We start from the raw sequence: 288,358 nt of genomic DNA, 5'->3' as shown, positions 1-288,358 counted from the left end.
CTCCGTTGCTAATTTTCCGTTGTTATTGCTGTTGTTTTGTGAGTTTTCAATCCATGCAGCATCTATTCCACCCTAACCTGTGCTAATCTATTCATTTCTACAGAACTACTACGATATATCCCAAACTTTCTCTAAACCGTTTGTTATATTCATGCGTTGGTCTACCCCTACTGCTCTTACCGTCAACACTTCTCTCAAAATCTAACTGAACTCGTTGCCTTAAGATGTGTTCTATCATTCCACCTCTTCTGCTCCATGGGTAAATGGTTAACATGCTGGCCTTTGGTCAAACAGGCCTCAGGCCGATTCCCGGTCGGGTTGGGGGTATGAGTTTCATTGGTTAATTCCTCTGGCACGGGTATTGGGTAGTGTGGAATATGCAACATTTTTTTTCTTCCTAACTGGGTCGCAGGTCGCCAATGGATGTCAACTCGAAAGACCTGGACCAGACCTCTCTGGCGGGCATGAGATAAAAAGGCCTGGAAACAGACAATAAACAATAAACTAAATAAACATTGAGAGACATCTAGAACCAACAGATCTGTAATTAACTTGTATCAGTGTCCTTATAATAACCTTCATTGTGTTCTAACATAACTTTGTAACTACAATCCCGTCCCCACCCCATCGGCTGATCCAAACTACACTACTGATCTCATCATTCGAGATACAACCTAGTCATCTCACCTTCAGCGTTATTAAGAGCCATGTAGCGCAGGAGTATACTCCGCTGTTCACTTGTGCATTTTATACGCTGTTAGGGCCAATAATAGTTGTCTATGAGTCAATACGTATAAATATGGTATCAATCAAAGTATTCTTTAACTCTGGTTTGACGAATTTAAATACTGCTGTAGTTTAATAAACATTTTTGGTAAAACTAATTAAAACAAAAGGCGAATAGAAGGGAAGGAGTAAACTATCCCTCTCGAAAATAGTTTATTCTAGATGGCTTTTCGGCAACTTACCTGAGATGTGTGGTGGAAAATCTTTTTCTTTTGTTGCTATTTTGTTTTATGTCGCACCGACACAGATAGGTCTTATGGTGACGATGGGATAGGAAAGACATCGGAGTGGGAAGGAAGCGGCCGTGGCCTTAATTAAGGTACAGCCCCAGCATTTGCCTGGTGTGAAAATGGGAAGCCACGGAAAACCATCTTCAGGGCTGGCGACAGTGGGGTTCGAACCCACTATCTCCCCAGATGCGAGCTAACAGCTGCGCGCTTCTAACCGCACAGCCAACTCACCCGGTGGTGGAAAATCGAACAAACTCATTCCTAACCGGTTTTCCCTTGAATACCCATTGATGGATTTTTCACGAAGAATGATGTCGCTTTCGAATTCCAGAAATAACGCTGTCTGTGTATCGCTTTGACCAGGTAGGTCCTCTGATGTAACATATTCTACCGAGCAAGTGGCCGTGCGGTTAGGGTAGTGCAGCCGTGAGATTACATGCGGGAGATAGTGGGTTCGAACCCCTCTGTCGACAGTGGTTTTCCATGGTTTCCCATTTTCGCACCAAGGAAATTGTGGGGCTGTGCCTTAATTTAGGCTCTGGTGGCGAGATCTAAAGCAAATTGCAAAAAATAAAGAAACATATTCAATGTTGGTCATTCTAACGGGTGGGCACAGCAGCAGTACGGTATTTACTGACTATTTCATCTGCTGAATACTTAGTAAGCAAAGCAAACTTCATGAAGACACCAGAGGCCGGTAAGTATTTAGTAAACAATGGATGACGTGGTAAAGTAGCTAGGCAGAAGTTTTCTTTCCTGCTGTTCAGATTCGCCATAGTTCTTAATTATGTTCTAAGAGAGCTGTTAGAGAAATTATCTGAAGGTTCCATACCTATGACAGTTTTCAATAAGGTCAGTCTATGGTGAGAAATCCGCTTAATCGGTTGCGCCCTTGACCTCACAGTTTGCAGTAACTAGGCTCCCCGCCAAGCTCTTATTAACCCCCTACCATGAGTTGATGTATTCCTCACAGACACGGCAATTACGGGTTAGTATCTCCACTCGCGTGCCTCTCTGAGACAGCACTGCCAATAGAAATGTTACAATTGACCTCACTTGTTATACCTGTGTTTCTTAATTATAGACTTACGGTCTCATGTATTTACGACAACAAAAGCAAGAATACTGTGTAAACATAATTTAAATTTATACGGACTTAATTTCAGGTTCTCTATTTGGTAGAAAAATGTCTTCTTATCTTGAAAAAATCAGTATTGTAATTAAAGATTACTTTTTGTTTTAACGACTATAACATGAAAAACACAGTCTGCATGCAACATGCCATGTTCAATGTTGTAAAATGTTCTTTCTTTCTGTTGTCAAATTGTACTCACAGTATGCGGCTCCTTCGTGAGATCTCGGATCATGAAACAGGGGGAGACCTACAAAACTAAACTAAAACGCTTTAATATTATCATATTTATTGTAGCATGCTTAAGAAGTTGAATTCAAAAGAAAGAATGAGGTGACTTTGGCGTATAAACACGGCACCTCTACGCTTACAGTAAATTTATAGAATGGTGTGAGAAGATTCAACTACCACGTCTAACGATGCAACATCTTGTGATCTTGGTTGAATAGTAGAATCACTTAAATTGTCTTCATGTTCTTCTTTCTCTCTAATTTTTTCCACACACTGGTGAGATTGCGAGTGTGAAATGTGTCGCCCATGTGCACTTGGTTCAGGTTTACGGCCTGACGTCAACCCTATGTAGAGTGGATACGCACAACTATTACGTGTTTCTGTGAAGGTTGGTAGTGCAGTGTGTGCTAATGAATATGTATTACTATAAACATCCTAATCCTGAGGAAATAACCGAACATGGCTAAAATCCCTCAAACGACCAGCAATCGAACGCAGGATCCTCTGAACTAAAAGACACTACATTGAACAATCAACAAAGGTGCCGTACCAAATCATGTGATTATAAGAGTTAGCGAAGAAGTCGGCAATTTTGTGTTCAGTCATTGTTCAGCCAAGAAAACCACTCTGTTTTATCGACAATCCCTTACTGTTACGCGACAAGGTCATGAGATTTATCTGGACTTTGGTATATCTACTGTTTGTACAGTATGTGCCAAATTCCGATTTCCATCAAAATACCATCTCCTGTTATAAAAGTAATCTTGATCGACCATACTATAATACGCTAATTACATGTGACAAAACTGTGTCATAATGACATATATTATGATACTGCCTGTTGATATTGTAACTATCGATTTCTAACTAACCATATTCGATATCGATTGATAGCGTACACGGAACATTCCTAAATTGATAAACAAGACACTCAAGTAAACATTAACCCAACTCCAAACACTTCATTCTCCAGATAAATTTTGCAAACTGTACAGTCAACAACTTGTATTAAACAGAAAATCACTTCTGTTCGTGTCAGTTTACACAAATATACACAAATTTGTTATAATATACTGAGTTCATTTACTGTGTTTTAATGTGTCTTTACTTTGAGGTTAAAGCTCGTTGCAGGCCATATGTTGACCTAGCTGTGAACACTCATTGTTAATGCCTTCCATCTGTCTGTCGCAATAGTCGAGGACTAACGAATGTGGATCTGCATGTTTCCAAAAACTATATTCCACTATGTTGCGTAATTTAGTAATTTCCTTTAAAACCATTAAAGGTATTTCATGAATATCAATAGTTTAATTTCGGTGCTGTAGTGTACAACTTATTACGAAGTATTTCTTGTAAATATTGTTTTTTAGATTTTATCAAAGCATTTGTAGATGGCATACACACTTGGAGTGAAATAATTATTTAAAGAAAATACATGCATACAAATATTTTATATTGTAAAATCTCAAAAAGACATTTCATTATGGTCGAACAAAAAACTGTCGTATGCATCTTCCCTATGAGGTTTATTAAGACGCTCCTCGTATGAAAACTATGAAATAAAGAAATGAGTTTCATAAACACTTAAAAACCTTTTAATACAGTTACAATCTATAGTAATGATGTGAATCTTACATCAGACATAAAAATACAGCATATTTTAACTCCACTATGCCCTATCTCACGTGATTTGTGAGCTTATATTCAGTCAAAGTGACGAATAAGAATGTAGTTGTTGTGCACTTTTGTTATCAACCTCTGACGCGTGTGAAACACAGAATGTTAACTCTAAATTATACCGGGTGAATCAGACCGTATGTACATAGGCTACAGTTTGCTATGGGCATCCCGTATAATGTAAAAAGCTTAAAAGATACAGTAAGCGTGGCCCATATTAAAAACACTGTAGGCCTACGATTTTATACATAACGGAGTCCCATACTTTAATATTTTTATGCAAACTTACAGTACTGGCAAATTATATCCACCTCTATAGCTGTTCCTAGAGAACTCCATGTCTCATTGGTCCACAGACCATATTATTTTGAGAGAAAATAGCAGTGTACGTCATCACAGAAGACGAGATAGTTCAGGACCTATTACAGACATGTCAATTCATCACAAATTTGCACAATCTAGTCTCATAGACATTGACAGAGGAGTGTTTTTTGCTCAATTATAGTGTAAACAATGGCTCATAAATTATACAGCAAATGTAGTAGCTTACGCCATGTACTGTATTGACTAGCATTAGAGTTTTCTATTAAAACTTAAAGCTCGGCCGTGATGCTGTGGCACACTAACAATTTTAAGCGAGAACTTCGATGTTCTGCTGCATTTCTTTCTTAATCTGCTTACCCCCCAGGGTTGGTTTTTCCCTCGGACTCAGCGAGGGATCCCACCTCTACCGCCTCAAGGGCAGTGTCCTAGAGTGTGAGACATTGGGTCGGGGGATACAACTGGGGAGGATGACAGTACCTCTCCCAGGCGGCCTCACATGCTATGCTGAACAGGGGCCTTGGTGGGGGATGGGAAGAGGGAAAGAAGCGGCCGTGGCCTTTAGGTACCATCCCGGCATTTGCCTGCAGAAGTGGGAAACCACGAAAACCACTTCCAGAATGGCTGAGGTGGGAATCGAATCCACCTCTACTCAGTTGATCTCCCAAGGCTGAGCGGACCCAGTTCCAGCCCTCGTACCACTCTTCAAATTTCGTGGCAGAGCTGGGAATTGAACCCGAACCTCCGGGGGTGGCAGCTAATCACACTAATCACTATAACAATAATTTCGTGCGTCTATTTCTAGCCGAGTGCAGCCCTTGTAAGGTAGACCCTCCGATGAGGGTGGGCAGCATCTGCCATGTGTAGGTAACTGTGTGTTATTGTGGTGGAGGGTAGTGTTATGTGTGGTGTGTGTGAGTTGCTGGAATGTTGGGAACAGCACAAACACCCACCCCTGGGCCACTGGAATTAACCAATTAAGGTTATTATCAACTACCCGGCCGGGAATCGAACCCGGGACCCTCTGACAATTCAGCCAACGAGTCGGACAAAATGCAAACTCGGTTTCCTCATCCCGAGGTGATGCAGCTCTTTTCAGGCACACCCCCATTTGAAGTGAGCTGCATGTACCATTTCAACCACATCCCAGCCCTCCTGCCATTCTAAAATTTCTGGCAGTACCAGAAATCGAACCCGGGCCTCCAAGGACCGCAGCTAATAAGACTAACCGTTACGCTACGTAGGCGGACACACTTGCCACTACACCACAGAGGCGGACTTCTACTGCATACAGTGTTATAATGCTCAAACCTGCACCTTGCAAATAGGTGAGTGGAATTAGTCGAAGTAGATATCAGGCCTGAAGGTGCAAATCGTCTTTCTCTCACGACTTTTTAATTTTGTAGTCTGGTGGGCATCCTTTGCGAAACGTTGACATTCCTGAAGTCTCAGATATCTTTATGACGAAGTTATAATAAAGTAGGCATAATACATATCAACTACCGGGCGAGTTGGCTGTGCGGTGAGGGGCGCGCAGCTGTGAGCTTGTATCCGGGAGATAGTGGGTTAGAACCCCACTGTCGGCAGCCCTGAAGTTGGTTTCCCATGGTTTCCCATTTTCACACCAGGCAAATGCTCGGGCTGTACCTTAATTAAGGCCACGACCACTTCCTTCCCACTCCCAAGCCCTTCCTATCCCATCCTTGCCATAAGAACTATCTGTGTTGGTGCGACGTAAAACAAATTATTGTATATATCAACTACGGACAAAAACATTGTGCATACCTTTGTCAACATTACGCTGGAACCATTCGATGAAGTGAGACCTTCCGAGGCTGAGTACTGTAGACCCCTTCCTGTCCCAGTAAGACGTTTTAAATTTCGTGGCAGAGCCCAGAATCGAACTTGGGCCTCCAGGGTTGGCAACTAATCACACAAACCAATACACCACAGTGGCGGACACAAATGAAATAAATGCATGAAAATATTCTGCCAGCACCAGTTTTGAATCTCCGAACATACGTCACAGCATTGACCGGGCCACAGAGAAGTCGGGTGTAACTGTTCTTATACCATAATAATTCACTGACAACACAAATTATAATCAACATGGTGCTTCCCTTTTATGGACGTATGCATTTGTTCATTATTACCTCCTTGTTGCTGGTTGTTCAGAAAGGAATAACCAAGCCATGTACCTACACAAGAACCTATTATTGATTGACAGAGGAGATCATTTCACGTTAGATTATAAACTTCGTTTTGCATAAATTCAAAGAATTGTATCCCGTATTTCGATGAAAGTTACTGTGACAGTTTAAGTAAGCTTATCATACTGTACCCAGCCCCGTGCTGCAGGGGTAGCGTGTCTGCCTTCTATGCGGAGGCGCCGGGACCGATTCCCGGATTTCAATCCCATACCAGGGGCTGAATTAAGGTTCACTCTACCTCGTCAGCTCAACCAATCTGCTGTCTGGGGTGAGAGACAATGTTCGCCGTCAAACAGGTCAAACAATACGGTTGATAAGGATACCACGCCCACTACATGACACAGGACATCAAGCTGGCCATCTGTCGTCCTAGCCTAACTACCCGATTTGCTTGATTGTTTGTTTTTTTAGTACTGAGTGATTCAAAATATACAGCATATGAATTAATAGTAGTTATGGTCATAAAAAATATTGTATGATTACTAATTTTAATTTCGTGTGGCTATTTCTAGCCGAGTGCAACCCTTGTAAGGCAGACCCTCCGATGAGGGTGGGCGGCATCTGCCATATCTAGGTAACTGCTTGTTGTTGTGGTGAAGGATACTTTTATGTGTGGTGTGTGAGTTGCAGGGATGTTGGGGACAGCACAAACATCCAGCCCCCGGGCCACTGGAATTAACGAATGAAGGTTAAAATCCCTGACCCGGCCGGGAATCGAACCCGGGACCCTCTGAACTGAAGGCCAGTGCGCTGACCATTCAGCCAACGAGTCGGCCGTATGATTACTAATTACCCGCCAACGGCCGTAGCCGTGTTGAAACACCGGATCCCGTGAGATCTCCGAAGTTAAGCAACATTGGGCGTGGTCAGGAGTTGGATGGGTTGCCACGCGCTGTTGGTGGGGGGTGAGGGAATGGAGGAGCGGAAAGGAACTGGCCACCCTACCGCACGTAAACTCCGGCTCAGGAGCACCTCTGCGGAGGTTGGGACCTGCCTTCGGGCAGACCAACCCTTACCTTACTTATTACCCGAATGTAACTGTCGGAGGCATGTAAAATAACCGAAACACGTGTTTCGTGTTCCTTTAAACACTGAAATTAAATGGCGTATGGCTTTTACTGCCGGGAGTGTCCGGGAACATGTTCGGCTCGCCAGGTGCAGGTCTTTTCGATTTGATGGCCGTAGGCGATCAGCGCGTCGTGATGAGTATGAAATGATGATAAATACAGCACATAAATCCACCCCCCCCCCTCCGCTTGTCAGCGGAATTAACCAATGTTGATTAAGATTCCCAACCCTGCCGGGAATCGAACCCGTGACCCCTGTGAGCAAAGGCCAGCACGCTAACAAATTATGCATGGAGCCGGGCTAACTAGTTATAACGAAAAATTCTGAACATTTCTCGAAAAGTGTGCGTTTGATGCTTATAACTGATCTCAAGTAAGGCCCCGAGCTTAATATAGGAATTGATCGATCAGCTGTATTGATAGAAACCATAATTAATCCTCGATCGAGACTGGATTATAACTGTGCCTTCCTTCACACTGCCCCGCCTGTTCGATGTACTGAGATTACATCCCACGCGAGCAGATCGAGTCCAGGTGACAGCAGAACTCTGAGTGACTGAAGTATGAGAACACCTCCATGACCTTACAGATACTGTACCCACTACGTGACGAGACTCCAACAGTCACCAGGAATTTTGACCCCATTTGCAATTTAAACGGAGTCTGTTGACATCACATTTTAAAGCAGAACTGTATTTCACTTGTCTTCCTGCTGGAATTACATATTACGTACATATAAAGATAATGTAAAAGAGGTCAATGGCTTAGTTAGGCTGAAACGTAGAATACTGCCCTATCTCTGCTATTACGAAATTTTGGACAGAACCGCTATCTCGTATGAAAGTGGGCCAACAGTTTGGACTGACACTCAGGTTTAGCAGTTCAGTTATCTCGAAGGCCCCTTCTTGCATTCAAGATTGTAGGATCGAATACCAATACAGCCGATTGGCATTTATTTATGTACTGCGCACTATAGGATTTATAATGCCAAATACAGTAGCAATGTTTACATGATCGCCATGACCTTTCTGTGTCGGTGCGACGTAAAGCAAATAGCAAAAAAGATTGTTTACATGTATTTATTTTCAATGTTTAAAATCAGTCTAAAATATAATATCTAAACTACTGTAATATTATATTCACAAAGAGAAAATAACAATATTTCATATCTAATCTAATTTAATATTAACAAGAAAGAGTAAAATAGAAAACGTAAATCCATATCTAAACTACTAGTTTACTTCTAGTTATAACGCTTATGATTATATTTATGGGATAGGGGTTCATGTGTGGTTCAAATCAGCATTACAAGTCATTTAGAGAGTTTTCTAGGAGATGATTAATTGTTGTAGAAACAAGTCTAGAGGTACACAGAAGTCTAAAGAATTATTTTTCTGAACTGCACTGTTGTAGACATTGCATGGCCTGTAGATAGGGGAATTTTTGTGAGTGGTTGTTCTGACTGTTTTATTCTGAAATGTTACATTCGTCTACGCATAAGCAAAGCACGTGAAAGCTCAAGAGGAAAAAAATGTCAGGGTGATCAATAATAAAATTTACAGTTTTGTACAGAAACTTCATGTTGTTCTTTTGTCTCCTCAATTCCAATCTTTCTATTTCAAGAAATAGGAGAAGTTTGTTGTATGCTGTATGCGGATAATTATCGGCCTTTTGAAATGTATTTTAAATCTCTATTTTGGATTTTTTCGATCTGCGCAATACATATTTGGCTTGCCGGATTCCATACAACACTTGCGTATTCTAATTAAATAAGAGAGATCTTTGTCAGTGTATTCATTCATTAATTCATTTATTCATTCCGTACTAAAACTCATTTTAATTGATGTCATATCAAGTGATTCATATTTATTACTATTGTTGTTGTTGGTGTTTGTCCAACCCTTGTCCAGTTTCTCTACAGTGCCGGGTATGAGGTGAAATGAATCTGTCGAGGCCAGTTTTTATGACTAGATGCCCTTCCCGACGTCAACCTCATAAGAGGAGTTAATGAGATGAAATGAATGACGTGATATACGATAGTAGGAAGGAAGAGGGTGAAACATTGTGCCGGCACATAGCCTACTCCTGTCGAATAGCACCAAGGGGTCTGCCCAAGGCTTAAAGTCGCCATCCGACGGACGAAATCACCATCAACAACGTAATATGCTTTCACTCCATATGAGCACTGCGGAGAGGTTTGAATTTAATCCAGACTTTTGGCACTCAATCTAGTGATTATAAATTATGTAGGCCTACCATCACCTCCTCTACCCTGCCGACCAACATTCTGATAGTGAAATATTTTCGACCAACGTGACTCGAACGGGCTAACCACGGTGTCAGACCGTTTACAATTCAACGCCTTAACGATCATGGCCACCAGGCGGGCTATTATTATTATTATTATTATTATTATTATTATTATTACTTGAATTGTCCGACTCCATGGCTAAATTGTTAGCCTGCTAACGTTTTGATCACAGGGGTCCTGGGTTCGATTCCCAGCAGGATCGGGAATTTTAACCACCATTGGTTAATTCCGCTGGCACGGGGGCTGGCTGTGTGTGTCGTGTTCATGATTTCATCATCATGACGTGCAGGTCACTTACGGGTGTCAAATCAAAAGACCTGCACATGGCAAGCCGAACATGTCCTCGGATAGTCCCAGCACTAAAAGCCATAAGCCACTTCATTCCATTATTTGAATTATTCTTCTAATTATTTTTCGAATACTCTTTGCTTTATGCGTGAATGTATCGAGGAATAATACAACTTTAGGGTTACATTATGGGCATTTTGTATGTAAGTATTCAGTGGTTATAAATTGAGTCTTAATTAATCAGTTTGATCAATCAACGTGGACTAATGTAGCGTCATTGTTCTTGCATCCGGTTATATCTGTATGATTAATTTGTGTACAGTGAGTAAAAGAAAGCAAAACAACGAAGTGTTACAATCACGTTGATTACGTTCTACTCATGAACTGAAAGTCTTCTCTTTATGTTAGCACATGCTTAGTGGTAGTCGAACCGAACCGTCGGTAGCCCTGAAGATGGTTTTCCGTGGTTTCTCAGTTTCATACCACGAAAATACTCGGGCTGTACCTTAATTAACGCCACGGCCGCTTCCTTCCCAGTCCTAGCCATTTCCTATCCCATCGGTGCCATAAGACCTATCTGTGTCGGTGCGACGTAAAGCAACTTGCAAAAAAACCTTCGTCTACCTCTAATAGAAATAATAATTAGGCTACCTTTTAGGTTGTTTCTCTAAGAGAAGCCGTCAACAAAGGCACGCCTGATAATGTGGAATGGAGTCACATTTGGACGAGTATGAATCTAGCTGGGTCATTACTAGGACGAATGACATTTCGGTGATAATAATGGCGTATGGCTTTCAGTGCCGGGAGTGTCCGAGGACAAGTTCGGCTCGCCAGATGCAGGTCTTTCAATTTGACACCTGTAGGTGACCTGCGCGTCGTGATGAGGATGAAATAATGATGAAGACGACACATACACCCAGCCCCCGTGTCAGTGAAATTAACCAATTATGGTTAAAATTCCCGACCCCACCGGGAATCGAACCCGGGACTCCTGTGGTCAAAGGCCAGCACGCTAACCATTTAGCCATGGAGCCGGACATTTCGGTGATTAATAAATGTATCATGCGCCCGGAGCTGAACTGAAAAATCGTGGATAACTATTTCAAAGTTAATTAATAGGAGAATTTGAATTATAATTTTCTTAGAGCTTAAAGCTCTTCTGAGCTCAGTAGCTGAAAGTTATGACCTACACTTGAGACCATTGTATTGTGATACTATTGGTAACCCATTGCCATTTTGGTAGGATGCTAAATATTGTATTTTAAATATCCGTGTTTACTCAGCGTCTTGAAGTTATTTTGAAATGAGAAATAAACCAGCATATGTTCGGATACTGAACAATTCCATACATCTCCCCCCTTTCATAATCTGAGATGCACGGAAGATGGCTGTGATGTATAGCTAAATACGTGCTCACACCCTGCGTTGTATGATGTGAAATCGAATATCTGCGCAGTCATTGGCTTCACAGGAGATCTTTCTTGTCTGTAGATAAATCACAAATATCAAAGAAATTATTTTCTAGTCTTATTCTCAGAATTTCTAGGATTCATAGAACTATCCTTACTCATTTTGAGTTTTAGCTAAGGGGATGCCTAGGCTAGGGGGTAAAGGAGTCCTCGGTTCACCCAGAAGGATATTGATTCGATTCCCCTTCAGCAAGTCGAAAAATTTAAGAAACGAGACTTCGACATCTGTAGCGGCACCTAGCTCTGAAGTTCACTCAGTCTGCACCCGTGGTGAGTACCGGATTAGTTCCTGGGAGTAAAGGCTGTCGGCTGTAAAGCTAACCACTCTATCTCTCACAGCCCCCAAGTTTTGGAAAGAGGAAGCTTTTACCTGACCCTCCTCTATGGGCCTTCTTTGTCCTATGAGAAGATACTGTACCTTTACTATCTGACATCACCTAGGATCGACCGGGATTCCAATCTTGGCTATCTGGGTGGAAATTCAGGAACTAAAATACTAAGGTACCCTACGTTAAATAAACTATTAAAGGGGGAAATAATACCGACATCGCTTATATTCTGTATCAGGAAGGACATTACGAATCCCGATGAGAATATAGACTTTTAATACACCGAGCTCGATAGCTGCAGTTGCTTAAGTGCGGCCAGTACCCAGTAATCGGGAGATAATGGTTCGAGCCCCACTGTCGGCAGCCCTGAAGATGGTTTTCCGTGGTTTCCCATTTTCACACCAGGCAAATGCCGGGGCTGTACCTTAATTAAGGCTACGGCCGCTTCCTTCCAGTTCCTAGGCCTTTCCTATCCCGCCGTCGCCATAACACCTATCTGTGTCGGTGCGACGTAAAACAAATAGGAAAAAGAGACTTTTAATAATAATAATAATAATAATAATAATAATAATAATAATAATGTTAGTTGTTTTTCGTCCAGCTAACTACTATTACGGTTTTCGCATACGTCGAGGTGTTAGAAATGTTCCCGTATGAGTTCTTTTACTTGCCGTTAAATCTACTGACGCTTTCAAACACCACTGGACTGAGCAAGCATCGAATCTGCCAACTTGGGCTAAGAAAGCCAGTACCTTAACCCACTGAGTTACTCATCCTGGCGATATACAGAGTGGTCAGGAAAAACGTGAAGCGGGTATGTATATGTGAATTAGATGATTGGTCGTATTGATACATCATTTGAAAAAAAATCGATATCTCTCGCCCTTGTCATTTTATCAAATGCTGAAGTCAGCCAATCAGATGGCTTTGCGGGAGACTTCAGATGGGCTCTGCGAGGTGGTGTTGATAAATCTGTACGTGGCTTAAGACAGGCTTGAGAGCACCAATCGAAGAAAAATCTTAGCAGGGGAAGTTGACAGGATTGTGTCATAGCTAGTATGTAACGGTAAAAAATGAAATATCGTATGGCTTTTAGTGCCGGGATATCCCATGATGGGTTCGGCTCGCCAGGTGCAGGTCTTTCTATTTGACGCCCGTAGACGACCTGCGCGTCGTATATGCAACGTGACACTGGCTGAAACCACGGCGTGTTTGTGTTTGATGATGATTTCTCAGCATAGCTCTTCACGTTGTTTCCGACCACCCTGTATATACTAATGCTCCATTTTGCTATTACGTGAAAAGTCTTTATCGGGAAACAGTTTAAATGTAGATTTAATTTACGCTTCTGACTCATAAAGTAGTCACTACCTTGTTAGATTGAGACTGCATAGGCCAAATGTGACGTGTCTGACTGAGTGATATTCCATGGCAATATTTCACAGCCTGGTTGTTAGAGCATAAATAAATATTTTTTAAAAGTTTAACTTGGCTGTTAATCCTGTGATCCTTAATCACAAGATTTACTGTTTGTGAAATGCAAATTATTGTAAGGTTATTTTTCATTTTGAAAGTCCCATATGGATTAATTGGAACTGAAACTTGGTCACTTTTGTAAGAAGCCAATGACAATATCACTCACAGAAAATTAATTCTTGGCACAATGATTTAAAGCTCATGAACTAAACTAATTAAATTTCCAATTTGGGCCAAGTACATAATATTTCACCTAAGTGCTCTACATACTTTTTATGAAAAAGGAAGGATAACTTTATTCATGAATGATTCTTAATGAATACGAAAATAAAAGGAAACCTTTAATCAGAAGGCATAATAATGATTGTTTTTTGGATTCCATACCAGCAATTTAAGACAAAATGCAATTTATGATAAAATGAATTATAATATCTTAAGAAATTAAATTTATAAATAGAGTGTGTGATTAGTGCAGTGGCTTAGCTGCTGGATTTTCACACGGATGGCTAAGGTTCGAATCCCACTCGATCCCGGATAGGAATTTTCACCTGAAAAATCATGTGGTGTCAGGAAGTGCATCCGAATTTAAACCTCCAACAAAACCAAAAAATGTACAGTGATTCCACCAACCCCAGAAATACCTAGGAAGTATTCAGCTTAAACAGTAATTTTATTACATTTGTTTGCAAAGCTAAATCAACAAACAGAAGAACCATTGAGCAACAGCACATTAATAGCCTGGCCTGATGAACTGACCGCTTCCTAGCCAGATGGCCTATAAATACTGGAGTGTCACGTGGTTAGTGGAGCACCATCATCAGCCTATTGTTCGGCTTTCCTGACTGAGTCCGCTGCCTTTTGTATCAGAAGTGCTCATGAGTTTAAGTGAACACCATTTAGGCACTCAGTCAAAAACTAAAATCCTTGGGCTGATCGAGAATTGAACTCGGTGCCTCCACCCCTACATCACAGGGCTGACAAGACTTACCTAAATTCGTTCAAAGTAGTATCGCAATACAATACATGATCATCATACAGTGTATGGTCAAATTAGAAATGGTAATGCAATATTGGATTTTATAGTATGAGAACAGCCCGTGCTCTACTAGAAGTGTTCATTACCGAGTTCGATATCTTCAGTCGTTCAAGTGCGGCCAATACCCAGTATTCGGGAGATAGTAGGTTCGAGCCCCACTGTCGGCAGCCCTGAAGATGGTTGTCCGTGGTTTCCCATTTTCACACCTTAATCAAGGCCACAGCCGTTTCCTTCCCACTCCTAGGCCCTTCCTGTCCCATCGTCGCCATAAAACCTATCTGTGTCGGTGCAACGTAAAACAAATAGAAAAAAAAGAAAAGAAAGAAAGAAAGAGTTCATTCACATTATATAGTGCTACCAAAAATGAAGAGGATTGATGTTTCGTTAAGATGTACTGTACTAAACCCTTGTGTACTTGGAATAATAATGTGTGTTATATAGCACCCCGAAGTGTGGGAAAAATTAAAAATAAGATCAAGTTAGTTGAAACAGTCACTTCTTCTAAACGCACAAATTGGGCAGTTCGACATAGAGCTAGGGAACACTTGTTATAAGAAGGTCTCAATGAAACAGTAAAATAACATGTCGACTTCATTTAAGGCACAATGAACAAACAACAGCACCTTCAAGTACTGGGCAAATAATAATAATAATAATAATAATAATAATAATAATAATAATAATAATAATAAAATTGTTTCACATCCCACAAAAGCATTTACGCGGTTTTCGGAGGTTTCTGAATATTGTCCTGCAGTAGTTCTTTTAAGTGTGGATATAGATCTACAGACGCAAGACAAACGCATTTGAGCCCCCTTCAAATAATCTCGAAATGAGCCGGGTTCGACCCCGCCAACTTGAGCTTTCACTCTTCCCTCTGAGCTACTCAGGCAGAAGGCGCGATTGCCTGTGCCACGCGCAGCAAAGAGTGCTATGAGCTATAGATGTTGACCCTATTGAGGAAATATTAAACCATTCCATGGACTGAATTAGCTATCCTGAATAAATAACGTGGGTTCGATTCCCCGTCACGATAACGAAAAATTCAAGAAGCGAGATATTTCCACTTCCGGAGTGGCACATGACCTTGAGGTTCACTCAGCCTACACAAAAAATAAGTACCAATTTCATTTCTGGGGGAAGGGGGCAGACTTAGAGCTAACTACTAAGCACTCTGTTTTAGACCAACTTAGTGCCGAGGTTATGGATAGTGGGAGCCTTCAACTTCCACTCTTGCAAGGGCCTTCATTGCCTGTACGTTGATGACTTTGCTTTGAAGCTTAGGATAAAGCTAGAATAAAGGTTGAACAGTATGTCTTACCAGAGCCTGGAATGACGTGCCATTCAGAACGTGTCTCAGCTCATCCGAAATTCAATCAAGGCTAAAACTGCATCAAAAGATAGAGGAAAGTTCGCTTACAGTAAAAATGTTTGAATTAACAACATTTTTGATTTTGTAGTGTAAAATAGGCTTGTGAATAAGTTCTGAAGTGTAGCAAACGTAAGTAGGACTTAAAATCTAAAGTTCGTAATTTGTTGGCCACTGTAGGCCTACATCTGAGGAGTGTTCTTTCTAGTATTTCGTCCACATGCAAAGCAGTAGTCAAATACTGTCGAATGTCACGAGCAATCCAGAACAGAAAGTTGTAATTCCTTCAAAGTAGTAACATACCCGATGATAGATACGTTCCATGTGCCTTTTATTATACGTTTCTTTGCTTTTTCCACAACTTTCTTAGGGTAGAAATAGTACCTTCTGAATAGACACTCCTCATTTTGTTTCCTTTTCTGTTAGGTGATCTGGGAAAGACCAATCTAGTTTCATCGATTCGCAATTGAAGATTTTTCTACAGTAATCTCCTAACTGTGTTTAGGCTAAGTTTACGTTTCCTTCGTCATTGACAAACTGTTATCCCTACTACATGAGTAAGAAAATTGTCTATTAACAGAGATCACGGAATGGTACATTATACTTGTCGATCATTTATGGGGTTTTAGCATGAAGCCAGAAGGATGTGTTGCGTTAAGCAGCTAGCGAGAAAGGAGTAGTAGTTTTCGATATGAGTCCATTCTCTATCTGTCGGAATTATTGCATTTTCCCTTTAAATTCAATGTAACTAGTAACTAGTAATAATTTCATTTAACTTTCAGATACGTTTACTTTCCCTTCGTCATCGACATCTTCTTATCCCTTCTTATGTGATTAAAAAAATGGTAAATGGCTATATTAAATTCAATTTTCGTTCATAAAGTATTATCTAAAGTAGCCTGGAACCATTTTATTTCTTGTATGAAATTATCATGTGTAAAATACTAATTGGGAGCGTGAAACCATATGATTTCATCTCTTTCAAATATTAAATTAAATATAAGGACTATTTTATTACATTTAAATTTGTTTTAGTTAGTACCTGTGTGGAAGCCTCCATGGCTCAGGCTGCAGCGCGCCGGCCTCTCACCACTGGATACCGTGGTTCAAATCCCGGTCACTCCATGTGAGATTTGTGCTGTACAAAGCGGAGGCGGGACAGGTTTTTCTCCGGGTACTCCGGTTTTCCCTGTCATCTTTCATTCCAGCAACACTCTCCATTAATATTTCACTTCATCTATCAGTCATTTACCATTGCCCCAGAGAAGTACGACAGGCTTCGGCAGCCGGCACATTTCCTATCCTCGCCGCTAGATGGGGCTTCGTTCATTCCATCCCTGACCCGGTCAAATGACTGGAAACAGGCTGTGGATCTTCATAGTACCTATGTCCAATAAATCTAGAATGAAAAATATATATATTTCAAATGTCCCAGAAGGAAACAAAAATTTAATTTCATCAATTGCAAACGATAAAAACATTCAAGTTCTTTAAGTCTTTCAATCGTTAAATAACCAGCGTTTCGCCCCTGTGTGGCAGTGAACTCGTCAGTTCAGTTACCTCATCTTTCCAAGATGCTAGTGGCGTGTGCGTCGTTCAGAGACCACTGCAAGCCTCCTATGTAGGACAATGCAGTGACGATGCTCTAAGAGAAGTGATGCTTGGAACGATTAATTGAATTCTATCCACGTCTCCAGTCAGAATTCATTAGTGCATTTTAGAAACGGAAAGAGAGAACAACGAATTATTATATTTTCCAGTACTTTGTTATAATAATTTCGTGTGGCTATTTCTAGCCGGGTGCAGCCCTTGTAAGGCAGACCCTCCGATTAGGGTGGGCGGCATCTGCCATGTGTAGGTAACTGCGTGGTATTGTGGTGGAGGATAGTGTTATGTGTGGTGTGTGAGTTGCAGGGATGTTGGGGACAGCACAAACACCCAGCCCCCGGGCCGTTGGAATTAACCAATGAAGGTAAAAATCCCCGACCCGGCCGGGAATCGAACCCGGGACCCTCTGAACCGAAGGCCAGTACGCTGACCATTCAGCCAACGAGTAGTACTTTGTTATGTTTGTCCTTAATTTGAAATTTACAGCACCTTTTTGTATAATATACTTTCATATCTGAATACTTCAACTGACGAAATCTTCATTTCATGCTTCCGGGATCTGGTGGTCATTGAAAGATGTTCGTCAATTATTACTTATACGCTCCTCGTGAAGAACGGGACCTGCTATTCTCAGAGCAACGTACTATAGTATGTACTGTCCGTACGGAAGAGAAATACAAAGTTACAGGAAAGAAAGGCGAGGGACTCGGTGTTATATGAAAAAGTGCTTGATTACTGCTGAGTTCTTGCCTTAGCGTGACCAGGCCTCTCAAATTGTAGTAAGAAAAAATCAGATTAGAAGCGGAACCTAAAACCGTGCACGCGATATTTTTACACAGGAGCTAATCGGAGAATGAATCACACGTTTTTCGTTTCACATTGTCTTATTTTATTATGCATATTTCTTCATGTATTGCAGGAAATACGTCAACTACTTTGAATTTTAGATAGGCTAGGTTGTGGTAGGGAATTTTAATCCGTAATTGGAGTATCGGTTAGAGAGGTACAAGGCAGCCTGCTAGTGGGCTGGAAGATGAATGGTGTCCAGTCCAGGACCCAGTCAGAGGTGCTTGCCCTATGTACAGCTCTGCCAGCAAAAAACATATGCGGCAATGTCAAGGAAATTGATGTCCATTTCTTTTGACTCGTCTGGTATTTGGACGGAATCCGCCTGATAATAACTGTACCTTTACCGTGGCTGAAATTTATCAATATTTTTTTCTTAAAAAGTACCACGCCTTTGGTTAGCGTATTGATTTTACAAGAAGTGCGTTTTGAATGAGATTATACCCCTTCCTCTAGGGTAAAAAGAAATAGAGTTTGAGGGTCTGCGTGACGTTAATATAGCACCATGGGGATAAATATAAAGCTACCTAATCTGGGAATTTGGCAACCTTGGTGGACGAAATTGATAGTATTGGCAGAAGGATCAGACGTCCTGTCCACAAAGGTGGGCTCCTGTAGGTCAAGAAAATATATCCACTCAATAATCAATAGACTATGATGACACAGTGTGTAGGTAAGCACTGGCCGCGGATGCCACACTCACTGAATCCTGAGGGCAGACGAGTTTTGACTAGTTAATCTTCATACATTAAGATAAATACTAGGACTATGCCAAGGACTTCGTTTCATTATAACAGCTAGCGATAAGCAATTTTTTTAATCGTGGATAACGTTAATGTTATTTGTTTTACGCCCCAATATCTACTTGTAGGCTACAGTTTAGGGAGACATCGAGATACCGAAATTCTATTACTTACCGGTAAATACGCCAATAAGGGACTTCGTACTTGAGCCCTGTCAAATACCACCGATCTGACCTGCCATAGCGGACTTAGAAGTTTAGTGTTTCTACAGTCTGAACCATTTAGCCCGGCTTCATCACGGATGAAAATTCTCTAGAATCAAAATAGTTCTTATATTTCATGTCTATGCGCAGTCTATGTGACAAGTATACAAAGTATATTTCTTAACTTCCCAACTGCACTGCTTGGCTTTCCTGATCAGATCCTATGACTTTCATAGCACACAGTTCCTCAACATGCTCGACGACAGTAACATCAAGGAATGAGATAATAAAAGAATATATATTTCATTACTGTCCTGATGTTTTTGAATTTGTTCAGTGTCGGGAAGAAATAAGAATAAGAATAAGAATAAGAATAATAAGAATAAGAATAAGAATAAGAATAAGAATAAGAATAAGAATAAGAATAAGAATAAGAATAAGAATAAGAATAAGAATAAGAATAAGAATAAGAATAAGAATAAGAATAAGAATAAGAATAAGAATAAGAATAAGAATAAGAATAAGAATAAGAATAAGAATAAGAATAAGAATAAGAATAAGAATAAGAATAAGAATAAGAATAAGAATAAGAATATTGAACGAAATATTTCATCCAGCACATTACCGCATAGTCATGGTTTTGCACATCTAGGACGATAAACCTGATGTCTAGATAATTATATAAATGAAGTAAGGGCGCTCTTAAACTATGATTCCTTGTGTTTTGGTCTTTTCTAACTTAACCTAAAATTGATACTGAAATTATGCAAATGATTGGAAGATCCGTGTAATATGACAAACGATTCATCGCACACAGGTCAAGGGGCATTTTCCAGTACACTTCTTAATGTTTGGTATAACGCGCGGATTCTAGCATGCGTAGTGTAGAACACTCTTAATACAATTATAGTGATGAGGTAGAGCATCCCACGCCGGTTCCAGTTGCGCAGCGAACTGGTCGAGATTCGTCGCCGGAGCTTGGAGACGGACGATGTATCGTTCCATCCAGTAGCCCACTATCTCGATCAGGGTAGACCAATGCTGCTATCAGTCTCTAGAGTACGCTGTGTTATATGCACAGTGTGGACAGGCGTTATCATGCTGGAAGAGAAGGTATGGAAGAAATGTTCATGTATGAAGGTTGTTATGTTGCAATGCTGTAATGTTCGCCAGTTGAACATCGCAGCTCTTGCATTAATGCTTCCATCTTGTGGCGGAATTCTGAAGTACTAGGACGGTATTGACGTTGTTGCCGCAGTAGTTCACTTGCGCAGGCATGACCTGTCACCTCCTGTATTGTGGAGTTTTAGCTTACGTCTTTCGGGGTGTTGGTTGCTTTTTCCATTTTCGTGTGTACATACACATGTATAGTGTCTCAAACCTTTTGGGTCAAATTGGCACAGAGTATAGTGAATCCACAACCGATTATATTGAGATAGGGAACCAACGGTCGGAAATGAATATTTATTGTGTTATGGACATACACAGCATAACAACAACGTAGCTCACAGTAATAGTTCAAAGTGACCACAGCCAGTCTCAATGTACATATGGCAACGGCGCATGATGTTCTGACACACTCCTTCATAGATCTCTGGAGTCTGTTGTACCAGGAGATGGACAGCTTGGACCCTAGGAAGCAGGTCTTCATCCATTACTATGGGGGATTTCATACACCAACGTCTTGGCGTAACCCCAGAGGAAAAAGTCCAGGGATGAGAAATCCAGCGATCGCGCTGGCCTGGGACATGACCTCCCCTTCAAATTCAACAATGAGGCTAGGTGTTGTTCAGGTGCTTGCGGACATTAACATGGAAGTGGGCTGGTGCACCGTCGTGTTGAAACCACATCCTTTCATGGACAACAATCGGTACAGCCTCCAAGAGCTGTGGCAGCACATCTCACAGGAACACCAAGTAACGTGGGCTAGTCGACGTGGGTGGCGACGGAATCGTCCTCACTCCAGACATGGCTGTTGCGGCTGTTGAATACTATCACGAGTGAATGAGACCTAATCCGTGAACTATACAAACTGTACAAAGTTCGGCACTAAAGCACTGCGGTGGATAATTAATAGACACAAGTGAACGTGGGGCTCCAAATCCATTGGTCCCAGTGCTTGCACATGTCCTTTATGATAGGGGTGTAATACCTGTTCCGTCAGTACTCTTCACACTGTATCATTCGAAGTGTGCACTTCACGGGCAAGTTGACGGGTGCTTATTGCTGGGTGGTTGGCCTCGCGGCCCAACACCAGCTCCTCTGAGTCTGATGTTCGGATATATCCTTGGCGGGAACCTTGGCCGGCTCTCTATGGCGTGAACGACCCCGTCTCTCGTAACTTTGTATCCACGGAGATAAAATTCTTCCAATTGGGATGACGGCTGTTGGGAAAGCATTCTCTGTACATTCGTGCTGCTTTACGGGTACTACATCCTGCCGCACCTTACATTAAATGCATGCCTGCCAACTCTCGTGACGAGCAACGTTCCATCCTTGACTACGCGTCATGCACTGTACACAGTGACACACGTCTCCATGTACACATCACAAGCTGTCTGATCCAATGAACAACTGGCACCAGACATGGTGGTGCGTGTGCGGCACAGGTTGATGCGCCGGTGAGATGCATACGGTCGTCACATGACACGCGTGCTATGAGGTAAGTTGCGTAGAGTAAGTCTGTTTGTTGGTCAGGGTGTAGGCTGTTTATCACACGTTGGCTATTCCAGTGTATAACAGACACCCGGGATTTTTGCGAGGATCCGGTAGAACTGCTTGCGCCGTTGCAGTACATGCATTGATTTTGGCGGTCGTGGCTTTGAACAATTATTCTGAGCTACGTTGTTGTTGTGCGGTGTACGCTGTTTACGTCCATAACACAATAAATATGCATTTCCGACCATAGGTTACCTATCTCAAAATAATCGGTTGTGGACCCACTATCACCTGTTTCAATTTGACCCAAAAGGTTTGAGACACCCTGGACGTAAATGCATAACATACATACATACATACATACATACATAAATACATACATACATACTGCACCCATTATGCGATAGGGGCACAATACATAAATACATACATACATACATAAATAAATACATACATACATACTGCACCCATTATGCGATAAGGGCACAATACATACATACATATAACGGGCCATCAAAAAGTTTCCTTTCGACAGTCGTACAGTCCTGAATCGGGATGCTAGTCAGACAAGATCGCCGGGAGCACTGAGGCACTCATCCTACCGACGTACCAAGTTGAAGATCCCGTATGGCAAAACACTGCGTCCTGCTGCGTGAAGAAGTCCGTACCCCCCTGCTGCATATCCTCGCCCGACAGGAAGCGTCGACACTTTAAAGCCTTTTTGAGAGGACCGAACGCGTGATAATCGCATGGAGTAAGATCAGAACTGTAGGGCTGATGCTCGAGTATCACTGTCCGCTTGTAGTTGTCTGTAATGGATGAGGCTGACCTCTCAGATCGACCGGCGTCTTGTTTTGAAACATTACCCGCACTAGTTTTGGTGCACCATTCCACAACGGTGGTTTTTAACAGACATGCTGCGTCATACGCAGTCTTCATTATCAGATTGATGACCATCGGTGTTTTTCCTTCGGCAGCCAAATACAGAATAACATCATATTGCTTCTGTTTGGAAGCATTTGGTAATAATGTTACCATAGTCCACGCGCCCGCATTTAACGCACGCACCTCAGCACGACACGACTACCACACTAATCCCTTTGCCTACATGTCCGTGCTTATTCACCAGCTTCAGAGTCGTGCCCTCAAACGGAAAAATTTTGGTCACTCCTCATACATACATACATACATACATACATACATACACACATACATACATACATACATACATACATACATACATACATACACACATACTGCACCCGTCATGCCGGGCTCAGCTCGGCCGGTGAGCGAGAATCTCCTGGGGTACATCGTTCGCTTATCAGCTGTGCGGAAATTTTTAAGTGCAGGGATAGATGATGAACTAGTGGCAAATGAAAGAAAGCTAAATAGGTTTCACACATTTATTGCAACTACTGCTCTTCTCACATTCTACAAATAATTTACAAAATCTAGGAACTTTTCGTATGATTCATCTTCTTTTATGTTGTTACTAACATGGACACTCCATCGATAAATGGAACAGCAAATGCCTGAGTCTGTAAATATAATATTTAGATTTTAGTTAAAAATTAATTAAATGACTAATAATTATTAATTTGAGATTATCTCTTCCATTAATAATTAAATGATTCGAAAATAAAATTTCCTTCCTCAATAGACTTCATTTAAATCGAGTTTGAAAATGATCATTTTCACTCCTTTCTAAAAACTAAATAAAAATTTTTCTCCCATGAAATTATGGTTGAATCGTCTTCCTTAGCCTTTAAACTAGTTAATAAATTCCCTTTCATAATTATTCAGTAGTTGTACTTCACACAATAACTTGGAATTTGACATCATGTTAACCTACGTTTACCCATTGATTGATAATAATTGGTTATGTCACGCTTACAAATTCTATTTTGTGAATTCAATCCACTGACATGGCCTATACTTATTTATATGTATTCGCTAGTTAAGACCCTGTTCTTCCTTAAAAAGGAATAAAATTCATTAAAGGTTTATATTCTGTTAAATAGTGAACCACTGAAATTGGCATAAAATTGGCCAAAAATCCACGAAATATACATATTTATACGAACGCTAGCCCTTGATTATTATTTTCATGTTTATTCAAAGTCGGGGAAATATTCTCATGATGACAATATCGTGGGAAATTCCTCTCATCAACTTGAGATGTGATAGAGCAATGATTATCACTTTACTGAAGAATTCAGTCATACGACGATGTTCAGGGAAAATTTACGAGCAGAAATCATCCGAAAATTATCGACAAAATTGCCTAAACGCAGGTCAGAATTAACATTACGCGCACGCGGTTCATGAGCTGCGATATTTATTTTTATCTTTCCACCATAATTGTGGTTCTCAATTAATCTGCGCTCACAACGAAGAAATTATGTCAGGTAACACATTTTCTTCTTAAATTGATTCAATAATGGATGCACAACTTATCCGCTAAATTCTATAATATCCATCTACCAGTCAAATAATTATAATAGCACAGCAAGAATATATAGATGTATCGGTCAGATACCGCCATTTCCCAGGCCTAAATTAATATAAAATGAGCACACATCAATCTTATTCAATAATAATTATTATTATGCTCATGACGTTAGGTGTTCCTTTACGCGATAATTAGGTTAATTTATTTTTATTTTTATTATTATTATTCCTGGCCGCGCGACATCACACATGCGAAAGCTACTGCACGACAATATTTCAGATTACTCTATCGCGCTCGAAATCCAACCATACGTCGTATAATCGAGGAATGAACTCTGATATAATGGAATTCACGAAATTACTGTCCCATCTGATCTCAATTCAAGTATAAAAATTATTCAAATAATCCTAGTTTAACGTTGAGGTATTATTACTTTTATTTCTCCTGCCACAATGAACTCGGGACAGTTGAAACATTTCTTGATGATATTTACTCAAAACAAGCTAATAGGTTCAAAATACACACACTCATCATCCCAGACTACCTTTACCAAGAAAGAAGAGATGGAAAATTTCTAACTAATAGAAATTCTTCTAAGCAAATAAGTAGAGGCTATATCATTATATTTTACATTTTACAAATAGAAAGAAAGAATAACAATGTTTAAATATTACTTGGTGGTGACTGTCGATCGTAGAACTCGGGCTGATGACCTAGTGCATTACCGCGTTACGCACCATCGATCCTGGTCTCGCCCGTCTGAGCTGCTTCACATTCTACTCGTTCATTGAGGACACGCTGGCACGCTGGAAACCACACCATTCATATTGTAGGAAGACAGGCATCTTGACTTGCACTCGAACCAATAATCTCCTCTGTAGAAGTTCTTGCGAAAGCTGAAACTGAAAATTAAGTCTGAGACAAGTCCAACACACACACCGCTGTTTGACGAGATGGAAAAACAACTTATCTTTTGATATCTTCAGTTAATTGTAAATAGAATCTGTGAATGTCTGAACTGCTATCTGGAACATGTTGGAAGCTCTAAATAAGGCGAAGTTCTCCAGTGAGCAAAGTGCGTCTTTTCATGTCTGTAGTTGAAGTCAGAATAAAACCCCACTCGTCGCGTTCAGAGGTAGAAAATCCAGGGTAAAGTTTCCTTAGGAAAATCCAAAATTCACCGTCTTAAGACAGGGGTGCGTCTTTTCATTATACACGATTGGTCACTTCATTAACTTCACACGAAATATATCACCTGATTGGCTGCCATAGTCAGACGTCATATAACCTTGCTAGTATTGATCGAGTGTTAGACACATATTTCGCCTGATCACGTGGTGTTCACGGCTGATTTGAAGGTCGACTGGCTAGCGGTATCTGCTTGTTTCCTCTCGCTCGCCCTCAGCTGGGATTTCCATGCACCTGGTAACTGGTTCTAGTCGACTCAACATGCTAAACTCCCTTCCTGGTTCACGAAATAATGTTCCAATTTACAGTAGAAATAAAATATTCTCCCTTAAATGATTTTTACCACTTTTGAAGGGGACAATACATACATACATGCATACATACATACATACATACATACATACATACATACATACATACATACATACATCTTCAGAGTTGGCCGTTCCGTTGGGGTCGCGCACTGTCAATTTGTATTCGGGAGAAAGTGGGTTCAATCCACACTGCCGGCAGTACTGAAGATGGTTTTCTGTGATTCCCCGTGTTTAACACATGAAAATGATGGGGTTGTAACTTAATTACGGCCGCTTCCTTCCCACTCCTAGGCCATAAGACATACCTATGTTGGTGCGACGTAAAGCAAATTGTAAAAAAGCAACACTGTCATGTCTTTCATTGTTGAGATTGCAGGCATCCGTGAATGAAGTTGTATACCCTACAGGGCATACATCCGTAGATCAAATACATGAAACAATAGTGGGTTAAATATCTTACCTGCTTACCTATCCATAAAATAAATTATACCTGACTGCTGCAACCGGCGAATTGGCGTGTCGGGTTGTTGTGACAAGAGTATAATTGAACAGGAATACTACTCTAATAATTTTTATTTTGGAAACGAGGAACTCAGAGATACTTTAGCTACTTCATTGACAAAGCATAGTCAATTCATAAATCTTTAACAGTACTTCTTTAAATATACCACACTCGTGTTGCAATGATAAATTCCATGAACGGTTTACATTTATACTTTAGAAAGACAAAAATAAAACGACGTCGCCGTGCTGTTGGATGGTTGAATGAACCAATGATGAAGTCCTTCGGTGAACATTACCATTAGATCTAAAATAAAAACATGGTGCTAGGATTAGGGACGTTTTGCAGAAATAAATTTACTATTAAGATTGCCTTACATTTTGGAGATATTTACACATTAACTGAAACACTGAAAGCTATAAAAGATAACTAAAATAAAACCGAACACTGAAGCTACTTGTTGCCCGAATTCACACAAAAGTCACAGGGATGTGAACTCATTTCCTCAGGTAAACTACATAACTACCAGACCACCTAATAATCAAGAGCGAATCCACTAGTACACAAAGATATCACACATACAAATACACACTAACATGGACAAGCTAGTGGGAAAAGTAGAGAACAACAAAGAAATCGTTGTCAAAAATAACTCTCGGCCTGCAAGAAAGAATCCATTACAGCCCACGGATTTTAAAAATGGCCGAGACTTCCTGGGGTGAAATATTTGGGCCAATGACCTGGCTGTCTAGCCGGTGAAGGTTCCCCCACACACAAAACAAATCGTAAACAAGGCAAACATTGACTTCGTTCCCACTGCGTTTCTGCACTCGACATCATAAAGGGCTTTCATTTTCGTCTTCTCTCGACAAACAAATGGTCCTCGACAACTTATTATGACAAGTAAAGAACCAATTCTCACTCTATATATCTGGCTATCTGGCTCTTTGAGCAGACAAACTCGGGGCCTAATTCATTTCATTCACGGTACTATACCGTACTATTTCTCATAAAATTACGGCACTTTATACATATGGCGTAACCTAACACCCTCCAGACCCATGGTTCGAGTTCATATCATTGTAAGTGTGAAAATTAGTCAGAGATTTAGTTGACACTGCTTACGACGTGGTTTTAATTTCTCAACAGAATTTAATCAAATGAAAACATACAAAAATAAATCATGCCCAGGCAACATGCAAATACTACTTACACAGATCTGTCTATCCTTCCTAATAAGAAAGAGTGATAAGCTTTCCAACATGATCCTTACTTACAACATCGTTTAACCGAAAGACGAAACACTAGGAAATATTCTCATCTAACACTAAAATAAACCACCATAAGTAACTCCTAGCTCACTTCTCACCCATAAAATAATATAACGCACACTAATATTCCCTAAATAATTTCTGTGTATTAAAATATTAATGTTTTAAAAGCCATCTTGATAAATAGCCTGGTGGGATATGAACAAGTCGTATTCTAATTGCCAAGAGGGCTCAACAACTGATATTTACATACTTAATTACTAAATTTCTGCGTAACTCTCGCTAATCCTACCATATGCTTACAAGTCTGGTTCACTTATCTCATATTCGGTGACCTTCTCCTCCCTCCTTCACGGCTCGCCTCTGCCCTTTCAGTCCATCATGGTGACGATGTCGTCCTGGGTCGATCCTCTTGTTCCAATCAGCATAGGTCGCTCCATTCTGAAGTTGTCTTCCCGAAGACCAGCTTGAAGATTTCTTGCACTCGGTCTCGTACTCGTTACGACACTTACTGCAATGAGATGTTTAGTTAATAAACCGCACAACACCACCGTCTCTCCCACTGAATTTCATGGGTGTAAATAAATGACTGGCATATCATGACGTTAACATAATTGTCCTGTCAACAGACGAAATTACGCCTTAACATGTGTATAGGCCTACTTTACTGAATTGTAAAACTAGTAGCCTTATCCGCTGAACTATATTGTCACTTCAATTAGCTCAACTTCACCACACATGTGTGTCCCGTAAACAAAACCTGGATAATTTTAGTTAGCGGCTCTGATCTTATTGCCGAATATCGTCTATTGCTACATTTGCCCTTGCCACTTCTGCGAAGAAGTCTATACATACGGCAATGTTTCTAGTTGAATGCTCGCCAAGAAAGCAAAACATCTTCATGTATCCACATGTTAAAATAGTTATTGGACAGGCTTACAAATCACTTCTCCGGTGAATAAAATTATTGTGAAACCGCACGAAGTAATAACAGTCTTGTTTTAGACAAAGGTTTATGGCTCAATAACACAGACAGACTCGCGGCACGCACCAGCAGCAATCTTTCCGTCGAATAAGCTGCCTCCTTCCAGTTCTCTCATCTCTTATAGGAGCAAAAAGTGAAGCCACGCCGGGGAAACTCCCTCCAAACACTCTTGAGTTTGGTATGCAGCCAACAGCTTCCGACGGTGATAGGATTAATGCGAAGTTATCTATCTCGTTACTTATTAATGGCATTAAACCTATCATTAGCTTCCTAAAATTCTAGAGAAAATTGCCATCATTGTATTATCCTGGAAAGCCCTCAGGTAGAGGAGATATCGCTCAATCCCCGTGACGTGGTAAGCCTTACTATTCCCGCTTTATTGTTAGGGTGTCATGGTACTTCCCAAAACAAAATGTTTATCTCTATTTCCTTCTCCAACATATCTTCTGTTTAACTCGTGCATGGTCACACCCTGCCTAGGGAACCATCTCCAAGTTCCCGCGTTCTATACTGCATCGCGCCCTTACATTTGGCGTCATGTTGCGCAATATTACAATTGCGTTAAATATCGCCTATTCATTAATGAACAGTATGGTTCAGTAGCTGTCTCTCTCTATTAGCTATTTGTAACTAGTTCTATGGTCTCGTTTAGTTCTACACCTCTTGACATTGCTGTTCAAGAAGATTCTATTACCATTACTGTACAGTCACTCTACTGTAGAGTAGTTTCCATTTAAACTGTATGATGACATATTCCTCAAGTTCTCAACATATTTCCATTTAACCCAGTGCCTCTACTGCATAAGAGACTTGGGTATACTCTTCAATTCGTCATACATGCCTCGTTACGCTTTCTTTATCTACTGTTTATAATTTACTCTTCGACATGCATGAATTACTTGGAGCTGTTCATTACAAAGCCAATTACCCATAGATTTAGAATTGCTTTGCATTGTTCTTTAAAATAACAATCTCAATCAATGTAACTCAGGGAGTATATCAAGCTATTAGAGGGCAGGATAGCCCAGTAACATCGTGACAAACTTTTCACAATGGTAGTCACGGTTCCATTTCCAATTAACACAAGTGGTTAGCGTGATTAGCTGTCATCCCTGGAGGCCAGAGTTCGATTCTCGGCTCTACTGAATTTGAAAAGTGGTAAGAGGTCTGGAAGGGTGTCCACTCAGCCGCGGCAGGTCAACTGAGTAGAGGGGAGTTCGATTTCCACGCCAGCCAACCTCGAAGTGGTTTTCCGTGATTACCCACTTCTCCAGGCAAATGCCGGGATGGTACCTAACTTAAGGCCATGGCCGCTTTGTCACAGACGTGTTTTTCATTTGTTATTTAAAACAATTGTATAACAAGGAACTTCGAATTATTTTCTTAGACTCAAAAGACGCTTACAGACACTTGAAGTGCGCCTGTGCTATGATTTCAGTGGATCATATTGGTATGTGATTTTCTGTTTCAACATTCGTTGTTCCCCCTCCTGTTCGTTCTCCTTCCCTTCTCAAGCGTAGTCTTGGTGGCTGGTTGTGTCTAGCATTTGAGTATCATTATTATTTGTCGCTTGATCTGAGCATATATTTTGGGGTTCCTTTCGAACCCGAGGCTTCTGGGCTGTGAGCATCGGAGTGTAAGTCGTGAGTGTTTGTTGCATCTGTACATGGATTAAAATGTTAATGGTTGTGGCAGCGAATGGGTGTGTAATTGGGTAAGAGTTTGCTTCTGTGTGTACTGTGCAGCGTCCATGTGCCGGACTCGTAGCTCAGGGGCCTAGGGCCCTGTTGAAGGCCGTTCCATTTTCGTAATATGTATTAATTTTGACCGCCTCTGTGGTGTAGTGATAAGTGTGATTAGTTGCAACACCCGGAGGCCCGGTTTCGATTCTCGGCTCTGCCACGGAATTTGAAAAGTGGTACGAGGGCTGGAACAGGGTTCGCTCAGCCTCGGGAAGTCAAATAAGTAGAGGTGGGCTCAATTCCCACCTCAGCCATCCTGGAAGTGGTTTTCAGTGGTTCCCACTTCTCCTCCAGGCAAATGACGGGATGGTACTTAATTTAAGGTCACGGCCGCTTCCTTCCCTCTTCCTTGTCTATCCCTTCCGATCTTCCCATCCCCCCGCAAGACGCCCGTTACGCATAGCAGGTGAGGCCATCTGGGCGAGGTACTGGCCATCCTCCCCAGTTGTATTCCCGACCCAGAGTCTGACGTTCCAGCACACTGCCCTTGAGGCAGTAGAGGTGGTATCTCTCGCTGAGTCCGAGGGAGAAACCGACTCTACAGGGTAAACAAATAAAGAAGAAAAAGTATTACATTTATATTACTTTTTTAACAGACGTTCTATTCTCTTGTAATGAATGTACGAGGCCAATAGAGGTTTATTGTTATAAGGTGCTTCAGTTAAGTTTAAGTAAATATTTTTCTACGTTTTACTTTGCTACCTCAGAATAAATGGCAGACGAAATTATGGATGGAAAGCCCCTTAACCTCCGTTTATCTCGCTTCCTCTCTGGGTATGTTCCTTTTTCCTTGGTCCTAATGTTAGTATCTTCTCAGTTTCCTTCCCTCTTCCTTCCAATCTTCCCATCTCTCCACCAGGCTCCTGTTCAGCATAGCAAGTGACGCCACCTGAGTGAAGTACTTGTCCTCCTCCACTGTTGTATTACCCGACCCAAAGTCTCACGCTCTAGTACACTGTTCTTGAGGTGGTAGAGGTGGGATTCCTCGCTGAGTTTGAGGGAAAACCGGCTCTGGGGGCTAAACGGTTAAATAAATATATAAATAAATAAATAAATAAATAAATAAATAAATAAATAAATAAATAAATAAATAAATAAATAAGAAATAAATATAATAATAATAATAGTAACACCAACACGAATATTGAACCGGATCTTTACGTATTTTAAATATAAGGAGATCCGGTCAACTTGATTCGAGAATATGAAAAGGGACCGACAGGAGATGGGTCCATTTATGAAGATTTACAAGAACACAATCCACTCAGAAGGAAACGTAAGGAAGATCACCAGTCTTCTCAAGAAAGGCCATTGTTGAAGACGGCAAAGACGTGTATGGAGGAAAGAAAAGAGCAACAGGGGCGGCAACGATTTGAGGAGCACTGGAGAAACATCAAAGCTCAGAGAACGCAGCTGAAATAACTTCGTCATTAGCAGGCCGATACGAAGCAAAAAAAAAAAAGTGCATCGTAATAAAAGTACATAATAACAAACTTGTATCTTCATCCCGAGCGGGCGCAGCTCTTTTCAGGCACAACTCTAATGGAGCTGAGCTTCATATACCATACTGCTTTATGAATTTCCACCCCTGGTGGAAAAAGAGTGTGGCGCGGCCACCTTTACGTCGCAACAGCGCAAGCTGTACTGATTTGATAACGCTGAAACCTACCAAACACGTAGACAACGGTGCCATCTGGCGGCTGGTGAGCACACAACGCCATAGAGCCAACCTAATGACAATTAGAGCAAAATTGCAGTATACTTATTGACTGTCCCTCGTGTATATCCAACGACTTACACAGTACAAATCGTCTCTAAAATTGGTCATATATTGGAATATTTTCTAGTATTTTGAAATTCATAAATAATAAAATGACTGGCCAAAATCAATGGAATGCGGTGATATACATGCAAATGTTAAGTGCAGTGTTGCCAACCAAACAGTAGCAGTTTTTTTCCTACACACAGAGTTGCTTGACTGATTCCGTTATAAAGTATGGTTGTAGTGACGTATTTCTTATTCCGCTTGAAAATATAGGGATATTTTCGACAAATATTGGGACAAAAAGTAATGAAGTCCGCCTCTGTGGTGTAGTGGTTAGCGTGATTAGCTTCCACCCCTAGAGGCCCGGGTTCGATTCCCGGCTCTGCCACGAAATTCCAAAAGTGATACAAGGGCTGGAACGGTGTCCACTCAGTCTTGGGAGGTCAAACTGAGTAGAGAAGGGTTCGATTCCCACCTCAGCCAACCTCGAAGTGGTGTTCCTTGGTTTCCCACTTCTTCTCCAGCAAATGCCGGGATGGTACCCAACTTACGGCCACGGCCGCTTCTCTCCCTCTTCCTTATCTATCTCTTCCAATCTTCCCATTCTCCCACAAGGCCCCTGTTCAGCATAGTAGGTGAGGCAGTCTGGGCAAGGTACTGGTCCTCTTCCCCAGTTGTATCCAATACTTATTGACTGGCCCTCGTGTATATTCAACGACTTACAAAATGCAAATCGTCTCTAAAATTGGTTATATATTGGAATATTTTTACTAGTATTTTGAAATTCATAAATAATAAAATGACAGGCCAAAATTTCACTCTCCAAGACACTGCTCTTGAGGTAGGATACCTCGCTGAGTCCGAGGGAAAAACCAACCCTTGAGTGTAAACAGATTAAGAAAAAAGAAAGAAAGAAAGAAAGAAAGAAAGAAAGAAAGAAATGAAGTGAAGTGAAAATTAAATATTCTTTCCCAGTGAAAGGCCAACTCTCTGGTCTGTTTATTTAGATAACAAGCTGGTAGGCATAATATCAATATAATTATCCTGAGATGTAGGCTAGATGAACCTTCTCGAATTTTCCGCCAGCAATTATTTTACGTCACGCAATCGAGCACTGAGCCAATTTAGAAGAGATACAGGTAACCCTAATGAGCCGGATTCGATTCCCGGCTAGGTCAGCGATTTTTACCTGCACCAGAGGCTGGTTCGAGGTCCACTCAGCCTACGTGATTAGAACTGGGGAGCTATTTGACGGTGACATAGCGGTCCCGGTCTAGAAAGCCAAGAATAACGGCCGAGAGGATTCGTCCTGCTGACCAAACGACACCTCGTAATCTGCAGGTCTTTAGGCTGAGCAACGGCCACTTGGTAGGCCAAGGCCCTTCTAAGGCTGTAGTGCCATGGGGTTTGGTTTGGTTCAATCGAGCACTGAACTCAATTAGTTATACTATTATATGGTGTGTCCGCCTCTTGGCTGAATGGTAAGCTTTGAGACATTTGATTCATATTCCCGGCCAGATCGGGGATTTTAATCACGTGTGATTAATTATTTTGGCTCGGGGACTGGTTATTTGTGTCTGTCCCAAAACTATTCTCTTCATATTAACACAATACATCACACTACCATTCGTCACAGAAACACGTAAAGTGATTACATCCCTCCACATAAGGTTGGTGTCAGGAAGGGCATCCGGCCGTAAAACAGAGCCAAATCTACATGTGCGACACAGTTCGATTCCGCGGCCCCACAAGGTGTGTGAAAATGATAGAAGAAGAAGAGACTATTGTATAGTGCGATAGCTTTTCGTACGGTGCTGGTATAGTTCATCGGGACTTTTTTAAAAGTACTTGAACGATAACAGTTATTAGTTTCTTTTGATGGTTTCAACGGATTAAAGAAAAAGTAAATTGCGAGAAGAACTTAAAGAATGGACAAGTCAAGCCGAAAATGAAAATTGGACAAAGGAGACAGGAAGAAGAGTGCAATACATATTTCGTGTTTACTTAGGTTTTCTTAATGCGTAGTTTCCATATTCGTAATAATAAGGTTATTTGCTTTACGTCCCATTAACTACGTTTAACGGATTTTGGAGACGCCGATGTTCTAGAATTTAGTCCCGCAGGAGTTGTTTTACGTGCCAGTAAATCTACCGATACGAGGCTGACGTATTTGAGCACCTTCAAATACCACCGGACTGAGCCAGGACTGAACCTGCCAAGTTGGGTTCGGAAGGCCAGCGACTCAACCGTCTGAGCCACACAGCCCGGCTCCATATTCATAAATAGGTCTTTGTCTTCAGACACGGGGAGAACGGAAATGCACCACAACCATACAATAGCAGAGAATGCTACACTTAAGAAAATGGAAATTGCAACACCATAAAGGCATTGGTCGTTTGTGTTGATTTTCAAGATATGGAACGATGCCATGTAGGTATGTAAACGATCAAAGTTTCAGACCCATTGAATTGTTGCTACAGGTCTCCCCACGTGATTGGTCGTGGAGGAATCAACTCCAGTATACGGACTTCTGGTGTAGCGTAGTTGACTTGCAGTCTGTGCAGTGAAGTGTTCCCTGTCAAACATGCCTCGACGACAGAGAAGAGCACGCTATCAACAGCTGTCGCCGTTTGAGAGGGCTCGGATAATTGGGCTGTGTGAGGCTGGATTATCGCTAAGGACTGTCGCTGCACGTGTTGGCCGACAGGCATCTACGGTACAACGTGTATGGTAGCAGTGATCAAATGAAGGTACCCACACTCGTAGACCTGGCACAGCCCCAGCGCGACGGACAACTGTGAGAGAGGATCGCCGCATCATTCGGATGGCCTGGATGGAACCCCATGCAACAAACAGCAGCGCAAATTCGAGCAGCTGTGGCACACCACGTTACACAACAAACAGTTGGTAATCGCCTGCGTGCAGCTGGCTTACGAGCCCGTGTCCCTGCAGAAGGTGTTCCATTGACCCCACAACAGCGACTGGCCTGATGTCGAGAAAGATCTAGGTGGGTTGACGAATGGCATAGGATCGTCTTTAGTGATAAATCGCCCTTCTGTCTTGCCCGCAGTGATCGCCGGAATCGTGTGCGCCGACGTACCGGGAAGAGGCCCGCCCAGATCTTATTGTCGAGAGGTACACAAGGCCAACACCAAGCATTATGGTCTGGGGAGCTATTGGCTTTAACGTGAAATCACAATTAGTGCTTGTTGAGGGCACTATGACTGCTCGACAGTACGTTGATGGGGTACTCAATACAGTGGTTGTCCCTATGATGGCGAACGTTGCTAATGGGATGTTTCAGCAGGACAATGCCCGCGTTCACACTGCACGCATCTCCAGAGAAGCTCTCCACAACATCACAACCTTAGAATGGCCCGCCAGATCCCCGGACCTCAGTCCTATTGAGCATTTGTGGGACATGATGGGTCGACAACTGGCCAACCGTCCTCAGCCACCCACAACTCTGGAACAACTGACCCGTGCAGTGCAGCAAGCATGGGCCACAATTCCTCAGGAAGCGATCCAGTGCCTTATTGACTCCATGCCTCGATGAATTCATCAATGTATTGCAGCTCGTGGTGGACACATCCTGTATTGATTGTTGTCCAAAGTTGCGGTTAGAGGAACCTGAAAGTGTAATCATCGAATCACAATCGAACACTCGTCCTGCATGTTCAATTGGAGCAATGTAGCTCCACTCCTTCTGGATGTTGCAATTTCCATTTTCTTCAGTGTATTTGCAAGGCATACGTGAAAACCATTTTCATTTTTCACATATGGCCGGTACTGTGATGGAAATTTAAACACCTTTACGCAAGGTAATACAATAGGTAAGAACACGTGTAACTGCTTCTGTGTGCTGTGCATCACTTCTGTCGCAAGTTCAAATGACCAGTTTTGATAATCACAACATTCCTAAATGAAGGTCAGAGTAGTAATTTGAATCACACGAGCCGGTATTCCTAAGCTCAGACCGGACGTGTTTCTGTCCGTGGACCACAAGAACACTAAAACTGGATTCCGTCCTTACTGGAAAATGTAGTTTTCTACAACGAGTTTGCGGATATAGTTCTTATTTATTGAACGAAGCTACTCATTCACGTGGGTGGACGACAAAAGAAAACATTAACTCTGAGAAAAATACCTGCGTGATAAAGGAAAATAGTGGTGATTTATAAAACAGCACGCCTAATTATGAATAAGTCAGGTAAAATGAAACACTACATAACTCTCTGCATGTTGAAAAACAGGGGTTGTATGAACATGAAATTTAATCCAAATATTTCCAAGGTCATGCAGAAGGGAAATATTGCATAAGCAAGTCCAGTGAAAAACTTTCAATGCGTTGCCATATCATGCAGTACGACAGGTTGTTATGAATGTCTCATTCTACAGAAGTGAGCACAAAATGGTGTCCAGAACAGTCTGAAGCGTGGGAGTTGAATGCTGCGTGGCTTCTCATCAGATCAGCACATGTGTGAACATGCCCTTGATATACTCTGTCCTTCACGTAGCCCTATAACCAGGAATCACATGGATTCAGATCGGATGTTTGGAGCGGCTAAGCATTTGGAAACGATTAACTAAGAATTTGATGATCGTAAAATATGATACAATGTGCGGCGGAACCCTATCGTGCATGAAAACTGTAATATTAAACGCATCTCTCTCCTGTAGGGGGTGTATCACATGTTGGCGAAGCACTTCACAGTAACGCTGGTACAGGGAATCGAAGGCAGAGCTTGCTGGGTAGCAATCGCTACCTCTGACCAAGCATTTTCAGCTATACTCATGTAAATGCAGCGGGATGATATATCCGACATCTGGTGTCCCTTGAGAAGACAAGCGCTTGTGTCTCATGGAACACATTGACAGCATAACCGGTCGGATCGTGCGTTCTGGCGTCCTACTCATTTCTGTGTTACTTTGCGTATTCCTCCAACAGCGGGGTGTACTAAACCTGATTGTTACTGGTGAGGTGGAACATTCTAAGGAGGTTAAAACGAAACAGGCGAGGAAAATTTGGAACCTTGCCGACAGGAAGCAGCGTGGTTTGCCCTCTGCATTTTGTTCGAACATGTTCAGTGTTTTTGTCAATAATAATAGTGACGATCAAGGCTTTGTGTTTTGTAGCATTAGCGAGAAAGTGTTGAATTATAACGATAAGACTGGCACCAACTATCATACCCACCACGAGGAACGATACTGCACAATTGTGAAAACCGCACATAGCGGGGATAGTACAACAACATGTTGTGTACTTTGATTACTGAAACTGTCCTGGAACTTGATAATTATCACCATGTTTATACAGAGAAGTAAAATTTTTACCTGCTGAAAAAATGCGTGGACGTTAGTGCTATGTTGAATCGGTCTTTCATATTGTTGATTGAAGGGGATTTATTAGTTTACTGTAGCTCAAGGTCCTGAGTAACTTGGGAGCGCCTTATACCTCTCTTTATTGGCATACAGCAGACAGGACCAACATTCTATGTGGAAAACACTTGCCACAGCTTCCCCTTGAAGTTGAAACATATGAACCTCTAAGTATACTAAGATATGTTATTTGCATTACCAATCTGGAAATCGTTCATCGTGTGTTAGAAAATCGTCCTAATGAACTGGACGTTACCATGGATACGTTTTCTTGTCAAATGCTGCAGCTTAAGTGAGGGCGACGCTCTCGATATTACGTCGTTTAATGGATCAAAGCAATATTTCAAAGCTATAATGAAGAACAAAAATGCTACCATTTGCAGTCCTTCCCACCGCGGACACCGCAAGAATGAGTGAAAGTGACAGAGGAAACGTGCATGGAGAATTGCGTGATCTGTTATCGGACGACCATCAGTTGAAGAAAGGTATCGAGCTGGGGAAGAACACTACAAATTTCACGACTGAAAAGGCTCCCATTATGAAGGTGGAAATTGTGATGATGAGATGACAAAATATCTTAAGCAAGCTGATAGTTAAAGAAAATGTGTTCTTCAGTGGTGGGAAGTACATGCAAAAACTCCGCCAACGATGGGAAATTTGGCTACATAGTCCGGTGTCCAGTACCAGTGGATACATTACACAAGAACGTGGAAGTGCTCTTAAACTGGAGGCAGTAGACTATAGTTCAGTGATCCAACATGTATTGTTGAAGAAGATTTTTTTTTTTTTTTTTTTTTTGCTAGTTGCTTTACGTCGCACCGACACATATAGGTCTTATGGCGACGATGGGACAGGGAAGCGCTAGGAGTGGGAAGGAAGCGGCCGTGGCCTTAATTAAGGTACAGCCCCAGCATTTGCCTGGCGTGAAAATGGGAAACCACGGAAAACCATTTTCAGGGCTGCCGACAGTGGGGTTCGAACCTACTATCTCTACTGGATACTGGCCGCACTTAAGCGACTGCAGCTATCGAGCTCGGTGTTTAAGAAGAAATCTAACCTAAGACATATGGCAGTTTTTAAAAGTGATATAGACTAATTTGTCCCTTTCGTTAGGACCACCTAATACTTCAAATTGAGAACGTTAAATGTATTTGTCAGCAAAAATTGGTATTAATATTGTTGAACAACACTGCAATGATGTAAATTACGTATGCCAATTTTGAAGCCTATGCTGTTTACGATACCTTCAATTGTTGCTGACTGTATTTTATAGTATACGTTGCTGGGTACTTTGGCCTCATGCCTTTGTTGCATCGATGTTTAATATGACGCCACGGTATGGGAAGGAATGGTGTGTTCTCGGAGGTGTTTCGGGAGTATTGTTAAACGTTATACACGGGGCTCAAAAAAGAGATTTGGTCACATATTTAGATGTTTCTAAGTGCACTGTGCAATGTATAGTGGGATGTAGATTAGACTACCACGACTATTATCGAAATGAAATATCCTCTTTGCATAACGCAATGCTCCATTGTCATCCAGAAGTGTGGGAGTTGTCTGTGTCCCTTGGAATGTACGAGTGCCTGAATTCAAAGTGTGTGTGTGAAGGTTGGTCGATGTTGAATGTAGTGTTTACGAGTCATGGCTAATCATTCACACCAAGGTAGGTTACGGGAAAGCAGTTGTCGTCGAATTAAGCAACTGCTACGCATACACTGCCTCATGATGGCTACTTGCAGAGGTATGTTACGAGCTAGGAGTTGTTGAGAATACTTTTTGATATCTCTGGTAAAGTTTCCAGGAGACTTGGATGTATTGCCAGGTGCCTTGACACGAGCCGCTGAAGGAATATAACTCCAGAATAGGATCGTCCACAAGATATCATAAACCACACAGTTACAGTACAAACACTGCAGGTGGACCTGTAGCAAGCTTCTGGAGTACGAGTTAGTGACGAAAAAGTCAGAAACAGGCTTCAAGAGGCCAATGGAAGCTTCCGAAGACCCACTCAAGTACCTACGCTTGTCAAATGACATCATGGCAGGAGACTGCCGTTTCTTAGAGATCATCTGCATTAGCGTCCTTTGCTGTTCTGGGATGTATCTCCTTCAGATGGTTGTATGCGAATTTGGAGAAGACGTGAGAAGTGCTATGCTATGGGTAAGCAAAAGTCTTAACATGACAATTGATATCCTGATCATTCGGAAGGATCCTTAACTACTGGCTACTGGACGGTATATTGACGAGATCTTAGTGCCTCATGCCATTCCTCACGGAGCCAACTTGGAGGAAACGTGGTACCGGTATTCATATATGATAATTCTTCGATTAAAATCCCCGACACTGCCGACAATTGAATACGGGACAATTTAAATCGAAGGCTTCGACGCTGACCAAAGCCAAGGAACAGGACCCGATATCTGTGTTATAATAATAATAATAATAATAATAATAATAATAATAATAATAATAATAATAATAATAATAATAATAATAATAATAATAATAATAATAATAATAATGTATGACCTCAGCTACTGAGAGCAGGTACTTAGATATGATACCATTTGCTAGGCTGCCTGCTTGTCAGCTTCAACTTTCGGTTTTCCTCCACCAAGTTTCAGAGAAAGCGGTATTCTGCTAAGTGACCTGTGGGTGTGCTTTAATTAATTACGTCGGGTACTTACCTAATGTGTCACCAGAGATCTTTAACATGCCGGCGTCTCTCGATGTGGAGTGCTGAATGGACCGTTCTCCAGCATTTTAAATTTAACCACTTCCGTTATAATTTGAACCTGCGATTTTGGGATCGGGAGGAACGACACTCCATCACTACTATACAGAGAGAACTATGCAGTGTTAACTTAAACTGCAAACTTATTTGGTGAACAGTGCCGTCCAACCTACCCTGTGGTTATGTAGGAAGAGTTGCATAAATTCTAGATTCTAATGGACCTTGTCCTTATGTTTATGCAAAGCCTATTGTAGATCCTTCGTCCTGCCTAGAAGATACTTGCTACCCGCTTAGGGTAAGAATGCGTTCTAACCTATCACTGCATACATATTTAGGCTTTAATAGTGACATATATCCGGAGTTGTCTTCAAAAATGTGTGCATGGTAAACCCACCCACATATCACACACAACCCGAGATAAAACGATGTTTTATCTGATCTGCCTTCTACATGTCTTGAGTCAAGTTTTAAAATAAATAAAGGTGCACTTTTGATGCAGATTGAATCTCTCTCTATGCTCCGTACGTCGTGGTATGGCTTGTAAACAAACGATACAGTCTCGGACATGTACGAGGAATACAGCAGGTCGCAAAATGTAGCACGTGCTTTGCATGCAAACAGCCCAAGAGGATCGGGTTGGTATATTAATAGCTAAGTGTGATGTCCCAGGGTGATTCGCTGTGCCCACCGCGTGTTCACCCGTAGAATTATGACTGCGCCTTGTATATAGATGAGAAAAAGTCCTCGGGGCATGACTCAGCCATGTCGAATGTAAGTCATACAGCTGCTACAATTACATTGCACTGGACCTGTGGTTAATTTATCCGGACCACTCTGAGTGACAACTCAATTCTCGGGCTGCTCCCACCACTTTGAATAATTAGTATTTTTCAGAAAACCTCATCTGTTTATTCAGAATATTCTACTACCTGTGTGGTCGCTGTGATATGTGAATTAGGCTTGGCTTTATGGGCGTATAACTCTCCTCTTACGTCATAGGAGCTTAATATTACGTCTTTCTTCTGGGCTCAACATATTTAGTAGAGCATTTCTTACAAATAACGTCCAAGAATACCTGAGATATATAGGTTTAAACAAAGACAAAGACACCTCCGTACAGGCCATGAAGGCCCTTGGAGGAGTGGAAGGTAAAGGCTTCCACCATTGTTAACCGCGGCACGTGATGGGGTAAAGTGGTTAGCTCTACGTCCGGCCGCCTTTGCCCCCAGGAATTAACCTGGTACTCACTTTTTGTGTAAGCTGAGTGAACCTCAGGGCCATTTGCACCTCCGGAAGTGGAAATCTCGTTTCTTAAATTTTACGACTTCCTGACGGAGATTCCAACCCAGTCCTTCCGGGCGGACCGAGCACGCCTTTACCGCCTCGGCCAGGCAGCCCCTACTATACAACCATGCTGCGATAATACACATAATTTACCTGTTCCAGATGTATTTTCCCAACCAGACATTCAATCCTCTTAAGGTTCTTCCCTCCCGACAACACTTTAGTCTTGAAAAGGATAATTTTCATATCATACTCACTATTCCTTTTTCAGGTACCAAGGTATTGTAATGCAGCCTTTCGGCACGACCTGTCATTAAGACCACGTCGACGGCATAGGTCAAATTGCTTACATTTCCACCTAAATGAATCACTCCCTGCAACTTTATATTTTTCGGTAGGTGATCCTTGTAAACAATGAACAACTAGGGTGAAATATTACTTCCTTGTCTAACACCTGAAAGTACTGCACCCGCTCACGCCTGAATCCAAACTAACATTTATCTCAGGGGTGTACGGTTCATCTCTGGCGTATTAGAGATAATAGCCAAAAGATCAGGCCCATTTGCACCTCCGGAAGTGGAAATCTCGTTTCTAAAATTTTACGACTTCCTAACGGAGATTCGAACCCACGCCATTCCGGGCGAACCGAGCACGCCTTTACCGCCTCGGCCAGGCAGCCCCGCAGATACAGGTTTTACATTGAGCAAAAGGAAATTTTGCTATAGTCAGTTTTTTGTTCTAATTTTATCTGTCTTTAATAGCATTTATATATGTTTATGAGACTCGGACAAAAATTATCTCTCCTAATTTTCAGATAAGCTGCCTGCTGTCTGTTTTACAATTCATTTTTTCCTTCCGTGAACAAAATATATTGTCAATTGAAAATTTAGCACAAACCGATAACAACCTCTAGAATTAGTGAAATTTTGGCTGGTTTAATCATTCGATGTAAACCTTCTTTGTTAATAGAAAACGTTTGGAAAACACTTTTCAAGTGAGTACATTCTGACGCCATTGATAACAACCTTCAAAGCCATAAGGTTATCACCAGCCTTCATGCGCTTATCTATAATCATTTCAATAACATGTGCGAACACACCTTAAAGAAATCAGATTTTCCAGTTGAATGTGTTGTCCTTGATTCTCCTGATAATATTATCTAGAAGACCTCCTAACTGTACAAACAAATAATTGATACAGTGTGATTATTATGGTGTATATTTATGCTTACGAAATTTCCAATGTATAATTACTGCTATAGATTGCTAAAATTGGTACAATACACAATGTTTATATTTTAACTTTTCGTCTTATGTGGTATGATAAATATATCTGTCAGGTGCTTCGTGAAACTTTCTTCTCAATAAAATCTCTAGAGACTAAGAGTTCGTCTGCCTAGTGTAATGTACATTATGTTACTCTAGTCCAATGATGTTTCTGCCTCCATCTCAGTAATGAGTGTGTGGTTCAAATATTGTCCAAGTATGTGAGTTTTCAAACTGATCATCATATTTTTGTTGTTCAAAGTCAACGTAAAATCGAGGGAACATTATTCTAGGTGATAGATTGTCCTTTTAAGATTACAGAAGCATCAGGCAAGGTTTTAGTATTACGTAATTATGAAGACAGTTAACGAAGTCAAGGAAATTCCAATTACACGAGAAATCCAAACCAGAGGAATCTGTCGTACCCTGAATGCAGATGCTCCTTAACTCAAAGAATGTTGGTTTCGAGTCACCGACACCTCCATATGCAAATCTGAGAAAAATTATTTACCTATGGAACTTTCGTAATGTTAACAATTATTCACGAAATTATAATTAAAATCAATTAGGATTTCATAAAAATTACGTAATATTCGTGCATAAATACTGTGTCTATAATTACATCAGTTTTACCTGATAACAATTAATAAATCGCTAGGTTGAAACAGTCGTTTGTGAAATAATTCCCGAATCCAATACGTCTATTTTATAGCAGTGTTGGTAACTTGAAAGGATAATTTCTGAAGAAAATAGATTTTTAGTTACGATATTTTGATATTAAGGGTGCTATATACTTACTACATAAAAATTCCTCATGGATAGGCAGGATTTTATTGCTGCTCTTTAGGGCAGAAGATACCATTATCGTTAGATAATTAGTGAAATCTGGAAAAGAGTGGGATATGAACTTCCGAAATATGGCGGTATCGACCTGGGAAGGGGATTAAATGCGTATTTCATTGTAAATGTTTTTACCATCCCCACAACTACTGTAGGTTCTAAGGCCCCGTTCACAATGCAACGTAACCTGAAACTTAACGACGTAACGTAACCGTAAAATTAACGTAAAATTTGTGGCATTCACACTGGAGGAACGTAACATGAACGTACAGAGTACACATTAGCCAATCAGAACACTGCCATGTTACTTAGCATGGAAGTTTTGGGCTATTTCACAGTTTTATATTTTAATACCTCGATGGAATCAAACAACGTGGTAGCGGAATTCATAATACTTCAAGCATCTCTTGCTTTGCACCTGGGAGCTGTGGGACTCGAACGCCCTATCTCTCCGATACAAGCTCACAGCTGCGTGCCCATAACCGTATAGCCAATTCGCCCGATGTTAAAGATTTGTTCAATTGTAAGTTTTTGTTAAGGACTGAAAAGGCAGTCCAGATCATCGAAGTGGATGTTTAACAGCAACATTATCGGTCGTATTTGTCCCAGGGTAATATGCAGCATTTTATACTTTCCTGGAGAGAGATGGATGCCTGTCCAGAGTAGTGGTGGCCACATTTCGTATCTCAAATATCAGGAGAAGCACATCTTAGGCTAGTGGTGATTTATGTGCACTACAGCATCATCGTAAGCACATACTAAGGACTCGGTGCTGTGATGTATCCACCTCCTGTCGTTAGATTTAGCAGAACGTAAAAGAAGTACTGCAGTACAAACTTTCCGGCACCTCGCGTCTCCGAAAACCGTAAAACTAGATATTGAGAGGCAAAACCAATACTTTCATTGCAATTACTAATACTAGTTTCTCATGAAGGCGGTCACAATTTCATTCCCGGCCAGCATATGTGGGAGTTTCACATAAAGTTCTATATTAACAGTGACGTAAAACAATTTATTTATTTATTTATTTATTTATTTATTTATTTATTTATTTATTTATTTATTTATTGCACATGAATTTGTTGCATTTTTTAGATCTGTGGTAGGTTGTGTGCCGGCCCCGTGGTGTAGGGGTAGCTTGCCTGCCTCTTACCCGAAGGCCCCGGGTTCGATTCCCGGCCAGGTCAGCAATTTTTACCTTGACCTGAGGGCTGGTTCGAGGTCCACTCAGCCTACGTGATTAGGATTGAGGAGCTATCTGACGGTGAGATAGCGGCCCCGGTCTAGATAACCAAAAATAACGGCCGAGAGGATTCGTTGTGCTGACCACACAACACCTCGTAATATGCAGGCCTTGGGGCTGAGCAGTGGAAGCTTGGTAGGCCAAGGCCCTTCAAGGACTGTAGTGCCATTGGGTTTGGTTTGGTAGGTTGTGTACCTCTAAGCTTGAATGGGAATGGAAACTGAATGCAAGTAGCACTGGGAATCGAACGCTGGTTTTCTAATGTGTGCAGCTCCAGTGTTACATGCGAACGGGCTTGATTTCTCGACCACGACTTTACGTGCATTAACTAGACAATGTCTATGGGTATCATAACTTCAAGAATGTCTCATATGCAACCAAATAATGTTATGTTTATAATTAATAAGAAGCCAAAGCTATTATTGGGCAAAGAAGTCAGAAAAGGTGACTTTCCGGAAGAAAGAAATGATCCGATGTTAGGTTCCTCGATGTTATAATTAAATATTTTAATGGATACATTTATAAAGATAAAAATAAATTCGTTCACTCATTGTAACGATGCTTTTCTGATAGAGCTTAGGAAAACAACACTGACTGAGCAAATGTCATGGGATACCGGATCACTGATGCGCAGGTGTGTTTTCTGCGCACCACACGCCCCGTGTGCCAGCGGAATTGTATAGGTCTTGTGAACAGTGGCTGTGCATGTGACAAGTGTAACATGGAACGTCATCGTGACCTGACACCGTTCGAACGGGGTATGGTGGTCGGTGCCCGACGGATGGAAAGTGCGATTTCGGAAGTGGTGCGGGAATTCAGCTTCACACGATCAACCATGTCCAGGGTGTACCGTGAATGGTTGAATGCGGGTGTCACCGTCCACAACAGACGAACGACCGACCGTTCAGCCACCCTCGATGACCGTGACCGGCGACATCTGAGACGGTTTGTCAATAGTGACAGATGGGCAACCGTGAAACAAATCACGGCTCAATTCAAAACAGGCCGTGCTAGACACGTCTCCCAGTGGAAAATCCGTAGGAACATGGGTTCTATGGGGTATGGGAGCCGGCGCCGCACACGAGGCCACTGTTAACCCAACGTCATCGGGCACAACGATGCGCATTTGTCTCCAGTCACCAGGGATGGACACTGGAACAATGCCGTAACGTGATATGGTCAGACGAATCACGATTTCAACTGCACCATGCCGATGGGAGCCACCGTGTATGGCGCAGGCCACATGAAGCGATGGATGCCGCCTGCCTCGAAGGTGTGGTCCAGGGCGCTGGTGTCTCTGTTATGGTCTGAGGTGCATTTTCCTGGTATGGAATGGGCCCCGTAGTTGTTCTGGAAGAGACTTTGAATGGTACGCGATATGTTGAGCTGCTCGGAGACCATCTCCACCCATTTTTGGCCTTCCAGCGCCCAGACGGTTCTGCGGTGTTTCAAGATAGTAACGCGCCGCCACATCGCTCCCACGTTGCCCGGGAATGGTTCCAGGAACATGCAGCGGAGGTCCAACTACTGCCATGGCCACTCAGGAGCCCCGATATGTACCCTATCTAGCATATCTGGGATGTCCTGGAACGCAGGCTCCGTGCCATGGATCCTGCACCCACGAGTAGACCAGCATTGCCGGCCGCTCTGCAAAGGATTTGGTGTCAGCTGCGTCCAGAGGACTACCAGGAACTTGTCTACTCACTTCCACGGCGTCTCACTGCAGTTCGCAGCGCCAGAGGAGGTCCCACACGCTATTAGATGACTATCCCATGACATTTGCTAAGTCAGTGTATATCTTAATATAAGGCAATCCAACCAAAGCCTCCGGACTACGTCATAGATCGTACAACCTGTGCTTATTTCTGTGATAGGTAGACCGGCTCATTTCTACTACTTCTCCAGTAAACAAGCTCCTTCTGTTGTTCAGTAGTAAAGTGTCAGCTTCAGAATCCTAAGATGGCAAGCTCAAAAAAAAAAACAGCACTGTAGTGTCAAAAATTTTCTTTTGAAATACCCTAGTACTCAAATTCTATTTGAAACAACGATACTGTAAGGCTTGATCAGACAGTTTACGTTTGAAGGCGTTGCTGCAGCGGACATAAGCAGTCGTGTCGTGCCGAGGTGCGTGCGTTAAATGCGGCCATTTGAACTATAGTGGCATTATTACCAAATGCGTCCAAACAGGACCAACGTGCTGTTTTTCTGTTCTTGACTGACGACGGACAAACACCGGTGGACATCCATCGGCAACATGTCTGTCGAAGACCACCGTTGTGGATTGGTGCACCAAGTTCCACGCGGGTCGCTTTTCGACGCAAACGGCGGTCGATCTGGCAGGCCAGCCTCATCCATTACGGACAACTACAATCGGGCGGTGGATGAGTCCAGTAGGGCGGACCGGCACATAACCTTATCTCGCCCCATGCGATTATCACGCCTACGGTCCCCTCAAAAGGTCTTGAAGTGTCGGGACCCTTCCTGTCGGATATGTCGAGGATATGCAGCAGGAGGTTACAGACGTCTTTACGTGGCAGTACATGGTACTTTACCACACGGGGATCTTCAGCCTGGTTCGTTGGTGGGATGAGTGCCTCAAATGCTCACGGCGATTTTGCCTGATTGGCATCCTGATTCAGGAGTGTACGGCCATCGGAAGGAAACGTCTTGATAGTCCCTTATACACAATAATGTTCATATATTGGCTGTGTGAAGTCTTGCTGTAACTACTGTGAATCTTCTTAAAGCTCCTCGGCTGAGTGGTCATCATCAAGGTATACGTTTCAGAGGATCACGGATTAGATTCCTGGAAGTGAGGAAGATTTTAACCATACCTGGTTAATTCCTCTGACTCGTGGACTGGATGTATATGTTCCTCCCAAACTCACTTCTTCGTATACACTCAATACACCGCAATGTCAACCGCCACAGAAACACGCAATAATGAATATATCCCTCAACATAGGTCAGGAAGGATATCAGGTCAAGTCCGCATGTGCGACATACAGTAGGTCTGCACCTGCGAGCCAGCTAGCATGTAGGAAAAGTGACGGAAATTTTTGAAAAGTTTATGACATTCTTTTGGAATGTTGTGCTAAAAAATTCGACCTTGTCTTCCTTTCAAGTAGTAAGATAAAATCTGTTCGGATGTTAATGGTCTTAATAGACACAGGAGAATCAGAACTTTTCTAGAACATTTTATGTGCCTGTCTAATGAGACAAACCACTCATTTTTAGGGGCACTTAAATGAAAACTGTTACTGACTTTTTAACATCAGGAGGCGAGCTCCACACCGACTGCGCCACACAGTCGACTAGCTGAACTGGAGTAAGGTTACAGGTCATTGCAGAGTTCTTCCATTTACTTCGAGGTTAATGTAGTGGGCGTTCACCTTGGGTAACGATATATTTTAAAGGTTGATTTGTATGTAGACTTTTCTGTCATTTTCCCTTCAAGATGGCTGAGAGAGCGCTTGATCCTTAAAGAATATAATCATTTTTCATTGTAACAGGCATTTGATAACAAACTCTGCATTATCCACAAACATTAACACTTTCAACACTATGCCCGTATATGATACGGGCGCAGTGTTTTCCTGGCTGTGGACGGCACCCGTATACCATACGGACGTGATTTCCGCGCGTGTATATAATCAGCTGCATATACCCCTTAAGGTTCCTCTCCCTTGTTTTTATGTAGTGTCCACTAGAATGCAGCAGCTATCGGTAAGTTCAACCATAAACGATAAAAAGGGTAGTTTCTCCTTGCCGAAGCACTCGATGTGCCGGGTGCTGAGCGTACCAAATATGTCGCGCTGTCAGCTGTATTACCGTGCAAACATGTCCTCACTCCGGCTCAATGATAGTGTTATCTTGGATATTTTATCGGAGAAGCAAGTTCAGAAATACTGTCGATTACAGTGATGAAGACTCTGCTTACGAACCAGATAACATATCAAGTGATAGTTCGGGCAAGATTTTTACTTGTTACGTCACTTTCGACTGCAAGTTTTTTAGCTGCATTATTTTCCTCCGAGTACAAACGATAGAATTACGTCACCTTTCCCGATATTTGGGCTTTTTTTCCGTTTAGACGAAGAGACGCACATCGTTGATTCACCTGTACCACGGAAAGAAAGTATTATTGATGGAGGTGCAAGGAGTGTAAGGTTAGACTGTGTATATCCCAATGTTTTGAGGGCTACTATACAAAAACAAACTATTCATAAATAGGTAAATTTGTGTGTTTCAAATGTAATCGTGTTCATTTTCGGCTTAAGTAACCACATTAAATTATTCATTTTTATCGTTTGAGCAGGCTTATTGGTAAAACTTGAATGTAAAATATATTTTCTTAAATATTTTTTTAATATTTCTCATAGGACTTGTATAATTAAAATACGTTAGAGATGTACTTCCTGATTACTATACTCGTTCTGTATGGCTAACACCTCCATATGATACAAAAATCTGGTATGTGATATGTTTTGCTGTTGTGTAATAATGCATAAATATTGAGGAAGAAGACTCAGTTCACCGCCACGGTCCATGTTAAAATATCCTAGTGTTGAAAGTATAGATACACGGAAATGACTATAGATACCTACAAACACTGAAATGACCCCAAGAAAATGCTTCAAAAATATTTAAGGCTGTCTCGCACCTAGAATTTTTTTGCAGATGGTGTAACCATCACACAACGAAGACTCTATGAAATATCTTGTCTTAATCGGATCACTAATCGTGGCTATTACCAGAAACGCTAAGTGCACTTATACATTATCGACAAATTAAGGTGGCATTTGTATTCGAATGTAATTGTCTGCCTTTGAGGTGGTGCCCTGTAGTTCCCCTTTTCTATTAATAATATATTTTGGGACGGTCGGACGGACGTAATATTTCTTAGAGTAGGCCACGGCTGTTTTTCAAATTCCTTGGGCATGTCATAACATGCCACAACCTACCAGTACAGAATGAAATATTTCGTTAAAAGTTCACACAAAGCGCACGTAAATGAGGATTACAACTTAAACGTCCCTCGTTCCTAAAAGGAAAGTATTCGGCTCCTAACATCATAATTGTAATGAAATTAAAATTATGTACAAGATTGATCTGTACCCAAGACGTTGACTTCTCAACGAGAAGTTTCCCAATATGTGGGACGATTATTAACCTAAACAAACACAATGATAACAGGGAGAAATCTCCCTGAGGCTTCTAATAACACATTGCTATTCTAAATGGAACCCTGTTTACATATATATGCTGTTTGAGTGAACATATCCTGTCTTTATTCCTCTAGTCATTTCCTTGTCTTGGCCACTTTGAATAATGCTGAGGTTCAACATATGTAATTGTCCAAATACGAGTATCTGTAAAGTTCTTTTGAATGTTAGTGTGGTCTTCGTGGAAACACTGCAGTGTACCTGAAATTGTTGCTACATTTCATGTAACAGGCATGTAACTTGTGATCGTTCATAAGATACGACTCTTATCCTGGAAGTACATCTCTACGTCTGACGTTTAATTGTTAGTGCTCAACTGGTAATAATCCGCCCTTTTACCCCGAGCAAATGTGAATGGAAACTACAATTAGACTAATGATACACTTCGAAACATATATCATTAGAAGTTGTGCTGGCTGGATATTAACTAGAACATTGGTACACCCTTAACATTATGAAGCCACTCTGTAAAATACATTACGATAATGCTCTTTTAAGATCAAAACTTGAATATGCTAGTACTGCATGGAGTCCACATTTTAATACATTTGCTCATCAAGTACAAAAATATAATGAATCGCTTAGTAAAATACTATCCATCTAATCTGGATCTAACAAATGTGACAGTTTTTTTATTTACTTGTGAAGTAAGTATAGAGTACGATGCGGTTTACATACCTCAATAAGACATGTACATATTTATTGATGAAATTCCTGAGAGTTAGGGCGTTATTACAATATTTCTCAGAACAGAGTTATATACTACTAATCCTTTCGAGTAGCGAGTAGTTTTGATAAGCTAAATACGTGGTTGATAGCAGTGGCAAAAAGTGGGAAGTTTCTTTAGATAAATTGAACGGCACATGCAATTTCGTGAAATAATAATAATAATAATAATAATAATAATAATAATAATAATAATAATAATAATAATAATAATTATTATTATTATTATTATAATAATAATAATAATAATAATAATGATAATAATAATAATAATAATAATAATAATAATAATAATAATAATAATAATAATATTAATTTAAAACTTGAATTGAAGGTTATATTTCTTCAGAAAACAACACCTTAACCATTTTTCACTTAGTGAACATAACAACATATCAGGTACAAAGCAATATTGAAACAAGACTGGGAAAATCTAAGATTAGTGATGTTTAGAGACTCTGGGCTTCAAGCCCTTAGTGTTACAATTCCAGAAATACCGAATCCAGTTTACAACTTCAATTCCAAAAAAGAATCATTTCCTCAACGGCATAAAACCCTTAATTCAAGAGAGCTTGCTCCAAAATACAAAATCTAGCCTTCCAGAGGCACTCATTACTCTTACAAAATTTTGGGAAAAGAGCTAACAGGCTCTCAGTTTCTTACGGCCCACTCAAGGCAATATTACATCAATATTTACAATCTCTGGCCTCTCAAGCCACCATTTACAAATTGAAAATAATTTTAATGTTATACAGGGGTATCTAGTACCCAACCTACATGGCCTTTGTGAAAAAGAACAGGTTAAATAAACGGCCCGAACACAAATTGAATGGAGGCGAAGACAGTGCTCCAGATAATGAAATATTAAAACCTATAGGGCTCTAGGCCAATGAAACTGGGACTATTCCCACGCTATTGAGGTGGCTCATACATTACAGAATCGAAAGGTTGCGAAAACGTAGCCACCTCAAACAAAGATGAAGGGGAGCTCGAGAGGGTAACTCACTCTCTATCCCCGATTTACAATTCAAGATTTTATGAAGTTTTTACATTAGCCGAAAGAATATTTACATTTTAGAAAGAAAAGTTACATAGTTAAAGAATCGGACCTTCGCCTCGAATAAAGCTGCGGAGGTAGCAAGAAAGATATAATTGTATGGCCATTACCTTATAGATGTTCTGCTGGCCTAAGAAGGAGGCGTCCCGCCTCCAGCCTTAACACACACACTTACCAAGACGGAGATCAGTTCACCAGGAAACATGAAAAGCCGCAGTGTATATACCCTCAGGGAAGGTTCGAGATCATTCAAGACTAATCAGATTCAAAGTGAACAAGAAATGCGAGATTGGTGGGAAATTAATTACCAAACTTTATGATTGGTCCGATTCAAAACTGGCGGAAGGAAAAGGAAGAGTTGCCAACCAACAAATAAATGAACGTAGATCAGTTATGGAAAACCTAGGAATATTAAACTTCTTTAAGTTATAAGGTTTTTTCACCTTGCACCAGAGTGAATGATCTTAGTTTTCTTGGTAGTGTCATCTGTGGAAATATATCCAAACTTCTTGATGTATAGCAAAACAGAACAAAGAGAAATTCAGTCACTTTAGGAAACTTCACAACAAAACAATTACTTAATATTTCAGTGGTAAAAAAAAATGAAATGTATTGTACCGTACCCAGGGGAAAATACCCTCTAGGACGATGCCTCCATTCCTGTATGAACATCCGACTAACTCAGGGTTGGGCAGAGTGTGGGTTGGTTGTCGATTGGGTCAGGATAAAAGTCGAAGTTCTACACTATAATATCAATCAATGACAGGAAATGGAGGTATAACACGAATGAGAAACAATCATAGGGGGTAAGATGGATTTATTAACAAATATCCCCGATCAAATCACACGAAAATAATTGAATAAAAAAATAATAACTTGTAAAAAATGAACTCAAAGTGTAAAAATAATTCGAAATCAGAAACGTTAATAGAGTAATGTACACATCTGACATAAAAAAAGAACAAGTTCACCAAAGAACATTTATATCAATCAAGACTGAGTATCTTCTCATAGTCCAATGTTTATGTTATATGGCAACAAGTGTACGCAAACACTGCCACGTAGTATTTCGGTATGGAGTTTCACATTATCGCATCCCAACGATACGGTTTCAAAATTAAGTTACTCCCGAGAGTCATCAAACTATTTCCGTAAAATCAAAGTTACATTATATAAAAAATGACGACGGAAAGAAAAATAATTAAGACGCACCGGACGCTATGTAAGTAATGCAAAATACTAGGGGCAAATCCTACACTATATTTACAATAATTCAAATAATCAAACTAAACATATATATATATCGGATATCGAGTAAAGTCTTAAATGCTACACTGCTTCTAATGTGAATCCCGGTTCACTACAAAAGATCTAGACAGAACTAGATAAACCAACGATACATCAGCACTCGGGCTGTTCCCTTTAAAAACAACGAGACAAGGTATACAATCACAAAATAATAAGGTAAAACCATCCTGTAAGAGAAAAACATATAAATAATCCTTGATGTCATGAAGAAAGCAATGGGCAACATTGCCTCCTTCTGCTGCGTTTGAGCGCTCAACAGCGCGGTCATCCGTCATGTACTTCCGGGTAGATTACGAGCTGTAAAGAAATATAGAACTCCACTACGCTAAAGATTGGATTTTGTCTCCCGTGGCCGCCGAAAGGAAATACTGTCTCTTTCACACATGCCGATAACACAGGCCAGGAATCAGTTTGCCATGAGATAACGCCCATCATCAACTACACGGAAACTCCCGTATATTAATTTCTTCTTAGCATGCTTGGGCCATTTAACAACATCAGACTCAATAGTCTGGAATTAACACTGTCCATTCTGATCACAATATACTCAGAAGACACTAAGCAGGCACACACATCTGCATAATACTCTATCTTGTCAGGCTTACCATCAGCCTGCACCAATACATTATAATTAAGCATGCAATTATTATCTCATCATTCCTCATAAATCCTACTAGCCTTTCCACATAACGAGACGCTGTTCGAGTCCTTGGCAGACCATCAGGCAAACAGAATCCAACTTAACTTCAAAGATCTTAATTTAACAACGACGTTCTGCAGCTCCTTCTGGCAGCTTCTGTAAAACCATGCATCATGCAAAATAGCTATACCTGTCTCTCTGAATAACCGAAATAAAATGAATTGATACGTGTTTGACGTAATATAAAAATGAACCTGTCGATCTAGCCCTTCTAGCATATATTTAAGGAAAACTCGGAATATCCTACTGTAAGTACTATATTTACAACAATAACTGATCCTATCAATCCCTCATTTTCCCAAACATCTAATCATAAAGCAAAATGAAAATAAAATAAACATGCATTAATCTCGTATCCGAATCTACCATAGTGACAAAATTAAACAAATACATGCCGTCAGGCTTACTTTAAATGAAAATAAAAATTCTATCTACACTGCCCTAGTACCTTAACATAACTTACATATCATGCCATATATAATACGTGCATCTTACTTTAGATGACTCTCGGGGAACCAGGATAGCAGCTTACATCCCCACTAATTTTGGGATTTACACCATGTTGATCACAGCATTAACATGTGGGAATGCACTTTCTTCCTCTGCAGGTGTATCCATCATCTTGCTGGAAAACAATTCACTGGGACACAGAAGACTATAGTTGATAATCTCTTCGCTGCTTAATGCTGCGAGCCGCAGTACCCTTTCTTTTACCAGATCAGCTAACACACTGATTCACATATATATAACACACTTCACTTAAAGGGTAAAATTACAGTTTTAAAAGCAGCCCACGGTTCGGTACGGAAGTTCCACGCGAATACGCGCCCGTCGCGAAATAGTGAAACACTAGCACGTTTCCACCACACTTGTTACTCAGCGGTCACTACACCGTCTTTATCGATTAAAAGTAAACTGCCAAAATTGTACTACTTCAATTACACAAGTACAGTAAATATTACGACTGCACAATTAGAAGTATCAATGAGAACCAGTTACTATTTCTGGAATAACGCCACGTTAATTACAATCACCAGTCACAGAGTTAGTACAACCGTACTGCTCAAACTTTTGCTACAGAGTGACGCTCTCCAGAGCTTGGGTTACTGAGGAGGCTTCGGTGACGCTAATAATGTTGGGGTTCCCGGGTATCTGAACCAACCACCAATCAGAGAGTTCGTCATGTATGATGATACAATACTTATTGTGATATATTTATAAAACACAGCTCAAACACTAGCAAATCTCTTCCACCAATTTCTATAATACATTTCCAAATATATCTAACTTCAGAAACTGTGGAAAACCGATTGTCTACAGAAACTGACTTTATCCACAGAGCATGTTGGTCATCCTGGAATTAATATTTAGCGCGGTGTAGCCTCCAGGTTTGCCAAATCCTTAAGTTCCCATTGGCTGAAATATATTGCTTGGTCAGCAAATAATACACGTGTCGGTTCTTGCCAGCGCTTGGGTACGCTTACTTTCTCACGGTCATACGGAAATATGAAGCAACATCCAGCGACTTACAGTCTTGCTCAACATCCGGTATCAACTATCTTGGGATACGATGCTTTAACATATTAGACTGTAACTTTTATAAATAAAATTCACATATTTGGTCAAATAATATTCCAATTATTATTATGGGCCGGGAGGATACGGCTCAGTATGGCTTTTAGTGCCGGGATATCCCAGGACGGGTTCGGCTCGCCAGGTGCAGGTCTTTCTATTTGACTCCTGTAGGCGACCTGCGCGTCGTGATGAGGATGAAATGATGATGAAGACAACACATACACCCAGCCCCCGTGCCATTGGAATTAACCAATTAAGGTTAAAATCCCCGACCCGGCCGGGAATCGAACCCGGGACCCTCTGAACCGAAGGCCAGGACGCTGACCGTTCAGCCAACGAGTCGGACACTTCAGTGATGACATCTTCTGATTAAAGTTCCAAGTTCGTGTAGATACAGTTTCACCTTTAGACCGATAGAGGATTTCATTAAGGCGCTTGTCTTGAATGCATGGCGTTTAGATGTACCTCCCGGTACAGTAATAATAATAATAATAATAATAATAATAATAATAATCATAATAATCATAATAATAATAATAATAATAATAATCATAATAATAATAATAATAATAATAATAATAATAATAATAATAATAATAATAATAATCATTAACTGACGTTGCCATCATGCTAGTAAGTTGAAGATAATGGGGAGATTGATCTTTGTCAATCTCATAGTTACATAGTTACATATTCAGCCAGCAGGGTTAAATCAGGAAGCTAACAAAGAAAGAACTGCTAAACTGCAAAGGGCTTACAAAATCACATGGAACAGATACAACAAAAGATGTATATCCAAAAATGCAAAATTACGACACTACAATACAGTCATCAAACCAGAGGCACTTTATGCATCTGAAACACTGATCATTGGCGGCAGGTCACAAATGAAAAGCATTGAGAAACAAGAGAGGAAAATTCTCAGAAAAATCCTAGGACCAAAGTTCGAAAATGGAATTTGGATGAAAAAGAAACCACACGAAATTTTTCAATTCACAGAAAAAATCACAGATACCATCAGAAAGAGACGACTAAAATTCTACGGACACCTACACAGAATGGATAACAACAGGCTGACAAAGAAAATTCTAAACCTAGCTCTAACTCTGAAAATCCGCAACAATTGGTTAGCAGAAATACATGAAGATCTACAAGAAATGGGTATCGAGGACGAAACCATTCAAGATAGAATGAAATTTAGAAGCTTAGTAAACAAACATAAATTTGCAGAGAAACCAACAAGAAAAAATACAGGCTGGACAGAAACACGCAGAAAGGAACACAGTGAAAAAATGAAGAGATATTGGGAAGAAAAGAAGAAGAAACATTGTGCAAAATAAGTTCAAACGCGCTCCACAGCTGGGCACAACGAATCAAAAAAAATAATAATAATAATACCATGGGTACACCTTCCCCGGCTATTTAAACTGTGCGCCTTCTCTAATATGGCCATCTCCTACAGTGGCTGAGAACTTTTAAGACCTTCTAAAACAACCAACCCACCGGGCGAGTTAGCCGTGCGCGTAGAGGCGCGCGGCTGTGAGCTTGCATCCGGGAGATAGTAGGTTCGAATCCCACTATCGGCAGCCCTGAAGATGGTTTTCCGTGGTTTCCCATTTTCACACCAGGCAAATGCTGGGGCTGTACCTTAATTAACGCCACGGCCGCTTCCTTCCAACTCCTAGGCCTTTCCTATCCCATCGTCGCCATAAGACCTATCTGTGTCGGTGCGACGTAAAGCCCTAGCAAAAAAAAAAAAAAACCTTATCTGATGGTTAGATAGCTCTGGTATCTATTTTCTAGCGTTCTCTTGTGAACAACTGTTCATATGGAAGGCCATGGGTGCCGTAAAACCTGTCTGAATAGTAAGCCCCCATTAACTACCAAAGTTGGACTGTTGTCATCCAATCAAGTTTCCTCCCTCACAGAGCGACTGTATATAGATTACTGGAGACCCTTCCCTCAATCAAAAGAAAATAGCAATAAATTCATCCTTATGTATGTATTTTTTTTTTTTTTTTGCTATTTGCTTTACGTCGCACCGACACAGATGTCTTATGGCGACGATGGGATAGGAAAGCTATAGGAAGTGGAAGGAAGCGGCCGTGGCCTTAATTAAGGTATAGCCCCGGCATTTGCCTGGTGTGAAAATGGGAAACCACGGAAAACCATCTTCAGGGCTGCCGACAGTGGGGCTCGAACCCACGATCTCCCGATTTCTGGATACTGGCCGCACTTAAGCGACTGCAGCTATCGAGCTCGGTCTTATGTATGTATGTATGTATGTATGTATGTATGTGGTTTTTACCGATTTTTACTATTGTTTCCTACTAGCATCGCCACTGCACAAACTACTATTTCATGCTTCAATTCAATATTTATTTGTACCATGCCAGTATATCGTTTCGGATAATGCTAAAGCTTTCACTTCCAACCTATTTTGCAAGTTCTGTTTTAATCTTTCAATTTCACACGTCACTACTTCTGCCTATTATCCGCAGCCATCTCTGCTTAAGCGGATAAATCTAAACCTTCGATCAGCACTTACTGCCTTCCACCACGAACACCATTGTCGTAGGGATATATCCTTGCATTGGCTTTCTTTGGCTTTTAATTCTTCCATTCATGGGTCCGACAAGTTCTCACCAATTTCATTTATGTGTAAGTTCATTCCGAACACTCCATTGTCTAATTTGTGGTCTAACAGCGAGCTTTTACCGGAGACAATAGATCCCGAGAATATCCGGGATCTATGCAAGAAAGCTAGGAATAACCTTAAGGCCTCTCATAGGAGAGTAAAATGAGGTATGACCGTGGACGAAAACCTCCCAATTTCTAAACTGGAGATCAGGCTATGGCTAAAAATTTTGTTCCCTTGGGCAAGCTTGTCCCCAGATTCCATGGACATTGTCTAATTACGGATTTTCTTACTCCTGTCACCCTTCTGGTGAAATATTGCTTCATAAACACTTTTACAGCTTGAAACTAAGTACAATGCAACAAAAACGAAACATGCGAGTTAGTGTTTGCGTAAACTCGAACTGAGCCGTCCTCTTCCCTCTCCTTCACATGCATGAAAGCGGGCACGGCGGCGATAGCTGCTAGAAAGTGATAGAAAACAGTGACAGACTACCTACCTACACACATTGCCAAGCTTTCTATTAGTGTACGTGCAGGGCGAGAGGGCGCAAGTCACGTGGCGATGGTCTGTCATTCTATTACCTACATACCAAAAGTCATCATTACCCCCCGGAGAATAGCTGTTTTACCCCCGCAGGAGTCATTACCTCAAGGTTCAGAACCCATGCTCTAAGAAGGGATCATCGGCAATGGTTAAGTCGCCGATTGCGATGAAACTTGGAAAACACATTGAGGTACACATGAAAACGATGTGGGCATCAATTTTGGGTGCCAACATTCATTAGGGCGTTAACTACAGGGCTTAAAAGCTGCGACAGTTCAAATTCGCCCGATCAACGATGAATACCTGCTGGCCAATGGTAAGCCGGTACACTGCGTGCCTGGAGACAGGCCTCTGCACCTCCTCCCCTACATACCTCCACCCCTCCTTTTGGTTCGCCACCGCACGTTTCCCTTCACCCGCGCCTGCACGTCTTGTTAGCTGTCGAAGAGAACCGAAGCTACACTTTGTGTACTCTATCAGCCTTCTTCATATCCCTCCTTTGTAATTTCCACATTGTATTAGTCAGTTTACGTTTTCTGAAATGTTTATGAAAACGTTTGCACCGGGCGAGTTGACCGTGCGGTTACAGGAGTGCGGCTGTGAGTTTGCATCCGGGAGATAGTGGGTTCGAATCCCACTGTCGGCAGCCCTGAAGTTGTTTTTCCCTGGTTTCCCATTTTCACACCAGGCAAATGCTGGGGTTGTACATTAATTAAGGCCACGGCCGCTTCCTTCCAACTCCTAGGCCTTTCCTATCCCATCGTCGCCATAAGACCTATCTGTGTCGGTGCGACGTAAAACAATTAGCAAAAAAAAGTATGGTGCCTGTTGTAAATTGTGTTTTGTTTCGGTTTTCTTTTCACATTTTTTTTAGTGTTTCGAATAGACCAAAGATTGTTTTTGTTTGCTATCAGTTATTGAGGGGGAGTTTGGCTGATGTAATGTACTGTATACGGAGTCATTTATTGTGTTGCCTTGTAATTGTTTGTTGTTGTACCAGTTCGTACAATAGCCATTTAACTTTTTGCGTATGTAACTGCCATTATGCCCAGAAGACTGTAGTGTGATACTTTAACATCGGTACTTGTTGAATACATAGACCTTCGTCAGCTATAACGCAAAAGTACCGGTACAGTAACACTACAGGTCTGCCTGTGATTACTGTATATCTACTGCATATACAAATGCACAATTTTTTTTCAAGGCTTTCCTTATTACCTCATTACATTCATTGAGATCCTCTACCCGGGGAAGTAATTTCTTTACATAAAAAGTATTTAACGTTGTTTAACGGTGGGAGATTTATTTAGTGGACTCTAAAGGACACTACCGACAGCTTTAAGGCGTTTTAAAAGTAAATAATAATTTAAGCGTAGGTAGGGAGCGGTACCCCATCCCACGTTTGACCACGCCCGGTGGTACTTAACTCGGAGTTGTACCCACGAAAGTGACAACTCACCGGAATTAGCAGAAATGAAAATATAACATTTGAATAAAATACGTGTATATTAGTTTAGGTTATTTATTATTATGTGTGAAAGAGAACGTTATTTAAAGGATTTCAATAATTATAGTACGAAAAGTAGCAAAGTATGGAGCCGGTCCTGTTGAACAGCTAAGCAGCCGGCAAGCGCGGGGAGAAGGGAAACGTGCGGTGGCGAGCCAGTTGGAGTAGGGTGTGGAGGAGGTGCAGAGGCGTGTCTCCAAGCACGCAGTGTACCGACTTAGTATTGGCCAGCAGGTATTCATCGCTGAATTTGAAATATCGCAACTTTTAGCCCCCGTACCTAACGCCCTAATGAATGTTGGCACCCCAAATTGATGCCGACATCGTTTTTACGTGTACCTCAATGTGTTTTCCAAGTTTCGTCGCGATCGGCGACTTACCCATTGCCGGTGTTCCCTTGTAAGTGATCCTATGTTCAGGCACTCACCCCACGCGCTTCCTTACCTCTGCGTTCCAGGACAAATCCCCGTATCAATAATAATATTAACAATAATCTTATAAATAAAGTTGTAGGGGGTCCGGTGTCTGTAATTTCGTTTGTTTTGCCAATTTTTCAGATATTTATTCGTTTTAGGTCAACTCAAGACCGAGTCGGTGGTTTTTACTTTTCGTGTCTGTTTGTCTGTTTGTTTGTTTGTTTGTTTGTTTGTTTGTCTGTTCCACCATCACGGCAAAACGGCTGGATAGATTTCAACCAAACTTCATATTTGGAGTTTACTCACGCCGAGGAAGGTTTTTATATGCGTTTCATTTTAAAATCTTTGATTAGACGGGGGTTTATAGCAAAACCAGAACGGTTTTCCTCCATTTTCTCTTATACTATTGATTTCCTGTAAACTCCGTGAACAGTATGTGAAACGTCTCTTCATTATAAACAACTTTCGTTATGTTCATAATTTACCTTACTATTCAAATGACGGAGAAATGTACTATTTTCTGCGGGTATCATGGTCTGCGTGTGTGACCGACAGACCGACAACGAACCTACAGATTACCATGGCAACGTCTCTGACTGCTTGCCAGCAGGGAAGTAACGTATTGCCATTTTCCTCATTATACCTTTAAATTCATGGTTGTTCCTTGGGTAGAAGGCAAGAGAGGGCGTCAATCGGCCATTCTGCGAGATATTGGCGGAATATCGTTGGAGTTTATAACCGTCCTCGAATAGCTTAAGTAATAACACCATTAGTCATCTTATCTGTTGACCTAAGAATGCGTGCGCCTAAATTTCTCCTCTATTACCTTTTTCTTATATCCATAACTCACACCAGCATAATTTATTGAGGGACATTGGATTTTCCAATACATTCACTTGGTATTTACATATTTGTCGTCATCCGGCTTTCCACAGTTTTAATCCATTTTCTATTAATTTCAACTTTCTTTACTGAATTATTTCCTTCCTTAATTACACGTATGTATGCGAGTGCTAATCCCGAAAGCTTGACAATCTTTCCTTTGAGGAAATATTCTAAGCTATGCAAATGTATAACTTTCGGCCCCGGAAAATATCGAAATATGGATGCAATTTTAACGACGGTGCACATCTTCGTTTCGGGATAATTGGTGGCTTATCTGTAAGTCTTATCACAAATCAGAAAGCACAATCGCCTTTCATTTTGGAGAGATCTACAACTTTGGTCCTATGACTTTTTATCGTATTTCTATTCCTTATACGTTAAATAGAGCTGTATTTCTCGATTTCAAGTTAATTTTGTACTTTGACACGTATATGTTAACATTAATTTGGCACACTTATAGGAAAGATAGAATCATGACATTCGGCACGCACATTGGCATGACCAGTGGCAATGTGATAGCCAAATTTCATGATTCTATCTGTCACATGAGTATCACAAATATAAACTAGCATGCGAAAACTGTACAAAATTTCACATCCACACTCAATCTAACCCATAAATATAGGAGATACGAGAAGATGTCATGGGACTAACCATGTAGAACACTGAAAGAGGCCTCTGATGGTGAGGTCCGTTTGCAGATATGTCGCAGAGTTTCAAAGCAGTAATTCTCAAAATAAAGGTCTGCACTTCTAGAGTGTGTCTGTACATTGACTATTTTGGTGACATTTCTGTACAGTTATCCGTTTCAGGTGTAATAATGACCATCTGCATATTTTTAGCTTCGGTGTCTGTTTTTTCTGTTTGTCTGTTTGTATACAACTTGGAAACTACTGGATATATTTCCACCAAAATTCATATTTAGAATCCACCTGTCCTTGAGTAGGTTTCAGGGCAAATATTGTTTCTAAATCCATGAAATGACTGGGGGGGTTTATACGAAACCGAAACCGTGATTTTGCACTCCCACAAAATGTACACAACCAAACTTAATAGAATTCTACCTGCCTTAATGGAAATTAATTTTTAAACCTTTTTTCTCATGTGCATTATTTCGGTAAGAGGATTTATAAGGGAGATGTCATTAACCGGACTTAACTTAAGAACGGGCGCGTGTTGAGCGTATTTCTTACAACTTGAAAACTATTGAAGATATTTGAACCAAACTTTATATTTAGCATCCACCTTTTCAAAGGTAGATTTTAAAGGTCAATAACATTTCCTGTCCCTGGAATGGACTGGCGGTTTATAGGGAACCGAAATGGTGAATTTACTCTTCCACAATATATACAGTTTTGGCGAAATGTTCGCACAGCTACGCGTTTAAGGGGTAATAATAACAACCATCTGCATAATTTTTTGGTTTAGTTTCCTGAAAGTCCTAATTTTAACCCCCCCCCCTCGCCCAAAATACACATTGCGGCATTATCTGCCAGACGAACAAGAAAACAGAAATTTGGCAAAATTATACGTTTTAGCCTGTAACGGACAGAACATTTCCAAAAGCTTTAAATTTTTCACTATTTTCCCCCGAAGAATATCGAAATATGGAGGCAATTGTAATGATGGTGCAGATCTTCGCGAAGTCCTATCACATAAGGGAAGGCACAATCTCCGTTCAATTTGGAGTGATCTACAACGTTGGTCTTATGACTTTTTCTTGTATCTGTATCCCTTTTACGTTTATTTTTGTCTATTTCTCGATGTTAAGTAAATTTGGACTTTTCACATGCATAATTCATACTTTCATTCACTTATAAGAAAGATAGAATCATCAAACCCTACACGAAAATTGGCCCACCCAGTAGCCATATGTGAGCCAAATGCTATGTATGTAGCTCTCACATAATTATCTGAAAAGTAATGCAATGTGAGATAATCTTACAAAACTTTTACCCTATTCAACGTTTCTAACTGAATCTGACCCATGAATAGATCAGATATCATACGACCAGCCATTTAGGCAGCTAAATCTCACGTCTTATGGTACAATCCTTTGTCGATATGACGTACCGTTTTGCAGCAGTCAATCTGTAAATGAAGGTCTGCAATATTTTAAGCATGCATATACTTTCGTATGTCGATCTATATATATTCACTGATGTCGTCTTGTAGCGATCGAAAAAAGGTGTGTCTGCTATTGTAATCAGTACTCCCCACACCGACTTTGACTGGCAGTAGGAATGGGGTCCTTCTCCAACACCTGTGTAACTGGCATTAGTAAGGAAGGCGTACCATTCTAGTGAATAATTCACTTCTCGATTTGACTTGCAGAAGGCAAAGGAGCATGCATTGTTGTTTAAAAGTCTCCTACCCGATTGTATTTGGCGGTAGGCAAGGGTACCCGCCCTTATAAACAAACGTATCCATCTAAAATGTGACTGGTATTAAGCATAGTGGCCTGCTCTTCTGATGGAAACTCACAAACTTGGTGTGACTGGTAGTAAGCTGGCGGCTGTAGGAAAAGGGGCCTGCCATTATAATTATAACTGCACAACTCAATTTCGACTGGTAGTAGGGAAGTTGCCAAACATTCTAATGAAAACTGTAATCTGTCTGGAAGTAGGAAAGGGGGCCTGCCATTGTAACGAAAACTCGCAAATCAATTGTGACCGCGCAGTAGGCGATGGGGCCTGCAATTATAATGAAAATTTCCCAACTCGATTGTGAATGGGAGTAGGCAAGTGATCCTGCCGTTATCATCACAAATCCGTAACAAGCACTTTACATTGGAAGCATCGTATTGGGAACCTCCCTATGCTGTTTCTCGGATAACTCTAAGAGACTTGCCATTTCAAACAATCTTATTTACTGTATGTACAGTATTTACTTCGATATTGGAACACAATGTAGAATACGGTAGCGAAGCACGGGTACATTTGCTTGTAATGACAATAAGATGCATTATATAAGCTCATCGGCCAACACATTAGTCACCCTGGAGAAATCATAAGCATCACGTAATATCGCGTGACTCCACATGTGGACTTGGTAACGGCCTGGAAGTGAGACCACAAGGTTGTGCATGTACGTCGCATCCAGGTTAAACTACTGGCTTAGAATTTGATCGCGCAATTCCGCCAATTTGCGGCGATTCTGATGTCGGTGTTTACTCGCTGTTCCAACATATAACACAGATTTTGAATGGTTCAAGCCAGGTGATTCTGCAGGCCAATCAAGATGTAATGGGCTAGGGGAGTGTTCACAAAAACCGGTCATGCGTCCAGATCGATGAACTTTGCTGTAGTCTTCTTGAAAATTGTGGTATCAATAGCATTCTCATCATGCACATGTTGACTGAAAGGCAACGCGTGATAATCCATAATATTTAAATAAACACATTTGTTCATATTACAAAAATTACCCCCAAAACATCATCGACCCACCTCCGGCTTGAGACTGACCTTGCACACATCCACGATGAAATGCTTCATTTGGCTTTCGATACACTCGACGACGTACGTTATTGGAGTGCTGGTAAACGTGATTCGACAGACCACGTTACTTTCCGCCAGTCAGCTACTGTCCACGTTCGACGATTTCTAGACCATTGAAGACGCGCAGCTTTATGTCAATGTGTGAGTAATGGCCACTTGCGAGGTGACCGACTCCAAAATTTCATTGCATGCAGTTCCTGTGGCAATGTTCTGTCACCAACAGGTTGGGATGGTCCTTCATTCACTGACTGCAGCAATTCCTGTCGGGTTTGGAAGTGATTTTGATTCTCAAGCTGTGAAACGCGTCTCTGGTCCTTCTCAGTCAGGATCTTTTTCCGACCATAATTCTGACGTCGTGTTTCGTGGCCACGTGTGGTAAACCACTGCTTGTAGACACTTTGGACAGTCCGCTGCGAAACACGCACCGTATGTCCATGGGCATAGCCAAACTCGATTGCCCCTTTCTGCCAGTTTGTCACCTCCTCACATCTACCCATGCCGCTTGAAACATCAGTGTCTCATTGATCGTAGAGGCAGTGCACGTGCGGTTGAGCGGAGAACTCGTTCGCTGCGCCATCTGTACAGGCTTAACGATCTATCTGTGCGTGAGCACTAGGGTGACTTGTTTTTTGTCGGTGAGCTTATGTACTTAAGCCCATTTATACAAAAGGTTTAGGCAAACAGTAATATGTATTGCAAATACCGTCCATACCTCTAATTCGTTAAGTAAAGGTCTATCATAAATATTGTGTAAGTTAAATTCTCTGTCACCTGTTTGGGATATGGGATGAAATGGCCGCTCCAGTTTTGTAATCTCTTCAATAGCAATTGTAGTTTTCATATTAGCTCTTAGAATGACTGTTATTGCCGTCCTCCCTTTGTCACTCAGTTCACTTTTACTTCCTCCACTATATCCAAAGGACAGTTACCTATAACTCTGTACGTCAGATAAAACCTAAATTAGATTTAGGTTAAAAAAATTTATATAAAAAGCATAGAACACCTGTTCGCTGCTAGGAGGCGCTTACGCAGATTTTCTGCACGCACATTCCACCACCACCACCATCATTGTGACAACTGTAAGGCCTCTCCCTAGTGTTAGGCGTCCTAAGCATCTGAGTTTCGTGAAGTCTTGCTGAAACAAGCTGAACTTTCAGAATACTACGTAATTTTGAATCTTGTTAACAGTGTGACGTACCCACTTGGCCCACAGATGTTTGACAAAATTATAACGTGGCGGGTCACTTTAATATTAAAATAAATAAAAGATATCTCCTTGTTTCTCCATAAAAAATATCCCATGGGCGCCAATCTTCAAGCTTATGGCTTGAAAACAAAAGTAGATAATTAATAATAATACGTAATGAGACTCAAAAATTCCCAGAGGTGAGGTGAACGGAACACAAATCATTAAGTACACTAACTTGTGATTTAAGGATCATTAATAATCATTTCATAAAATACAAATTAAAACAGCTATTTATTAAGATGAAAAACGTGACGTAACGGCGTTTTAACGAAATCTGAACTTACGGAAGCAAAAGAAAAATTGAATGAGATTAATTTTAAAAATGAACTGTTGCGCGAAGACTTGCAGTAACTTATGCCTTTAGCTCACCAATTGTAGATTGTTGTCTTGAAGCTGATGATATGAGGATCTCTCGTGCCGGCTGCTTCATCTGTTGTTGGATTCCAGTCCTATAAAGTCGTAATGAGTCCTAATTTTAAATGCAAAACCACCATGGGTTATGTTCATGGAGAGAATACACTCGTACGGAACAGTAGCGTAGCTAAATTCATAATAAAAGCTCTCCTCTCCTAACTAGTCAAAACAGGTCTCCCGTTGACTACCTCTCGTCATTGAGATAACAAGTCCCAATGAGAGTAACTTTTGAGTAGAATATACTCAGATGCGAAGTGAACTAAGTTAAAATCTTCTCCGACGTGCAGACGTAGAATCGTAGTAAGAGTCTCTTCCAAGAGTGAGAATCAGAATGTCCAATAAGAATGTGAATGTGAATCTGAAAGTGAATAAGAATGCTAATGTCCTCTCCAGCTCTTGTCGGTGGTATATATCGGTTCAAAAGTCTCCTTCCATCAGCTATATCACATGGTCCAGTAAGATTCGAGGTCTCATCCCTTCTCCGATGTATTGCTGTGAATCCATAATGTTGCTTCATTACGTTCATTCACATAGGCTGAACTTTCCCGCTGAAATAAAGCGTCCCGAAGAGGAGTTTGAAAAGTGGGTGTTAATAATGTATGAACTGTCTCTTCATGAGGTAGAGAGGGTAAGGTCTCTCGTAACCTAGATGACGTACTTTTCCTGGAATTGGGCTGAAATTAGCCTGCTGACTCTGGTCACCTCACAACGGCTATTGGAAAATTTACTGCAAGTTATAAATATGCATGACGTTGAAATACTTTACCCAATAATTTGTTCGTTCAGAATACGTTATAGCCGCGATACAAAGAATGAAATGATGATTGAAATGGATGATAAAAACCCTATATATATATGCATATTAATTTAAACATGACCTATCAGTGATTAAATATACACATCTTATCAATTAATTACATAGTTCAATAATTAAAAACATGCAGTGATATCCCAAACATCACAGCAGATGTCACTATTTTGGTTTTGAGTGCCATCTAGGGAATTGGAATGAACTCTCTCTAGTGGAGAATTGTAATGGTTAATAGTTGGCACTCTATGGGTTACTTCTTCTAATCTTAAGTGGCCCCTACCAAAATGTAAAATTTAAATCAACCAATCATAGCCCAGCTCGCCATTATAAGTAGAACTGATATTGGTCCTTCATTAGCTATCTTCATCGGTGCATCGACACGTGTAAATCTCTCTCACTTAAGCGAGTAGGCGAACTGGGGCAACATTTCATATAGGCAACTAACTTATCCTTGATCTTACTTGCATGTGGTGACGGGAATATAACACCGTTCCACTCAACCATGAAACGGTTGGGGTTGTGCCGCGTATATTTTGATGTATGGTTTTCTATCTTCTTACTTCTAGGTTTCCTTGCTACAGATGTGATCACCCGAGCGGCTGTCATTACATAGGGAAGCACAAGTGAGGACTAAGTTTTCTTTTCATGTTCTTAAGCCCCTGTGATTAAGTTTTCCAAATTTAATTTTACATCCCTTGATTTTTTGTTTTTAATTTCCCTTTGCTTATCCACAAGGTAGAATGGATTATCCACTGTGTCACCGGACCTTCCACCTCATTCTGTTTTATTGCGATCATGTCATGGTATTGTTTGAGAGGGTTCAGTATCCTCTTTTCTTGTTCTTGGCCTATTGTCCATTGAACTCTACCTTTCATTTTCTCTAGGCCTTGTAGTATGAGCTTTTGATCCTGTTTCTCTTAGATCCTCTTGATCCAGGTATTGATGTTGTTGCTTCCCTGTAAAATAAGGGCAGCGAGCGTCAAAAGTGTAAAAGCTTGTAATATTTTTCTTCGGGTAATGTACTAAGGAGGAGCCTTGAACCCTTTGGTTCTTGAAAGTTGGGAGTTCGATCTTCACGAGGAGTTTAAATTAAACTCTATCTATCATCTGGAAGCTCGCTCTTCCTGGTTTTGCTTTTGGTACCAAAGATTTGTCTAATCATGGTAAAGGCTAATAAGTTTTGAAAATTGGGAGCTCATCCTTCCCAGTTATTAATGAACCTCTTAAGGTAGAATTGTAAAATTTCTGCTACTTATTGTTGTTAAGACCTTTTCTAAGTATTTATTCTTGTTATATGTTGTTAACTGATGTTAATTAATAATAATAATAATAATGTTATTTGTTTTACGTCCCTAAAACTACTTTTACGGTTTTCGGAGACGCTGAGGTACCGGAATTTTGTCCTGCAGGAGTTCTTTTACGTGCCAGTAAATTTACCGACACGAGGCTGTCGTATTTGAGCACCTTCAAATACCACCAGACTGAGCCAGGATCGAACCCGCCAAGTTGGGGTCAGAAGGCCAGCGCCTCAACCGTCTGAGCCACTATGCCCGGCTGATGTTAATTATTAATGTTAGTGTTGATTGTTGAAGAAAACGGGAAGGTAAAAAAGGAGATCATTAGGAACTACATTAAAGATTTAACTTCAATTCTAAATCCATCAATCTATCCACAGACCAGATCCTCTTCCAGCTTCTGTCTGACACCACTAGATTTTGACCTCTAATAGTTGCCTTCAGCCCCTGTTTTACAGCCAGTATCCTGTGTTTTCTGAGTATCCTCTCGTTTTTGATCGCGTCACTTCCTACGTCTCTCTGTATCCATATTTTCTCCCTCTGTACGTTTCCCGCATTTGTTAACACAACATCCGCCATCAACGTTGAAAACAATTGTAGCTTTATAGACCTGTTGCCTCTAGTTCTCCCCACTCTCTGCACATCATCAATATCTACTGAAATCTTTCTATTAAATATCAATATAAATAATAATAACTAATGGAATTTGGGAGCCATAAATATACAAATAAATAATTCTTAAACTTTGCCGGCTGTTGAAACTCATCTTCAGGGTCGTTGCCTTGTGACAAGGAGATCTGAATCACTTGATACCTAAAAAATTAATATTGGAAAAGGAGTCCATCTGGTAATTTCCCCCACCCATAGAAATTAAACAGAATATATATTAATCTCATACAATTTACTTAGTCAATTAAACCTGTATTTACCTAGAAATCCGAGCAGAGCTCGTCGTGATACACCCTTGAACATATATAACAAAATAAAGAGAATATTGATATAAATAATAAATGTCTTAATTTATGAAATAACTCTCTCTCAATAACTGATACTCAGTTTATTCCGCAACGCAAAATATTCACACGCAGTCATGACTCATTTTTCAAGAATGGACTCCACTTTGCTGATGGCGTTGGTATAGTTTAAAAAGGCCCAACACGTTACCTTACGTAGACTCTCCGTAGAATTATATATGGCTAACATTCATAACCATAGAATGTTGTTACACTCCAGCATCTTTCTCCCTGGTTCCTTCAACAGCAGATCTCGAACTCCCAACATGGCATGGGACATCTTCCCACAACTCGTACAAAACACCTCTCAGATTACCACCAGTATCACCTCTGCACACTCTAAGCTGCAACTTCCAACTACCGACGCGTGCTTGCACCACACTAGCCCAAGCCAACACAACAGCATCTTAAAATAGCCCAGTTCCTGGAATTCTCCACCTCAGCTCCGTCAACACGAAAACCCCCGCTCGGAGACTCGTCACGTACACAACCGGGAGATAAACTGAGTGATTGAAACACACTAGTCCCAAATAAAATATAGAGAGTATCCAAAATAACGAGAGTTCCAAAAAGAGTTACTAAGCCGCGACGGCTAAATACACACACAATTGAAATATACACATGAATAAATAATAATAATAATAATAATAATAATAATAATAATAATAATAATAATAATAATAATAATAATAATATCTGACTGGGGTTTGTCAGGTTACAATACTCCCCCTTTGTTTTCCAACAGATGCAAATGTTGGCAAAACAACACAAATCAGGTGGCTGATGGCCCAAGGACAGCTCCTCAAACTACCCATCAAATATACACTATACAACATTAGGGATCCCGATGGTATCTCCTCAAATTGAACACATTATAAGTTCCAATACATTTCCTATTAGCATCAATTAAGGAATATGCACACCTCCCTATCCTTCTCGCAACAAAAAAAGGACCCTTAAACAATTGAAAAAACTTAGACATGGTCTTATCCTCAGCGTTAGATGGGTGAGGCACTCGCAACAATACTTCATCTCCTACCTCACTGACCAAATCCTGACTTTCCGATACCATACTGTCATTAATTCTGATACTTGCATTATTAACTTTAACATCGACTTCATCCTCAACAATTTCCTCAATAACCTGAATATGACTACAATGAAGCACAAAACTACTCCTATCCACCTGATAATTAAGCTTAATCGGTTTACGTTCTTCACCAACAAGAAATTTCAAAACAGCAGTATCATAGTCAATCACACACTTGGTTTCAGATAGCCAGTCATTCCCCAGTATAACGGAATATACCAGATTAGGCACAACAAGACAACATTGCAACATGGTCTGACCACCAACCTCAATAGGAACAATAACCTGACTACGAATACGATTACTCTTAGCACCAGCTGCTGTGATAATAAATGTGTTCCTCACAGGAATCTCCTCAATAATCTCACCTCTGCGACGAGCTTCCTCACAAAATTTAAAATTTACACAAGACTTATGACTCCCCGAGTCTACAAGCAATTTCTCCTTCACACCCCATATGGTAGCCTCCACAGCTGGGTTGATCAATAATTCAGACGAACCACCTTCCTTAGCACTATCCTGGTCACACAACAAATCCTTACCAACATCAATCTCAAAAGCCTCCCTGATAACATGGATTTGCACATCAAGTGGGAATCTCCTAACGGACCTATTTAGGACATCCCGTTGGAGTTTAAATTCTGATTCTGCTGATTACCACTATCATTACCTCTCTCATCCCTTCTCACCCTATCATTCAAATCCCTAGACTGATTACTAGAATTAAAATTCCTACTATCTTGATTCCTGAAATTAATCCTGGTTTCTTCCTGCCTATTCCCATTACCCTGATCCCTTCTGCTATAGTCATTCCCATTCCTACGATTACTTTCAAATGCTACTCCTCTCCTGTGATTATTTTCCCCCACACTCCTATGTCCTACCTGCCTACCCAAAGAATCGAAACATTGCAACAGCCCTTCCATTCCCTTAATGGTCTTAACCTGCTGGATGCACATGGCCAACTGAATATCTTCATTAAAATGTCTAGCCATCCTCCTAACAATATCCTGCTCTGGCAAACTCTCTTCTAAGTTCTGACTAATAGCCACGTGCACAAGAAAATACTCCGTACGAGAAATACCCTCATTACCCTTATACTTCCCAGCCATAATCCTATCTCTTTCCCTACCCTGAATCTCCTCATCAAAAAACTTATCCATAAACAACTCCCTGAATCCCCTTAAACCCTTAATATGACCTCTATAAACATCATACCAACTCCTAGCTTCACCCGTAAACGCACTTGCTAACATATCATCTACCAAGTCCCACTCTAACACACCTTCTTCCAAGCTCCTAGTAAAACGTTTCTCCACTACCTTGAGAAATTCCAGAGGGTTAAACTGCTTACCATTAAACTTAGGCAGCTCAATTTCCTTAATAATATGCCTTTGTATGCTAGAACTCTGAACATCACCTGAGGACCTGACTGATTGAATCTTTTCGTCAACCCTCTGTAATACATCTGCCTTCTATACATCAATATGACTAGCGTTCTCTCTGACCTGATGTTCAATTACACCTTGTTTAATTATCACATTGTGAATACTGTTAAAGTTATCTAAAATTTTATCCTGACATTTAGAATTATTTTCAACAAGTTTAGCTTCAAGATTATTCGCAACGTTACAAATTACTCGGTTAAATTCACTTTTATTTGATTCAGATATACCCCTAATTTCTTCAATTTGCCTATCATACTCAGACAATTTACCATTAATTTCTACACATTGATAGTTTAATTCCTTCCTCATCTCCATAATACCTGAATCGACTTTCTCACTTAACCTCTTTACTTGATTATCCATCCTATCACTAATTTCCTGAACTTGTTTTTCAATTTTAGCAACATTAATTTCCATTTTCAGATTATTATCCTCAAGTTTACTTTCAATTTTCTGTGTTAACTCATCATTCTGCTCTCTAAGTTTACTTTCAAGTTTATTAGTAAATTCACTCAAAATATGAACTAATTGGTCTAGCTGCTGGTCACTATTATCGCTACTCTGCTCTGATAGAGATGATGAAGCATTGTCCCCGGTTACCATCGAATCTAACACAACATTTAAATTATTATCGCCCATTGTGGCTTCACTCTCTGAATTAATCATGTCAACGGTATAGTTTGCTCCCCCTGTACTACAATTAATATGCACTTTCCTTTCCACACTCCTATTTCTTAATTTTAACAGATTAATATTTTCTCTCGTCCAACTCATCACCTTGCGTTTCCCACATACGCAAAATTTCCACAAGACATATTATACACTCCACAGCGAACAAGAAATCTCCACAACAACTGTACATATCATGAAATCTGAGAGCAACTATACCATTTCTGTGTGCATACCCTATCGTGACTCAGATCAGTCTTGCCCCACGTTGCTAGCGACATTGAAATCTTTCTATTAAATATCAATATAAATAATAATAACTAATGGAATTTGGGAGCCATAAATATACAAATAAATAATTCTTAAACTTTGCCGGCTGTTGAAACTCATCTTCAGGGTCGTTGCCTTGTGACAAGGAGATCTGAATCACTTGATACCTAAAAAATTAATATTGGAAAAGGAGTCCATCTGGTAATTTCCCCCACCCATAGAAATTAAACAGAATATATATTAATCTCATACAATTTACTTAGTCAATTAAACCTGTATTTACCTAGAAATCCGAGCAGAGCTCGTCGTGATACACCCTTGAACATATATAACAAAATAAAGAGAATATTGATATAAATAATAAATGTCTTAATTTATGAAATAACTCTCTCTCAATAACTGATACTCAGTTTATTCCGCAACGCAAAATATTCACACGCAGTCATGACTCATTTTTCAAGAATGGACTCCACTTTGCTGATGGCGTTGGTATAGTTTAAAAAGGCCCAACACGTTACCTTACGTAGACTCTCCGTAGAATTATATATGGCTAACATTCATAACCATAGAATGTTGTTACACTCCAGCATCTTTCTCCCTGGTTCCTTCAACAGCAGATCTCGAACTCCCAACATGGCATGGGACATCTTCCCACAACTCGTACAAAACACCTCTCAGATTACCACCAGTATCACCTCTGCACACTCTAAGCTGCAACTTCCAACTACCGACGCGTGCTTGCACCACACTAGCCCAAGCCAACACAACAGCATCTTAAAATAGCCCAGTTCCTGGAATTTTCCACCTCAGCTCCGTCAACACGAAAACCCCCGCTCGGAGACTCGTCACGTACACAACCGGGAGATAAACTGAGTGATTGAAACACACTAGTCCCAAATAAAATATAGAGAGTATCCAAAATAACGAGAGTTCCAAAAAGAGTTACTAAGCCGCGACGGCTAAATACACACACAATTGAAATATACACATGAATAAATAATAATAATAATAATAATAATAATAATAATAATAATAAGCAGAGTCCTGGAGGGGCGTGCCATTCCAGCTGATGAGTCCAAATGGCACGTCTGGACGAAACTCTGCATAATGCACACGGCCTAACCACCCAAAAGCTGGTTCTATTGCTGTGATTTTAAGATCTGCGGCTGTGAAAGCATTTTTTGACATTGTATCTCCAATGGGGGAGCATTTTTTGAACGGAGAAATGATTTCTCCTTTAGCAGGTTAGCAAACTTGATTTGCTAACTCGGCGGGGCCACACAGTTTGGTCTGCCTGCTAAGCAGAGTCCTGGAGGGGCGTGCCATTCCAGCTGATGAGTCCAAATGGCACGTCTGGACGAAACTCTGCATAATGCACACGGCCTAACCACCCAAAAGCTGGTTCTATTGCTGTGATTTTAAGATCTGCGGCTGTGAAAGCATTTTTTGACATTGTATCTCCAATGGGGGAGCATTTTTTGAACGGAGAAATGATTTCTCCTTTAGCAGGTTAGCAAACTTGATTTGCTAACTCGGCGGGGCCACACAGTTTGGTCTGCCTGCTAAGCAGAGTCCTGGAGGGGCGTGCCATTCCAGCTGATGAGTCCAAATGGCACGTCTGGACGAAACTCTGCATAATGCACACGGCCTAACCACCCAAAAGCTGGTTCTATTGCTGTGATTTTAAGATCTGCGGCTGTGAAAGCATTTTTTGACATTGTATCTCCAATGGGGGAGCATTTTTTGAACGGAGAAATGATTTCTCCTTTAGCAGGTTAGCAAACTTGATTTGCTAACTCGGCGGGGCCACACAGTTTGGTCTGCCTGCTAAGCAGAGTCCTGGAGGGGCGTGCCATTCCAGCTGATGAGTCCAAATGGCACGTCTGGACGAAACTCTGCATAATGCACACGGCCTAACCACCCAAAAGCTGGTTCTATTGCTGTGATTTTAAGATCTGCGGCTGTGAAAGCATTTTTTGACATTGTATCTCCAATGGGGGAGCATTTTTTTGAACGGAGAAATGATTTCTCCTTTAGCAGGTTAGCAAACTTGATTTGCTAACTCGGCGGGGCCACACAGTTTGGTCTGCCTGCTAAGCAGAGTCCTGGAGGGGCGTGCCATTCCAGCTGATGAGTCCAAATGGCACGTCTGGACGAAACTCTGCATAATGCACACGGCCTAACCACCCAAAAGCTGGTTCTATTGCTGTGATTTTAAGATCTGCGGCTGTGAAAGCATTTTTTGACATTGTATCTCCAATGGGGGAGCATTTTTTTGAACGGAGAAATGATTTCTCCTTTAGCAGGTTAGCAAACTTGATTTGCTAACTCGGCGGGGCCACACAGTTTGGTCTGCCTGCTAAGCAGAGTCCTGGAGGGGCGTGCCATTCCAGCTGATGAGTCCAAATGGCACGTCTGGACGAAACTCTGCATAATGCACACGGCCTAACCACCCAAAAGCTGGTTCTATTGCTGTGATTTTAAGATCTGCGGCTGTGAAAGCATTTTTTGACATTGTATCTCCAATGGGGGAGCATTTTTTGAACGGAGAAATGATTTCTCCTTTAGCAGGTTAGCAAACTTGATTTGCTCACTCGGCGGGGCCACACAGTTTGGTCTGCCTGCTAAGCAGAGTCCTGGAGGGGCGTGCCATTCCAGCTGATGAGTCCAAATGGCACGTCTGGACGAAACTCTGCATAATGCACACGGCCTAACCACCCAAAAGCTGGTTCTATTGCTGTGATTTTAAGATCTGCGGCTGTGAAAGCATTTTTTGACATTGTATCTCCAATGGGGGAGCATTTTTTGAACGGAGAAATGATTTCTCCTTTAGCAGGTTAGCAAACTTGATTTGCTAACTCGGCGGGGCCACACAGTTTGGTCTGCCTGCTAAGCAGAGTCCTGGAGGGGCGTGCCATTCCAGCTGATGAGTCCAAATGGCACGTCTGGACGAAACTCTGCATAATGCACACGGCCTAACCACCCAAAAGCTGGTTCTATTGCTGTGATTTTAAGATCTGCGGCTGTGAAAGCATTTTTTGACATTGTATCTCCAATGGGGGAGCATTTTTTGAACGGAGAAATGATTTCTCCTTTAGCAGGTTAGCAAACTTGATTTGCTAACTCGGCGGGGCCACACAGTTTGGTCTGCCTGCTAAGCAGAGTCCTGGAGGGGCGTGCCATTCCAGCTGATGAGTCCAAATGGCACGTCTGGACGAAACTCTGCATAATGCACACGGCCTAACCACCCAAAAGCTGGTTCTATTGCTGTGATTTTAAGATCTGCGGCTGTGAAAGCATTTTTTGACATTGTATCTCCAATGGGGGAGCATTTTTTTGAACGGAGAAATGATTTCTCCTTTAGCAGGTTAGCAAACTTGATTTGCTAACTCGGCGGGGCCACACAGTTTGGTCTGCCTGCTAAGCAGAGTCCTGGAGGGGCGTGCCATTCCAGCTGATGAGTCCAAATGGCACGTCTGGACGAAACTCTGCATAATGCACACGGCCTAACCACCCAAAAGCTGGTTCTATTGCTGTGATTTTAAGATCTGCGGCTGTGAAAGCATTTTTTGACAATAATAATAATATCTGACTGGGGTTTGTCAGGTTACACTACTTCACTAAAGTTTATTTTCATTTTTCCCTGTATTAGGTCCACTACTTTATAAGTTGTAAGTACTTTGCTTTCTCTCGACTCCTCAGGCCCTCCATAAATAAACAAGCACTTCTTCCTTCTGTATAAAGTATTTGCTTCCACTTCTGCTTTCAGCCTGCAATTCTCCTCTTCAAGTCGTCCTACTTTTTCCCTTAATGTTACCACTTCCTCGGTGTTATTTCTCGCCTGTGCATCCATGTCGTCCGTTTTTTCTCTTATCCATACTTCCATTTTTTCAATCTTACTGGTTTGTTCTTCAATCATCTCTTTTATTTGCCCGAAAGGGCAAACTTCTGTCAGCACCTCTCTTACAGCTCTTTTGATAGCGTCCATATTTTCCCTTTCCTCATTTCTACTAGATGACGGGCCTGGGTTCAACTCGGACCCCCCAATACATAGTAAAATTATAATCACTGCTGCCGATAAGAATAGTTCTCCTTTCCTCTCCATATCCATTCTACACCCACCTGGCTTCTTTTCTTCTTTCTTCATTTTCCTCTGCCATCTTCCTATCGTCACTCTGTACTGTTCTATCCCAATCATTGTCGACCCACTTCTCGGCGACCTTCCAACACTCCACACTCTCGAACTCCACTCCCCTCCCGGGACCCACAGCTCACTGCGACCTCCTTCGACCGTGGCTTAGGCAAGACTGAGGAAAAGGAGAGTAGTGCAATAAACTGTAGGCAAATGAGGAGTAATACAAATAACAGTGTGCTGAGGATGGACGTAGGGATGAAGTCAAAGCAGGCCGAAGAAAAAGAGAGTAGTGCAGCGATTAGTGGAGATGACAGGCAAAATACCAGAAGTATCAGTGTACCGTGTGAAGAGAGGCAGGGAGAAATGCCAAGTGCTAAAGTGACCAATAACAGTGTTCGGAGTGAAGAAGTGCTGGTAGAGAGGCGAAGTGAGAATATGGCTATTTGCAGTGAAGAGGGAAGTAAAGGAAGTGTATGCAGTGAAGTAAGGGAAGCGCAAGGTAAAAAGGTAACGGCAAGGTTAAACTTGGGGAGCCTAGACCCGAGTAGGGCCAGATACAGGAACAGAGATCTGACAGAAATGTGGGGTACAAGTGGATATGAGAGGGGGGTAGTTACTAGAAGTAAAAAACAGTAGTAGGTGGTTTGGTTACTGAAAGTAGAGATGAGAAGCGAGAATGGTTGGTAAGGTTTGGACATTGGTATATAGAGTACTTGTGTAGGGTAAGATGTCTTTTAATTATAGTGTATTTCAGAGAAGTAGTGCATAGGGATCTATATGTATATGTGAGAGTGGAATAGGTATTATGGGGTGCTCCGGGATCGCATATGGGATATTTTAAGTTTATTATTTACTGTAAGGCAAACGGTTCATAGAGGGAATCTACCGTTGGCCAGTTGATTATTATTATTATTATTACTATTATTATTATGAGTATTACCATTATTATTATTATTATTATTATTATTATTATTATTATTATTATTATTATTATTATTATTATTATTATTATTATTATTATTATTATTATTATTGATATCACTATTATTATTATTTTATATGTGGGTAGGGGGTATTGTATATTTAGTTATTTATTTATTTATTCATCTAATTATTTATTTGACGTGATAGTGTGAGAGAGATGAGTTTATTATCATTTTGTAAATTTTGGTTTGTTTGTATGGAGAGGAGAAAGAAATATGAGGTTGGAGAGGTGTTGGTATATGCGTGATTGGTATTTGTGTTGTTTGCAGTATTGATTAGGTGTAGGTCAGTAACAATAAAGTGACGAAAGCGCAGAACGAAATAAGGACACTTGATGAGCATGCTTGAATATTGAGTAAGAGACTGCTACAGCAAATGACTGTTATTATTATTACTATTATTATTACTTTCATTATTATTATTACTATGTTTCTCTTTTTTAGTTTTACTCTACGATAATTTTCGCTTCTTTTTCTTTTTTTTGGTGAACTGAGTGGTTTATTATTATTATTATTATTATTATTATTATTATTATTATTATTATTATTATGGTATTTATGTGTGGAGGCTGGTGTCTGGTATGAGTATTTAATTTTTAATTTTGGTTTGTTTGGATGGAGAGGAGGAAGAAATAATACTCTGATATATAGATTATTATTATTACTATTATTATTACTTTCATTATTATTATTACTAAGATTTTCTTGTTTTTTAGTTTTACTCTATTGATTCTTAGGGGTTAATTCTACGGAATGAGGGGCATGGCACGAGGCTATGAGGATGACTGCTGTGGTGGCTCTACTTTAGGGGTTTCACGTTTACGGAGTGTCCAAACGAGCCTTATGACATGCCCAGGGGATACGATAATTTTTTTCTTCTTTTTCTTTTTCTTTTGGTGATCTGAGTGGTTTATTATTATTATTATTATTATTATTATTATTATTATTATTATTATTAATATTATTATTATTATTATTAGGGTATTTATTTGTGGAGGCTGAAATGTTGTGATGATGGGGTATTCATTGTTAAAATGTGGTGAGAGTAGAAGTATGTCTGTTAACTAGATGGTAATTAGAGAAGTGGCATAGCGGTCTATGTGTATGTGTGAGAATAAGCAAAAACTGAAAGATGGCGGGTTTGGTATGCAATAGTGTAATGTTGCTGTTGTAGCTTATTTTGGAGTAGGTCAGGGAACAATGAAGGTGATGAAAATGCTGAAGCATGATGGTTTGCGTGATGAGTGGGTACGTGTGAATGATAACAAGCAGAGAGTTGCAACACCAGCAATAGAATGTAAATATAGGCCCGGCTGAGGAGGTCTGGTCTATAACTGTAGCGTTAGGCCTTTTTGTTTTATTGTTTATTTTATATTGGATATGGTGGAGAGGGGTGGCTTAGGTTGGACTACGTTTATTAATTTTATTAGTTATTGATGTTTTATGTGTGAATTTAGAAATAGACAGGGGAGTAGATGGACGTGGCATGAAGAGACGGAAGATGACTACCGTGGTGACCTAATTTTTGAGGTCACGTTTCCGGAGTATCTGACAGGCTTCATGGCACGGCCAAGGTGTACAGTAGCAGTATTTAGTATTTATTTATTTATTATTATTGTGAACATGTACTCGGGGCTGAACGCCTGTTTTGTTCACTAACAAACAAACAAACATTAAAGATTTAAAGTTTTCTCATGTGGTCATTTTGTCCAGGATTCTAGGCCCTGCCGCTTCTTTCCCCGTCCTACCATTGTTGGGTATCGATCATTATCATCATCATCATCATCATCATCATCATCATCATCATCATCATCATCACCATCATCATCATCATCATCATCTCTTCAACCAAAAGGTTGGTGGTAACCCATGGAAGAAGTGTATTAGCTGTATTCTTTCAGCCAGTAGTTTGACTTCATGATAAGGTCATCCTTGTTTGATTCTGTTGAGGAATGCTGTTTTAGGTTTTCCACTGGGTGTTCAGCCTTCACCACATCCATCCAGTAGCGTGGTGCACCAATTAGAGTGTCTTATCAGGTGGTCTATAAGTTTCGTTAGCATATTCAATTCAAATAAGATATTTGTTTTTATTTCATCAGAACATTTTTTAAGCTCTGCTTGCCCTATTTACTCTTAGTCTTCGCTAATGGTTGATAGCCCATTCCCGGAATTAGTTCAGGCAATTTGAAAGATTAAAAGAATCACTACCAAAATCACTATTTACTATATTACTCGAGAGTGTCATGTGAGTTACTTTTCTTTGACTTACCAACCGAATTATACTTAAGTGTTGTACTTGTACGTACCTCATATCAGACAGTTTCTACACAAGAAGAGTGTTGAGAAAATGTTCAAAATAATTAGCACAATTCTAGTCCCAGCAAATGGATTGTTATATTTAATACAAGAGTACAGACTACAGCCAGTGGTCCAGACAAACACTGTAGGGCGTGTAACTGTCTAAAGACGAATTAAAGGTAGTGATTAGTTTTCGATATATTCCCTGTGCTGATCTATGGGCAAACAGATAATCGACGTCACCTACTCAACAGAACTGGATTACTGTTCCCACGATTATGATTGATGGATAGATATATTGATAAATGATCTCCACAGTGATTTATTCCACGTCAGTTTCACAAATGATACATAAGCAATGCAATCCTTTCCATGACAGTTTAGAGAACTTTGAAGAAAAAATATGCAGTATATGACGTCAAATATTTCATTTACAAATATGAGATAGGGGATGATTTACCTAAAAGAATAAGGGTCCCGACTATGGATGGTAAGAGAAGTATGCGGAGACCAGGGTGACGTTGGTTAGACTCGGTTTTTAATCATATGAAGATGGGACGAGTCGAAATAAAGAAGGTCATAGAGCGGGTTGGAAACGAAGAAGTGTGGGGAGGCGTTCGGTTAATTCAGAGAGGCTTGGAGACTTATTGCAGAAAGGTATATATTAACAGTTTATAATAAAGATGTATGAGTGTGTAAGAAAACTAACATACCAAAGAGAAGATAGTTTTATTGCTAGTCATTAGCAATCAGATTAATAACCAGTGAATATATGAGGAAATTTTCGAGATATTTTGGGGGATTTTTAAGTATTTGACTACTAGTGAGCTTCGGGCGCATTTTCCGGTTAAGTACTGTAAGCTAGAAATCGTATTCGATCATGGCCTGCAAACGCAAAAAGTGTATTCATCGTGACAACGGCCATGAAATCCTAAGCTGCTAAATCAATTACTGTTTACCAATGTAATTTACAGCGTTTCTGATAAAATGATTTTACTGTAAGTAATTTATGTAAGAAATGTATAAACATGAAAATTAATATTCTTGAAGTGCATGTCTTCTTCCTTCGAATTATTGAGTTGGGAGGGAAGTGATCGTGCCCCAAAGTAAGGTCCAGACTCAGAATTGTTCATACGTGATAATAGGAAAACACAGAGAACCATTTTAAGAGCTACCACAGTGGGGATCGAACCCAATAACGCCAGAATGCAAGCTGAAAGCTACGTGACTCAACCCACGTCGCCAACTTCCTCGATAAACTGAGTTCTGGCTGAGGACCAAGGCTGGTGCTTTTCATGACGCCACGTGGCCTAATAGCAGAGATGAAAATTTATCCTCTCAGATTCGAACCTGTGCTAATTACCATTAATTGATTTTTGAAAAAAGTATTATCATAGAAGAAACAAACAAAGATGGTATTTATACAAATATTCACGGGAAGTGCCGCATCAGCCGTGAATTGTCAAATATTCCTGTTTGAAAATGTTACATTCGATCGGGATTCGAACTGGAATCTAACCGACTAGTAGCGAGTAGATTTAACTGTCTAAAACAGAGATATTAATTAGTGCCGCGAAGGCTTTACTCGCTTCTAAAGTATAAATAAAATCGGGATCATAATTTTAAGTGATGGCCCGAGTCCCTCGCTGAATGGTCAGCGTTGAGGCCTTCGATTCAAAGGGCGTCGGGTTCAGTTCCCGCCGGGTGGGGATTTTAATCGCTTCTGAATAATTCTTCTGGCTTGGGGATTGGGTGCTTGAGTTTGTTCCAGCACTTCCCTCTTAATATGCAGATAACACATTACACTACCAACCACCACAAACCACGCAATAGTGGTTACATCCCTCCATATACGGTTGGAGTCAGGATGGGCATCCGTCCGTAAAACAGGGATAAATCCACATCTGCCACACAGTTCGCACTCGTGACCCCATATATGTAGGAAAAGCAGTAGAAGAAGAAAATCTTCATTGATGAATGAATGGTGAGTGTACTGTTTGCCTCTGAGGTCAATTATATGGCATGATACGCCCCGTCGCTTGTTATATTAAAATTTACCTCAGTTCTGGGCATTTAACACAGCAATGTCGATGGCACCAATTTTATTCTTTTACATGCGAGGCCATAAATTAACTTGAGCTATTGGTCGCTGGCCTCGTGCGTAGTTTAGCAAAACTACAGTATATAAAATGAACTATTGTATGAAATGTCAAAATTGTTCTAACTAATAACTTTGAATGAATTTATAGGATGTATTAGATGTATTAGCCAGTTCTGCAAAGCTTCGTGCTATAGGTGTAAAAGCGCTTCCCAATTACTCATCTAATGAAAAGTGTGGAACTCCTATTCTGAAGTTAATAATTTCTTAGCCAAGACTCATTATATTTCGTGCACTCACTACGCATTGCCAATCAATGAAACACTGTTGGAAAGTTGAGTTAGCATACAAGGCAGAGAAAAGGAAGGATATACAAAAGCTGAGCGTTACTCCTCAAACAGTCTCTCATCTTGCGTTGTGAGGGAATTAAGATTCCGCACCCTTACATGCTTTCGAGTCTCGTTGATCTAATTTACTATAACAACAAGAAACTAAGCTCAAAAATACGTCATAATAAATTATCTTCACTTCAGACAGGCCATAGGAAAAGCCTTGGTGTGTAGGATGTGGCACCCATGCCGTAGTTTCGGTGGGCCGCATTACACAAATGATACCATTATATTTAAGAACTGTCTGATTTCAAATAAAGATTAATATTATACAATAAGTATGTGCTATTTTTCAGTTAGTAAATAAGTTATAAGAAGGTTAACAAAGGAAGAATGCGCAGGTAACATTCTAATATTCTTTGAGATTCTGAAGATGATTGGAATCAGTCTACGCACTAACTGAAATGCAGTGATCAGAATCAAGAGATATTAAGGAAGAGCATTTAATCACAAAGGGGTGAGGCAGAGTTGTAATTTTTCATCTACCTCTTCTACTTGATAATTTGTGTAGTAGAGATAGTGAAGAAAATTAGAGGGATATTTACGAAAAGAATCACCATTGGAGAAGGAATCAAAACTCTGAACTTTGCGATAATATTGCAATTTTATCTGGGATTTAGGTAAGCGGTTGAAAATTCTGTACCCAGTCTTGGAGATGAGTACAACACGAAAATGTATTAAAAATGAAAAATTAAAGACATCTAAATAAGTAAATGCAACAGAATTGATCACAACACAGCGCAATTCATTCGCAAATAACGATGCAATCTTTGCTGAAGAAATGTGCTTACTTCAAGCACAAATATGCATTTAAGAACGAGATTCCTGAAGAAACGCTTGTGTGACATTACAGTAGTAGAATATTATGGAATGCCAGAAGCAATCCAGAGCAGAAAGATGTAATTCCCTAAAAGTAGTACCATACCCGATCATAGGTATGTTGAACGTGCCTTTTCTTATACGTTTCCTTGCGTTTTTCCCCAGCCTTCTTAGGATAGAAATAGCGCTTCTTGAACAGACTATTCAACTGGAGAAAGAAAGGGAATAGAAATCTTAGAAATGTGGTATTGCTGAGGAGCGTTGAAGCAGAGATGGTAATCATAAAGAGATATGTACCAAGCTGGTGAGGGGGAAAATGACTAGAGATGTGATCAGGATGAAAGACACTAAATACTTGCACACTCACAGAGCGAGCTGGCCATGCCATTAGGCTCGCGTAGTTGTGAGCTTGCATTCGGAAGAAAGGGTTAGAATTTCACTGTCGGCAGTTCTGAAGATGGTTTTCCGTGCTTTTCTATTTTTCACAGCAGGAAAATGCTGGGGCTGTACCTTGATTAAGTCCGTGGACGCTACCTTCCTAATCCTAGCTTTTTCCCCTCCTTGTGTCGTCGAAAATCTTCGATGTGTTAGGGCGAGAGTAAACTACTAGCAAAAAAGAACAAAAGGAAAGAAGGATGTTTATATAAGTGTAGATGTAGGGTATAAGAGTTAAACGTACAGATAAATGAATTAGCATGTGATTTATCATGAAGAGCTACATCCAAATGCTAAATTAATAATAACAATAATGTTATTTGTTTTTCGTCCCACTAACTACTTTTACGGTTTTCGGAGACGCCGAGCTGCTGGAATTTAGTCCCACAGAAGTTATTTTACGTGCCAGTAAATACCGACGCGAGGCTGACGTATTTGAGCACCTTCAAATAACACTGGACTGAGCCAGGATCGAACCTATCAAGTTGCGGTCAGAAGGCCAGCGCCTCAACCGTCTGAGCTGGGCATTCCGTCTGCTAAACTAACGATTCGAACAATGCCATTCTAAACAAGTGAAGATAAATACTTGAGAATGTAATATTTTTATATGTATTATAATTAGCGGTTCTATAAAGTAACAACATTATATTAAATCATTCCCTCTGGTACGTAATCACTTTACGACTTACGAAATGATGAATCACGTGGTTCCTATTTTAGTTTGTGAATCAGTTTCCGGCCTCTGTGGTCAGACAGCCGCAGGTATTCTGTGGTTAAGGTCAGGGACTACTTTCCTGTTACAATTTGTCTTGCGGTGGGTCATTCTTTTGCTCTTAAGAGGCGAGGCTCAATTTGTTTCACCACAATGAAGATAAGATGATAAAATCTACCAGATGAACAGTGGCTGTTATTAAACTAAATAATTTCGCTGTCACTTCAGTTACATTCCTCCAGTCAGCATTGCTTGTGGCCTTGCCAAGTACATTCCTTCCAGCTGCAGGATGTACATTTAATTACTCCCGCGGGGAATGAGAATATTTTTCTGGTTTCGTAAAGTCGGCTTATAAACAAGCATATAAAATATAACCCTGAAGGCGAGCACAAAGGATTAAAGTACTATTTGAAAATAAGGCTGAATGCATAAATGTATTGTTGTCGTGCGCTGAGGATAAGTTGAATGCAACTAAAATAAGTATGCTGGGTTCTCTTCAGCGAAAAACCTAGAACAATCCATGTGCAAGTAGCTGACTCCACGGCTCACTCAGAGACCACATGGTTAAAGTGAGAAAGAGGAAAATTAGCCAATTTCAGCTAACCTTTGAAATATGCCGGGCGAATCATCCGTCCCTATTTGTGCAACCCGTAGATTATAATCTAACGTCAAAACATATCCCCTGTTGTCAAAAAATAAATTCTTTTGTCTGTCTGAGAAAGTTTTCATTCCCCGTCCATAGGGCGGGGCGGGCCCCCTAGAGAGTTACGCTCTCTCTGGGGTCGGGAGATGTTTAGATAGAGTGAGGTATGATGAAGGAGAAAGATGGGAAAACGAAGGAGTGTGGAATGAAAACGGATTGGGCCTCGTTGCTACGTAATGGGATTAAAGGGATGGTGTGTGCGAGGTGTGTAGGTTAGAAGAAAGTTCCAGGGTGGAGATGCAATGTGAAGAGATAAAGGGTAGCTGTAATACTGGAGAGGGAAGTGGCGAGAAAGTGAAGGAGGTCTAATGTCAGAAGGGGTGGCAGGAAGAAGCTAGTTTGGGAGGGGGTGGATGAATGGGTTGAGGGGGTGGAACAGGTAGAGGGGTTGGCCGGGTTCGATGGTAGGAAATGTTGCGTTGAGAGTGAACAATTGGGGGTAGAGAACGAGAAGGCTCCACTCTGTAGTGATGACTGTAGATACGGACGCCTGTGCTAATCAGGTGTTGGACATCTTCTTCAGTAGGAAGGTGTAGCCGCACCATATATGTAGGTGCGTTGGCGTTGTGAATACGAAACGCGCGACGGACGGGGACGCCTGCTGCTTGGAGTTCCCGTACGATGTCCCTTTCGGAGATGACAGGGTCGATGCCACGGAGAACACAACTAGACATGGCCTGAATGACGGTGGAGGCTGCTGGGGCGATGAAGGTGTGGCGGCGGCTGCTACGGTGTCTTCTTGTGAAGATGGTGGTGGCAATGGCGGTGCTGCGGCGTTCGAATCCAAGGGGGTGGCAGGGAGTTGCGGGGGACTAGGTTGTGCGGAAGTCGAGGAAATTATGAGAGATGATGACATGAAGGACGAAGGGTGGCAAGTTGTGGGAGTAGTGACGGGAATGCAGGATGAGGTATAGGCGGACGTGGTAATGGTCGTGGTGGTGGTAGTAGTAGTAGTAGTGGTAGTAGTAGTAGTAGTTGTTGTTGTTGTTGTTGTTGTTGTTGTTGTTGTTGTGGGGTAGGTGGAGAGGGAAGGCGATGGCGGTTGCGGCAATGTCCGGGGTTGAGATTCGTTGACGGTGGGAAGAGTAGATGGGTGTGCGACGAGCTGATGGAGGATGTACGAAGGAGTATGCACTACTTCGTAGAATCTGTGGTTAAGAGTCGCGCTGATGGCTTGGAGGCATAGCATTTCGTCCTCGCTACGTAGATATACCAGAAAATCTGCGTTGATGGTATGGAAGCGCAGCCATCCAAGAGCCTGAAAACATCATGTACTGGAACGCATAGAATCATGCTGCGCGTATAAGGGAATTGTTCCATGTTGATCGGAAATTGCGTTGGCACTGAAATGTTACGGTATAAAAATAACTAAAACCGACTTTTTCTTGAAAATGGAATCTGTTGTTGTTGGGTAATTATGTTTTAACTTTACTTTATTATCATATTACTGTAAGTGACCAATGACACGGGGATATTTCCTAATTGCGATGTATTTGTTAATCATAAAATAATACAAAATTATAAAATGTTGTACCGTGTATTTTGAAGTTTTAACCGGTGTTGGCAGATTTTATTCATTTATTTCAATCCTATTTGAGCCGCAATAACTAAAACTAATAATAATTAAGATCATAGATCACATTCGACGTACACAATTTCTTACGATTCAATACGCGCAATACTGACTCCTGACTGATGTTCAGGTCACGTACTATGGCTCATGAGCTGGTATGTAGTTTATTCTCAACTGCATTATGTACAGCTTCTTATCATCGGACGCCCTTGGCGCATCCCGAACAGGTCCCTTCTAAAGGACATCAATTCACGCAGCCATCCTTGAACCCTTCGAATCTTGCCCTGTAGTCTTCGTTCAGTACACCGTTTCATCGTGCTTCTAATGCATTTCCGTAAAGTAATATCGTGTTCACGTATTCAACTTCTTACACATAGTAGTTGCCTGTACAACAACTACGACTTGATTTTATGGACACTACCCTAGCTTCTTCCCGCCCTTGCTTCGCCGAAAACCTGTGATGTGTTACTGCGACGTTAAACAATTATAAAATGTAATGTATAGGTAGATTTGCCCTGGGAAAGGGCTAGGAGTTGGAAGATAGTGGCCGTGGCCTGAATAAAGTTACAGCCCCAGCACTTGCCTGATATGAAATGGAAAACCACGGAAAGTCATCTTCAGGGCTGCCGACGGTGGAATTAGAAACCACCATCTCCCAAATATAAAGTTCTGCGTACCGAGCTCGATAGCTGCAGTCGCTTAAGTGCGGCCAGTATCCAGTATTCGGGAGATAGTAGGTTCGAGCCCCACTGTCGGCAGCCCTGAAAATGGTTTTCCGTGGTTTCCCATTTTCACACCAGGCAAATGTTTGGGCTGTACCTTAATTAAGGCCACGGCCGCTTCCTTCCCACTCCTACCCCTTTGCTGTCCCATCGTCGCCGTATGACTTATCTGTGTCGGTGCGACGTAAAACAACTACCGAAAAAGAAAGTTCTGCGCAATCCTAACCAAACGGCCAACTCGCTCGGCAATGAGTGGAGTGTGTACCTATTAGTTCCAGGAAAGGGTCCAGCATGATGCTGACAATGCGTTTGCCCGTTGTCGGTGTTTAGATTTTTACAACTATGCCATCAGGATATCTCAGACTTCATGAATGGCTAATCTTCGTAAGGAATACCCATCTGTGTACATGAACCCTCCTTATTCTGATACGCGAGGTATCTACCCTACACAAACCCAAACCAAACCAAACCAAACCCCATGGCACTACAGCCCTTGAAGGGCCTTGGCCTACCAAGCGACCGCTGCTCAGCCCGAAGGCCTGCAGATTACGAGGTGTCGTGTGGTCAGCACGACGAATCCTCTCGGCCGTTATTCTTGGCTTTCTAGACCGGGGCCGCTATCTCACCGTCAGATAGCTCCTCAATTCTAATCACGTAGGCTGAGTGGACCTCGAAACAGCCCTCAGGTCCAGGTAAAAATCCCTGACCTGGCCGGGAATCGAACCCGGGGCCTCCGGGTAAGAGGCAGGCACGCTACCCCTACACCACGGGTCCGGCTATCTACCCTACATACAGTACAGTAATTCCACGTAGCTGGGGTGTACGGTTTGACGCGTTATAACTCTGCATTCACACAGTGCTCACAAGAAAAGCAACTTGCGCGTTGCAGCCATATGGCCCTATTTTAAGCTTTATTGTACGTTCTAACAGTAAAAATGTGTAAATACCGTAAACTACCACATCTGCTGTAGGCTATGTACGTGGCATAGTTAAATACAGGAGTCTGCTTCTGAAGTGATGTGATTCGTGTGATTAGCTGCCACCGCCAAAAGCCCGGGTTCTATTCCCGTTTCTGTCACAAAACGTTTAAATATATTTCGAGGGCTAGAACGGGGTGCACTTAGTCTCGGGAGGTCAACTGCGTACAGAGGAGTTCGATTCTCACCTCGGTCATCCTTGAAGTGGTATTCCCACTTCTCCTCTAGACAAATGCCGGGACGGTACCTAAGGCCACGGCCGCTTCCTTCCCCCTTCCTTGCAGGTGAGACCACATAGTACTAAGGGTCCTCCCCAGTTCTATCCCCGGCCAAATTTCTCACGCTCCAGAACACTGCCCTTGAGGCGGTGGAGGTGGTATCCCTCTCCGAGTCCGAGGGAGAAAACAACCTTGGACAGTGAACGGATTAAGAAAGAAAATAGAGTTAATATAACAATTAAAGAAATTCCTCTCATTGTTATTGTAACGATATTGTCCAGTATGGTGGTGAAGAACGTAGCCTGTCACGTCTACTGTGATACCGCTTCACCATATTCTGTCAAAAGGAAATTACTACTTGAATCAATGAGATACCTAATTCTCCGGCGAAAACTATGACGGCGGATGTACTGCAGTTTGCGCAGCACGGTACAGTAACATTTCGTGACAATGGCTAGGGAAGTGAGCATGGCACTGCATACATAAAATTGCTGTCATATGTCGCGTAGGATACAACCAAGAGACGTTAAGTTTACAGCAGGTTATATATGTTCAAGAAAAAATAGGTGCAAGATCCACTTGGTATAAAAGGTAATTAAAATCTGGCAAAGTGTTTCGTTTCATATCTCAGAGAGAAGCTTACCTAATTGCTCATCTGACAAAGTCTTGTTGGCAATACCTGCAATGAGCTATGTCACAAAATACATAGACTGTAATTATTTGTTAGAATTAGTATCATCACTATTGTAAATGCACCGGGCAAGTGGCAGCGCTGCTTGAGTCATGCATTCGAGAGACAATGGGTTCGAATCCCATTGTCGACAGCCCAGAGCATGGTTTCCCGTGGTTTCCCATTTTCACACCAGGTAAGTGCTGGGCCTGTACCTCAATTAAGGCCACGGTCGCTTCCTATCCACACTTAGCCATTTCCTACCCCATCGTTGCCATAAGACCTATCTGTGTAGGTGCGACGTACTGTAAAGAATAGCACAGGCGGTAGAGCGTTGGCCTTCTGAGATCACGTTGGCCGGCTCGATCCCAGCTCAGTCCTGTGCTAGGTTTGAATATGCCCAAATACGTCAGCCTCGTGTCGATACACTTAAGGGCTCGTTAAAGAATTCCTACGGGAGAAAATTCCTGTACGTCGGCGTCTCCGAAAACTGTCATTGTACTTTGTAAAACTAATAACATTAACATTGCAAATGGTCAAATATTTAGAATATAATTAACCGTTACCGTTAGTTTTAGTCACTGTAAATAATTAATCAGATATTATTGTAGTCATCACGACTACTAGTACTACTAAACGTTTCCATTCCTCCCCTGAAGGGGGAGGCGGGCCTCTTAGACGGTGATGCCATCTCTCAGGCCGGGAGATTTGTTACGGTGAAGGAGATGTGCGGTGAAGGTGAGGGAGGGTGGGCGGCCGTGGCCTACATTACGAACTGTCCCGGCATTCGCCTTAGTGCAGGAGAATGGAAAACCAAGGAAAACCATTCTCAGGACAGCCGACGTTTGGGGCCAGCTGTGAGATCCAGCCCTGTCCCGTCTCCCGAATGCACAGGCGTAGAGCCACGGTAGAGCCGTGGCCACCTTTCCTCTGCTCGGTTGGCCGGTCAGAGTACAGAGCTGTTGGACCACAGGCAAGCCGTGGCCTCTTAAGGGACGAAACCCAAGAGCCGAAACCCACTCTGCATCTACCGGCGTGTAGTCATCATTATGTGCTAAAGTTTTATCATTATTATTATTATTATTATTGACATGGCTTTTGGGCTTATACCGTGTCAAGAAAATAAGGTGAAATTCCTTACGTTTCGTAGAGAACTGTGATCTGCGTCATCAGAAGGAATCAGTCTAAGAGGGTCACATAGCATGTGTACGTAACATATGACATTGACACAAGCAATTATATGCTAATTCTATTCTGATGGTTCCGTCAGCTTTCGCTTGGAACGCTAGCAATGTACCGCGTCCGGGGAGCCATCTGGTGACGAATGAACACACCATTTCCACTTCTATTATAACGTGTAAATTTCAAAGCTCATTTCTTAAGAAGCCTTTCTCGTGGACAGAGGAGATGATATCTGTATATTTACATTATGCTTAGAGGGCGTTTCTTGGAGTGTATGTCTACCACTTAGTCCCATTTTCTGTTACGAGGTCGCGGGTGGGGTGAGATGATATTTTATGCCAAGTTCTTACGGCTGGATGCCCTTCCTGACGCCGATCTTACTAATGACGAGCTATTGAAGATTAAATGAAAACTTGGTAAGGAGGTCGAAGGATTCGAATGTGACTTATGAATAATTTTTCTGACATTTGGCTGTAAGTGAAGATGGTAAACCGCAGTAAAACATTCTCAAGACAGCCGACGATTAGGTTCGAACCCACTCGCCTGCCGAATATAATAATTTCGTATGGCTATTTCTTGCCGGGTGCAGCCCTTGTAAGGCAGACCCTCCGATGAGGGTGGGCGGCATCTGTCATGTGTAGGTAACTGCGTGTTATTGTGGTGGAGGATAGTGTTAAGTGTGGTGTGTGAGCTGCAGGGATGTTGGGGACAGCACAAACACCCAGCCCCCGAGCCCCCGAGCCATTGGAATTAACCAATTAAGGTTAAAATCCCCGACCCGGCCGAGAATCGAACCCGGGACCCTCTGAACCGAAGGCCAGTATGCTGACCATTCAGCCAACGAGTCGGACGCCTGCCGAATACAGAGCTTGGCTCTTTAGCCGTAGCGCGTAAACACACTCTGCCACTCCGCTCACGTGGCGATATCTTGTAGTGCTGTACTAATATTTAGAACATAACTCCAACAGCAGGTTTCTTGGGCCAAACTCAATCCAGCAAAATACTCTATGTGGAACTAGACGCAGGTGTTCATAAAAAGGAATTCAAATGTAACTTTCAAGTTTTGACCGGCACTGTAGTCCAAGAAGTACTATCCAACAATGTCTAACAGAGTGGAATACGGGATGAGCATTTTTAGGCAAGTTATTTGCTGAATAACCTAGGGTAGAAACTATGACTGTTGACTAGAGTGGGCGGTGAAACTTGAGCCAGCTCTTGGTTTTCTGAGTGCGCCGTGTGGTCAGGTCAGGTGTGATGTAAACCACATTCCACACGATGGAAATCCCCTAGCATTTGACAGGCACAGTATACTGTAAAAGACTGGACAGAAGAATTAATTTGTCCTGTTCGTCGGGGTTCGTTCACCCGTCGGGCAGTCGTACACAACTCGCAAACGGTACTGTTCTCTACTTACAGAAAAAACATTACGACTCATCCTTGGAGACAGAAATAACGCGATGATGTTCACTTAACTGGTTGTTTGTTTTGCCAGTGAAATTATTATTATTATTATTATTATTATTATTATTATTATTATTATTATTATTATTATTATTATTATTATTATTATTATTATTAGCTCCATCCGTGGATTAGTAGTAAAGTTTGGATATCAGATTCACCAGATCGTCAGTTCTAATCTGACGAAGGTAGCCGGATTTTTGAAGGGTAGAGGGAAGGCCATTCGGCGCTCCATGTGGACACAAACAATCTCTGGTCACTTTGACACCTGAGAATGAAAACTTCTTATGTCCAATTTAACTGATTTTAGAGGAGAAGCAGAAAACTGCTGTTCTTTAGATTTCAAAGTCTCTTTCTGTAGGTTAATTGATAATTATGTCGCATAGTCCGGCTCCATGGCTAAATGTTTAGCGTGCTGGCCTTTGGTCACAGGAGTCCAGGATTCGATTCCCAGCAGGGTCGGGAAATTTAACCATCATTCGTTAATTTCGCTGGCACGGCGGCTGGATGTATGTATCGTTTTCATCATCATTGTCATCCTCATAACTACGCGCAGGTCGCCTACAGGAGACAAATAAAAAAGACCTGCACCCGGCGAGCCGAACTTCTCCTCGGACACACCCAGCACTAAAAGCCATATTCATTTTTTATGCCGCATAACTTTCCAGAAGCATGCATGTATTGACAACTTATAAATTATTTACTTTATTTTAATCCTGGTTTAACGTTGCAATAACACATCGACCACACAAGATGAGGAATGGCTAGGATTGGGAAGGCAGCGTCCATTACCTTAATCAAGGTACACCCTCAGCATTTACCTGCTGTAAAAATGGGAAAACACGGAAAACTATCTTCAGGCCTGCCGACGGTAGGACACAACCCCTATCTCCCGAATGCGAGCACACAGCTGCGCGACCCTAACCGCACGGCCAACTCGCTCGGTGTGTTCCCATACTACACCTGATACTTGTTTTGCGCGTTTTTCATATTTTCGCGGTTAAGAGTTACGATGTTTTCATTATATTTCAAAACATTTTCAGAGAATATAGTATAACATATTGCATGAAAGCTGGGAATAATTAAATGTTTACTTGAAATCATTACCTGCCTAATTTAGTTGACTGCAACAAGTTATTTGGCAACTTGATCTTTCGTTAGTTATTTTTTGTTGGTAAGAAGGCATTATTACAGTCAGCTAAATATAAAATGTGTAGTCGTAATGTATGGCCAAAGGAGTATTTTACATTAAATTATGCCTGTTCAGATATACGTGGTTTATTTACTGGTCGCTGGAGGGCAATCCAATTCATTTTCCCCCGACGTTTTCAACCTTTGGTCAATACAAATCTGAATTTCAGAAAAAAAAGTCGACTTAGAGGTTTACATCCTTAGGTGTCGATATTGTATTTTTTATCCCCAAAAGTAATTCAAACTCAGTAACAGGTCACCCAACAGAGTTACGATCTCTCTGCCATCTGGTGGCAAAAATGGAATAAGGAAAATGAATCGCAAGAAACCCAACCGGCATCATATCAAAATATCCACACACCCCCCCCCCCCAAGAGCTGAGACCTTAGATTATTATTATTATTATTATTATTATTTCCAGCCCCGCGGTGTACGAAAAGCGTACCTGCCTCTTACCCGGAGGCCCCGTGGTCAATTCCCGCTCAGTTCAGGAATTTTTACCTGTATCTGAGGGCTGGTTCGAGGTCCACGCGGCCTACGTGATTACTATTGAGGAGCTGTCTGACGGTGAGATGGCGGCCCCGGTCTAGAAAGCCAAGAATAACGGCCGAGATGATTCGTCGTGATGACCACATGACACTTCGTAATTTGAAGGTTTTCGGGCTGAGCAGCGGTCGCTTGGTTGCGCCATAGGGTTTGGTTTTGTTTGGTTATCAATATTATTATTATTATTATTATTATTATTATTATTATTATTATTATTATTATTATTATTATTATTAACCAAACAGAGGGTTCAGAAAATATTAGACTACATATAAATGGTATCTCTTCCAACATTCAGTCCAAATCAGGGCTTCTCAGGGTGCATGCGCCTGTGCACGGTGCAAGAGACGACTTCGCTCGCTAAGAGAGGATTTTTGGATATTCCTTCGGTAAGGGGGTGAAAAGGGAGTTGAAATTATAAAATGAGTGTATCTATATCTCAAAACTTTAAAAGTTTACAGATGCAAAAATTGGTATTTAGAATCTTCTTTGAAAATAAGGAAACACATATTTTTTTTGTTTTCAGAAAATCCCATTAGGAGGGGTGAAAAGGGGTGAAAAGGGGTTGAATGCCTTTAATCAGGATACCGGTACTTATATTTCAGAAACTGAAGATATTACAGACCTGAAAATTGGTACTTTTGGTCTCTTTTTAAAAATAAAGAAACACGTATTTTTTGTTTTTGGAAAATCCAATCAAAGGGGCCAATTTTTAAAATGAGTGTATCTATATCTCAAAACTTTTAAAGTTTATAGAAGTAAACATTGGTATTTATAATCTCCTTTAAAAATAAAGAAACACATATTTTTTTGTTTTCAGAAAATTCCAATAGGAAGGGTGGAAAAGGGTGAAAAATGGGCTGCATGCCTTTAATGAGGTTACTTATATTTCAGAACCTGAAGATATTACATACCTGAAAATTCGTGTTTGGGATCTCCTTTAAAGATAAAGAAACGTGTATTTTTTGTTTTAGGATAATCCAATTAATGGGGGGGGGGGTGAAAAGGGTGAATTTTTAAAATGAGTGTATCTATATCTCAAAACTTTTAACGTTTATAGATGTAAAAATTGGTATTTAGAATCACCTTTAAAAATCAAGAAACACGTATTTTTTTGTTTTCGGAAATCCCATGGGAAGGGTGGAAAAGGGTGAAAAAGGGGTTGAATGCCTTTAATGAGGCTACTTATATTTCAGAACCTGAATATAATACAGACCTGAAAATTGGTATTTGGGATCTACTTTAAAAATAAAGAAGCAGGTATTTTTCGTTTTTGGAAAGTTAACATAATGGGGAGTGAAAAGGGGAGTGTTTGGAATCTAATTTAAACATAAAGAAACACGCCTTCTTTTAATTTTTTGGGGGAGGGAGTAAATAAAAACGGCGGTGGGGTGTAAAAGGAGGTGAGACCAATAGAATTTTTTAAATGAGTGGGTCTACATCTTAAAACTTTAGAAGTTTACAGATGTAAAATTTGGTATTTAGAATGTCCTTTAAAGATAAAGGAACACGTATTTATTGTTTTCTGTAAATCTTAATAGGAGGGGTGTAAAAGGGTTGAATGCCTTTAATGAGGATACATATATCTCAGAAACTGAAGATACTACAGAAGTGAAAATTTGTATATGGGGTCTCCTTTAAAAATAAAGAAACACGTATTTTTTGTTGATGGAAAGTCCAATTAATGGCGGTTAAACAGGAGTGACAAATTGGGGTGAATTTTTCGAAAGACTATATCTACAGAATATCTGAGAAACGTAAAATGTTACAGACGTAAAAAGTGGGTATTTGGAATTTCCTGTAAATGTAAAGAAACATAGGTAATTTGTTTTTGGAAACTCCCCATAAGGGGAAATAAAAAGGGGTGAAATTTTAAAATGAGAATTTCTACAGTATATATTAAAAAACTTAACATGTTACAGAAGTGAAAAATGGTATTTTTTATCTCTATTAAAAATAAAGAAAGCTATATTTTTAGTTTTCGGAAATATTACTTGGGTTGGGCGGGGAGGGAGGGTAAAGTGACTGAAAATGGTGTTGATTTCTTTTAATTAGGCTACTGATATCTCAAAAATGAAGATGTTATAGACGTGAAATTTGATATTTGGAATCTGCTTTAAAGTAAAGAAACACATATTTTCGGAAAATCCAATGAAGGGGGGGGGGGGGTGAAAGAATTGAAAAATTATTTGAATTGTATGAGAATACATACATCTAATAAAAATAAAGTTGTTTGAGACGTGAAAATTGGTATTTGGATTTCCTTTAAAAACAAAGAAAAACGCGTTTTGGGGGAGGGGGGACCATCTTGCGGGGCGGGAGTGAAAAGGAGTTGAATTCCTTTCACGAGGACACATAAATAAAAAACTGAAGAAGTTAGAGTCGTGATAATTGGTATTTAGAAGATCCTTTACTATTAAAGAAACAAGTAATTTTTTGCCGTTAAATTCACTAGGGGGGGGGGGGGAGGAGTGTAAAAGGAAGTGAAAAAGTGAATTATTTTTATGGGGATACTTATATCTCAAAACTGAAGGTAGTAGATGTGAACATTTGTGTTTGAAATATCCTTTAAACATAAAAAAACACGCCTTCTTTTAATTTTTTTGGGGGGAGGGGGTAAATAAACTTAACGGCGGTGGGGTGTAAAAAGAGGTGAGACCAATAGATTTTACTGTTCATAATGTACTTATAAGGAGCCTCCGTTGCTCTGGCGACAACGCGCCGGCCTCTCACAGCTGGTTTCCATGGTTCAAATCCCGGTCACTCCATGTGACAGTCGTGTTGGACATAACGGAGGCGGGATAGGTTTTTCTTCCGATACTCCGGTTTCCCCTGTCACCATTTATTCCAGTAACACTGTCCAATATTTCATTTCATTTGTCATTCATCGATCATTGCCCCAGAGCAGTGCTTCGGCAGCCGGCACAATTCCTATTGTCGCCGCTAGATTGGGCTTTATTCATTCCATTCCTGACCCTGTCGAAGGAAACAGGCTGTAGATTTTCGATGTTCTTATTCTGATCATAAACCGATCATTTTCAATCTTTCCTGGGTTCGATTTCAACAGCCATCTTTTCCTTCGGAGAACATTCTTAGATTACAGTAGACTCTCCTGGCATATAAATAAAAATGTAAACACATTTGAAATAAACGATAGGAATGAGACTGGCCGTCAAATTGTTCACCTTTATAATAAGGTCAATAATGCACGGAAGTATGTCATTCGTATCGCCAGAAATCCCGCACACTTACCTACGCGCGACAATGGTGCTGGTCACATTGTCAAAAATGATAATGGCAGCAGATTAATTTACCGCCAAGTAGCGGTCTTGCATCTTGTTGTGGGGTCCAGAACATCTAATAATAATAATAATAATAATAATAATAATAATAATAATAATAATAATAATAATAATGAAATGAAATGTCGTATGGCTGTCAGTGCCGGGATATCCCAGGACGGGTTCGGCTCGCCAGGTGCAGGTCTTTTCATTTGACTCCCGGAGGCGACCTGCGCGTCGTGATGAGGATGAAATGATGATGAAGACAACACATATTCCCAGCCCCCGTGCCATTGGAATTAACCAATTAAGGTTAAAATCCCCGGCCCGACCGGGATTCGAACCCGGGACCCTCTGAACCGAAGGCCAGTACGCTGACCTTTCAGCCAACGAGTCGGAAATAATAATAATAATAATAATAATAATAATAATAATAATAATAATAATAATAATAATAATAATAATGTTCTGGACCGTCGTCAAATTGTGCGGACCGCGCTGGAAAAACGGGTCCTGGCCTGGTAATGACTACGAATACAGTCCGGCCACGGGTTCAGTACCGCCAATGCACCCAAGACGACACCACGCCGGTTCTCCTTCAGGATTTGATCCATACTAAAAATGCTTATAGGGAAAGATGGCAAAGATTTAGGGACCCAACTGACCGGGTGGAATACCTGGACCTAGCCTGGGAAGTACGAAATCGATTGTTGGAAAAAAGATTGAAAAATGGGAGGAAACTTGCCGTAATCTATTAGAAAACGAGTCAGATCGCGAATTTTGGCGGATTTTCTCAGAAAACGAGTCAGATCGCGAATTTAGTAGGATTTTATATAAAACGTTAAGCATTCAATTATAAATTTCAGTATAATACCGTAGCGAAGCACGGGTATCTTGCTAGTAGTATAATAAAACATATAATATATTTTCGTCCCACTATCTCGGACAGGTGTTTGATGTCAATGGGATTGGAAAGGGCTAGAACTAGAAAGAAAATGTGCTGGTGGTGATTTTTGTCTTAAGAGCAAGTACAACTAGGTAGCCATCATTTGGAAAGGAAGAGACTGAAACGACAACCAAGGTACAACCCCAGCATTTGCCTGGTGTGAAAGTAGGAAACCGCGGGGAACCCTCTTACAGTAAGACGGTAGGGGCTGCCGATCCATTAGTGGGGTTCGAACGCACCATCTCCCGAATGCAAGCCTACAGCTACACGGTCCAACCCGCGAAGCAAGCTCGTTCGGTAAACGTACCCATGGCCAGTAGGCAGTAATGATCGGTCTTTGAATGTTAAGATCTTAGCGAAAATTGCGAAATATCGTATTTAATTTCCATTGTGTTAAATCACATCACTTACGAGTGTCGAAGTAACACATTGAACCCAATTTGAAACTTAAAGCTTGAAATTTTCGTCACCAAACGGAAACGAAAAGTAATTCATGCAGTTAAAACATAATTACACAACAACTACAACTACTACTGCAAGATTACACCAAGCAATTCCATGGAAAGGAAATATTACAAGAAACACTGCTAGTTTAACGTATTAAATCCAGCATCATCATGTACAAATTCACACACAACTTCGTTATAATAATGGCGTATGGCCTCCGGAGAGGCCTGGTGCAGGTCGTTTTCTAGTAGACGGCCTATTAGGTGACGTGCATGACTGTGAAGATGAGGGCCCTACCTAGGATGATTTATAATGTTGAATACGCCACACACACACACAGCGCCCGAGCCATTGGAATTAACCAATTAAGGTTAAAACGCCCGACCCGGCCGGGAGTCGAACCCCGGACCCTCTGAACCGAAGGCCAGTACGCTGACCATTCAGCCAACGAGTGGGACTAAAACTTCATTATTACCAGTGCTTAACACCACGGCTTACAATAGTCTACTAGCCAATAGGTTGAGCATACTACTATCTTAACATTACAACACCGTCATATACAAATTCACACGTATCTTCAGTATTTGAAAATTTTACACTATGATTTATAACAACAACAACAACTACAACAACAAGAGTACAATAATCAATTCCATGGAACAAAAATATTACAAGAAATACTTTCAAGAGACCCTTTCATGACCTATCAAGAAAATGTCACATTCTAGATAAAGTGAACTAATATATTTCACTGAAATTGTACGGACAGCAGTCACAAGAGTAATGGAATATATGCGACATATTGCACACAGTCTGGGAGTCATCTCTGGCATGTATCCTGCATTCACTCTGCGTCTGCTGAGTCATGTAATATGCGTTGTTTACACACGACAGTTGAATGCATCTTCGCATGAAAAGTGGCACTGCATCACGGCATAAATACATTACCATGCCATCATTCCTGTCAAGATTTGTGAGAAGTCACAACCATCATGGATGATATTTCATTTCAACTCACAAGAAGGTGTCTATTTTAACTTTATAAGATAAGGAATATTAAACCTATGTAAATGTGATGGGTGGAGAGAGTCCAGAATTATCAAATGAACTAAGGAGTCGGGTTAGTATCGATAGTCGTGATGGGTGGCCGTGTATGTTCCAGTATCTCTGACATTAACTGGTTTTTAAGATGTGTCATTTATCTCTATCAACGACGATCTCTAGTTTAATTACATGAAAGTCTGGATTCGGTTTTGGAAGTGAAGCAAATCTTTTAGTTTAGTTAATTGAAGACTGGTTTTGCTTTGCAAGTAGATGGAAAACTGCTGGCAGGACGACCGAGGTGGCGTTGGCTTGACACCCTGTACGAAGATGTTAAGATTGCGGAGGTGTCGTGTCAAGTGACGACACAGAGCCATAATAGAAGAATCCACCAGCATGTGGAACAAACTCTAAGGTAGAACAAGAAAAATTGAAATTCCTTTAAAACCAGTCATTCTGTTTCGTTTCTGTTTCCTCACCTTCATCGCAGACTAAATCGGATCTATACTTTAATGAATGCCAAGGTCGGACCTTTTTAAACTTTAACCCTTTTTCCTCAAAGTTGCCAATATCCTACCTGTGTAAAATAAAGAATGCATGATAACTTACAGCAGTGCAATTTTCAGTAGATACGAGAATAGTCGGCTACTTCGCAGAATAGTCTGCGTAGTGGTCTTCGATTCAGAAGGCCTCGGGCTCGATTCTCGACCAGGACGAAGTTTTATCTGGATTTGAGGTCCACTTAGTTTAAGTGAGGACAGCTGGGGAGCATCTGACGGTTAGATAGTGGTCCCTGTCTAGAAACCTAATAATTCCGGCCGAGAGGATGTTAACAATTATATTTTATTTTATATACGTCTCAGTAACTACTTTTGAGGCTTTTGGAGCGGCCGATAGGATTTGTGGCGTTGACCATGCATCACTTCACAATCAAGGGTCTACTGAAAATCGCACTACTGTAAGTTAACATGTATGTGCCGGACATGAAGGGAAGTAAGTCAAGAAACATATAGAGAAGTAAAGGAGGACACAAGATCGTTAACAAAATGGGAAACAGGAAAATTACATTTATTGTATAGCCTACATTATTAGGCACAACACCTTCACTACTAATGAAGAGGTCTATATAGGGAGAAGTATTCGTAATAATGTTATTGCGCTTATGTCAAACTAACTACGTTTTTAGTTTTAAGAGATGCCCAAATGCTGCAGTTTTATCTTTAAGTGCCAGTAAATCTATCGACATGAGGCTGACGTATCTAAGCCCCTTGAAATATCGCCGGACTGAGCCGAGAATCGTACCCACCTACGTGAACTTAGAAGGCCGGCGCTCCACCATCTGAGCTACACGTCCTGGCGGAAAAAGTATACGGGGGACATCAGAAAAAGTTTCGCTTATAAAAATTCCAGGAAGATTGAACGATCAGCAGAAGACAGAGAGAAGAGTGATTGTATTGGCAAGACGTAGACTTTAGATCATGAATGAATGCCGTCCGCCTCTGTGGTGTAGTGGTTAGCGTGATTAGCTGCCTTCCCCGGAGGCCCGGGTTCGATTCCAGGCTCTGCCACGAAATTTGAAAAGTGGTACGAGGGCTGGAACGGGGTCCACTCAGCCTCGGGAGGTCAACTGAGTAGAAGTGGGTTCGATTCCCACCTCAGCCATCCTGGAAGTGGTTTTCCGTGGTTTCCCACGTCTCCTCCAGGCGAATGCCGGGATGGTACCTAAGGCCCCTGTTCAGCATAGCAGGTGAGGCCGCCTTGGCGAGGTACTGGTCATTCTCCGCAGTTGTATCCCCCGGCCAAGAGTCTGAAGCTCCAGGACACTGCCCTTGGGGCGGTAGAGGTGGGATCCCTCGCTGAATCCGAGGGAAAAACCGACCCTGGAGGGTAAACAGATGATGATGATGATGATGATGATGAATGAATGCCACTTCCCTCGCTAGACCAAGTCGTTTCCATACCAGCGTCTTTGATAACTTAACTGTATCGACGTTTTTAATAACTGCGTGGAAGATAGTATTGTGTGTCGTGTGTGAGTTGAAGGGGTGTTGGGGACAGTACAAACACACAGCCCTGAGATATGGACATTTACCATTTAAGGTTAAAATCTCCTACCCGACCGGGAATCGAACCCGGGGCTCTCTGAAGCGAAGAGCTCTAAGCTGACCATTCAGCCAAGAAGCCGGACGTTTCGAAGTTCAAGCCTCTAGATACTGCCATTCGAATCACGATCTCCTTAAAGATACGTGGCCTATATCACGTAGCCAACTCGGTCGGTACGCCCGGTTACCTTCCAGTACCTCGCCACTATTGCCAACCCTTGAAAAGTGACTAGCATTTTCTTGTTGTTGTTTGGTTAGTTACATGATGCTTGGCAACATTGCAAAATAAGGTTTACTGTATTTGAAGACCGAAGCATTCGATTACATACGGTAAAGAGATAAAAACAAAAACAGAGTAAAATATACGTAAATAACACAACAATGATAGGGACGTGAAAGAGAATTAGAGGATACACACCACAATCTTATGTTAAAGAGACGAGGAGTGTTACTGTTTTCAATTGTTGAATAATCATTTCAAGACACAGCGAAATTAAATTCTGATGTTAGTCACAAAATAATTCATACGATTATTGAATAAATGAAACTTTATTATATGCTGGTCAGCTGAATGTCCTTACTTGTTATTCATCGCTAACGAGATGACGTTAAAACCAAGATCATTATTATTATTATTATTATTATTATTATTATTATTATTATTATTATTATTATTATTATTATTATTATTATTATTATTTACTCGATCTGCCATCTAGTGGACCTACAGTAAAACGGAACGTCAAAATTGACGAGCAGACAGCCAGATGGCGTCAACTTGAAATGCCTGCACAGAGTAGCTGAGGCCATACGATTGTTATTATTATTCAGCCTCTGTGGTATAGTGGTTAGTGTGATTAGCTGCCACCCTCGGTGGCCCGAGTTCGATTCCTGGCTCTGCCACGAAATTTGAAATGTGGTACGAAGGCTGGAACGGTGTCCACTCAGCCTCGATAGGTCAACTGAGTAGAGGTGGTTCGATTCCCACCTCAACCATCCTCGCAGTGGTTTTCTACTTCTCCTCCAGGCGATGCCGAAATGGCACCTAACTTAAGGCCACGGCTACTTCCTTCCCTTTTCCTTATCTATCCATTCTGATCTTTCCATCCCCTCACACGGCCCCTGTTCAGCATATCAGGTGAGGCCGCCTGGGCGATGTACTGGTCCTCCTCGCCAGTTTAATTCACCCGACTGAAAATCTCACGCTCCAAGACACTGCCTTTGAAGCTCTTGAGGTGGGATCCCTCGCTGAGTCCGAGGGAAAGTCAACCCTGGAAATCCTGGAGGGTAAACGGGTTAAGAAAGAAATTATTATTATTATTATTATTATTATTATTATTATTATTATTATTATTATTATTATTATTATTATTATTATTATTGTTACGGAGATTTCCGTGGTAGTTAGAGGTGAAAGAAGGTGCGGGGGTGAACAGGTCTCAGGCTACGAAATTAAAGTTAAATTAAAATTTAACAAGGTTATATTTTCTTTGTAAAATCAAGAAATAACAATCATGATAGGTACAGAGTAGCAAAGCCACTATTCGAGAATGTACAATTACAGAGTTACAGGATGGGCTCCGAGAGCCAAGCCCACAATACTTGAACAATTAGCCCAATCTTACGATATACAGAAATTCAAAAAAGGGGCAGAAGACCCCAATCATGCCCAGGAGCACTTGTTCCCAATTACACAGAAAAGCCTCCTCGAGGCATACAACACTCAATTTTCGAGAAAGAGCCACTCGTTCTCAACTTTAAGCCTATCAAAGGCCACACCAAACTCCACCTTCAAGTTGTCCTCTAAGGACATAGACACAGGGGTAAAATACCCAACCTACTGAGGCCTATTAAGTGAGAAAAAGGTTAATTACATGACCTCTAAAATAACAATTTGAGAGGAGGCGATCTGCACTCCTAATACCTTTTATTTAAAACCTGATCTGGCTCTAGGCCGTTAATGCAAGGGCTAATCCCATACTACAGAGGTGACTTAGAGAAGAACAATTTACATTACATTAAGGAAGAATCGGTTGTGAGAAATAAGTTCACCTCAAAACAATATGAGTGGGAGCTCGAGAGGGTTAAGCACTCTCTATCCCAATATGTAGCTTTAAAAGAGAATAGATGCTAAGAGTAGTTACATTTTAGGAAAAGGTTACATGGTGGAAACGCTTCGGACCCGCCCCGAGAGTTAAACTGCTGAGCTAGCAAGAAAAGAAGTTATTAATCGGCCATTACCTTGTTGTTGAACTGCTGCTCGAAGGAAGAGGCGCTTCCCGCCCCCTGCTATGTACTTTACACACTGAAAGATGGTACAGAAGTGGCGCAGAGACTCTAAAATCAGCAGTTTATATACTCTCGCAGAAAGTTCGAGGCGTTTCAGGAAGGAAAACACCCGCCCACAATCATTTTATTGGTGGATAAAGAAAACCCCTACACAAGAAGAAGAAGAAACACATTATTGGTGGAAAATTAATTAAATAAATTCGGGATTGACTAAATTCAAAACAAGGGGAAAGAAAGGGTTAATATTGCCAATTTAAACAATGACTGAAAGAAATTTAGCAAAGAACAAACTTTTGAAATTAAATTTTCTCCAAAAAAAAAAAAAAAAAAACAGTTCTTTCACTTCGCACTAGGGTGCATCGTTGTAGTTCTTCAGTAGTGTCCTCTAGAAGAGAATGTTCACACTTCTTACTACAAGCAAAACAAAAATACATCGAAAACAACACAGTTCAGAAACTTCAAAATTTCCAAGTAGTGACATCTTCAGGGTAACTTGAAAATTAACACATAAGACAAAGTTCAGACTTCTTCCAGTAGGGGAGTTTCAACTGGCGCAAAGTTTGAATTAGCTGCGTGGAGGTGTACCGCCCAGTACAATTATTATTATTATTATTATTATTATTATTATTATTATTATTATTATTATTATTATTATTATTATTATTATTATTATTATTATTATTATTATTATTATTATTATTATTATTATTATTATTATTATTATTATTATTATTATTATTATTATTATTTCGTGTTGCCTCCGAAGATGCCTTTTGTAGGTTTTTCGAGTTGACGCCGTATAGGTGATCTGCGCGTCTATGAGGATGGGGCCCTATCTGTGATGAATGTTAATGATGAAAACGGCACTCCCACCCAGCTCTCGAGCCATCGGAATTAACCCATAAGGTTAAAATCCCCGACACAAACAGGAATCAAACGCGGGAACCCCTGGACGAAAGACCAGCACGCCGGTTTATTATTATTATTATTATTATTATTATTATTATTATTATTATTATTATTATTATTATTATTATTATTATTATTATTATTATAAAACTCCAGTAGGGTACAGAATTATACGCGTTTCATCGAATATTTTCGCTGTAATTAGGCTATACAAACTCATATTAATTTCACTAATGTATGGGCTGGGGATTTAGAAGGACACAATCTCCCAGGTTGCAGTACAGGTTTCATTTTCAAAATATTATATGTATCTTAGAATTTATTTCTCATTTTCCGGAGTAATTTCGTATCTTCTTTTGTTAGCTTCCTACTTTGTTTCGTATTCCCTGTAGTCTATAACAGTGAATATTTTATAAAAAATGTGCAGGTGAATGCTGTGTTTTAAGTGTTCTGTCAGTGACGGTGAATGCACGTTGATAAAAACTGATGGGAGTGAAAATGGGGTAGATACTCCACTGAAGGTTCTGCGTTTATTCAGGATACCTGATTCCTATGCTGATGGCAACAGGAATGAAGGTAGCTATTGATTTCTGATATTAAAAGTTGGGAAAATGTTGGTATAAAATATGAAATATTAATATTAATATGAACTGCATATTTTGATATGCCGGCCCCGTGGTGTAGGGGTAGCGTGCCTGCCTCTTACCTGGAGGCACAGGGTTCTGTTCCCGGCCAGGTCAGGGATTTTTACCTGGGAATGAGGGCTGGTTCGTGGTGCACTCAGCCTACCGTGATTTGAATTGAGGAGCTATCTGACGGTGAGATAGCGGCCCCGGTCTAGGAAGCCAAGAACAACGGCCAAGAGGATTCGTCGTGCTGACCACATGACACCTCGTAATCTGCAGACCTTCGGGCTGAACAGCGGTGGCTTGGTAGGCCAAGGACCATCAAGGGCTGTAGTGCCATGGGGTTTGGTTTTGCATATTTTGATTTATTGCGGTATTAACTTTGTTATTTTGTTTATAATTGCTCTTAAAGAACGTTCTAATTTTGCTTAATAACTTTGATGACTTATGTTATGTTGACTTTAAGTCTAAAATTTTACTTATATTTTGTCAGTTTTTAATATTAATTTAGTTTGCAATTTATTTAAATTCATTTTAAATCTATTAATTTTTTTCAAATATTTTAATTATTGTAGCAGCCTATTTTATTTTAGATTGTATTCAAAATGTGATTAAGTGTAAGAGAGGGCCTACAGTCATAATTTCGCCACTCAACGAGGCACTAATAAACAAATAATGGTCAATGTTAATTTTTAAAACGTTACGGTAGTGTTGGTGATTATTGTTTAAAGAGGATTTACAACTTAACTCTAATCAAAGAAAAAGTTGAAAAAGTTGGAAGAGTTGAAGTGATGTCCCTTCGAGGGTCTACTTTGCCGAGACACAGTAAAAACACAGTTAAAGATATTAAAATCAGTGTCACGGAGAAGTGACCACTACATCGAAGTATATTTTTAAAAGAGTAAGTTCTAAGGTGTGCTTGGTTCACTCAGAAAGACCTGAGTTCGATTCTATTTTAGGAGGTAGAAATATTTTGAGACGAGATGTCAACTTCTGAAGAGGCACATGGCACTCAGTCTACACCATAAATTAGTACCAGGCTAATTCCCGGGTGCAAAATTGCCCGGGCATAGAAGTAACAAACACACTATCGCTATTAGTGCCGAGGCTGCTTACGAGGGCCTTCATGGCCTGTACAATGACCTGCACAGTGACCTTCTAGGAATGGAGGTATCGGAAAAAAGAAAGCGAGTTGTCACAAGGAGCGTAAAATTGAAAGACTCCGTAGAAATCGCAAACCTAATACTGTCGGATTCGGAAGATAACAAGAATTGACCAAAGAAGGTCGGATGTGAAAGATAAAAGCCTCAAATTAAGAACTCTGTGGATGAAACCGTTCATGAATCGAATTCTACAGCGGAGCCATGTAACACGAAAGGATAAGGGAAATGAGGGAAGGAAATTCAGATTATAAACCGCAGTTTAGATGGCTACCGAGAACTGATAATCCTGGGATTCTAAACACGGGCCTCATTGATAACACACGAGCTTCATTAATGTGAACGCTGTGCCAACTGAGGAGTTTGTAATTCAGGGCTACAGACTAGGCTGTGTGGGTTACTTGGTAAGTACTGTGTGTCACTGAGAGTAGAAAAGAAAGAAGTGTCAACCACCAGTGACAAGTGATATTTGTCAGCCTCTGTGCGTCTCTTGTGTTCAGTGAACCTTGACATTGCGGTTCTAAGCTACACGCTTGTTCAGGAGAATATGAGAAGTGGCCCTCTAAGGCGTATCGGACAAGGCGTGGGAGAGCTGGGCTGGTCATTCCACTTCACCAGTTATTAACGCAAATTAATGCAGAAAGCAGTTGTTTGAACCCATACCGCAGACATCAACTGGCCCGTTAGATCCTGGAACTTGATCAGATTCATTACGGTGCCAAATGAAACAACTACTATTCGTTATTATTATTATTATTATTATTATTATTATTATTATTATTATTATTATTATTATTATTATTATTTTATTATTATCATTATTATTATAATTATCCGAAAACTTAATGATGTATTTGTATGTTTTGCTGTAGTAAGTGTATTTCAGCGTATCCTACTTATTCTTCCTCTGCCGCTTTTCCCACACCCGTGGGATCGCGAGTGCGACTGTGTGGCACATGTGGATTTAGCCCTGTTTTACGACCGGTTGCCTTTCCTGGTGTCCCAACCGCATGTGGAGGGATGTAACCAATATTGTGTGTTTCGGTGGTGCTTGGTAGTATGGTTTGTAGTCTGAATATGAAGAGAAGACTGTTGGAAAAGCACAAACACTCAGTCGCCGAGCCAGAAGAATTAATCAGACGCGATTCAAATACCCGATCCAGCCAGGAATTGAACCTCAGATCCTCTGAACTGAAGGCCTCAAAGCTGACCATTCAACCAAGGAGTCGGTTGTATGTTACTTTTATTGAGAGATAATTTAGGGGAAAACCACAGTTTAAAAAAGTAATTTAAAATGTATTTAAATTAGTGTCACGGAAAAGTGATCTATCAGTATATATAGAAGTGTCCTTTTTAAAGTAGGCCTATAAGCTTTGAAGTTAGAAAACCATTAATAGGAAAATGACAACATAGACACAAGTGATAGGGGTATAAATTACTAGTAAACGAAACACTGTAGTAAAACAAAGGAGTGAATAGTGAAAATAGTGTACTATTGCAACAGTGGCTAGTTCTACTAGCCTTGTGGCTCTGCATTCGGAAGGCAGACGGGCTGGTCCCAACTGTCGGCTGCCCTGAAAACGGATTTCCGTGGTTTTCCATTCTCCTGCACTGAGGTGAATGCCGGGACAGTTCCTAGTATAGGCCAACCCTCTCACTTTCTCCGCACAACTCCTCTGTTACAAATCTCCTGGCCTGAGAGACGGCGTCACCGTCTAAGAGGCCCGCCTCCCCCTTCAGGGAAGGAATGAAAACATTTAGTAGTGGTGGTAGTAGTAGTAGTAGTAACTATTGCAAGCCATTTCACGGTGAATTGCTTCTACTGGTACGATAATGGAGAATGTATTTGCTACAATCAAAAATAAATAAATGAATAAATAAATAAATAAATACATGCAAAGAGCGAAAGACTAATATTAAAAAACCGAATCCTAGCCCAGTAGATTATTAACAGGAATTGATTAGTTATGAAGTACTTGATCGAAATATAAGGGTCTGGAATAGAAAACTGAGTATTTGCCAGAAGTATGAGATGAAACTGATACGACATTCTAGGAAAAATATATCGTCGCTCCTATGCCAAAACCATGAGTGTAACAATACTCTTCTTATCCATTATTTCCCTTAAGACTTGTCACACCTCCCGGCCGTACATTGATATGCAGTCCATCAGAACAATTTTTGTTGAGTTCGTTTTCCTATGCGCGTGTGTAAAGGAAAATGAACCTTATTGTACCATACTCTAGGAATATATGTTTGCATGACATATTTATACGCTCCTAGAGTATGATGTATTTAAGGTTGATTTCCTTTACACATGAGCACAGGAAAATTAACTCAATGAAAGTTGTTCTGATTTGTCTGGGAGACATGGCCAGTTTTAAGTATAATAAGGGATTGGAAGAGGTATACTTGGATATCTCGATTAGATGACAAGAAATATCAAATTGATTATATAATGATACAACAACGGTACAGAAACTGACTAAAGAATGCTAAATGTTACCCAGGAGCAGACATTTATTCTGACCATATTTTAGTTGTAGCAGAGGTACTAATTAAATTGAAAATAGTATTGAAAGGAAAGAAGAGAGAAGAAATTAATATTGAGAAACTGAAAGACAAAAAAGTGTAGTGAACTAGAGGATGAGTATTGTAACAATAATACGTTAGGAAATGAAACAGAAAATGTAGAAAGGAGATGGGAAACTTTTAAAAATGGGATGCAAGAAGTAGCTAAGAAAACGCTTGGAGTTAAGGAGAGGAAAAGGACAAAGAAGGAATGGATAACATCAGAAATGATAAGTAAAATGGAGGAACGCAGGAAATGGAAAACAGTGAATACAGAAGAGGGAAAGCGTAACTACAGGAAGTTAAATAATGAATTAAGAAGAGAAACAGGAAAAGCAAAGAATAAATGGTTGAGAGAAAAATGTGGTGAGATAGAGCAACTGGAGAAAGAAGGGAAATATGACTTGATGTACAAAGAAGCAACAATATACTATTCAGAGAAAAGAGAAGGAACAACAGCAATAAGTAAATAGAGGCTACAGATGGCACAATGATATATGAACCCCAAGAAATAATGTTGTTGTTAGTTGCTTTACGTCGCACCGACACAGATAGGTCTTATGGCGACGATGGGACAGGAAAGGCCTAGGAGTTGGAAGGAAGCGGCCGTGGCCTTACTTAAGGTACAGCCCCAGCATTTGCCTGGTGTGAAAATGGGAAACCACGGAAAACCATCTTCAGGGCTGCCGACAGTGGGGCTCGAACCCACGATCTCCCGGATGCAAGCTCACAGCCGCGCACCTCTACGCGCACGGCCAACTCGCCCGGTAAGAAATAATGAAAAGTTGGGAAGAATACATAGAATGGCTATATGATAGGGACAATCGAACAAATGAAGACGAACTTGAATTAGAGGAGGAAGATATGGTTGAAGGGGATGATAAAGGGGAAACCATACTGAGAAGAGAGATCGAAGCATCACTGAACGAGATGAAAAATAGAAAAGCAATGGGAATAGATGAGATTCCTGTTGAACTGTTAAAAGCGTTAAATAACGAAGGAAGAAAGGAGTTGATTGGATTATGTAATCAAATATACATGACAGGAAAACGGCCAAAGGGCTTTAGTGAAATCATCTTAATCCCTATGGAAAAGAAAAAGAACAGCAAAAAATGTGAAGAACATAGGACATTGAGTCTAATTTCACACGCAGCGAAAGTCTGAATAACTTCATAGGTGAAGAACAGTTTGGTTTCAGGAGAGGAGTTGGAACAAGAGACGGCATTGGACTTCTGAGGGTGATAGGAGAGAGGTACATAGAGAAAAACAGGAAGGTTTATGCTGTATTTATTGACCTTGAGAAGGCTTTTGACTGTGTCAGATGGTACAAATTGATGACAATCCTGAAGAAACATGGAGTTGATTGGTGGGATAGAAGGCTAATAAAGAATTTGTATTTAAGCCAGAGAGCAATAGTGAGAATAGGAGATGAGGTGATGTGAAGAAATTGAATTAGGAGTTGAATTATCACCGACATTGTTCAAGATCTATCTCGAAGAAATAATCAATGAAATTTTTAATGGAAAAAGTGGAATTTGTGTTGGAGGTAGGAGAGTAGAATGTATAAGATTTGCAGATGATATGGTTGTGATGGGAGAAAGCGAACGTGAAATGATACAAATGTTAGATAAACTCAACATGAAACTAGAAGAATATGGAATGAGAATTAATAAGAAGAAGACCAAAAGTATGATAATTGGAGGAAAATGTAGAAGTTGTCATATTAGTATAGGGCGGAGAAGAAATAGAGCAAGTCACTAACTTCAAGTATTTGGGAAGTATGATCAGAGATGATATGTATTGCACGACAGAAATTAAGAAAAGAATTGCCATAGCAAAAGAAGGCTTTAAGAAAAGATCAAAATTACTTTGTGGACCACTAAACAAAGATTTGAGGAAAAGACTTGCTAAGTGTTACATTTGGAGCATAGCGCTGTATGGCGCAGAGACTTGGACATTGAGAAAGAAAGATGAGAGAAGATTGGAGGCACTAGAGATGTGGGTATGGAGGACAACAGAACGAGTGAAATGGGAAGACCGGGTAAGGAATGAGGAGGTATTACGAAGAGTTGGAGAAGAACGAAGTATGTTGCAAATCATTAGAAGGAGAAAAATGAACTGGATCGGACATTATTTGAGGAGGGACTGTTTACTGAAAGAAGGAATAGAAGGAATGGTGAAAGGCAAACGAGGAAGGGGAAGGAAAAAATATCAAATGTTGGACAATATCCAAGGAAATAAATATTCGGACATGAAAAACTTGGCGCAGGACAGGCAACAGTGGAAGAGATTCATACCATGACAAGATCTGCCATAAGGCAGAATACCTAGATGATGATGGAAGAGCATTGTCAGATTCGCGGTTTTGGCATAGGAGTGACGATATGCGAACACAGAAGATGAACATAGATAATAATAATTATGATAATACCATAATAGTATAGCAGTTGTGTCCAATTTAAATTTAGTCCTACGTAATATTGATGTTGAGGATGAGTATGTATGAGGATGAGAATAGAAGTTTGAAAATTGGTCAGTTTAAAAATGTGCTCCTTGTGTGAATGTTCTGCATAGTGACCTTTGGTACAGAGGAACCCTTTTCGGTTCCCGGCCATCTGGTAAATCCTTTAGCTCGGGGGTTGGTATTTGTGCTCGACTCAATATACATATTAATTTACATACAATACGTCACACCACAAACTACCAGAGAAACACGCAATAGCGAATTCATCCCTCTACATAGGTTTGGCGTGAGGAAAGGCATCCGGCCGTAAAACAGGGCTAAATCCGTATAATATGCTGACCCTAAGCAATGGAGAAAGGGCCAGGAAGAAGAAAAAAGAAGTAGAGATTATGCCAATACACAAACTGAAAATACAGTATTTCATTTAAATTTAATTTCTACTAGAAAACATTGAAAACTTCGATCTAGACAAACTTCGCTTTTGAGACCTATACTTTCCACAAATTGAAGACTGCTAAGGGGATATGGAACAGCCGCAGTCAGGTAGAACAACTGACGATAGATTTAGTTTATGATTCGAAGATCAAAATTAATTACGTCCACCTTCAATGGTTCAAACATTTTCCAGAATTAGGCTACCTCTCGATTTATAAAGACGACTTGAATGACGGGAATATCGGGATGGTAAGAAAAAGAATACCGGGTGGCCATTGTTAGACTGGTGCTGCACTTGTAAGATAAACCATCCGACGACGATGGGCAGCGTTTGCCGTGTTAGTGTAGTGGAGTACAGTGCTGCACGTAAGTTGAAGAAATACAGAGGACAACACAGATATCCAATCCATGAAAAGATAGAAATAACCGTTAAGGATTAAAATTATCGAGACCAAAGGAACGATGGTTAAACTCGATTTTTAATTATTTTTTGATAAAAGATGTCGAACTAAACGAGTCCACAGAGAGAGTTGCAATAGATGAGGATTTTGAGGCGCTTAGTTAATTCACAGAGGCTTGCAGACTGAACTTTCAATGGCATAAAAGTCTATGATGAAGACGTACAGTATGTATGATTAAAATTCCACAAGCCGGCCGGGAATGGAACCAGGATCCGGAGGCCCGTAGGCCAAGCACTGACTGGTCAGCTACGGAGCGGGACGAAAATTTGGGAAAGAAATTAGACAAGTTTGTATGTAGAGAAGAATAGCGTCCAGGCACAGACAACAAACTTTGATGCTGCTGGTTATTATTATTATTATTATTATTATTATTATTATTATTATTATTATTATTATTATTATTATTATTAGGGTTCGGAAGTTCGTGACCAAAATAATTAAAAAATATGCAAGCAAATATGCACTAAATCCAACTAAATGTGATTTTTTAAATGGTAAAATATGACTTAAGTATTTTAGGGATAGGTAGCAAGTATTAGAGTATTACTAATAATAATAATGCTATTTGCTTTACGTCCCACTAACTACTTATACGGTCTTCGGAGACGCCGAGGTGCCGGAATTTAGTCCCGCAGGAGTTCTTTTACGTGCCAGTAAATCTACCGACACGAGGCTGTCGTATTTGAGCACCTTCAAATACCACCGGACTGAGCCAGGATCAAACCTGCCAAGTTGGGGTTAGAAGGCCAGCGCCTTAACCGTCTGAGCCACTCAGCCCGGCTAGAGTATTACTAACATTACATGTGCCAAAAAGTGATTAGCGATAATACAGCAGACATACTTAATCATGCAAACTGACAGGGCTACAATAGGTACATTAAAACTTTATACATTCATTCATCATTCATTCATTATGATAGCCCTGAGGCACAGATTTCTCTCTGAAAACGGAAACCTACAGCCTGTTTTCCAGCCAGTGACCGGATCAGGGATGGAATGTATGAAGCATCCATCTAGCGGCGAGGATAGGAATTAAGCGGACTGCCGAAGCCTGTCACACTCCTCTGGGGCATTGATTAATGACTGACAGATGAAATTAAATGATATTGAAGAGTGTTGCTGGAATGAAAGATGACAGTGAACACCCGGAGAAACACCTGTCGCGTCTCCGCTTTGTCCAGCACAAATCTTTCATGGAGTGACCGCGATTTGAACCACGAAACCCAGCGGTGAGGGGCCGACGCTCTGCCACCTGACCCACGGAGGCTGCGCAGATCTCTCTCTGTTCTAAAAAGAAGTATTAGGATGCTTTTTTGGTATCTGTCGGTTTACGTTCGTACATGTCTTCTTTTCGGAACCTGCTACCTACAGTATGTGTTTTGGGAAAAGAAAAAAATACATCTACTACAGTATTTTGAAATTCTGTATTTAAACTCGACGCAGATAACATGAACCTTGTTAAAAACGATGCCTCAATTTCAAAAAAAAATTCTCAAAATAAAACAGATATGACATTATAGCAATAAAATCAGCAAAATATGAACAAAGCAATAAAAAGGGCAGAAATATGCATGTATATGCAACATAAAATTGCTTGAAATGAAGTCAACGATCCATCATTCACAGTTAGTTTTCAGATTTCGAGTAGAATGGCCTCAAGAAAGAAATATAACTTTTCCATAACATCTGAAACTTTATTATTATTATTATTATTATTATTATTATTATTATTATTATTATTATTATTATTATTATTATTATTACTATGTCCCGCTCCATGGCTAAATGGTTAGCGTGCTGGCCTTTGGTCACAGGGGTCCCGGGCTCGATTCCCGGCTTGGTCGGAGATTTTAACCTTAAATGGTTAATTCCCTTGTCTCGAGAACTGGGTGTTTGTGCTGTCCCCATTACTCCTGCAACACACACCACACATAACACTATCGTCCACCACAAAACACGCAGTTACCTACACATGGCACATGCCGCCCACCCTCATCGGAGGGTCTGCTTTACAAGGGCTGCACCCTGCTAGCCACACGAAATAATAATAATAATAATAATAATAATAATAATAATAATAATAATAATAATAATAAAATTATATATATATATATAATTCGCTGGGGCCATCAAGGACCACGTTAAGTCTTGTTGCATTTGACACTGAACTTGGCCTTCTTTAGAGCCCAAATTTCCCTCATTCTTTGTGAGTGGGCCTGCTTACGCTCCTCTGTCTAAGGGGCACCGTGTCTTCTCTTCGGTTGCTCGTCTCGGTTTAGCCCGTTCGTCAATATTTTCTTGCGGAAGAGATCTCTGTTAAGGGCGTCTTCAGCTGAGATATGTAGCATTTGAAGGTCTTCTTTGGTATTTCTAAACCAGGGAATTGTGGTTTTGGGGTTTGAATCAAAAAAGTGAAATATTTCTTTAGTTAACTTTCTTCCGTCCATTCTTTTCAGATGACCGTAAAATCGAGCCCGTCTTTTTCTGATTGTGTCGGTAATTTTCTCTATTTTGCTGTAGACTTCCTTGTTGGATCTCTTTTGATGGACTCCATTTCTGTACTTTGATCTCAAGATTCCTCTCACAATTTTGCGTTCTCTTTCCTCCAGTTCTTCAAGGAGTCCTTTGTTGACATTTAGAGACAGGGTTTCGGCTGCATATAGAACTACTGGCTTCAGAACTGTTTCATAGTGACGTATCTTGGTGTTTTAGGAAAGGCATTTTTTGTTGTAGATAGTGCGGGATATTTGGTAGGCTATTTCCAGTTTGCGTACTCTCTCCTGAAGTGCTTCTTTGTCCAGTCCATTTTTCATGATGATCTCACCCAGGTATTTGAATTTGTCTACTCGGGTGATGTCCCCGTATTTTGTATGATTATTATTATTATTATTATTATTATTATTATTATTATTATTATTATTATTATTATTATTTTCACTCACCTGTTACTGTACCATAGGAATTAATAGAAGAGGCACAAGCGCACTCACACCCACACGCACATACGTACATTTCCGAGTGTATTTTCTGATCTCATATTCTTTATTACCTTGATGGTATTCTTGGTTTCAGTATTACACGTATTTCTGTCTGATGTACTTTGTTTTGAAGGAGTGCAAACAGGTGGTCTTTATTTTATTTTATTAGCTTCCTGAAAATTATCAAGGCTACCACCAGGTTTAGTCCTTACACCAAAAAGAAGATTGCCGATTTTTCTAGCTGCACATACACATGGGAAACTAACATAACTTAAGAGAAAAACTATGTAACATTAAACGTTGTATTGGAAATGCAGTAATGCAGACTAATGATGTTTCTATACAACATAATAATAATAATAATAATCGTATGGCCTCAGCTACCGTGTGCAGCCATTTCAATTTGACGCGATCTGGCTGTCTGCTCGTCAATTTCGACGTTCCGTTTCACTCTAGGCCCCCACTAGATAGATGGCAGACCGAGTAAACCGAAACTCTGTTGGGCGTCTATGGCTGAGATTTAATGAATTTTGTCGGGTAAACACCAAATGTGTCACCAGAGATCTTTTACATGCCGACATCGTACGACATGGAGTGTCGAATGGACCTTTTTCCGCCCTTCAAAAATCCGACTACCTCTGCCGGGTTTGAACCCGCTGTCTTGGGATCCGGAGGCCGACACTATAAATATTGTCTTAAAACATAGATTTTCACGACCACTAAATGGCATTAAAAGACCTGAGTCCCGGCGATGTTCCTTAACCCTCGTTGCTACATTCCTACATGTTTGGCCAGAACTCCGATCCACAGGAGCAAGGAATCATAAATTATATATTGCAGCACAGTTTAAACCAATAGGATCTTTGACAGATTGCAAATGATTGCCTTAGGGTTAAGAATGGTCTTGATAGTATGCCTTCTGAGAACGTTACCACTCCTATCCGTGACAGATTGTACGTATGGCAAGAAGGCCAGGCTCAAAGGATGAGAATTACGTGACAATCTGTATTTTGGCTTAGGATGTAGCAGTTTGTCAATCTGTTTCATTGGGTAGCCATTGCTCAGGAATGTTCTGGTTAGGAACTCAAGTTTACCGTTAAATGTATTCTCACCGAGCTCGATAGCTGCAGTCGCTTAAGTGCGGCCAGTATCTAGTATTCGGGGGATAGTAGGTTCGAACCCCACTCTCGGCAGCCATGAAAATTGTTTTATGTGGTTTTCCATTTTCACACCAGGCAAATGCTGGGGCTGTACCTTAATTAAGGCCACGACCGCTTCCTTCCCACTCCTAGCCCTCTCCAGTGATATCGTCGCCATAAGACCTATCTTTGTCGGTGCGACGTAAAGCAACTAGCAAAATATATATATATTCTCCTCACAAACCTCCCTTGCTCGGCTGATAAGGGTGTTAAACACAGCATGCTTTTGCCAGCTACAGAAGTTTGCTCTGGCAGAACATGCCATACATAATGACAATAAAATCATTTTTGATGTAACCTCTATCATTTATAAAGAGAAACATTGTATACCTAGAATTATACGTGAGGCGTTAGAAATTTCTAATCACCCGAATAACAAAGGTAACGGCTACATACTGAGTAGATCATGTTTACTCTCCATCGTTTACTCGTCCACATCTTTCTCCTTGACCGAGCTCGATAGTTGCAGTCGCTTAAGTGCGGCCAGTATCCAGTACTCGGGAGATAGTGGGTTCGAACCCCACTGTCGGCAGCCATGAAGATGGTTTTTCCGTAGTTTCCCATTTTCACACCAGGCAAATGCTAGGGCTGTACCTTAATTAAGGCCTCGGCCGCTTCCTTCCCAGTCCTAGCCTTTTCCTGTCCAATCGTCGCCGTAAGACGTATCTGTGTCTGTGCGACGTAAAGCAACAACCAAAGAAACAAAAAAAAAGAAAGCTTTCTCCTTGGCTCTGGCGGCCCTGGAATGAACTATATATCTAACAGTGTCTCTCTATCTTGAGTCTGGTTGCTATGGAGTGACAGTTACCAATACATTATTTGTTATCGAAACAGACTTTCAACGTATTAGGTCGTGTTACGTACATGTAGTACGTGTTGAAGAGATGTTAAGTACAGAACAAAAATGGCCAGCCGGACACCGCAACCGACGCGAAATCGGGAGGTTGTGGTTTCGGATCCCACTGGTGTCCGGCTGGCCATTTTTGTTCTGTACTTAACATCTCTTCAACATGTACTACATGTACGTAACACGACCTAATACGTTGAAAGTCTGTTTCGATTACAATGCGGTCGTGAAAATTCAATATTCATTGACATTATTTGTTATTGCTCAGAAGACGATCTTGTTGCAGGATCGAAACGCGTCAGCAGATTAGTAACATTACGCGACCTAATATCCCTAAATTATTATAATGTCTCTATAAAATTGTTTTCCATATTTGCTATTCTTATTTTATACCTTGACTTCTATTGGAGCTATAGTGTACTAGCATTTAAGTAATAATATACTGCATTTTATTGTCCGACTGATTGGCTGAATGGTCAGCGGTGAGGCTTTGGTTCCAGAGGGTCCCGAATTATATTCCCGGCCGGGTCGGGGAATTTAATCGCGTCTGTTTAATTCTTCTGGCCCGAGAAGTGGGTGTTTGTATTTGGCCCAACACTTTCCTCTTCACTTCCAGACAACACACTACACTACCAACCACCACAGATATGAAATGGCGTATGGCTTTCGGTGCCGGGAATTCCGAGGACAAGTTCGGCTCCCCAGATGCAGCTCTTTTGATTTGACGCCCATAGGCAACCTTCGCGTCGTGGTGAGGATGAAATTATGATGAAGACGACACAAACACCCAGCCCCCGCGCCAGCAAAATTGACCAATTATGGTTGAAATTCTCGACCCTGCCGGAAATCGAACCCTGGACCCCTGTGACCAAAGTCCAGCACGCTAACCGTTTATCCATGGAGTCGGACACCACCACAGAAACACGCAATAATAATTACATCCCTCCATACAGGGTTGGCGTCAGGAAGGGCATCCGGCCGTAAAACATGGCCAAATCCACGTTTGTGTGACACAGTTCGCACCCGTGACCCCACAGATGTGGGAAAAGCAAAGGCAGAAGGAGAAGAAGATTGTATTTGAATACTAGTTTGCTAAGTGCCAGCTAAAATTATATTTGTAAGTACAATATCTCTCTTTCTATTCACCCTCGTGACGGTGCAGTGGCGATACAATGTCGTTGCCTCGGAAGTGATTCACCAGGCTTCTCTGACTTGAGCTATTAGTATGGCTTCATGAAGGCTCAGACCAGCCGGTGCGACCAGTTGAGCTAAATACCGTCAAATCGTGTAGGTTTCCATCCTCTTGGACGCTTTCCGTTTACTTTATCCGTGGACTATAAACCTTTCAATGTCGTTCCTTCGGCGTAAGATGACCGAAGTATGTCGGGTGCAGTACGGCACTATGATTAAATCGTTCTTTTACAGTGGAACTAGGATTTTAATCTGTTTTCGTCTATCACGGATTCTGTTCAAATTGTTAGTAATTTCGAATTTGCGAGGTTCTTCTGCTTACCATTCCCATGAAATGAAATGTCGTATGGCTTTTAGTGCCGAGATATCCCAGGACGGGTTCGGCTCGCCAGGTGCAGGTCTTTCTATTTGATTCCTGTAGGTGACCTGCGCGTCGTGATGAGGATGAAATGATGATGAAGACAACACGTACACCCAGCCCCCGGGCCATTGGAATTAACCAATTAAGGTTAAAATCCCCGACCCGGTCGGGAATCGAATTCGGGACCCTCTGAACCGAAGGCTAGTACGCTGACCGTTCAGCCAACGAGTCGGACATACCATTCCCATGGTACTAGGTTTTAAAATAAATTCACGAACTCCTCACCGAATGTCAGCAGGGTTGTCAGTGAACGTGAAGCATATTCTTTCAGTACATTACACTGGGTAATGACTCGCTCTGCTAGAAGGAAATTTTGCTAATTTTCGTTCCTTCAAAGAAAATGACTCTCATAAGCCAGAGATAGCTTCCAGCAAGATAATCTCCTTAACATGAGCGACGAGGTAAAAAGGGGACAGTTTAATAACACGGTACGGCAGGGGCTGGCGTGCGGTGAAGCATTGTCTTCAACAGGAATCAATCGCTTGTATTAAGTAGATAGTTAGTAGCAGTGTAAAAAGGGACGTTGATAGTCCTCAACTGTCATGGGAACGTGCGTTAAACGTCCAGTTAGCAGGCACTTTTTACCTGTCGGCGTCTCACTTCTCAAAGGATACGTGCTCGACCTGCGGCTCCCGTGCAAGTAATGGCGCCTTTCTTATCCTCCCGGTATTGAAGATGTGACTCCCGAACAGAAATTATCGCAATGAAACTGTGAACGAGTTTTCAGATAATTTTCTCAAGGCCACATCTACATAAGAACAAAGAACACACCATAATTATCTACTTCTTGACAGTATGAATGGATGAGAGCAATCTTTGAAAGCTGTGTAATGCATTGCGTTATTGTTCCATACATTAAATCATCATCATCATCATCATCATCTGTTTACCCTCCAGGTTCGGTTTTTCCCTCGGACTTAGCGAGGGATTCCACCTCTACCGCCTCAAGGGCAGTGTCCTGGAGCTTCAAATTCTTGGTCGGGGAAACAACTGAGGAGTATGACCAGTACCTCGCCCAGGCGGCCTCACCTGCTATGCTGAACAGGGGCCTTGTGGAGGGATGGGACGATTGGAGGGGATAGGCAAGGAAGAGGGAAGGAAGCGGCCGTGGCCTCAAGTTAGGAACCATCCCGACATTCGCCTGGAGGAGAAGTGGGAAACCACGGAAAACCACTTCCAGGATGGCTGAGGTGGGAATCGAACCCACCTCTACTCAGTTGACCTCCCGAGGCTGAGTTGACCCCGTTCCAGCCCTCGTACCACTTTTCAAATTTCGTGGCAGAGCCGGGAATCGAACCCGGGCCTCCGGGGGTGGCAGCTAATCACGCTAACCACTACACCACCGAGGCGGACCCATACATTAAATATTTAGTGATATTTTCCTATGTCACTATCGTACTTCTGAATCCTTGTCTGTTTTGACAAGACCCAGGGATCGATTTCCGGCCGGTCCGGTGATTTTAACTGCGTATGATTGATTCCTATGGCTCATGGACTGTGTCTTTGTGTTCGTCTTAAAAATTCACAGTTTTAGCCCATCAGGCAAGCAACTCAATGTTGAAACCATCCTGGGGATATGAGCTACGAATTTTAGGTAAATAAAAGTATGAGAATATATATTAGTTCCCATCCGGTCGATTAGATTAGTAGTTTACCACTACGAGCGCTAATGTGAGTCAAAGCATTGTTTCACTTAAGCACCACTACGAGCGCTAATGTGAGTCAAAGCATTGTTTCACTTAAGCACCACTACGAGCGCCAATTTGAGTCAAAGCATTGTTTCACTTAAGCACCACTACGAGCGCTAATTTGAGTCAAAGCATTGTTTCACTTAAGCACCACTACGAGCGCTAATTTGAGTCAAAGCATTGTTTCACTTAAGCACCACTACGAGCGCTAATGTGAGTCAAAGCATTGTTTCACTTAAGCACCACTACGAGCGCTAATTTGAGTCAAAGCATTGTTTCACTTAAGCACCACTACGAGCGCTAATTTGAGTCAAAGCACTGTTTCACTTAAGCACCACTACGAGCGCTAATTTGAGTCAAAGCATTGTTTCACTTAAGCACCACTACGAGCGCTAATGTGAGTCAATGCAGAGCTCCACTTAAGCCCTTATAACTACATTCGATGTGGATATTTTTCAATAAATTAAGGAACGCCTGGGGGTATTGAACCAAGGAACACATTATAGAAATAATTATGTAATTAAGTTAATTTAGATAAAAATTATAATAAAAAAGAAAACGAGTAAAGAAACAAGCGTTTTATGCTGATTTTCGAGAACTGCATTTAGGTCTGAAGTGATTTTTTAAATTTGTTTTAGTTTGATAGCGCTATCCAAGTCTCACAATTTGAAACCTTTTCGAACCCTTTCGTAGTATGGGGTCCCCTACTTTGTCTACTAAGAATTGTTTTCATCATTAACAACATCTCTTCGTCTATGTACATCACGCCATATTACCAACCATCACGGATACCCGCATTAGTGAAAACACCCCTTCACATAGGAGTGCCATCAGCCTGAGCATGCAGCCGTAAAACTAGGCCATATCCACATCAGATGATGAACCAACTAACTGGGAGAAAGGCCAAGAAGAAAAAAATATCATACGACATTCTTAATATGTATCTAATATTACATCTAATATCTAATTTAATATTATAAACCTGTGCATGTTAAGGCTATGGTCGATCTAAGTAGAGTAGCTGAGGTGAAAAGTTCCCTTTTCAGATGTGAGCACTTATTCCTAAATTGCATTTTCATTTTGCGGTTCACAATTTTAGGTTTACAGTTTTCCCTTAAGTGTTACAACAAAATAAGGCAAAGGTATTGAATTTAATCGAAATTATTTCTCTATAACTGCAACGTTCCATTTGAATGTTAAGACAAATTTTTGTATTTTGATGTACTAAAGAGAACGCCGTAGGAAGAATGCCGGAAAGTATTGTTCACTCGTTGTGGTCTATTTTCTACATTTCCTACATAACAGGTGGCCCTCCAACCCCTCTCTATTAAACATTTGTTTATATGTGGTAGACTTTCTGCCTTCAAGGCCATAAGCACTTAACTGCAACTCTTTTCGGTGAAATACGTGTAGTGTATAGGAGGCAAGCGGCTGTTAGGAAAGTTCTGCGCATACCGTCTGCGAGCTTTGGCTGCATTCGGACCAGATTCTCCACAGATTAAAATTATGTCTGTAATGGTTGCTGAACAAACCAGTCAGTGTCGACATGTTGACAGCAATTGCGGTACTACTGTACTAAATACCCGTCTACTACTGAGCGTTTGAAAATGAGGCTTACAAACGCAAGGGGGTGCATTTGACTATGCAGTACCCCTGTGAAAATCAGTTTTCAGATATCCCATTCTTCACTACTGCCATGTGGGATGCTTGTAAGTAGAAAGTACGGCGCTGGACAACCACCTAGTATTTATATTGTACAAGGAGTTACGTATTGAATGAAACAGGCTATCTCAAAACTGAACTCCAAAACAGAATACACTCTGCAGGGAGAAAGTTTTGCATCGTGTTGTGTGACAAGGGAATTCCAGCCAAACTTAAAGGGAAAACACACGAAGTTGTGCGACCAGCACTCCTGTGTGAAACGTAAACATGGCCTGTCACCAGAGGGCTGAAGCAAAGAAGATGAAGATAATTTGATATTTGTATGGACTGACAAGGAGAGGTGGAGTACGAAATGAAACAATAAGAGAAACTTTAGGTGTGAGGGAAGTAAGTGGAAAAGTTAAAGCAGCAAGATTGAGGTTGTTCGACCATGTGAAGAGGAGGATGGAGTATAATGTAGGAAGGAGAGGAATAGAGATAGCTGTGTCTGGTAATAGAAGAATTGGAGGACCGAAATGACGATATCGACACCTAAGAATGAAAATCTCGTAAGTAGTCCTTTTTTTTCTTCTGAAATTACGATATTTGCACAAAATATTGAAAACCTCGTATATCAAGCTGCTCATTCTCGAAAAGGATTTTTGTGTGAAATACTTGTTGTCTGTTCATAATGGTTAAATATTTTATATTTAATTGTCTTTAATAACGCTTATTTGATAATAAAACAACTAATGATGTATTATATTGTCAAATTAGCCCCTGCGTTCACCTAAATTAAGTATGATTTTGAAGTAGCAGTTAGTGAGTTACGCTATATTCTTTGAAAATGTATTAAAATAAAATGAAAGCCTCCTAAAACTTAACCGTGGCAATATGAAAAACTTGCATGTCCAATAAAACGCGTATTAAGAAGATATTTTTTAAATTGGCCGTACATGCAAGTCTCAAAGATAAATGGAAAATAGTTATCAATAAATCTACTGACAGAGACATTGAAATCTTAAGAATATTTTCTGGTAGGTCTATAGTAAGTTAAATCGGACATTCGAAGGTTTCATTCTTCGGTGTCAACATAAAGGAGGATATGACAGAGTTGAATCTACAGGAAAACGTGGTCGCAGACAGGAATAATTGGTGGAAGTTAATACGCAGTAGCAACCCACTTAGTACGGAAATAATAACACTCAAGAGGAGAAGAAGAAGATATTTTGTTATATTCTCCGCAATAGATATAAGTGGATGTTAAATATTTACAGTAGTATCTTTGTTAGAATGACTACAGTTGAAACGTATGATGGTAGAGCAGTGGTAAAATTGAAAGGTTTGATGCCAAAGTGAACGAACCACAAAATTGGAATTTATCTCTTCCTGTTAGAAATACAGGCTTTCAAAAGAAATGGTGTCCAGACATCTCTGCTAATTTAAATGTATGAATAATGAAAATTTTCGATTATAGTTATCTTCATTTTTCAAAACGAATTTAAAAGATGAAAATGATAAATATTAAATATAGAGTTTGTTCACTCTGGCATCATAACCTCCAATTGAAAAATTACCGCATTATTTATGTCTTTTAAAAATAATGTTATACATAGCTGTAAATACATAAATACATAAGGAAATCGCAAGACAGTATTAATTTCTGAGTAAAACACTCAATATACTAGCTGTCAGAAGTTGTAGATGACGAACATAGTTGTTGCTAACTCATCATTAAACCCAAGGGTCTCCTCAACATGCATACGATATTAAATCTACTGGGAGGTGGGCCAACCTTTTTTTAGTGAAAGTATAATTAGATGGAATTCCGACTAAATGTTAATTAAATATATATCGTTCATTGTACTGAATATTTTTCACAATAATTTGCAGATACAATTTGTTTGAAATTGAAGGTTTAAGAAGCTCTAAATTATTTTCACTTCCAGTAAATTTTTTGATATCTTTCACTATATCATTTTTAACATCAAGTAACTTACAGTAGTTAACATTTTCGTGACTATGTCTCGTGCGATTGCTTTGAGAACAATTTGTCTAACTGGAATGATTGCAACCTAATTTATTTCCGAATTAATTTCCATCAAAGTGAATTGAGAATTAAAGTTTCTTCAGAGTATAAGAGAATACAAAGTATACAAGTAAATCTTAAAATTAATTAATCTGATGAAATATTTGTACTGATTCTAACAAAGTGCTAGCTCGGGTAACGATACGTCAAGAACAAAACACTTGCAACATTCCTCAGAACTCTCCCACTCCCCATTACAAGGTAATTAAAAATAACTCGTTTTGAAACATATATGAAAATATAACATATCTTAAACCACAAAATTTAACATCGTCCTGGAACTTCGTTATGTATATCTTGCTCATTTACTTATCGACGTAAAGGAACCAAATGGGCAGGTTCGGACAATTAGCTCATAACGTGTGAATGTTTTTAAGATAAAACGTTATAACTGGGTGCATAGTGTGAGTAATATCCATTTCCTGACCTATTTGGATGGTCATACGCTAACGAGAACCAAGTGGCATTAACATGAGGAAATGTGAGAAATCATCGACACATTCGTACAGCTTATTTACTTAGAGTAGGAAAAATGTAGTTGTATAAAAAGGATGTACTTACCTCGTGTACACAACAGAATTTATAGCACACTGTTCCGATATGAAGAAATATGGTTTGCATTGAATAATTTTATGATTAATGTATTAATGGTATTGAATTTCATTACTTCACTCTCATAACTTTTTATGCAAATACGGTAACATTAATTGAACAACATTTCTGACTAGATAATGTGCAATAACATTTTCATATGTATTGCCGTTCTAAGATCGGTATTGATATTATATTTCTAACAATGGAAGGATTATTTGCCACTTCATTCATTTTGGTATAAGACTGTTCATTTAGACTAAGTGGAGAAGGGTGGAAAAATTTCTATGTGCTAAATACATATTTTACAATTGCCTGATAGTGAGTTTTGATGGGTTTTGTTTGCTATAATATTGCAGAGGGCAGATATACATTCAGAAAAATGTTCTAGTTATGTTAATCTTCAGCTAGAGTCGAGAGTTGTCGAGTGGATGTTAGAAGCATTTGTTTTCATATTGGATAGTGGCATCTATGTGTCTCAGGCATTTTCTGAGATGGAACTTCTTGAACAGTCGCCACTTCATCAGTGGCACTGCCTTTATGTAGTCAAAGGATCTATGGAAATGATAATGCCATCTGGAAGATCAAATCTTCACATCTGCAGTCAATAGCCGACTATGGTGGCCTCCTCCCAACTTTACGAGCTGGGAAGTGAACCAGAACTAATCATTACCCGTGGAGAAGAGCCGGCTTCTCAAGGACGACTGAGGGCCGAGACCTCAGGCAAAGAATGGAAGAGTGTTACATTTATCACCTCTGGCGGTTAAGTAAAAGAGATGGCGCTTGGAGAGTATTGTTATATGTACATACACATATTCTCTTCCATTTTGGATTGAAAAGTCTTTCATCATTCAGGCTGAGACTATTTGAAAATGATAGTCCATTCAGAGTGACCATTATGATTTATCTCTTGCGCTACAAGTCCAAATTCATATCGTTGAGTAATGACATATACCGACATAATTTGTATGCGACAGGTATTAATAATAAAAATATACCAGCTCGCATAATCTCGGAGAAATTTCTTTTACTATTTATGAAAACCATTATTGTGTAAATTTGTACGAATGACATTGCTTGTTGCTGTAAAGTGGGAAGTTCTATAATGAATTTACAAAACCCTAAGTTGTGGTCGATATGCATGGAAACAAACACTCCAAACCCTGTGATTGATTGATTGATTGATTGATTGATTGATTGATTGATTGATTGATTGATTGATTGATTGATTGATTGATTGATTGATTGATTGATTGATTGATTGATTGATTGATTGATTGATTGATACATCTTCATTACAGAGTATAACGCATTTCAGCGTGCATTCTACAAGCCTCTCTGAATTCAGTAAACGCCTCCACAAACCTCTATTTGTAACTAGCTCTGTGGTCTCATTTAGTTCCATATCTCTTACCTCCAAATCATTACAAACTCAGCCTAACCAAGTCCATTATTCCCCTAGGTAAACTATCCTCCTCCATTCGTCTCACATGACCCCACCTCCGAAGATCGATTATGCGTACAACTTCATCAAACTAGTTCATTCCTAACTTCATCTCCTCATTCTGAGTACCCTTCTGCCATTGTTCCCACTTGCTTTGTCAGTAATATTCACCCTACTTTCATGTCCGATACTTCTAACTTACGAATGAGATATCCTGAAGCCACCCGCCTTACACTCCCGTACAGTAATGGTGGACGGAACACAGACTGGTGTACAGATAGTTTCTTCTGGGAGCTGACTTCCTTCTTACAGAATACTGTCGATCGCAACTGCGAGCTTATTACATTTGCTTTGCTGCACCTTGATTCAATCTCACGTACTATACAACCATGCTGCGATAATACACATAATCTACCTGTTCCAGATGTATTTTCTCAACCAGACATTCAATCCTCTTAAGGTTCTTCCCTCCCGACAACACCTCAGTCTTGAAAAGGATAATTTTCATATCATACTCACTATTCCGTTTTCAGGTACCAAGGTATTGCAATGCAGCCTTTCGGCACGGTCTGCCATTAAGACCACGTCGTCGGCATTAGTCGAACTTCTTACATTTCCACCTAACTGAATCACTCCCTGTAACTTTATATCTTCCAGTAGATGATCCTTGTAAACAATGAACAACCAGGGGGAAGTATTACAGCCTTGTCTAACACCTGAAAGTACTGCAGCCGCTCACACATGAATCCGAGCTAGCATTTATTTCAGGGGTGTATGGCTCATCTCTGGCGTATTAGAAATAAGAGCCAAAAGATCAGTTCCAAAAACATCACAATATATTTCCAATAAGGCGCTCGGGTAATACTGCAGGGATGAACGGTGCATTCAGAAACTTCAAAGGATAAGCGGCTCGCTTACACTAAATCACAGGGCTAATAAGAGGGGAGGCTCCACAATAGCAATAGATAAGCAACGTAATCTACCATGGGAGGAATAACTCACTAGCTACAATAAAAAATGGGATGCGCAAAAAGCAATTTATTAACCAAAATCATGCAAAGTATGTTGCTGTGCTGAAGTTACATGAGTTGCAAAACCATTGATAAACCAAGACCTGAGAAAACAAACAAGTTTCAAATCCGGCACTCCCGGAAACTGCCTGCGACCCTGCCGGCTAGTGTTCATGTGGATGACCAGTATATTTACCACATTCTCCCTTTCCTCAAGCGTAGTTTCGTTGCCATCACTGCCCCCTACCTGTAAGCTTGTTCGCTTATCTGAACAGAAGGATCTCCTCTCATATTGAGGAAATTTTTCGAAATATTCCTTTCACCTGTCCAGTGATCCCTGGGATCTACTAAGAGTTCACATAATTTACCCATAACACAATTAATGACTTTTTCCCCACAATTTCTAAGGTTATGTATTATTGTCCAGAAGGGGTTTCCCTGCCTCTTTACCAAGTCTTTGCAGGTTATTACCGAAATCATCCCATGGCGTTTTCTTGTGTATGTTGGGTATTCAGCCCAAAGGCTGGTTTGATCCTCTACAGCTCCACCAACAGCTGTCATAGATAGCCTAGGCGTCACTGAAGAGGCATACTAGGGAAATTAGGAGTGATGTATTTTCCCGTTGCTTTCTTCACTGAGCCAGAAGTTGCTATTACATATCAGTCTGCCAAGCCTACTGAAATACATGCACCAACCGACCATATGAGCAATATTTTCACACCATTCATAACAGGGACTGGCTGCATAAGGTATGGTATTACTAGAATCGCTCATACCTCAGTCACTTTCATATTGTCAAAGCCAAGGATGAGACTGAGACAGGTCAATGAAAGTAACAAATTTATTCTATCCCATACCAGAAGACATAGTGCACTGTAAATACTACATCCCGCCAGCAAAGGCATGGCGTGTTCTTAAATTCAACAATTATTATTTCGCTCTGTTTCTTTCAACTGCGTACAATTTCCTGTCTTCATCAGTGTTTGGAGCCATTTACAGTATGATACACCTCCTTTTTACGTTTACAACTTACCCTCATTTCATCATTCCATCAAGATGTTCGTTTACAAATTTTCCTAATCATTTACTTGCTGTTTCTCCCACAGCATCCCTGTATACCACCCATTCTCTTTCGATATCCTGAACCTGCTTCCTACCTGTAGTTTGGAACCTTTCACTAATCATATCCATATAGACCTACTTCTGTCTGATTTTCTCGTCCTGAAGATTGTATACACTTATTCACTGCAGACAGATATAATTTTACCTATTCTAAGCCTATAAATACTTAGTTCACTGCAGATCAGATGGTGGTCTGTATTATCGAAAAATCCTCGGAATACCCTCTCTTTCCTAACAGATTTCTTGAATTCAAAGTCGGTTACGAAATATACATCTACTTCACTGTAACTTGAATTCTGAGCAACCTAACCAGCTGAATACCTGAAAGTCGTGTACACATACCTGAATTATGCTATCCTTCGTGCAAGGGGATCGGAGCTATATCAAATCCAATAGGTTCAGCGCTTAAATATCCTTTAACTTCGTTTTCTGTTGATGATGCCTGTCACACCAACTCCTAGAAACTCGAAAAAGAAAACACGCACCATGAAGTTGTTGTTTTGCTACAGAAGCAGAATCGCGTGATTAGATGATCTTGTCACCAGAGGCCGTGAATGTGCTGCCACACGTGGCCTATCTAAAACGCTCGCAGATGCTACTCGTACGTAACAGAACGCTACTTACCATTGTGCAATGCTCGTCGACCATTTGAAATGTCCCAGATATCAGAGTTTGAGCGGGGACACATTACTGGAAAGTGCGAGGCTGGATGGTCTCGTTGACGAATCACCCACCATCTTGGCCGTTCTGACCAGATCATTGGAGCGTTTACGGACCCATGGATATCTGAGACCTACCGCCTCAAAATATCTTAAATCCTGAGAAAGGTTTAACGAGCTAGTTTTCTACCTGGTCGACGAGTCCCAAAATGTTCGAAATTCCAATGGTGGTACTGTTTTTTAAAACACCTTGCGTGTATATAATATTACGATAAACACAACCTAATATAAAAAGGTGCGAAAATGTTCATTGTTAGCACCAGCCGAGACTGCGTGCCCTCTTCTGAAAATGATACCACAATCTAGAACTGGGACTGCCGTATAGCCCTTCAAATATATATATGCGATAAATTCGCCATGAGCCCGCGCAAAGTTAGGCCTAGTACCAATTTAAAAATGCATCTATTGCACTGTCATATATGATTATTTACAAAGGTGTCCGACTCGTTGGCTGAATGGTCAGCGTACTGGCCTTCGGTTCAGAGGGTCCCGGGTTAGATTCCCGGCCGGGTCGGGGATTTTAACCTTCATTGGTTAATTCCAGTGGCCTGGGGGCTGGGTGTTTGTGCTGTCCCCAACATCCCTGCAACTCACACACCACACAACACTATCCTCCACCACAATAACACGCAGTTACGTACACATGGCAGATACCGCCCACCCTCATCGGAGGGTCTGCCTTACAAGGGCTGCACTCGGCTAGAAATAGACACACGAAATTATTATTTACAAAGGTTACTATGAAAATGTTTACAACTTCTTCGCCAGATGGCTGCCACCGGGTTCAGCCCATTTTGATGACGTAAAGACCTTTTTTTCTCTCAAAAATCCACATTCAGGTAAGCAACGCGATTTTGAAAACATCCTAAGGATATGAGCTACAAATTTCAGGTAAATAAAATATACTAAAGTATGAGAATTCCAGACAACTATAGAGGTATTTCCATCCTTGATTGCACGTACAAGAGTTTCTCCAAGATACTATATAATGGGATTAAAGAACAACTTGATCAAGAGTTAGGTGAATACCAGGGAGGTTTCAGACCTTGGAGAGGTTGCTCTGAACAAATAATAACTTAGAAGCTAGTCATGGCATATTGCAGGAAACGAAATACGCTCCTTTCAATAACGTTTATAGATTTCAATAAAACTTACGACTCCATCCACAGGCCATCATTATTAAAAACTTTAAGACATTTCGGTCCTCATCCAAAGCTAATCAAATTGATTGAACTGATATAGTTTCTAAAATTAAATTCAGAGGAGAACTTTCTGGACCATTCTTGGTAACAACTGGTTTAATACGGGTGATGGATTATCACCTCTTCTTTTTAACTGTGCACTAGAGTACGTTAAGAGGGAATGGTACAAGAACAACTCGAAAAACATAAAAATTGGAACCAAGAAGGATAACATACATTTGAACTGTCTAGGATTTTCTGATGATCTAGCTCTTCTCGCCAATGATATTCAGGAAACAAAACCACAACAAAAATCTTTACAGGAAATAGCTCAAAATGTTGGTTTGAAAATTTTTGAAACACAGAAATTATGCTAACTCAACAAAATTAATCTGGGAGACCAAGAAATAAAAAGTGTAGAAAAAATTAAATATTTAGGTGAAATAATGACATACAACCTGAACGAGACACCAGCATGACAAAATAGAATAGATAACCTGGTTACAGCACAACATGTTACCAAGAATACATATAGTAAAAAATGTCTCTCAATAGCAACCAAATTTAAACACTCTAAAACAGTCGCCCAGCCACAAATTGCATCTGCATGTGAAACATTATTCAAAACAAGAAACTCAGTTTCACTAGATGGAGTACTCAAGTTAGAAAGGAAAATAGTGAGAACCTGTGTAAATAAAAATTATCAAGTAAATGGAGTCTGGAGACTAGCTTCCAATGAGACAGTTTATAAAGAAATAGAACCTGTAATAATAATTTCGTGTGGCTATTTATAGCCAAGTGCAGCCCTTGTAAGGCTGACCCTCCGATAAGGGTGGGCGTCATCTGCCATGTGTAGGTAACTGCGTGTTATTGTGGTGGAGGATTGTGTTATGTGTGGTGTGTGAGTTGCAGGGATGTTGGGGACAGCACAAAAACCCAGCCCCCGGGCGGGAATCGAATCCGGGACCCTCTGAACCGAAGGCCAGTACGCTGACCATTCAGCCAACGAGTCGGACAATAAAACCTGTGACTAGAACAATGAAAAAGAAACGAATATCATTCTTAGGGCATCTAATACGGTCACCAGAAAATAGAATCAGTAGAAAAATAATAGAAAAATTATGGAAGAGTAAGAATAATATTAGATGGGTCACAGAAATTAAAGAATACATGAGAAAGTTGCATATTACAATAGAAAATTTAAAATACAAAACAAATACACTCAACATATTGAAAGATAAAGACACTAGACTACAGACAAAAATCAACAAGCAGAGAGTAGGAAGAATGATTCCAGAAGCAGAGAGAAAATTACGTTCAGAAAGGATGAAACAGTATTGGGCTGACAAAAAGAAGAAAAACCTCCATCAACCTAAGTAGTCCTATGTTGGCTAAAAATTAACATAAATAAATAAAGTATGAGAATATATTCTTTATATATTCCTAAAGAGTACAATCCTTTTCTCAATCCTCCTTATACCAGGTTATACGGTCGATTAAATTAAAAGTTTGCCTTTTTCTACCATTACGAGCGCTAATGTGAGTCAGTGCATTGTTTCTCTTAAGAACCACTACGAGCGCTAATGTGAGTCAATGCATTGTTTCTCTTAAGAACCACTACGAGCACTAATGTGAGTCAATGCATTATTTCTCTAAAGAACCACTACGAGCGCTAATGTGAGTCAATGCATTATTTCTCTTAAGAACCACTACGAGCGCTAATGTGAGTCAATGCAGAGTTTCACTTAAGTCCTAATAACTATATTCGGTGTGGACATGTGTCAAAAAAAGAGCCTGAGGGTATTGAATCAAGGAACATATTACAGAAATAATTGTGTAAATAAGTTAATTTGGCTAGGATTTGAATTAAAAAGGAGACGAGTAAAGAAACATGCGATTGTAGGCTGTTTTCCCGGAACTGCACTTGGGTCTGAAATGATTTTTGAAATTTGTTTTTAGTGTTATAGAGCCATCCAAGACTCACAGTTTGAAACCTTCCCGAGCCCTTTAGCCCTTCACCTTTCGGCACAATTGAGGAAATTGTTTTATTTTACGATTTTCGTTGTATGGGGACAACATTATAAATGTCGATGTCTTCAATTTCATCATATTTAGATATAGACAGTTTTGTCATTTCTAAAATGCAGTACCTTCGAGATTCATGTCCATAAGGGCTATTTTTCAAACGGGTTTCAGCTTCTTTTTTCAAACGGGTTTCAGCTTCTTTTTTCAAACGCTTTGGAGCGGAGATGTCTTTCTATCAGACTGTTGAACATAGAAATCTTTCCTTGAATGGCACCGTTTGCTCGCTGTCGTTTCCCATGACAATTTCACAGCTCAAGTGGACTGTTCAGCCACTGGTCGACGATGTAGTCGGAAAAGCCTTCCAAATGGAATGAATGTAAATGAAAACTCATCCAATCAGTAAACTTAAATTTTGTTTTGTTTTTAAAGCCACTCTCACGCATGCAGCTACCTACATCTCTCTGATATTCTGAGACTCATTAGCTTCATTATTTCAGCTACGTGTTTCTTGCATATATTTTGATACTGTTTTCCATCACTTTCACTTTGGGAATTTAGAGATTCGGATATTTTAAGACTGTACCGTCTGTTAGTATGCACATACGCTAAGTGGGCTCAGGATGGCCTGGATTGACCACTTGGATTTCCTCCGACAAGTAATGGTGTCCGCATTCAGGCACATATAGCACCGTCGTTACAGAACCCTGTGTCTTCTCGAACCACTTTCGGGTGTTCGGCTAAATTAAATTTAGTATCACGGTGACAATAATGTGCCTTGCCATTGACCGTAATTCCGCTTAGACTAACAGTGGTTCTGTGAACGACAAACATGGACTGCTACGGACTGGAGCCGGATTGTCTTTACTGAAGAATCCAGGTTCTCTTTGTGTACTGGAAACGGCTGTATTCATGTCTGGAAGCGCCCTGGTGAGCGCTTGAATCCTGGCTTTGCTGTGACGTGACACACCACCTCTACTGCTAGTTTCCTGGTCTAGAAGGACATCGCATACGACTGTCAGTACCCCTAGTAGAGATACAAGAGACATTGTCAGTACATCGATGAGTACAGGAAATCCTACGGCTGCATGTGTCACCCTACACGACAGAGCTTCCAAGAGCGATTGTCCAGCAGGATGATAATGCTCGGCCGCAAACAGCAACGGTATTATGGGAATGCCACGTCCGTGGACTGCCTGATGGTTCATCGAAAATACCTGAGATCACCTGGAGTGCCAAGATCACAGCCTAACATGATATAGAGAACCAGTCGCAGAAAATGTGAACAGATATGACGCAGAATACCACACTAAACCTGCATAACTCCATGCCCCTCGCATCACACAGTGTATCCAAACTAGAAGTGGGCCCGTAGGGTATTAGAGTCTAATCCCAAGTGTTCAGATAAACTACACTTTTTCTCTGATATTGTAATTCTTCAACGGTACAATCACTCAAATCAAGTTTCAAGAGATTCCGAAAACTCCTCCTTGGTGTGTGTTTTTCTTTACAATACAGTATTAAGTGAATTATTCACGTGATATCTTTCTGACCAGTGTAACTTGCCAGTTTTTGTACTAATTAACCAAAAAAAAATTATCTTTATTTATGCTCAATTTTTAAGACTCATCCTATGCCTCTTACTTGATACTAGTACCCTACTGGAATTAATTTGATTTCAATTTTGTATACATTCATGAAGTAATTCAGTTCATTTAATACAGTTTTACTAATTCGTTATCTTGAATTTATGGAGAAACTCGCCAATTTTTGTTTACTCTTAGAGCATAATGTTGTGTGCGTACAAATTACTTCATTCAATAACATGCCTTGCCTTCTTTATTTCATGTTGTATTTCCTGTATCAGTTGAACTTATTTCCTTGTTTTTCATTTTTACTTGCTTCATTGCTCATTTGCTGACACGACACCTCTGCGTGGAACTAGAACCTAAGAACCCGGATTTAACTCTAGAGAATTTCGTGCAACACAGAACGTAGCTTGTCTTGCCTAATATCCACGAAATTATGGCCATGCACACCTATTAACTGACGTTATACCCACTTACTATAGCGTTAATGTATCTCGCGGTGCGCAGCGAGCCTGGATGTGACAGTCTCTAATTCAAACACCCGTATAACTGCCTCCGTCCCGTGTACTGTTATGCGTACCTTACAAATTATTCAGGTTGTTGAACTGTTGTTAACAATCTACACCGAGAAGGAAACCCCACTGTGCACAAAGAAATACTATTATTCGATACGGACTAATCGCCTTAAATAAGCATTATATTCCTGTATGAACTAGCGATTAGGATTGTAATTTTCTGTCTACAAGATCCTCGTTTCGATTTCCGGCTTTACTACGAATTATAACACGCTCCTGATTATCTCCCATTTCAAGATGTCTCATACAGAATATTTGGGAGCTATCTAATCCATAAAGGTGACGGTTCTAGTGAGGTGAACTTGTGTCAACAGCACTGGAAACCGAAAGCTAACGACCGGCCGTCCTATCTAAAGTAAGACATCCATTATTTCTTAGGCAAATGGCTTACCATCTTCTCCTTCCTTCCTACCACTTTTTTCTTACACCTGTGGGGTCTCGGGTGCGAACTGTGTCGCACATGTGGATATGGCCCTGTTTTACGGGCAGATGCCCTTCCTGACGCCAATCCCATATGGAGGGATGTAATCACTATTGCGACCGACTAGTTGGCTGAATGGTCAGCGTACTGGCCTTCGGTTCATATGGTCCAGGATTCAATTCACGGCCGGGTCGGGGTTTTAACTTCATTGGTTAATTCCAATGGCCCGGGGGGTGGGTGTTTGTGCTGTCCCCACATCCCTGTAACTCACACACCACACATAGTACTATCCTCCACCACAATAACACGCAGTTACCTACACATGGCAGATGACGCCCACCCTCTTCGGAGGGTCTGCCTCACAAGGGCTGCACTCGGCTAGATACAGCCACACGAAATTATTATCAATTTCACTATTGTGTGTTCCTGTGGTGGTTGGTAGCGTAGTATGTTGTCTGAATACGATGATGAGAGTGTTCTGACGGCCAAAAATACACAGTCTCCAAGCCAGAAGAATTAATCGTAGGCGATTAAAATCCCCTAACCAGCCGGGAATCGAACCCGGGATCCTCTGAACCGAAGGCCAGTACGCTGACCATTCACCCAACGAGTCGGACAGGCTTACTATCACTGTAGCAACACAAATTTCTTTCAGATAGTAAATGCTCGATAATATCTCTAGGAAGCATAAGATGCGTAGCATATTGAGAATTCCACCACGCTTTTGTGGTGCACTTGCGTAGCAATCAATCCTAGCATAAAACCCGTAATGCACTGCTGACACGAACACGCAGCATTTATAAGACATATAGCATTGCCACATTATTTGTTATTGGTAAACTCTTCGGTTCAGAGGGTCCCGGGTTCGATTCCCGGGATTTTAACCTTCATTGGTTAATTCCAATGGTCCGGGGGCTGGGTGTTTGTGCTGTCCCCAACATCCCTGCAACTCACACACCACACATAACATTATCCTCCACGACATTAACACGCAGTTACCTACACATGGCAGATGCCGCCCACCCTCATCGGAGGGTCTACCTTACGAGGGCTGCATTCGGCTAGAAATAGCCACATGAAATTATTATTATTATATTCTTGATAAACTTCACTTTTTAAGAATATTATTCACAATTCAATTCCTACTTGGCTACAGTTGCAGTGTGAGCTATTTTGTGTATTTTGTGTATATGTAGAGGTCATAGGCCGAAGTTAAATGAGCCTGAAATTACAATAATTATCCTACTTCGTGCAGGGACTGATTGCAGCCTACCGAGCTCGATAGCTGCAGTCGCTTAAGTGCGGCCAGTATCCAATAATCGGGAGATAGTGGGTTCGAGCCCCACTGTAGGCAGCCCTGAAGATGGTTTTCTGTGGTTTCCCATTTTCACACCGGGCAAATGCTGGGGCTGTACCTTAATTAAGGCCACGGCCGCTTCCTTCCACTTCCTAGACCTTTCCTATCCCATCGTCGCCATAAGACCTATCTGTGTCGGTGCGACGTAAAGCAAATAGCAAAAAAAAAAAAAATTTATTACAGCCTACACAGAAGAGAGGGCTTATCTTCCCTGGAAATAGCAAGGTGAAGTATCATAATGCCTAATGTGCTAAATAATTTTCTTAAGTTAAATAAACTTGCGGGAGAAGAATAAATCGCTTAGACCAGAGAAGCTGAAAACTAGACAAAAAAGACCGAGTTATTAGGGAACAACACAAGATCCCTCCATTGGTGTTCACAAGTCTACATTATCTAGCAGGGACAGTCAGAGTAACATTTTAAAATACAAAAAAGAAGCTGCCCAGTATGACGGTAACGCATAAGGAAAACATACTTAAGTGGACTAGAGAGCATGTGGCTTTGGAGGAAAGAATTACAGTGTGTGATCCTCACTGATGAAAATAAATTCAATTTGGATGGTCCTAATGGCCGGTCATACTGACCTAAGGAAAGAATATGTAAGAGATAGCAATGGACAAAGTTTGTGATGGTATGGGGTGGATTCGGTTTTCAAAAAAAAGTCTTCCTTTCCACTCAAGCCATGTGAAAGCCACATACTATCATAAGCAGTTTGAAGGCCATATTTTACAAGTTACAGTGGAGACTGGCTCAGAGTTTTGGGTTTTCTCACAAGAAACAGCATCAATACATCGTACCGAGTTCACCAGTAAATTATTTTAGCGCAACGGTGCAAATTTAATGGAGTGATCAGTCATTTCTTCAGACCTTAACCCTATTGCAAAAGTGTAGAGAATCCTTTGCAGGGCAGTATATGCAGGAGGGAAACTGTACGATAATCTCAGATAACTGAAGACATTTGTGATTTCTGCACGACCCTGTGTTTCTGACAGCTGTGAAGAAACAGGATCTTTCATACGGCATTAATATGAAGTGATCTGATCAGTTTGCAGTAATAATAATGGCGTGTGGTCTCCGGAGAGACTGGTGTAGGTCTTGATTTGACTCCCGAAGGCGACCTGCGCGTTGTCATGAGGATGAAATGATGATGAAGACGACACATACACCCAGCCCCAGTTCCAGCGAAATTAACCAATGGTAGTTAAAATTCCCGGCCCTGCCGGGAATCGAACCCGGGACCCCTGTGACCAAAGGTCAGCACGCTAACCATTTAGCCATGTAGCCGGACAAAGCTTACATATTTCCTGTTTTACTTGCAGCATTGCATTTACATACAGTATGGTAGTGTACTTCTCTCTATCCGTTGGGCAAACATAAGAAAGCACAGTCTCTACATGCATAGCAACAAAGAAAAACATTATTAAGTCTTGATCAGTTCGGAGTACTGTTGCATAGAAAGACTGTCTTCAAAGAAGCCATCTATTTTTTTTATTCTCAAAATTATCAACCTTTGTGTCTGTCAAAAATTTCGGTCTTACAATCAGCCACTTTACCGCAAACTCTGGACTCGGAAATCTTCCTGAACTTCAATGTTTGTTTGCTTTGCTATCATGAAACTTTTACGCCTTGTAACAATTGTTTTGGTCCGCCTCTGTGGTGTAGTCGTTAGTGTGATTAGCTGCCACCCCCGGAGGCCCGGGTTCGATTCCCGGCTCTGCCAAAAAATTTGAAAAGTGGTACGAAGGCTGGAACGGGGACCATTCGGGCTCGGGAGATCAACTCAGTATAGGGGGTTTTGATTCCCACCTCGGCCATCCTAGAAGTAATTTTCCATAGTTTCCCACTTCTTCTCCAGGCAAATGCCGGGATGGTACCTAACTTAATGCCACGGCCGCTTCCTTCTCTCTTCCTTGCCTATCCCTTCCAATCTTCCCCATCCCCTGTCAAGCCCCTGTTCAGCATAGCAGGTGAGGCCGCCTGGGCGAGGTACTGGTCATCCTCCCCAGTTGTATCCCCCCACCCAGAGTCTGAAGCTCCAGGACACTGCCCTTGAAGCGGTAGAGGTGGGATCCCTCGCTGAGTCCGAAGGAAAAACCAACCTTGGAGGGTAAACAGATTAAGAAGAAGAATTGTTATGTACAATTTATTCACACACACACATCCTGTTCATAAAGGAATGCAGAAGATGCAGAATGGAAGGACGCTGTCTTAACCGAAAATTGCATTTAACAGTATCGATTATCGTAGCCTGTATCACCGAAGATGACTGGGATCACAAATATCCCTGCAGTGAGACAAAGAGGAACGCATGCTTTCGTAATGAAAGATATACCTACCTTTTTAGATATTTGGTGGCAACTCTTTCTTTCTTGCAGAATACCGTTGATTGCGAATGCGAGCTCACTGCATAATTTTTACTACATCTTCATTGTATTTCACTTGCTATTCTACAATGAAGGGAAAGTGCACATCCTGGCTACTTGTTTCGTATTCGCTATCGGACATTTAATCCTTTTGGGTTTATGATGTTAAATTTTTATATCTCCTTCTGTGGATCAGTGTCAAGAGTGTTGACCACCAGATCCCAAGATTCCGGGTTCAAATCCAACAGAAATCCCGCCGGAAATAGTTCATTGTGTATTTATTTATTCTTAACTTACATTTGTGGCGAAGTTAGGGCTCACGGCCCTCTCTTACACCTAACCACTATAAACAATAACGTTTATAAATGTAAACATAAAAGTAAGACATAGAAATTCTAAAAAGAAATAATACTACGGACAGAGAATTCTAAGACTAAGTTAGGTCTACATATCAGTTCGGTAATTAGTCTGACAATACTTCTACTACTAGTAGTAGTACTACTAATAAGAAGAAGAAGAAGGAGAATGAGAAGAAGAAGAAGAAGAAGAAAAAGAAAAAATTAAGAAAACCCTTTCACACAACATACACACAATGACTCACACAAATTCAGTTTTATGTTCCCAGGAAAAACATTCGGCAGGCAGATTTGAATTTATGAGAGGAAGAAAGGTGCCGAATGTAGATTGGGAGTATATTCCAGAGTCTCGATGCAGTAACTAAAAAGGGATGATTGTAGGAATTCGTTCGACTTAATGGAATTTCAAGTAGGGAACCAGAACGGGTACTGATTTCATGGAATGAGGAAAGGAAACGAAAATTAGAAGAGAGATAAGTAGGAGTGTTCGTCGAGAGCACTTGGTAAACAAGTGTCATTAGGTGAAAATCCCTTCGTTCATTTATGCGTAGCCATCCCAATGTTTTGAAATATGGTGTCAACATGAATGTCATGTCGCAGTTGAAAGGCACATTGTATCCATGGGTTTTGTGCTTGCTGAAGTCCAAAAGCTTGTTCGGCATTTAAATTGACTAGTATCGTGTCACAGTAATCTAAAATAGGGAAAAGTAGTGCTTGGATTAATTTTAATTTAATTTTTTGAGGAAAAGAATTCTTGTGACGTTTCAGGGAATATAGAGCTGCATGAACCTTTCTACATACACTAACTGACAGAGCAAATGCAACACCAAGAAGGAGTGGTTCGAAAGGGATGAAAGTTGGGGAAAAAACAGAGACGGCACGGACGAATAATTGATGTTTATTTCAAACCGATATGCAGGTTACACAATGCGCACGGCATCGACTCAGTAGGATGTAGGACCACCGCGAGCGGCGATGCACGCGGAAACACGTCGAGGTACAGAGTCAATAAGAGTGCGGATGGTGTCCTGAGGGATGGTTCTCCATTCTCTGTCAACCATTTGCCACAGTTGGTCGTCCGTACGAGGCTGGGGCAGAGTTTGCAAACGGCGTCCAATGAGATCCCACACGTGTTCGACTGGTGAGAGATCCGGAGAATGCGCTGGCCACGGAAGCATCTGTACACCTCGTAGAGCCTGTTGGGAGATGCGAGCAGTGTGTGGGCGGGCATTATCCTGCTGAAACAGAGCATTGGGCAGCCCCTGAAGGTACGGGAGTGCCACCGGCCGCAGCACGTGCTGCACGTAGCGGTGGGCATTTAACGTGCCTTGAATACGCACTAGAGATGACGTGGAATCATACGCAATAGCGCCCCAAACCATGATGCCGCGTTGTCTAGCGGTAGGGCGCTCCACAGTTACTGCCGGATTTGACCTTTCTCCACGCCGACGCCACACTCGTCTGCGGTGACTATCACTGACAGAACAGAAGCGTGACTCATCGGAGAACACGACGTTCCGCCATTCCCTCATCCAAGTCGTTCTAGCCCGGCACCATGCCAGGCGTGCACGTCTATGCTGTGGAGTCAATGGTAGTCTTCTGAGCGGACGCCGGGAGTGCAGGCCTCCTTCAACCAATCGACGGGAAATTGTTCTGGTCGATATTGGAACAGCCACGGTGTCTTGCACATGCTGAAGAATGGCGGTTGACGTGGCGTGTGGGGCTGCCATCGCTTGGCGGCGGATGCGCCGATCCTCGCGTGCTGACGTCACTCGGGCTGCGCCTGGACCCCTCGCACGTGCCACATGTCCCTGCGCCAACCATCTTCGCCACAGGCGCTGCACCGTGGACACATCCCTATGGGTATCGGCTGCGATTTGACGAAGCGACCAACCTGCCCTTCTCAGCCCGATCACCATACCCCTCGTAAAGTCGTCTGTCTGCTGGAAATGCCTCCGTTGACGGCGGCCTGGCATTCTTAGCTATACACGTGTCCTGTGGCACACGACAACACGTTCTACAATGACTGTCGGCTGAGAAATCACGGTACGAAGTGGGCCATTCGCCAACGCCGTGTCCCATTTATCGTTCGTTACGTGCGCAGCACAGCGGCGCATTTCACATCATGAGCATACCTCAGTGACGTCAGTCTACCCTGCAATTGGCATAAAGTTCTGACCACTCCTTCTTGGTGTTGCATATGCTGTGTCAGTCAGTGTATATTTGTTACGTGTTCATTCCGGGTCAGATTCTCGTTGAATCTATCATGTCCATGCCATACAATGTTACCAAGTAAAAGTACTCACTGGGTGTTTACCCGACAAAAATAATTAAAACTCAGCCATAATTGTTCAAGAAACGAAGCGCATAAATTGCCAAGGAGGCAGCTTAGTTGGCATCAAATTTAAATACCTGCACACATTGGCTGAGACCGTACGACTATAGTAATGGTAATAATAATAATCATAATGCGCATTAAGACGAACAAAAACACCCAGCCACCGAGTTAAAGGAATTAGCTCCGAGCAGTTAAAATATTATTATTTTTGTCCGCCCCCATGGCTAAATGGTTAGCGTGTTGGCCTTTGGTCACAGGGGTCCCGGCTTCGATTCCCGGCAGGCTCGGGAATTTTAACCACGATTGGTCAATTTCGCTGGCATGGTGTCTGGGTGTATATGTCGTCTTCATCTTCATGTCATCCTCATCACGACGCGCAGGTCACCTACGGGAATCAAATCAAAAGTTCTGCAGCTGGCGAGCCGAACTTGTCCTTGGACACTCCCGGCACTAAAAGCCATACGCCGTTTTTGTTCATTATTATTGTTAGTAGTAGTAGTAGTAGTAGTAGTAGTAGTAGTAGTAGTATCCAGTGAAGTGGATGCGGCGTCGCTCTGCATTCGGGACGTGTAGGTTCAAATCCCACTTTTGGCTGTCCTGAGTCTAATTTTCTGTGGTTTCCCTTTTTCACTTCCAAGGACCTCCTATTCATAGACCACTACCGAATCCTTCCACCTTCTTACCCAATAATTCATTCACCGACATATATTTCATCTTTATTAGCTCGTCAACTGAGGTTGGCGTCAGGAAGGACACCTGGCCATAAAACATACCATATGATTTTATCTCGCCCCATTCGCGACCTCGTATCATGAAACAGGACTAAGGAGTAGACGTTTATTATTATTATTATTATTATTATTATTATTATTATTATTATTATTATTATTATTATTTTCAACATACACACTTATCCTTATAGTCGTTTTTTCCCTTTTTTTCTTTCAGCGCTAAGACGTTTAAGTACTTCCTCTGTAAACTGTTGACTGTAGTATGGTATAAGTTTTGGTCACAGTTGAGTTCTAATCGTCTTGCAGTACAATTAGAGATGGTTGTTGTTGTTGTTTTCTTATTAATGGTAAATTTAGCGGTCATTGACGGGTTAATGGTGCCAGAGTATTCCATCTGAGAGTGATAGTGAAAAACTAGCAGTTTACAAGAATGTAGCCAAGTAAGGAACATAAGTAGTCGTCACGATGAATACTAGATAACAGAGAATGTCATCCGCAATGTACTACAAGTACCTGTGGGCAGGTTGCTCCGTGATCAGACTTAGAACATCGCTACAGCTGCCAGCATTCTTGTGTCCTTCATGAAAGGTTAAACATTACGAAATAACTGTATTCACATTGGTTCACACGTGAAATATATTACGCTTTCACTCGCGAAACATCGTTTATAATATCGATTTCGTAATTCGTGGTCTAGAGCTTTACATAATAGCTTCGCATTTGGTTGCCTCCGTTTCGATTCCCGATTCTGTCATTAATTTGACAGCATGCTTTTGGGTCGATAATGGGTATTACTCACGCTCACAAGAAAAGCTGAGAAGAGAGAATAGTTTTAATTTCAGCCTTCGGCAGAGTAGATTTACCACTTCAACCACAATGTTCTCCTTTGTGACTATCAAGCGCTTTTTCATAATCAACGACAAATCTTAAATATGTGTCTCAAATTTTCGGTTGGTCTCATACTTTCCATATTAGGTCAAAGCTGAAACGTTGAAGGACATGTCACTGCAAGACAAGCGAGTAGCGGGTGCGAAGCGAAGAGAGATTTCTTTATTTTTTTAATTTTTTTTGCTAGGGTCTTTACGTCGCACCGACACAGATGGGTTTTATGGCGACGATGGGATAGGAAAGGCCTAGGAGTTGGAAGGAAGCGGCCGTGGCCTTAATTAAGGTACAGCCCCAGCATTTGCCTCGTGTGAAAATGGGAAACCACGGAAAACCATCTTCAGGGCTGCCGATAGTGGGATTCGAGCCTACTATCTCCCGGATGCAAGCTTACAGCCGCGCGCCTCTACGAGCACGGCCAACTCGCCCGGTAAGAGAGATTTCGGCAAACACAATATACACATAAATAATTGCCTCAACCACTCACTAAACGAACGAACTTATGTTCTACTCCATATTAAAATCACAATACGTATGTAATATTAAATTAGTAAATACTTTTCCAATTATTATTCTGCAAAGAAACTGTGATATATTTCAGGTAGAAATTATTATGTTGCAATTTTAATTTGAATTGAAATGGAACAATTCATTTTCATTTTAGTATTATACATATTGAGCGGTATGAGCCATTTCAGTTTCCTACATACGCATCTCCTCCTTAGAAAACAGATTTTTATTCTCTCTGTGTATAGTACGCACTGTATATTTATTATGAGGACATCATCTGTTATGTACTTACAGAATGTTAAGTCAATTAGATCTCTCTCCAATTATTATTCTGCAAAGAAACTGTGATATATTTCAGGTAGAAATTATTATGTTGCAATTTTAATTTTAATTGAAATGGAACAATTCATTTTCATTTTAGTATTATACATATTGAGCGGTATGAGCCATTTCAGTTTCCTACATACGCATCTCCTCCTTAGAAAACAGATTTTTATTCTCTCTGTGTATAGTACGCACTGTATATTTATTATGAGGACATCATCTGTTATGTACTTACAGAATGTTAAGTCAATTAGATCTCTCATTTCATCATCATAGTGTTGGTCATACATTATCAAGTTTTCCTTTCTTGGTAGAAATATAATTTACAATTGGTTCAGGTTTGGTCCATGAAATTTCCTTTATTTTAATGACTGTCTTGAAAAACTAAGAATCACAATTGTATTTATTTCTTATTTCAATTCCCAAATTTAATTTTTCTCAAAATTACGTAAAATTTGGTAGGAATATTCGTGGGAGGCAGTAGAATGCTAAGGTGAAAACTGCATGTGCCCAGCGCAAGTTTAAGCGCCAAAATTGAACAAATAAATAGTCGTAAAATTAGAAGTTCCGCGGGACTATCGGGGTGAGGCGGAGAGGTAGGGAGGAGCGAAGCAGCGGACGTGAACCAACCAGGCTGTAACGAGCTGGGCCAGCAGCCAGGTAGCGTATTGTTAGCGCGTTCCCCTTAACTTCCCGGTCAGATGTGCAAAACGTAAATATGAAAACAGCACATGAAACAAGTACACAAAGGACGATGTTTGAACAACGATGCCAATAAGGTTTGAAAAATTACAATGAGTAACAAGAACTCGGGCGTGTTGTTAACATCAATTTACTTGAACTTATAACATTTCGACAGAAGCCACGAGGCCAGTCAAATCACGTGCACTGCGCGGTTGTTGACGACAGTCCCTCAGAAACGTTGAATGCACTTTTTTTAATGCTATTTTTTCTGGGCGTCGACCCATGAAGATCTTTTGCCCCTACATGCACCATATGTGAGGAACCTGCGTGCATAATATAAATGGCGGAAGTATAAGGTGATCAGTGTGAGGAAAGGAACGTTTAGGAAGACACAAACTGCCAGTCTCCACGCCAGGGATATTAATCATTTACAATTGAAAAACCCTGATCCGACTGGGAATCGAACCGCGGGCCGCCGGGTGACAGGCGGACACGTTGCCCCCTACACAGCGGTGCCGAACTTCAATGCACTTAAATGAGATAATTTATTTAGCGTTGGAAACGGTAGTAAAGATAATATCATTTTTATGATGTTTATTATCACTAGAGGACAGCATTGGACATTATTATTATTATTATTATTATTATTATTATTATTATTATTGTACCGGGCGGTACACCTCCACGCCGCTAATTTAAAATGTGCGCCAGTTGAAACTCCTCTGCTGGAGGAAGTCTGAACTTTATCGACGGTATTAATTTTCAAGTTTCTCAGAAGATGTCACTACTTGGAAAGTTTGGAGTTTTTGAACTGTGCCACTTTTGATGTATTTTTGTTTTACCGGTAGTAAGAAGTGTGAACTGTCTCTTCTAGAGGACACTACTGAAAAACTACAATGGTGCACCCTAGTGCGATGTGAAAGAACTGTTTTTTGGAGAAATTTTTATTTCAAAAGTTTGTTTCTTGTTAAATTTTTTTTCTGTTATTGTTTAAGTTGGTTGTATACCCCTCTCTTTCCCCTTGTTTTGTATTTAGCCAATCCCGAATTTCTTTAATTAATTTCTGACCAATCTGATGTATCTTCCCCCAACTTGAATATGCTGCTTATCCCTAACCAATAAAATCCTTGGGGGAGGGTGTGCTTATTTCAAAAACGCCTCGAACTTTCCGCGAGAGTATTTAAACTGCTGATTTTCGTGTCTCGGTGCCACTTCAGTACCATCGTTCAGTGTGTAAAGTACATAGCAGGGGGCGGGAAGTGCCTCTTTCTTCGGGGAGCAGTTCTACACCAAGGTAATGGCCTTTTAATAACTTCTTTTCTTGCTAGCTCAGCAGTTTAACTCTCGGGGCGGGTCCGAAGCGTTTCTATCATGTAACCTTTTCCTAAAATGTAACTACTCTTAGCATCTATTATCTTTTAAAGCTACATATTGGGATAGAGAGTGCTTAACCCTCTCGAGCTCCCACTCATTTTGTTTTGAGGTGAACTTATTTCTCACAACCGATTCTTCCTTAATTGTAAAGTAAATTGTTCTTTTCTAAAGTCACCTCAGTAGTATGGGATTAGCCCTTGCATTAGTGGCCTAGAGCCAGATTAGTTTTTAAAACAAATGCGTTAGGAGTGCAGGTCGCCTCCTCTCAAGTGGTTATTTTTGAGGTCATGTAATTAACCTTTTTTTTTACTTAATAGACCTCAGTAGGTTGGGTATTTTACCCCTGTATCTATGTCCTTAGAGGACAACTTGAAGGTGGAGTTTGGTATGGCCTTTAATAGGCTTAATGTTGAGAGCGAGTGGCTCTTTCTTGAAAATTGAGTGTTGTATGCCTCGAGGAGGCTTTTCTGTGTAATTTGGAGCAAGTGCTCCTGAGCATGAATGGGGTTTTCTGCCCCTCTGTTAAAGCTTATTTTGAAGTAAGGTTGGGCTGATTGCCCAAGAATTGTGAAGTCGGGGCGCGAAGCCCAAATCCGGTAAATATTGTAACTACAATTTTGTTGCTTTGCTACTCTGTACCTGCCATGCTTGTTATTTCTTTATTTTGAAAAGAAAATATAACCTTGTTAATTTTACATGAACTCTAATTTCGTAGCTTGAGACCCGTTCACACCCGCACCTTCTTTCACCTCTAACTACCGCAAAAACACGGTAACAAGTGGTAGCAGAGCGGGGTTGAATGGGTCTCAATTTAGCCCCTTTTGGCGGCTAAACATTGTTTGACCGGGCGAGTTGGCCGTGCGCGTAGAGGCGCGCGGCTGTGAACTTGCATCCGGGAGATAGTAGGTTCGAATCCCACTATCAGCAGCCCTGAAGATGGTTTTCCGTGGTTTCCCATTTTCACACCAGGCAAATGCCGGGGCTGTACCTTAATTAAGGCCACGGCCGCTTCCTTCCAACTCCTAGGCCTTTCCTATCCCATCGTCGCCATAAGACCTATCTGTGTTGGTGCGACGTAAAGCCCCTAGCAAAAAAAAAACATTGTTTGTTCCGAACTCTAACAATTTTCTCAGTTGCTGGAATTTTCTGATTTTTTCAAAATTGTTCTGTCATCATGTCCGGCCCTCGCGATGTTCTCCATCTTAACTATTTGCGCAAGGAGGAGTTGATCTATGAGTTAACTATCAGAAATATGCAATCTGGAGGCACGGTTGCGATAGACACCAACAAGCTTAGAGAGTCCCTTGATTTGCCCATTTCCATCCCCAATTTGGAAGAGAAAGAAATTGACGACTCTCTTTCCACGATCACCGAGAATACTACTGGGCTAGCATCGGTAGTTAGTTTTTTTGACGAAAATGATCCTTCTCCTAATCAAATTAAGCCTGTACAAGCCAGGCTATATCATTTTTCAAATAGAGTTAACGATCTGTTGTCTCTGAAGTTGAATGACGTTCAGAGGAAGGAAGCTAGTACGTTGCTTGAAAGTATTTCTGAATTATCTAGCAAGGTCACTCAATTGTTAACTGGGGAAGTTCCTCCCAAAATTGATCAACCCACCACGATGAATGTAGGTTGCGAGGAAGAGCCTCCTAAGGGAGAAGCCAATAGGATAACCGTTGCTGCTCAAACTATCTCTGCCCCATTGGACAACGAGTCTGAACGCCGTGCATCGTTGAATAATATACGTTCTGAATTAACTTCCTTGCCACTGAAACCTTTACCTACTATGTCACCCGGGTTTAGCAGCTTGCCTCATCCATTGGCAATGTTGCTCAGAGGTATCTCTAAGTTTTCCGTTAATACCACCAGTGACGTAATTTCATTTTTAAGATTTTTAGTTGAATTTCAGGATCATGCCCTTGTGTTTTCTCTTTCCCCATGTCAGATTTTGCAAATCATCTATCCCTATGCAATTGGTATTCTCTCAGACAAAATAGTAAGAGCCATTGCCGAGCAATCATCTATTGAGGATTTCCACGCCCACTTGCTAGCTAACTTCATCCCGGCTAGGGCCAGGTCCTCCCTTATTCAGAAGTACTATTATCGTGTACAGCGTTTGGATGAAAACTTAGCAGACTTCATCCAAGATATTAAATTCTATACTAGGGTGTTTGCCCTTCATTTTCCTGAAGATCAGATTGTACAGGCTATTGTAGAAGGAATTTCACCATCCTATAGGTCATATTTGTGTTTCGCGGCGTGCCCGCAAACCTTCTCTGAACTTGAAGCATTGGCCGTCTCAGCGGAAGGAGTTAGATACGCCGATTCTTTGCGTGTCGCGAAAGAACCCCCTCCTTCTTTTGGTAATCCTCGGCCTCCTCCTCCTCGCCGACCAGTCACACCTCGTAAATGCTATGCTTGCGGGTCGCCCGACCATCTTCGGAACAAGTGCCCATTGCTCAAGTCTAGTGGGACAAGGAATGGAACTGGTTCATCACAAGGCTGTTTTAAATGTGGGGCTTTCTCACATATCGCCAAGAATTGTCCCAATTCGAATAGCACCCCCTCCTGCTCAACTTCAGTTGCAACTTCCAACAACAATCAAAAGTGACTAGTGGCTTTGGCTGAGTCGACTAATCCATCTTCCCGAGGCTCAGCCCCTGGCAAACAGGTCGTAAATTCAGGGAATGTTCAATCTGCAAATCTATCTTTTGAATTCCCCAAAGAGTGTCTTAGGATTGCGGCGGATACCCCCGCACCGGTCCCTTTTCTCAAACTTGAGTTAAATAATGAACCTGTAACAGCTCTTTTAGATTCAGGCAGTGTTTGTTCTATTATTTCGGCTGAACGGTATTCTAAATTGAAATCTGTTTGTAAACTACCTGACTATGTCTCATCTCCTGTTCAATATATTTCGGCTAATTCATCTCCATTGGAAATCCTAGGTTCTGTAAATGTCAAAATTCGTATTTTTAAATTTACATGGAAAATCAAATTGATTGTGGCTAAGCACCTGTCTTGCCCCATCATATTGGGAGCTGACTTCATTTCTCACACTGGTCTTGTGCTCGATCTTCAGAGTAAGTCGTGCACATTCAAATTTGCGTCCAATTGTAAAATTCCCTTCTTAAAGTGTAATTCTGTATCATGTTCATCTATTTCGCCTACCCAGGATGAGATGTTGTTAGACCTTAGACATCTACCTGAGGAGCAGGCTGATAGTATTCGTAAATTATGTCAGTCATTTCCAGAGGTGTTCTCTGATACTCTTGGTGTTACTGACCTTATTGAAAACAAAATTGAGGTCACGGATTCAATTCCTGTCCGTTTTCCACCTTATAGGCTATCTCCACCTAAAATGATGGCTCTGAAAGAAATCATCGATCAGATGTTGAAGGATGGTATTATTAGGCCCTCTAAGTCGGCGTATTCGTCACCTATTTTTCTAGTCCCGAAACCCCAAGGGGGCTTCAGGCCTGTCATTGATTATAGGGCTCTCAATCGGAAGGTGGTGTTACAATCTGTGCCCCTTCCCGACCTTCATTCTTGTTTTTCATGGTTCCGTAAGGCCAAGTTCTTCACCATCTTGGATTTGAATCAAGCCTACAATCAAATTCCCCTTGCGGAAGAGTCTAAACATCTTACAGCGTTTGCCACGGACTGGAATTTATACGAATACAACCGCGTGCCTTTCGGGCTCCCCACGGGAGCAGCTGTACTCACGAGGCTGCTAGATAAGGTCTTCTCCGACATCAAATTTGAGTACTTGTATCACTACTTGGATGATGTCGTCGTATTTTCGGAGACCTTTGAAGAACATCTAGATCATCTGCGAGAAGTTCTCAATCGCCTTCGTAAGGCTGGGTTAACTGTCAAGTTGTCCAAGGTTGCCTTTGCTAAGCCCTCTATGTCATTCCTAGGGCATATTGTGTCACCTGATGGTGTTGCAGTCGATCATTCTAGAACACAGGCCATCCGTGATTTTAAACCTCCCAAGGACATCAAAGGTATCGCCAGGTTCATTGGTATGGTGAATTTCTTCAGGAAGTTCATTCCTAACTTCGCTAATAGAGCGGCGCCCTTGAACCTTCTTCGTAGGAAAGGCATCAAATTCGAGTGGGGACCTTCTCAACAAGCCGCTTTTGATGATCTTAAATTAGCTCTCTGTAATGCCCCTGTACTTGCTATGCCTGATTTCTCGAAGAAATTCATCGTCCAAACCGTCGCGTCGTCGTCAGCAGTAGCTGCAGTCCGTCTACAAGAGACTGAACTAGGGAGGCGACCCATCGCCTATGCATCTAGGACCTTGTCGGCTCAAGAAGCCAAGTATTCCATCTATGAGCTCGAAGGTTTGGCAGTCTTATTCGCCTTAGAAAAGTTCCGTCTCTATCTGGAACATGTCAAATTCGACCTGGAGACAGATAATCAAGCCTTAAGCTGGGTCTTAGGTAGGCCGCGTCGTACTGGTCGTATAGCCCGTTGGGCCATCCGTATTTCTGCCTTCCAATTCGATGTCAGGCATATCGGAGGTACCGAAAATGTTGTTGCTGATGGACTCAGCGGTATGTTTTCCAACGACGTCGAGACCCACGAACCGGTCGACAGTTCATCACCTCCCGAGTCCATACTATCTGGTGTTAATGCCATCTTAACAGATGCTCCCATGCTCTTTAGGGATATCGAGAAATACCAACGTGAAGATCCGACGCTGGCTCCGATAATGGAAACCCTTTCTTCTGGGGAACATGTTGTCCCTTATGTTCTGAGGAATGGTGTTCTATGTTGCCCTTCGAGGCATGATAAGATGATGAAGGTTGTCGTTCCAGCTGTTCTTGTAAATATGATCTTCAAGTATTATCATGAAACCCCACTAGGAGGGCATCTTGGAATCTTTAAAACTCGTGAGAAGGTTCGTGAAATGTTCATCTGGAAGGGTATGGACGGTGACATCCGTGAACTAGTAAAAGCTTGTAAATCCTGTTTGCTTAGTAAACCAACCATGTCCACCAAGGTAGGCCTTTTGTCTTCTCATCAAGCGTCGCGCCCCATGGAACGCCTGTATGTTGATTATGTAGGACCCTTCCCCCAGTCAAAGGGAAATGCCAACAAGTTCATCTTTGTATGCGTAGATGGTTTTACAAGATTTTCCTGGTTATTTCCGGCTAAGCTGGCTACCGCTCAGTCCACCATTACTTGCTTAAATTCTATTTTTGCCTCTTTTGGTCCGTGCCAATATATTGTGTCTGATAATGCTAAGGCGTTTACATCAAATCTTTTTCGTAAATTCTGCTTTGACCTGTCCATCTCTCATGTGACTACTTCTGCTTATTACCCTCAACCATCTCTGGCTGAACGGGTTAACCGTAATCTCAGGTCCGCGCTTATTGCCTATCATCATGAAGATCATTCCAGGTGGGACACGTCCCTGCATTGGTTAGCTTTTGCTTTGAATTCGGCGGTTCATGAATCACATAAATTTACTCCAGCCTCTTTGATGTTCAAGTTTGTTCCCAACACGCCGCTCTCTAACCTCTGGTCTCTGAGTGACATTCTACCTGAGACAATAGATCCAGATAATATTAAAGATCTTTGGAAGAAGGCTAAAGCCAATCTTAAAGTGTCTCATGAAAAGGTTAGGGAAAGATATGATCGTGGACGGAGACCCACCAATTTGAAGGTAGGCGACCAAGTGATGGTCAAGAATTTTGTTCCCGCGGGCAAGCTTGCCCCCAGATTTCATGGGCCGTGTATCATTCTCGATTTCCTTACGCCGGTTATGTTGTTATTAAGTAATCCAGGCACCGAGAGGATATTTACGGTTCACCTGTCACAGGTGAAACCGGTTTAATTTCTGTGTTAATTTGCTTCATATTATTTTGAAAGAAATCGGAAGGTTATATTTTTTTCTCTCTTTCTCTGAGAATTTTCACTTTTAGGCCTTCTGCCCTTGCAATCTGTTTCCCTTTATGTGTAATTATTTTGTGTAAACCTCCCCCGATTAGTTAAACTGCCATCCTGACCTTGCCACGGCCATTACCACGCTCCCGTCCCCTGCTCCACTATACACAGTGGCTTATTTAATGCCATGGATATCTGCACGCCGCAGGCCCCTCAACCTCTCCACAAGCCTGTGCCCTCAGAAAAAAAAAGAAGATGGTCCAACAAATTCTGCCGCCTAGCTTTAATGTTTCAGTGCCCCCGCAGCCGCGCGGCGCCGTGCAGCGACTGGGATAGAGGAAGGGCCCCCTCGACCCCAGCGAGGACGACATGTGCACGGCGAGCCGGAGCTCTCCTCCCGGCCAAGGCTGATGTGCGGCGCACGACCTGCTACTGGCCCGCAGCCTGTATATGTTCACCGCGGGCGCGGCGTGCTTCTACACCTCTGCTCCCCTCATAGTGCGGGCGAGCGGTATCTCAGGGTACTTGAGGGGCCCGGGCGGCCTCCTCTGAACGCAAGCAGTGGCGGCTGGTCTGGCCGTTAAAATCATCAACGTTTGAAGTACATATCCAGCTATATGGACATTCCAGTTACACTTTACTACCTTTTCTTGGGAATTCAACAGCAATATTTGGTCGACTTTGAAAATTTTTCTTCACTTTCAAGTATTAAAAGTTTCCTTCTGAATTTAACTCCTACAAATATAAAGACTTTACTTCACCAGTTACAACAAAAATTTTGAAACTGAATCAAACCAAATTAAGAAAATCTTATAAATACTTCTGCAATTAATCTCCATATCAATATCAAAACTTGGACCTTGTTTCCAAACAAATTGCATGTGTCACCCCTGGAGGAACTTTTGGGGGGGGAGGTCTGTACCGGGCGGTACACCTCCACGCCGCTAATTTAAAATGTGCGCCAGTTGAAACTCCTCTGCGGGAGGAAGTCTGAACTTTATCGACGGTATTAATTTTCAAGTTTCTCAGAAGATGTCACTACTTGGAAAGTTTGGAGTTTTTGAACTGTGCCACTTTTGATGTATTTTTGTTTTACCGGTAGTAAGAAGTGTGAACTGTCTCTTCTAGAGGACACTACTGAAAAACTACAATGGTGCACCCTAGTGCGATGTGAAAGAACTGTTTTTTGGAGAAATTTTTATTTCAAAAGTTTGTTTCTTGTTAAATTTTTTTTCTGTTATTGTTTAAGTTGGCTGTATACCCCTCTCTTTCCCCTTGTTTTGTATTTAGCCAATCCCGAATTTCTTTAATTAATTTCTGACCAATCTGATGTATCTTCCCCCAACTTGAATATGCTGCTTATCCCTAACCAATAAAATCCTTGGGGGAGGGTGTGCTTATTTCAAAAACGCCTCGAACTTTCCGCGAGAGTATTTAAACTGCTGATTTTCGTGTCTCGGTGCCACTTCAGTACCATCGTTCAGTGTGTAAAGTACATAGCAGGGGGCGGGAAGTGCCTCTTTCTTCGGGGAGCAGTTCTACACCAAGGTAATGGCCTTTTAATAACTTCTTTTCTTGCTAGCTCAGCAGTTTAACTCTCGGGGCGGGTCCGAAGCGTTTCTATCATGTAACCTTTTCCTAAAATGTAACTACTCTTAGCGTCTATTATCTTTTAAAGCTACATATTGGGATAGAGAGTGCTTAACCCTCTCGAGCTCCCACTCATTTTGTTTTGAGGTGAACTTATTTCTCACAACCGATTCTTCCTTAATTGTAAAGTAAATTGTTCTTTTCTAAAGCCACCTCAGTAGTATGGGATTAGCCCTTGCATTAGTGGCCTAGAGCCAGATTAGTTTTTAAAACAAATGCGTTAGGAGTGCAGGTCGCCTCCTCTCAAGTGGTTATTTTTGAGGTCATGTAATTAACCTTTTTTCTTACTTAATAGACCTCAGTAGGTTGGGTATTTTACCCCTGTATCTATGTCCTTAGAGGACAACTTGAAGGTGGAGTTTGGTATGGCCTTTAATAGGCTTAATGTTGAGAGCGAGTGGCTCTTTCTTGAAAATTGAGTGTTGTATGCCTCGAGGAGGCTTTTCTGTGTAATTTGGAGCAAGTGCTCCTGAGCATGAATGGGGTTTTCTGCCCCTCTGTTAAAGCTTATTTTGAAGTAAGGTTGGGCTGATTGCCCAAGAATTGTGAAGTCGGGGCGCGAAGCCCAAATCCGGTAAATATTGTAACTACATTTTGTTGCCTTGCTACTCTGTACCTGCCATGCTTGTTATTTCTTTATTTTGAATTAGAAAATATAACCTTGTTAATTTTACATGAACTCTAATTTCGTAGCTTGAGACCCGTTCACACCCGCACCTTCTTTCACCTCTAACTACCGCAAAAACACGGTAACAATTATTATTATTATTATTATTATTATTATTATTATTATTATTATTATTATTATTATTATTATTATAGTTCGTTTGGACCGCCTGAGGATTACGGTACATGTGCACAAATACAGTAGAGACAATACGCGACACTTCCGGATTTAGCCTCGTTAAAATGGGAAACAAGTCGCAAGTGGCGCTCCTAGTGGCTTCACCTGAAAATTCGCGCTAAATTCAAATGTCAATGGAAATGTATATACGAAAATGGATAAATAAGTTACGTCTAGAAAGAAAGTGTTACTAAGATATTAACTTCAAAGGTGCTAAAGCAATTCTGGATAAATGAATGGAGAATTATTTTACAGGTTATTGTTTAAAGACTGAAATTAGATATATAATCAAGATGTGAAATGGACTGCTGTGAAATGGCTTGATCTTTCATTTATGCATTACTTTTTTAGCTTTAAAATTCCTGCCTGAACGTTCAACTAGATTTTTCTTTTTTCCCATTTAAAAAGTATTGTATGATCATATTAAAACACTTGGCAACATTCCTTACACACATGAGACAATGAATTTACATTTAAGAGCTGGACAATTTTCCTTTCAACTTGAAGCCTACTAACAGAAAGAAAATCTATAAATTTAGTCTCAAAAACATTCAAACTTTCCCTATAAGAAATACTTGCCATAATGCCATTACATTAGGGTAAAGCAAATTTGCATCATATTCTTCCAACAAAATATGTACATTTCTTAAATCACCCATATTTTCTTCAGTGCTTGACAACGCATTACGGCATTCCAAATGGGGTAACTTGGAACACAACCAGGGACACTCATACGCATATGTATTTTCCTGAATTAAATCAAGTCCACAGATCACACCTGCAACAACACATCGGTATTGAAGGTTAACTGCTGCACTATACAATAAAATATGTGTATTATATTTTGAGCCAATTAAAATATGGGTCGAGCAGGTCAGAAGAATATGAAGTACTATAAAAATCTCTTTGTCACTGGAAGAATATATATGCAAACACAATATTACTTACATTTTCTTGTCACGAGGGAAACTGAAGAAAGACCGCGCATTCTTCTCTACTTCATAGTTACTGCAGCCAAACACAGCACATACCTTTCCCCTCATGTTGAGAAGAGATATCAAGGAATGTCACACGCTACTACTTAATTATGTCAACTCACTGAAAACGCATAAATAACACCAAAAACTTCACACACAAATATGCGTGCTCTTATGAGAGAATCAGTAGTTCTCAGGTCAATTCTCTAGAGAGATCTCTACCTCGATATCTCGCTGAGGGCCGTTTTCCCCAAATGAGTTTAAACTAGGTTTATTTTAATCAGGTTTAAGTCTGAGTTTGAACTAAAATACATTTTCCCCATGTTGGTTTAAACTTTGAATCAAGTTTAAACTTGGTTCAAAGTTAAACCTTCTATACTGTAGGTTTAAACTGCTGTTTATATACAACCTTCTTGACATTTTATTAACGTATCTGTTATTTTCCTAGTAGAAGGGTTAGTTTTGACTACCAGTACTGCAGCACTTTAATAGAAAACGTACTAAAATTAGAACGTAGTATTAGCATTAGAAAAAAGGAAGAAATTATTGAAGTCTTTGGTTAAATAGGAAATAATTTTGATATTCAAGTGAGGTTAAGAAGCCGCATTCCAACAAATGTCTACAATCTTGGAAAATCGGATGTAACGGAGTATTTTGATGGATTTATAATTCATAAGCGAACAGCAAGGATTGTCTAGTATCAGAGGATTTATTTAAAACGTCATCATCATCATCATCTGTTTACCCTCCAGGTTCGGTTTTCCCTCGGACTTAGCGAGGGATCCCACCTCTACCGCCTCAAGGGCAGTGTCCTGTAGCTTCAGACTCTTGGGCGGGGGATACAACTGGGGAGTATGACCAGTACCTCGCCCAGGCAGCCTCACCTGCTATGCTGAACAGGGGCCTTGTGGAGGGATGGGAAGATTGGAATGGATAGGCAAGGAAGAGGGAAGGAAGCGGCCGTGGCCTTAAGTTAGGTACCATCCCGGCATTCGCCTGGAGGAGAAGTGGGAAACCACGGAAAACCACTTCCAGGATGGCTGAGGTGGGAATCGAACCCACCTCTACTCAGGTGACCTCCCGAGGCTGAGTGGACCCCGTTCCAGCCCTCGTACCACTTTTCAAATTTCGTGGCAGAGCCGGGAATCGAACCCGGGCCTCCGGGGGTGGCAGCTAATCACGCTAACCACTACACCACAGAGGATTTAAAACGTCAACTGCACGAAATAATGCTGTTCCGCTAGAAGCAATGATTCTGGTTTTTTAAGATATTACGCAGCAGGCAATTTTCTCATTAACAACGGGGACCACAGGCCTTAAATTGCAGTATTTTGATAATATTATTTAAAATACCGTTGATGGTATAAATACTGTAATGTGAGGCATAAAAGTATTCGTACATAAGAGCTGTAATACGCCCGCTTCCCGTGCGGTGTATGGTGGTTGTGGTCGTTAAAACGCTTGGTCGGTATCGTCCGAAACTGTGATTAGACAGTTCGAATCCAGTTCGTCAAGAATATTGTTACCATCAGAATGTTGGCCGGCACGGTAGGAGAGGTGGTGGTATAGAATTTCTAATCACTAGATCATATATTTATAGGATCAGAAAAGTAATAAAATGTTTCATCGTAACTATTGCCAGCAAACCAGCAACAGAAATATTATTGCTATAGGGAGAAGAGTATTATGCAAACAGCACGACATACCGCGAACTTGGTTATGTTATAAACGAATACAGAATCAAGTAATACATCTCCAAATAATACATCCTCAGTGGTCTGTCTGCTGGATCCGAGGTTTGTGAGATTGATCCCGGCCGAGAGCGATGGATTTTAATAGGAGATAGATCCCGAGCATGCTTGGAATTTGTTTACTTGAAATTCACATAAATGCTGATTTTCTGAGGAAAGGAATACCGTATTGCAGAAAGACTAGGATTTTAATATCTCAACGTTCCCGTGTGTTCCGTAAGACAATACAGACATCAAAAGACACGTATTAGGCCCACGGTAGGCCTAAAGCATGACAGAGAAAAATAAGAAATAAAAGTGCATTCCAAGAAATTGTAGACAGCAATGGCTAAAATACGACACAACACTTTGCATAAATGTAAACAAGTTATTTATCAGTAAAGCTAATATCCCGCCGAATTTGTTCTTTATTCACTACGTACGACAGCATTAATTCGCCACAAACAGCTGATATTAATACAAAAATGTCGGTCATTGAATCACTTCGCTTTGATTGGCAAATTCCAATCGACCATGCCTTTGACTATTCCTTCAGTGCAGCCAACGCTAGCGCAAACTTGACATCATTAATTTAAACGGGAGAGCTGTCGTTTAAACTAAACGAGTGTCAGAAATTGGTGGAGAAAATGGACTCAAGTTTACACAAGGTTCTAAAGTTAAACGGGTTTAATTTATCCCAGGTTTAACTCGATTTGGAGAAAATGGCCCTGAGTGTCGCGTATTGTCTCTACTGTATTTGATGTGCATTAGCTGTGTTGTTGTTTGTGATTGTTGCCGCTTTTGGTGTTCTTAATGGTAGGGTTGGCTGCTGCTTTCTTCTCGGTACCTTGACCCTTTCTGTTGGCCCAGTATTCCTTCATTTTCTTGCTGAATTCTATTTTGCGCTCCTCGGACTATTTCCTGGTCTCATTGTGGTTAGCTTCTGTAAGGGATGTTAGGAAGTGTCTCGTTTTAATAATTGTACGGTAGTTGCTTCCGTTAGCTATGATGCCAGATCCTTGTCTACCTGCTGGATCCACAGCGATCCAGTGGCTTTACCCTTGCTGGATACTTTGAAGATTTTATAGGACAGTCTGTGGGCATCCATTCTATACAGGTGTCCGCAGAGAGCCAGCCGTTTTCTTCTGGTGGAATCCATGAGGGTTTCTTCGGTTCGCAGAGTTCGCGGTTTGGTTTGTACCATTATTATTATTATTATTATTATTATTATTATTATTATTATTATTATTATTATTATTATTAGGGAATGTCTTGTCGAGGCTGTAAAGGTGTGTTTATTTCACCTGGATGGGTGTGGGTTCAGTTTCCCTTTAACGAAGACGAAAAAATAGGTACGAGATTTCCACTTCTCGGAAGGTACATGACCGTCCATTTCCTTGGATGGATAGTCAGTATCGAGGGCTTCGTTTCAGAGAGTCCTGGGTTCTATTCCCTCCCTGGTCGGGGTTTTTAACTGCGTCTCCTTAATTACTCTGACTCGGAGACTGGATAGTTGTATTTGTTTCAATAGCGCCCTCTGCATATGAAAACAACACACCACACTATCAACCACCAGAAAACTACGGAATAGTGAATACATACCTCGACATAACGTTGGCGTCAGGAAGGGCATCCAGCCGTAAATCAGGGCCGAATTGACATGTGGAACACATTTCTCACGCACGAATTCATCGGGGTATTGGAAAAAGCAGTGGAAGAAGAAGGGATTCAGACGATCCTGAGTTTCACTCATCCTACATCAAAAAAGGGGTAACGGGTTGATTCCTGGGGACCGAAAATTGTGGGGTATAGGGATTACCTCTCTATCCCGTATGGTGCCGAGGTTAGCGATAGTGGAAACCTTTACCTTCCACTCCTTCAAGGAACTTCATGGCCTATATAGAAATGGCCCTACTTTTATTTATTATTATTATCAGTAGTAGTGGCAGTAATATGCTTTGAATTACAGTTCTCAGTACTATTTCTTACGAATATGCTTTTGATGGAGCGGTCTGTGTAATAAGGAAGATAAGGCTAAGAACATGTAGCGGGTTTCTTGTAAGTATGCAGTGGTTTTAAATTGAGTCTTAATGAATCAGTGAGGTTAATCAACGTGATCTGATGCAGCGTTTTTGTTACGTTGTTCAGTGATTATAATGTAACTAATTTATGTAGCCTATAGCGAGAAAAAGGAAATGTAACAATCTCCTTGATTACATTCTTCATATGCATTTAGTTAATACACTGTGGCATAAACATAGAGATATCGTAGTTTGTAACGTGGTTCGGCTGCTTCAAGGTGATATAATAATAATAATAATAATAATAATAATAATAATAATAATTGTTATTACTTTCTGGGAAACCGTTAGTCATTTCCGTGTGTTTACGGCATGTGTGAGGTGTCCCCTAATATGGGATGATGCCTTACTCGCACGAGTACGAATTTAATTGAGTCAAACTTTGGACAGATAACACCATGGGGTTAAGAAGGTCTTGTAGCATAAACTGATTATTATTTTATTGGTACACACTCATCTCATTTCTGAGTAAAACTAATAATAATAATGTTATTTGCTTTACGTCTCACTAACTACTTTTACGGTTTTCGGAGACGTCGAGGTGCCGGAATTTTGTCCCGCGGGAGTTCTTTTACGTGCCAGTAAATCTACTGACAGAGGCTGACGTATTTGAGCACCTTCAAATACCACCGGACTGAGCCAGGATCGAACCTGCCAAGTTGGGGTCAGAAGGCCAGCCACTCAACCGTCTGAGCCACTCAGCCCGGCACCTGAGTAAAACTACACTTATTTCATGAAAAGCGGATGATCATATTTAAAAAATATAAAATATGCTCTGCCATTGCGCGTGAGGTCAGTCTTACACGAGAATGAATAACGGTTTCCCTGAGAGAGATAACCTTTTCTGCAGGCCGAGACTAAAATACAGTAAAACGTGTTCAAAGCTAAAACTTGTCCACTACGGAATATTTTCTCGATCTCGGTGAAGCTTACTGCGTTATTATGTTCTTACTTTTGTATAATGGGGAATTTCCTCAACGCGGAAACGGAAACGAAAGTGAAACAATTTTTTTTTTTTAATCTACATGTACAATGCGGGTAATATTAAGGACTGATGTAGTCCTATGTACAATATTTGTGCATTTCTGGTGTTGATATGTCAATACCGTTGTTTGTACAAACTGATGGATGGCGGAACGAATGGACCGACTTGGCGTAGTTAGTCGTTATACCTGGAATGTGCGTGAGGAGGACATCAATCTGGTGCATCAGGTCAGTTGAGAGGTCTGGTCTGTGAATGAGCTATGAATGAGATATGGAATCATCTGGACGCCGAACTCTTGGGTCAGAAGCTACTGCACTACTATGGCCCAGTGTTGCATGACGGATGGGGCCAGACTATGCCCATAGGCAGGCGGGTCCACCGATACCGCCGCCCTCGGTAGAGAATGCCGTAGGGATGGCGAGTATCGGGAATAATAGGGATATGAATGAATCCGCACCGCAAATCGAGCTTGCATGCCAGGTGATGGGGCGGAATGGATGCTAGCGCTTGAGGTGGGCCTTGGAGAGAGGTGTGTGGGCGTAGGGGGTCCAGGCGCTAAGCCCGTTGTTGTTGTTTCCGGCTCTATGACTAATTGGTTAGCATGTTGACCTTTGGTCCGAGTGGTCCCAGGTTCGATTGCCGGCCCGGTCAGGAATGTGAACACTCATTGGTTAATTTCTCTGACTTGGGGGCTGGGTAGTTGTGTTGTCTTCAACATTAGAATCATCTTAGGTAGGGCTCCATCCTCACGGACAAGTAGGTCGCCTTTAGGGCGTCAACTCGAATGACCTGCACCAAGGACCCTCCGGAGACCAGATGCCATTATTATTATCTATATATATAATAGGAGTTTTGTCTGTAAATTGCTCAGAATTTGAAAAGAATGGTATTTCTGTATCGGTCATGTCCACAGTAACAAAGAAATGCACCTTTTACTTTTCCGTAATTTCTGTCTGTCTGTCTGTCTGTCTGTCTGTCTGTCTGTCTGTCTGTCTGTCTGTCTGTCTGTCTGTCTGTCTGTCTGTCTGTCTGTCTGTCTGTCTGTCTGTCTGTATGTATGTATGTATGTATGTATGTATGTATGTACACGCATCACTAGAAAACGGCTAAAGAGAATGTAATGAAAATCGGTATGCAAAGTCGGGAAATAAGTCGCTACAATCTAAGCCATAAATAATTTTATTCACGCTAATGAAAATGGTAGATTAGGGAAAGACCTAAAACGTTATTCTCAAATATTTATGTTATTAATGGTCCTATCTTAATGAAAATCAGTATGCAAAGTCGGAAAATAAGTCGCTACAATCTAGGTCATAAATACTCTTAATCATGCTGAAAGAAATGGTAATTTAGGGGAAGGCCCAAACTTAAATTCTGGAATTTTTATGTTATTAGTGGCCCTATCTTAGTGAAAATCGGTATGCAAAATCGGGAAATAAGTCGCTATAATCTAGGCCATAAATATTTTTATTCAGCTCAGTGCAATGGTAGTTTAGGGGAAGGCCTAAAATGTAATTATCAAATATTTGTGTTATTAGTGTCCTATCGACAAATACTACATTACTAAAGTTATATAGTATTAAATTTCGATCATTTATGTCTTATACATTTTTTCCGTAACGGCTATGATAACAGAGATATTCATGAATGTGGATTTTTGTTGCTAAGTCCATATCAGCGCCAAGTCACGAGAAAATGGGTAAACAGAATTTAACGAAAATCGTTATGTGAAGTCGGGGAATAAAGAACTACAGTCTGCACTATAAGTAATTTCGTAAGATGCCCTAATATCACAGAGTCGAAAGAAAACTAATGTGAAGGCCTACAATACAGAAAGCTCACAACACTGAACAACAATAACATTACATTGACCATTGTTTGTTGTGATGTGCTTTGTGTCTTTTGTTACCAGTCATGTCCGACAGACGGGATTACCGCTGTATACCGAGTATATTTTTAATTTGCTTTACGTCGCACCGACACAGATAGGTATTAGGGCGACGATGGGATAGGAAGAGGCTAGGAGTGGAAAGGAAGCGGCCCTGGTGTCAATTACGGTGTTAATTCCTGGTGTGAAAATGGAAGACCACGAAAAACTATTTTCAGGACTGTCGACAGTGGTTTTCGAACCCACTACCTCTCGGATGCAAACTCACAGCTGCGCGCCCCTAACCACACGGCTAACTCGCCCGGTCGTACCGAGTATAACAGCCTGCCTGAATATTGGCGGGAAGTAGCTGGGAAGTTAGATAACTTTCTTCTTAAGCATGCCAATTCTCTGGTTCATAAATTTTCTGATACTACTGGTGTTCCGGCCTAGCTATGGCTAGACCACCTAGTTACTCGCTACCACTTTAGGACAGATAGCAGCACCCTTCAGCACCCAGCCGGAAGTGGTGTGGATGGAAGGGGATGAGAGACTGTTATGCTTGGGTGCCTCGTGCGAGAGGAGATGAGAACATGTGACTGATTGTTATCGGGGCCATCTGCCCATCAATACTCAGTGTTATGTATTATAATGTGTTATATAAGTGTCGTAAATGTAATAAATATTGTTATTTAATCAAGTGAGTGATTTACGTTCAAAACATGGTCCAATTACCGGGCCGGATTATCTACACCACGAGGACCTCATGAAAGCAGCGTGGCGTGTAGAATGGACGACTAGTTTCAACAGTCACGTGGAAATACTTGGAAGTTCACTAATGACATCATCTGGCAGTCCCAGGTTCGATGTTCCAGCACCAGAGGTAAACTAAACTGAAGGCAGGTCAGTACTATTCATTTAAGGCTCTCCTTTTCTCCTTGTTATTGTCTTACCCCCTCCATCATGGAATCTTCAACAAGGCAAAAGCTTCTTAAGCAGAGGTCGCGATTTAAAGCGCAACTTACCCGCTCGGAAACATTCGTTGAAAATTTCATCGCTCAACAGCATTCGAATTCGCATGAAATTAAACTGCGATACGAAGACATGAGTGCATTAATGTCGAAGTTTGATGACGTGCAGTCAGAATTAGAATTAGGAGACGTTGAAAACGAGCAAGCTCATGATCAGGTGCGTGCCGAATTCGAAGCCAAATACTACAAGGTAAAGGGCGAAATGAGTAAAATAATAGCGAGCCTTGAAGAGTCATCACGCGACACGGTAGATTCAGGAAGAACTCAGGTCAGCAGTGTCGCGAGTTTAAAGTTACCGGCTATTAACATTCCACATTTCGATGGAAAATACGAAAACTGGCTCTCATTTGCAGACAGTTTTCCAGTTATGATTCATAACAACAATAATCTGCCAAGTGTCCAGAAATTTCACTACTTAGCATCTGTTCTCAAGGGCCCAGCCAGCCAATTAATTCAAAATTTACCCATCACAGAGGCAAATTATGAGGTAGCGTGGAAAATGTTGAAGGACAGATTTGAGAACAAGAAACTAATAGCAGCTACTCATGTTAAGGCACTCTTAACTTTAAAATCAGTCTCCAGTGAAACAGCCACAGAACTGTTAAGGTACTCTAACACTTTTAATAGTCATTTGAATGCACTCAAGGCCCTAGAACTTAACATTCCATTGCATGAAGTTATTTTGATTCAACTGTATGCTCAAGGATTTGATGCTTGTACTAGACGAGACTGGGAATTATCACAAGCAGACACTCGGGTTCCATCACTTGATGACTTGCTGTCATTTGTTGAGCATAAACGGCAAGCTCTGGAGAACTTCCCTAGCTCACAGCACACTGCACCATCGCACAGACAACAAGCTGACAGAAATAAGCCTAAACCTCAAGGGGATACTCAACCACGTTACACTTACACCACTACCAGTCTCATAAAGTGTCCCTGCTGTCATGGTAATCACCCGATATTTAAATGTGAAGAGTTTGCAGCTCTCAGTGTGGAAGTTAGACAAAGAAGGGTTAAGGAAATGGACTTATGTTTTAACTGTTTGCGTACACAGCATTCTGCCAAACAGTGCAAATCACGTGGCTGTAAATTATGTAGTAGGAAGCATCACACCTCATTACATAATCCATCAGGTAGAGAGGGAGGTACAGCCCATCAAACTGCATCCAACTCCTCTCACACATACTGCAATACAAAAGATCCTGTAGGGGTTCTGCTGTCCACTTCCATGGTCAAGGTACTAGATTGTAGGGGGCAAATGCAGGTCTGCCGGGCACTTCTTGACAGTGGCAGCCAGGTTAATCTTTGCACTGAAAGTCTAGCACAGCGATTAGGCCTTAAGAAAATGAAGAATCCCATACCAATCAGCGGCATAAATGATTCCATTTCTCAATCAAGGTACAGTGTTCAGTTAGAAGTGCAATCCACTGTAAGTAACTTCACTGTGAGTATGACTTGCTCTGTCTTTCCACGTATCACAGGTAACATGCCCAGTAGTTACATTCAGCATGAGCATTGGAACTTGCCCACTGATTTGAAGCTCGCTGACCCCAAGTTCTTCCAGCCAGGTGACATTGAATTGTTAATAGGCGCAGAACATTTCTTTTCATTACTGAAACCTCGGCGCAGAACTCGATCACCAGATTATCCTATCCTTCAAGACACTGAACTAGGATGGATTATTGCTGGACACTACCATCGTAGGGAAGAGAAAAATCCTACTCTAACTACATGTTTCTTGAAGTCAGAGGACAGGTTAGACACCCAACTACAACGGTTCTGGGAAAAAGAAGAGCTTACGTCACGAGTCATGACAAGAGAAGAGAGAGCCACAGAAAAACATTTTACAGAGAATACTACTAGGGATGCTACAGGTAGATTCATAGTTCGCTTACCCCTCAAGCAGAAACCTGAGGTTCTGGGAAACTCCTTCAATCATGCCATGTCAAGACTAACTCAATTAGAACGGCGTTTCAGCAGGCAGCCCTCACTTAAGCACGAGTACTCTAACTTTCTTCACGAGTATGAGGCGATGGGGCATATGGTTAAGGTGGATACATCTACTCAGTCAGGGAATGAAGATGGAAGCTATTATCTACCCCATCATCCAGTTTTTAAGCTTAGTAGCTCGACTACCAAAACTAGGGTAGTATTTGATGCATCTTCTAAAACTTCTAACAACATTTCATTGAATGACATATTAATGGTTGGAACGACAATACAACAGGATCTTTACTCTATCATTCTAAGATTCAGAATGCATACCTTTGCCTTCACCGCAGATATTGCTAAAATGTATCGGCAAGTCATGGTTCATGCAGATGATAGGAAACTTCAGCGGATTATCTGGAGGGAATCACCTAGGGACCCACCCTCTCACTATGAACTGACAACTGTAACATATGATACAGCATCAGCACCCTTCCTAGCTACCAGATGCCTGCAGCAACTTGCTGAAGATGAAGAATCGAGGTTCCCCAGAGCAGCACAAGTTGTTCGCAGAGATTTTTATGTTGATGATTTATTAAGCGGCTGTGACGATATCCAGGATGCTCTTCAGTTGCAGTCTGAAATTATTAATTTACTAGAGAGTGGAGGATTTCACCTCAGAAAATGGTGTTCAAACCACCCAGCATTACTAGAAGCAGTTTCAGAAGAGGACAGGGAAACCCAGCTGCCTTTAAGTCTTGATGAAGGCACTAGCGTGAAATCTTTAGGCCTATTATGGCATCCAGTTACTGATCATTTTCTCATTTGTGGCTAAAACATAATGTGTTTCATGTGAATATTTTTTCTTGTTCATTTCAGAGTGTAATTATGGTGTTGTGTGTGTGATTTGAACTGAGAACTTGTAGTGTGCTTAATTCATACTGCATAATAATGGATGAGGACACAGTCAACCTACTTAGTACCTTCTGTTAACAGTGTGTAAATATTTTGTTGCTTGTGTTTCTGTTTTGCCTATGTTTATATGTATATTTTGTTGAATGATCAACTCATTTTGGTTACTGTACATGAACTCTGTATGTCAGTGCCTGTGTGATATTTGAACTGAGCTCTCATGAGGGCATATCAGGCAATTTAATTCGGTTGAATCACGGTGATTCAACGGTGGGGAGCATGTTCCGGCCTAGCTATGGCTAGACCACCTAGTTACTCGCTACCACTTTAGGACAGATAGCAGCACCCTTCAGCACCCAGCCGGAAGTGGTGTGGATGGAAGGGGATGAGAGACTGTTATGCTTGGGTGCCTCGTGCGAGAGGAGATGAGAACATGTGACTGATTGTTATCGGGGCCATCTGCCCATCAATACTCAGTGTTATGTATTATAATGTGTTATATAAGTGTCGTAAATGTAATAAATATTGTTATTTAATCAAGTGAGTGATTTACGTTCAAGACAACTGGTACGTAACAAACTGGTTCATCATAGCAGTCAATCCCTACCCTGAGGCACTGATTGGAATGCGCAGTGTGTATGTCTAACGGAACAATGGCAGACGAGTGTTCATGGCTGTCTGCAGCCTGGTCATTCCAGCACTGGAACTTTGGACTGTTAGATCGGCATCGTAGTACTGTTCGTTAAAAGTGAGAAAATGTGCGGTTTTTCATTTGATCGAGTATTTTATATGATAACATTGCTTTTAAACCCTACATTCCTACTGACTTTTTTGTAATGGCCTAAGTTAACTGTAGTTAGGAAAACCACAAAGACAGTCTTTCTGAGAATCCCGTAGCGAAGCACGGGTACATCACCTAGTTATTATTATATATGTATTTAAAACACTGGGCTATTTTTTTTAACCGCGAGTTCGAGAGAACGGCTGAAGCGATTAACATTGTAAAGCATTGTGACGAAAGCTCTTGGCCTGTAGATTTGCAGAGTGTCTTTAAGAGCATAAAATATTCGTGCCGTATAAGCCTTCGTGGATCAGGTGGGAGCTCGCCGGCCTCTCACCCCTGGATACCTTGGTTCAAATTCCGGTCACTCCTTATGAGATTTGTGCTGGACAATGCGGAGGCAGGGCAGGTTTTTCTCCGGGTACTCCGGTTTTCCCTGTCATCTTTCATTCCAGCAACACTCTCCAATATCATTTCATTTCATTAATCATTCATTCATCATTGCCCCAGAGGAGTGCGACAGACTTCGGCTGACGCCACATTTTTCCTATCCTCGCCGCTAGATGGGGCTTCATTTATTCCATTCCTGACCCGCTCGAATGACTGGAAACAGGCTGTGGATTTTCATTCTTAAAATATTACAGAAAAATGCAGCAGTTTCATTGGCTAAAGCACTTTCCAGTACTTTAATAATTAATTAATGTTATTTGCTTTACGTCCCACTAACTACTTTTTAAGGTCTTCGGAGACGCCGAGGTGCCGGAATTTAGTCCCGCAGGAGTTCTTTTACGTGCCAGTAAATCTACCGACACGGGGCTGTCGTATTTGGGCACCTCCAAATACCACCGGACTGAGCCAGGATCGAACCTGCCAAGTTGGGGTTAGAAGGCCAGCGCCTTAACCGTCTGAGCCACTCAGCCCGGCTTTCAAGTACTTTAAGACCACCTTATATGTGCAAACTCTGAGCGCTGCGACATACGAGAGGGGAGCTGGAAGGGGGCAAGCATGCATGCGCAGTGGATCGCCTTCCCTGTCAGCTATTCCAATCTGTAGTATGTTGCAGAGAAACGCTTGGTGCCCGCTAGATCTAGAGATTTTTAACGTTAGCGGGTGAAAATCAACGACAGCACCTAGCGGGTTTTCTGGGGGCTCTAAATTACTGTATGAATAGCTAGAATTTAGCCGGAAATACCACTGTTATTAAATACGATTTTATTTTTTAGTATAGTACAAACAACCCTATATGTAGGCCTATATTAGTAAGCGAGACTGTGTATTGTAATGCCAATAAAGAAAAAATGTCTGCATAATGATGCAACATGGCTTTATTTCTTATTTTAGGAAATTTTAGGAAATTTGAATCTTTCCGGTATGTTCGTCTGCCTATCTCCTTGCTGCTGTATTTCATAAGAACGGGGATCCACTATGTCTCAGTGACCTATCGACAGGTGATGACAGCAGTTCCCTTCTGCCAGCGTACACTACTATGGTATGTCGCTGTGTAGAATGTAGAAGCATGTGGAAGTAAGGAATGGTCGCCGATTTTGCATGTTCTTCCCCCCTTTGGCCATCAGACACGACAATACGTCACACATTAGTAACAATTCAGGTTTCCGTGAGAGCCGACAAGCCATCCAAATCATATAACAGTTTCAGTGTAAGTACTTAGCGTACGCACTGTTCTGAGAACATTCCAAAACCGAGTTACCAACAGCGTTTTCTAAATGAGTGTTTATCGGACCCGAAATTTAAGGACTGGTTGGAGATATCTGCTGAATTTTTCTGTTGTGTATTTTCTAATAAATAAGCCTGCATTGATAGGCACACCTGTTCAAAATTTTAAGATACCTTTGTGCTGTCCTGCATCGAGGCAGAGCCGTTAATATATTATACTTGAACGGCACCTTGGTATGTTTACTCTCTGCGCAGTTTTTAGCGATAGATTTGTGAACGGGTTTGAGAAGTAAGGAGGGAGCTCTTCCGGTTCCGTTAGTACTGCCAACTGAATGGAAATGAAATCTGAATTGAATCGATAATATGATCGATCGATATGAATTTTCTAAACGTTTGTTATTTTAAGCCAACAACTGTGTCACACACACATTATATAACATTTCTCGATGCGAATCTTATTCCTAGAGTGAATTCTATAGTTTAGCTTAGGTGTGTAAATAACAACAGTACTAGTACGTAAAGTGTACGCCAGACGTCGCACAGCGATGTATAATCGATTCATTGTGTTTCAAAGATTGCCAGTACGAATCTCGAAGATTGCCGAGGTCGACCGCTTCAGCACTAGGGTGTAAATCTGTAGCTAAAAATTGAGCAGATAGTATATAGTTCACATGCCTATAACTTTTCTCTACTTTTGTTGTACGATTTGGAAATCAATGTAAACTGTGATATATTGGAAGTCATCTCATTCAATACGTACAGTCTGTATTCAATCACGCCCCACTTCCAATAAATATACAAAAATAGCTTGAAATTCTAGCGGGATTTGGAGAAAATTTGCGGGTTTTTAAGAGCCACCTAGCGGGACTGTGCAAAAAGCAATAGGCAACTGCCGCTTAATCGGTGTCACTGTCTCTTTCTAGTTCTCCCTACATTTGCTAGGTTCAAGTGATGTCGGAGGAACGTAAAAGTCCTTTCCTTCATGTCGTAATTTTAACACTAAGGCTGTGCATTTCTTCCACTCCGGTAGTTAGGAAAGTGAGTCGACGCTCCTTGTCGTAATTTACTGTCATGGAAAACGAAGGATTGTACCTTTACTACGAGCAAACTGCTAATGTGCCAATTATCAATTCTGATTTGGCCGACATTGTGCTCATAGCAAACCAGGAGCCCAGTTCACTGTACGTTCAAAATAGGCAGAAAGCTATAATCCCTCGAGATGATATAACTCCATCAGATAAAACACTTCCATTTTCATTCAAGTGACACCAATTTCCAATTCTCTTATCATTTTGTGCCACGATCAATAAAGCTCAAGGGGAAACACTGGAAAGTGCAGGTTTCAATTTACCTCAGAAAATTTTCAGCCATGGCATATATTGCAATGTCAAGTGTGCGAGCTTTTGACGTCCTTGAAGTTGTAATACTAATCCCAAACCGCATGGCACTGCAGCCCTTGAAGGGCCTTGGTCTAACAAGCGACCGCTGCTCAGGCCGAAGACCTGCAGATTACGAGGTGTCTTGTGGTCAGCACGACGAATCCCCTCGGCCGTTATTCTTGGCTTTTTAGACCGGAGCCGCTATCTCACCGTCAGACAGATCCTCAATTCTAATCACGTAGGCTGAGTGGACCTCGAACCAACCCTCAGGTCCAGGCAAAAATTTACTGCCTGGCCTGGCCGGAAATCGAACCCGGGACGTTCGGGTAAGAGGCAGGCACGCTAACCCTACACCACGGGGCCGGCGAAGTTGTAATACTGCCAATAAGTAATTCTACAAAGAATTTCTCATGTATGGAAATCCTTTACTAAATATTTATCCGATTGATCGTCATGTTTTAACGGGTCTCGGCTAGTTATTATTATTATTATTATTATTATTATTATTATTATTATTATAGTCCGACTCCATGGCTAAATGATTAGCATGCTGGCCTTTGGTCACAGGTGTCCCGGGTTCGATTCCCGGCAGGCAGGGAAATTTAACAATCATTGGTTAATTTCGCAGGCACGAGGGCTGGGTGTATGTGTTGTCTTCATCATTATTTCATCCTCACCACAACGCGCAGTTCGCCTACGGGCGTCAATTCAAGAAAAATACCTGCACCTGGCGAGTCGAACATGTCCTCGGACACTCCCAGCAGTAAATTATTATTATTATTATTATTATTATTATTATTATTATTATTATTATTATTATTATTATTATTATTATTGGTACATTATGGTATTTTCTCACCCCTATATATCGAGTGGCAAACCGCAAAATTCTTCCTGGGTCCGTCATTGCTCCACTCACTTCTGTCGAGCTGCTCGCTGTCGACTTCACGATCTTCTGTGGTCGGCTACTGTTCTCTCTGACCCCGTCCGTATCGGATTTATAAGACCTAACAAGGTATGTATTTTATTTTCATGGCTCTACCTGTTCTTCATTCTTGGAAGTGTGGGACCCTCTTCTTTGTGTTCCATAATTTGTGTTGAGAGAATATCATTATCTCTGTCTCGTCATATTTCCTCTTAGACCAGTTACCTCTTTATCAGCAACAGCTCTTTGGATTTCTGCGTGCAGACATTTTCTTCTAGAGTCTGTTAATCGAAGAAAAATGCAAGCAAATTGGTGGAAGTGAATAAAGTGACTGTTCCCTTGGTTTCACCTGACTGTTTGGGGACTGCGTTGTAACGAAATCATGCAAGCTTGTAATAATAATAATAATAATAATAATAATAATAATAATAATAATAATAATAATAATAATAATTTTATTGGTTTTTATGTCCCACTAACTGCCGATGTGCCGTAATTGAGTACCGCAGGAGATCTCTTACCTGCCAGTAAATCTACCGACATCAGGCTGACGTATTTGAGCACCTTCAAATACCACCAGACTGAGCGAGGATAGAACCTGCCAAGTTGGGGTCAGAAGGGCAGCGCCTCAACCGTCTGAGCCACTCAGCTCGGCCCCTTCAGTTGTAAGTGGGATCCGAATTACAGGGACATGACCTTTAATGTCAAAAATTTCACTTTGCATTATCCGGGATTTGAACCACAGTGGTCTTGGTGAAAAGCCAATGACTGTGCCAGTGTGCTATCACACCTCCTGACGGAGTTTTCTGGTAGATCACATGCTAAATTCATAGCTACAGTGTTGCTACTGTTAAAAATAGGTTAAAAGTTGGTTGTTGCTATATTTGTTGAAGGTAATTCCGTATTCTTCACAGATAATATGCAGTTTTAAGTTCTTATGCTCATGGTGGTGGGATCGACTCCAAGCAGTGTTGATTGTCAGTAAGGAAAATCATATCTTTATAGACCATAAATGCCCTTGTAGGAGTAGAAGGTAATGGCTTCAAAAAATATCCACAATCTCGACACTTAGTGCGATAGAGTGGTTAGCTCTATGTTACACTGTAATTGCCCGCAGAAATTAACCTGGTGCTCATTTTGGTGTAGGATGAATGAACCTCAGTGCCATGTGCCTCCCGAGATGTGAAATCTCGCGTCTTTTTATTTGACGATGAATCGAATCCATGTACTTCCCAGGGAACTGAACATGTCTTCGCCACCTCATCTTGGTAGCGCCTAGATTGTCATTAATGGTATATTTAAATACGAGTCGACCGTATGAGCTGATTTACTGGTATACAGAATTTATTTAAACGAAAACGTTCAAAACTTCGCAGTATGTTGAGATGATTAGTAGCTGAAATGACATTTTACTCATAATATAGAGCTATAAATTCCTTAAAGACGGAGTCGGTATTTCCATCAGCCATAAAGAAGCACATCAGTGCTGTATAAAGTTTACGGAAAGTGTCTACATAAATTTAGAGAACTCTTGATGGACATGTTCAACAAGGCTGTTGGCACTGAGGTAGTGATAAGATCTCTGGTTAATAAACATCGCACGAGGCCTTTTCTTTATTCTTCTTGCTCGTACAGTACCAAATATGAGTGACTGTTGACGTGCTTCCTGTTCTTCTGTGAGGAGTTTCTAAAGCGGTCCAGATCGTGTTACGCCTCCACACAGAATTTAACAGTCCGCAAATTGGACCTCGCTTTACATGGCTACAAGCGAGCATCTCAACAGGTATGTCCGCTGACCAATAAGGAACAGTTGGTTATTTTCATGTCTTCACTCCACCCGTCCCTCTAGGCTTCTCGGGTAATGAGGGGGCCCTTGTGAAATGATCGTTGGTAAAACAGCATGTACAAGAATAAAATCAAAACCTATGATACTGAACTGTAAGGAATAAGAATTTTATAAAAGTATATTTGGATTAAAACCATGATCTGAAAATAACTGACAATTCGGTTTTTATATTACGTTCACTGCATGCTGGAATGTATTTGAACATATCATGCTTATGCACTTCAAGTGTTATAATCTGCCCTTTCGAGTGTGATTTCTTCCCCCACTACTCAGTGTAAAAGTATAGGACACGAAATCATGATAAGTCCAAACTGAAATAATAACCAGGAGAACAGAACATAACATAACAGAACAGAACAGAACAGAACAGAACAGAACAGAACAGAACAGAACAGAACAGAACAGAACAGAACAGAACAGAACAGAACAGAACAGAACAGAACAGAACAGAACAGAACAGAACAGAACAGAACAGAACAGAACAGAACAGATACAACAGACACAATTTATGCAGTACATCTCGTAGTTTTACGTGGTTAGGAATTTCATGATCATAAGTCACAGATGACAATATACGCACATATCCGTGATTTATTGATCGTATGGACATCCACAGCCCTCGTCTACATGATGCAATAAACATAGTGCAAAACAACTGTGATGTTCAGTTACGGTACATTAAAATATTACAAAATAAAAATTAAGAAGACTCTAAATCATAACTAAAAGAAATTCTACTTTTTTTGTGCTATTTGCTTTACGTCGCACCGACACAGATAGGTTTTATGGCGACGATGGGATAGGGAAGGCCTAGGAATGGGAAGGAAGCGGGCGTGGCCGTAATTAAGGTACTGTCCCAGCATTTTCCTGGTGGGAAAATGGGAAACCACGGAAAACCATCTTCAGGGCTGCCGACAGTGGGATTCGAACCCACTATCTCGCGATTACTGGATACTGGCCGCACTTAAGCGACTGCAGCTATCGAGTACGAAATGCGTAGTAATAAAACAGAAAGACTTAGAGATAAATATCTGAAGGGAAGGTATTAAAAAGGCTAGATTGACAGCATATGCACAAATTTAGAGCGATGGATTTACAGTGAGATGGTTTAACCTGTTAATTGCATAGGGGTGGCTCACAATACTTTTATTTCTTGTCTCCAGTGAAGCTTGTATAAGAACACTCTGTAAAGATGTGGTTCACTGTTTGTTTGGTAGCTATACAGTCTCCTTCCGGAGAATCTGAAATTCCCCAACAACAGTTCTAATGCGATAAAGTGGCACAAGACATTCATTAGAAGTTGCCTTCCAGGTAATCTTGGGTAGGGTTCATGGGGAACTGTACGTAGTTCATCCTCGTAAAAGTTTACACACATGGTGGTTGAACCAGCTCTCAAATCTCTGCCAGTTAGTCTAATAAGGTCAAATATACGTGATATCGTAAAACTGTATGATCAATGACAGGGGTCCGAATGGCCATTACCTTGTTGAAGTGCTAGAGATTATGGTATTGTATTGGAGAACATGTGGTGATTATTGTTTTAAGAGTACGTACAACTTGGGCAGCCAACCTCTAGCAGTAGAGAACAGTCTGAAGGTCTCTCACGCGCCATACTTACAGTCAGGACAATGGGTCTAAACTACAGTAATAGGATACATATACAGTTACTCCCATAAATATTCGGCCACTGATAAAATCCGCGAAAAAGTGATGACAATAACGCAACCATGAGCAGGATGTGAAACCAAGTGTGTAATGGAACTACATGTGGTTGCTTATGCCGAAGAGGAATCAGGGAGCTTTGATTTACATTATGCTGTAAAAGAAAGTATATTGCTCACATGGGTGAAATGACACGCCTCAAATATATTCGGTCACCCGGAGAGGCCAGGATTGCTGTTGTGTTCATTGACAGAGACAGGGCAGATAGCGTTGCAAAACTTTCAGTTCAGAAATGCGTTGCCGCAAGACACGTTGTGCCGAAGTCATTCGCTGCAGTGTTGCGGACAGGTATCAAATAGGGCGCAAAAGACAACACAATACCGCGTTTGAAGAACGCCAGTGCGTGATATTCCATCATGCCCGAGGTAAATCGCATAGAAAGATGCTTAACATAGCAGAATAATAGTTGGAGACATAATCAGACAATTCAAAAATGAAAACAGAATTGATTCAGTTCCTCACACAGGCAGACCAAGAAGGCTGACAGAACGACAGGAACGGTTTGTGCTTCGGAATGGGAAACGAAATCCAAAAATTAGTGCTCCGAAAGTGGTAGCAGCTGTTTTAGAGGACTGTAGAAAGAAAGTGAGTACTGAAACCGTGCGAAGAGCACTGCGAAGGAATGTGTTACTTGGGAGAAGGGCTAGGAGGAACCCATTCATTAGCGCAGTATATAAAAAGAAGCGGTTAGATTTCGCAAAACCTACGTAAGCAAACACAGTGGTTGGTGAGAGGATGTGTTATTTGTTAATGAGTCAAAGTTCAACGTGTTTGGGTCCGATGGAAAGCAATTGGTGTGGTGGAAACGTCACGAGGAACTGAAAACAAGCAATTTACAAGCAACGGTAAAACATGAAGGAGGAAGTGAAATGGTATGTGTTGCATCGAACGGGGTTGGTGCATTGAGTTTCACTGAACATATTTTGACAAAAGAGGGTTATTTGGCTATCCTCAAAAACAATTTGCGACAATCTGCGGAACAACTTGGTATACAGCATACTTTCAAATTATACCAAGATAACGACCCCAAGCATAAGTCGTAACTTGTCAGGCAGTGGTTGCTGTACTGCCCGAAGGTTTTGGTGATTCCACCACAAACACCCGACCTGAACCCCATCTAGAATGTGTGGAGTCAAATGAAGGCAGCACTTCAATTCTGGCGACAACTTCCCTCACAGACTTGAAGAGGAGACTGCTACAAGAATGGGCGGCATTAAGCCCTGATTATATCAAAAAAGTTATCGCCAGTATGCCGAATCGACTGTAAGAGGTCATAAAACATCAAGGTGGACCAATAAAGTACTGAATGTGTAACAGGGTTGTGAATTATGCGAGTTTATGTTGGGTTTTTGTACAGTGGCCGAATATTTTTGAGGCGGCACGGGAATTACTGCTTTCATTTAAATGTACGACAGATAGCGTACTAATGACTGCCAGAAGAGTTTGACTTATATCACAATGTGTCTATAACGTTGTATTATGTTTTCCTACATGTTTCGTTGTATTATACATTATCATTATAGTGTAAGAATAATTATCCAATAAAAGTGTGTCAAAAATTAGAGTGACCGAATATTTATGGGAGTAACTGTAGTTTTCGAAATTAAAAAGTTGACATTGGAAAAAGAACTGATCTTAAAGAATTTTGTCTCTATAATCCGTTATTATTCAAGATGTAATATTATCGTTCCCCGGGCATTTGGTTTAAATACTTCAACCAGCACGATCTACGGGTTAGTAAACCACAGTTCTATGGTGAATGTATTAAGAGATAAATTTCAGCGAGCCTCTTGCCTTCTCTTTCTACTTTTTGAAATATTTAACGATATTTTTGTTAAATAACGTGTAGGTGCTTATATAATTGGTTATAATTATTTTGCTGACCTACTTGTAAATAACTTAAAATTGTAATGTATTTTTTTCGTACATTATTATTATTCATATACAATAGTTTATGTTTTCTTTTGATTTTGTTGCTTTGCGAGCCACTTGCTTTACATCGCACAAATACAGATAGGTCCTAGGAGTTGAAAGGAAGCGTCCTAATTCTCAATTAAGGTACAGCCCCAGCATTTTTCTGCTGTGAAAATGGTAAAACACCAAGAACCATCTTCGGTTCTGCCGATAGCGGAGTTCGAAACCACTCTCTCCCGAGTGCAAGCTGATGCATACGTATGCTAAGCTGCCCCACCACTTGCTCCCAATAGTAATGTATTAGTTAATATAATAATAATATATAATATAAATAATATAATTATTATAATTATATTATGTGTATATTATTATTATTATTATTATTATTATTATTATTATTATTATTATTATTATTATTATTATTCTACCGCGTTTCCCATACCTGTAGGGTCATGGGTGTGAGGCGTGTCGCACATGTGAATTTGTCCCTGTTTTGCTGGCGGATGTACTTCCTGACGTCAACCCTATGTGGAGGGATATCATCACTATTGCGTGCTTCTGTGGTCGTTGGTAGTGTGGTGTGTTTTCGGAATATGAAGGAACAAACACAAACACCCAATCCCCGGGCCAGAATAATTAATCAGACGCGATTAAAATCTTCGACCCGGCCGGCAATCGACGTCGAGGCCCTCTGACCCGGAGGCCTCAACACTGAACATTCAGCAAACGAGTCGGAAAATCCAAGTACATACTTTTAATTACAGTATACAAATACTGATTTAAAAATCATTCATGCCTCGCGGTATTATTCCGAAATTCTTTGAATCGCTTCGGAAGAAATTCGTATTACCTCAGTCTTTACGAGACGAAACTGACACAGTGTTGCTCAAGAATCGTGCCAAATTTTAGTCCATTACAGATATAAATGAAGAAATTGTACACTGGAAAAAATACTTTGAGGGCATACTGAGTCCGAAGGGACTATCTCCAATGGAAGACAGTTTTCAAATAAATAAATAAATAAATAAATAAATAAATAAATAAATAAATAAATAAATAAATAAATAAATAAATAAATAAATAAATAAATAAATAAATAAATAAATTAATTAATTAATTAATTAATTAATTAATTAAATAAAAATAAGTAAATAAATAAATAAAGTAATTTAAGCAACTTGAATGTGTCAATGATCGGTCTTTATCACGGCAGAGCACGTTCCAGTCCAGTTTATGATTGTGTTCTAATGTGTGTGGGAGGAGAGGTTATTATAGCCATTAGATTTCTTGTCATCTCAAGTGCTGTTGCTTGTTCTTCGTAGCCACAGTCTCCATCACGCCGGGCACATGGACAGCAATTACCTCCTCTTGTCGCACACCATTATGAGACACAACCAGGCATTTGTCTCTCTGCAGAATCCACCTCCTTTATACTGTTGTAAGTGGGAGGAAAATAATCTTCTGGAGTTCAAAGATTTGTCAGTGTGTCGGTCTCACCATGAAAAAATATCAGTAGAGTGGAAATAATGTAAAACTGGTACCTAAAAAAAAAGCAGTTTTGGATGTCCTATCATTGTTCCCAACTTGATCTGTTACTTATGTAAATCACCATACATCACCAAAATAATAGCTCAATGAAAGTAGAAGAAATGGAAATTCGCTTACCTTCTACTTCCTCTATTTCATGGCCTTTCCGGGTTACTTAGGATTAGCACCAAATGAGGATTAAGCCCAGTTTAACAAACATTTGTCATTCCTGATGTCTACCAATGTGAAGGGATGAGTTCGCTATTGCGTATTTCTATGGTGGTTGGTAGTGTAATGTGTTGTATGTAAATGAAGTTAAGAGTAAAGACCAACATATTCACTAAATCCCCAAGCTGGAAGAATTTACCAGACGTGGTTAAAATCGAGCCTGGTCGGTAATCGAACGTCCGGCCCGCTGAACCGAAGGCAACTTTACTGAATATGCAGCCAAGCAGCAGAACTGGAGATTAACTTACCTGATTATATTATTCATGGAAATTTGGACGTAATCCTGCACCAATTTTGTTCTTAAATACAAGAAATTATTCGTAAATGCAATTATTCGACCTAACTGATATTATTCGAACAGCCTTTAAGGAAAATAAATTTATTGCACTCCAAAACCTATCGGCAACATGTCAACTCTTCGCAAATCAAGAAAGATACAGCCAGTATCAAGTCAAATGATAGCTTCAAACTGTTGTATCGCCAAGTAGGCAGTTTGCATGGGTGGCAAATGAAAATGTAACCCAACAGTTGGATGATAACTATAAATAAATAGCTCCGGTAATCATGGGGAAGAAAAAAACGTTACGTGACACCGCCTATAGCTAAGTTCCATAGAAACTTGCAGTTGAGATACATGTCCTTTTTGAAGACGAGTATAGTGGTCTAGAGCAAAACAGAGCGCACTACTCAAAACCTGCTCTCTGCCATTATAGAAATAGTCCCTCATACCTTCCCACTTCCAGTTCCATGTGTGAGCAAGTGATTGGAGTTATGAGCAATTATGAACTCACACAAAATCAGTGCTCAGTATAATTCCGACCGTCACATTGGTAGAGAGACCAGTTTCTATTCCAGTTCAGTCTTCAGTTACCGAGCTCGATAGCTGCAGTGGCTTAAGTGCGGCCAGTATCCAGTATTCGGGAGATAGTAGGTTCGAACCCCACTGTCGGCAGCCCTGAAAATGGTTTTCCGTGGTTTCCCATTTTCACACCAGGCAAATGCTGGGGCTGTACCTTAATCAAGGCCACGGCCGCTTCCTTCCCACTCCTAGCCCTTCCTTGTCCCATCGTCGCCATAAGACCTATCTGTGTCGGTGTGACATAAAGCAACTAGCGTTCTTCAGTTCTCCCTTCTACTACACCGGATGTAAATTCTTCTATCGGGATTGGAATTGAATCATCAATAACCGACGGTTCAGCTCGAAATCAACTTTCTATCAATGTAGAAGCAGTCTTCTATAGCTTCACCATTTTAATGTCAGGGTAAAATAAAGGCATGGTTTATGTCCTTCCCAATGAGGCATATACACCTTAATGCATACAAAACAACCACAAAGGCAATCATTCACCTTTACAAGCTGTAAATGCACTAGGATCTTAAATTTATTAAGGAACCATCACACCTCCTTAAGAGATAACAACATCCACTGTGACCTACTCGTTCACCGAATGTATCAGCTAATGATAACATCCAGTGCGTTATCAAACAACGGGTGCAGTATTACAACTGCTTGTCAGCAAATGTGGATAACATTTCAACACGGGTAGATATTACTAATGTGATGAATTCTGCACAGTTTATACGAATACAAAGGAATTGAAAAAAGTTCTTTGGTATTTCATAATAAACGTATGCTGTGATGATCAGACGTGCATCACTCTACTTTTCGGAAACTCCGGTGTCCATGAACAACAAATGTATGTTAACATCGCATATTAGAAGGTATTAGTTAAGGTGCGTCGTATATTGATAAGACAACTATGTTTTGTGGTGTACTACAGTAGTAAACACTCTTAACATTTAACTGATCATGCAATATAAACAGGAACACGTGACGTTTATAAGACATGTAACTGTGCCATGATATTTGTTATTGGTATACAAACTTACAGCGCCAGGTACTATCGCAAAATGGTAATATCACTTCACTTTAATGTCTCATAAGTGAACCATTTTGTAATAGCTACCCGAAACACGCGGTCAGCCATACCCTTCACAAGTTTCTGTAACACGCATACCGAGTGCTCTTCCCATCCCTTGCAATCTAGTTTTGTGGAACCCACCCAATACATCAATCCCCCACCGGGGTAATATAATGATATGTATGGTTACGGGCTAGAAGACAGCAGGAATCGTGAGGGCCGCTATTAATTCACTATGGGTACCACGAATGAACCACTACAACGAAGAACAAGTAGATACCTAACAACAGGAGGTGCGCACACACAGACCAAGAACAGACATTGCTGAGGCTGAAAACTGCCTGCTGCACGGCGAGCCCCGCAATAGCTCACTTGGCAGGGGTGAGGTCGGTGATGTGATAGTGAACAGTGCCGAGCGTACCGAGGTTGGAATTCCATGCAACGTTTTAATCGCTAATTGCCTGAGATACGGTTTCCTACTTAATGGTTTACACAAACTGATGTGTTTATTTGGCCCTGTAAAGGGCCATTGGTATCGTGGCGTAGAATATGGAGCTGGATGGTGATATTCTGTGACTAGGCTACGGGCAACCAGTTAGCTACGTCGTACGTAGGAATCAGGTAGGAAAAGATGTGCCCCATTGAAACGATAACAACATGCGATGGTAGGTAGGTATGTAGCTCCGCGAACTCCCTTCTTTCGGGGCAAGTCACAACATAGCATAAGGCTTATTCACTGCCTCATGGTGTATTCCAGCGACGAGTATGTGGATATATTACTCATCTATGGAGAAGCTAGACAGAATGCATACCAGGCACAACGCCCGTATTAAGAACGCTGTCCGGAGAGACGACAACCAACAGAGATGAAATTTCGAAGTGCGGAAAGACGTCTGCATACTACTGCGTCCTTGCGAAGTGCACGGCCTGTTCAAGATCATCCCATGGCATCTGCTCACAATGAAGAGGTGTGTTGGCCACTATCCAAGCTTAACCCTCACACTTATAAAAGGGCCATTGCACAAGAGGCGAACACCAGCCTAGCATCCGTTATACGGATATTGCATAACCAGCGGCCTCACCCGTTCCATCTGCACTTACACAAGGAGCTCCGTGGTCATGATTTCGAAGCCCGGGTGGCGTTCTGTCGATGGACGCTACAGCATGGGGACACTGATCCTGCCTTTCTAGTAACGAAGCGCGGTTTCACAACAATTAAACCTTAAATCGCTACAATAAGTAATATGCGCTAATGGGGTGTGGAAAAATCCCCATTGGGTGTTATAGCCAGATTTGCAGGTATAGTGGTACAGTGGGGCGTGAACGTAAGGTGTGGCATGGTGGGTGATCACCTCATTTCTTCCCATTTCTTTGGGGACCATCTGACGGGAGAACGCTATCTGCGGTTTCACGAAGATGAACTACATCGTTGTTGGAATATACATCTTACACCTTGAGAGCTTACAGATGTGGTTTGAAATGACGGAGCTCCACAGTACGCGGCTGTGGTCGTCCTGAACCATCTTCATGCGACTTATCTCTATAAATGAAGGGGAAGGGGGAGGACCTGTCCCTTGGCTCGCCGGATCACATGAACTTACGCTCCTGGATGTTTTTTTGTGGGGTCATGCAAAACAACTAGTGTTTGCACAGGAGCCGGCCAGTCCTGGTAACTTACACAGCTTATCACCGAGGCATACCAATCTGTTACACCGGAGATGTTGCTGCGTACCAGACGGTATTTACAATATCGCGCGCACGGAGGTCGTTGGTTCGAGCAGGTGCTGCGTTAAACGACATAGGTCACTGAAATCCTGTCACATCTCTCTTAGCTTCTTCCAACCCAGCTCCATACCACATCCCACAGTACCAACGGTCCTTTTCAGGGCCAAATAAACAAATCAGTCTGTAGAAACTAGTAAGTGTGCAACCTTTCAAACATCCCAGGCAATTCACGGTAAAAAAAAATAAAGGTTGCGTGACATTCAAACTTCCGTACCCTCGAGTATTGTCCACTCTCACATCTCCAACCATGTCTCTATCAAGTAAGCTATTGCGCTGCTTGACATTCAGCGAGTAGTTTCCTGCCTATAGAGTACCTACAGTATTTCTGGCCTGTGTGTACACCGCCTGTAGTAAGCGTGTTACAGTGCTTCAGAGTGACGTCTTCAGAGTCTGGTAAAAGTTCATACCTACCTGTCATCGCATGTTTTTATCGTTCCAGTGGAGCGCGCTTTGCCCTACCTATGTCTTACGAAGCTTGGAACACGTACAACTTATCTAACTGGTTGTCGGTGTCATAGCCACAGAGTATCACCTCATCATCCTCGTCCAACCCAGCCCCATATCCTATGCCACGTTACCAACGGCCGACAGGCCCAAATAAATCTGTGGAGACTATTATGTAACCTTGACACATCACATGTAATTGGCTGCAATAAAACTACTTGAGTGTGATTCGAACCTCCGCACCTCCGAGCGCTGTCCACTATCATATCTCCAACCACGCCCCTTCGAAGTTAGCTATTGCGAGGCTTAACATGCAACGGGCAGTTCCCAGATTATACAATACCTGTTCCTGGTCCGTGTGTTGTAAGGTACGTGTTCCTCGTACCTGTGTTCGTTTTACGGGTTCATTCGAGGTATCCGTAATGAATTAATAGTTACGCTCAAGATTCCTGCTGTCTTCTAGCCCACAACCACACATCTCGTTATAGTACCGCGGTTTAGGGAGAGGGGCAGGTGTATTTCAGAATTGTAGTAATAGTCGCGGGCTGCATAAGAATAGATCGCAAGGGGCTGGAGGACCACCCGGTATGTTAATCTTTCTCCATGCAGAAATTATAGGAGACTTCGGTTCTTTAAGATTGTCATACTGCTTTCCTCCTTCAAATGTAGTCCTTAGAGGAGTTCCTACAAGTTTTTAATCAGGTTAAGGTCTGGAGAATTGGATGGCCACTTTATTATATTGACACCTTTGCGCTGAAACCTGTATTGGTGAACTTGGCACGATTACTTGATGCCTTACCTTGTAGGAAGACCAAGGACTCTGTGCAAATCTCCTCTGCAACTTTTAAAATATGGACTTCAGGCAGTATATGGGTTTCGTATGGCCTGAGGGTAAAGAAATACGTTCCTCGATAACTGAATCCATCTCTTACCATCAGAGACTCTCTACTTGCTGTCTGATAGAAAATATATCCACTTTTCTGGTTTGGTCATGTCAGTAGTATGACCAACCTTCGGAAACATTCATATTGAATTTCTTTTCATACTGAAGATTAAACTTTTCCGGCCTTTCTTCCGTGTCACATGCTCTCTAGCCCTACTTAACTTTGTTATCCTTATGTGTGACCGTCTTACGGGACTGATTCCTTTGTGTTTGTATTTCAAAATGTGGCTCTGACTGGCCATATTGGATGCTATACACCGATAGTGGGATCTTGTGAGGCCGCGCGCACACTGGGACGCAGGTGAAGCAGCTAACGCAGCGGAAAACAGAGCAGATTTTTGTAATCCTTGCAATTCATTGCACCATCGCAAGGTCAGGCAGAGCAGGAAAGGATATTTCTGCACCTACTTCCCCCTACCCCACACAGTGTTCCGAACAAAGTTTCCAGCTCATTTTTCACGCAGTTAGTTGAGAAATGAAGAAGAAAATTACCACAGCCGTTTGGTTTCACCATGCTCTGTACTATGTGAACCATGTGGACTACAATGCAATTTTTTAATTTTAATTCCCGTTATGTATATACGTATGTATGTACATGCATCGCGTGGAAATGGCTGAAGAGAATTTAATGAAGATATGTAAATTCGAGGAATAAGCCACTACAGTCTAGGCCAGTGGTCCACCGGCTCTGATTGAAATAATTATATTACATATTCTGTAACAAGTATTGTTATCCTCAGATTCTCACATCCATGAACCTAGACAGGCAGCTCTTCCACCGCCATTCAAGACTAAGAAACTCGTACCTTTCCTGTCTTTTCAAGAACTGGCCGGCAGATCCTGCAAGCACGTATTCTGAGAAAAGGTACGAGTAACATTTCACACCCAGCACCTTTCCAGCCCCTACCCGCAGCGGTATCACCCTACCAAACACTTAACAACCACTAATGACAATAAACCGCTTGACAATGTGACCGCCACATCCTTACAAGAATAGATACTTCTATTTCTGCCATTGTCGCCTCGATTTTAGTCAGGCCTTTGCAGTCATTTCAAAGAAATTGAATGGACAAGTACATTGTTCTTCCGCTTCAACGTCTGCTCCCACCAGCAACGTTATTCTACACCCAAAAGCAAAGTGCGTAAATATCAAGACAATTATCTGACATTAGGCTGTAGCAGCATTCTTTTGAATAATAGACGGAAGCAAATTCTAAAGATCTTGTGATCCTTTATTTTATTTTGTTTTATTTTTTTGCAATGTAGCCTATGAGAAGTGCTAAGACAGGAAAGAAGAATATGGGGAGTGCTAATTATTTCATGTTTCAGAAGGGGAGCGCGACCGAAAAAGTTTGAGAATCCCGGGTCTAAACTATAAATAATTTTATTTACGCTGGGTAAAATGGTATTTCAGGGGAAGGCCCAAAATTCAATTGTCAATTGCCTATGTAACAATCATCATCATCATCATCATCTGTTTACCCTCCAGGGTCGGCTTTTCCCTCGGACACAGCGAGGGATCCCACCTCTACCGCCCCAAGGGCAGTGTCCTGGAGCTTCAGACTCTTGGTCGGGGATACAACTGGGGAGAATGACCAGTACCTCGCCCAGGCGGCCTCACCTGCTATGCTGAACAGGGGCCTTGTGGAGGGATGGGAAGATTGGAAGGGATAGGCAAGGAAGAGGGAAGGAAGCGGCCGTGGCCTTATGTTAGGTACCATCCCGGCATTCGCCTGGAGGAGAAGTGGGAAACCACGGAAAACCACTTCCAGGATGGCTGAGGTGGGAATCGAACCCACCTCTACTCAGTTGACCTCCCGAGGCTGAACGGACCCCGTTCCAGCCCTCATGCCACTTTTCAAATTTCGTGGCAGAGCCGGCAATCGAACCCGGGACTCCGGGGGTGGCAGCTAATCACACTAACCACTACACCACAGAGGCGGACCTATGTAACAATCCGTTTCAAAATTTCCCGCAACTTTGGTTATTTCACGTCAAGATCTAATGTTGATTATGGAGAGCATCATCGCTGACTCCGTGGCTGTCATCCACCATCATATTTATGTGGAGAAATAAGTAGGGAAAATAATTTGCCATGTCTTTTCAAATATAAAAGGGGCTGCCTGGCCGAGGCGGTAAAGACGTGCTCGGCTCGCACGGAAGGACGTGGGCTCGAATCCCCGTCAGGAAGTCGTAAAATTTAAGAAACGAGATTTTCATTTCCGGAGGTGCATATGGCCCTGAGGTTCACTCAGCCTACACCAAAAATGAGTACCAGGTTGATTCCTGGGGACAAAGGCGGCCGGGCGTAGAGCTAACCACTCTACCCCATCACGTGCCGCGGTTAACAATGGCGGAAGCCTTTACCTTCCACTCTTCCAAAGGCCTTCATGGCCTGTACGGAGGTGTCTTTAGTCTTAACGTGAAACACCGTCTGGTCATCAGTAAGAGGAAAATTATGAGGGTGATTGTCAAAGTGAGAAGGAATCACGAACGCTTGAATAATAAGAAAAGGAACCCCTTCACAATGGATACCCCAGTATCACAGAGTCTGAAGGAAACATGTTTTTTTTTTTTTTTTTTTTTTTTCTCTCTGAAAACTATGCACTTCGCAGTTTTGTCAATCCTGCTGCGCTCTTCGCTGCTTTGCGGGCAACTGGTTCCACCTGCTTCCTAGTGACTTGGTATTGTTTGTCGAGCAGTCAACTTCTGTGGTCTTCCACGCAACTTCCTTATTCCCGCAGTCAGTGTTCTAGATGATCTGACACTTCTTGTTGTTTCCCGAAATATAATCCCTCTTCTTTATAATTGTAATCACTCCCTGTTTGAAGTAGAACAATCATGATCCGATTCATTTAACTTACTCGTTAGTCCTATAAGCTTCCCACACACAAAATGCACAAGGTAGTTCACGCTGTAACTGTACCCAGGAAGGAATCGAAATGGAAACAGTATTCTTAAGAAGGAAATGGGATGATTTTGCCATATTGCAACAGTGCTGTAGTTGCCACCGTGAGTACGTACATTCTGTTATTTAAGTTTCTGTTGCAACAGTAGTGTAGTTGCCACCGTAAGTACGTACATTCTGTTATTTAAGTTTCTGTTGCAACAGTAGTGTAGTTGCCACCGTAAGTACGTACATTCTGTTATTTAAGTTTCTGTTGCAACAGTAGTGTAGTTGCCACCGTAAGTACGTACATTCTGTTATTTAAGTTTCTGTTGCAACAGTAGTGTAGTTGCCACCGTAAGTACGTACATTCTGTTATTTAAGATTACCAATGACAAATCATGTGACAAACCGTGTCTTATAAATATCGTGTGCTCCTGTTTCATTCCATAACCAGTTTAATGCTAGGACTGATTACTTTGCCAGTATACCACGAAGACATAGCTGTCATCAATATGCAACGTACCTTATATTTGTCGAGCATTGTGAGATATGTAAAGATTTCGTAGCCTATTTGCAAAACCCAGACTTGAAAGACCACTAAGGAAGTTTGGTCATAGGAGGGAGAGTGGATGTATTTAATGTTTACGTCGCACCTTCTCAGACGGGTCTTACGGCGAAGAGGGGATAGGCAAGGGCCAGGACTGAAAAGGAAGTGACCGTGACAGCCTCGGTATTCACCTGGTATCAAAATGGGAAGCTACGGAGAACTATTTCTAGCTAACAGGAATTGCTAACAAGCTACACAGCTCGAATCGTGTGATGCATTCAGGTCTGTAGTCCCCTGCTCTTATGTCTCATATAAGCTAAACAGCGCTGTATTATTCTTCTTTATGGTCTTTTCCTTGATGTATTTGGGTCGGCAACCGATCTGAATTTTGCCCAATTTTACGGCTACATTTCCTTCCTTGCACCAACACTATGTAGTGTGCTTACTGTTGCGTGTTTCCGTGGTGGTTGATACTGTGATGTGCTGTATGTATAGGATGGGCGAGAAGTCCCCGTACCCTGTAACTGTTTAGTATCAAATTTTATTTATGCTATGTTATTCATGCAGGTTGGTAGCTATATTACTTCTTATTGATTGTTGGAATCAAGTGTTGGAATACGTATTGTCCCAGTCGAGTGTAGTGTGAAGCCATGGCACATGTGAGCGGTAAGAGTTACTGTGCACTATTATTGAGGAGCGCTTAGTGGCAAGTGTGTGGGGTGCAAGAACGACAACACACAGAGCAGACAATGAGACAGATTATGGGAGAATTCCAGGAAAGATTTAATAAGTCTCCACCGCGAAAAGCAACACTTTTCGACTGGGACAGACGTCCTTTTGCCTCGGGCAGTGTTAAAAACAGGCTACGGAGTGGAAGGAAAAATATTTCGGAATAAACATGTGCTTCGCTTGAACTATCTCCTATGAAGTCGACGCATAAACGTGCTTCGGAACGGTATACCGAGGACAAAAATGCGAGATTACGTTAAAAAAGACCTGAAGTTCAAACCTATCCGACCGATGTTCGTAAGCGAGTTATCGGATCGAGACCGGAATGAGCACGTTTTAGCATGCCGTGCTTTGTTAACTAAATTCCAAAATGCAGTGAACAGTGCCAAGGTTATGTTTTCAGATTAATGTGCTGTTTATCGCAGGTCACGTGCTAAAAATGTTGTCGTGTGGTCCAAAGAGAAACATCATTACAGAGTTGAGTTGGAAAGGAACCCGCCACATGTAATCATATGGACAGCGATGATATCGCAGCATCTGCTTGGGCCGTACTTTTCTGAATAGTCTGTGAATGGCGCAAATTATTTACACATATTACAAACATGGAAAGGGGCCTAACAGAACGCATATGGTTGCAGCAAGACACAGCGCCTGCTCACTACACTCTTGCAGAGCGCGAGTTCCTAAATGAACATTTCCCAGCACGGTGGATGAGTCGTGGCTCACTAGCAATACCAGCTCACTTGAAATGGCCACAAAAAGTCCTGACCTGACCACATAGGACAACTCGTTACGGGGAGTCAATAAGGCGCATGTATCTGCATGTCGTTATGCTACAAATGAAGAACTGTGCAATGCTCTTGAGGATGCATTTCGCACTATAACACCGGACATGCTCAGAAATATGTGAAGAACAACATGGGGGGGGGGGGGGGTTATATAACTGTGTTTACAGCATGATGGGGAAGATACAGATATATTGGACACATAATACGTAGGTAACATAACCTAAATAACATTTGATACTAAACAGTTACAGGAGTACGGGGACTTCTCGCCCACCCTGTAGATTAAAATAGCTGTATTAAGACGAATACAAACCACAGTCTCCAATAGAGAGAGGAATTATTCATACGCACATAAAATTCCTGGCCCGGTCAAAAGTCGAAACCGGGGCCCTCTGAACCGAATGCCAGCATGCTGACCTTTCATTCAAGGAGTCAGATTGAGTGCCGTATTAATCTCAATGATATGAGTCTAATAATTCATTTATTGTACGAGCTACCGATTGTGCCCGGTTACCACGGACAAACAGTATCTAACCGGATAGGTGGTAACAATCACGAAGCAACTGTTGTTGGCAGTGGCATGCGGTGACCCTCGCGAAACGTCGCGCACTGGATTCAAGTAAAACTTAACAAATTAAAATATTATAGCTCTTTCAAAAATACCATTCATGCAACAAAATCAGGTAAAATTTTGAAGATATCAGTTAAGAAGTGTGTTTAAAATAAAAGTTATAAAACCATTGCCCTCTGTAATGTGAAAAGAAGTAATTCATGAAATGTAATTTAATATATTCTTATTAATTGTATATATTCGACTATTAATATATTTGTTATTTCACTTTAAGGACAACAACTTGTTACTGCTGCGTCCCTCATTGTTAAGTCATTGGAATCCGGCTACAAAGTGAAAGTTAACTTTCTTTTCAACCCTTTTGAGACAGAATATTGCCCTCGACTCCACACTCGACGGTGAGTTTTCTTGTTTTGTGACTGACGAAGGGGCTGCACCACAGCCAAATGATACATGCTTCAGTTTAAAATGAGGCGTGTAACTGAGTATAATGAATACTTTGCGGGTGTAGGACGTTTTAGGAGCAGAAACCTTCAGGCCTAACTAAAGCAGCAATTTTACTCACGGAAGAAAAAGGACTTGGGCGTTCAAGCAAGATAAATTAGCAATTATTACTTCATTTTAAATGACATTTGAAACTAATCTGAATACTATTTTAGTTTAGTGAAGCAGTGTTTCATTTACTTCTACCCAGTACACACTACTGGTGGTTGGCCTCTCCTCTCATCTGTCAATCCCGGTCAATCCGGGGTTGAGATTTGTATCTCAAAAATCACGTGACGTTAGGAAGGATATCAGACCTTAAACCTCCGACTAAAACCAAAAATTGATCCTGGGTGGCACCAGCGACCCCAGAAATAACTGGGATAAGCTGTAGAAAGGAAGTTGTGGACGGCGCGTTATATGCATCATCTCAGTACTTAGACACATACAGTGCGTCCTCTTTCCTATTTTCTTCCTAAAACTTCTTGCTCTAAACGCGCGAGTTAAGGAATTTGAGCGACTTGCGCGCTGTGAACATATTGCATTCATTTGAACAAGAATTAGATAGGACTCATTTTTTCCACCAAGTTTTCCAGTATGATGGTTATGACCCTTCACAGGACGACAACAACAACAACAACAACAACTCTTTCTAGCGATCAGGTTTTATATTTCTAGAAGCAAGTGGTTCTCCAATATTCAAGCCTGTGAAGGTTAACTTGACCACTGTTATTACGTCGATGTCAGGTCAATTATTACGGATGAAATAGCTCGATAATATATAAATATGGAAATACCTGAATTAAATAATTCATGTAGATTATTACAACATGTCAATTGAACTTCGTAGAAATATTTTTAATCTTAACAACAATAAGACGAATCTCTACGGAAAAAACAGTATAATTAGCTGCCCTTTAACTGAGATAACTACAAAGGTTCAGCCTACTGATGAATTTGAGAAGACAATAGTGCATGCAAATTAAAATAATCCTACTTTTAATGAATTATTACTTTGAAATTATAAGAATGTTAGTAATTGGAGTGTTCATTACCTTTCGGACATCCATCTCGCGGATTTCAGTTGCTACTAATTTAAGTTATACAGATAGTTTCGTACAATTTAGAGAGAATCTTTCAACATAGCAGTCGACAAAATCTTGTAGTCCAAACCGTTTGAAATTATTTATGGAGAAATTTGTAATCGCTCCGCGTGCACCAATCAACATGCCAATTACTTCCGAGTCATTAATTTGATTCTAGTAACCCAGAAAGCACGGCTCATAGCGTCTCCTTTCTTTTGCATCAATCTTTCTGGGTTGCTTTTCATCGTGTTCAAATCTACCTGTTGGATCGATAATGACGCCTTTGTTTGATTGACTGTCGATGACTGCAGTGTCTGCTCGTTTAACTGAACCTTCAGTTGACGTGCAGGTTACTTCTTCATGTATTTCCAACTGTAGTCAGCTATCCTTCTCCTCAGCCTGTGGTGCCTGTTGCTTCCAATGAAGACTTCCTACCACCCAAGCGAAGGAATGCTCTAGATGAATATACGAGGGATGTAAATAAAGGAGTGACAATATTGACAGAACGCAATATTTAATGAACTAACAAGAACAATTACATTACATTCCCTCGATTTAGTCATCCGCAAAGTCAATTACCTTTTGGCAAATATCGGGAAGCCGTTGGGGACCGTTGGCAAGGCGTTCTCTGTTAATGACAGCGACGGAGCACCGTACTGCGCGGAGTACAGATGCCACGTCAAGAAATTGGCGGCCTTGGAGAGCGTCCTTCAACTTCAGAGACAGGACGATGTGGCAAGGGCTCATGTCTGGTATGGAGGGTGTTCCAATGCCATGGTTGCAATACAAGCTTGACATTATTTGCAACACGACAACGCCCGTTGTCATGTAACACCATAAGGCGATCCTCTCGCAATGAACGTGGACGATGGCGCCGCATAGCCGGACGCAGATGTCGCTCCAGAAATCGGCAATAGTAGTCACTGTTGACGGTTTGTCCCTCAGGCACAGCATGCGTGAGAATAACACCCTCTTAATGTGTGGACGTGGCAATGCTGGGTGATGCCATTCATTCGATTGACGCTTTAATTGAGGCTCGTAGGCTCGTGCCACGTCTCGTCAATGGCGACAATACGCTGCAAAAATGTGTCTCCTTCGTTGCGGTACCTGCCTAGGTGAATGCCAGCCAGTGCATGCTGGTGCCATTTCTGTACGTCGCTGAGTTCATGTGGAACCCAACGGGACGCAATTTTTCTCATGTTAATACATTTCGTCAGTATGTGCCACACCGTTTAATTGCTGAGACCAACTTCTACGGGTAATTCCTGGACAGTCCATCTATGGTCTACGCAAATGAGACCGCTCTCGATGAGGAATGGATGGCCGACCTATGCGGTGCAAATACTCAGTCTCATTCCGACCCGCATGAAACTCCTCGACCCATCGTACAACCGTCATATACGGTAATGAATTCTGATGCATTTTTGTCACGAAAGCTGATCTGCATTTTAAAACATGTTTTAGAACGGTGAAATCTACACTCTTCACTTCAACGTCACACAGCAACAATACGCCCAACTGGATGCCCGTCAAATGCACACTACACATCGACAACAGCGCCACCTGACCGCACCCATACCGCTTTTGGTCATGGCCGATCTCTGCGAGTGTCTGGACTACGATGTTACAACTTTATTTACTGTCCTCGTATTATAGAATAGGGCCATTGCTATGAATAGCAAGAACATCAGCAAGGGTTTCAATATCGTTGCACACATGGCGTATGTCAGTAACGTTTCGAATTGTCCAGTCTTCGAAGATATCCACTGCGAGAAACGTTATACACTTTTGCCAAAATGTGGTAAGCTTTTCCAGATTTCATATTCCTCGTAATTCTAAATTTCTTTGCCTTGGGTTCTTCATCAATATTACTACTTTATGATATATTAAGCTGGCGAGATTTTCTTCTTTGACTTTTCCGGAAAGCTGTAAAATAATATCTAGACAGAGCTTGAGAAGGTTGCACTTACTAATATGTTTATTAAATCAATCAATCAATCAATCAATCAATCAATCAATCAATCAATCAATCAATCAATCAATCAATCAATCAATCAATCAATCAATCAATCAATCAATCAATCAATCAATCAATCAATCAATCAATCAATCAATCAATCAATCAATCAATCAATCAGTCAATCAATCAAGCAAGCAAGAAACCAATCAATCAATCAATCAATCAATCAATCAATCAATCAATCAATCAATCAATCAATCAATCAATCAATCAATCAATCAATCAATCAATCACTACTGATCTGCATTTAGGGCAGTAGCCCAGGTGGCAGATTCCCTATCTGTTGTTTTCCTAGCATTTTCTTAAATGTTTGCAAATAAATTGAAAATTTATTGAACGTCTCCCTTGGTAAGTTATTCCAATCCCTAACTCCCCTTCCTATAAACGAATATTTGTTCCAATTTGTCCTCTTGAATTCCAACTTTATCTTCATATTGCGATCTTTCCTACTTTTAAAGACACCACTCAAACTTATTCGTCTACTGATGTCCTCCCACGCCATCACTCCACTGACAACTCGGAACATACCACTCAGTCGAGCAGCTCGTCTCCTTTCTCCCAAGTCTTCCCAGGCCAAACTTTGCAACATTTTTGTAACGCTACTCTTTTGTCGGAAATCGCCAGGAACAAAGCGAGCTGCTTTTCTTTGGATTTTTTCCAGTTCCTGAATCAAGTAATCCTGGTGAGGGTCCCATACACTGGAACCATACTCTAGTTGGGATCTCACCAGAGACAAAATAATATGCTCTCTCCTTTACATCCCTACTACAACCCCTAAATACCCTCGTAACCATGTGCAGAGATCTGTACCCTTTATTTACCATCATATTTATGTGATTACCCCAATAAAGATCTTTCCTTATATTAATATCTAGGTATTTACAATGATCCCCAAAGGGAACTTTCACCCAATCAACGCAGTAATTAAAACTGAGAGAACGTTTCCTATTTGTGAAACTCACAACCTGACTTTTATCCCCCTTTATCATCATATCATTGCCTACCGTCCATCTCACAATATTATAGAGGTCATTTTGCAGTTGCCCACAATCCTGTAACTTATTTATTACTCTGTACAGAATAACATCATCTGAAAAAAGCCTTATCTCTGATTCCACTTCTTTACACATATCATTGATATATATAAGAAAACATAAAGGTCCAATAATACTGCCTCAAGGAATTCCCCTCTTAATTAGTACAGGAACAGATAAAGCTTCACCTACTCTAATTCTCTGAGTTCTGTTTTCTAGAACCAGAGCCACCCACTCAGTAATTCTTTTGTCAAGTCCAATTGCATTCATTTTTGCCAGTAGTCTCCCACTATCTACCCTATCAAATGCCTTAGACAGGTCAATCACGATACAGTCCAATTGACCTCCTGAATCCAGGATATCTGCTTTATCTTGCTGGAATCCTACAAGTTGGGCGTCAGTGGAATAACCTTTCCTAAACCGAAACTGCTTTTCTTTGGATTTTTTCAGTTCCTGAATCAAGTAATCCTGGTGAGGTCCCATTTGTTGGGCATGCTTCCTGTCGTGACCTTCCCAATTGACATTTGTTAAATTGAGATCACCCGCTACAATCACGTTCCTTTCCTTATCGTTTCCCACATAGCTTATCAAACCAGTTATTAATTTTGCAAACATGTCTTATATAATCAGAAAGAATGCTTTCCCAACACTTACATACAATGCATGTCAATCTTACTGGCCTGTAATTTTCAGATTTATGTCTATCACCCTTTCCTTTATATACAGGGGCTACTATAGCAACTCTCCATTCATTTGGTAAAGTTCCTTCATGCAAACAATAATCAAACAAGTACTTCAGATATGGTACTATATCCCAACCCATTGTCTTTAGTATATCCCCCGAAACCTTATCAATTCCAACTGCTTTTCTAGTTTTCAAATTTTGTACCTTACTGTAAATATCATTGCTGTCATAGGTAAATTTTAATACTAATTTAGTATTAGTCACCTCCTCTATCTGGACATTATCCTTGTAACAAAAAATCTTCACATACTGCTGACTGAATACTTCTGCCTTTTGAAGATCCTCGCATGCACACTCCCCTTGTTCATTAATGATTCCTGAAATGTCCTTCTTGGAATCTGTTTCTGCATTAATGTACCTATACGTACACTTCCATTTTTCACTAAAATTTGTATGGCCGCCAATTATGCTTGCCATCATGTTATCCTTAGCTGACTTCTTTGCTAGATTCAATTTCCTAGTAAGTTCCTTCAATTTCTCCTTACTTCCACAGCCATTTCTAACTCTACTTCTTTCCAGATTGCACCCCCTTCTTTGTCTCTTTACTTCCCTGTTATAATATAGTGTATCTTTACCATTCCTTACCACCTATAAAGGTACAAACCTATTTTCACATTCCTCAACAATCGCTTTAAACCCATCCCAGAGTCTGTTTACCTTTCTATTTACCATTTTCCACCGATCATAGTTACTCATTAAAAACTCCCTCATGCCTGTTTTATCAGCCATATGGTACTACCTAACCGCCCTAATTTTAATATCTTCCTTTCTTTCACATTTATTTATTATTACCACAAAAACAGCTTTGTGATCAATAATACCATCTATTACTTCAGTAGAGCTCATCTGGTTTAACCGGCACCACATCAAAAATATTCTTCCCCCTAGTTGGTTCCATCACTTTCTGAATCAGGTGCCCTTCCCATATTAACTGTTTTGCCATTTGTTGGTCATGCTTCCTGTCGTGACCTTCCCAATTGACATTTGGTAAATTGAGATCACCCACTACAATCACGTTCCCTCCCTTATCGTTTCCCACATAGCTGATTATCTTATCAAATAATTCTGAATCAGCATCTGCGCTACCCTTTCCTGGTCTGTACACTCCAAAGACATCAAGTTGCCTATTATCGTTAGAGATGAGACTTACCCCTAGAATTTCGTGTGTTTCATCTTTAACTTTTTCGTAGTTTACAAATACTTCTTTCACCAGAATGAATACTCTCTCTCATACCATTCCTATCCTATCTCTACGATACACCCTCCAGTTCCGTGAGAAAATTAGTGCATACATTATATCATTTTTCAGCCATGATTCAACTCCTATTACAATATGCGGTAAGTATATATCTATTAAATTAATTCTGTTCCTTTCTTTGCAATACTTCTACAGTTGATCACTAACAGTTTTATGTCATCCCTACTTGATTTCCAGTTCCCTGTTCCCTTAACACCGCTCCCCAGGCCACCCTGTTTCCCTGAATTACCTCCCTATAACCCTTCTAAACAAATTTCCTAACTTATATGTACCACTGCGGTTTAAGTGAAGGCGATCGTAGCGCAGATCCCTATCTCCTACCCACCCATTAGGATCTAGAAATCTTACTTCCAGTTTACCACATACCCACTCCATAGTCTCCTTTAAATTCCCAATCACCTTCCAGTCAGTATCCCTCCCACACAGTATTCCACTGATAACAATCTCCGCTTCCTTAAACTGCACCCGTGCTGCATTTACCAGGTCCCACACATCCCAACTATGTTGGTACTGATACCTGTTTGTCTTACGTTGTTAGTACCAACGTGAAACACTACCACTTTCTCCTTTCCCTCGTTCTTCTCTTCTACCTTCCTTAACATCTGCCTTAACCTAATTCCTGGATAACACTCTACCCTGGTACCCTTTCCTCCACACACTTTCCCGACATGTCTAACGATAGAATCCCCCATGACCAGAGTCTCAACCCTACCCACCTCATTTGTTCCATTCCCCTCCTGGTCAGTCCTATCTTTCCTGACAGCTGCACAAGGTACTTCCTCCTCCTTTTTCTCCATCCCATGACCCTGTTCCATCTGTCTTTTCTTATCCTCTACTCTACATTTCACTTTCCTACCTCTTCCCTTTCTCCAACTTCCACACTTCTCGGCAACAGTTCCCTGTTCCTCATCTTCCCTCGGTTGTTCTTCCAGCAGTGACCCGTACCGATTTCTCACCGACACCTGTCCTGAATTCTGATCCTGAATGGAGCCTTCAGCTTTACATCTCCTCCTCCTATCTTCTATAATCCCCCCCTTTCCTTCCCATCCCTCTATTACACCGACTGTATCCTTTACATTGTTTGAGGGAGGCCTACTTTCCTTCCTGTCCTCTGAGAGAATCCTAATTTTCTCCCTCAAGCTCTCCAACTCCTCCCTCATACTCCTTAATGCCTGCCCACACCCACAGTTCCTACACTCGCACTTCTTATCCATTCTTTACGAAATAATGAAAAGGAAAGGAAAAATAAGATAACTTATTCTGTGCAAAATAAAAATGAATGGAAAGAAGTATTTTCTAGGTTAGTTCACAAAGATCACACGACAATAAGTTAATTAATATAGGCTACTACTACACTACAATACTACTTAATTGTACGATTTTTTTATTTCTACAAGACGCTAACAGGATGAAAATTGCTGTTAATTACTGGAAAAAGAGAATAATACACAAGAGTTACACAATTCTTAACTCCATTTAAGTCTACCCTAATTACAACAACAGAATTCTAGTTAGGGAGTTTCTACAGATACCACATAAACGGTTCTATACTACACAAATGTTTCACAGTACTAGAATAAACACACTATTTTCTAATAAGATACTATAATACACTACAATAATTTTAAACTACGTTCAGACTAAGTACAGATACTACAATACACTACAATAATTTTAAACTTCCTTCAGACGTATTCTAATTACAACAGGTTATTACCAAGCACAAACAGAAAAGAAAATTTCCATTAAACTTCGAAATTCGCAAAACTACTCAAGGTTACTATACTACACTACAATAATGTTTAAGCTATGTTTAGACGTATCCTAGGTTATTACTAAGCACAAATAGAAATGAAAATTCCAATTAGGCCTGAATTAGATATTCGCAAGAACTACCAGTAGGTGGTCAAATATTACCAACAAAGTTAAACACGTAGACAGATTAATATTAGTACTATTTTGTCCTACTATGCTGTAATAGAAATGAAACCTGCCGTTTGCACCAAAATAAACACGAATATAACAGGCAAGATACTATCTAATATACCGTATCTACACTACAATTCTCAACTGAAATGTGGTTACGGTATGTGATCTTTACAGATGGTGGATTACTATTACTTTCCCTACTTCGCGGGACGAAGAATAAAAGTGTCATTAAATGCTGAAAAATATGAGGTTGTTTACAATAATTTCTCATAAGTATTTCTGTCTAAACTACGCCAGGGACTTGAATTGCAATTATTGGAATGTAGGAACTTGATTATTAGCTAACTGCTCTTAAATACTGAAATATCAAGGGTGTGAAATATAAATTACGGACACTTTAACTGCCTACTCAGAACTACAAATGATCGGAATACAAAAATCAGCTGATTTTTATTTATATTTTCTTGATACACTACACCATTTGTTCACGACTGTAGCCAACAATGCCAATATTTGAATACGAAGAGCGACAATAAGTGAAGCCTTCATAACATCTAAATGCAGGAATATTCTAGATGAATATAGCATAGAATATGGTCTGTCATTTAGTATTCCGATTATTTCTTTCAATGCACTATTGAATAACTTTCACCAAAAAAAGCCAATTTTGGCACAAGAAAGGATACGTCAAACTGGGCCAAGTATACTTATTTTTTATCAGGTTTCAAGAGAGACGAGGATAAAAACGTTGTACTGGAATTTAATTTACATATCACAGATCCTCCATCTAATGAAATTCCATCATTGAAGGTTATATCTAGAAAATTGCATTTCCATCCCGTTAATGGAGCATAGCCGGCCCCGTGGTGTAGGGGTAGCGTGCCTACCTCTCGCCCGGAGGCCGCGGGTTCGATTTCCGGCCAGGTCAGGGATTTTTCTCTCGACCTGAGGGCTAGTTCGAGGTCCACTCAGCCTACGTGATTAGAATTGAGGAGCTATCTGACGGTGAGATGGTGGCCCCTGTCTCGAAAGCCCAGAATAACGGCCGAGAGGATGCGTCGTGCTGACTACACGGTCCCTCATAATCTGTAGGCATTCGGGCTGAGCAGCGGTCGCTGGGCAGGCCAAAGCCCTTTCAAGAGCTTTAAGTGCCGTGGGGGTAATGGAGCATATAGATATACCCCTCATTGTTGGAAGAGGGTCTTTCTTCAATTTACCATTCTAAGTACGAATACTATTACGTTTAATTTTGCCGATTAAAGTCAAGACCACTTTGCGTGAAACGTTAATTAATCATTTCTTATTAGAGTGGAATTTTTATCATTAGATATCAGAGCGATATGATCGGAGTCCAGCGCTGATATATTTCCGAGAACATCCTCAAGTGTATATACTAGTTCAGGACCAATTCCATTATCGCACACCTCAAAATCAATACTGGTATTGGATGACAGAGGTGATAAGGGTGAACCTTGAGCTACTCCTCTGCAGATCTGCATATCCTTGGTTCCTGTTACTGAATCTGTTTAGACATTGACTGAATTGTTTGTTATAAGTTATAGTACTAAGGATCGTAGACGAGGAGGAATTGGTTTGATGTTCAAAGTTAACTCTACAATAGATGTTCGTGACCAAATGTATCAAATACATTCCATGCATTCCAAGAATTAATGAATGAACAAGGCATTGAAACAAATCCTCTTTGCTGTTCTGACAAATTTGTATATGGTGGAAGCTTCTTAACAAGTATACTCTCTATAATCCTTCTTGTAAATGTAAACCTACAACCTGTTATCCAGTCATTGACCGGGTCAGGGATGGAATGAATGAAACAGATATAGGCTGTTTTTACAATGGGGTCGCCACTCCCAAGGTGATTTATTAATGAGTGATAAATGCTATGAAATGATAATGGAGAGTGTTGCTGGAATGAAAGATGACAGGGAAAACCGGAGTTCCCGGAGAAAAACCTGTCGCACCTCCGCTTTGTCCAGCACAAATCTCACATGGAGTCACCGGGATTTGAACCACGGTATCCAGCGGTGAGAGGCCGACGCGCTGCCGTCTGAGCCACGGAGGCTCCCTATAATCCTTCTTAATACGTCAAAATTCATGGAAAACATTTTCAGCACCTACTTCCATTATTGTAAATTTCTAAGTCATGTATTAATGAACACGGATATTCAGTGCCTTTGACACTGAGCGTGAGATCTGTAGCACGAAACCAGGTCATGGTAAGTTCAGGTGGTCATTTCAAGGTGAAATTTTCCTCGCGATTTCTCGTACTCAATCCAAGAAGAAGGCAACATTGACTACAAAACTAAACCGCAACACCGCTTCATTTCTCTACACATGACCCGAACAATTAGGCAGGAAGCATTTGTAAAAATAATAAATTATACGTGTTGGGCAACTTAAGATCTTTTATTAGAGCCTGAAATTGTTTCAGTGGAATAGAGAGAGAATTTCTCCCCGTGCGACCTCGTGGTAGGGCTCTAGCCTTCTTCTAACACGGCATCTAGCGATTTCCACGTTCACATTTCCTTTACATGTTCTCCAGCTTCGGTATCTTGCAGCCGGCATTCTTTGAGAAGCCCTAGTATTTGCTTCTCTCATTTATGGGACTGATCTGTCAAGTTTGATCCCAAATTCTGTAAGGCTTAGCCACAGCTATACGTCTATATCTCAGTACCTAATATACCAGGTTCACCAACCTTACAGGGACTCGTCAACTAACCTCCTGCTCTTGACCATTCCTGCATACGCCACCAAATGGTGCAACCACTCTTTCACGGTATATGCAGCACGCGTCTGGAATTTGGTACCAGACGAGGTAGAAGGAGTGACGTCAAATTCATCATTCAGTACCAAGTATAAGAAATATTTGTGATTTACCTTTAGTTGTAGTTAGTTTATTAATAATAATAATAATAATAATAATAATAATAATAATAATAATAATAATAATAATAATAATAATAATAATAAATTATATACATCTATAATTTCTTTTCTTTTTCTTGTTACGTCCATTCCAACGTATTAATTTACGTGACATTACATGCATACTTTTAATTCCCTGTAACTGCGACTAGTATTACTTCCGTGAAATTGTCAACGGTGATTTAGTGTACAGTAAGAGAAGGACACTTGATGAGAAGCTTACACTATACATAGATACGCAAAAACAAAGAAAATAAATAAATAAGTCAATGAATAAATATATAAATAAATAATAAATAAATAACCTGGAAAATCTGCAGGTAGGTCTAACCCACTGCAGTAAACACTCCCCTTTAAATAGGAACTAGACACATTTAAATTCGTGCTTGCTTGCTTGTTGTTTTAAGGGGCCTAACATCGAAGGTCATCGGCCCACATTTAAATTCAAGAACAACTTTGAGTTTATTCTTATTTTGAAATAATTATTTGAAAAACAATTGAAACTAATCATTTACCTTAGTACGGGCACATAGATTCTGTTTTCTGGAGATATTCATATTTTCACCTCGCAGAAAGATACGCTTATCGTGATTATCAAACATGCAAGACGTCTCTGAAGCTAGGAGGAAGGGAAAGGTTTGGTTAGTTTGCAAACAGTACAGTTAAAAAACAAAAGATAACCCTAAATGCTGTTCATGTGTTCATACATGTCTCACTAGGCATTACCACATTGGTTGCAAAAGAACATAAAGGACCTTAATGGACCAATCTTCGAAATTTCTTCATTTTGACTGGTTACGTGGACTTTCAACAAGCTCCAAGAGAGCGGGTAATGATTTGTCATTTGATATAAAATTGTCGGTGATTCCGTAATTTTTATTTGCAAATCATGATACCGTTATAAATAAACGTTTAACTTCTTGGACATATTTTTATTCTCAAAAGCTATTCTGTTACTCCCCAGTACTGTTGTTTGCAAATGTAAGTTTATGTATTTCGAGAATAACATCGTCATCACGAAGAAGATCGCGAATTTATCTGTCAACCAAGAATATCGTCCCGAAATAGCAAGAGTAAACGAACAACAACAATCTACTTATCCGTGCCGTTTTTTAAGGTTGTGGAAGAACATGGCATAATGACTTGATATCACTAATTGAAAAATAATATTTTGACAATATTCCTACAGTCATCTTAGACTTATCGATAAACGTGGAAGCATTTGATTCGCATTTAAACTTGGTGTACAGTACTTACTACTGGATGTAACTGGGAGTCTCTCCATATGTAGTTATTCAAATGCTAGTGAGTCCTCGAGCAACTACTGACTTTTGGGTGGTCATAACAAGGTGTCCTTCAAATTATGATAGTCGTTCCGTGACAGTAACGAGACAATTAATGGAACATCCGACATCTTTGAACTAATAGCGCGTTCGCTTCTATGTAATTGGTTTAGTTAACGACATGTAAATTATAGTCTTAGAATATGGATCTCGTGTATTACTTCCTTTTCTCTTGTTTTGAACGAAATCTGTTAAGTAGTGTGCGAATTGAAGCTAAATACAGTATATTAAGTTCACAGTAAATATAAGCTGTCATTTGTTATCGCACGCATCTAGCACACCACTGGCTCCAAGCTGAAAGATCCTGAAGATATGTGATTATAGTTTACTAGCAGAAGTACCCGTTCTTCGTACGGGTTATCAGAAACTGGCTTTAGTTACTCATACTATCGTTGTGACTGACTTCATTAGATATTTATATCACTGGTGTATTTACTTAAGTACGTAGAAATTATTTGTCATGTTTGGAATTATAGTGTGTCTTCTTCTGCTTTATAGTCTTCATGGGGGCCTCTAAATATTACAGTAGTTCCTAATTAGCGTCGACCTCTAAGATCTTTTGCTACCTTTTTTTTCCTTCATTCCCACCTACATATACCTGCTCCCTTCACAAAGCTGCAGGTTTAGTGTAAGTATACTTCCGCTAGATAGTACCACAAATATAAATATTATTGAATGTATTTGTTTGATCCGACATTTCGTAGCTATTACAAATGATCAAGGAAATACGCGATGCATAAAAGAAACTACTATAATTATCGAGAAATAATTCTCAGGATATGTCACTCATGTCGCACATCATATAATGAATCTGAGTATAAATGTTGAGACATTTTTTTCAAGTCATGGGCGCACCATCTTGACAATTGTGTACAGTATATTGATTGTTTTCATGGTTATATTGAACGTAAAAGTGAACCAAAATATCGACACTAATAACATCTGTGATCCTACCACTCCATGATTTGATAGAAAATAGTTTAAACTATAGGTAACGGACTCCGCAAAATGCTGAAACCTAAGACAGTACGTAAAAACGGAGGCCCGTCGGCAACCGCTGGTCGCTGTACTAAGGAGATCTCCGGGGCTATTCTTTTTATACTTCACTCCCTTTCCATTCACGCCCAAAGGAGTGCTATGAGCGTCTTATACAACAATTTATTTTTTCCAGATAGTAAGTCATATGTGTATCAATTGTGGTAGGCAGCTATGTCCAAACGTACATGCATAATCTCGCTGCTGTAGAATCCTGGAGCTGACGTTGCCATGGTTACGGCCGTTCGTTTCTTTATCCGATACCTAGAGCAGGGGTAGTGTGGTTCCAATATCTCCATAACGGTTGATTTTAGGGCCTTAAAATATGTTTTAGGGCCCGAAGGGTTTACCGAGTTTTGTTCTTTGCGTCAAGGGGCTTAAAATGAGCTTTGTCTTGCCCTTGTACGACAAATTCGATTTCGCCTACTTTAGCCTATGATTTTAATATTTGTATATCTTCCCCCGTCGCCTCCCCCCCTCCGCTCGAATTGTTTTGAAAATAAAATACAGCCTATATTACTCACTGGCAATGTAGCTTTCTATAGGTGAATTATTTTTTTAAATCGGTTCAGTAGTTTTGAGTCTATCCGTTACAGACACATATACAAATTTTTCCTCTATATAATATTAGTATAGAAGTATAGATTACATACCTACATACACGGTTACCGTCAGGAAGGGCATCCAGCCGTAAAACAGAGTCAAATCCACATTTGCGACACAGTTCGCACCCGCAACCCCACAGGTGTGGGTAAAGCGATAGAAGAAGAAGATACTCATTTTAAAAATTCACCCGCTTTCTTATTCTTTTCACCCCTTAAGCGGATTTTCCAAGAAGAGTGTGTTCATTTTAAAGCTGATTTCAAGTACCAATTTTAAAGTCTGTAACATCTTCATTTTTTGAGATGTAGCCTATGTATCCTCGTATAAATAATTCAACTCCTTCCTCACTTCTTTTCACCCGCCCCCCCCCCCCCCTTATGTGGATTATCTGAAAACGAATATTTGTGATCTTTTATTTTTAAAGGGGATTCCGAATGTAAATTTTCATGTCTGTAACATGTTACGTTTTTGTGATTTATTGTAGATAATTTCGCTGCTGTAGAATTCTGGAGCTCACGTTGCCATGGTTACGGCAGTTCATTACTTTATCCCATTCCTAGAACAGGGGTAGTGTGGTGCCAATATCTCCGTAACGGTTGGTTTTAGGGCCTTAAAACATGGTTTTCGGGCCCGTTGGGCTTACCGAGTTTTGTTCTTTGTGTCAAGATGATTATATTGAGCTTTGTCTCGTCCTTATACGACAAATTCGATATTTTGCCTATATTTGCCTATTGTTTTTATATCTCCCCCCACGTGCCCCCCCACCATGAATTGTTTTGAAAATAAAATACAGCCCATGTTACTCACTGGCAATGTAGATTTCTATAGGTGAAGTAATTTTTAAAAACGGTTCAGTAGTTTTTGAGCCTATTTGTTACAAACAAACAAATTTTTCCTCTTTATAATATTAGTATAGATGTTCTAACAACGCATTATTTTCAATATCATATACTATCATGTTCTCTTCAAGATATCCTTTGAGAAATGAATGTTGACAAAATTATCGGTGTTTAGAAGAGCATTAGTAGTTACTTTTCGATGGTTCGGTGGTCACCACCACCACCACCACCCGCCCCTGGGAGACGCCTCCAATTCATGGAATGTGCTGACAGAGAGTGCATGTTTAACCTCATGTGATCTCACTTGAATAGTAGGGCAGTTGGCTAAGAGCGCGCTCTTAAACTTACATGACCTTACGCTGACTACGTGTCCAGCTTTAACCTTACAGACCTTGGGTTCGACCCCAGCCCTATGGGCGTTAAACGTTCGGACCCTAGTTCGAAGCTTAAGAGTACAAGATTAACCTAAAAGACTCAAAGTTCAATAAACGTATGAGAGTTGAAGCTCAATCTAACAGGCTTAAAGTTCAATACCCGAAGTAATTGCAGGCCTAACGTTACGCTGATCACACGTTAACCTAACCTAACCTCCCAGACTAACCGCATAAGATTGTAAGCTTAATTTAACAGACTTTAAGTTCGATACCCGGACTAACTGCATAAAAGTACAGGTCTAACGTTATGCTGACAACGCTTAACCTAACCTAAGAGTTTAACCGCATAAGTTTCCAGGCTTAACTTTACGCTGACCAGGTGCTAACCTAATCGGTTGTCCTTCTTTACACCCTGGCTGGAAGTGCAGGCTTAATCTTCAGCTGACCAAGCGTTAACCTAACTTAATCTCCCCGGACTTGGAGCTGAACTTGAAACAAGATAGCAGCTATAAGGCTTAATACGTATGATCTATTCGCATGGGAGTAACATAGGAAAGCGACTTAAGGGAGCTTGGAGCTGAACTTGGAGCAAGATGGTGGCTATGAGGCTTACTACGTATGCTTTATTCATAGAAGCGTAATGCCGGAAGGTGACTTCGGAGCCTCAGAGCTGAACTGGGAACAATATGGAGGATGCACATTGTACTTATGGGAATAGGGGGTGTAGGCTTATTACATGTACTTTATTCATTGGGGACGTAACATTCGGAGAGCATGTTTGGGGCCCGAAGCTGTACCTGACCTCCCAGGCTAACCGCAAAAGAGTGTAACCTTGACTTATCAGAATTTAAGTTCGATACCCGGACTAACCGCATAAAAGTGCAGGCTGAACCTTACGTTGACCAGACGTTAACATAACCGATTGCCTTTCCCTTACACCCTTACACCGACTAGGCGTAAACGTAACCGGTTGCCCGTCCCTAGCTAATTGTGCAGGCTTAATCTTACGCCGACCGGGCATTAAACAAACCAGGAGCCCTTCCCTACATTAGCTTAGCGGCTACACGTTGAACTAATAGGACTGGGGAGACGTTGTAAGACTTAATACATCTACTTTATCTTAGAAGGCGTAATGTTGAAAGCAACCTCAAGGGTTTAGGGGTTGAACTCGGAACAAGATGGCGGTACGCGACTAGGGGGCTGGTGTTAGGATTTGAATCCAAGCTTAACATCGTAACATTGGAAAGCATCCCTGCGGCTCGAAGCTGAGTGACTATAGAGCTATTTATCATCTTCCTCCTCCTCCGCCTCCTCATAGACATAGATTTCCCCCTTCTCCACCTCTACCTCCTCATAGACTTAGTACCTCCTCCATGCGCGGATTCGACTCCATGCTTAACCTTACACGCCCTGGATTCGACATTAGGCTTAACCTTGCATAATCGTTAGCTTTACAAACTCAAGTTTGATGCCCGAGAGTGCCAGATTAACCTAACTGGGCGGAGCATGTAACATAATTGGACCACACACTTTCGGACATGCAGTGAACACATGGTCATGGATATGCATGTTTTGGACTTGTTCGCTATCAGGCTCCCTCTTATACATTCAAATCTTTATATATTCTATGAGTAGGCATTTTTTACATTGTCGATTAAAACCGGAGACAGAGAGTTGCTCGCTTTGTAGTTCATCATAACAAGGACATTGGCAGTTGATGTTCAAGGCTTTAAAGTGAACGGAAACAAATTTGTGTTCAAAGATGTTGGATTGCACTGTGTTGTGGGCACCAAAAGTGGTAAGTTTAGTATTTACCCCACCCTTCCCTTACTGTTTACAAACGGATGAAGATAAAGAGCAGACGCAATGGGTGAAGAAAACATTTAGGGCATCGGTGAGAAGAAAAATGTATTCCTTATCGCTTTCTAGCTATGACCTTGAACGCTCGTTGTCAAGAGCAGATCTAGTGCTTGTGAGTGGTTGTGAAAAGAAGGAATAGCTGCGCGAGTATCTACCATCATCATGTGAAGTTTTTGATCAGCATGAATTAGGATGTCCATCATTAAATCTCTTCTGCAGAAGAATAGTGCGGAAGCGCGTAAACAATCTTTACGTTATGTGTGTATGCTCTTTGATTGGTTGTGTGACAATGCATGCCGGAAAGTGAGCTATGTATGCAAAGTGCAGTGTTCAAATGTCGACAGTGAGAAGGAAACATTTGTAGAGTAAAACCATCATGTCATTTCCATCTGATATTAAGTGTAACGCAATTGAAGAGGCAATCGTAAAGTTTTATGCTTGCAAAAAGAAACTAAACAGTTTCATTGAGGAAGATTTGAATGCATTACCAAAGGAATTTTTGGTTACTGTAGCTGCGAATGCTGTAAAGATGATCTGAAAGAAGGTGCCTCTTGAGTGGACTCAAGATCCTGTTTTGTTAGAGCTTCAAACGTGTAGTTTACATCATGAACAAGTGAGTTCAACCAAGAGACCTTCAGTGATACAGTGCCATACATGTCAACTCATTAAACTGTATCACGGACCCAAAACTAACGAGTTGACTTCGCTTATAAACACTTACCATGGCTGCGAAAAGAGTAAGCAAGCTGTCGCAGAAAAATGTGAAAAACGTGCTGGGAGAAACGTGAGGAAGCATGCTGGTCATGGACTCATCAATAAGGTGATTGATCTTCCTTTTAAACTTCATCTTCCTGGTTACCAGTACTGTGGCCTGGAACTCGACCTGACGTCCGCTAGGCACGCCATGATCCAGGTTTTAATATGTTAGTTGCTGCCTGCAAATAGCATGACATTGCTTATCGTCAAAACAAACCTGAACTAAGACGTGTAGCTTATGAAAATCTGCTTCGTAAATCTACGCAGCATGTGACGTCACCTAATGCTACAGTTGCTGAGATGATAGCAGCACTAGTCGTTGCCGGTGCAATGAAAGGGAAATTGTTGCAGAGTGAAGGCCTTAAAATACGATTTGTAAAATATAATGCAGTTGTTGTTTGATTATTTTTAACTTGTCCCTTGTCATGCACTATTACAAACCCTAACTTAACTAGTAGTAGTTCTAGAACCAAAAAGAAAATTCTACAAACGTTTTAAAGTACATCCTCTTTATTAATCCATGAATTGAAGGTGTTATTAATACCAAGCCATTTGACATACAGTTTATTACCACAACAACGAATAACACCTTCTATTAAGTGATTAGGATATTCTGTTTTCTGCAGCTCTTCGATGTAGAATCCTCCTTTTATTGGCTGTTCTGAAAGATCGTGAAGTAAATAGGTAACTTGATTAGTAAGCTTAATTCTGCTGATTTGAAAAATTTATGTGCTCCAGTTAGGTATGTATCCTTTTGTGTTTGCTGATGCGAACAAAATCACCTTTGTGAAAACAATGGCAACGTGGGTCAGCTGTTTTGAATATGTGATGAAAAGCATCTAAGCGTGGTGTATTCTTGGTAACAAGAAGTGGCTTTGTTCCGATAGTGCGTTGAGGCGTATCGTTGTAGGTATACACAAGTCTAGGTAGGGGATCAATCCAGCTGTAAGAAGCTTGGTCTGTAAATTCTCGCCACATCATAGTCTTCAGCGTACTATTAAAGCGTTCTACAACGCTACGTAGAATAGTGATGAATGCCGATTGAATTGAGATAAATCGAAAAACGTTATTGCGTAATTCTTTACTTTGATCAGTTTGAAAGAGCCGTGGGCAGCGTTCTGATTCTTGAGCAATACATTGGAAAGCGTCTTTGACATGCGCTGCTGTCTTAGAACGCACGGGTGCTGCAAAAGCGAACTTAGAGTACACATCGATGGCAGTAAGTAGATACTTACACTGTTTTTGCTATAGGCATACGGAATCATTTCTACTAACTCAGCTTGCCATAGTTCATCCTTTCCACTTTTAAATACATGTCTGCGACGGTAGATGCGACGAGCTAACTTATGTAACTCATGTACAATTCTTAGCTTTATAGGCGAGGTCTTGCTTTCAGAAGCCATTACTGAATAATACCAGCATCACGTACAGTAATTCCTCTCCTTTTTCTAGAATATTTTATTCATGACCTGTATGACCGACATCTTTATAAGCTCTTAGAAATTGCAAACATCGTACGAGTAAGTTAGGGTCGTTCCAGTACCTTACGTCTACATAGGGTAACAGAGGGTTGTAGACAACATTAAGTCCTCGTGCATATAGTTGATGCGAAGGAAACAGCTTAGAAATAAAATCACGGTACTTGCGACTCTTATTTGCATTTAAAGATTCTGTCCTCTTGTACTTACGTAGAGTAGCGTCAGTAGCAAAAAGTACTGCTCTATGTTTTTTAAGAACACCTTGAGAAATTATATCTTTACCAAGGAATCCGAGATAAAAGGAGTTCTAAAACATCTTTAGTAGGTTTATTAGTTACACCTCTCACGATGAGCTATTTAGCATTAATCTTAACAGTTGCATCACTTATCCGAAAATAGTTGCCTTCATAGCGAATACCGTAGGTTGTGTCGGTTTGTCATGTAAGGAGTTTTCTCTGAAAGGTGCAAAGAGTGAGCAGCAGGTGCTTTGAATAAAAGTCTTTAACTAATTACGATACTCCGGTGTGATTAGAACCTCAGACAAAGAAGGCAAATCGTGTTATGATGTAGTAGGTGCTTCAGCAACAACGTCTGTAGCTAAACACTTAACTCGCTTGGATGGTAAAGAAACGTTAAGTTCTTTCTTCTTCATCCTTATTCCGCTTCTCCTCTATCTCATCTTGCTTCTCTTCTTATTTTCTTCAGGCTTCTCCTCTTCTTGCTTCTCATTGCTTTTAGATGTTTTCGTAGTAACAGAACTTGTAGTAGACTGAGAGGTTGACGTAGAATTAAAAATATATTTTAGTGGTGCACCGAGTTGCGTTTTCAAAATGAAATCACTATCTGCTTGGATATGTGTAAGCTCTTTAAATTTACGTCAAATATTGTTTCGCGCGCGGATAATAGTTGTGTAATATGGACTTGATATGGACATGATCTCGGTTTTTGATAAAGTGCAGTCGTAATCGCTGTGTTGATGCATATAAAATGATCGAAGCCCATGTTATACCGTCCGCTATGAACATTAATCTATTTATTAATAACTAAGAAGCCGTAGCGTTGTGATGACCAACATGTAGCGCATAGTCGTTTAAAGCTATTAAATATCATACAAGTGTTAACGTGCTCGTCATACACATGTCGCATGTTGAGTTCATCTTTACAAAAAAGAACAATGATATTAGCGGTGTTACGTATCAATTGCTTAGGCACACGAGAATGTGTTTGACATAAATAAAAACAATATGCATATTTACGATGTGCAATCCTAAAGTAAGCACGAATAATATTTTCATGGTCTGTAGTGACATCGTCACAGATCATAAGAGAATTGGGTAGCACATCATCTGGTGGCAATACTGGCTCATGCGCATTAAATTCAAAATATCTCAAACTGGATTTTGCGAGATCTTACTTAATAACTTGTATAATGGTATACAGCGATTGATAGAGTGACCTTGCGAAAATGTAAATGTTTTGGAAGTATATGCAATTTGAATAGGTAATAAGTGTAAGTAAAAGATTTGTCCTGCCGCATCCTGACGGCCCAGTTATGATACATCTAATTGTAAAGGGAAGCAAAACTACATGACGACATTGCGTAATTGTAGCAGAACTAGGTAGGAGATGTGACACTATGTCACTGACAGGTAGTGTGTCTTGCTGCTTTACAATATTCATGTTGACGGAATAAAGAAATGGTACATCATAAGAATATTAAACGAATGACGTAACAACAAGTAACTATCTGTATGTAAATTGCTGATGGCAAGAGAAGTCGTGTACAGAATGGTGAAACAACGGTATCCTGACATTATGAAGAAAAAACTAAAACTTTCGGATGGAAAGAAGTTATAAAGGCTGCTCTAAAAGCTATTCGAGGAGAATACAATCCACGAGTAGCTATTAATAAAGCAGCTAGAGCCAGAATTTCTCCTAAGAGTAAAGTAATGTTTAGCAATCGTGCTCGAATTATTCCTGTACCGAAACGAGTCGGATACTTTCCAGCGCTACTTGCAGGGCTAGCGGCTTTAGGATCTTTGCTAGGTGGCACCAGTGATGTAGTAAGAACTGTTAAGGCTGTAGAAAAGGCGAAGCAGCAGTTGAAGGAAAATGAGCGCCATAATAATTGCATTGCGAGGTGCACATGAAACTAGCGCCGTCCAAAAAGTGCTTGGTATCTACATATTGCCAAATGGAGTGTATATACGAGATCAGCTACTAGCATGCCCACGGAAACTGGAGAGTGCTGTAAACCACTTATACGACAGTCGTGGACCTGGAACTCATAACGTTGTTTACGTAAAAAGTAACACTAAAGTAAGGTATTTCGATAGTTATGGAGAATTAGCCCCTCCATTGGAGCTCATACGATATTTCGGAAGCAGTGCAGAGAATGTTTACAACAAAAACCGTGTGCAAAAGTTCAATACAGGCATGTGTGGGCGATTGTGTCGAATGTTTTTATATCAAACCCAGACTGAAGACAAAAGGCATTAGTGTGCGCATGATGATGAACGTTGCACGAACGTTTACTGTACACGGAGAAGGACCTGAATCAACTGTCTACTTTAATCCACCGATCGAACTCAATCATAGGGTACATACTCTTGGACTAGTATCATCTGAAAGCTACATAATAAAATCTATAACGTGCGAGATGGCAGCAACAAGTTCTACTACGATGGGTATGTTTTAACCCTGCCTTCAGGCTCTTATTCTGTAGACGATATTCATGAACACTTTGAAAGTGTGTTGATTGAACTGTTTGGTGATGACAGTTTTAGTAACAATAATTACAAGTTCTCACTTTCAGGAATCAACATTACGCATAAATGTGTTATTGAATCTTTTTTCAAGATTGACTTTAAATCACAACCTGATTTTATTGGACCGTTGCTCAGATTTTCATCAAGACAACTAACACCGAACGTACGTCATTAGTCTGACCAACCTATAAGACTTGTCGATGACCATGACATAAGCATCACTTGTAATATAATTACAGACTTGTATAGTAATCAACAAACTTCGCACGTCCTGCATGACTTTATCCTTACAGAAGAAGGTGGTTACAGTATTCGTGAGAAACCGTTAGTTGTGCTTTATCATCCTGTGACTGTAAAACACATCATTAACATTACCTTAGAATTGTGAATAAACATAATCAGCTCAGTAATTTAGATCGTCACACGTACGTAGCTTACAAACTTCAGGTAAAATCTATATGAAAGAAATCTATAAAACACAGTGTACATCAAGGAGACATGCCACATGTTTGCGAGGAGTTATCGAGTTAACAGATGTGCATAGGCAGATTCTCCAAGACTTAGGTTATACGGGACTTCAACAACAACATGGAAGAGGTGGTAGACATCATGAACACAGCAGAAACTCAAGAAAGTGTAGTACGAAGTGAGTTCCATTCTTATCAACCTCTTACATGTGGACTTAATAACAATGATGAAATTCACACAATTATCAATCAACAGGATGTATACACCCTACCTCATGAAAGCTATCTCTATGTTGAAGGATGAACAGATAAGGCTGATGGGAGTGCACCGACCACATCTCAACTAAACAACCATGGTCTAGTTTTTCTCTCTTCGGAGGCGCGTTATGAAGTAAACGGTGTTTAAATAGATAAATCGAAGAATGTTGGTAATACAAGTGCAATGAAACTATACCCTTCTTTTAGTGTTGAAGAAAGTAATCTTTTACGGATGGCAGGATTGTGTCCACAAGCTACCAAGAACTGGATGATTGATGAGGACGGTACTTTTACAGGTATGTTACCATTGAAACATATTCTTGGCTTCGCTGAAGACTATAGACGTATTATAATCAACGCGAAACAAGAGCTTATTCTGATCCGTGATCGCAGTGATTACAATGCTCTTAAAGCAGCAGCGGTACCTGTAGACTCACAAAAATTACCCTTTAACGTAGTGAAGGATTCCACATGTAACATTATCTGATCGAGAAAATATGGGTATTAATTTCGAGAAAAATAAAATTTTCTTGCTCTATGACATGTTTTCTAAATTTCAGTCATCATATTACCAGAAAAAGTATCGCTCCTTATTTTCTCCTAAAGAAAATAAAGTACCTATTGTTGTTATAGACTGATTTTATTATGAAGAGTCTATAAAAAATTTCCTGTCGATATCCGTCTAGAATTTGCGACATCTGAAAATATTCCTGCTAGCAATGTAGCCTATTTTATTATTATTGTTCACATGACTGATGTCACATACCATCCACTATGGAATATCGTCACAAGACTATATAAACATTTCTATTTCATTATTATTAGTGTGTGTGCTTCTACATCGAGGATCACGGATAAGGAAGAAGAGAGCAGAGACGATGAAGTAAAAAAACGTTTGTGCAAACCTAGTGATACACTAGTAAGTAAGGGTATTACAGCTTTCTATAGCCATAAACGCTTACGCTGTATGCCACAGCATTTGGTTATATATTTACTATCTGGTTTTCTACCAACGTACGCTGCTCACGATATACATTCCGCTTCGGAAATTCTACCCATCCATTTTAGATGTAATTAGAAGTAGCCGCATGCAGACGTTGCCAGCAACACTACAAGATTCGAGGTAAATCAGTAATACCGTTTGGAATTGATTAAATCCAATGATTAAGAACTGCAGATTGTGTATGTGTGAATTAAGCAATGTATTTTAAAGGTATGTACTTTTCAAGCTGTATATCAGATGTGTTAATATATGTGATAAACTAAAAAAGCTTATTTATTTATTTATTTCATTAAGCCTAATCCTTTATTCGCTACTCCTAATACCGCAATCTACTTTACACATTCGTCAATGAACATATGCACAGCTATCCAGGACATTTTTGCATCGTGCTACGGGTAAGTATTATTTATGTTCCAGTTACATGTCTGGGAAATTTCGGTATATATCAGGTAAGGCTTAACCTCTCTTGTTAGGTAGCCGGTAAGTAGTACAAACAGTTTTCGGATCTGAACACAAGGGTTTAGTCTCCGGTTGATATCAACAATATTGTAAGCTACTGTAAGTCTCTAGAGTTCAATCTATTAGCTATAAAGTTCAAATCTAGAACTGAGTGTACCAGACGCGAAAAAACCGAACAGCGCGTTACGCGTCAGCACAGGCACCATCTTGTTCCAAGTTCAGTTCCAAGCTCCTTTAAGTCGCCTTCGAGCGTTAAGCCCGTTATGAACAAAGCATATGCATTAAGCCTAACACCAGCTCCCTAGTCCCATGCCGCCACTTTGTTCCCAGTTCAGCTCCTAGCCCATGAGGAAGCCTTTCAGCATTACGCCCCCTTTGAATAAAGCATATGTATTACGTCTTACACCGCCTCCGTAGTCCTATTAGTTCAACGCGTAGCCGCTAAGCTAGTAAAGAGAAGGGCTTCTGGTTTGGTTAATGTCTGGTCAGCATAAGGTTAAGTGTGCACAATTAAGGTGTAAATACACGTCCGACTTGGTGTAGGGAAGGGCAACCGGTTAGTTAACACCTGGTTGGTGTAAGGTTAAGCGTGCACTTTTAGCCAGGGTGTAGGCAAGGGCAACCAGTTAGGTTAACGCCTGGTCAACGTAAGGTTAAGCCTGCACTTTATACAGTTAGTCTGGGTATCGAACTTAAATTCTGTTAAGCTTGCACTCTTTTGCGGTTAGCCTGAGAGATTTGATTCAGCTTCGAGCCTCAAAGATGCCTTCCGAATGTTACGCCCTATTGAATAAAGTACATGTAATACTTGTTGTTTTAAGGGGCCTAACATCGAAGTTCATCGGCCCCAGCACATGTAATAAGCGTTACACCATCTCCCTATTCCCATTATTACAATATGCAGTCGCCATCTTGTTCCTAGTTCAGCTCTGAGGCCCCGAAGTCATCTTCCGACATTACGCTTCTATGAATAAAGCATACGCATAAGCCTTATAGCTACCATCTTTTTCCAAGTTCAGCTCCAAGCTCCCTTAAGTCGCTTTCCTATGTTACGTCCCTATGAATAAAGGATACGTATTAAGGCTTATAGCCACCATCTTGTTCCAAGTTCAGCTCCAAGTGCGGGGAGATTAAGTTAGGTTAGCGCGTGGTCAGTGGAAGATTAAACCTGCACTTTTAGCCAGGGTGTGGAGAAGGGCAATCGGTTAGGTTAACATCTGGTCAGCGTAAGGTTAAACCTGCACTCTGATGCGGTTGGCCTGTTAGGTTAGGTTAAGCGTGGTCAGCACAACGTTAGACCTGCACTTTTATGCAATTAGTCACGGTATCGAACTTAAAGTCTGTTAAATTAAGCTTACACACTTATGTGGTTAGTCTGGGAGGTTAGCTTAGGTTAACGCGTGGTCAATGTAAAGTCAGCCCTGCAATTACTTCAGGTATCGAACTTGAAATCTGTTCATTTAAGCTTCCACTCTTCTGCGGTTAGCCTAGATGTTGAACTTTGAGTCTTTCATGTTAAGCTTGTACTCTTACGCTTCGAACTAGGGTCTGTACGGTTAACACCCTTAGGCCTGGGGTCGAACCCGAGGTCTGTAAGGTTAAGGCTGGACACGTAGCCAGCGTAAGGTCATGTAAAGTTAAGAGCGGGCTCTTAGCCAACCGCCCTACTATTCAAGCGAGGTCACACGAACTTAAAAATGCACTCTCTGTCAGCACATTCCATGAGGTGGAGGCCTCTCCCAGGGCCGGGTGGTGGTGGTGGTGGTGGCCGCTGAACCATCCAAAGGTAACTACAAACAATGTTCTCTCACTCCTTTTTAGCCTTAACTTAAATTGTCATTTGTGAAATTATAAGGTATCTCAAACATTATATTATGTGTTAACGCAAAAATCAACTTAATAAACATTTTAAAAAATAAAATATATTTCGTAAGTTATTTAGATTATCTTCGTATTGTTATCGTAAGTGAATTCGACTCATCTCTCTAGTATTAAGAGCCACTGTTAAAGTGTAAACTCACGCCGGAGCAGAACTTGAAACATACATTTGTAGATCTAGGATTCGGAACCCGGAAAAAAGTGTGAGAGTGTATGTATGTGTGCTTTTGATAATCCGATCTTATACGAATTGTGTGTTATAAAAGTATAATTACCGGTTATTTCACTTCTAGATATTTTAACTTTTCAGTACAGCGAACACCACTCGATAAATTAGGCGCCTAGTATCGAAACCCACCAAATCCATTTTTGACAAAATGAAGTTATACATTGCTAATGACAATCTTTTATCGCGAGGAATTCAATACAACGATGATTTTGTTTCAAAACCTGACATATTCCGTTAAAATTCCGTAATAAGATATGGTTTTGAGTTTCAATATCCACCAAATCCAACACCAGTAGTGACATTTGTATTGTCAAAGTCCGCCAAATCCTTGTCACTCAATCAGCACTTCCATGACTTTCCCTGCAAGCGCTGCGGGTATGATTTTAGGGTTAAATTATACAAAATTGTATCTTAGCTATTACTTACGATCAAAATGGAATCTCATGTGTGTGTGTTAATGAACTAAATCACTGAATCATAAACGTCACAGCGTAGATATCGCGTAACAATTGTCGAATAATTGATTCGTACTAAAAATCAACTCTGGTCTGTTCCAAAACCGCACTAAGTTGTATTTGTCATTTTCCTCGCCAATGTCCGGCTCCATGGCCAGCGCCTTTGGTCACAGGGTTCCCGGGTTCGATTCCCGGCAGGGTCGGGAATTTTAATCATCACTAGTTAATTTCTCTGGCACGGGAGCTGGGTAAAAGTGTCGTCTTCATCATCATTTCATCCTCATCACGGCGCGCAGGTCGCGTACGGGCGTCAAATCGAAAGACCTGTACCTGGCGAGCCGAACATGCCCTCGGACACTCCCGGCACTAAAAGTCATACGCCATTTCACTTCATTTCCTCGCCAATACCGTTATTCAGCAAGTCCTCACTGGAAGTGTCTGAATGGCATAAATTTGGGTTATTTAGATTCATTAGGCCATAAAATGGTGAAATATACATTGTTCAATCACAGTGATTCTTAGCTCTAATTCTAAAGTATGGTAGGTTATCTGCATTTTAATAATAATAATAATAGTAGTAATAATGATATTGCTTTTTACGTCCCACCTAATACTCTTTGATAGTTTTCAGAGACGCCTAGGTGCCGGAATTTTGCCACACAGGAGTTATTTTACGTAGCAGTAAATCTACCGACCCAGTGATGCTTGTTGTTTAAAGGGGCCTAACATCTAAGGTCATCGGCCCCTAACATCACCTTCAAATACCACTGAACTGAGCCAGGATCGAACCTGCCAAGTTGGGGACAGAAGGCGACCGCCTCAACCGTCTGAGCCCGCATCTTAGTATCAAAGTAGTCTATAAATCCTCATGTTCCAGAAACTGTTGAAGACAATAAATTGTTATTATTTAAGAATTACTTATATGTCATAAACATTGACAAATTACAGTCCTATTTACGAATAGAAGTTTAAAATGTTTCCACACTCTTCACTTAATTTCGTATTCCTCTTTTGTTCACTTTAACAGATGTCAAATGAACCGTCACGGCCTTAACAAGTATACTTTCTCCCAAACACCAGACAATATCGTAAGGAATGAAATAAAACATGACAAAAAATCACTGCAGTCGATCACGGGACATAAAATCACTGAAAGTAAATTAAACATAAGGAACACTAGAAACTAGACTACCGAGCTCGATAGCTGCAGTCGCTTAAGTGCGGCCAGTATCCAGTATTCGGGAGATAGTAGGTTCGAACCCCACTGTCGGCAGCCCTGAAAATGGTTTTCCGTGGTTTCCCATTTTCACACCAGGCAAATGCTGGGGCTGTACCTTAATTAAGGCCACGGCCGCTTCCTTCCCACTCCTAGGCCTTCCCTGTCCCATCGTCGCCATAAGACTTATCTGTGTCGGTGCGACGTAAAGCAACTAGGAAAAAAAAAAGAAACTAGACTGAAACTGAGAAGCAAAAGCAAAGTCATCTCCGTACAGGCCATGAAGGCCCTTGGAGGGGTGGAAGGTAAGGGCTTCCCCTATCCGTAACCTCGGCACCTGGTGGAGTAGAGTGATAAGCTCTACGCCCGGCCACCTTTGTCCCCAGGAATTAACCTGGCACTCAATTTTGGTGTAGGCTGAGTGAACCTCAAGGCCATGTGCTCTTCCGGAAGTGGAAATCTCGTTTCTTAAATTTGTCGACTTCCTGATGGGGAATCGAAACCACGTCCTTCCGGATGTACCGAGCATGCCTTTACCGCCTCGGCCAGACAGCCCTCGAAACTGAGAAGGGGCGACGATAAAGGTGCTTATACCTTAAGCACAACATTGTTTTTTTTATTTAACAGGTAATGCTTATAAGCCGACCAAAGTTGTGCGAAATGAAACCTAGAGGTAATTTTTATCTTTCCTGTTGACATCCAGCATAGGTACGACAAAACTGATCAGAATCAGCTAGTTTTATTAAAGCTGTATGTTCGTTGTTGAATAGTATAATCACACACATTACCAATACCAAGCGAGTTAGCTGCGTGGTTCGTGTCACTAACTGTTAGCTAACATTCGGAAGATGGCGATTTCAAACTCCAGTGTCAGCAGCCTTGATGATGGTCTCCCTTGGTTCCCCATTTTCACAGCAGGCAAATGCTGGGGTTGTGCCTAAGCCCACTGTAGTTTCCTTCCAAGTCATATGTCTGTCCTCTCCCATCGTCACCAGAAGACCTGTCTGGGTCGGTGCAATGTAAACCCAAGAGCAACAAAGAAATACAGTTGCCTCGAATATTGATGTAATAAGCATGTAGATGTAATAGTAGCGATATTTCCTGCCTTTCCCTTGTATATTAATCAAATTACAAATGATTTGCATAGGTTGTGGTCAACAATCAGGTGAGGATTTTGAAACCATCCGAAGTTCTTGTTGTTGTTCGGATAATATGGTTTTCACTACCTGCCCCTTGCCATAATTATCTCGAAGAAAAAACAACTTTAGAGTAATGAAGTGGTTTTTATTCTTGAGCTATGAAAAGCATGTCACGGTAATCAAGTCTAAATCTCGTCAGGGGCATGTCACAGAATACCAGAGCGATGTAACGGAAGTAATATAATGAAGAATCACCTAACTGTAATGAGCAATAATTGTTGATTCATTGTACCGCATTAGCATACTCGACTAAGGTCAGAGACTCTGTCTGGAGATGGGATACGAACTTTCTTGTCTTTATAACTGAGCGTCCTTGAATAGTTTGAAGCTCCTTTCATTGACTAGTATAATTGGAATTAAAAAGCATGTAGATTTAAGCGTTGAACGTCAGATTTAAACTAGAAAAGTTTGTAATAGCGGATGTTCTCTTAATTTGCAAAAATCACTTACATGGTATTTGATTTTAGATTACGTACTCTTGAGGAAAGGAATGTTGTAATCGCGCAATTCCATATTGTGGGATAGCAAACGGTTCAGGTATATTTTCATCTGTTCTTCAATACTAGGCAGAACATCTTGATATAACGAGGGTGTTAAAGAAGTGGAAGTTATTTTAATAACTCAATTATGTTACTTAACTTACATGTAATGCTTACAAATTAATAAAAAAATTGAATTATTGTAATAGCAGGTAAAACTGTTCAAATTTCTTTCTGTACCTTTAAGTAACGTTCTGATTGAATTTTATGAGTGAAATACATACAATAAACGAACCTCAAATTTCTCTCAAACTTCTCATATTAATGCTGCATTACGTTTTGAACAGGTTGCTAAACAAGTCTTTTTAAAATTCTGTACACCCGTTATTTGATCCGTAGAGAGTACTTGTAGATGTCCTTTTACAGTTCAGTGTTCTTGAAACTTCCTTAAGTGATAAAAAAAAATTGGAAATATCAACCTTTTTTCCGAATGGTTACCGTTAATAGATATATCAAGGAAGACTGAATTAATAAGTCGTTGTTTGAGCCATCAGTCCATAGATGGTTTGATGCAGATCTCCATGCCACCCCATCCTGTGCTAACCTTTCCACTTCTACACAACTATTATGTCCTACATATGCTTTAATGTGCTTGTCATATTCATACCTTTGCCTTCCCCTACAATACCATTCTCACCACCTACGCTTCCCAAATTTTGAATATTTAACCAAATTTTAAAAATTTCTGCACAGAAGATATTTCTGAGAACAATTATTATATTATTATATTATTACATTATTCACCATATTAAAAAGGTATTAATAAATTTGGTCATTATTAGTGAATGGCTAAATATATTTGAAGGAAAATTATGGAAATGTAAATATTTGTATATACCTTTAATTAGCGTAGTGGATTGTATTACCACATAATATCGCTGTTATTTTGAACAGCCAGTGTAGTGGATTGGAAATTTGAAATGGTTTCTTCTTCACTCCACATATCTGCATTTTAACAAGTACGGTTTGTCATTTCATTTAAGTCTCTAAGGAATATCTAAAAGTTTCTGAATGGCACGGTTACAATTTTCGAGAAGGAATACAAAATGAATGTAAAATAAACCTAAAACAAAACGATGGAGTGCAGTAGTACGACGTCAAATGCAGAAAATATTAAATTAGGATATGAAATCTTATAATAAGTAATAACTAATTATGGCAGCGGTAAGGAGATTGATCAGTGAATGCTTTTATTAAGAATGAAATTTACTCACGTCATGCGTATATTCATATTAGAAGTTTCTGAAGACTGCTGTGTTAAGTGTGGTACTGTAACGAAGTAAACGATGGACAATAACTGAAACAGAAAGCAAATAATTGAAGGGATGCATATTATATTCTTTCTTTTTCTTTCCTTCTTAATCTACTTACCCTCCAGTGTTGGCTTTTCCCTCGGACAGAGCAAGGGATCCCACCTCTACCGCCTCAAGGGCAGTGTCCGGGAGCTTTAGACTCTGGGTCGGGGATACAACTGCGAAGGATGACCAGTATCTCGCCCAGGCGGCCTCACCTGCTATGCTGAACAGAGGCCTTGGTGGAGGTTGGGATGATTGGAAGGGATAGACAAGGAAAAGGGAAGGAAACGGCCGTAGCCTTGAGTTAGGTACCATCCCGGCATTTGCCTGGAGAAGAAGTGGGAAACCTCGGTAAACCACTTCCAGGATGGCTGAGGCGGGAATCGAACCCACCTCTACTCGGTTGACCTCCCGAGGCTGAGTGGACCCCGTTCCAGCCCTCGTACCACTTTTCAAATTTCGTGGCAGAGCCGGGAATCGAATCCGGGCCTCCGGGGTTGGCAGCTAATCACACTAGCCACTACACTACAGAGGCGGACATGCATATTATATACTAACATTAATTGCATTGCCCCAGCTACCTTCTGTAGGCATTTAACTTGATGCCATGTACGCTACCTACTCGTCAATTTCCACATTCAGTTTCACTGTACGAGGCTTCGGAGTAACACGGATGTCTCATGGACGACCTATGGCTGAGATTTTAATTGGTTTGGCGTGAAGAACACTAAATATTTCACCAGACATCTTGTATATGGTGACATCGTACAACGTGGAATGTCGAATGGACATTTTCCCGTATTTCAAAACTCGAACTACTACTGCCGGGTTTGAACCACCTATGTCGGGATCCAGTGGGCGACACGATACCACTGATCCTTGGAGAGTGCGTAACAAACAAATGAGAAAGTTAGATTAGGTGAAATGAACTGGCGGGAGAAAAGATCGACAACACGCACTGGGACTCACCGGAATTTTTAACGCTATTTATTCTGGGCGCCGACCTAAGAAGATCATTTGCTCCTACTTTGCACCATATGTTGTGAACCTGCGTGTGTTTGGAAATGGAGGACGTGTAATGTGAGGAAAGGAACATTAAGGACGAAACAAACACCCAGTCCCCAGGCCAGGGATATTAATAATTTACAATTAAAAACCCCTGACCCAGCCGAAAATCGAACCCGGGGCCGCAGTGTGACAGACGGACGCGTTGTCCCCTACACTGCGTGTACGGACACACACCATTACTCAGTTGGTTTCCAAACATGAATGTGACAAACACGTTAGGGTAAACCCCTGACCCAGCCGAAAATCGAACCCGGGGCCGCAGGGTGACAGGCGGACGCGTTGTCCCCTACACTGCGGGTACGGACACACACCGAACTTACTCAGTTGGTTTCCAAGACATGAATATAACAAACACATTAGGGTTGATGAGCCCTTGCTGGCAAGATGTATTGTTTACAGTGCGCTATGTCTTCAGGTATGGGCTAGAGCAATTTGTTACTTTCACTGACCTATCTCAGTCTCATCCTTGGCTTTGACAATATGAAAGTGACCGAGGTATGAGCGATGCTAGTAATGTCATTACTCGTCCCTGTTATGAATGGTGAAAAAATATCGTTCATAGGGTCGGTTCATGCGTGCGTTTCAGTGGGCTTGGCAGACTGATACGTAATAGCAACTTCTGGTTCGGTTAAGAAAGCAACTGGAAACTACCTCACTCCTCATTTCCCTAGTATGCCTCTTCAGTGACGCCTAGGCTGTCATGATAGCTGTTGGTGAAGCTGTGGAGGATCAAACCAGCCTTCGAGCTGAATACCCAACACATTAGGGTTGATGAGGAATGCAGTAATTTAGGTCATTACTGGGCAGAGTGGACTGGGAAGCTCCATCAAACCAACCGACAAACTGATGATACAAACAATAGCATTATTCTGTGAAATACCATTTTTTTTCACTTGTTTAGCGTATGGTTAACGCTACTTCACCAGAGAACACAAAAATTCGCGTTCTATTCCACCACAGTCCTATTACAACATGGATCTAAATTACTCCGATTAAAAATAAAATTACGACAGAAATTCAAGTACCAAATTAAGTAAGGGCCTACATTCAATTAAATTACAGGTTGAAACTAAAGGAAAAGAAACAGAAGTTACAGGAAAAGTTCTTAATTACAAATATACTCTAAGGATCTTCGAGTCACCTCGCAAGTTGGCCGTGCGGTTAGGCTCACGCGGCTGTGAGTTTGCAATCGGGAGGTAGTGGGTCGGCTGCCCTGAAGATAGTTTTACTTGGTCTTCCATTTTCGCACCAGGGCTGTACATTAATTAAGGCCATGGCGGCTACCTTTCCAATCCTAGCCTTTTCCCATCTCCTCCTACTCCATTAAACCCACAACTCCGCCGAATCTCCTGGCCAGAAAGAAGGCGTTACCTTCTAGGTGGAGGGGAATGAAAACTTTTCATGATGATGATCCACTCGTTAACCTGGAAAGACTCTCAGTGGATGTCTAAATTATGTGCTGAATCGACTGCCTGCTCCCACCACAATCACAGCTTGGTTGTGATATCTTTAATACTGTATCTGCCATAATATGCAGCGTGAGCCAATGCCATACAAGCAGTTTGTTTTCTGAAAATGTTGTTGCATATTTTCAATTAAATTCAGCCGCAACCATTCGCCGTCCAACTCCTCTTATTCTATTGCGCCACAATTGCCTCCGATCTATTTGACACTCTTATAATTATTTTCGGTGGGTAATGATTATGTGCTCCTCTGTGGTATAGTGGTTAGTGTGTTTAGCTGCCACCCCCGGAGGCCCGGGTTCGATTCCCGGCTCTGCCACGAAATTTGAAAGGTCGTACGAGAGCTGGAACGGGGTCCACTCAGCCTCGCGTGGTCAGCTGAGTATAGGTGGGTTGGATTCCCACCTCAGCCATCCTGGAAGTGGCTTTCCGTGATTCCCACTTCTTCTCCAGGCTAATGACGGCATGGTACCTAACTTAAGGTCACGGTCGCTTCCTTCCCTCTTCCTTGTCTATCCCTTCCAATCTTCCTATCCACCCGCAAGGCCCCTGTTCAGCATAGCAGATGAGGCCGCCTCGGCGAGGTACTGGTCATCCTCCCCAGTTGTATCCGCCCACCCAGAGTATGAAGCTCAAGAACACTGCCCTTGAGGCGGTAGAGGTGGGGTACGTCGCTGAGTCTGAGGAAAAAACCAACCCTGGAGGGTAAACAGGTAAAATAGAAGAAGAAGGGTAATTATTACCGGGATACTACCGACAATACATAGTTATGCATGTTACGGAAGATAATCGTTACATTTTCCACATGCTATGGTGAGGCAAATGCTTTAACAACGACCAGAAATGCGTCTCGAAAGTCATTATGACGTACGAGTTAATCTCAAAGGCATGGGTTATTCCGTTCCTGAGATCCACACAAGTGGGAAAACGGAAAGATCGACAAACTGCTTCTTAAGGACACTGAAAGTCCGCTTCTTTGGAGAATTCCAAAATAACACAGAACCTCTGAGAAATTTCGTACTCGCTGATATATTGGTACCGAACGAGTTGGCCATGTGGTTAGCGCTGAGCAGATGTGAGCCTGTATTGGGGAGATAGTGGTTTCGAACCCCACTGTCGGCAGCCCTGAAGATGCTTCTCCGTGGTTTCCCATTTTCATACCAGGCAAATACCACGACCGCTTCCTTTCCACTCCTAGCCCTTTCCTATCTCACCGAGCTCGATAGCTGCAGTCGCTTAAGTGCGGCCAGTATCCAGTAATCGGAAGATCGTGGGTTCGAGCCCCACTGTCGACAGCCCTGAAGATGGTTTTCCGTGGTTTCCCATTTTCACACCAGGCAAATGCCGGGGCTGTACCTTAATTAAGGCCAAGGCCGCTTTCTTCCACTTCCTAGGCCTTTCCCATCCCATCGTCGCCATAAGACATATCTGTGTAGGTGCGACGTAAAGCAAATGGCCTTTCCTATCTCATCGTCGCCGTAAGACCTATCTGTGTCCGTGCGACGTAAAGCAAGTTGTAAACAAGATATATTTGTATTTCAATAAAGTATTAAGGTCATTGTTATGACCTCGCAGGGTTAATCGGAGAAACAGCAGCTTGGTTTTGAAACTTCTAGTAGTTAACATCCCTCTTAGACGACGAAAAATGCTCATGACCTTTACCATTCTGTCCACCTCAAAGCTGAAGCCCACGTCACATTCTGACACACCTTGGACGTGCCCTGAACTGATTCATAGACATCTGTTAATTAATTGCCACATTTTGAATATCTGGAGCCAGCTTCTGGGTTCATTATTCAGGCTGAGCTGTTCCTGGAACGTGAGCCAATTCTGTGGCTATTACCGGCGACGCCTTCATCTTGAAATAATAAGCGGGGCCAGATACATTGACCTGCCGTTACGTGTTCGCGTAGCCTCAATTCTAGACTGGCGATCACACACGTGGGCACCTCAATTCTCCTACATTATGGTAATTTTGATTTGTCCCTCATTCGGGAGTGGCCGAGACCATCATTCGAAATATGTACCCCGGACGGTCATTTAGAACAAAGGAGATCTGAATCCCAGGAAATTGACCCCATGCCTCTCGTTTACAGTATTTACGTAAGATAAGGTAAAGCGGTCCGCCTGCTCTTGCGATCAATGAAAGGCTCCACATGTTCTTAATTCCTAGTGCAGGAGGAGACAACAGTTAGATCCTCACTCTGGTAGTATTCCTACAATGGAGGAAATCTCTTCGGTACTCGTTTGAACATCCCTCTGTGGGTGGCAGAATTCACACACAGTGATTCCCGACTGTCGTAAGAGACAATTGACGCACACAAATAAGAAGCGTGGGTTGCAACCACGGATCCTCTAGATGTGTTTGATGTCATTTCGATTTAGGTACATTTGTCAAGATCCACACTTTCATCTTTCTTATTGGACCTCTCTTGGTCAACTCATATTCTCTTTCAACCTCCCCTGCCTTTTTGCAGGTAAGCACACCAATGAACATATTCTTGATCTCTGCTGTTGAGTGGTTTTGTTTGCATCGGATATATTTATTTTCAGTTCAGTAAGACATCGACCTAGAACGCATTCGTAGTTTCTGACACCAGTATGACATGGCTGACCAAGAACGTTTAGTTTGTTATTTATATCGAGCTGTTATAGGAACGCTCCCCAGGAAGCTCGAAAGGCTAATAAAGCTTACTTTTTTATATAAAGCATGCTGTTTTCAATATCGTTCCAATTGCTTTCGATTTTAAGGGGCGTTCGTCAGAATTCTGTTCTGCAAGAGTTCTTTATGGTATTTGAAGCAAAAAAGATGGTGTTGTCACTTTTATACACCACCAAAAGATACGGATCTCAGCTGTTATCTTAGGAAGGAGATAAACAATTAACCGACTGTACCACTGAGGTCAGCGCTTTAGTAACATGCTTAGCAGGTAAGACGTTTTCTTTCTCCATTTACTCGTTCTTACTGGGACATTATTTTATCTGTTCAGGGGATTGTCACTCGCCCGCTCTCCTGCGATGCGAGCCTCTCTCCCGCCAAGCACTTTGATGTGCTGCGGCCAGCACTCACCCGGCACTGAGTCATAGAGTGTTTTCGCAAAAGGTTTCCTGTATTTTATGATGGTATTATGTATATACACTCGCAATAAAACAATACACTGAGCACTAAACACGTAAACACTTGACTAAACTGAACCTTACGCTGATAAAGCTTTCAGCAGACTACAAAGGAGGGGAACTTGTTGCGCCGAGCAGCGCTTTACGGCAAAGTGCTTGGGGGGAGACAGGTTTGCAGCGCAGGTGACCGGGAGAGCGACAATCCCCCGAATAGATAAAATAATGTCCCTGTATTATTGTGAGTAACTACTACATATGCATACACATTTCTTTACAAATCTATATCAAGAACGTCTTAACTTTACCATCAATATTAAAATGATTTAAGATTTTAGACGACGTTATTCCTACGTGTGAACTTAATTTTTCATTAGCCGTTACCCTTCCTTTCTGTATTGGGCTCGTAACGACGTAAACAAATTTTCATATTTACTCTGTTATTGTGTTACCTGCTCCCAGATCAATGCACAAGTGTCCTGTTGTTTTGTAATGAAATAACAGGTGAATACATTCGCATTCCCTTTAACAGATATCTGCAAACTGATAATAAATGAATGAATTATCCTCACAATCGGGGGTAACGAGTTCATTCGTCTCTGAAAAAATGCACCCATATGTGAAAATTCGCAATCGTGTTGGCATTTCTACAGATACGAGGTGAATCAAATGTACCACTTCCGTTCAACAGCTCATGAGGAAAAAAGCAAAACGTTGCACCAGACGAATAAAACTTCGAAAATGCTTTCATTATAACATTTCGGGAAAACTACAAATATTAGAGAATGCCCTTTAACGTAGAGAAAGATCTAGCCAGAGTATTGCTTGGACCGTACTATACGCCGACATCCTACTTGCAGCTACAACCAAAGAGAAACTGCAGTGCTGAGGTCAAACACGGAGTAAACGTCTAAGCCGACGCGGCCTGCGTCTAAACGCTATGAAGACCGAGTGTCTGGAAACTAACCGGAACACATCCACTGCCACAATCAATGGTCAAGACCTAGTGAAAAATAACTGCTTCCAATATTTGGGATCCTGCGTGAGAAGTGACTGTGGCATTGATCAGGAAGTGCGGGCTGGACTGTATGTTTGGTATTCAGCCCGAAGGCTGGTTTGATCCACCACAGCTCCTTCAACAGCTGTCATAAACAACCTAGGCGTCACTGAAGAGGCATACGAGGGAAATGAGGAGTAAGGTTGTTTCCCGTTGCTTTCCTCGCCGATCCAGAAGTTGGTAGTGCAATACAGTCTGCCAAGACCACTGAATACACGCGCCAACTGACCCTATGAGCGATATTTTCATACCATTCATAACAGCGACTGGCTGCATAAGGAATGGTGTTACTAGCATCGCTCATACCTTGGTCACTTTCATGTTGTCAAAGCCAAGGATGAGACTGAGACAGGTCAATTAAAGTAAGTAATTTATTCTAGCCCATACCAGAAGACATAGCTGCACTGTAAACACTACATTTTGCCAGCAAAGGCGACGGGCTAGACTGCTATTGCTAACTGTTTTCACTCCTCCCTTAAGGGCGAGGCGGGCCTCCTAGACGGTGATGCCGTCTCTCAGGCCAGGAGATTTGCATAGGAGCAGGAGGTGTATGGAGAAGGTGAAATTGTGCAGCCGTAGCTTATATTACGATATGTATTACTATATTCCTAGTTTTCAGAATGAAACTTTCAAATTTTGCAGTAATGTCGATTTCTCACTAGGGAGAGTGCCTCTTGCTCCAAATAGCCGGCCTCTGACAATTAACCGATCGATAGATTTTTGTGCCTTGCTGGCAGGTAAGGCAAACATGATACATAAATAGCTTGTTTTTCTAAGTCCATATCCTGAGCCTAATTCGAGTCTCTTTCAAAGCGAATGGTGGGTTGTAAGACCATTGCTTTAAGCCCTTTCCGCTGATGGCTATGATGTCAGTCCTCCAATTAGAGTCATCAGTAGAGATGCAGTGAACCTCCTCGTGCACCTCCTATCGGCGCTATCTCAAGGCTTGAGCAATCGACATTCTTACACGGTGGTGGTTATGGTTGCGCATTAGCTCAGTGCTCCGGCAGAATTCCACCACACATCCAAGAGTTTCTATCTCGTTGCAGCCATGTTGTGCTGAATGACCTACCGAGAATCGGTTTTACTGCGGTGAGGTTGTATGACATCTTCACTGCGTTTATGTACTCAGAAGAGGACAGAGGTGATTTATGAGTCATTCAGGAGTTTGCTTTCGGGTACTCTGAAAATGACACTACTACCCTTTCCTTTATGTGGTACATTTTTATTCATTTGGCCCGTTCTTGTGATAGATAAAATTACGTCCATTATGAGGTATACGGCACCACATCCCTGGCATTGTAATGTGCCGATATGGCATGTGGTCGTACTAGACAACTCAACAAGTTTCTATGCTGAGAATGAAAAGAGAGGCTCATGGGCTATGGAGTCACAGTCGTGCACAAAAGCTATAGAAAGCTCTTAGAAGAATGATGAAAATACCTGAAAACTCACAACAACTACTCTAAATAAAGTATATTATGGTGTACAGACATTCAATTCTTATAAAATAATTTTGTTTATAAGCCCACCTCTTCAATACTTATCGTGTAGGTTATTATAAAAGTTCTGTAAAGCATTAGGCCATAAATTTCGGCTATCATATTTGTCCACCTTCAGCTGTAATCAAAAATTGATCTAAACACTTTAAAAAGTGAAATGTCATTACGAAGATACAAAAAGTATTAAAACTACACATTGATTTTAATATAAGTATAGTGTCCACTTATTTACGGACGTTGCTTTACTGTTTTGTGAGATGGAGAATGTTCCATCAACTTTTTCCTTGCAGATCGAATGACACAATATAAAGACGTCACTCTAATAAACTTCTGGCATGTTGTTGTGATGAATGCCGATCGTGATATGACTGGAGGCAATGGACAACACCGAACCATGTCAGAATTGAGTGGTTCATTTCTGGACATACAGACTTAGGCATGCTGTTATCTTAACTTAACCTGCGTTCTCTACGGAAAATGATTTGTTTTTCAAGACTCTTAACATCATTCACAAAAATAATTTCTGCTTTGCAAACTACTACATAGATCATAGGATAATTTCGACACCTCTTATGTAATTTGGATCGAGCAACGTTCTTTCCAATCAAACGATGTGAATGACGCTAAATATGTAAATAAGAACGATGGAAAGTTACTAACTCACCCTTCAACCTTGGCAAGCTCTGTTTGCTGCAGTCCCACTTCATCAGTACTAATAAGTAAATTCTAAAGGAACTTGTTCATACAAGATTTTATCCAGATTAAACGAGAGCTTCTGTTCATCTTTATGATGTTCTCTCCAGACTGCATACAAATAAAACGAAATTAAAACCAAACGGATGTATTTTGCGATTAGTTAAAATTCAAGTCGCATTCTTGTTTGGATTAAATTACATTTACATATCAAGGCAATACATTATAAATCCTAATATGATTAACTTGCTTTCAGTAATGTAATGACTTGCCTTTAAGTGAAACCTGTCATTTTAAACTGGTCTATAATTATACCACACTACTTCTCAATTATCCATTCACTCGTAGATATTATATATGTTTGATACATCTCCTTCATAACATAACTCCTCTCCTATCACCGCAACGACTTAGTTGGCAGAATTTCTTCTCTTGGGCTCAATTATTTTCAAATTACACTAAGTAAGAAATGCTGTGAGAGGATTAGTGATATTTATGGTGTACATATCAAGATAAAACGTATAACAGTGCACAAAGAAAACAGAACAGACACCGTGCAGAAATAGTAAGTTATCAAGAGAAGTAAACTGAATCTATGTATGTTATATTCAGACTGCATAAGCAATATAAGGCAAAATGATTCCCAAGTTCAAAGTAACTTACGAAGTCAGGCAAGGTGTAATTTTGAACCATTATTCTTCCTACTTTACAAAGTTTCTCAAATAAAAGATGCATGGGATTGAAGAGTTAATCAGTGATTAAACTAATAATTTTGCTTTAGACTAGTCCTTGATGTAGTGACAGACTGCAATCCAATGGGCTGAGAGGGCAAAAATGCAAGTGTAAGCCGAGGATTTCGACAGTTATAAGACGAAAGCGTTGTTGCTACGGAAGAAGCTAAACAAACGTACATACTACAAGAAAACTAGAAATTTAAATATTCAAATCCTCAGGCCCGAGTAGACATTTTCCGGAGTTCAGTTTAAAATATATGTATGTATGGTTGAATTTATCAAGATAAAATAATAGGCTAATTAACATTTGATTGAGAGATTGATAGAGTAAAATTTTTCCATAAATATGTTAGTGATTTACCCTCGGCTTTCTAGGTAACAAATGATGTATTTAAATTGGTGCAAATGGTGATCATTGTTTCACGAATAAGTGCAGTGCTGCTGCTATATTGAATAATAAGAAAAAATGTACATATTTCATTTTAGCTCATATTCTCTAAAATATTATGGAAATCAAGAAACAAATGTAAAAGTCGAATAGTTCTAAGATCCTTTTAGGAAAAATATTTGAGTGTGAAGTCAGTGACCGAAGTCAAATATGAAATAAATGTGAATGTACTCCTCCATTCGCGCGATGTTGCAAAATATGTTTAAATATTAAATATCAAAATATGGATTAATAATATTATTTCATAGCACAACAGCAAAAGCCGCATCTGGTGAGGTTACACTTCAGCTTAAAAATCGTACAAAGTGGTGACAAAGATTAAAAAATATTGTATATATTTTTTGAAGTATTAACTTATCGAGCCGTAATTACCTAAATTGTTTTACTGTTCAGCTGAAACATTCATGATCACTAAAACAACATATTGTATGTGGCTACCACTAAAAAGTAAGTTGGACAAACTTGGAGGTTTAATGAATGAAAAGTCAAACCTAAAGTGTATTTCTGTGTAAATCTATACTTCGAAAAGTTACTCTTTTAAGAACTATATTTTTCAATCAATCAGTCACTACTGATCTGCATTTAGGGCAGTCGCCCAGGTGGCAGATTCCCTATCTGTTGTTTTCCTAGCCTTTTCTTAAATGATTGCAAAGAAATTGGAAGTATATTGAACATCTCCCTTGGTAAGTTATTCCAATCCCTAATTCCCCTTCCTATAAACGAATATTTGCCCCAATTTGTCCTCTTGAATTCCAACTTTATCTTCATATTGTGATCTTTCCTACTTTTAAAGACACCATCCAAACTTATTCGTCTACTGATGTCCTCCCACGCCATTTCTCCAATGACAGCTCGGAACATACCACTTAGTCGAGCAGCTCGTCTCCTTTCTACCAAGTCTTCCCAGCCCAAACTTTGCAACATTTTTGTAACGCTACTCTTTTGTCGGAAATCGCCCAGAACAAATCGAGCTGCTTTTCTTTTGATTACTTCCGGTTCCTGAATCAAGTAATCCTGGTAAGGGTCCCATACACTGGAACCGTACTCTAGTTGGGATCTCACCAGAGACAAATATGCTCTCTCCTTTACATCCTTACTAGAACCCCTAAATACCCTCATAACCATGTGCAGAGACCTGTACCCTTTATTTCCAATCATATTTATGTGATTACCCCAATGAAGATCTTTCCTTGTATTAATACCTAGGTATTTACAATGATCCCCAAAAGGAACTTTCACACCCATCAACGCAGTAATTAAAACTGAGAGGACTTTTCCTATTTGTGAAACTCACAACCTGACTTTTAACCCCGTTTATCAACATACCATTACCTGCTGTCCGTCTCACAACATTATCGAGGTCACCCTCCAGCCGCTCACAATCTTGTAACTTATTTATTACTCTGTACAGAATAACATCAAATGCGAAAAGCCTTATCTCTGATTCCACTTCTTTACACATATCATTGATATATATAAGAAAACATAAAGGTCCAATAACACTGCCTTGAGGAATTTCCCTCTTAATTATTACAGGGACAGATAAAGCTTCGCCTACTCTAATTCTCTGAGTTCCATTTTCTAGAAACAGAGCCACTCTTTTGTCAAGTCCAATAATTTATAAAATATAATTCCTAGTGAACTCAGAGAGTGTCGATTCCGAAACAGTACTAGTCACTGCTGGGAGCCAATGTGGCTCAAACTAACAATCTTCAACTATAACATGATTGTTTCAGTCGTGATCTCAGCCACTGGACCTTCAGTTGTACGTAACCACAGGGACGTGAATTTCTATTTCTAAAATCCCACATGCATTGGCTTGGAACTGAATCATGGCCACCTTGGTGAGAAGGCGGTTACCACCGTTCCTGTAACTATTGTTTGAATCTGACGGGTAGTTTTATTGTGGATGGGATGCTATTCCTTACCCGACAATTTTTCAGGAAAGTTAATTCTGGTCTAGGATACACCGAAATTCGAACCTCAGCCATTTGTGTAGAAAGCTAGCCCCAAAGGAAACTACGCTAATCAGGCCTCATTTCATTTACTTGTCAGGATGCTGTAAATACAAGTGACAATTCCTACTGTTCATTGTTCAGGTAGTTTTATCTTTTTTGCCATGATGATGGTTACTGTAACATTGAGAATTAATATGCATTCACTTCGTCTTCCGAATTAACCGTAGAATGTTTGCATATTATTAAACCACTGTGTTAAATCAACTTGCTTATTTAAAAAAATCGTCATATTAATCTCCTTCGTAGGGCTGGTTTTCGCCGATAAATTCCTTGTCATGTGTGAGACAGCTGGGTGTGAGAACTGTATACAGGTGGGCGTGGCTATGCTCTGCACAGGATGTTTGTGGTCACTGACCTTGTAGCATTTTACTAAGACCGTGCTCTCATACATGAGACACCTGATTGTATTATGTCCTATCATTTTGGAACAGTTCTCTCTTACATATCTATAACAGTTGACTATGGCTACGTACACGAATGCTCAGCCAAATTAATTTCAAATGTGCCAAGGGATAACGCTAGCAAGCCCCGTTCCTTCAATAGTGCGCACACATTATTTTGTAGACTTCAATGAGTGGGAGGAAGACCGCTCATACTTGCACGGAACTTAGTGTGTCTCTGGGAAAGAAGCCAACTACACCTGTACCGATCACATCTTGACAAAAATATTTGTCCAAACGGTAATCAACTCTGTGTATCTCGACCACAACACTCTGTATGCAGTGTTACGGTGTACTTATACATTTTAATGTTACCGTCTGCTTGTGCAGTTCCGTGCATCAGCGCGTCAGTGAAGAATATCATAGACTCAACAATATTTCAGTTCATTCTTTTCTTTTAATGCTATTTGTTCGGGGCGTCGACCTAGAACGATCTTTTGTCATATGTTGTGAACCTGCGTGTAACTGGAAATTGCGGAAGTGTAAAGTGTTGAATGTGAGGAAAGGAATCGAACCCGGGGCCGCCGGGTGACACCGTAGGGCCGAACTCAGTTCATTCTACTTCGGACCTCATATAAAAGAAAATGGCATATGGTTTTTACTGCCGGGAGTGTCCAAGTTTGGCTCGCCAGACGCGATGAGGATGGAATGAGGATGAAGATGACACATAAACCCAGCCCCACGCCAACGGAATTAACCAATTATGGTTAAGATTCCCGACCTTGCCTGGAATCGAAGCCGGGACCCCTGTGACCAAAGGCCAGCACGCTAACCATTTAGGCATGGAGCCTGACTGACCTCGTATGTTAACGTTCTTCAAAATAATGAGGAAAGTGGAAGTTAACAATTCTGAAGTTACTTACCAAACTCAACTTCATCTTCTTTATCTGTTTACCCTCCAGGGTTGGTTTTTCCCTCGGACTCAGCGAGGGATCCCACCTCTACCGCCTCAAGGGCAGTGTCCTGGAGCTACAAACTCTGGGTCGGAGATACAACTGGGGAGGATGACCAGTACCTCGCCCTGGTGGCCTCACCTGCTATGCTGAACAGGGGCCTTGGGGGTGGATAGGAAGATTGGAAGGGATAGATAAGGAAGAGGGAAGGAAGCGGCCGTGGTCTTAAGTTAGGTACCATCCAGGCATTTGCCTGGAGAAGAAGTGGGAAACCACGGAAAACTACTTTCAGGATGGCTGAGGTGGGAATCGAACACACCTCTACTCAGTTGACCTCCAGAGGCCGAGTGGACCCCGTTCCAGCCCTAGTACCACTTTCCAAATTTCGTGGCAGAGCAGGGAATCCAACCCGGACTTTCGGGGGTGGCAGCTAATCACACTAACCACTACACCACAGAGGCGGACTAAACTCAACTTCAACAAAGATTAAAATATCCCGTCAGGAATTCATGTACAACAACTGTTTAGATATTTATAGAGGCTACGCTACGTTATGTGGACTATATGAATGGAGGGCGATGAAATGAACATCATAACGTGTTCGTCTTGATATTATTGAAATAAAAATAAATTACTACGATATTGTATGAAATAACAAATTGTACGTCACACGGGTGAAAGCATTTCGTGTATTCGTTTACGAAATTTATTGAACTCATGCGTAAAACGTAACTCTCGGCCCTAAGAACACAAATAACTGTCGCTTCAAAAGCATCTATTTGATGAAAAACGCTATTCCCCATTTGTGAAAGAAAATGGAATACATAATTTTCAATTGAGTCGGAGGTGCACATTTTCAATTTATTTATGTCTCTTTACAGAACATACCTTTCTGGTTAATTTAACGAAAAAGTAAATTACATTATCCCCAGATATATTTCTGGCACGGCCACTGACTGGTTAGCGACGTGGTTCTCAGTTGAGCGAAACCCAGTTTCGATTCCCGGCAGTCTTGGAGTTTGGTAAATACCTCTGACCCGCGGACTGGGTTTATGTGTTCGTATTATCACACATGTTCCAGTACATAGAACATAATATCGCACTGCGAACGGCACAGGAACACACAATAGTGAATACATTCCTCTACATAGAGTTGGGATCAGAAAGTGTATCTGACAGTTAAACAGGACCTAATACACATATGAAAGTATAACTTGTATTAATATGAGATAATAAACGTACTCGTTCAGGTAAGACAAAGTGTATCAGCAACTATTTACTGTAGAAGCCGGTAATTTGTGTTGATTTGTAGTAAATATCCTGCTGCATAAGTTGGCTACGTCTTTTTGCTATGATATTACTTCCTGTGATATGTTGTAAGAAGCACAGTAACATGCACATTTTTTAAAAGTGGCATTTCGCTTAACTTTGTGTATAATTGGATTTATTGTTGATTGAGTTGTGTTTCAAATATCGCTCCGCAGAAGGAAATATTTCAGGAGAGAATAAAGAATGGAAATAGATTCTCATCATCATCATCTGTTTACCCTCCAGGTTCGGTTTTTCCCTCGGACTTAGCGAGGGATCCCACCTCTACCGCTTCAAGGGCAGTGTCCTGGAGCTTCAGACTCTTGGTCGGGGGATACAACTGGGGAGTATGACCAGTACCTCGCCCAGGCGGCCTCACCTGCTATGCTGAACAGGGGCCTTGTGGAGGGATGTGAAGATTGGAAGGGATAGGCAAGGAAGAGGGAAGGAAGCGGCCGTGGCCGTAAGTTAGGTACCATCCCGGCATTCGCCTGGAGAAGTGGGAAACCACGGAAAACCACTTCCAGGATGGCTGAAGTGGGAATCGAACCCACCTCTACTCAGTTGACCTCCCGAGGCTGAGTGCACCCCGTTCCAGCCCTCGTACCACTTTTCAAATTTCGTGGCAGAGCCGGGAATCGAACCCGGGCCTCCGGGGGTGGCATCTAATCACGATAACCACTACACCACAGAGGCGGAAATAGATTCTACGGAATATATCCTCCTGGAAGTTTACGTCTGGGAAAAGAGGTTTATCAAGGAAAACATGGGGTTCGTTTTTCTAAATTCATCTGCGATGGTGATTCCAGTTCATTCACATCAGTAATTGACTGCAAACTCTACCATGACGTGGTGCAGTACCACAAAAGTTAGTATGTGTGAATCATGTGCATAAATCCAACTGCGAAGTATCAGATACATTTTCTAGCAAACAGCTTTTAGGCTGTAAGACTGTTAGAGGACTGATAAAACTATCAATCAGGCACGTGAATAATATGGCAAAACCATTAGAAAAAATAAAAACAACCAGGAAAATATGTAAAAATTAGTGTTCGGAACGTTCCTCCACAAGACGTCAAGTTTAATTAATTAATGTCGTGTGACCTCCAGAGAGGCCTGGTGCAGGACTTTCGAGTTGACGCCGTATAGGCGTGAGGATAAGGCCCACTGTGAGGATCGGGCTCCATCCAAAATGAAATCTAATGCTGAAGACGTCACAAGTACCCAGTCCCCGAGACATAGGAATTAACTAAGAATTGTTGAAATCACCGACCCGACTGAGAATCGAACCCGGGATCCCTTGTACCACAGGCCAACACGCTAACCAGTTAGCCACGGAGCCGGACAAGTCGCAAAGTGATGATAAGCCACTATACGACTTGATTTCAATTGACTGACGTAAATACCGCAAAGCTGAGGCAGGAGGATCCATTAACCAATACACCCACAAAATCACCATCCTTGAAGGTGTTGAAACATTAATCAAGCCAGTATACAAATATCTAGCACATTCATATCTTCCAAAGAAATGCCACACAAGAACACTCAACATGTAAATGAATCTTTTAACAGTGTTGTCTGGGCCAGGATGCCTAGGAGCTAATTTGTGGGCTTGAAAACACTGAAGCATAGGGCCAATGATGCTGTTACCACCTTCAATGAAGGGAATGCAGGAAGACCCAAGGTTTTGAAGCACCCCGGGAGGAATTCTGGTCGTAATATAGAAGCAATCCTATAAGAACTAGATAAACAGCCAGTACCCAAGGCAGAAATTATGGTTAGAAAATGTGACAAGGTATCAAGATCCCCCCTACAGAGAAAGAGACCGCATCTGGATGATCCTCAAGAAGATAAAGATTACAGAGCTGGAGAGTTTTACGCTATCTCTCCGTATATTTAGTGGGTTTTACTTCAACTTTCAGGAGTGATTTCTGTTGTTGTTGTTTTTTTAATGTTTCACATTTGCTTATGAACTACTTGAGCTAAAGCTCTGACATTTCTGCCTCTCATTAACACCATTATTGCCTTTATATGAATCTACAATGGTAGGGTTCCACACGTAGTTCGAACTTAGTCCGCCTCTGTGATGTAGTGGTTAGTTTGATCACCTGCTACCCCCGGAGCCCGAGTTCGATTCCCGGCACTGGTACGAGGACTGGAACGGGTCCACTGAGCCTCGGGAGGTCAACAGAGTAGAGGTGGGTTCGATTCCCACCTCATCCTCGAAGTGGTTTTCCGTGGTTCCCACTTCTCCTCCAGGCAAATGCCGGGATTGTACCTAACTTAAGGCCACGGCCGCTTCCTTCCCTTTTCCGTGTCTGTCCCTTCCAATCTTCCCATCCCCCCCACAAGGCCCCTGTTCAGCATAGCAGGTGAGACCGTCTGGGCGAGGTACTGGTCATCTTCCCCAGTATTTCGCCCGACCCAGAATCTGAAGCTCCAGGACACTGTCCTTGAGGTGGTAGAGGTGGAATCCCTCGCTGAGTCCGAGGGAAAAACCAACCCTGGAGAGTAAACAGATAAAGAACAAGAACAAGAAGTTCGAACTTAACTTCAATAATAAATAAATAAAAATTAAGAATTTGATTTCGTAAATCCATATTCTGATTTATAATAAAGGTGGATTCACGAAAGTGTAAGGAGAGTAAGGAGCCTGTACTATTGCAGGCAGATCAACAGCCAGTCACGTTAGCTGCAGTTTTGAAAACTAAAGAGATTTCATTGTGTGAGAGTCTCCGTGGCTCAAGGGGCAGCGGGCCGGCCTATTACCGCTGGATACCGTGGTTCAAATTCCGGTCACTCCATGTGAGATTTAAGCTGGACAAACCGGAGCCGGGACAGGTTTTTCCGGGTATTTCAGTTTTCCTTCTCATTTTCCATTACAGCGACACTCTCCAGTATAATTTCGTTTCGCCTGTCAATCATTAATTATGCCCCAGAGGAGTGCAACAGGCTTCGGCAGCCAGCACAGTTACTATCCTCGCCGCTAGATGGGGCTTCATTCATTCCATTCCTGACCTAGTTGAGTGACTGGAAACAGGCTGAGGAAATATTTTCTTGAGTACTACCAACTACGGTATTATTATGCGGAAGATGTGGTAATATTTTTATTGCATTGGCAATGTAGTGAAATTTACCTCGGTGGTATACTAGTTCCAGGGCGTTTTCGTTCGTTTAGCACTATTTCTTTTGAAATTGTATTTCTAGAGTCCAGTATTAGACTCTTATTAGACTATAATGTCGAAGTACAGACAAGAAAAGAATTATGGCGGAAATCTACACATATCAATAAATCTTTAAATTAATTACATACGTAACGAAACATAAACTGTTGTAGAAAATAAAATGTGGAAAATGATACATGGAGGCAAAAGGTAGGATTCAGGTCATGTATCTTCTTCTTCTTCTTAATCTGCTTACCTTCCAGGATTGGTTTTTCCCTCGGACTCAGGGAGGGATCCCACCCCTACCACCTCAAGGGCAGTGTCCTGGAGTGTGAGATATTGGGTCGGGGGATACAAATGGGGTGAATGACCAGAACCTCGCCCAGGCGGCCTCACCTGCTATGCTGAATAGGGGCCTTTGTGGGGGGTGGCAAGATTGGAAAGGATAGGCAAGGAAGAAGGAAGGAAGCGGCCGTGGCCTTAAGTTAGATGCCATCCCGGCATTTTCCTGGAGGAGAAGTGGGAAACCACGGAAAACCACTTCCAGGATGGCTGAGGTGGGAATCGAACCCAACTCTACTCAGTTGACCTCCCGAGGCTGAGTGGACCCTGTTCCAGCCCTCGTACCACTTTTCAAATTTCGTGGCAGAGCCGGGAATCGAACCCGGGCCTCTAAAACTTGTGTATCCAGAATTAAATGTTTGAGTGGCTAACTCTCGTGAGGGATGACTATTCTCTATCACATGATCTCTAGTCAATGGGCACAGCACTAATTTTTTCATCCTGAAGTTTTTCTACATTTATCCTTCTGCAGAAAAATTAAATTTCTATTTCTTAGTATAGTGATACACTGCAGATCAAATTGTTGTCTGTATGATCGGAAATTCCCCAGAATAGCCGTGAATCCCTAGCAGATTTCCTAAATTAAAAGTCACTTATAACCTATTTTGGATCGGGTACCCATACCCTACCGTGTGCAACCCTACCACCCTGAAGAATGAATTCGCAACTGTTAATCTCATACTAATCCCATACCAGTAAAAGCTTCCCATTCCTGTTTGATTCCATATCTTACACACATTTACTTATTAACTCCTCATAACCTTCTATTTCCAATCCTCGCATTGAAATCGGCCATTAACACTATTCTGTCCTATCCGTTCATCCTTACTACGATGTCACTCAGTGCTTCATGACATTTGTCTACGTCATCTTCATTTGTTTCCTCACATGATGAGTACACTAAGGTAATGACCGACCTAATTATTTCCACCCTTAATATATCCACATAATGCGTCGATTTGGTGCCTAACAGAAATTCTCCTCTAATAGGTTAGGGATCCCGACTCTCAGGACCATTTACCAGGTCACTCAGCCATTACCCATGGTTTGCGAACTAGGACACGACTACAGCAATTCAAATAATAAATCATCATTCGTTGTTTAATCTGTGAAAGATAACTATGGGTAGTCTAATGCAAACGATTTGTTCCACATATTTAAATTCAATAAACTCACTTTAAATGATAATTTCCATCAATCGGAGACAAAATAAAGCAGAAATAATTGACCCTTCGATAAGGTTTTGAATACTTCCTCAGCCAGATGACGTAATTAAAGAAAAATCATGATAAATATATGCAGAAACAATATCCTACTTTGAGAGAGCTGCTGGCCCTGATAAAATCTTCAACGAATTCCTTCGAAATATGGATCCACATAGCATAAAGTGGATCACTTCTCTTTTTACTTACATCCTTCAGACTAACAACCTGCCGAAGCAGTTCAAACGGTCAAAGGTGATCGCCCTTCTTAAACCTGGAAAGTCGGAGCAGAGACCTGAAAACTACCGCCCAATAGCACTTCTCAGTTGCACTTATAAACTCTTGGAGCGAGTCCTCCTCACTAGGATAGCACCACTCATTGACGCTGTAATTCCCCAGGAGTAAGCTGGTTTCAGAAGAAATCGTAGTTGCACTGATCAAGTTTTGTCTCTTACCACTCACATCGAGGCAGGCTTCCAAAAGAAGTTAAAATCAACAGCTGTATTTATTGATTTGACAAGTGCGTATGATACTGTCTGGTGCCATTGACTAATTCTTAAATTGATGGAAGTAATTCTCTGCCTGGAAATTGCAAACCTAATTTCCAACATTCTCTGTGAGAGTTTGTAGTATTCCTAGGTGATTCTAAAGGTCGCAAAAGAAAATTAAATAACTATCTGCCACAGGGATCAGTAATGGCCCCAGTTCTCTTCAACCTCTACACCCATTATTTACCACCAACCACAGCTACTAAGTTCATCTATGCAGATGACATAGCACTGGTAGCTCAAAGCAGAAATTTTGAAAATGGAGAAGGCATTCTTTCAGCAGACTTGGTCAAAATGGCAACATTTTTCAAGTCTTGGCGTTTGATCTCAAGTGCTTCTAACACCGAGGTTTCATGTTTCCATCTCAGCAACCGACCCGCAAACTATGAGCCATCTGTCTTATTCCTTGGTGAAAAACTAAAGTACAACCCGTTCCCGAAATATCTAGGAGTCACACTGGACAGAACCCTGAGCTACAAAGAACATCTCACCAAGCTCTCTCACAAAATCGCTACATGGAATAACATCCTACACAAGCTTTGTGGCAGTTACTGGGGAGCCTCGGCTGACTGTTTACGATTAACGGGTATCGGTCTTGTCTACTCTGCAGCGGAATACTGTGCCCCAGTACGGCTAGAAGGTGCACATGTGCATAAAGTGGATACTAAGTTGAATGATAACTGGTACTGTAAAGTCAACATCTCGCCACTGGTTACCCGTACTTAGTCATATCCCACCACCCCACCTGAGGAGAAAGGAAGCTCTGCTGAGAGAAGCAAAGAAGATCTGGTCATCTCCCTCATTACCAGTTCACAAGGAATTTTGTTACCCATCGCCACGACGACTTCGATCTAGGAGAGGTGCCGGGCTGAGTGGCTCAGACGGTTAAGGCGCTGGCCTTCTAACCCCAACTTGGCAGGTTCGATCCTGGCTCAGTCCGGTGGTATTTGACGGTGCTCAAATACGACAGCCCCGTGTCGGTAGATTTACTGGCACGTAAAAGAACTCCTGCAGGACTAAATTCCGGCACCTCGGCGTCTCCGAAGACCTTAAAAAGTAGTTAGTGGGACGTAAAACAAATAACATTATTATTATTATTTCGATCTAGGAGACCAGCAAGTATACTCGCCGGCCGACTCACTCAGGGATAATTTTAATCTAAACGAGTGCTGGCGGGATGAGTGGTCAATTTTAACATCTGGAACAAATGCTCATGACCTAAATTAAACCCAGAAAATTAAGGGATTCGACCTCCCAAGAAAACTATGGTGTCGCCTCAACAGACTGAGAACTGGGCATAGACGCTGCAATTTCTTACGTCATAAGTGGGGTTGGATATATTCTCCAATGTGTGAATGCAATGAAGAGGAGCAGACCGTGGACCATGTCATCCTGCGCTGCCCTCTTCATGCCTACTCCGGAAGCCCCAGTGACCTGTTTCATCTTTCAGAAAGTGCTGTAGAGTGGCTGAAACACTTGGACCTGGACTTATAAATTTGTAGTTATAATCACCATACGAAATAAATTAGGAGAGCCTACAGCGTCAGGAACATACCAGTAAGAGGACTGCTTCTGGATGCTAGAGGAACCATCCCAAGAATTTTTTTCGAATGGCAGCAATCGTACAGACTGGACAGATATATTCAAGTTAAAATTGTTACCACGATTATAAAACTCTCGGTGGCAATAATGCGGTACCATTTGTATGTAAAACATATTTAATTTCCTCACGGCAACATAAACCAATTATCACATTATTGAGTATATTGATATTTCTCTTACTAAACCAACAATTATTCAATTATTTTTTCACTTATGAGCTATTCTGTGTACTTTGGCAAACACGTATTGGTATCAGAATGAATAAATAAAATAATTCCGAGAATTTCCAAGTTCTTTTTTAAGGAAATTTAATCATGTCAAGACATAAATTTGATACTTTTAACAATTACCATTTAATACACTCAAATTTTCCTTGAGTGACTGGAGACGAATTAATAATACCTGAGAATGGCCAACGTTTATCTAGCATTCATTGGAAAATTGTAGTTACATACTAGATTCACTCAATAGTGATGTGTATTTGGTAGTCATCTGGGGAAGCTACGAATATTAGATAAACTGAAATTCACCTCGGATGAGAACTACTGATTAATGCTTCCAATATTTCGGTGATGACAGCGCTAATATCTGTAACGACACCCTACCTAGTATATTCCTTTAATGGAAACTGCCACGTTGATAACTGAGCCTCAAAATTACAGATGTCAAATTTTAATTCGACAAATAATTTATAAGGAAATGTATATACGAATTAAAAAGGCTAATGCGGCCATTGTCTTCAGTGTAAGCATTTATTTTATTCTCGGGCTCCTATCTCACGTTATCGTTCACTTCTAAGATGAATGGTCAGCATTCCAGCTGGGAGGAGAGAAACATGTGAACATATTGCGTAGGAACGTGTTCCTGAAATGACTTCAACTAAGTTTTGGGCGTCCTTCCTTGTACGGTTGTCGCTTGAAATTTGCTCGTTATAAATTACTGGTTATATGGTGACCCCAGTGTGTTATCGCCTCTCAAGCCTGACTCACAGCATCCACTCTGCTGGAGGCTATACTTTTGGCGCTACTCGTGTGTATGGCTAGGACGTTGCAGGTGCGTTCCTTTGCTTGCTTCGCCGACATTTATCATGCATTATATGTTAGCCAGGTATCCATTAGTCCTTGTCTCTTTTCCCCCATATAACCAATGATATCACATCTTTGTGTTCTTATAAAAATTCCTAAAGTCATATATGAAATATTTCATCTACGAGTCTATGTCATCACCTTAATATGAGCAATACATCATATTTGTAATTTTACTTATGAAGATTAGCAGCCTGTAAAATACCATCAAGGTGGTATTGGTTAAACCATTTTCAATTTTATTGGATATATATTGGCGAAATACGCGTTTGTTAAACATGTGCTTATAATTTTCACAATACTTCGTGACTAATGTTTTTCATATCATAATGTATTTCAAGCTTCAATTGAGAGCAGTCTTATACATTGTATTTCCTGCATTCATGGCGAAATAATATAGTTGTTAAATATTTTATCCTATGTAAATTATGCCTATTTTAGTTAGTTCAGTTTCATACAAAGGAAGAACTTAAAGCGAATACGTTAAATAAAACGGTCAACCTCGCATATATTTGCAATAATCAAATAGTAGAATATACCATATTAAAGAAATTCAACTTTCATATTTGTTCTCATACCCGATAGTGCAAGACTTGATTTGAAGCAAGAACATATGTATGTATTTTCCTATTAATTGTTTTCATAAGTCAGCAGTTATTTTTAAAGCATCTAACATGCATTTTACGCCCGAGCTCACGCTTATCGTCATCAGGGTTATCACCGAATGACTTCCTTTATAATGCCTCTTTTTAATATTTGCCGCCAAAACAGCCAATTTTTGTGAAAATTTACTAGAACTCTCTTGTTACAAATCAACCATATTTACGCTAATAGCTGCGCATACTTCTTTGTGCATTGTTAAATCAACTTCCGAGTTTATTCCGTAAAACGGAAACACCTGACCCTGTATATTACATGGTGAAAATTCAGACTTTCTCTCTGATTTTAATGAACACAAAATATGATTGATTATCAATATAAATATTAACACACTTTGCTGCTTAGCTTCTTGCACACACAATAATATTTCCGCCGGTTCATCAGTGCATAGGTATTTTTACCCTGCAGAACTTTCGTCAGTACACGAGGTATTATTACACGAGGACATAAATAAAAATTATTCCTATTTTCATATACTGTAACATTTTTCACTGTATGATTAAATGGAAAACTGGGATCTCTAAAAGCCAGCAGTAATTTTCCTAATTTTAAATGCTCTCCTATTCAAATAAATCCAATTTACAACTTACTAGCTGTATTACGCGCCACTGAAAAGTTACCGAAAAATGTCAGGGTTAAATTGTTACTTATATGGGCTCTGGTCAAAAGGATTTCCGGTAGGTGACTTCAGTAAAATACATCCACATTATCCTCTGAATAAGAGGTGACTAAAAGGGGGACCAAGGGATCTCAACTCGGGAGCATGTAGGCATCCACGGTTTACCTACCTGAGCCAGACATTTCTTCCATTTGTGTCAGGCTCCTCACTTTCATCTTTCCTATCTTACCTTCCTTGGTCAACTCTCGTTTCCTTTTTTTCCAACACGTTCATTCTTGAAGTTTCATACATCTACCATTTTCCCCGTGGTTAGTGTTAAGACAGGATGGTTGCCCAGTTGTGCCTCCTATTAAATCAGTCACCCCTCTGACAAACTGGGGCGGAATACCACTGGATTTTGTACCTTGCAATCAATCATGACAACAACCACTACCAATGTAAGTTAACCCGTTACCTTGACTATGTCAACGATGGTCGTTATTGAAGGAATTTGAAACACAAACCTAAATTCACAGCAGTTTTGTGATGATATCGTATGTGAAACATTAATTTATAGGTTAATAATCATACCCTGGTTGAATTCTGCATCGATCACAATTTAGTCCACGCTAATACTTGGTCCAAACCTCAAAAACGACGGTTATATACTTGGACGTGACCTGGAGACACTGGACTTCATTATGATGTAAGCAGAGACTCAGTCAGTTTTGAGGCAGGGCTAGTTAAATGTCGCAATGCCAAGAGAGCATTATTTTTAAGTTGCAGTAGTGCCAAAAGGTACTTGTACAAGGAATGCATCGAGTAAGTGGCTGCACGGTTTCTGTCACGTAGTTATCGGTTTGCATTTGGGAGATAGTGGGTTTGAACCCCACTGTCAGCAGCCCTGAAGATCCCGTTTTCACACAAGGCAAATGTTGGGTCTGTACCTTATATTATATTTATGGACGTAAGACCTAAAGTGTCGGTCTATGTAAAGCAGATTATAGTTGTTTTTCTTTAATGTAAAGTCCCACGAAGGGCATGAAAATGAAAGACCTCCTGGGCTTCGGAAACCTAATACATCCGGATTCGGAATAAGAGAAGAATCCTATTGGGGATAAGTAGGACAGAAAAGATGAATTTGACGAGACTGGCTTTACTAAGTAGAACCCATTCCGGACTCAATTACGGGCCCCGTCGTCCCTCTCTTCAAATTTGGGAGTACCTGGGGGTCTCCCTCGTAGTCGCCTTCCACTACAGGCAGGGATATCATGGGTATCGTCTACTACAACCCACAGAGGGAGCAACAGCTTATTAATTCAAAGCACATACTGTGGTTATGCCCCTCCTCGAGCTCTTTAGCAGTGTTTATCCACCAGATTTTGGTTATATTACCTAATTTTGTCTACATGTACCTCCTTTTAAAGCGCAGGATTATAAAAAAAAATATTTTCCTTTTTTCTCAGCATATCCGTAGGCAGAGATTATTCTGTCAAATTGAATGTTATACGGTCCATGGAAGAAAGTCAAGGTTGTACTAACTTACTATAATCTTGAACTCGTAATTATCATAAAACAAGTATAGAGACACTTCGTACCTGTATTATACGATGTTTTGCTCAAACCAGCTCCTCCTCCAGCCTTCATCAATCATGACAGGTATGATACGAATCACTATGACATATAGCTACCAAATGTTCATAAACTTTTCAGCTATATGGACGGCTCCAGGCCTTAGAATTATTCAAATTCAAATAAAGTCAACTCCTTTCCATTTCAAAAAGTTCGGAGCACTTCTATTTTACTTTAATGACAGTGAGAATGTCATTATATTTTAGAGAACTGATTTGGAATTGGAATCTTTTTGATAAAGAGTGCCGTGTGATATGCGGTAAGTATTGTTAACCATTAACATGTCAAACAAGATTGTATCATACACAATAATATTGGTTCTTATCGATTTAAGGATCCAGATCCACGGCAGAGTGGTCAGCGTTTAGATATTCAGTCCTCCGGGGCACGGTTTGGATTCTCAGTGTTCGCGGGGAATTTCAATTATCAGTATTTGTGCTGTCTAAAACACTCGTGTAACTCACACACAACACACAGCACTGCCCTCTACTACACTGCTAAAACATTCCCCATACATGGCAGACATCGCCCACCCTCGTCGCACAGAATCTGGCTTACGAGGCTTACGTTGGCCCAACAATAGCTACAAGGAATTATTATTTTTATTATTGGTATTTTACAAGAGATACCTTAATATTGGTTTACAAGACCAGTGTTCTTATTAAACTACTAAATCTATATACTATTATCGTATTGTCAGAAAATACAATGAAATAATCATCCCGAGTAAACCTGAGTAATAAGAGAAGAAGAGGAGGACCCAACCTTCTATGCTGAACAGGGGTTTTGCAGGGGGATGGGAAGATTGGAAGGGATAGACAAGGAAGTGGGAAGGAAGCGACCGTTTTCTTAACTTAGATGCCATCCCAACATTTGCCTGGAGGAGAAGTGGGAAACCACGGAAAACCATTTCCAGGATGGCTGAGGTGGGAATCGAACCCACCTCTACTCAGTTGACCTCCCGAGGCTGAGTTGACCCCGTTCCAGCCCTCGTACCACTTTTCATTTTTCGTGGCAGAGCCCGGACCTCCGGGGGTGGCAGCTAATCACACTAACCACTATACCACAGAGGCGGACGGCACAAATGTTACCATTTAATTGAGTGAGAAAGAGTCTAAATTAGTAAAACTAGAGTATAGTAAACATATAAAAAAAATTTTAAAAACGTGACACATGCGGCACAAATGACCTTGGCCTGCCACGATGACTGTTGTTCAACTTCACATGGGTGACGGGCCACGAGAAATCTCGTAGTACGCTCGCCAGCGGTAGGTGACGGGCCACGAGAAATCTCGTAGTACGCTCGCCAGCGGTAGGTGACGGGCCACGAGAAATCTCGTAGTACGCTCGCCAGCGGTAGGTGACGGGCCACGAGAAATCTCGTAGTACGCTCGCCAGCGGTAGGTGACGGGCCACGAGAAATCTCGAAGTACGCTCGCTAGCGGTAGGTGACGGGCCACGAGAAATCTCGTAGTACGCTCGCCAGCGGTAGGTGACGGGCCACGAGAAATCTCGTAGTACGCTAGCCAGTGGTAGGTGACGGGCCCCGAGAAATCTCGTAGTACGCTCGCCAGCGGTAGGTGACGGGCCCCGAGAAATCTCGGTTTTATTCACGACATTGTTTTCAGTCTTCCTGTGACATCTCTTGACCATATATTGAACTATTTCGAACTTGCACATTGAGTAGAATAAATCGTAGATGTATATCAATCACTTTTCTTTTATTCACGGCCTCTTTTATTCTTTGATTTAGTTTCGAAACGTCGACTTTCTTTCTGCCGGTTCAGTCAATGACAAGATGGGGCGCCCGCGGAATACGGTGTTAGCTGACGACGATAAGAATTATATGCCGATGATCGTTCAAATGGATATAGTGATAATTAATTAGTGGAAACTGAATGTGAGAGTGATAGTGGAAGTGATATTCAAGCTTCTACACGCCGTAATTTACCTAGTGCGCTTATTTATTCAAGTGACTCAGACGGCGACAACGATGTAAACATTAATGATGTGTTGTTGAATTAACACGCATTTGTTTGCTTATCTTAGATATGTTGAAGTACTACTAGGGGCATTGGTTGAGTACTCATACCAACTTTAAAGATAACATCTTGACTGGTTTAATATTTACGTACATTTTTATAATCAAGTGCACCCTAGTATGCTTGGTAGAAAGATGTCCGGTCCACACGGTATGTGACAAGCTCAAGCATCCGGTCAGCAATGTGTTAAGCCATACTACTTGCTTTTCGTTACCGCGAGAGTATAGTAATGAAAAGGAATAAAATTCCTGTTATTTTACCTACTATTTAGATACTGACTCTAAGGACAGCAAGATGAGACTTCGCATTTTCACACCAGAGGCAAATTCACAGGCTGTACAACAATTCAGGTTACGGTCGCTACCTTCCCAATTCTGCTCGTTTACCATCCTTGCATAACCGAAAGTCTCTGATGTTTAATTGCAACGTTAAACTAATAGGAAAAAGAAAATGAGACCATCAATGCTTTACTTCTCGCAGCCCAGCACTCGCTACATTCAGCTGCGCGCGGAACGACTGTCGTTTGTTTACACGCTCGCGGTCTTCTCGGGAAGGATGTTGTGAAGCTATGCTCAGAGCTGCCAACCTCTGTACGGAGGAACTAATGAGTGAGGTCCTTCGATAGCTGGTGGCAAGACGATTAGTCTGGACGGTTAGGATTCTTGCCGTGGACAAGACGATTGGTCTGGACGGTTAGGATTCTTGCCGTGGACAAGACCATTGGTCTGGACGGTTAGAAGCCGCGAAGCGGCCTTAAGCCCCTAGTTTCATGTGAAAACACGATTGGTCTGGACGGTTAGGATTCTTGCCGTGGACAAGACCATTGGTCTGGACGGTTAGAAGCCGCGAAGTGGCCTTAGGCCCCTAGTTTCATATGGAAACACGATTGGTCTGGACGGTTAGGATTTTTGCCGTGGACAAGACGATTGGTCTGGACGGTTAGGATTCTTGCCGTGGACAAGGCCATTGGTCTGGACGGTTAGAAGCCGCGAAGCGGCCCTACGCCTCTAGTTTCATGTGGAAACACGATTAGTCTGGACTGGTTCTTGCCGTGCGGACGGTTAGGATAAGACCTGGACAAGACCATTGGTCCGGACGGTTAAAGCCGCATTGTAATTTTACATGGTGTTTTTTTTGTTTGTGCTTTTATTCAGCCGGGGTTGGTAACGCAATGTATTTATCAGCATTGATGGCAATGACGTCACATTCCGTTCACCATGACCAATGAGAATGCAAGAAACTACTTGAGCCATGGACGATGGCGGCTACTGCTCTTTATTAGGTTATAAAAGTAAATATATTTCTCGGGGCGGGCTGGTGGGCTCCTAGACATGGCAATGAACACATCTCTCCTCTAAAAGGAATTCCAAGTAAGATTTACATTATTTTCACTTCCCTATAATGTTATAAACGTTGGGCTGCGGGAAGTAAAGTTTTACCATGAGACCGTAAACCTGAATCTTCCTCAAGAGATCACATATCTGTCTTCATATCTACTGTACTATCTGTTTTACTCCTTGTAAACATTAACAGCAGTAATGTCATTTTTGTATATTGATAGGGAATAGGGCCCTCCATCTCCGGGTTCGAATGCCAGAGATTAATTGAAATTGTCTGACGTCCAACAATATCGGAAAGCCGCTTAACATTTCTGTGGAGTGGTATTGTATACTGCAATTGAGTTTGCTTATTCCGTTTATGTTCGATCCTTTCTGTCTGTGTCAGTATATCCCTTCCTTAATTTTATTTTATAATCGTGCGGCCACCGCCACCAAGGACGACCAAGTCACACACTTTGGTGTTCTTAACCCATCTCGTCCAACGCATAAAATGTATTTGAAGAACATTAAGCTCGTTAGGCTTTTTTCAACCGTTAAATTACCAGTGTATTTTAAAATTGCCGTTTTACCATTGATATTCTTTTAAAATGTAATAAAATAGAGAGTGATTGGTCAAATATATCAATGCATTTTGTAATGACCATGACCAATGACGGTGCGCTGACGCAACATTGGGAACTCAACAACATCAGTGACACAGACATATTTCACAACATGAATTTATGGCTTTAATAATGAAATTTTAACATTAATGATAATAATACTAGAGATAATGGATTCTTTAATACAAATGGTGTCTTATTCTTACACATCGTGCATTTTCTCCTAATGTTTGCTTTATGGAAAATTATAACATGACAAATTCTTTCTATGCAAATTAACCTGGAAGAAAAATTCACAACTTGAATTTATGCTTTTGATCATGGAGTGTTGAGAAGCAGTCTGTATGTAGGTGAACCTCACATTTTTTGCATGCAAATATTGTCCAGCCTTTGCACATCCTGCAACCTTCTAATTGCATTTTTCTTCATGGCGAAAGATATCATGAGCAATTCGGTCTTCCCTCATTGAGTATGGTATGCTTTTCTTGCTTGAGTGCTCGTGTTTACCTTTTCTGCTGAGTGGTTGCTCTTTCGCATCCAATTCTGAATATTCCTCCTCACTCCTTACCAAACATAAAATTATGTGCTATCTGAAGTCTACTTGACTTATGGTAGAGCCTGTTGCCAGGCGGTATATCTTCCAAGTATTCAAAATCACACTGTATGCACCATTATAAAATAATGGCCACAACCACCTTTTGCCTCTAATTCTTATCCTGTAGTTGTCAATGCCATTATCATGTAAATCCACTCCTCCAATTCCTTGGTTGTACTCGTTGAACAATTTCGGTTGAGGAACCATGGTGTGTTCCTTTTGCTTCCTGTTGCACCTCTTTACACCCATTAGTGGCTCTAAGGTACCAAAATTGGTCACAAAAGTGACAACGGAATAAATTATCATGCCACATAACTGTGAATAATTTGTTGCTGATATCAGATATGAAATCCTATCTCTCTTTTGTCTCTTTTGCTAAAACATTTGTTGTCTGAAGTGGACAGGATACCAGTCGGTCCTCTTGCACCGTTCCAGTTGCAAAGAATTCCTTTTCTGACAATATGGTAAGAAGAGAATGGCTTGTGAAGAAGTTATCAACAAATATGGTGTGATTTTCAGAATCCTGGTCTACTTTCAACAAGCCTATAACAACACTTTCAACTAAACTAAAATTTTCATCGTTCTTCTGCGAAGCGCCTCCATGTCTCCAACTGATACACATATCCTGGTGCTGAGGTTATACACCAGAGTTTGAATCCAAACCGAATCTTAGCGGAATGACGTCCAAAATGCGGTATCAAGTCTTCATCTATAGATGAAAATGAAAACCTACAACCTGTTTTCCAGTCATTGACCGGGTCAGGAATGGAATGAATGAAGCAGATATAGGCTGTTAGTACGATGGGGTCGCCACTCCCAAAGTGATTTATTAATGACTGATAGATGCTATGAAATGAGAAAGGAGAGTGTTGCTGGAATGAAAGATGACAGGGAAAACCGGAGTACCCGGAGAAAAACCTATCCCGCCTCCGCTTTGTCCAGCACAAATCTCACATTGAGTGACCGGGATTTGAACCATGGTATCCAGCGGTGATAGGCCGACGCGCTGCCGTCTGAGCCACGGAGGCTTCTTCATCTATAGATATTATATGAAAATATATAACGAACTGTAAGATTGTATTGAGCTCATTGAAGAAAGGTCGTCGTCGAAAGTAGTTAGCGAGATGTAAAAACAATAGCATTATTGTTATTTGAATATAGTGAAAATACAAAAATAAAAATCATTTAGAACATGAATAGGTCACCCCGGTTATAATGTTAACCTTACAGTTGAGAGTTATGAGTCTCAAATACCTGTGGGCACAGTTGGCTGTATATCGTTGTTTAATAACCAGTATCACATAAGAATAAAATACCAAATGTTACCGAAAGGGAAGAAAACAATTAAAACAGTAAGGAAGTTATCTGTATGTATCATATAATGATATTCTCCTATCATCTGATTCCATTACAGACAGCCGTCATTCGTGCCTGCAGTCTAAGAGTGTCTGCGTCGTATTGGAGGTGTATTTCTCGTCCTGGAGTGGGCACGATCTATATTCTGTCAGCTACCTGGTGTTGTTCTTTAAGTGTTGGCATACACAGGGGAAAGATCAGTTCACTATGAAATGAATGGCTTAATATCTATCGCATTATATTCCCTGGCCGGCCGATGTCGAACGTAATCTAAACCAGTTTATGCAGGACTCCAACAGAGAACATGTCAGTTTAAAAAGTTTGGCAAAATATCTGGGAGTGGTAGAAGAAAAATTTCAACAACTCAGCAGAACAGATTAGGGGCAGAGGTTGACAGGAACTCCTTTCATACCACTGCTGCTTTAAAGGCATTTGTTCATTTTCTTGATCATGACCAGACTGTGGGGAGTCGTTTAAGGTCCGCCAATTTGATATCTCAACGCGCCATTTCTCGAGAAATTCATAAAGAGAAGCATACAGAAGAGAACTTTGCAGTGGAAAGTGAAGATCGAGGTTGGAAAATAATATTTTCTGAAGAAGTCACCTTTTCTACTACAAGGAGGGATTCACTTTTTTATACCATCCTCCTAGCATCTGATTCCATCACAGACAGCCGTCAGTCATGCCTGCAGTGCCAGAGTGTCTTCGTCGTATTGGGGGTGTATTTCTCGTCCTGAAATCGGCACTATCTTACAGAACTTACAGAAATATCAATGGTTGTTGGAATCTTATATGGTTCTTTATGCTTGCTTGTTACATCCTGCTGGAATTGTTCAATTTAAGCAGAATATTCACCCAGTCTACACATCCCGATAGATTCGAGAGTGGTTTGAACGGAGACGGGATATCGAACTGTTAGACTGCCCTCATTGCTCTCCGCACTAGAACACAAATTGGGGATATGCGGGCACAAGAAAGAAGCATACACGGAAAATTGGCTCAGTCCATCAATGATTAGTGGAAGCCTATCCGGAATTCCTGTGATGCTGTGGCTGAAAGCATTTGTTATTAAAAATACTAGTCGGTTGAATGCCCACTCGACTAAAAAATATGATCGAGGTGAAAGGAAGATGGACTATATGTGTTAATGTTGTGCTTTTAATTGTTTAAATTTTCTAAGGCAGGTGCCAGTAAACTTTTGTTTAATGCCACGAAAGGTATTTTTGTTGGGAATAAAATATTTCTCCTTTCTATTCGCTGCCATAAAGCCATAATAAATAATGATAAAAATAATGACATAATAAATGCATGAACCTGGCCTTAATTACTAAATTAGTCATAAAAGAGACAGGACCAATATGTTGTATTTTATCTATCTTAAAGGAGAAAACCACGAGGTTGTGTTCGAACGCACGAGCAAGGTGGATACCAGCCCATAACTTTACCACTACGCTAGAGTAATAACATATAGAGCTCGTCCAGATATCAGGCTCCGTCAGAGCGTGGTCTAAATACATGTATTACTGACTGTCTCCGAATATTACAGTAGTTAAGGCACTCGAAGGGAAATATTGTTCTAGCGAATGACCACTTTTATTTTTGCTGGCTGTAAAACTGAACATCGCACAAATATATGCTAAAGATTTTATGTTCTTTCTGATGACACATTGTCAACATCAATTATATTTCATGACGAAATAACCCTTAGGAGATCCGCATTTTATCATCTGCAATTAATATTTGGAAGTTGTAATTCGAATGGACTCATTCAAAGATACAAACCTACGGCGTCTACCAAATCAGCTCCTTATACAAGCCTTTCCTTGCAGGATGTATTGTCTACTCTCTCTCTCTCTCTCTCTCTCTCTCTCTCTCTCTGTGTGTGTGTGTGTGTGTGTGTGTGTGTGTGTGTGTGTGTGTGTGTGTGTGTGTGTGTGTTGACTCAGATACAAAGACCCAGTTTCCGAGCCATATGAAATAACCAGACGCTACACGGGAATCAGACCCTCGACTCTCTGAACCGAAGCCACACTATAAGGATAAATCTAGTACAATCTATGCAATATGCATTATGTACCATTCATGTACAGTATTCCAATAGTTGTTACGAAGAGTTATTAGGACTATACAGTTGGGAAACATACGGTAAGACGAGAATTAAGGGTGGAAAACATACAACATTAAGTGAAGAAATAGTTCTTATCGGTAACATTATATACAGCGTAGCCCATTGATGACTTTTATCATTCTGTTTATCAGCTGAGGTAGGAACAGAATTTCTATTTACATAGCCACAATCCAGCAGACCTGTGGTGAGGGACAAAAGAGCTGAGTACAGTGAGGAAGATCATCGACCTGAAAGCTATATTTAACTTTCTTCTTTTTTTCCCTTTTCGTGAATTCTCCACACATTAGTTCACCCATGGCATTAAGAACATAAATTTTCATTACAGTGAAACCGCTCTTTAGATATAGTGATGCCAGACAGTCGTAATTCTCGGCACAGCGATGAATGGAAAGTATCTACCAGTAATCCACATCTGAAACACTTGTTACTTTAACGACATTACCTTAGCGTAATCGTGGCTCAATGTGGCGTAATTTAGTCGAAAAATTATAACAGAACCGAGTAAAGCAGTATTTCTTTCCCAATCTCTTGCTCTTTCTGTCCGTTACTCGAGGATCAGTGGGTCGATAGCCGGGTCGTGCAGATTGTATGAGTGGGCAGTGCTAACGGGAGGGAATGACTACCAAGTAGCAGAGAGGATAAGAACAGGACACTGTGTAATGAGGTCGAGGGAAGCAGCTTTGACTGGGTCTCTTATTTAAAATAAAGAATACCGGTAGTGCTTTATTTTATCTTCGAGGTTAACGAGGGTGATGATAAAATCCTTCTCTAAATGAAAACCTTTGTATACAAGGGGTGGTCAACATAATAATATACTTACTTCACCAATGGATGTTAGTTTCCGTGAATTTATTTATTCTTGAATGTCTTTATTTATTTGAATATCAAATGGACTCGACCGTTACTATTTCTATTTAATAATAATAATAATAATAATAATAATAATAATAATAATAATAATAATAATAATAATAATATTCTTAATCTCCTTACCCTCCAGGGTCGGTTTTTCCCTCGGAATCAGCGAGGGATCGCACCTCTACCGCCTCAAGGTCAGTGTCCTGGAGCTTCAGACTCTGGGTCGGGGATACAACTGGGGAGGATGACCAGTACCTCGCCCAGGCAGCCTCACCTGCTATGTTGAACAGGGGCCTTGCGGGGGGATGGGAAGATTGGAAGGGATAGACAAGGAAGAGGGAAGGATGCGGCCGTGGCCTTAAGTTAGGCACCATCCCGGCATTTGCCTGGAGGAGAAGTGGGGAAACCCCAGAAAACCACTTCGAGAATGGCTGAGGGTGAAATTGAACCTTCCTCTACTCAGTTGACCTCCCGAGGCTGACTGGACCGAGTTCCAGCCCTCGTACCACTTTTCAAATTTCGTGGTAGGTCCGGGAATCGACCCCGGGCCTTCGGGGGTGACAGCTAATCACACTAACTACTACACCACAGAGGTGGACAAATAATAATAATAATAATAATAATAATAATAACTGTTCCACAGCATTCGTTATATATAGGTCAGATAACGTGTATTGATTTAAATTTGCTCCATGAGTTGCTCGAGTACCTTTTTGAATGTTTACTTTAGGATATTTATTACCTGTTAATTATGTGTCGAGCGTTCGGTATATTTCTTTTTTGTGACGTTGATTGACGTTTTACGAACTATTTTGTCGTTTTAGAATTGTTGTTGAGTGTTTAATTTAATGTTTTAGATTATTTTGTTGCACGTGTAAGTTTGTCTTTGTTGCAGCCCATATTGTCTGGGAAGTAGATCATTCTTTCAAATAAATAAATAAATATAGCGTCGTGCTATAGATATAACTAGCTGATGTACCCGTGCTTCGCTACGGAATTCTAAATTTTATACAAAATTCTAGGTTAGGTAGTGTAAACCTTGTGAGCAAGATTGTATTACGTTGCATAGCTCTTAACGTTGCCCTAGAAGCACGACGGGCAAGTCACCAACGTCTTTTCTCATATCAAGACTGGGTTAGGGAATTTTCATTGTAATGGTAGGCCAGCTTGCCTACCGTCAGTCACAATCAGGTTGGAGAGTTTTAAACATCATAATGGCAGACACTCACTTTCCGCCTGCCTTTATAGATTCTCAGAAAGGCTCTCTTAGTGGTTTTCCCAACTGAAATGAACATGGGTCATTACAATGACGTCGGTAGAAATGGCGCGATTAAAAGCTATGCCTTCATATGAAATACTCGATCAAATGCAAAACCACACATTCTTTCACTTTTAACGAACAGTACTATGCTGCCGAACTAACAGTCCAAAGCTACAGAGCTGGAATGACCAAGACGCAGACATCCGTGAACAATCGTCGTCCTTTTTCTCGGCGGCGGAGGGGGGTGGGGTTGTTCAAATAGTGGATAGTCCCAGGGCAAAAACTATGCTCGTTTACTTATCGGCTTCCTGGGAGTACCCGATGAGTCGGAAAATCTCAATTCACTACACTGGCGGGGGAAAGAACTATCTGACGTGGAGGCAATTTTTCCTCCAAGCCAGAGAAGAAACCACATCTTCGCTGCTAATTTGGAATAAAATTAATGTAGATTTAATGAAATTGAAGAGGAAGAAGCTTTTCCTAAGAAACGGCTCTTTTCAAGGTTGAATTTTGAGTTATTTAGTGAATTCTGGTAATATAATTTGGAATAGGGCTAAATTGTAATTCCAGACCAGTTCATACTACTACTCCTACTAACTGAGCCTCTGACTTAAGTGCGCATACTGCTCATTCAAAACAGCGCGTCAGAGTAGTGATCGAATAGCTGGCACACTATGATGAACCAGTGTGTTACGTACCAGCAGTATCAGAAAATGTATGAACTAGAGGATTGGCATGCTAAAGAAGAAAGTTATCTAACTCCTCAGCTATTTCCCGTCAATATTCATTTAGGCTGTTATACTCGGTACGCAGCAGTAATCCCATCGCCGGGCTGAGTGGCTCAGACGGTTAAGGCGCTGGCCTTCTAACCCCAACTTGGCAGGTTCGATCCTGGCTCAGTCCGGTGGTATTTGAAGGTGCTCAAATACTACAGCCCCGTGTCGGTAGATTTACTGGCACGTAAAAAAACTCCTGCGGGACTAAATTCCGGCACTTCGGCGTCTCCGAAGACCTTAAAAAGTAGTTAGTGGGACGTTAAACAAATAACATTATTATTATTATTATTATTATTATTATTATTATTATTATTATTATTATTATTATTATTATTATTATTATTATTATTAGAAATCCCATCTATCGGAGTTGAATGTCGGCATAAGAGACACAGAACATTACAACAAACAACGGTCAGTGTAATGTTATTGTTGATCTGTGTTTCGCGCTTTCGATATTGTAGGCCGTCACATTATTAATTGTCTTCTGGTTCTGAAATACCACTCTTATCATAGTCGGTACGGTAGAACTGAATAAAAATAAATGATCGGAAATTATATTCTCTATAACTTTAGTTATGTAGTACTTTTAGATAGGACCAAGAACATAGGTATTTAAAAATTAAATTTTAGGTGCCTTCCCCTAAACTACCATTTCACCCAGGGTGAATAACATTGTTTATAGCTTAAACTGTAGTTTCTTTTTCTCCGGCTCTATATACCGATTTTCATTACATTCTGTTTACCCATTTTGTCGGAGCTCGGCGTTGATATGGACTTAGCAACAAAAATCCAAATTCATGAATATCTCTGTTATCATAGCCGGTACGGTAAAAATGCATGAGACGTAAATGATCAGAAATTTAATTCTACATAACTTGTAGTATTTATCGATATGACCACTAATAATATAAATATTTGAGAATTGAATTTTAGGCCTTCCCCTAAACTACCATTTCACTCAGCGCGAATAAAATAATGTATAGCCTAGATTGTAGCGACTCACCCCCCGACTCTACATACCGATTTTTATTAAATTCTCTTCAGCCGTTTTCTCGTGATGCGCGTACATACATACAGACAGACAGACAGACAGACAGACAGACAGACAGACAGACAGAAATTACGGAAAAGTAAAAACTGCATTTTTTTTGTTACTGTGGACATGGTCGATACAGAAATACCATTCTTTTCAGATTCTGAGCAATGTACAGACAAAACTCTTATTTTATATATATAGATGTACTTGATACCAACTATCATTGGGACTGTCACCAATTAGCCTAGTGAACCCAAGAACTGTGAATTGAACTCTAATCTAGTCATTTTGGACATTTGCTCTTTCAGCTCTTCTGGCCCCTATGCTAATGGAGGACAAACTTGCACTTAAACGGCATCCAGAGTGTCACTATTCATGTCATCGATCCCAAAAAGTATCGATTAAACAGTAATGTCGGTCGTTTTCGATTATTCTTACGTGTCATTCCTTCTTAACTCCCCAACAGTACGGGTGCCTGCTATGGGAGTCTTAACCACACAGTTTTCTCTCCAGATAATATGTCATATGTATACGAAGTTTGGTTGAGAGCTCTCCTGGAACATACATACATCCATAATCTCGGTCATTTTGGACATTACCGAGCTCGATAGTTGCAGTCGCTTAATTGCGGCCAGTGTCCAGTATTCGGGAGATAGTGGGTTCGAACCCCACTGTCGGCAGTCCTGAAGATGGTTTTCCGTGGTTTCCCATTTTCACACCGGGCTGTACCTTAATTAAGGCCACGGCCGGTTCCTTCCAACTTCTAGGTCTTTGCTATCCCATATCTATCTGTGTCGGTGCGACGTAAAGCCATTAGCAAAAAAAAAAAATGGACATTGCCATTTTTCACCCCTTTTTACCCCCTGCGCAGATGGAGCATTGAACACCATCTAGAGTGTCACTATTCATCTTAGCCACCCCAAAAGTATGGATTCGGCATTAATATTGGTAGTTTTAGATAATTTCTTTATGTCAATCCCTCCCAACACCCAGCCGTACGTGTGCTAGGGACGTCTTACCTCCACACTATTTTCTCCAGATAGTAAGTCAAATGTGTACCATGTTTGGTTGAAAGCTATGCGGAATCATACGCACATACATCCATCACCTCCGTCATTTTAGATATTCTATTTTTTTTTTCACCCCAATACTGATGGAGACTTAACGACATCCGGAGTGTCACTAATAATCTCAGTAACCCCGAAAAATATGGATTCAACACTAATGTCGTGTACGATTATTGCTATATGTCACTCGATCCCTGCTCCACCCCTGGGGCTACTAGGGATGTCTTACTCCATATTCTCTCCAGATAGTATTGAGCCACATGTTTACTAAGTGCGGTTTAATTGCAGGTTTACTTATAGACGCCTGACATTTTTAATCGTTTAGCTTGACCGATATCTTTATGTAAGGGTATTGCCCCTTAACTGTGTGCAGCCCGCTATGCAGTAGATGTATTGCCGGCTAGAGCAAGCCTTCGCTATCACCTATTGGAGTGGTCATTTAGTGATTTGATTTTAGGATTACTCAAACTTGACTGAATTTCTACCTGTGCCTGATGATTCACCGGCAGATAATTCCGGAGAGAGAAAAAAGGAATAAAGCAAATCGGTCCAGTAGAACGGCAGGATGGAGTGGACAAATTTTGTTTTTAGGAGACTTGTTTATCGTACTTTTAAACTAACTGGCATGGTTCTAGTTTGCACTTTTGAATATGGTAACGGTTGCAAGTTTCACCACAGGGTGAGTGCACACATTCTTCACCGCCTTCATAGTATCGTTGAGTAGCACACTGTTAATGATGGAATCCGTGGACAGCAAGTGTGGTGATCGCATGGCGCATATCTTGATTCTCTCCTATCGATTTGCGATCTATCATGGCATCCGTAGTGTAAAAGTGTAGCGATTCTTCCACTCTTTTCCCTAATATCTCTTCCAACGCTTGTTTATGCCGTGGGTGTATTATAGTGGTAGCAAAACAGAGAAAGGCTAATTCGTTGGCTAATCTAGAAAATGTGCTTTAGTTAAGCATAACGTTCCTTTCAGGAATCTTACTTAGGTCCTCTAGATTGCCTTCAGGTCGTCAACTGACAAGGACACTGATTATTATTAAGCACAATGTGCATACTAGTGTCATGCAAAATACGCTCTATTATCGGTTCATGTTTGTCCAGTATCACCATGACTGAAGTTTGCTTCTAAAAGGCGAAGCGAACTATGTTAGTTTCACCTTGCCCCTTGATACTCGCTCCTTCATGCACTATCTCAGTCACAGGTACAAGTGCACACGTCCTTCCGTCCTAGTTTCCACTAACGGTGAAAGGATGTGGTAACACATCAACAATATCTATTTTGCTAAAATTACCACCGATATCACTCAGTTCTAGCTCTAAATCTTTAAAGCCTTCTCCGGCAACAGTGTTCAATAGTCGGAAATTTTTGGCATACATGAAAACACACACGCTAGTTATGACTTGTTTTATGGTGCCGGGAAACACTTGGCGAGAAGCGCTAGAATTAAAGTTGCAAACATGTTTTCTTTAATGAGTTGTACAGTGCATTGCACGTATCACAGGAGACATACCCTGGCTGCTGACTGTCTGCGGTAACCGCAAGCAGCAACGTCCTCCAAACATCATAACTGTGCCCATCTCTCTGTATTAGTTTATATCCACTATTGAGGATTTTGTCCATAACGCTGACCTTCGATTGACTTGTCATGGTGAACTTCAGTTCAAAAATAATGAATAACTCAACCACAACATCATCCTTTATACCTCTAAATTCCCGGCCTTTGCTCTTTGTGAACAAGGACTTATTCATCTCTGGATGAACCACATTATTTGCAACGTTAGTTCCCTAGTCAGTAAACTTCGCTTCGAACATGACCTGTCGAATGAACTGGAGCAGACTCAAGTATTATACTTGTAGATTACTCGCTACACTCATGCGTGATGGTGGATGCATATCAAGCAAGACACATCTTGCTCCTCCTTGATTACCCGTCTCAAGTTCGAGCAATGCACGCCACTACACTAGTGCATACATAATGGAATAATTACAACTAACATAAACATAATTTTTCTTTCACCAGTCTTTGAGAAATATCCTAAGTTGCTGGGAGGTTGTGTACTATTAACACAGTTCATCATATGATATTGGGAACAGGGTACACCACAGTGCTGGCAGATACAATCGACTGCATAGAATCTTGCAGGTATAGAAATAGTGGTTTTTGTTGGTAATGGAATGTTACAACACCTCTGTCCCACCCAATTCCAGCCTCTTATCTGGTCCTATCAATTAATTTCTGATAATTGACAGCGTACCATTACCCTCAGTTCGCAGACAATAACGAGGTCGTGATAGCTAAACTAGATATGCTGGGAAGTGTAATCAATATTAAAAAAGAGACATGTATCTTAGATTATTTATTATATTCCCAGTGGTCTGCTAGAAAATGAGCTGAACGCAAATACATGCACGCTATCCCAAGTAATTCGCGGATTTCCCCGCTTCCTGGGCAATGTTATGATTTTAGATAGGCACTATAGAAATCCCGTTTACTGGGCTCTCAACCCGCTTAAGTGGCTATTCTAACATGAGAAGGCTTTTCAAATTTTGTTGTTAATAAATGTAAGAAACGTAAAATGTTGTTGCTGCTGTTTCCTCGCAGCTACTGTATGTCGCATGGTAAGTTCCATTATGACTTACGGTATCTTACCTTAATCTCACCACGGTAAGTTCATATTGACTTGATGATCAGTCTTGGTGTGTAATTTTTTCTTGTTTTTGCGAGTTGCTTTACGTCTCACCGACACAGATTGGTCTTATGGCGACGATAGGACAGGGAAGGGCTAGGAGTGGGAATGAAGTGGCCATGGCCTTAATTAAGTTACAGCCCCAGCATTTGCCTGGTGTGAAAATGGGAAACCACGGAAAACCATTTTCAGGGCTGCCGACAGTGGGGTTCGAACCTACTATCTCCCGAATACTGGATACTGGCCGCACTTAAGCGACTGCAGCTATCGAGCTCGGTGTAAATTTTATTAAGGTTCCCTGGAAGAATATTATTCTGGTATTACCCATTGCACAAATCCCTCTTACTCCTGGAATGTTTTGCTAGTAACAAAGCACTGCTGTGTTTTCAACTGCGTTTAGTGCATCTTACGGTAGTACAGTTTCTACCCCACGTTCTATTGGGATTTTGAATGTGAAACGAAACGCACTTTATGCATCGGAAAAATTAGAAATCTTGAAAAAGTATTGAGAAAATGCTGATTTCACCTATCGGGATTCCTTAGGAATGCCACCGTCATCACCATTGGTGATAAAAGTAATAGTCACCCGATCACCGCTTCTGGCAAGTCGGAAAGATGTAAGATGAGAAAAGTAAATACTGGGTAGTACGAAGAATGGGAAGGAATTTTATCGAAGCGCAACTGTATCGACAAATGGCCCGCTTATTCGGGAACATCCCGCTTAGTTACAGTTGAATTCAACTTTGAGTTATCTGACTCCAGTGATTGGCTGGGCAGATTTAACCTTACAATGTAAGTTAAACTCTTGCAGGACAAGTCCAGTGTTTCAAAGGAGAAAACTCTCACGGAAGAAAATTGAGAAGGACAAAAATCAACAACATTCTTTGCTGCTAATTGTTGTGGCTTGCGAAAATTGTCTCTGGTTGTTGTCGAAAGGACAGTCAAACTGCACTTACCGTGTTTATAAAAGCCAAGCGCGAACATGTATGACCAGTGACTTTTTCTTGATATGTTAAAATATTTAGACAAACAAATGTTGAAAGCAAGGCGCAAGATCCTGTTGTTTATAGATAATTGGCATCTTATTCGTCTAGAACATGGATGCACAACTAGTAATCTGGAGCCTATGGACCAAGACAAAATAACAGTATGGAAGCAGTAGTATCGAAAACAAATTATCCTGCGGTATCTGGAAGCACTGAGAGTGTGAAATATAAACACATCACCCTCTTCGCTTACATAAACTATGAGAGTGTTGCATGGGAAGGTGCCAGTCCCCACACCAACGCAAAATGCCTCAGGAAAGCTGGGCTTAATAAACTAAGAAACTTTGATTTTATTAGCGTTAATATGAAGATCATGCCTCCATATGCGTTCGCGCGATTATCACTTCGTCTCTTTTAATTCTTTGGTTTTTGCTTATTCATTCACTGAAAATACAATTTATGATGGAACTGTTGACGTGTAGAAATAGGCTGTTGTCCGTGAAAAGCTGCGAAGCACTGTTTTGGTGGAATGTGCGACAGTAGAGAATGATTTGATGACATCTGACATTCTGGATCTAGATGTTGTAATCGAAATACATACTGCTTTTAGAGAAGAAGGAAAAAAAGAATCAGCTGATGGATTGGTTTCCACGGGAATTAAAACCCTCGCATCAGAAAATTGGCCAATTTCTCTTCCGATGTAATATCACAAGGAATACATTCCTACTTAGACAGGGTAGAAAATATGAATTACTCATTGCCCAAGTTAACGTGCAAGGCAAACGCTAATCAGTGATTTTCTAGGTGATCAATGTCAGTACTTCTGCATAAACTACTGTATAGGCTGTCTGCCATCAATACCTTGATAAAATTAATACGTGTGTATTTACAATGCAATGTATTTGAATAATATATGATATGTTTGTACGTATATGAACAGCACAACTGAGTACTGTCTGTTCAAAGGGTGCTATTTCCACTTCCAAAGAATAAATGAGTATTTCGTCCACATGCATTACAGTAGTAGTATATTATCGATTGTCATGAGCCAGACGAGGAAGATGTCACTCCTTAAAAGTTTTGCCAAAGCCGAACATGGGTACGTCTCATGCGCCTTTTTGTTTGCGTTTCTTTCGATTTTCTCACAATTTTCTTAAAGTGGACATAGCACCTTTTGAACAGACTCTCCTCAAATTTACTTGAAATACAATAACGTATATGAATATTCAGGAAATTTCATCGTCTGCCGTTTAACTAGCGGCTGCACTAAATATGCGTCTTTTACATAGTTATTTGAAGAGAGTTTTATTGGTGCTTTATTGTACTTCAGTCCTTTCTATGTGATGACAAATGCTTCTGCTTTTCATTGGGATGACACTAAATATCTTTTAAATCTATAAAATTAATTGCAAGTTCATTTGAAAGTTATACAAACCTACACACTTCGACAAAGTTGTGGGGCAAAGTTATGATGGGTGAAAAGTCAGGTTGTAAGTTTCATAATTGGAGAAGTCCTCTGAGTAACTCTTCAGGATCACTGTAAGTACCCAAGTGTAAGTACCCAGGAAAGACCTTCGTTCGGGTAATCACATAAACGGGATTTTAAATGAGGTTTGCTTATCTCTTCATATGTTTTTGAGGGTATTTAGGGGTTTTAGTATGGATGTAAAGGAGAGGATGTATAAACCTCTGGCAAGATCCCAGCTAGAGTATAATTCCAGTGTATGAGACCCTCACCATATACGAGAACTGGGTAAGATCTATTGGCAAGCAGTATGACTAATTCTGGGTGATTTCGGACAAAGGAGTAGTATCACGTAAATATTGAAAACTTTGGGCTGGGAAGACTTGGAAGTAAGGAGACAAGCTAAGTGGTATGATCCGAGTCGTCAGTTGTGAGAAGGTCTGGAATGACATTAGTAGTCGAAAAGTTTGAGTGCCCTTTTCAATGGTAGAAACGTTCGTAAAATGAAGATAAAGTTGGAATTCCAAAAGACAAATTGGAGTAAATACTCATTTATAGGAAGAGGAATTAGAGATTGGAATAATTTATCAAGGGAAATGTTTGATAAATTTCCAAGATCTTTGAATTCTTTTAAGAGGAGACTATGTTAAGAACTGCGCAACAGCCCTAAATGCAGATCGAGATTGATTGATTGATTGATTGATTGATTGATTGATTGATTGATTGATTGATTGATTGATTGATTGATTGATTGATTGATTGATCAGTACCAAATTACTACATGAGGCACTCGGACGGGTCATAGAGATAAGTTATATTTTCAAATTCAAATTTTAACTTAGTTTGTAAGGGGGCAAAAAATAAACATCCACAAAATAGGAAACATACCCTTGTCGTAAAAGGATCGACGGAACTCCAAAAAGCAAAACTCTGAAGCCCTAATATCAATTGTTTCCAAGATGTTGACAAAAAACTCCCCGCTCTTGGAAACTGATCGAGGAATGGCCAGCGTAATCATGGTAACGCCAACTCAAGATGACACATTCGGGTTTCCTTCTAACTCTGTAAGAGGCAGAGCCCAAAAATGATAGGGCTAACTTCAACTAGTGCGTATTTTGTGGTGCCACCTCTCGGCGTCCTCAAAATGTTCACTTTATAAAAACGTCAAGGCCTGCTGTGCTAGCTTACTTTACAGTTGAATTTTGCTCTGTGATCAAATCTAACGATTCATTCTCTAGAAAAGTAACCTTAATTCCATGAATGAGTATGGAATATTACCTTCAGGTGCAGATTACTTGCCACAATGTTATGTACGACCATAGTTTCGCATTCCTCTTCATTTTTAAAGTAAAAAACGATGCATTTTTTACGTGTCTTCTTGACCCTGTTTATTCCCAGCTGTAGAGTCTGCGTTTTAGTCGTAGAGTGCAGCAATTGCAAAATCTGCTCTGAATGTTTTACCACCACTTTATCATTATGGGGAACTATAACTACATGCTTAACTGTAGAAACTGGAGCAGGTTTATGAGATTGTACTACGTCAGTGTAAGGCGGTGACTGTAAGCGAAGTACAAGGAAGATCACTGAAAGTAGCAGAGATTGAATTGGAAACTTCGTGTTTCTCTCACGATCAATTTTATGTTGGAACTCAGAGGAATCTATACTTGTACGCTCCTAATAGTGTGACATGTAATACTGTTTACTTGTGGCACTAGATTAATGATTTCGCAGTTATAAAAGATGTACAATGCTAAACATCGATATCAATAATTCACAGTAATTTCAAAAAAATATAAAGGCTGTTAACAAAGAAAGAAACAAATCTTAGGCTACTTGAACGAATAGTATCCATCCGATTTCATGATTATTTATGTATTAAATAGAAGATAATAATTATCTCAGGGTAAGTGAAGAGTAAAATTCGGTGACGCTGAACAAATGTTATTATTTAAAAAGAAATATACTTGGTGGTGAGGAACAACGTGAACGGGGTATATGAGCTTTAGAGAGTTGGTCGTATTGTTAAATTATTTTTTAAAAAGTAATTCGATATCCCACGTCGTTTTCATTTTATCAGCTGCTGAAGTTAGCCAATCAGATCGCTTCCCGAGCGATTTCGAATTGTGTTACCGTAGCGCACTTTGTATGGCGCGATCCCGCCAGCTCGGAGCTCCGTGTTTAAATCCCTCCCATGGCAAAGGTTTTGTTTCTTCGACCGATCCTCTCAAGCCGGTCTTCAGTCACGTGTAGATTTAGCAACACCGCCTCGGAAAACCCATTTTAGTTCGCCTGCGAACCGATCTAATTGGCTAAATTCAACACCTAATAAAATGACAACAGTGCGACATATCGAATCACATTTTCAAATTACTTATCAGTATGACCAACACTCTAACGCTCATGTACCCTGTTAACTTTGCTTCTGGCTATCCTGTATATGTACATAGGACGATCATTTTGCTGCAGACACGACTTTTTTCTGTCGCGATGCGCTTCATCGTGTCGTCTTTTATTACGTATCTCTCCTCAGCAGTTCTCGAGTTATAGAATGTTATCCCCGTATCTACCGAAGGATTTCTACCGTAAACAAACATCAACAGTGAAATTGTGTTGAAACGTTTAAATATGATACGTGATTCCCCAGACTGCTTCGTAGAACATTTTATGTTTTCAATTCTTATTCAAATACTTTGTGGATGTCTCCAATGGTTTAGGCAGCGTAAGAGGAGAAATTACATTGAGTAGTATAGTCTCCCGAATTTTACGAATATAATTTGTGGATATCTTTATTATAGAGGAGAATCGGGTAATATGGAATAGTCGGTCAATATGGAATACCACAATATCTTGCCTGTAAGGTACTCCTCTCAGGTGGAAAGTGGTCGAATTACGGTAAATGTTCTCATGATGCTTTGTATTCAGTTTCGACATGATCGTGAGTGAGGTTAGTGTGTGGAGCAAGAATATTTGTTTTTCATATTTGAAAAACTTTTGCAGGTAACTCTTTTAAAGCTTGTATTAATTACCAACACTGAATTTAGTCCTAGGAAATCCAATGTTACATATTGTACAAGAGTTGCCTATATTGCTACACCAGTGTAACTTCCTTGTTGTGCAAAGTTCATGGCATGACGAATCCTTTAATTGAAACTTGGTGTGTCGGGATATATGGAATACTGTTTTAGTTTCAAAGTAAAATGACGTTTAAAATTAATTAAAATTAATTGCATTAATCCTGGTATATTATAACATTTAACTACCTATAGATCTCAGTTTCTGCATCTGTGACTTTTGTCACTGAATGAACAAGTGACTGTAAAAAAAAAAACTCTGAATAATTAGTGTATACATATTATCATTTAAGTTAATTACCAATTTTATTCTTTCGATTTTTAAAAATTTCTGTACGTCCACCTGTAAGAACGTATAACTGAAAGAATTTATTGAAGCTGTATTTTAATTTACATATTATTTACCCTACTATTCCATATTAGCCGACTATTCCGTATTACCCACCAAGTGCAACTTTTTGAAAGAAATAATTTTGACGTGAAGACATTAACAATTTACAATTTAAAAATATGGAGAATCATGGCTAATTATTTGAATTTTCAAACCATATTTTTTTATATTTCATAACTGATTTCAGTAAGAATTTATACTGCCAAAAGTAAATGGTATTCCATATTATACGACTCTCCTCTATTCCCCTAGAGAGCGTAATGCCGATAAAGTTGTCACGTGACGTCATTTCCTTCGAATTGTTTAGGAGAAATCGTTGTTCCTCAGTTTCCTTTCATCATAATTCAGTATTTTATAGAGGAAAACCTTCCCTCGGAAATTCTCTATGTAACAGCGAAAAACCGCATAACAGTCCGTTTATTGGTTCTCGAGTTACAACCGGACACCAATACATATATACATACACACATACTGTACATACATGGCAAATCAAAATGATGGACCCGATTTTATAAATGTATTCTATAAAATCTAATGAACATATCATACTGTGAGATATGCGCAAATAAAGGCAAACTCTCAAAGTTTAGTTGAGTTTAGATTTCATCCCACGTGCTTTAATTTTCAGCCGTTACGAGCGCGCAGGAAGCGAGTGAAGAAAATGGCTGCGGCTGGAGAGCAGAAGTCGTTCTGTGTGCTTGATTACCGTGTAAACAAGTCTGTGATTAATGTTCAACGGCATTTCCGTACCAGGTATGGAAGAGACCTACCTACTGGAGAAGCCATTCGTGGCGTGGTATGCAAAATTCAGAGACACGGGCTGCATCTGTAAGCAAAAATCGACTGGCCGTCCTTTGACCGGGGAAGAGACAGTAGAACGTGTTCGCACCAGTTTCGTGCGGAGTCCGCAGTAGTCCACCTACCGGGCAGCGAGGCAACTTGAACTTCCACAGGCAAATGTTTGGCGCATTCTGCGGAAACGTTTACGAAGAAACCCTACCGCTTGCAACTGGTGCAGGCCTTAAAAGGCACTGGTTATGCTGCTCGAGCGTCCTTCTGTGCTGAGTTTCTTGCATTAATGGAACAAGGCGGGTTCTCCTAAAGGGTAATTTTCAGTTATTGAGCGACTTTTCACCTTTCCGGAACTGTGAACAGACACAAAGTAAGGATCTGGGGAACTTCTAATCCCCATCAATTGGTGGAAAACCAACGCAATTCTCCCAAGGTGAATGTGTTTCGTGCCATTTCCCATGAGAAGGTTTATGGACCCTTTCTCTTCATTGAACCTACTGTGACAGGAAATGTTTTTCTTGATATGCTGCAACAATTGCTCCTGCCACAGCTCGAAGAGGATAGTGCAGATTTCATCCTTCAACTGGATGGTGCCCCTCCGCCTTACCATGGCAATGTTCGGAGCCATCTCAACGAGACATTGGCACAACGCTGGTTAGGTCGTGCATCTCAGGAGGATAGAAGTCTCATTCGTTGGCCACCGCGTTCCCCCCGACTGAACCCCATGTGATTTCTTCTTGTGGGGTTTCGTTAAGGATCATGTTTACGTACCACCTCTTCCACTAACATTGGACGACCTTTGCGCCCGCATCACAGCAGCCATCGCAGAGATTGGCTGCGACACACTACACAAGGTTTGGCAGAAGATAGACTATTGGCTTGATGTATGTCGTGATATGACTGAAAAACTTTGAGAGTTTGCCGTTTTTAGTACATGTCTCACATTGCGATATGTTTATTACATTTCACAGAATAAATGTATGAAATCGGATCGATCATTTTGAATTGCCTTGTACATACATTCAAACAACATATGGACATTTTTTTAAAATACGAGGTTGGTATCAATAGATCCATCGTTATCAATCCCATGGTAAAGCGACGAATTTTATTTCACGAACCCTTTAATTCTACGATGGAGCGAGCGAATGGCTGCGCGGTTTGGGTACGTAGCTGTCAGTTTGCATTCAGGAAATAGTAGGCAGTCCTGAATATAGTTTTCCGTAGTTTTTCATTGTACTACTAGGCAATACTGGGGTTATAGCTTAACTAAGACCATGGTTCCTTCCTTCACGCTCCTAGCCCTTTCCTATCCCATTCTCGCCATAAGACCTAGCTGTGTCGGTGCGACGTAAAGCAAATTATAAAAATAAAAGAAAGACCCAATGAGAACTATGAAAACAGAATATAGATGCTTACTGACTCATCTTGTATACAGGGTGATAGGACACAATATGAACCAGAGTGTGTGAGCATTAGAGGATTGGTCATACTGATAAATAATTTGAAGAATAAAAGGATTCGATATCTCGCAACGTTTTCATTGTATCAGCTGCTGGAGTTACCCAATCAGATCACTTCTTGGATGAATTGAATTGGGGTTTACGGGGTGTTGTTAAAACTGCACGTGGCCTAAGACTCGCTTGAGAGCACCAATCAAAGAAAAGCAAACTTCGCCAGTGGAGTGGGAGTAACTTCAACACTGACCTCCCAGCTGACAGCATCGCCCCATGGCAAGTAGGCCTACGCTACCGTGTTTGTGTTTGAAGCTGATTTATTGCCATCGGTAGCTGGTAGGCCATCTGCACAGGTATGATTTCTTCGCAATAACGATGAACGCGACAAAAAATATTTTGAAGCGATTTTGAAATATCTCAACGAATCATATGATTCTGGTTCAGAAATTAGTGATTTTGTTTTCGCGAATCACAGCGAATTAAAGCGACAATGCCAGTTTAAATCGAAATTTAGTAATTTAGTGACCAGAGCGAAAGGACAGCGAAATTCATGGAAAATAACGATCATGAAATTGTATTCCAATATTATGTGTGTCAGGGGAAACACAAGATATAACAAGTTCTCATTTCGACAGAAGCATATATTCGTATTAATATTCTATAAAATCTCTTAATGTATGGCCATGTATGAATATATGAAGATAAAGTTGGAATTCAAGAGGACAAATTGGGGCAAATATTCGTTTATAGGAAGGGGAGTTAGGGATTGGAATAATTTACCAAGGGAGATGTTTAATAAATTTCCAATTTCTTTGCAATCATTTAAGAAAAGGCTAGGAAAACAACAGATAGGGAATCTGCCACTTGGCGACTCTCCTAAATGCAGATCTGTAGTGATTGATTGATGAAGGGTGAAAGCTATGGCCGTGTAGGATGAAAGGGTAATTTGCTATGTAATATCTTGATTAGGGCTATATTACAGTCATAATCAAGATTACAAAATGAATATTGAATGATTACCAATATTTCTTTTTATTTGTATATCTTTTACATAAATAATTCACAAATCTTACAAATTAAACTTTTTATGAATAACTTTTGGAAAGGATTAAGGCTAAATTAAAGCGATTAGGTCAGCTCTATTTCGCGAAATAACGTGAAAAATTGTTTCCTTTTCGCAAAATCGAACCTAAAGTAATGCTAAAAAATCATGCACCTAGCCATCTGTCATTTAGGGCTACGGAAATGTTTGTTGAACAGTCATGTGGCATACGTACTTGAACTCAAATTGCAACGCAAGTCTAGCCAGTTTCGACATCGCCGACCAGTGGAGGCGCTGATATTTCGATTGGTGTGCTCTGAAGCGGGTCTTACGCCAGGTGCAGATTTTGCAAAACTGCCTCGCAAAGCCCATTATTTTTAATTCTTCCGCGAAGCGATTTGATAGCCTAACTTCAGACGCTGATGAAATGACAACGGCACGAGGTACCGAAATAGATTTTTCCAAATTACTTTCACCTACTTTCTACCGCCCGAATGTCAGGTTCATGTTGTTATCGACCACCCTATAAATTAGAACGCAAACCTCTCGTAACGTGGGCCGATTACAAGCACAGGCATCTAGTAACGTCAGCATTGCACAGAACGGTTTCACGAACAAATGCGGTATCGATAAATTTTAATCGACGCTATAACGATAATAATCCCATCCTCCAGATTAAAAGCCAGCATGCCTGGAAAAACGAACAAGTTAGCGCGTATACAGTGGCTTGTTTCGTGTAGATATTTTACCTGCAATTTTAATTATGAGATAAACAGTCTGTCCTGTTACTCAGGGGTCATTATCTTCAACGTTGCTGTTCAGCAAGACAGAAGCCGGTCTAATCCGTCGTGGAGTGAGCCATAACATTGTGCTAATTATAAACAATGAAGCCTTAGGAACAAGCATGAATGTTAATACCGTACTAGATTATAACAGTAGTTTGTCTTAAAGAGTTTACAAACGATATAATCAATCACAGTGCCCCATAAGATGCCGTTCCATTCACGTCATAGTCATTGCCAAAGAAACACGTACTGTCATTCAGCGTAAATGAACAATAATTGTGAGGATCAATCCAGGTAATTTTCAGTAACATGACATCATTCACGTGAGGGGAAACCATAATGTATTCTTTTTATTATTATTATTCTTAGAAGAACAGGAAAGGAATTATACGCCTTTCAATACAAAATTGAATGGAATAACTAAAAATTAAACCATTTGACATGTATGGGACCGGTTTCAATCCTTGTGTAGGGTCATCTTCAGCCACGTGATTTAAAATCGGCAAGTTTATAAAATTATACAAAACATTTTAAACCTACAAAAACACATCTAAAACATAAAAACGCGTTAAAATGCTACATACACAGTGCTTAAAACACTTTAAATTACCATATGTCAGCCAATAAATGCTTTCTCAATTTTCGTTTATGTTAACTTATTTGAAAATCACACATGAATGGTTGTCAGATAAACACCTTCTTTATCACATTTAATCACCACATGTACGTTGAACTTGATATTGAACCCTTTAGGTCCATATAAGGGATACCTAACTTCCTTACCTATCAGCAAAGTTCATGAGATCTGTCTCTTGGGTCGTTTCGGGTTCTTCGTCACTTGCTGAGGTAAAGGTAGGGTTCATTAATTCTAATCTATCTACTGGAATGAAAGGTCTGTTTAAAAGATTCCTATTTATTCAGGAAAATTCTGAAGCATGTCAATGGTATCATAGAAGTCAATTGTGTCCACTGGACACCACAATCATTTTTACATAAACGTCAGAACACTGGTGTGAGACTTTAACGTAACTGCCTGATGGGCATTCTTACTAGAAACCATTATCTCAATTATTAATCATTTAAGAAAGGAAAGTCTGGAAATCCTTAAATTCGGCTTCCATGTGAGACCACATGTACCATCATAGTGATTCGTTATGGTCCAGCCCTCGTAACACGAACTCTGGACTCTGGGAATAATTAAGGCCGTCCAATCGGTGTGTGCCACACAGTGGTTCTACGGCATGGACCCTTAATTGAATCGATGTGACTTGCGTCTATGTCATGGACCGACATCTAATCTTCTAAGTTACTTTAAAGTCATTGTGGATGATGACCGCAAAGAAATGATGCTACGATGGCATATGGCCCTAATCTAAGTCACTGAGGTTGATGACCCCCTGACCATCCAAGTTTCTAGGCTGAAGGCAAAACACAATTAAGTTACATCGGTTTATGACCAAAGTTCCACTTTACTATCCCCAGCACATTCACTGCTCAATCAATCAAAGTTCAATAATTACAACAATAGCAATGCTCACAAACTTTGTGGCAGTAAAATCCATTTCCTTCGGATATGTCCCCTTAATCGTTACTTTACATGTTAACATTCCCCAGAAAACAAACTAAAATTTCCAGAATGCATATCCAAGTTATTCGCTTGATTAAAGTTATTTCAAATGCGGTTTCACTGAATTTAATAATTAAAGAAATTTAAATGATTTAACGAAATATTAACGAACAACAAATTTTATCTCCGCGGACTCTGGTTTCTTCACAAATTTCTACGCAGCTGTGATGTGAGTTCAATATTGCGATGTTTATCTGGCTGGAAAAGAATTTTACATAATTCATGTCCAGCTATATATATCCTGTCTCGTGATATCATGCTTAAAAATCTAATCTAGTCCTAACCGTTATTAACACTTGGATATCCTAATAATCTACGTACAAACCAAACAACTCGCCATATAATTACGATGTCATATCTCGTCATTACCATTATGAATTTTGCACACCCCTCACAGACAAACCGATCATCACGACCATCGCTCTATATTTTGGACAACCCTGAAATTGGGTTACTCTGTTCCTTATACTCAAAGTTCGTGATTTCAAATGTTCATTACGTCCCCAATTACAGTATTTCACAATACTTAGATCATTACCGGCTATGAATTTCAACTAAATCCAGCATTTTAACGTTTTCCCTGGCCGAGAATTACAATCTCAATTCCACACGGGTCCCGTTATATCCCCGCTGTCAGCTGAGGCCTCTCATCTCCCCAAGCTCGCTTGGCAGTTACAGGAAACACCTGGTTTATTCACAGTTGACTGGCTTCTCAAAATGCTCCCTTTAAACTCTGCCGACATAATTAAACAAATACGATATTCTAACCAACAAAATGCACAGATTATGCTTCAAGATGCCCATACTAATTATACGCGTCGCCAATTGATACCGCTATGGATTTCTATGAATTTCTTTCCATTCTCAACATTATAAAATATTCCTCGGGCTATCATGTCCCGGCTTCAAATGACAGGACTCTAACCTGATTCGCACATCTCATCTCAACTCATATAAAACATTCCTCGGGCTTCCGTGTCCCGGCTTCAATGACAGGTCCAACCTGATTCACAAAACTAACCTCTGTTTCCCAGCTCCACAATTATCATCGACAAAGAACTGGAATAAAATCCTCACTAGAAATCCCGACATCTAATATCGCACAATGCATTAATCATGAATAACTTCGCATAAATGATATCGTATTTAATAACTTGATTTTTACGAGAAATGACTGAAACATTCTACTAGATCTTCTATTGTCAGTCAGACACAGTTTAAAATGGGCATTTAAAAAAATGTTTCTCTCCGTGACCAAATTCATCACCCTAGGTTCTCACCCGACAGCGCGCTTCCACTCGATTGAAAATGAGTGACCATGGATTATTATTAACGTCAAATTGCAGACAGAAGAATTTTACGTCGAATGAACATCTTAATTTGACATCACAAAATACAGGCAGTACACTCACACGGATGACGATCTACATTGGACGTGATATCACTACGAAACCCTATTCAATAACTTTTTACAACATTATACGGCACTCCCAAGACTTCAAACTTTTATCCAAGTGGAAAATAAAACAAATGACTCTTTTAGTCGTACTCTCACATTTACAAAGCTTAGTAGGGGTGACCAATGCGTCGTATATCCCCATTCAAATACAAGAAATCACGAGACAAGATATAAGAGGTAGTAAGATGGAAAGTCACCTACCTCATGTCGTCACGCCAGTATTCGTCTTAGGGCTCACCTGTGACCCTGGCATTTTATTTAGCCATTTTTACATTCATGGCTTCACAATTTATTATCATTTCTTCAGGTTTCCTGGAATAAAGCATAAAAAAAAGAAAATACCCTTCACTTGTTTGTTGAGTGCACACGATGGACTATAATTATTTACGCACACGAATTACTTAATCACATTAGAATTTATTCAGTACTTTGACCGTCCTATCTGGTACAATTATTTCACTCAAGAAAACTATCTCCTCATGGAGTCAAGACTTAGCCGCAATGGCTAAAATCTGCAGTTGAACTCAGTCTACTTTCGTTGGTTTGATTTCGCAGAGCAGCTCAACAATTTTTCGTCTGCTTTGTATCACAAATGCCGGAGAAGGAGACTTCGTCATGGCGTCCCTTCATATTTATAGCAGTTACCCCCACTCTTCGGATCTCTCCCTTTGCCGCCAAGAAAATTTCTATAAATTTTCTGACTTACCTAAACTGTAATTTCAAGAGTTTTGAAAGTGACTACATGCTTGCTACATTTCTGGCGGTAGTGTTCACGGACATTTAAAATTTTTACGGGTTCGATTTGTGAGATGATTGACCTCCTTTGATAGGCACTATATTTTTTTGACTTGGCGTGGTCACGCCATGTACACGCGCTTTGAAATAGTTCATAAAAATGACTTGAGATTCTTCCGCCGTCGACACGTGTGGTTGACGTCACGTACCCCAGAGCGTGGGACCGAAGGTAATCACCCCCTCGTCACGTGTCAAATCCATGCTATCAAGAATCCAACTTTTAGTTTAATTGTTACATTATGCATAATGTTCTTAGGGCACAAAGGTCATGGGTTCAATATGGAGGATCCAGTGCTCAGCCCTGCCGTGATTTGTCTTCTTGAACTGATAGTGATAAAATGACTGTTGCTACTTTTGATTATAGACAATGAAGTCGCTCAAGTGCGGCCAATATCCAGTATTCGGGAGATAGTAGATTCGAACCCCACTGTCGGCAGCCCTGAAAATGGTTTTCCGTGGTTTCCCATTTTCACACCAGACAAATGCTGGGGCTGTACCTTAATTAAGGCCACGGCCGCTTCCTTCCCACTCCTAGCCCTTTCCCGTCCCATCGTCGCCATAAGACCTACCTGATTAAAACGAAAGGTGGTGGAATTAGTTTGGATAGGTCCAAAAGTATCCTCCTGACCGTGTAGAATAGTATCGGATTACTAAGGACACTGTTATCCTCCTACATGTTAATTATTGTGTTGGCATTCACCGGAATATTGTGCCAATACGCATCAAATACGAAGTTTCCTACTTACGACATTATTATTAGGGTTTAATTTCATCTCTGGTCACATAGTCATCTATTAATCCAGTATCAGACCCTATAATTTACGTTTAAACTTGCTAAGGAACTGTGTTCAACTGTTGGGTCTGGGACACTGAAACAAAACAGAAACACGATTATTTAACTTGAAAATAAAAGAATTGGACGAATTTTATCGGAGACACATCACTTTTATGTTGTACATCTAACTATATAAAGTATACCCTCCCTTCGCAAACGCCCAGCGATACTCATTGAACGTATTATGTTACTTCAAAATCTTAGGTCATATCAGAGAACTTTTTTAACTCAGAATATCTATATATATAAAGTAGCTTGTCCTGACTGACTGATTCATCATCGCCGAGCCAAAACTACTGGACATAAAGAAATGAAATTTTGGGCATAGATTCATATTAAGATGTAGGTGCTCGCTAAGAGAGGATTTTTGGATATTCCGTCGCTAAGGGGGTGAAAAGGGGGGTGAAATTTTAAAATGAGTGTGTCTATATCTCAAAACTTTAAAAGTTTACAGATGTGAAAATTGGTATTTAGAATCTTCTTTAAAAATAAGGAAACACGTATTTTTTTGTTTTCAGACAATCCCAATAGGAGGGGTGAAAAAGGGTGAAAAAGGGTTGAATGCCTTTAATATGGATACGCTACTTATATCTCAGAAACTGAAGATATTACAGACCTCAAAATTGGTACTTTTGATCGCTGTGAAAAATAAAGAAACACATATTTTTTTGTTTTTGGAAAATCCAATTAATGCAAGGGTGAAAGGGGGGTGAATTTTTAAAATGAGTGCATCTATATCTCAAAAGTTTTAAAGTTTAGAGATGTAAAAATTAGTATTTAGAATCTTCATTAAAAATAAAGGAACACGTATTTTTTTGTTTTCGGAAAATCCCAATAGGAGGGGTGAAAAGGGGTGAAAAATGTGTTGAATGCCTTTAAAGAGAATACATATATCTCTGAAACTGAAGATATTACAGACCTCAAAATTGGTACTTTTGATCGCTTTCAAAAATAAAGAAACACATATTTTTTTGTTTTTGGAAAATCCAATTAATGCGAGGGTGAAAAGGGGGGTGAATTTTTAAAATTAGTGCATCTATATCTCAAAAGTTTTAAAGTTTAGAGATGTAAAAATTGGTATTTAGAATCTTCATTAAAAATAAAGGAACACGTATTTTTTTGTTTTCGGAAAATCCCAATAGGAGGGGTGAAAAGGGGTGAAAAATGGGTTGAATGCCTTTAGAGAGAATACATATATCTCAGAAACTGAAGATATTACAGACCTGAAAATTGGTACCTTTGATCTCTTTTAAAAATAAAGAAACACGTATTTTTTTGTTTTTGGAAAATCCAAATAATGGGGGTGAAAAGGGGGGTGAATTTTTAAAATTAGTGTATCTATATCTCAAAACGTTTAAAGTTTATAGATGTAAAATATGGTATTTAGAATCTCCTTTAAAAATAAAGAAACACGTTTTTTTTTTTTTGTTTTCGGAAAATCCCGATAGGAAGGGTGGAAAAGGGTGAAAAAGAGGTTGAATGCCTTTAACGAGGCTACTTATATTTCAGAACCTGAAGATATTACAGACCTGAAAATTGGTATTGGGGATCCACTTTAAAAATAAGGAAACACGTATATTTTCGTTTTTGAAAAATCCGGATAATGGGGGGTGAAAAGGGGGGTGAATTTTTAAAATGAATGTGTCTATATCTTAAAACTTTAAAAGTTTACAGATGTAAAAATTGGTATTTAGAATCTCCTTTAAAAGTAAAGGAATAAGTATTTTTTTCGTTTTCTGTAAATCCCAATAGGAGGGGTGTAAAAGGGTGAATAGTGGGTTGAATGCCTTTAATAAGGATACATATATCTCAGAAACTGAATATATTACAGAACTAAAAATTTGTATATGGGATCTCCCTTAAAAATAAAGAAACGCGTATTCTCGGAAAATCCAATGAAACGGGGTGGGGGGAAAGAATTCTAAAATTAATTGACTTAATTGTATGAGAATACATACATCTAATAAAAACTAAAGTTGTTACGGACGTGAAAATTGGTATTTTGATCTCCTTTAAAAACAAAGAAATACGCGTTTTATGGGGGAAACCATCTTGGGGGGCGGGAGTGGAAAGGAGTTGAATTCCTTTCATGAGCACACATAAATAAAAAACTGAAGAAGTTAGAGTCGTGATAATTGCTATTTAGAAGATCCTTTACTATTAAAGAAACAAGTATTTTTTGCCGGAAAATTCACTTAAGGGGGGGGGGAAGTGTGAAAGGAAGTAAAAAAAGCGAATTATTTTTATGGGGATACTTATATCTCAAAACTCAAGGTAATAGACGTGAACATTGGGGTTTGGAATCTCCTTTAAACATAAAGAAACACTCCTTCTTTTAATTTTCTTTTTTTTTGGGGGGGGGGTAAATAAACGGCGGTGGGGTGTAAAAGGAGGTGAGACCAATTGATTTTGCTGTTCATAATGTACTTATAAGGAGCCTCCGTTGCTCAGGCGGCAGCGCGCCGGCCTCTCACAGCTGGGTTCCGTGGTTCAAATCCCGGTCACTCCATGTGACATTCTTGCTGGACAAAACGGAGGCGGGACAGGTTTTTCTCGGGATACTTCGCTTTTCCCTGTCATCATTCATTCCAGCAACACTGTCCAATATTTCATTTCATTTGTCATTCATCGATCATTGCCCCAGAGGAGTGCTTCGGCAGCCGGCACAATTCCTACTGTCGCCGCTAGATGGGGCTTTATTCATTCCATACCTGACCCTGTCGAATGACTGGAAACAGGCTGTATATTTTCGATGTACTTATTCTGATCATAAACCGATCTTTTTAATCTTTCCTGGGTTCGTTTTCAACAGCCAACTTTTCCTTCGGAGAACGTTCTTATATTACAGTAGATTCTCCTGGCATATGAATAAAAATTTGAACACATTTGAAATAAACGATAGGAATGAGATTGACCGTCCGAATGTTCACATCTATAATAAAGTCAATAATGCACGGAAGTATGTCATTCGTATCGCCAGAAATCCCGCACACTTGCCTACGCGCGACATTGGTGCTGGTCACATTCTCAACAATAACAATGGCAGCAGATGTAATTTACCGCCAAGTAGCGGTCTTGCATCTTGCTGTGGGGTCCAGAACATCTATAATAATAATAATAATAATAATAATAATAATATTAATAATAATAATAATAATAATAATAATAATAATAATAATAATAATAATAATAATAATGTTCTGGACCGTCGTCAAATGTGCGGACCGCGGTGGAAACGGGTCCTGGACGGGTAATGACTAAGAATGCAGTCGGGCCGCGGGTTCAGTACCGCCAAGGCACCCAAGACGACACCACGCCGGATCTCCTGAAGGATTTGATCCATATTAAAAATGCTTATAAGAAAATATGGCAAAAAGTTAGGGACCCAACTGACAGGGTGAAATACCTGGACCTAGCCCGGGAAGTACGAAATCGATTGCTGGAAAGAAAGATTGAAAAATGTGAGGAACTTCGCCGTAATCTCTCAGAAAACGAGTCAGATCGCGAATTTTGGCGGATTCTCTCAGAAAACGAGTCAGATCGCGAATTTCGGAAAAACGTTAAGCATTCAATTATAAATGCCAGTATAATACCGTAGCGAAGCACGGGTATCTTGCTAGTTATAAAATATAATCTCGATGTGTGTGCGAAAGTAATAAATGAATCGGGCCAGTACATCATCCTGGAATGAGTTTCTAAATGAGTTCTACGTATGCTGTAAATTTTAAGTTGAATAGTTCCGATATCCATCCGACATGCATGTTTGGGTTTACAAGAATCCACCTGAAGAAGTGAAGTCTTCAAGCCCTGCACATTTGGCCATACGGTATCATTTTAAATGTCGTCAGATTTTCATTGGACATTTGATGAACTTGCTGGCTGGTACCTTTAAGTAAGGGAAGTCGCTGGTCACCGATTTAGGAAACTGCCCGTGGGTTCTCCGACCACGACGTACATCAAAAGAAACAAAGTTACCGAGCGAATTGGCCGTGCGGCTGGGAGCTTGCATTCGGGAGATAGTGGCTTCGAACCCCACTGTTGGTAGCCCTGAAGATGGTTTTCTGTTCTTTCCCATTTTCACTGCTGGGGCTTTCCTTAATTAAGGCCACGGCTGCTTCCTTCCTACTCCTATCCTTTTCCTATCCCATCGTTACCATAAGACCTGTCGGTGTCGATGCAACGTAAAGCAGATTGTAAAAGTAGAAAGAAAAAAAGTCATCCTACTGGATGGAATAGTCGTGCAAGAGTGTGCGAAGTCACCCTGCACCAAAATGTTGTACCACGGTAATTCCTGGGGGAAAAGACCACCGGTCATGGAGGTGAACACGCTATGAATAGTGGAGCCTTTATCTTCTACTCCTCTATGGGCCTTCATAGCCATATGGTTTAGCTTGTATGGTATACTCATGATACTAACAATGTACATGGAGGTGAGCACGCTATGAATAGTGAAGCCTTTATCTTTCACTCCTCCATGGGCCTCCATAGCCATATGGTTTAGCTTGTATGGTATACTCATGATACTAACAATGTATATGGAGGTGAGCACGCTATGAATAGTGGAGCCTTTATCTTGCACTCCTCCATGGGCCTTCATAGCCATATGGTTTGCCTTGCATGGTATACTCATGATTCTTACAATGTACAGTGCAAACTTCGAATGATACTAGTATTCACTTCCAGAATTAATTAAGTACAAGGGAATATCACTTAGGATTATTGTTGGTTTGGTTGGTTTCTTTTATAATTTATTTAATGCGCACATTAATTTTCGTTACAAAATTCCACCAGTGATTTCGATCGCTGTTTACAACTTAAAACATGGTACCTTGAACATACAAAAACTTGGTTCATGATAATGCTTTATATTACATAGTTTATAATGGAACTCATGAACGGAGAACCTTGTCAGCAAGTGCCGCAATTCATGTCCACCTTGAACCTACTCGCGATTTAGCATGGCATCGGTAGAGTAGAAATCTTCCCAGATGTCAGCTTTCTTCGATCGTAGGTCTCGAAGCAGATGTACATAGGGTGTTGTTGCTGGAAGTAACTGTAACCTTAGCTCCTCCACATAAAATCCCTCTCTGGATAGCTCATACACGAACCGGGAAGGAGAATATTTGGAAAAGCACAGAGCTCGTTTCAAGTAAACTGCCTTCAACTTCTCGATCTTTTCTAGCTGTTTCATACTCAAATATTCCCAAATGTTTGCCAAGCCATATGTTGCCACAGGGCTGGTCTTTTAAGACCTCTGTGCTATAAAGCAAGGAATGAGAAAGTAAAAGAGAAGGGATAGTGTCTAGTTGACCTGTTCCATCACATCCATCAGGTTTGAACTGTTCATGGAACATGCCTTCCTTTGCTAAATTAGCTTCTGTGCAAATATCATTACTACCAGCCAGGATGCAAAGTACGAATTACTGCCTCCTTGCCATTTGAATGCGCACAAAATAAATTTGCTTTAATATAACATCAAGATATATTCAAACATTGTGACGATGATCATAATAACTATGGAATTAATTTATTAACATTAATTTTTACCATTGATATAAATACGAATTTCAAGGGGAATCCAATTGAAGTGAATTATTCAAAGTTTTTAATTAACGAATTTCGAATTAAACAAACCCTAGCACTGATAGTATACTTTTGGTTCAACAATGTAAATCAGAAAAGTATGGGGTTGTAAGCACTTATGAAGCAGGATAATGCGTCATACCGTATTTTGCCAGGCCATACAACTTGTACTATTTGATTTTTGTTCTACCTTATAAAACTGTTAAAGTTTCCCATCCTCGGCTTTTTTGTGCGTACGTTCAAAGTTTTATGTAACGTCATTATTCTTCAATTGTACTCTTAAGAGGGATATCGCATTCTTAGGTCTAGTTACATAGTTACAACTCTTTATAATTACTGTATGTGACAGATTTCCTCCACATGGTATTAAACTGCAATAGTAATTTTTCTGTGTGTTGTGAACCTATTGATCAAAGGGTTGAGTTGTAATTACTGTGAGGAAGCGCCTAGGGTTCTGGTAGGCTAGGCCACCTGTACAGCGTTGGGAATGCAGATTATGTGGCAGTTTGAAACCTGTTTTCTCACCGCTAGCTATGGTTGAATATTCCACTGTCTTACTGGATGGTAACTCCATCGGTCTATCGGAGTAATACCATTCCTCTGCCACTTGATATGGCTATTGGAGGTAAAATTAATACTCGTTGAGACACGTCGCTGCTCCGGGGTTCACGGAACCGGTTACGAGGACGATGCTACCTCACTGGACACCTGAGGCTGGTAAACATTGCACGTGGGCAGTTATGAATGTATTTATGTTTTATCAACAATCCACTGATTTTTCACAAGTCAGGTAGAAATGAGACAGTTTGCCTTTAATCTTTCACACTTCAGCTATTTTTGTCTTACTCTTAGCCCTGCTTCCTGGGTGAACGGTTAGTATAGTGGTCTTCCTGTCCGGCTCCATGGCTAAATGGTTAGCGTGCTGGCCTTTGGTCACAAGGGTCCCGGGTTCGACTGCCGGCAGGGTCGGGAATTTTAACCATCACTGGTTAATTTCGCTGGCACGGGGGCTGGGCGTATGTTTCGTCTTCATCATCATTTCATCCTCATCACGACGCGGAGGTCGCCTGCGGGCGTCAAATCAAAAGACCTGCATCTGGCGAGCCGACCTTGTCCACGGACACTCCCGGCACTAAAAGCCATGCGCCATTTCATTTTTCCAGTGGTCTTCCGATCAGAGAACCCCAGGTCGGATCAGGAACTTTTAGCCGTACCTCTGACTCGAGGAATGGGCATTTTTCTTTCTGTCTTAATCCGTTTATTCTCCAGGGTTGCTTTTTCTCTCGGACTCAGGAACCCGACATCTACCGCCTCAAGAGCAGTGTTATGGAGCGCGTAACTTTGGGTCGGGTGACTCAACTGGGGAGGAGGACAAGGGCCTCATCTGCTATGCTGAATAGGTGTCTTGTTGGGGGATGGGAAGATCGAAAAGCATAGACAAGGAAGAGAGAAGGAATCAGCCGTGGCTTTCAGTAGGTACCATCCCGGCACTTGCCTGGAGAAGTGGGAAACCACGGGGAACCACTTGGAGAATGCCTGAAGAGGTAATCGAACCCCTCTTCTCAGTTGACCTCCCGAGGCTGAGTGGACCCCGTTCCATCCCTCGTACTACTTTTCACATTTCGTGGCAAAGCCATAAAGCGAACCCGGGCGTCCGGGGTTGGCCGCTAATCACACTAACCACTACACTACAGAAGCGGATTATTATTATTATTATTATTATTATTATTATTATTATTATTATTATTATTATTATTATTATTATTATTATTATTATGCAAAGGAAATTTTTAAAAATTAATATTGGTACACTGAGAATTAGAATCATGAATTTTTTGTCATTCTAATGCAGTCCGAGCGTGGTAATCCTAAGGTTATTTACATCCACATCTCTAATTTTGTTTCAGCTTAGTTAGAATACTCACTTTAGAAAAAAGTCTCATTATGAATTGCGTTAATGGAAGAGCTCATTTGTTGAAATGAAAAAACTAAATTTAACATTTTCCTGTATGTAAAAACCTTCTCTTTTATATCTTCATCCCACCATAAATTTGCTCGTATCACCTTCCACCGTGCTGTGATGGTGTTACTGCCAAGAAACCCCACAGTGATAATATTCTGACCGTGGTCATTCATCTGAAACTTGCTCCGAACTGGTGTAAACATGATCAGTATTTATTGCCGTGGTGATCAGACATGCTGAGGGATATAGAATTTAATAGCGCATTTATATCATTAACATTACTAAGAAGGCAGCACTAACAGAAGGTAATTTAAATGAATCAGAAATGATATATGGGACAAATACACTAATAACTATTAAATTGTATTTTTATTTATTTATTTACTTATTTACTAATTTATTTATTTTGCTAGTGGCTTAACGTCGCACTAACACATAAAAGGAATGATGGTAAGGAGCTAGGATTGGGATGGTAATGATCTTGGTCTTAATTAAGGTGCAGCCTCAGCATTTGCATAGTATGAAAATGGGAAGCCAAGGTAAACCATTTTCACGGTTGACGACGGCGGGATAATTGTAATTTCATTGAATTTTTCAGCTAAGATCCTCACAAATACTGGGCAGGATTCCTCAATACGTTGAGGCGTTACCTGCAGTGGTCTCAATTGAAAAAGTAAGGGACTCGGATCTCACAATCAGACATCTTCAAAACATTTTCCAAACCAATGCAATTACTGTGGTTGTGCCTGTCCAAAAGTAATTTTTACGAGATATTATTCAAACACACATATATTTACAATAAGAAACTGATGGTTGGGACATCAACATGTTCTTTACATCGAACACGACGTTCGTTGAAATGCGAAGAAACACACTATTATATGAGTAAATACCGTCGGTTCGTTAGCTTGAATAGTGTACGTTAACCTCAGCGTCCTTAATACTGGGAAACTGGGGCTCTTGAAGTAATAATAATAATAATAATAATAATAATAATAATAATAATAATAATAATAATAATAATAGAAAGAGCCACTAAACTCCATGCGGCGTAGAGAATAACGCGGAATCACTACAACAGGATAACCATATCGCGTAATGCAAAATTAGGACATTTTAAGTCAGTTGTTTTCCGGAAGCTTTACACGCCTCAGAAACCACATCCCTTGGAGATCACTCTAAAATTATAGAAACTGAAAAGCAAGAAAGGAAAATTCTCCGGAAAATTTATGGTCCCACGAGAGATAATGGAATGTGGATTAAGAGATGAACAGCGGACCTCTATTCATTAACTGACAGGTTCACTGATGCCGTACAGAAGAGACCCCTGAAATTCTATGGGCAGTGATGGACCCACCAAAAGATTATTAAAGTAATGAACTCAAAGGTGGTCAAAATGAAATGGCTAGAAGAAACTAAGGCCGACCTCCAAGAAATGAATATTACGGACGACATCATAGAAGATCGTGGAGCTTTTAGCATAGTAGTAGCCAAGCACAGATTCATGGAGAAATCTACAAAGGAAACTGGTGGGAAGCGGTCCACTGAACGAATGTGCAACACAGTACATTCATGAAGAGATTTTGGGAGGATAGGAAGGCGAAAACCACCAGGCCATTGCGCTCTTTGAATGGACATAACGAAGAAAGAATAATAATAATAATAATAATAATAATAATAATAATAATAATAATAATAATAATAATAATAATAATAATAATAATAATAATAGCTTTACGTCCCAAGGATTTTTGAGACGTTGAGGTGCTTAAAAGGTTGTCCCACAGGGACAAGTAATCTACCGACATGAGACCAGCGTATTTGAGACCTTCAAATTCCACTAGACTGAGCTGGGATCGAACGCACTAATTTGGGCCCGTCCGAACCATTCAGCTTGACTTCTCCAGTGTTATATGGAGGAGTACTCACATCGGCAAGTGAGAGAATGTAGAACCTGATATTGAAGCTAATCGGCCGATTGGCTACGAATTGTCCGTGAGAGTCCGCAATAGCGACGAAACCAAGTATGATAAAAGACATCCTAGATAAGAATGATAAAAGCAGAAAAGAAATGACCTTCAGGTTTTGCAGCAATAAGGAGGTTCAGCAGACTTGATAGACTGATAGACTAGTGTGGTGCTGGGCAATCATCCTCCATACATGTTAATCAGAGCCATAAACGAAAGAGGTCGAAGAATGAAGGTACCGGATAAACGGTGGAAAGGGCCACAAAAAGCTTGAAAATTAATGATACCCTACGTATGTCAGACCTAAAACCGTCGCTGTCGGAAAAGAACAAAAGTTGACCAAGTTAGGTCTCACAGGATAGAAAATGTGAGGTGATTATCACAGTAAGTGGAAGCAATGCCAAAATCAGGTATGGGGCCCATGGTCACCGGTGTCCGGACATCTGGAGTCACGGGGCTTTGGGGACATTTGCAGTGTTTTTGTCAGCATTGGATCGGTCGAGGTCCAACAGATTTGCAGTCACCACAAAAACACGGAAATTTGCCGTCACTGTGATACATTTGTGACCGCGTTGGATCGGTCGAGGAGCGAGAGCTTTGCGGTCGTACGGTTTGAAATAGCGCTCTAAACATTTCCTATATATTCTCTTGCCACTTCCACTTATAATTTTGGTCAGATGAAAAGTGTCACCAACGAATTTTTGTCGTTTGGGACATGGGCTAGTTACTAAGAAGTTTTGCAACTAATTGTTCTCAGAAAGCAAGAATTTAAATACTCTTTCTTGTTTGTCACAAGCTTATATTGATAATATATCCAATCATTTTGTTACAAACGTCGGGGGAGATTCCTGGATTAGTATTTTCCTGCTTACCATCCGTCATTTGTGTGTGAATGACGGAGCAATATGACAGTAAACATGTTAAAAACATGCCACCACAAATCTTTCGCAGTTCATGTAATACAGCTCCTTTGATGCCTACCAGTTGGCTACACTGAATAATGTCGGTGTAATATCTTCGTTCAACTGTTTTATGCTGTTTGTTGTTTTCCAAGGACAAATTTATTAATATTCTTGTCATTTCTTAACTAGCTGCAGGGAGTTCTTCCATTGTAAGTGCCTTAGTATCCCATCAAGAGAATGTAGCTAAGGGGATGAATACCACAAAATGTCAATCTTCAATTCTGTATTAAGTATGTAATCATAAATGCGCAGGATAATTGCAGCCTCAGACTCAACGGATGTCAATGATGCAAGGAGAATAAGTATTACTAGGCCTCATCTGCTCGCTTCTTCTAGAAACTGGCTACCTCATAGAGAAGAACGCCCAGGACAAGGTTATTATTAAAGTTCGTCTTATTTTTGCACTCGATATAATTCCCATACTTCTACTGGTTATGCAAAGCTAAGTATACCTGTATGTTTCCTGAGGGCCATGCTCTTAAGCTTCCGCTACCATCATTCATATACGAAGGGCAATATGTTTGGATGCAAGTGGAACAGGGCGAGCGGAAATGATAGATAGATAGATAGATAGATAGATAGATAGATAGATAGATAGATAGATAGATAGAGATATGCACGGATATTTTCTACTTTAAATAATCTCTCTCAAACTTTTGGCATCTTTAGGAAGTTTCAACATGAAATATTTTTACATAAATTTTAAACCTCCCAACTCATAGAAAAGTCAACAAAAATCTTCGGTCAGTCTTATAGCTGAATAATAAGCGTAATGGCTTTTATGTAGAGATAGATTCTGATTTGGTAGGCTCCACTTTCCCGATCTGCTTTCGATTTATCTAAGATATTTTGTCTAACATTAATCCGGCTCTTTGACTGAGTGGTCAGCGTAGTGGCCTTCGGTTTAAAGAGCCACGGGTTGCATTCCCTCGCGAAGCAGGGAAGTTTGACTGCGTATGTTTGATTTCCCCAGCCTGGGG

This window comes from Anabrus simplex, chromosome 1, assembly GCF_040414725.1.
Source record: "Anabrus simplex isolate iqAnaSimp1 chromosome 1, ASM4041472v1, whole genome shotgun sequence".
NCBI classification, from domain to species: Eukaryota; Metazoa; Arthropoda; class Insecta; order Orthoptera; family Tettigoniidae; genus Anabrus; species Anabrus simplex.
Note: the sequence above shows the minus strand (reverse complement) of the source record.